Here is a 286,802-nt window from a genome sequence, read left to right as displayed (position 1 = left end):
GGGGGTGGGGGTACAAGGTGCGAGAGACCAGGAGCCCAGTGAGCCCCCCTCCTCTGCCAGGTCTTCCTGGGGAGAGGCCAGAAATACCCCCTGTAGGACTCCTGCCTGAAAGCACAGAAACCTGCAACAACATGGTGTCATCTGGAAAATTCCAGCTTCCACACCCACTCTTCTCCTCCCCCAAGACATAACAAAGACAGGGTGTCGCCCCAAAACTGAGGGGGAGCACCCTTCTTGGAAAGTTTGAAGACTCTGCTTAGGAAACTCTGGGTAAGAGCCAGGACAATGGCTGCCAGAACCTCTCCCCACCCCCAAAGACAGAGACACAGAGAGCTCCTTGGACAGTCTTCCAAGGATTTTGGAAACAGCTGAAAGCATGCTCACGGAAAGAGGGGGTCACTTTAGAATTGTACCAGATAGGCTACCACATAGTCCTTTTCTGATTCGTCATGACAGGAACTCATACTGCCAGTGATCTTTCAATTCAGCCTATGTTTGTCTGCCATGAGTAGCATTGCCATTTTTATTTACCACAGAAGAGATTCAAAAGGCCAACAGACATATGAAAAAATGTCTCACGTCATTGTCAGAGAAATGCAAATAAAGACAACAATGAGATACCATTTCACCCCTGTAGAACATCGCACAACAACAAATGCTGGAGAGGTTGTGGGGACAAAGGAACCTTCCTGCACTGCTGGTGGGAATGTCAATGGGTCCAACCCCCATGGAGAGCAGTCTGGAGAACTCTCAGAAGGCTAGAAGTGGACCTACCCTAGGACCCTGCAATTCCTCTCCTGGGGGTATACCCTAAGGAATCAAACACACACATCCAAAAAGATCTGTGTCTACCTGTGTTCATAGCAGCACAATTTGTAATAGCCAAAACCTGGAAGGAACCCAAGTGCCCAACAACAGATGAGTGGCTGAGCAAGCTATGGCCTAGATACTACTCAGCTATTAAGAATGATGAATTTGGGAGTCGGCGGTAGTGCAGTGGGTTAAGCGCAGGTGGTGCAAAATGCAAGGATCGGCATAAGAATACCAGTTTGAGCCCCCAGGTCCCCACCTGCAGGGGAGTCACTTCACAGGCAGTGAAGCAGGTCTGCTGGTGTCTCTCTTTCTCTCCCCCTCTCTGTCTTCCCCTCCTCTATTTCTCTCTGTCCTATCCAACAATGACAACATCATTAACAACAACAATAATAACTACAACAACAACAACAAAAAAAAATAAGGGCAACAAAAGGGAATAAATAAATATTTTTAAAATAATAAAATAAAAATTAAGAAAGAATGATGAAATCAACTTTTTTAAATCTTTTTTTATTTATTACCTTTTGTTGCCTTTGTTGTTTTATTGTTGTAGTTATTATTGTTGTTGTTATTGATTTCGCTGTTGTTGAATATGACAGAGAAATGGAGAGAGGAGGGAAAGAAGACAGAGAAGGGGAGAGAAAGATAGACACCTATAAAGCTGCTTCACTGCTTGTGAAGTGACCCCCTCCTGCAGGTGGGGATCCAGGGGCTCGAACTGGGATCCTTACGCCAGTCCTTGAGCAGCTAGACAGAGAATAAGGAGCTCAGTGTGGTGTCAACAGGAGCTTCTTGATTAACAAGAAAACCTGGTATCTTTCCCTCCTTCTCCCTTTCACACTCTCCTCCCCTAAGAGAATTTTTATATTATTTATTTTAGAGAATTTTAAAAAATATTTATTTACTTATTTATTCCCTTTTGTTGCCCTTGTTTATTTTATTGTAGTTATTATTGTTGTAGTTATTGATGTCATCATTGTAGGATAGGACAGAGAGAAATGGAGAGAGGAGGGGAAGACAGAGAGGGGGAGAGAAAGAGAGACACTTGCAGACCTGCTTCACCACCTGTGAAGCGACTCCTCTGCAGGTGGGGAACTAGGGGCTCGAAGAACTGGGATTCTTATGCCAATCCTTGCGCTTAACCTGTTGTGCTACCACCCGACTCCATAGAGAATTTTTAAAACTAGGATGGAGAGGCTACTTCACAGGGTAATGCACACATGAGGTCCCTGGTCCATTCCTGGCACCTCATTAAAAAATCAAAGCAGGGAGAGTCCAGCGGTAGCGCAACAGGTTAGGCACAGGTGGCGCAAAGCGCAAGGACCAGAGTAAGGATCCCAGTTCAAGCCCCTGGCTCCCCACCTGTAGGGGAATCACTACACAAGCGGTGAAGCAGGTCTGCAGGTGTCTATCTTTATCTCCCCCTCTCTGTCTTCCCCTCCTCTCTCCATTTCTCTCTATCCTATCCAACAACATCAATAACAACAATAATGATAACTACAATAAAACAACAAGGGCAACAAAAGGGAATAAATAAATTTTAAAAAAATCAAAGCAGGGCCAGACAGTAGTACCCCTGGTTAAGTGCATACATTACAGTGCACAAAGACCCAGGTTCAAGTCCTTGGTCCCCACCTGCAGGGGGAAAACTTCACAAGTGGTGAAGCAGGGCTGCAGGTGTCTCTCTGTCTCTCTCCCTATCTCCCCCTCCCGTCTCAATTTCTCTGTCTCTATCCAAATAAATAAATAAAAATAACAACAACAACAAAATCAAAGGATGGGGGGGTGCACCTGGTCAAGCACATGTTACAATGTGCAAGGACCTGTATTCAAGCCCCTGGTCCCCACCTGTAGGGAGAAGCTTTGCAAGTGGTGAAGTAGGGCTGTTGGTATCTCTCTGTCTTTCTCCCTATCACTCCCTTCCGTGTGATTTCTGACTTTCTCTATGCAATAAATAAATAAAAAAGATAATTAAAAATTAAAGCAGCACAGCTCCTTGGATGACTGACTACACATGCTACAGTGCACAAGGACCCGGGTTCAGGCACTTGCCCCCCCACCTGTAGGGAGGAAGCTTCACAAGTGGTGTCTCCCTCTTTATTTTCCCCTCTCCTCTCCACATCTCTCTGTTCCTATCCAAAATAAATAAGTAATAAAAATGTTTTTTAAGTCAAAGCAGCAAAGACTGAATATCTGTTATGCAAATGACTTGCATGCCTGAAGCTCCAAGGTTTTAGGTTAGTCCCCAGCACTACCATAAACCAGAACTTAACAGTGCTCTGGTCCAAAAGAGGAAGGAAGGGAAGGAGGGAGGGAGGGAGGAAAAGAAGAAGGGGAAGGGAGAAGAGAAGAGAAGAGAAAAGAAAAGAAAAGAAAAGAAAAGAAAAGAAAAGAAAAGAAAGGAGAGGGGAAGGGAGGGGAGGGGATGGGGGAGAAACATAGCAGCAAAGTTCATGAGAAAGATGGCAGCTCTCACGTGCAGCCTCAGCAATGACAGTGGCCAGACTGAGGAAGGAGTGGCCACCCAAGTGGAGTCATATGTTCATACCCAGGGGTTAGCTGAGCTCAGCCCCTCTGAGGACACACACACAGCTCACAATAGCCTCCTGGGCTTCACAGGGCTCCTGGGTCATCAGGGCAATGCCTCCTGCTGGCAGATTCCCTTGGATTCCTGAAATCTCGGGGGACACAGGAATGACTAGATGGACATCCTCAGAACCCTGACCCTAGACTTTGACCTCAACATCTACCAGTGGGAAAGAAAGTTGTTGAACCAAATAAGAAACCAAAGTATCAAGCAGCCCCCCAAACTCATCCTCGGACAAAGAGGGCCTTCCATGAAGCTGTGGACGGGTGGTTGTGGAGGTGGGGATACATCTGGTCGAGTGCACATGTGTCCCCCCATCACAGTGAGCAGCAAGCAGTCCAATGTCTTTCCAGCTGGGCTTGCGTCTCCCCACTTCACCCCACTGGCAAGATGCCCCTTTCCCTGGTCTGGGCCCCTGGCCACACTGCACTGGCCTGTGGTTCCTGAGATTTACAAACTGCAAAGGGGCGGGGCAGCACTTGGATGGGATGGGGACCCCCAGACTGGTGCTCAGGGCTCCACATGCTGTGTCCCCCCATCCCTCCCTTGTGGGGCAGCCCTTAGCCATGCCCCTCCGGGTACATAGGTCCTAGCTTCTGCTTGCCTGGATCCTTCCCTCCCTCCTCTCTTCTCAGTCCTTGTTAAACAATGAACTGGTTGAACAGGGGTCCTGAGGGCACACTGGACCTCAAAGTGCCACAGGTGTGCAAAGCAGGCACTCTACCCACTGAGCCACCTCCCCAGCCTCCCTCTGTCTTCACAGAGCTTTCGTTCTTGATGTTTTATTAAATATTTGGGGGGCACTAGGAAATGAACTCAAGGTCTTGTACATGCATGGCAGCCCCCCAAACTGCCACCCCAGGCCAATTCCTCCATTCTTAATGGGGGGGAGAAAATGAGAGAAAGGGAAAGGAAGAAGGAGGAGGAAAGGGAGTGGAGGAGAGAGGAGAGGGGAAGGGAGAGGGAGAGAGAGAGGAAAGCGAAGGAAAGGGGGAAAAGAGAGGAGAGGGAGAGGGGGAGAGACACAAAAGCTTTGCTCCACCATCCATGGAGCTTCCACAGTGCTACCTTTGGTTCTTCCATGTGGTGCTGGGGTTCAAAGCCAGGGCCTTGCACATGGTGAGGTTCATACTATACCAGGGGAGCTATCAGAAGGCCCAGCATTTACATTTTCTTTTTCTTTTTTGTTGATTTGTTTTGTCAGTTTATTTGCTTTGGCTACAGTCTGACTGACAACTTGTAGTTGTCTTTCATTTCCTAACATATTATACTTAGCATAATCTCCTCCAGTCCCCTCCCTTTTAATCCCTAAAGGTACCAATTCATCTTCTTAACAGCAGAGTAGTAGTCCAGTGAGTTATCTAGGCCACAGTTTTTGTATCCAATCATCTGTCAATGGGCATTTAGGTGACTCAATGTTTTGGTCATTGTGGAGAGAGCAGCTATGACTATAGGGAGTGTAGATATCTTTTCAAATGAGTGTTTTCATATCCTTTGGATACATGCCTAGGAGTGGAATTGCTGGATCCCTAATGATTTCCTTTTTCACTTGTGGACTCTCCAGACTGTTTACCATGGGGATTGCCCCAGTTTGCATTCCCACCAGCAGTGGCTCAGTATTCCTTCTTGTCTGTACCCTTGCCAGCGCTGGTTTCCAGTTTTGCTGATGGGAGACAACCACTGTGGCTGTGATGCACTCTCCCCTAACAGGAAGTGACACAGAGCAATTGTTCACATCTCTGTGGCCAGCTACTCATTGGCCACTTATTTTGATTATGGCCTAAACTCTTTACAACTACTACCTGAAACAGGGTGATTACTGAAAGAGTTTAAAACTACACATCTTTGTATTCTGCTTTTCAAATATTTATTACATGAGACAGAGCTTCACAAGAGAGCTTCGAGAGAGAAGCCAAAGCAATACTCCAGTGCTGAGGATTGAACCAGGAGCCTCGGGTGCGAAGCCAAGATGGCAACTTGGAAGCAGCTGCTGGTGTGAGCTACGACAACAACTGATGGAAAGGGCAGGATACCTGGCCATCAGCAGGACAGTGAATAAGGGGTCCTAAGTGTGATACCAAAGAGGTAACTATAGCTCAATTTGGGTTAGAAAACAGAGAAAAAAGAAAGGAAATTTTTTTATTATTTCTGAAGTGCCTTCTCCCCCACCCTATAACCAGACCCCTGGGGCTAGAGAGCTGCTACTGAAAGGCTCCCCACTAAAATTTTTTCTTTACCAAGATTCCTGGCTCACCAGGGGTGTGATTCTAATCTTTTTCCTGATTCCCTTTGCTCTTGTCTGTTCTTTTCAAGCTCAATTGCAGTGACAATATATCTGACCCATCAGAGCCTCACCCTGCCTGGAAAAGACTACCTGGAGGGGTTTTATTTGTTTGTTTGTTTTAACAATTGACTGTCTTTGCTCAGGCTGCCTGAGCCAATCAGGAGTCATCCAAGCTGAAGACTGACTGTTAGGGTTTTTTACTCTGTTTTATTTTATTATTACTATTATATATACGAGTGTTCCTTTCCCCCCCTCCTTCAGGTTGACCAAAATTAACTTTTAGTGTATTTTCCATTGTTAGGTGTCATTTGAGTTCAGGGCACCAGTATGCCAGGCTAGCTTCGCGGCGGTAGACAGAGACCCGGGGACACACGGCTGAGCTGAGAATGCAGTTTAATCTTTATTCACGAACGGACAAACAGTCCAACACCTAATCACCACACAATGAGCTCCTCCATCTTTCTCCCCTGGCGGCAGAGTCAGGAACTCAGGAAGTACGTAGGGTAGGGGGCGGGGAGAAGGGAGAAGTTCAAAAAGGCAAAGACTAAACCACAATCTCCCGGAGGTGGGGGGGAGTGAGACCAAACCAATGTGAAGCATACCAACAATTCCCGCTTTTCTTTTTAACTAACTGACCATAGTATCAGGAGTGTGCGGTGAACAGAAACCTATATCGTACAGGCATTTTCAAAAAAGAAACTGGCACAAACATGAACAAGTAAGCAAGCAGCAAGAACCAGTGTGCTGCCAAGGGAAGGCCTGAGGGGGGCGTTTCTTGCCTCTGTGGGCAAGGCTTTATCAGCTAAAGTACATTTCCTGCCTCTTTTGGCTTTTCTTGCCTCTATGAGCGTTTCCTGCCTCTGTGGGCATTACCTAGCATGGGAGAGTATGGCCTATAGAGTCCAAGGCAGCTGGCTGCAGTTAGTCTTTGAGAAACCCAGCAGCATAAAGGGAAGATGCTAGTTTTGTGCAAAGTGTCCAAGAGGTGTACCAGTGAGTCCAGTAGAAGTGCCAGTCCAAAGCAGATGTCCACAGAAAAAATGCCGGGGGGGTGAATTGTTGCATGAGGAAGGTCAGCCACTGGAATTCTGTTCTTCTGTAGAGAACTTGACAGCTGCAATTAACTTACTATGAAACAAAACTTGTAGCAGGTTAGAAGTTTACCACAACTGATAACTCAATTATTATAATTGGTTTAAGTATCTTTATAAATTTGGAAGGTGTTTTTTGTTTCATTTTAAGGCTTCTAACCAATCTAAGCGCAATAAAATGTGGTAAGTCAAAGAACCACTGCCAGAGCCTCAGGCATGAGAATCATTAACATAACCATTGTGCAATCCACCATTTCTAATTGAGAAAGTATTTGAGAGCTTTACATATCAATCACGTCTTATTTAACCTTTTGTTACATCCGTATAAGATGGAGACACACCCTAGGAGTGTGCAGGTTTTTTTAGACCAACTTAGTTAAAATATATTGATTTTTAACTAATTTTTACCTCAGACTTTAATTGTAAGTTAATTTTACCTTTATGAGAACTATGTTGAAAACCTTTTTCATTTAACTTTGCCTAGTAAGAATGTAGCCTTAAAGTTACATTTCTAACCTTAAAGTTAATGTTTACCAAACTTTAAACACACACATAAACATGGTCTTCAATACACAAGGAGAAAAACTTTTGTTATGAAGACATGTCATTTTAAACACAAATTTAGATCTGTACTATCTTAGTTGTTTGGGGGGGGGGGTGTTGTCCAGCAGTGGCTTCTTGCGCAACTTCAGCTCCAGGAATTGCAGGTTGCAATCTCTGCAGGGAACTGTGTGTATTCTAGCTCCTCTGCCTTCAGAGCCGAGCTGGGGATCTCGGCCAGGGGGCCCAGTCCTGGCAGGGAGCCTGCGGTCTCTGGGTGGTCCAGGATCTGCCCAGACTTCATAGCAGGAAGGCCGGCCATGCAGAAGGAGCAGCCCTGCCCACCATGTCTGCCGCCCTGTTCCCGGTGGCCAAGCAGCGTGGAGGGAGCCCATGCTGAATGCCCTGCAACATGCAGTGGCGAGCCAGCTCCTGTGGGCGGTCGGTGGGCGGAAACCAGAGTGTGGCCCAGAGAGAAATGTTCCAGAAACAGAGAAACAGTCTCATGAAGAAAGGGCAGAGGCCTTTCTAAACCTCTTCACAAGCACAAAAGCAGCCCATAGTGGATAGGTAGTCAAACTGTCTTCACTTATCTGGGGGATGCACAGGAAGGTACGACGTTGGTGCGCCATTATGTCGTTTTCGCCGGGCTGGCTTCACGGGCAGGTAACAGATGACCAGAAACTCATGGCTGAGCTGAGAATGAAGTTTAATCTTTATTCATGAGCGGGCAAACAACCTAATCACCATACAATGTGCTCCTCCATCTTTCTCCCCTGGTGGCAGAGTCAGGAACTCAGGAAGTACGTAGGATAGGGGGTGGGGAGAAGGGACAAATGCAAAAAGGCAAAGACTAAACCACAATCTCCCAGAGGTGGGGGGAATGAGACCAAACAAGAAAAAGCTCAAATAAATGACCTTACTGCACACCTTAAGGACTTAGAGGAAGAGGAACAAAGGAACCCTAAAGCAACCAGAAGGACAGAAATCACTAAAATTAGAGCAGAAATAAACATCGAAAATAAGAAAACCATACAAAAGATGAGTGAAGCCAAATGTTGGTTCTTTGAAAAATTAAACAAGATTGACAAACCCCTAGCCAGACTCACTAAAAAAAAAAAAAAAAAAGAACACTCAAATTAATAGAATCGTAAATGATAGAGGAGATATACAACTGACACCACAGAAATCCAGAAAATTATGCAAAACTTCTATAAAGAACTATACACCACCAAGCTGGAAAATCTGTAATGGAAGAATTCCTAGAAACATATGCCCTTCCAAAACTGAACCAAGAAGAACTACAAAACCTAAATACACCAATCACAGACAAAGAAATTGAAACAGTTATTAAGAATCTCCCCAACAACAAAAGTCCTGAGCCAGATGGCTTCACAAATGAATTCTACAAAACCTTCAGAAAACAGTTAATACCCATACTTCTAAAACTTTTCCACAGGATCGGAGAAACAGGAACACTTCCTTCCACCTTCTGTGAAGCCAACATCACCCTAATACCAAAAGCAGATAGGGACAGAGCAAAAAAAGGAAAACTACAGACCAATATCTCTGATGAACATAGATGCCAAAATATTAAACAAGATCTTGGTCAACCAGATATACAGCAGTATATCAAAAATATTGTTCATGACGACCAAGTGGGATTTATCCCAGGAATGCAAGGCTGGTCAATCAATGTTATTCACCACATCAATAAAAGCAAAGCCAAAAACCACATGATTATCTCAATAGATGCAGAGAAAGCCTTTGACAAAATCCAACACCCATTCATGCTCAAAACTCTACAAAAAATGGGAATAGACAGGAAATTCCTCAAGATAGTGGAATCCATATATAGTAAACCTACAGCCAACATCATACTCAATGGACAGAAGCTGAAAGTATTCCCCCTCAGATCGGGCACTAGACGGGGCTGTCCACTGTCACCACTACTCTTCAACATAGTATTGGAAGTTCTTGCCATAGCAATCAGGCAAGAGAAAGAAATCAAAGGAATACAGATTGGAAGGGAAGAAGTCAAGCTCTCACTATTTGCAGATGATATGATAGTATACACAGAAAAACCTAAAGAATCCAGCAGAAAACTACTGGAAGTTATTAGGCAATATAACAAGGTGTCAGACTATAAAATCAATGAACCAGGAGCCTCAGGCATACAAGTCTGGTGCTCTACCAGCTGAGTCGTTTCCCAGCCAATAGAGATTTGTTTTTTAAATGAGCACCTATATTTCTTTTCCAATAAGGAAAATAAATGAAGGGGGCCAGGTGATGATGTACCCACTTAAACACACATAGTAAAAAGCACAAGAACCCATACAAGAATCAGGGTTTGAGCCCTCACTCCCCACCTGCAGGGGGAAGCTACACGAGTAGTGAAGCAGGTCTGATGGTATCTCTCTCTGTCTCTCTTCCTTTCTATCTCTCCCTTCCCTCTGAATTTCTCTCTGTCCTATCCAATAAAATGAAAAAGACGGCAACCAGGAGCAGTGGATTTGTAGTGCCAGTACCGAGCCCCAGCAATAACCCCGGAGGCAAAGAAAAGAAAGAAAGAAAGAAAGAAAGAAAGAAAGAAAGAAAGGAAGAAGAGATCACTTGAATTCAAACTAATACACAGAGAAATAAACTGAAGTAAATATTTGTTTTAAGGCAAGAGATCAGAATCATGTTAAATAAATGTACTAGTAACCAGAGTAATTTAAAATTAACAAGCTGTTTATAGCAGTAAGAACAAAATGACATAAGCATAGCTGTTCTAATAAACCATGAAACAACATGTTCTGGCCCTGTTGGCTTTTCTGTTTTTCTTTTTCATTTTTTTTAAATTTATTCATTTTTGTAACAGGGTTATCACTGGGGCTTGGTACCACCAGTCCCAGGGGCCATTTCTTCTTTTTTAAAATAAAAGATAAAGAGACAGAGAGGAAAGGCACTGCAGCACCACTTCATTTCTGAAGCCTACCTTGTGATGGTCTGGGTGCCAGCCTGAGTCCTTATGCAGGGTAGCATGCATTCTACCAAGTAATCCACCTCCTAGATTCCCCGACACTTAATGTCAACACCTGCCGTGTCCAGCATCTTGATTACAGACCACTATAGCCAACTTAAAGCAAGAGCCCTATGAGCACACAATAAGAACCTCAGCCTTCTCCCTCTAGGACAACTAGTGAACAGCTTGCCTTCCTTCTACCTCTTCCAAATAATCCAGAGCCATACCTCACACCCGTCCATGCAGGTAGCCAGCATGAAATCCCTTATTTCTGAGCCTCAACTCTGCAAGGAAACAAGTGCACACCAGGAGATGTTCTTCCATGGAACGGGCCAGCTTCTAGCTCTAGCTCCCTGTCTTCCTATTTTTGTCACTACAGTTACTGTTGGGGTTCTGTGCCTGCAAGATGAATCCACCAATCCCAGTAACTGTTTTACTGCTTTTTTTTTTTAACATTCAGTAGGACAGAAAAATTGAAATGGGGGTGGATGGGCAGTAGCACACCAGATTAAGCACACATAGTACAAAGTGCATGGATTTGGGGTCCTTTCAAAAGCAGTGAAGCAGGTCTGCAGGTGTCTATCTTTCTCTTCCCACCTCTATCTTCTTCTCCCCTCTCAATTCTCAATTTCTCTCTGTCCTATCTTATTTTAAAAAAGGGGGGGCGGGAGTTGGGAGGTAGCACTGTGGGTTAAGAGCACATGGCGCAAAGCCCAAGGACCAGCATAAGGACCCCGGTTCGAGCCCCCAGCTCCCCACCTGCAGAGGAGTCGCTTCACAGGGAGTGAAGCAGGTCTGCAGGTGTCTCTCTATGTCTCCCCCTCTCTGTCTTCCACTCCTCTCTCCATTTCTCTCTGTCCTATCTAATAACGACGACATCAATAACAACAACAATAAAACAAGGGCAACAAAAAGGAAAATAAATAAATAAATATTTTAAAAAGGAAAAAAGAAAAAAGAGCCTCCAGGAAGAGTGAATATGTAGTGCTGGCACCATGCCCCAGTTATAACCCTGAGGCAAAAAAAAAAAAAAAAAACTGAAATGGTGAGATGGTAAGGGGGAGACAGAGAGAGACAAAGAATGATAGGCACCTGTAGACCTGCTTCACCACTCAATGAAGCTTCCCCCTAGCAGGTGGGGAGCAAGGGCTCGAACTCAGTTCCTTATTCATGGTAACATACGCACTCATCTGGGTTCACCACCACCTGGCCCCTCCCTTGCTCTTTTGATTCTCTTCATTGCTTCTGTGTTCCTATCATTCTTTTTTTTTATATAAAAAGGAAACACTGACAAAACCATAGGATAAGAGGGGTACAACTCCACACAATTCCCACCACCAGAACTCCATATCCCATCTCCTCCCTTGATAGCTTTACTATTCTTTATCCCTCTGGGAGTATGGACCCAAGGTCACTGTGGGATGCATTAGGTGTAAGATCTAGTTTCTGTAATTGCTTCCCTGCTGAACATGGGCACTGACAGGTCGATCCATACTCCCAGCCTGTCTCTCTCTTTCCCTAGTGGGGAAGGGCTCTGGGGAAGTGGAGCTCCAGGACACATTGGTGGGGTTGTCTGTCCAGGGAAGTCTGGTTGGCATCATGCTAGCATCTGGAACCTGGTGGCTGAAAAGAGAGTTAACATATAAAGCCAAACAAATTGTTGACTAATCATGAACCTAATGGCTGGAATAGTGCAGATGAAGAGGTGGGGGGGGGGGTCTCTGTTTTGTAGATAGCTAGTAGGCATATTTCAATTATAATCCAAAGAGCCTGGAGCTATACTAGTTTTTTTTTTCTTCTTTTTTTCTCCCCTGAGCCTGAAATCTGATATGCAGGTGGATCCAAGTTATTGTCTGGAGAGATGATGTTATGGCTGGAGAGATTCCCAAACAGACATGATGGGCCTAGACCTCGAATAAATCCCTCTCTCCATTGTTACTGATCATCTCTATCAGGAACAACACAATAGAACCCTTTGTGGGCCCCCATAGGACCTTGCCCTCAACTTGGATCAACAATGGTACTGAATGTTCCATCCTCCAAAGGGAGGCTGGACAACAAACTCTATGCTACACCTGAGGAAGATGGGTCCTGATATTGGGGCAGCTTGGAACGTTCCTACTCATAACAACAGAATGTGAGCTCAAATCTATAGGTATGCAGAGGTCACATAGGCTCCTAAGCTGAATAAGGGCCCCAGATCAGATCAAATCAATGGGGTTTACAATCAACAATACTTATATACCTTTCCCATATTTGGGGGATACTCTCTTCCCTGATCCAACTTTCTGTTCCTATCATTCTTAAGTTTTTCCTAGAAACTCAGAAGTGTTCACATCAAATTAGAATCTGATGACTCTATTGGGTTGCTCCCCCAACCCTGCCACCCAAAGCATTACCACTGCCCCACCCCCACATCAGTGAGATCACACTTTGTCTCTATGTGGGACTTGTGCTTTCTTTTTTACCTATATTTTTAATTCACTTATTTGATAGGAATAAAAGAAATTGAGGGAGGAGAAAGGAGATAGAGAAAGAGACACCTGCAGCCCTGCTTTACCACTTATGACACTTGCTTCCCCTCTGCATTGGGACCTGGGGGGCTTGAACCCAGTTCTTTTCCCATGGTACTGTGTGTGCTCAACTGTGTGAGTTCGTGCCTGGACCCTAGGGCTTGCTTTCTAGCCTAAATTCCCTGCTTTTCATCTCATGAACATCTTATTAGATGTCTCATCACTAGTAGATCTCTCATCAGCAGAGACCTCCTGGCCCCCACCCCCTTCAGAGAGACAACTCTCTTGGAAAGTGGGTCTCAAGTGTGGCATCCACCTACAGGGATACCACATGTGTAGAAGAACGCTTGCTCCAGCCTGCATCCTGGTGTGACGCCATTGTAGGCCAAGACAAACCTCTGGCATGTCACCAGATCACTTGTTCTGCATTCAACTGGATCCTCAGAAACTAAATGTCTTCACTGAGTGAGCTCTGTCACTCACAAAAGGGGTCACAAGTAATTCAAATCACACTGAGATGCTGCCTCACACCTGAGAGAATGGTTCAAATCAACAAAACAAGAAAGGACCAGTGTTGGCAAGGACATGGAGCAAAGGAATCCTGAAACACTGCCTGTGGGGATGCAGACTGTTGCAGCCTTTTTGGAAAACAGTTTAGAGAATCCTTCAACAAATAAAAATGGAACTATCATGTGACCCAGTAATACCACTCTTGGGCATTTATCCAAAGGAGATGCAAGCAATAACTTAATGAGACAAATGCAGCCCTCTGTTCTATCTGCATTATTCACAACAGCTAAAGAGTGGAAGCAGCATACATGTTAATCCACAGATGACTGGATAACGAAGTTATGGGATATATACTCCATGGAATACTACTCTGAATAGGAAAAAAAAATTATATTGTGTCCTTGGGGACAAAATGGATGAAATTGGAGGTATTCTGCTTAGTGAAATAAGTAAAGAGATGAAAGACAATTGTGGGGAGTCAGGCATAGTACAGTGGATTAAGTGCAGGTGGCACAAAGTGCAAGGACTAGCGTAAGGACCCCAGTTCAAGCCCCTGGCACCCCACCTGCAGGGGAGTCGCTTCACAGGCAGTGAATCAGGTCTGCAGGTGTCTATCTTTCTCTACTCCTCTCTGCCTTCCTCTCCTCTCTCCATTTCTCTCTGTCCTATCCAACAACAACAACAACATCAAAAACAACAATAACTACAACAAAAAAAAAACAAGGGCAACAAAAGGGAATAAATAAATATTTTTTAATTAAAAAAAAAGGAATGGAACAGGGGCTTGGAAGAAGCAGCCCAAGCCGCCCCCACCCCAGGCTGCAAGGCTCCCCTCTGCCAGTTCCCCATGGCCCACTGAGCCAAGGAGGTATTGGACCCTGTCCCGCCAGGAGCCGTGGGTGACCACATGGAGCCAGCAGACAGAGCCTGAATACTCCACACACACTCGTTTCTCAGAAGCACAGGTTTAAATTCGGGGGGCCTTCCAGCTGGGCCAGGCTCCGCGGTGGGACCCAGAGCCCACACCAACCCTTTGAAACAGAAAACAAAGTGGCAGTAATAAAAATAAAATGTGCACTTAAAAAAAAAGTGTTGGTCCCTACCTACTCATGTTTATGTATGAGCCCAGCCCAGGCCAAGCACAGTGGTGGAGGCCCTGTGTCCAGCTCTCAGCCGCTGCGACAGCCAGCTGGGCAGGACTCCCATGGGCGTGTCTTCACAGGGCTGGACTACAGCAAGGCCCAGGGTGCCAGGGACCCCAGCACTACAGGGAGGCCAGCACCATCTCCCCCCAGATCAGAGAGATGGTCAGAATCTCCTGGAGGACAGGCTCCTTCACAGTTCAGACATCAACCATGGGAGAGAAATGCAAACCCCAGGGCCTGACTTCTGGGTTGGTGCTCCTCCCCCTCCTCCTTTCTCCTTTTCTTCCTTTTCCACCTTTTTTTTCTTTATGAAGCTTAGTGCTGATAATACAAATCTATTGCTACTGGTAACCATTTCTTTTCTTTTCTTTTCCTTCTTTGATAGGACAAAGAGAAACTAAGAGGAAAGGGGGATATAGGGAGAGATATCTGCAGATCCACTTCACTGGTCAGGAAGCTTCCCCCTTATAAGTGGGGACCAGTGCTGGGAAATTGTGCAGATGCAGTCACATCTGCCATGTTGTCCCCTCAGGCTACTGCTAGTTCCCTGGAGAGTTGGGACATTCTCGGAGTGCCTGTTCCACCATGTTATGCCCTCAGGACACTGTCTATATCCCTGCAATATTTGGAGTGCTTTGGTTACTCCTCCCCCCTCCCATTCTCACGAGAGTTATCATCCTATCCTGGAGTGCTATGGTTACTCCTCCCCCTTCCCATTCTCGCAAAAGCTGCTCCTATAAAAGCCTTTCTTCTTCCGCACCTCGCTCTCTTGCCAGCGCTTCACTCCGGTGTTCAGACGCAGGAAAGGTTACTGCGTGAGGCGGCCATTTTCGCTACCTCCAAGTGGCCCAACCTGCTTCTCTAGCACCCAACTCTGAGGTGCCAGTGCAAATAAAGATTTGTGTTTCCTCTTCGCTCCGGACCCCTCCTCTCTCTCTCTTCTCCGCGGCCCACGCACAACAACATCTGGCTCAACAACAAACCAGGAGCTCAAACCCAGGTCCTTGTTCATGGTAATATATGCACTTAACTGGGTGCACTGCCAAGCCTCCATCTTCTTCATCCTCCTCCTTTTCTTCTTCATCATCTTCTTCCTCCTACTCCTCTCCTCCTCCTCCTCTCCTTTTTTGTTGCCACCAGGGTTATTGCTGGGCTTAATACTGGCATTATAAATCCACCGCTCCTGGCATCCATTTTCCCTTTTTTTTTTTCTTTTTCTTTATTTGTTAGGACAGAGAGTTGAGAGAGAAGAGGAAAGGAGAGAGAGAGAGAGAGACTGATACCTGCATACCTGCAGTGGGGAGGGGCGGCTCAAACCCAGGTCCTTGTGCATACTAACATGTGCACTCAAGGGGGTACACCACCACCCGGCCCCCAACAGTGCTTACATTAATTAAGTAACTGGCTTACCAACCTTGCCAGGGCCTGGTGTCTCCATGACTTCACCATTTGGGGCTGACCTTTTCATGCAGGGGCAGAGGAGGAGGTAGGGGAGAGATGCCACAGCACTGAAGCTCTTTCATGTAGTGCCAGGACTTGAACTGGGTTACACGCATGGTAGGACAGGCACCCCACATGGTAAACTGTCTCCCTGGCCCTAGGTTGATGCTCTCATGAAGAACTGCTCTTCCTTCTGAGCATATCACCCCAATCACTTGCTCCATCTCTTCCACCCAGCCCTCTGCTCCTGCCAACTGAGGAAAACCCCCAGTGAAGCCTACAGCTACAGGAAGAGTGTGGACTCTGGGGCCTGTTTGACAGGAGAAAGAAGCCTTCCGTGAGGGTGGTGGGGAGAGAGGGAGATAGGAAGGGGCCTGAGGAGGAGCATTCTCTGCAGAGTGCTCTGGCCACGGAGTCAGGGGTGGTAGGGGAGGGAGGAATTTAAACACAGCTTCTGTTCTCCAGAAACTTCACCAAATTTAAAGGAAGCACCCTGGGAAGTAGTTCAGTGGGTAGAGTATGCACCTTGCAAGCCTGAGGTCCAGAGTTTGAACCCAGTACTCCAAGTGCCAGAATGATGCTCTGATTCCCTTTCTCATTAATAAATAAGTAAATCTTTAAGGGGCTAGGCAGTGGAGTACTTGGTTAAGAACACACAGTACAGTGCATAAGGACCCAGGTTCAAGCCCTGGTCCCCACCTAGAGGGGGAAAGCTTCATGAGTGGTAAAGCAGGGCTGAAGGCATCTTTCTCCCCCTCCCCTCTCAATTTTTCTCTGTCTCTATCTAAGAAATATATATGTATATATATATAATTTTAAAAATGAAATAATAAATCTTTTTTTTAAATAATAAATAAGTAAAGGCTTCAGGCACATCATCCCTGTTGTGATGGCTTTCTGCACCCTCCCAGGCCACCCCCTGACTGAAGGGATTCAAACTCTATGGAAAAGAAAAAAACTGGCTTTGTTCCCTCCTCACCGACCATCACAACTCTTTCCATAAAGAGTTCCAGAGATTTTATTTTCCCGAAAGAAATTTTAAGCAAAACAAAATAAAAATAACTGAGGAAGGAGCAGTTTTCTGTTGTCTTCTCAACCCAAGTGGGGCTAGTCACACCCAATTCTTGTAGCTTATCTCACTCACTCCTGGAGATGAAATGAAACAGACATTTCACGTGGAATTTCTGGGTACCTTTTTTTTGCTCCAGGGCTGTCACTGGGCTTTGGTGACTATATGACTCCACCACTGCTCTCACATGCCTTCTTTTCTCCTTTCTTTTTTTTCTTTTTAAAAATTATTTATTTATTCCCTTTTGTTGCCCTTGTTGTTTTATTGTTGTAGTTATTGTTGTTGTTGTTATTGATGTCATTGTTGTTGGATAGGACAGAGAGAAATGGATAGAGGAGGGGAATACAGAGAGGGAGAGAAAGACCAACAGACCTGCTTCACCACCTGTGAAGCGACTCCCCTGCAGGTGGGGGGCCAGGGGCTCCAACTGGGATCTTTACACCAGTCCTTGCGCTTTGCACCACATGCACTTAACTTGCTGTGCTATGGCTCAACTCCCTTCTCCTTTCTTCTTTTCTTCTCTTCTTTCTTAGAGAGTGAGAAACAGAGGTAGAGAGGGAGAGAGAGACACCTGCAGCACCCTACAGGTGGGGACCAGAGACTTGAACCCAGGTCACTGAATGTGCTCTACAGGGTGTCCCACAACATGGACCCCACACTTTTATTTTGTAGCTTGTCTTTGAAATTGAAATGGCTAAAACTTCATGAACCCATACTTGTCCTCCTGCAAGTTTCCCATCGGTCAGTTTGGGGTCAGAGACATCAGCAAATGTCCTAGCACTATTTTTCCCCCCATTTTTTAAAGTTTGTTTGTAGTTTCATTTACCTGTAGGTTAATGGATTGTAAGATTATACTATATAGTTCCACACCACACCTACCACCACAGTTCTGTGTCCCCACCGTCCCACAGACAGTGACCAGAGTTCTCACAAGTCTTAGAAATAGTTTGCTTCCAGCACTGTTTTTAACTAAAAGTTCCTATAGGCCTAGAAGCCTGGTATTCAGTGGATTTGCACTCTTAGGATTTGCACAGTTTGGAGAAGTGTCCTATCACAATGCAAGTGCTTCTGGAGCAAATAATACCATGTTAGCAATACTGATAATTGCCTTTTATTTTGTGCAGTCAGGGAATGAACCCATAGCCTTAGACATGTGTGATGCCAATACTGAGCAGTCACCCCGGCCCAACTTTTTCATTCTTTAGAGAGGAGAAGGAAGAGTCACCACAGCACCACTGCACCATCCAGGAGCTCCCCCAGGGTGTCTATGATGCTCCCATGAGGTGCCAGGGCCTCATACATAATAAGGTGTGCACTCTACCAGAGTGAGCTATCTCCTAGCCACAGTAACCACTCTGTAGACTAAGCCTGGTCTTCTGTGGGCTTTCAGCGAGTGAAACACCACAGAGGTGTTAATGGCAGGGTTTACTCCTGACACTCAGAAAACACCAACTATGGAGAAATGTTGGGGGTGAGGAGAAAGCAAAGTAGCACATATCTGTGGCGGGCCACATGGGGATGCTACAGATGATGCTACAGAGATAGCAGGCACAGGCAGAGACAAAGAATCAGACAAGACTGGAGTATTGCATCACACTAAAGGACTCTGGGGATCAGGGGTGGGGACTTTCAGGTCCTGCTGCGTGATGGTGAAGGAGGACCTAAACTGGAGAGAAGAGTGTTTTGCAGAAAAATGAGAAATTTTGCACATGTACCAACAGCTGTATCTACTGTAAACCATTGATCCCCCAATAAAAATAATTAAAAAAGACAGATAAAAGCAAATGAGCGCAAGACCCTGCCCAACACAGCTGTCAGGGCCCACAAGAACTGGGAAACATTAGGCAAAGCCTAGAAAAACTAAATATGAAGATAACAGACAAAAGCATTGATATGCCCTGTGGGGGGGCACTCTCCTCCTCCTTTAAAGCCATATGTCTACTAGTTACTAATGGGAGAGAAAGAGGACCACAGCCTGCCCAACTCTATCCTTCATGCCTGCAAGTCCCGCATTCTACCACTGCACCCCCTCCTGGGACACACTTTCAGAAGCTCTTAATGTACATTATGTTCAGATTATGTTCCCAACCACAATGGTTTCATCATGTAATTCTCACTCAAACTTCAAGTGACCCCCAAAGATGATGGAGTTCACATTCCTACTGCAGCCTCCAAGATCTTCCCTAATCAATCTTTCAATATGAATAGTAACGTTCATGTATGTGTGTGTGGGGGGGGAGGAAGAGCATAATGCTTATGCAAAGAGACTCTCTTGCCTGAGGCTCCAAGGTCTCAGGTTCAATCCCCAGCACCACCATTAACCAGAGCTGAGTGGTGTCCTGATAAAAAAATAATAAATTAAAATTTTTAAAAAATGAGTCACTCTTCTAAAAAGTCTTGCTTGTGCCCATCTATAATTTTCTTTCAACTGTTTTTCCTTCCCATTTGGAAAAGACCTTCTGTGCCTCTTCAACCATACACATCTGAGCTCCTCTTTCAAGCTACCAAGGAAAGAAAGCTTTCCCTGCCCTTCTCCAGTGCTGCCAGCCCTCTCTCCTTGGAACTCCTGGGGGAATGACCCCCAGTGACACCCCCTGGCCCCAGACATCACAGCCCATCGGCATTAGAAACTTCCCTCAGTTTGGGGATGACACTTGTCATCATCACAGTAAGACCAGACAATCGAACTGCAAGTCCAGTTGTTTCTCCTTTGTATGTTCGGGTTCTGATCATGCTGAAATGACAGTGATAAAACCACTGAAGCCTGTGCCGCCATGGCCTGTTCCAAAAATCTGAACGACAGAAGCCACTCTACCATATTTACACTTTTTCTTTTTATGTATATTTTTATTGAGGAGATTAATGGTTTATAGTAGATACAGTTGTTGGTATATGTGTAACATTTCTCAGGTTTTTTTTTGCAGAACACTCTTTTCCCCAGCCTAAGCCCTCTTCCACTATCATGCACCAGGACCTGAAAGTCCCAACCCCCTACCCCTCAGAGTCCTTTACTGTGGTGCAATACACCCAAACCAGTCCAGGTTCTGCTTTGTGCTTTCCCTTCCGTTCTTATTTCTCAATTTCTGTCCATGAGTGAGATCATCCCATATGAATCCTTCACTTTCTGGCTGATCTCACTTGGCATGATTCTTTCAGGCTCCTATAAATGAACTTGCCCTATGATCCTGCAATTCCTCTCTGAGGGATACATCCTGAGGAAGCAAACACACCCATCCAAAAAGATCTGTGTATACCTATTTTATGTATTTTATTTTAACAAAAGAGAAATACAGAGAGAGGGTGGGGGTAGATAGCATAATGGTTATGCAAAAGAGACTCTTAAACCTGAGGCTCCAAAGTCCCAGGTTCAATTCCCCAAACCACCATAAGCCAGAACTGAATAGTGCTTTGGTAAAAAATAAAAATAAATAAATAAATAAATAAATAAAAATTAAAAAAGAGAAAGAGAGACTAGAGCACTACTCAAGTCTAGCTAGCAGTGATACTAAGGATTGAACCTGTGACCTCTGAACCTCAGGCAGTAAAGCTTTTTTGTGTATTTACTATGCTGACTCTCCCACCCCATATGCTCTCTTTAAACATGCCCATGATAGCTAATACACTGCTCACAAATTCAATCTCTGTGGCAAAGAGCACATCTACTCTTTGTTTCCAGTCAACGCTTCTGGCAATGATGAAGCATGGCTCTGTGCACTGGTCAGGCAGGAGCTTTCTTGCATGAGGCAGACAGCACTGCTTACCTGGGTCTAAAGCTTTCTGCTTCACTTGGACCAACCTCATCCACCCCTCCCCACCACCACCATCACAAAATGCTCCGGACACAAAGCTAAACTGAGAAGACCTGCTGATGGAAAAAGAGTCAGCGTGGAAAGAAATAAAGTATGGAGCTACTTTGACCTGAGCTGCAGGTAAACTGTGTAGTCTTCAGATGAGCCTCAGTCATGTCTTCCTGTCAAAACAAAGATGCCTCATCCCAGTTATGATGGACCAATCACAGGGAACAGTTGACGTCATTTTACCATACATTCTTTGCCACAAGAATCATTCTTTTATTTTTTTTACTTTTATTACTTTATTTATCTATTTATTGGATAGAGACAGACAGAAATTGAGAAGGAAGAAGGAGGTAGAGAGACAGAGATACACCTGAAGCCCTGCTTCACTATGTGTGAAGCTTCCTCCCTGCAGGTGAGGACTGGGGGCTTGAGCTTGGGTCTCTGTGCACTGTAATGTGTGTATTCAACCAGATGCACTACTACCCAGCCCTACAAGACTCTTTAAATTTTATTTTATAAGAGATATGTTTTTTATTTCATATTATAGCAGTGTTCATATAAGAGAAAGAGGGAGTCAAGCACTCTACAGGTGTCCATTTTTCTCTATCCCTCTGTATCTCCTCTTCCTCCTCAGTTTCTCTCTGACCTATCAAATAAAATAGAAAAATAAATGCACAAATCTTAGACCAATAAAGAGCTGACCTGCTGGGCTCCATGCCTGCTGGGATTCCCCAGCCACCCTGTCCACAGTTACCAGGGGTGGGAAGTTTGTGTGTTGAGGGGTGGGAGGGCTTACTGGGAGTATAGCCTTCAAAATCAAGGAGACATTTGCTTAGCTTGGCGACTGCAAGGGAGCCCTAAGGAGAACAGCATCCAGACATGTGTCCAAATCACAGGCCACTCCAGGGCTGGGCTTCCCAGCACCACTGGGGCCCCAGAGGACCACAGTGCTCCTCCATGTATGCCATTTGCCTGTGGTGATGCTGTATTTGCCAGCCAGTGTGTGGTGAGAAGCAATCCCTCCCTCGGCTCTGCTGCCTGGTCTGCAATGGCCAGGTGAGTCATTAGTAATCATCATGGCCAGTGTGTGTGTGTGTGTGTGTATGTGTGTCTCCATCTGTCTGTGCCCCTTGACAGTCACTACTGTGTCCACTAGGTTCCAGCAGAGTCCAGTCCCATGCCCAAAGAACACAACAGAGAACACAACAGACATGATGGTCAGGCCTGGAGGTGACAGGCCAGCTGAGTGTGCTAAGGGCACTGATAGGAACTTGGGGATGGGAGGGCAGCACTGGAAGAGCTACAGCTAATCCCTGGCCTGCACCTCAGAATCACTATCTTTGTTTGTTTGTACCAGAGCAATACACAGCTCTGGCTTGTGGTGATGCAGAGGATTGAACCTAGGACATGAAGCCTCAAGCACGAGAGTCTCTTTGCATAACTGCTACGCTATTTCCTGAGAGAAATATCATCTGCAGAGACGACCATATAGATCATCCTCCACTCCATTTCCTGCAGAGACACAACACAGCACACTTATGGGGTTCTCCTAAGTCAAATCTGGGGGACAGACACCCCAGCACGCACCACAAATACAGGCTATTCTGAGACCCCCGTCAAAACCATTCTATCAATTCTGGATCACCCTGGGAGGAGGGACAATAAGGGACTGTTACTCTCTCCTAGAAAGAAAGTAATAATCTGTGTGCCTATTTTTGTTCCAGTACCATGCTGTTTTGATGATGATGATGGCTTTATAATATAGTTTAAGGTCTGGGAGTGTGATGCCTCCATTTCTGTTTCTTTTCCTCAAGATGGTTTTGGCAATTCTAGGTGTTTTAATGTTCCAGATAAATGATTGTAGTGTTTGTTCTATTCTCTTAAAGAAGCTTGGTGGAACTTTGATGGGTATTGCATTAAATTTGTATATGGCTCTGGGGAGAATATTCATTTTGATGATATTTATTCTTCCAATCCATGAGCATAGGATATCTTTCCATTTCTTGGTATCAGTTTCTATTTCCTTGAGTAGCGACTCATAGTTTTCAGCATACAAGTCTTTCACTTCTTTGGTCAACTTTATTCCTAGGTATTTGATTGATTTTGCTGAAACAGTAAATGGGAGTGATTTCTGGATGTCTTCTTCAGATTTAGTGTTTGCATAAAGAAATGCCACTGATTTTTGTACATTGATTTTGTAGCCTGATACCTTGCTATATTGCCTAATAACTTCCAGTAGTTTTCTGCTGGATTCTTTAGGCTTTTCTATGTATACTATCATATCATCTGAAAATAGTGAGAGCTTGACTTCTTCCCTTCCAATCTGTATTCCTTTGATTTCTTTCTCTTGCCTGATTGCTATGGCAAGAACTTCCAATACTATGTTGAAGAGTAATGGTGACAGTGGACAGCCCCGTCTAGTCCCCGATCTGAGGGGGAATGCTTTCAGCTTCTGTCCATTGAGTATGATGTTGGCTGTAGGTTTGCTATATATAGACTCCATTATCTTAGGAATTTCCCATCTATTCCCATTTTTTGTAGAGTTTTGAGCATGAATGGGTGTTGGATTTTGTCAAAGGCTTTCTCTGCATCTATTGAGATAATCATGTGGTTTTTGGCTTTGCTTTTATTGATGTGGTAAATGACATTGATTGACTTATTTATGTTGAATCAGCCTTGCATTCCTGGGATGAATCCCACTTGGTTGTGATGAACAATCTTTTTGATATGTTTCTGTATCCAGTTAGCCAACATCTTGTTTAATATTTTGGCATCTATGTTCATCAGAGATATTGGTCTGTAGTTTTCCTTTTTTGTTCAGTCCCTATCAGCTTTTGGTATCAGGGTGATGTTGGCTTCATAGAAGGTGGAAGGGAGTATTCCTGTTTCTTCAATCTTATGGAAAAGCTTAAGAAGTATGGGTACTAACTGTTTCCTGAAAGTTTTGTAGAATTCGTTTGTGAAGCCATCTGGTCCAGGACTTTTGTTGTTGGGGAGATTCTTAATAACAGTTTCAATTTCTTTGTCTGTGATTGGTGCATTTAGGTTTTGTAGTTCTTCTTGGTTCAGTTTTGGAAGGGCATATGCTTCTAGGAATTGTTCCATTTCTTCCAGATTCTCTACCTTGGTGGCATATAGTTCTTTATAGAAGCTTCGCAGGATTCTCTGGATTTCTGTGGTGTCAGTTGTGATATCTCCTCCATCATTTGCAATTCTATTAATTTGAGTCTTCTCTCTTTTTTGTTTGGTGAGTCTAGCTAGGGGGTTTTCAATTTTGTTTAATCTTTCAAAGAACCAACATTTGGCTTCATTGATCTTTTGTATGGTTCTTTTATTTTCGATGTTGTTCATTTCTGCTCTAACTTTAGTGATTTCTGTCCTTCTGGTTGCTTTAGGGTTCCTTTGTTCCTCTTCCTTTAAGTCCTTGAGGTGTGCAATATGGTCGTTCATTTGAGCTTCTTCTTGGTGTTTAATATGTGATTGTATGGCTATAAGTTTCCTTCTCAGTACTGCTTTAGCTGTGTCCCAAATATTTTGATAGGTTGTGTCTTCATTTTCATTTGTTTCCAGGAACATTTGAATTTCCTGCTTGAGTGAATCTCTGACCCAGTGGTTCTTAAGGAGTATGTTGTTTAGTTTCCAAATTCTGTGACTTTTAATAATTTTCTGTTTGTTGTTAAATGTTAGTTTTACTCCACTGTGGTCTGAGAAGATACTTGGGATGATTTTGATGTTCTTGAATTTATTGATGCTGTCTTTGTGGCCTAACATGTGGTCTATCCTTGAGTATGTGTTATGTGGATTTGATAAAAAGGTGTATTCCAGTTTTTTGGGGTGAAGGACTCTGAAAATGTCCAAGAGGTCTGGTCTGTCAATAAGGGACTGTCCAAGAGGTCTAGTCTGACAATAAGGGACTGTTACTCTCTCCTAGAAAGAAAGTAATAATCTAATAACACTGCATGAAGTAAGTGAATCCCAGCAAAAACTCTGGTATCAAAAAAAAAAAAAGAAAAATGAATAAATGAATGAATGATTGCACTCTGGAAGTCCACTTGAATACAAGCCTGCTCCTGTTTTCAAAATCCCATTTTTTTAACATTTATTTATTTATTCCCTTTTTTGTTGTTGTTGCCCTTGTTTTTTTTTTATTGCTGTAGTTATTGATGTCATTGTTGTTGGATATGACAGAGAGAAATGGAAAGAGGAGGGGAAGACAGAGAGGGGGAGAGAAAGATAGACACTTGTAGATCTGCTTCACCGCCTGCGAAGTGACTCCCCTGCACGTGGGGAGCTGGGGTCTCAAACCGGTATCCTTATCCTGGCCCTTACACTTTGCGTCATATGCATTTAACCCTCTGCGCTACCACCCGACACCCCAAAATTCCATTTTTTCCTAAAGAGATGGGGGATGCTATAGATAGTACACAGGCCTTGGGTTGAAGCCCAAACACCACATGGTAGCTCCATGGAGAGTGAAGAAGCAGTGCTGTGCTGTCTTCTCTCTGGATCACTCCCCCTAAAATATTCACAGCAGAGGCCGAGCAGAAAGGCCACTCCATGGTGTCACACACTCATACAGTCCCAGGTTCAGACCCCTACCCAGCATTTTAAAAGAGAAAAAGAAGGGGGGATAAATAGCATAATGGTTATGCAAACAGACTCTCATCCCTGAGGCTCCAAAGTCCCAGGTTCAATCCCCTGCACCACCATAAACCAGAACTGAACAGCTCTGGTAAGTAAGTAAGTAAGTAAGAAAAAAAGAAAGAAAGAAGGAAAGAAAGAAAGAAAGGTAAGTGAGTAAGAAAGAAGGGAGAGAGAGAGAAAGGAAGGAAGGGAGGGAGGGAGGGAGAAAGAGAGAGAAAATGGATGGATAAGATCAACCACATAACAATCCCAAAGGGCAGCTGGTGTAGGCTGTTTAACTACCCAGGACATTTGAAGGATAAAGAAGAGGTAGCCTATGCAGCTGGGACAGCAGGGAAGGAAGGTGGTGGGAGGAAAAAGGTGGAAAAGTCGCAGAGAGTGCAGAGGAAGACTCCAAAGGTCCCCTAACGACACAGTGGAGATCAGGGTGCTGGAGCTTCAAAGCAGGAGAGACCACCCATGACGCCAGGGAGAAGCAGGTGGGGCAGGAGGGGCTGGTGCTCAGTAAAGTGACTGAAACAAGGCAGTTGGGGGGTGGGGCAACTGACTTTTAAGACTGTGAGAGCCACTGTGGTGATCAGCAAGGATGGAGGGAGTGGAGGCGTGTCTTTGCTGTGAAGCCTCTGGGACTTTGGTGGTAGGGTGCTGACTCACAGACACATGTACATGTGTGGATCTACCCTCCTAAAGTATCATGCTGTAATCTCACATTTATTATTTTTAATGGTAAATTCTGCACTAGGGAAGCTGTAGAGTCTTTGCCCTGTCTCCCCTCTATCTCTCTCAATATGAAAAAGCTGGTCTGGAGAGATGAAGCTCTGGCAATCACAAAATATAAGTATAAATTAAGTAAAATGTAAAACACAGTAAAATTCTCTCCAAAAAAATTAAAAGTGATTAACTATGTATAGTATAGGAAGTCCTATACACAAGTCAAAGAAACTTGTAGATTCCCTTCCTTACACTTTTTAAATTTTTAACATATTTCATTTATTTTTGATATAGAAGTTGAGGGAGAAAGGGGAGAGAGAGAGAGAGTGAGAGAAGGAGAGGAAGGGAGGAGGGAGAGAAGGGAGAGTCCTGCAGCACTGTTTCACTGTGTGTGCAGCTTCCCCTGCAGGCGGGGACTGTGAGCTTGAACCTAGGTATACTTATATACTGTAATGTGTGTGCTCAACCAGGTGCACCACCACCTGGTTTCTCTCTTCCTTGCTTTTATATTGGTTTAAAGGAGCTGCTGTATGGGAATCAGCTATAGCCATCTGGTAGAGCACACACTTTACCATGACCAAGGAGGAAACAACATGCTCGGTAGAGTGGTGCTATCATGTCTGTCTGCCTGCCTCTCTCCCTCCCTCCCTCTCTCTCTCTCTCTCTCTCTCTCTCTCTCACCTTCTATATTAGAGGGGGAAAGAGTCTGCTAGGAGCGGTAGAAGCATGCACACATGGAGTTCCAGCTAACCCTTACAAGAAAAAAGTAGTGCTAGAACTGGTTAAATAGTCAACTTACTCAACCCACACTTTGCAAGCTGCAAGTTCAATCTTTGCCTGAATGAATTTCACACAGTTATTTTAACTCCCAAGAAGCTAGAAAGAACCAAGTGAGGCTTCATAACCTCCCCCTTTTTTGGCAGGGCATCAGGGAGTGCATTTAAACTCCTTTCTACATACACAACACTGCTGAGCAGCCTCCTACCCCAAATTTCTAGGCTTTGTTACTATTTTATTTTATGTTATTTTATTTTATTTTATTTTATTTTTAGAAAAAGAAAGGAGACAGAGAGCTAGGGAGACAGCATAATGGTTCTGCAAAAGACTTTCATGCCTGAGGCTCTGAGGTCCAAGGTTCAATCCCCAGCACCATCATAAGCCAGAGTTGAGCAGGGCTCTGGGTGTGTGTGTGTCTGTGTGTGTCTCTCTCTATCATTACCTTTCATTAAAAATGAATAAAATGTTAAATGAAAAGAAAAAAGAAAAAGGAGACAGAGCAGAGCAAAGGAGAGACAACAAAGCACTGTCCTACCATCTGTGTAGCTTGTTAACACCATCCATGTGGTGCTAAGGCTCGAACCCAGGGTTTGGCACATAGCAAGGTGTATGGTCTATGGGGCAAGCTGTCACCTGGCCCCCTCTGGCCTCCTGAGTCAGCAGAACATGGTTATTTGTAAATAAATTTAAAACCACCCAAGACTAAGCTGTCAGAAGTAGGAAGGAAAGACATAACATAAAGGCAGCTGGTGACATGGTTTCTGGAACCACAGGACACAGGGGACCATCAGCCATGTCCCCTCATTCTGAAGGTCTTGCCTGGACACCTTGAGTTTATGGGGGCCTCACACCTCAGAACAGAGCCTGCCATTAAGCCTCTAAGAAGTCCCCAGGACCTGGCTTTGAAGTGATGACTCACAGAGAATATTATGTCAGGCCAACTAGGCCATAAAAATATTAAGTGTGGTTTTCAGCAGTAAAGGTTTTTATAATCCTGCTCTCTTCCTGCCATGAAGCATTGCATTAAATTGTACTTTAAAGGGATTAATGACCTGCCTGTTCTCTTTCACAAGAAACCCATTATTATAAATATTCTAGAAGGCATTGGAATTAACATCAGGGCTAGGAAAAAAAATAATAAATTGGAGGTGCTCAAAAAATATCCACTGATTCATATCAGGGCATGTTAGACATAAAAGCAAGATAGTAAAAGGGGTAGAAATTCATGCTGACTTTTGTCTTTTTTTTTCTCTTTTTTTCTTTTATTTATAGAAAGAGAAGAGAGAGAGCACAGCACTGTTCCACAATATCTATGGAGCTCACCTAGTGCCATCCATGGTGCTCCCATGGGGTATCTGGGCTCAAACCCAGGACCTCTTACAGGGCAAGATGCACTCTCTACAGGTGAGCTACTGCCAGTCACCAAAAGCTTTGGTTTTAATCTAGATGTCACAGACTCCACCCTGTCATCATGGTTCTGCAAAGTGAGATATTGAGTTACAGCTGGTCACAAGCCTCTCTTAGGTCCCTTTGCTATGGAGATTGACCCCCCCCCCCATCTTAGCCCCATTATCTTTCTCTATTTCTGTTTCTCTTTCTCCCCACCCCAAACCCCCCCATCTTAGTTGCCACCAGCATTATCACTGGGTGCTAGCTCTATGAATCCACTGCTCCAGAAAGGCCATTTTTTTCCTTTTAAAAATTTAAATTTCCTTTAAAATTTAATTTTTCCTTTAAAAATTTAAAATTCCTTTCTAAATTTTTTTTCAGAGGACAAAAAGAAATTTAGAGAGAAAGGGGAGACAGGTAGGAAGAGAGAAAGAGAGATACCTGCAGCCCTGCTTCATCAGCTGGAAAGGCAGCCTGGGACTTGGCTGGGTGAGACAGGGCAGGACCTGCAAGCATAAGGTCTTGACTTCAACTCTGGGCACTGCATCTGCCATATCTGCTCTGTTCTCCCACATACATACACATACACACACCACCACCACCACCACCACCACCACCCTCTCTCTCTCTCTTATTAGACATATAATTTAACTTTTAATTTTTTTTCTCCAGGGTTATCACAGGCTTGATGCAAGCACTATGAATCCACAGCGCACCTGGGGCTATTTATCTTTTTTTCTCTGACAGGACAGAGAGAAGCTGAGAGAGAAGGGGGAGTTACAGAGGGGAAGCAACAGACAGACACCTGCAGACCTGCTTCACCACTCGTGAAGCTTCTCTCCTGCAGGCAGGGAGCAGGGGCTTGAATCTGGGTCCTTGTACATGATACTCTGTGTCATTAACCAGCTGTGCCACCACCAGACATCCCCATAGACACATACATTTTAAAGGAAAGAATGACAACACCTGAAGGAGCCTGTGTTCCAAATCTCAGACCCCAAGTTTGGCAGCCTTTCAGACGTGATCCTCACTAGCTTGGCGAAGTTAGGGAGAAAAGACCTGGGGCTCAGTGTTCCTCTTGAAATGCCCAACCTTGCATGACCCTCTCCTTTTAGGAGAGACATTTTAAAGTACTTCCAGAGGACAATATTTCTGGGGTTAGCTCTTCAAATCAATCTTTCCAAACACCAGAAATTCACACCATCCCCAGATTATTTACTCTGAAGCCCTCTCCTGCCAGAGCCCAGAGCCCAGAGCCCAAAACCCAGAGCCTAGAGCCCAAGAAAGGATGGCTTGGGGAAAACACTGGGTCAGGGCAGACGCCCCTGATGAGACTTACTGTAATTTTCCCTTTTGCGAGAAATCTGAAACGGCTCTATCTGTTTGACATGACTCTTCTCGGGGGGCTGGGGTTTCTGGGAAATGCCTTCATGCCATGCCAGAGTCTCAGTCGGGTTTAATTGTGCTGACAACTCACAAGGCAGAGAGCAAACAACCCCTGCAGCCTGGAACTGCGGTGTTGATTTAGATGGGCACTTGGCGGCCTTGCAAATGCACCTCATGCTTCTTTCCTTCCCCTGTACTGAAGCCTTGGGTCATAAATCACTCTGCTGACTAGATAGTCCCCAAATTCAAGCCCTGTGACCCCAGGGAAGCTGGAATCAAGAGAGAAACTTTCCCCCACACTAAAAACTGTATGATGGTATCAGGGATGCTTCCTTGAAAGAAAACCTTCTAGCTGGAGTGGAAATTCATTCATTTACTCATTCACTCACTCACTCTATCTCATATTCTTCCTAAGAAAGTGTCCTCCCAATAAACAAGTAAACTGAGTGATCCTAGATAACGCTTAAATGCTATAACATACTAACAGTACTAGGATGTGATGGAGAGTTGAGGGAACTGGGCTAGGTAGTGGTGAACCTGGTTAAGTGCATGTATTGCAGTGCACAAGGACCCAGGTTCAAGTCCCCAGTCCCCATCTGTAGGGGGGAGGTTTTACAAGTGGTAAAACAGGTCTGCCGGTCTCTCTCTCTTTTCTTTCTTTTTTAAAAGATTTTATTTATGGGAGTCGGGCTGTAGCGCAGCGGGTTAAGCACAGGTGGCACAAAGCACAAGGACCGGCATAAGGATCCCGGTTCGAACCCCGGCTCCCCACCTGCAGTGGAGTCCCTTCACAGGCGGTGAAGCAGGTCTGCAGGTGTCTATCTTTCTCTCCTCCTCTCTGTCTTCCCCTCCTCTCTCCATTTCTCTCTGTCCTATCCAACAATGACAATAACAATAATAACTACAATAATAAAACAAAAGGGCAACAAAAGGGAATAAATAAATAAAATAAAATAAAATAAGATTTTATTTATTTATTAATGAGAAAGATAGGAGAAGAGAGAAAAAGAACCAGACATCACTCTGGTACATGTGCTGCCAGAGATTGAACTCGGGACCTCATGCTTGAGAGTCCAGTGCTTTATCCACTGCACCACCTCTCAGACCACAAAGAGAAATTGAGTGGGGGTTGGGGGGAGAGACACCAGAGCATTACTCAGCTCTGGCTTATGGTGATGCTGGGAATGGAACCTGGGACCTTAGAGCCTCAGACATGAAAGTCATTTGCATAACCATCATGTTGTCTCCCCCCTCTCTCCCTTTCTACCTCCCCCCTCCCTCTTAATTTTTCTCTGTTCTATCAAATGAAATAAATAAAAGTTTAAAAAGAGAGAGAAAGAGGTAGCTTAAAGAAGTATCTAAAGTGAGAGAAATTCAAAAGACAGGGAGCCAACCTTGCCAAGATCTATGTCAGTAGTTTTCAAGAGGATGAAAGGCACACCTAAGGCTTCCTGGTGTCAACTGCGAACATTTAAGAGAAGAAAAATCAAGTCAAGACAGTTACAGTAAGAAGGAATGAGACAGGTCCCACTTTAGGTGGGACCCTGTGATCCACAGTGGTATCTGTGGACCCTCAAAGATACACTAACAGGTTAATTATGCTTTCAACCCAATTTTGCAAATAAGGAAATGGAGACTCTGAGAGATGAAGAGACCAGCCCTAAGGTACATGTTTAGCGAGAGGTTAAATATGGAATGAACCCAACTGCAGTCAGCAACACCTTGGCATCTCCCCCACCCCAAATTATTAGACAGGTGTACAGATACCGTGCCCCCTCCCTGTTCATGGCCTAGTATTTAAACTTCATGAACAACTCAGCAAAGTGAAATGATGTTGATGGTGTCAAAAAACTTGTTTTCCATCCATTCCATGGAATTTCCACCCAAAGGGTCCTAAGGAAGTCAGCGTCTCACGGAAAATTGTCCTCCCCCAATGAGACATAACCCCCCCATATAGTCTGTCCCAGCCAGGGAATCTGCAATAGAAAGTGACCAGCCAGGCAGCTGGGTGGTGGTGCACCTGGTTGAGCACATGTTACCATGTGCAAGGATCTGGATTTGAGTCTCTGGTCCCCAGGGGGAAAGCTCTGCAGGTGGTGAAGCAGGGCTGCAGATGTCTCTCTGTCTCTCACCTTCTCTATCTCCCTCTCAATTTCTGTCTCTATCCAATAATATATAATTTTAAAAATCCCCCTTTTGAATTGTTGATGGCAATACTTTTTTATTTTTTGGAGCTGGAGTCTCATGCATTGATGGTTCCACTACTCCTAGGTTGATTCTTTACATCAAAAACAAAAATCAGATCGAGACAAAGCCAGAGAGAGAGAGAGAATTTTTTGAGCTCTCTCAGAAAAGAATTCTCTCCCTAAAATAGAGGTGACTTTTACCACTTTTTAGTTTTTTTTTATTTATTCCCTTTTGTTGCCCTTGTTGTTTTATTATTGTAGTTATTGTTGTTGTTATTGATGTCATCCTTGTTGGATAGGACAGAGAGAAATGGAGAGAGGAGGGGAAGGCAAGGAGGGGGAGAGAAAGATAGATACCTGCAGAACTGCTTCACAGCTTGCAAAGAGACTCCCCTGCAGGTGGGGCTCGAACCGGGATCCTTACGCCGGTCCTTGCACTTTGCGCCACCTGTGCTTAACCCGCTGCGCTACTGCCCTACTCACTTTTTTTTTTTTAATTTTTAAAATGATCTTTATTTATTTATTGGATAGAGACATCCAAAAATTGACAGAAAAGGGGGAGTTAGGGAGAGTGAAACTCAAAACGGAAATTTCCGTTTGAAACTCAAATGAAACTCAAAACAGAGATTTCCATTGACCAGATATGCCATCCAAAATCACAGCTATTATGTAGCCATGATAATATTTGAACCCAGGTCCTGCTGGCTGTGATGTATACATTGATTAAAAAATAAAAATAGGGAGTTGGGCGGTAGCGCAGCGGGTTAAGCACACATGGCACAAAGCACAAGGGCAGGCATAAGGATCCTGGTTCGAGCCCCTGGCTCCCCACCTGCATGAGGTCGCTTTGCAAGTGGTGAAGCAGGTCTGCAGGTATCTATCTGTTGTTAAAATTTCGGAAGGCTCTGGCTGGGCGGGCTAGCTTCACAGGCGAGTAACAGAGACGCGGAGACAACGGCTGGGCAGGGAAGCTGTATTTCTTTATTCAGGACCAATGATTCATAAACTAAGACAAACTAATCACCAAACAGAACTCTGCTGTCTCTCTGCGGCAGCACCAGCACTCTCTCTTACTCTTGAACTCAGGAACTCTCCAACTCTGGAACTCTGGAACTCTCGTACTGGGGAACCCTCTGAAACTCTGGCCCTCTCGAACTCAGGAACCCTCTCTCGGGGTTCCTTGGGGCGGGGCCAAGCGGGCCCGCGAAATTAACTGGACTGATCCAGTTCTCTTGGTGGGGGAGGGCTAGAACAAACCAATGTAAAGCATAGGACAATTCCCCCTTCTCTTTTAACTAAATGGCTACAGTATCAAGGGTGTGGGGTGAACAGAAACATATATCATACAGGCATTTTTAAAAAAGAAACTGGCACAAACATGGAGAAACATGCAAGCAAATGACAAGAACCAGTGTGCTGCTAAGGGAAGGTCTGAGGGGGCCATATCTGCCTCTGTGGGCTAAATTTTATCAGCTTAAAAAAAAACATTTCTTGTCGCTGGGGGGCTACTTGCCTCGACAGGCATTTGCATGTGGTCAGGGAACGGCCTAGAGTCCCAAAGGCAGCTGGCTGCAACTTACTTACTATGAAACAAATCTTGTTATTAGCATATCTACTGCACGATCCAACGTTTCTAATAGAGAAGGAATTTGAGACTTTTACATATCAACAACGTCTTTTAACCTTTTGTTACACCCACTCAAGATGGAGACACACCCTAGGTGTGGGCTGGAGAGGAAACCTCAGGCATGAGAATAATTAGCATAGCCATTGTGCGATCTACCATTTCTAATAGAGAAGGTAGTGGAGAGTTTTACATATCAACAAGTCTATTTAACCTTTTGTTTAGACCAACTTAGTTAAAATATATTGATTGTTAACTAATTTTTACCTCAGACGTTAAATGTAAGTTAATTTTATCTTTATGAGAATTACGTTGAAAACCTTTTTCATTTAACTTTGTCTAGTAAGAATTTAGCCTTAAAGTTACTGTTTACCAAACTTTAAACATACACATAAATATGGTCATTAATACACAAGGAGAGAAACCTTTGTTACAAAGACATGTCATTTTAAACACGAATTTAAATCTGTACTGTCTTAGTTGTTGGGGGGGGGGTTTCACCATCCGGAGGTGGCTTCCTGCGCAGCTTTACTTTTAGGAATTGCAGGTTGCGATCTCTGCACAAATCTCTGCATACTCCAGCTTGTTTGCCTTCAGACCGGACCGGCGGCTGGAGATCTTGTGTGCCCAGTTTCGGCAGGGAGCCCGGGGGTCCGGGATCGTTCCAGAATTCATAGAAAGAGGGCAGGCAGGCCAGTTTTGTAGGAGGCGTGGGCCTAGGTGCCCAGGGGTGGCGGCCATGATAGGCCGCCGCGGCCCTGCCCCATGGCCCTGCCATGTCTGCTGCCCTGTTCGCAGTGGCCGAGCAGCGTGGAGGGATCACGCGTCCAGTGCCCTGCGCCACGCGGTGGAGAGCCGGCTCCTGTGGGCTGGCCTGGGGCTCTTGCGTGCTGGCGTCGGGCTCTTGGGGCTCTTGTGCGCTAGCGTCGGCCTCCTGCGGGCTGCGGGGCTGCGGGTGCAGTGCGCAGGGTTGTCTGGGCGCAGCCGGCTGGCTGGCTGTTTAACCAGGTGGAAACAGCAGCTCCGTGCCTCGCCTCTCTCCCGCTGGCTCTTCCCACTGGCTGTTCTGAGTTCGCCCGAGCGAGTGGGAACCACAGAGTGGTCCAGACATAAATGTTCCAGAAACAGCAAAACAGTCTTGTGAAGAAAGAGCAGAGGCCTTTGGAGATCTCTTCACAAGCAGAAGAGAAGGCCATAGTGCATAGGTAGCCAAATTGTCTTTACTTATCTGAGAGATGCGCAGGTCAGCCCCACGTTGGGCGCCATTTGTTGTTAAAATTTCAGAAGGCTCTGGCTGGGCGGGCTAGCTTCACAGGCGGGTAACAGAGACACGGAGACAACGGCTGGGCAGGGAAGCTGTATTTCTTTATTCAGGACCAATGATTCATAAACTAAGACAAACTAATCACCAAACAGAACTCTGCTGTCTCTTTGCGGCGGCACCAGCACTCTCTCTTACTCTTGAACTCAGGAACTCTCCAACTCTGGAACTCTGGAACTCTCGTACTGGGGAACCCTCTGAAACTCTGGCCCTCTCGAACTCAGGAACCCTCTCTCGGGGTTCCTTGGGGCGGGGCCAAGCGGGCCCGTGAAATTAACTGGACTGATCCAGTTCTCTTGGCGGGGGAGGGCTAGAACAAACCAATGTAAAGCATACGACATCTATCTTTCTCTCCTCCTTTCTGTCTCCCCCTCCTCTCTCCATTTCTCTCTGTCCTATCCAACAACAACAGCTATGACAACAATAACAACTACAACAAGCACAACAACAAGGGCAACAAAATGGGAAAAACAGCCTCCAGGAGCAGTGGATTCATAGTGCAGACACCAAGCCCCAGCAATAACCCTGAAGGCAAAAATAAATAAATTAATTAATTAATTTAATTTAAAAGTAAAAATAATAATAAATAGTAGTAATAATAATTTAAGCCAGCTTCTTCCAAGAACCTCTCCAACCCTACGAAATTATGACATGAGTGGACTCCTTTCTATGTCTTGTTCCTTGCACCTTTCTCTTGGCTAAGATAGTTGTAGAGCAACTAGGCAGAGTGCCAGCAGGCACAGTCAGATGACCCCTCCCTGGAAGCTGATTTTTGACTGGAGGGGTTAAGGAAGGGATGTTCAGGAGGGAGAGACCCTTTGGAAATAGCCCAGCAGAAAGAGTGCCCCAAGCTCAGGCACTGGGCTCTGAAGATGGCCAGCCCACAGAGCCCTGAGCAAAACAGCTCCTGGACATCAGCAATTCCATGCAAACCTCGGTGAAAGATGCTTGGATCATTAACCCAAGGCCAGAAAGGAAAACAAAGTCCTCTGCTGGGGATGCAAAAGGCTCCAATGTCCTAGGTTCAATCCCCAGCACCATCATAAACCAGGACTGAGCAGTGTGTATGACATGAGGGGTTGGGGGTGGGGGGGAGGAAGAGAAGGAAGAGAAGGAAGAGGAAAGAAAACAAAGCTTTATTTTTAAAAAAAGAGTCTGTAAAAGATGTGTAGCTTCACGCCAGAAGAACAAAGACAGCACAGTCACATCTCAAATAAAAATTTTTTAAATCACCCTGTAAGTGGCGGCAGTGGGTTCGTAGTGCAGGTGCCGAGCTCCAGAGATAACCTGGTGACAGTGAAGAAAATACTGAAGTGGAGGGGGCATTACTTGAAGATTGGTAAGAGCTAGGGTTAAAGAGCTGAAGCTGGTTTGTAATTATCTACTTACTAATCTTCAGCAACTGGAAAAAATTTAAAAGATTTATATTATTTATTATACCTGAGACAGATTTAGAGGGGCGACTGATCCAAGCAGCACTGGGGCTTGTACTGGGGGGCCTTAGGCACCCAAGGCCAATGCTCCACCCACTGAAGTACTTCCCCAGCTGCCAGCTGGAAAATTCTGTGTGAAAATAAATATGGGGGCCAGGCAGTGGCGCACCTGGTTAAGCACACGCATTACAGTGCGCAAGGATCCAGGTTCAAGCCCCTGGTCCCACCTGCAGGGAGAAAGCTTCATGAGTGGTGAAGCAGAAAAGTGTCTCTCTTTCACACTATTTCCCCTCCCCTCACAATTTCTGTCTCTATTCAAAATCAATAAAGATTAAAAAAAAATTAAAGAAAATAGGTATAATTGAAAGACAGCAGCTTACTTTTCCTATATATTTTTTAATATTTATTTATTTATTTCCTTTTGTTGCCCTTGTTGTTTTATTGTTGTTATTGGTGTCATCGTTGTTGGATAGGACAGAGAGAAATAGAGGTGGGGAAGACAGAGAGGGGGAGAAAAAGATAGACCCTGCAGACCTGCTTCACCACTTCACTGCAGGTGGGGAACCAGGGGCTCAAACTGGGATCCTTAAGCTAGTCCTTATGTTTTGTGCTACATGTGCTTAACTCACTGCGCTACCACCCAACTCCCTCCTGTAAGTTTTAAAGCATAGTCGCTAGCAGTAACACCTCACTGAATTTTTATCTCTCAGTGCTTGGCTTTGTTGTCAAGCTGTGGCTCTGTTTTTGAACATGAGTTTACCTTCTATTCATGGTTTTTGCTCATCACCTTCCTGCTTCTCCACACCCTCCCTCCCCTTCTTCCCCCTCCCCTCCCTTCCTCTCTTTTTCCCTTTTATTCTTCCTTTCTCTTTCAATTTTTAACAGGACAGAAAGAATTTGAGAAGGGAGAGGGAATACAGAGGGAAGAGAGAGGCATCTGCAGACCTACTTCACCATTCATAAAGCCCCCCCGCCCCCCCCTGCAGATGAGGAGCCGGGGCTCAAACCCAGGTCCTGGTGCATGGTAACATGTTGGTTCAATTGAGTGCACCACAGCCCAGCCCCAACTTTAATAATTTTAAGGAGTTTTTTTTTTCTTTGCAAAAGCCATTCATTCTACTGATGATGACCTACAGTTCTCATTTCAACAAGGTTATTTATGGTTGACTTTACCACGCTTGCTCAGAATTCATTACCATTGTGTTCATGCCCACTGCTCTGCAAAGACGCTGAACAAGAGAGAGGGAGAAGGACTCTTTTGCACTAGTACTCTTGCTCCACAGAGCAGCTTTGTCTAGATGTGCAGGAGGCACGTCAAATTGTTTTCTCCTTCAATTGAAAACTGAGTCACTGCTTTTGATCTACAGTCTTTTTTTTTTTTTTTTTTAACCAGAGCACTGTTCAGCTCTGGCTTATGGTGGTGCGGGGGATTGAACCTGGGACTTTGGAGCCTCAGGCATGAGAATCTGTTTGCATAACCATTATGCTATCAACCCTCCGCCCTGATCTACAGTCTTGATTCAGACTTCAGTTCATTTAAATAATAAATAACTGTGCTATCCTAAGTCACAGGCAATGGCTTGGTACTTAAAAACAAACTGAATACTGAAAACTGAGAGTGCATTTCCTAGTAGAAAGAATATGCTGGGGCTGGTGAAATAGCTCCCTTGGACAGTGGGTACTTTGCCATGTCTCAGCATAAGTTCAAGTCCACCCCGTGCTACCACCCCCCACATACACACACACACACATACAGAAGAAAGCTTTGGTGCTATGGTTTCTTTTTATTTTATTTTATTTTTATAGGTATTTTATTATCTTTATTTATCTATTGGATAGAGATAGCAAGAAGCTCTCCCCCTACAGGTAGGGACTAGGGGCTCTCCCCCTACAGGTAGGGACTAGGGGCTCGAACCTGGGTCCTTGCACATTGTAACATGTGTGCTCAACCAGGTGCACCACCACCTGGCCCCTTTATTTTATTTTTTTATTTATTACCAGCATGGTTAGCTGGGGCTAGGTGCTGACAAGATGAATCTACCATTTCCAGCTGCCATTTTTTCTTTTTTTTTTTTCCTTTCTATTTTATTTGATAGGTTAGAGAAAAACTGAGAGGGGAAAGGGAAATAGAGAGGGAGAGAGAGAGAGAGATACTTGAGGCACTGCTTCACCACTTGCGGAACTTTCTCCCTGCAGTAGAGAAGAGGGGGCTCAAACCTAGGTCTTTATGCATTGTTATATATGCGCTCAACCAGGTGCACTGTCACCTGGCCCCTGGTGCTGTGATCTCTTTCATTCTCTCTGCCTCACTGTCTCTCTGTCTCTATCTTAAATGAGGGGAGGGGCTTTCATCTGCAGCAACCTATGTGCCCATAAGCAGATGGTATGTGAAAGAAGTTATGGGTTATATACTCTGCAACTATACAAGACGATGCAGTGTCCTTTGGGACAATGGAGTTGATGACATTTAGTCAAGTGAGCAAGTAGGCATAAGACAATTACTGATAGTTGGATAGTTTTACTCATATGTGATAGAGAATTGAAACACATGAGCTTACAAATTAGAAAAAACAGATGAGAGTCGGGCGGTAGCAGCGGCATAAGCGCACGTGGCACAAAGCGCAAGGACTGGCATTAAGGATCCCAGTTCGAGCCCCCCGGCTCCCCACCTTCAGAGGGGCTGCTTCACAGGTGGTGAAGCATGTCTGCAAGTGTCTATCTTTCTCTCCCCCTCTCTGTCTTCCCCTCCTCTCTCCATTTCTCTCTGTCCTATCCAACAAAGACAGCAATAACAACAACAGTGATAAACAACAAGGGCAACAAACGGAAAAATGGCCTCCAGGAGCAATGGAGGAGCAGTGGATTTGTAGTGCAGGTACCGAGCCCCAGCAATAACCCTGGAGGCAAATATATATATATATATGGGGGGGGGGATACAGAGACATTGAGAACTATGGTGAAAACTCTGGTGGTTGGGTGTGGGGAAGAACTAAACCCCTGTGATAATCTTCTAAATCACTATTTTTTTTTTTTTAGTTCAAGAGTTCGAATTTCTTAAAAACAGGAAGCTATCTTATTGGTAGAAGCTATCTTATTGGTAGAACACAGAACTTGCATGTATGAAGTCCTAGGTTCAGTCCCAGGTACTGCACATGCCAGAACTGAGTGGCACTTTGATCTGTACCTCCCTCAAAAAAGAAATTTAAAAATTATTTGAGGGGGTCAGAAGATAGATACCTCAGCAGGTGGAGTGCATACTTTACCAGGCCCTGGGTTTGAACCCTGGCACGACATGAGAGTACCATGATGACACCAAGGAGAGCTCTATGGATGGTGGAGTGTGGCTGTGGCATCTTCTCTTTGTCAAATAGTAAAAAAAAAAAAAAAAAAAAAAAAAAAAAAAACAGAAAATGGCACCAGAAGGCTGCTCAGTGGTACTGTGTGTGCACAAGGTGGGGCTCGTTGCCAGCACCACACTAATCTAATGTGACTCAACTCCTACAACACCAAGGGCAGAGAGACTCACTCCCAGCACCTAAGCTCCAACAGCATCAGCCGAATAGCCCCCCCCACAAACACACCTTGGCCTCTCTGTTCCCTATACTACCTTAGTTTGCACAGTGCCTAAAAGTCAGTTCGGGGGTGAAGGAGACAGCATACTGGTTCTGCAAAGAGACTCACACACTCAGGTTTTATTTTATTTGATAGGTCAGAGAAAAATTGAGAGGGGAGGGGGAAACACCTGAGGGAGACACCTGAAGCACTGCTTCACCTCTCAGGCTCCAACTCTCAGGTTCAATCCTCTGCACCACAACAGGTCAAAGCTGAGCAGTGCTCTGGTAAAATAAAATAAAATAAAATAAAATAAAATAAAATAAAATAAACAAGTATTATTTTAATAATAATAATAAAAAAACAAAAGTCAGGTTGGATCTCTAGGATTTTGTGAGAACCATGGTGGTTATGGAGAGCTGAGGGCACAGAACTTTGGTGGTGGGTGTGGTGTGGAACTATACCCCTCTAATCTTATAATCTTGTGAACCACTATTAAATCACTGATAAAAATTATTTTATGGGGAGTTGGGCGGTAGCGCAGCAGGTTAAACACAGGTGGCAGGAAGTGCAAGGACCAGCATAAGGATCACGTTTTGAGTCACCGGCTCCCCACCTGCAGGAGAGTTACTTCATAAGCGGTGAAGCAGGTCTACAGGTGTCTATTTTTCTTTCCCCCTCTCTGTTTTCCCCTCCTCTCTCCATTTCTCTGTGTCTTATCCAACAATAATAAAAAATAATAACTACAACAACAATAAAAAATGGGTAACAAAAGGGAAAATTAAAAATTAAAAATAAATTATTTTACATACACAAAAAGAAGTAAGTCAGCTGGGTCTCGTTCCTTTGTTTTAGTTCTTTACATTCCACACTGAAGTAAAAGGTGGTGAGCCTTTTTAAAAAATATTTATTTATTCACGTTTGTTGCCCTTGTTTTATTGTTTTAGTTATTGATGTCATTGTTGTTGGATAGGACAGAAAGAAATGGAGAGAGGTGGGGAAGACAGAGAGGGTGAGAGAAAGATAGACACCTGCAGATCTGCTCACCACCAGTGAAGCAACTCCCCTGCAGGTGGGGAGCCGGGGCTCCAAGAACCAGGATCCTTACACCGGTCCTTGCGCTTTGCGCCACGTGTGCTTAACCTGCTGCGCTACCACCTGACTCTCCAGGTGGTAAGTCTTACACACATGAAGCTGTGTATGAAACTACACGCTTAAAGTTTTACAATATAAGCCAAGAAAAAATTAACTTTTGGAAAGGTAAACATTTCAGGAGATAGCTCAACCAGTAAAGCACACACCTTACCATGACTGGGCTTAAGCCCCTGCACCAGATGGGAGCACCATGCACAGCACAGGGGGGAAGCTTCATAAACACTGGGGTGTTTATCTTTTTAATTATCTTCATTATTTATTGGATAGAGACGGCCAGAAATTGAGAGGGAAAGGGGAGCTAGAGAAGGAGAAAGAGAGACACCTGCAGCACTACACCATTTGCAAAGCTTCCCCCCTGCAGGTGAGGGGACTGGAGGCTGAAACCCAGGTCCTTGCACATTGTATCATGTGCACTCAACCAGGTGTGCCACCACCTGACCCCACTGGAGTGTTCTGTGACGTCTCCTATTCCCCTCTCTGTCCCTCTTTTCCTAAAGAAACCATAACAAAATTTAGAAGTAGAGCCAAAGAAGTTACTGGGGAATGAAGAGCACACACAAGGCTCTTGGTTCGTCCCCTACTGGGAGCTCATTCCCTCTCCAGCTGCCTTTTGCAGCAGCTCAAGTTTGCCTTGAAGCAGAAAGCCTTGGAGGCCGGGAAGGTGAGAATGCATAACTCCCAGGACAGACACACAGACAGATGGGACACATGCAAGAAGCTTGGGGGGGGGGGCAGAGGGATGGTCTCTGGAGTCCTGAGCAGACCTTTCTGGGAGACACCACATCTCCCTATGTGTCACTCAAGGGGAATTATGCAACCAGGAAAGTAGCTGTGAGGAGAGCACAGGACTGGCAGGTCTGAGGAGAGATAGACACATAAAGATACATACATACAGGGGCTGGGTGGTGGCACACCTGATTAAGCACACACATTACACTGCACAATCCCCAGGTTCAATCCCCTGGTCCCCACCTGCAAGGGGAAAGCTTCATGAGTGGTGAACCAGGGGTGCATGTGTCTCTTTTTCTCTCTCCCCCTTCCCTCTCAATTTCTCACTGTCTCTATCCTATTAATAAAGATAAAAAAAAAAAAGATACATACATACAGAGAGTGAGAGAGAGAGTGTGAAAGTGAGACCTGCAGACCTGCTTCGCTATTCATGAAGCATCCCCCTGCAGGTGGGAACAGGAGCTTGCACCTGGTCCTTGTGCATGGTGGCATGTGGGTTTAGCCAGATGTGCCACTGCACTAGGAACCAAACTAGTGCCTCACACAGGTGTGATCCAGCTGTGTGGCCTATTCCACCCAGCTTAACTTGTTTATTTTTGCAAGGCTGAGGCCTCTTGCATACATGGTTTCACCACTCCCAGGGCTTTTTTTTTCATTTAGACAGAGAGGGAGAGATACCACAGCACCTCCCCTGTGGCACCAGGATGAGTGGGAAGGGATGCTTGAGCTTGGGTTCAAGCATGGCAATGCAAGCACCCACCCAGGTGAGCTATTTCTCTGCCCCTCCCCACTCCACTGCCATTAATTCTATGTCCCTACTGAGAAAGGAGAGAGAGAGAGAGAGAGAAGGAGAGAGAGAGAGAGGGAAGGAGGGAGGGAGAAATAGAGGGGAGAGACACCTCAGAACTAATCTGCCATCCACAATGTTCCCATGAGGTACCAGAGCTTGAACCCAGGCATCAAGCTTGGTAAAATGTGCACTTGAATAGAGCTTGAAGGAATCATGTTAAGTGAGAGAAGTCAGAAAGAGAAGGATGAATATGGATGCTCTCACTCATAGACAGAAGTTGAAAAATACTACCATGACATCAACCTGCCATCCCTGGGTAGACAACCTCACCAATGAGTCCTGAAACCCAACCTTCCCAGAGCCCTGCCCCACTAGGGAGAGTCAGAAACAAGCTGGGGGTATGGATCCTCCCGTCAATGCCCATGTCCAGCAGAGAAGCAATTACAGAAGAACTCCCACCTTCTGCACCCCATAAAGATGTTTGGCCTATGCTCCCAGAGGGATATAGAATAGGGAGGCTTCCAATGGAGGGGATGGGACAGGGAACTCTGGTGATGGGAACTGTATAGAACTGTAGCCCTCTTACTGCACAATATTGTGAATAATTATTAAATCACTAATAATTTTAAAAAAAGAAGTTGAAAAACTAAAAAAACACAAAGCAGAATTTGGACTGGGTTTGGTATATTGCACCAAAGTAAAAGACTCTGGGGTGGGGAAGAGTATTCAGGGGGAAAAAAGAGAAAAAGTGTGCACTCTACCCACTAAGCTACCTCCCAGCCACAGTGATAAAGCTTTTAAGCCCTTACTTCATCTCTCCTGCTCTATGCACTAACGAGGAATGAAGCTGCACAATGTGGATTATGACAGTCAGACCACCCCCTGGCCTCCCTAGAAACACTGAGGACCACTGTACCTTAGTGATGTCTTGAGGTGTCTTAGCCTCTGCAGTACCAGAGGCTGTGCGTGTCTCAGAGACCTAGTTCCAAGGGGAATGACCACCCACAGTTGTCACAGAGGTTCCCTTCTGGCCCCAGCCCATGGACTGGCCCCACCAGGGGGATGGTTGTGTTCTCCACATTAGCTGCCTTGCTGGGGGCCCAGTAAACTCTCTCCAAGAGCTCACAAACACTTCCACTTAGTCCCATTTTAATTAAAGAACAAGAAACAGTGACAGTTTTTAATTACAGGGGGATGAGAGAACAGTAAGACCACAGAGTGCAGAAAATCTCACTCAGAATCCGAAACCCCACACATGACCTCTATGTTTTAAAAAACAAAAACAACTGGAGCCAGGTGGTAGCACAGCGGGTTAAGTGCACGTGGTGCAAAGCGCAAGGACCGGTGTAAGGATCCCGTAAGGATCCGGGTTTGAGTTCCCGGCTCCCCACCTGCAGGGGAGTCACTTCACAAGTGGTGATGCAGGTCTGCAGGTGTCTTTCTCTGCCACCATCCCGCCCACTCCTCGGGGCCACATGGGAATGGGATGGAATGTCCCAGGATGGGTCCTCAGGGTCCTGGATGTCTGCTGGGGAGGGCACACACAGAGCAGTGAACTCTGCAAACAAACAAGGCCTGATTCCTTCAAGTCCTGGCACCCTGGGGGGAGTCTGGGAGTCACCGTTTTTTCTCCTAGCTCTCTCTCCAATCAGTGTCTTTCTCAACTGCCAGGTGTCCGAGACCAGGTGTGACTAAAACTAGAAGCCACTGCAGCAGCTCCCACAGCAGACTCCTGTAGAGACCTGGCCCACAGACCCTCGGCCCTGCAGGCCTTGGGCGGAGAGGGGGGTGGTCTGTGACTGACTATGTTCTTGGGAGTGCCTTTTGAATGGGCATCTCTGAAAAGGCCTGTGGAGAATATGTGCTGTTCTGTCCCCAGGAACAAACATTTGGGGAAAACTACTTCTTTCTGTGAACAATGTCTTTCTCCGGGGGTGGGGAGGAGGTGGCTTTCTTTACCAATCCCGGGAGCTTTGACTCTTGAAACCAACTAAAACACAACAGCAGGTTCAAAAATCCTAATGGGGGAACTGGACGGAGGCTGAAAGGGGGTTGAGGACCCCAGTGTCCCATGGTGGAGGGTGTGGCATGTTGACACTTAGTCACAGGGAGGTAAGAAAACTATGCATGTAAAAAAAATAAAAGGAAAGAAACTATGCACATGTTACAACACACTTGAGTATCATCCGTCTCCAATAAAGCAATAAAAATGTTATAATGTGTTTATTTATAAGAGAGATGTAGTAAATATATATACATACGTATATATGTGTGTGTGTATATATTTTTTTTTTCTTAAAAAAAGGAAAAGAAGAGAGAGAACCAGAACATATGTGATGCTGGGGAGTTGAAGCCCCATGCTCAAGGGTCCAACACTTATCCACTGTGCCACCTCCCTAGCCACTATAATATTAGTAAGTACTGCTTACACTGTGCTCCAGTGTGCTCATTGTTATGCTAAGCATTTGAAACAAGTATGAAAGACCATAAAACAGCCCTCATAAACTTTCTATCTGCTTTTTAAATCTCTAAAAACAACAGCATCAAAACTCTTAGGTCCTGTGGAAACCATATCGATTGCCAGAGGGTGTGTGAAGAGGACATCGTGAACCATCAGAGGGTCTCCCTGGGGTGATGGTGGGGACTTTGGTGGTGGCTAGGTGAGACACACATGCATATGTATGAAACTACATCCCTAAAATTTCATAATATCGTAAGCCCATGTTGATTTTATTTTATTATTACTGCCACCAGGGTTATTGCTGGGGCTCGGTGCTGGCACTAGTAATCCACCACTCCCAGTGGCCATGTTTTCTTCCTTCTCCCCCCCCCCCCTTTTTGTTTTGTTTTTTATTTCTCCAGGGTTATCCCTGGGTCTTGGTACCAGCACTAAGATTCCACTGCTCCACAGCCATTTTTCCATTTTATTGGATAGGACAGAGAGAAATTGAGAGAGGAGGGGAAGACAGAAAGGGGGAGAGAAAGACACCTGCAGACCTGTTTCACCATTTGTGAAGTGACCTCCCTGCAGGTGGGGAGCTGGGGGATCAAACCAGGATCCTTGAGCAGGTCCTTGTGCTTCATACAAGTGCACCACCGCCTGCCCCCCCTTTTTTCTTTCCATTTTATTTGATAAGACAGAGATAAATTCAGAGGGGAGGGGAAAAATAGAAGACACTTGCATACTTGCTAGCAAGCGTCCCACCTACAGATGGGGAGCAGGGTATCAACCTGGGTCACTGCACGTGGTGATGTGTGCTCTCAAGCAGGTGCACCACAGCCGGGCACCTGAGCTGAGCAGAGCTCCGCCAAGACGGCTCCTGATGTTGCTGACTCACCCACAGCCTGCTAACTGGGATTGGCACCCTCCCCCCCCCACCCCTGCTCAGCAAGTGCCTGCAGCCACCCTGCACACAGGCTGCACCGGGACACAGCTTGGGCACGTGGACACCAGCTGCATGCATGTCGGCACTGGCCGGAACCAGAAGCCAAGCTCTGGACCAGCTCCAAAGCCAAGTGGAGAGACAGCCACAGCACCCCTGCTCGCGCAAGTATGTGTCTAGCCACCTGAGTGAGAGCTGTAGCCCCTGCTGACTTCAGGAGTGTATGTCATGCTACTACGGGGACATCTCGAGCCACGCTGTCACCTTCAAGTGAAGCTGAGACCTGGGGGGTCTTCCCCAGGCTGCTGCGCAGGAGAGGTAGCCGGTGGTGTACCTGGCGTCCAGCCCCTCTGTGGGGACAGTGTGGACCCAGCCGCCGCCCCCAGGAAACCGGGTGTCACTGGACGTTACCGGGCACCACCAAGTGGCATCACGAGGCGTCACCAGGTGTCACCGGCTAACGTTACTGTATGTCACCGGGCATCACCAGGTAACATCATGGGACGTCACTGGGTGTCACCGGGCATCACCTGGCGCACCAGGCCCCAAGGTGTCACCACACACTGAGACAACAGGACCGGGCCACAAGGGGGATCCCAACACCCCCCCTTTGCAGGGTGGTCACCCAGGAGTGCAGAGGGCACCTCAGAGGGGGAGCTCAGTCCCCCCCCAGAAACGGGTGTGTTTGCGGTGCAGGGGAGGGATGGGGACAGCTTTCTCCTCAGGGGCTGTCGTCCTACCTGGGCCACTGCCAGCTGCTTGGTCACATCCTCTCCTTTCCTCTCCAGCCGCGCTTCAGGGTCGTGGTTCAGAAGCGCTCCCTCCTGTGGGGATGGGGAGTCCTCCATCCTGCGGGGTGCAGGGCCACTCAGTGACCCCCCCAATTCCAGGAGGGCACGGGTCATCCCGTGACCCCCAATTTCTGAGGCATGCAGAGTACTTCAGTGACCCTCCTCTCCCCCAATGCCTGGAAGTCACGTGTTCAGTGACCTCTTATTCTTGGAGGTCACAGTTCACTCAGTGACCCCAATTCCAGCAGGCCAGAGTTTACAGGGTCAACGGAGGTGCAGGTCAGACAACGACCCCCCTTGTCAGTCCATCCCAGGTGATCCCCTCGTTCTCTGGAGCGCGACAACGTTCCCGCCCCACAGAGAAACTGAGACGCGGTGTGCACGAGGTGAAGCAACAATCTGAGTGCCCACTCCCAGCGCCGGCGTCCCGGGAGGGCAGAGGGAGCGCGTGCTGAGAGCCGGGCCCGCGTGCTTAGCGGGGCACGTGACGTTCGTGCTGTGAGGGGGCGCGTGCCCGAAGCGGTGGGGGGGGGGGGGCGGGGGGGGCGTGTTGAGTAGGGCACGTGACCCTCATGTTATGGGGATGCGTGCTGAGGGCGGGGCCTGTACCCTGGGGGGGCGTGTGCTGAGGGCGGGGTCTGCAAGCTGAGGGGGCGCGTGCTGAGGGCGGGGCCTGCACGTTGGTGGGGGCCGTGTGCTGAGGGCGGGGCTCGAGTATTGAGTAGAGCACGTGACCCTCGTGCTGTGGGGGGCGTGTGCTGAGGGCGGGGCCTGTACAGAGGTCGTATTGTGGGCAACACGTGTTTGCTGAGGCGAGCCTTGGGCAGGCTAGACCAGCAGGCTTGTCGGGGGCGGGGCCTGAGCACTGAAGCCTGGACCCATACGCTGGAGGGCGGGTTATTTGGGCTGGGCCCTCCAGCTGCCCCCCCCCGCCCCCCCCCCCCCCCCCCCCCCCCCCCCCCCCCCGCCTGTGGCAGGCCGAAGGATGTCGTGCTCTGAGGCAAGGCCACGGGGCCTGGAGGAGGTGAGCCAGGTGAATGTGTGCTGCCTCCTCCAAGTAAAAATACACATGCAGGGGGCAGAGGTAACTCTTAATTGAGCTCAGGCCCTGTTGTGCATGTGCCCCGGGGTCCAAGCACTGGCAACGCGTGGGAGCACCATAAACAGCAAGGGGGTGGGCTCCAGAGATGGTGGTGGCACCATGGCCATTGTCCTGACATTCTCCCAAGCTCCAACTTGCACTATGTCTTCTCTTTGTGGGCAAACCCGGCTTCCAGCCCCCGGTCAAAGAGAACCATCTCCCCACCTACCTGATAGCCATATACTGTGACCTCAAAAGAAAGTTACATAGCGATGTTTCCAGAAAGTTCTTCATGGAGAAGCACTCCAGTTTGCTATGAGGTCAAACACCAGCCTTTCTTTTCAGAAGGTTCAGGAACGAGGTGATGTCAGATAAGCAGGGCACTTTCTCCACCCTCAAGGAGACTGACATGCAGACAGGAATACGGAATGTGCAGGACAACTGATTTTTTTAATTGTCCACCAATATTATTGCTGGGGCTTAAGTGTTTGCATGATGAATCTACTGCTCCTGGTGTCCCACCCCCACTCCCGCGTGCTTTTCCTTTTCTTTTTTGGATAGAAAATGGAAAAGGAGAGAAAAAGAGACCTGAAACATGCCTTCACCCCTACAGGTGGAGACCAGAGGCTTAAACCTGTGTCTTTGAGCATGATGGTGTGTGTTCCACCAGGTGTACCACTGCCCAGTCAGTCCCCAGGACAGCTATTCTGTAAGTCAGATATAAGGCAGGGAGCCGGGGCACTGAGGTTGAACCCAGGGGCAAGGTATGTCATCAGGCTTCTTTCCACCACTCCATGGAGCAGTGATTCTGCATATTTAACAAACCTGACCAACATCCTCCTCCAGGCAGGCTGCCAGGTCTCCCTGCTCTGTACCCATGACTCATTAATGCTACCAAGTCTCAAGACCAGTGCTTTCTTTTATAACGATTTTTTTCACCTATTTTTGTGACAAAGAGATCAGAGCATTGGTTAGCAGTGGTGTATGTAGGCCAAGCACCCAAGCAAGGCCCCCACGGTTATTAATCCTGTACTTTAACACTGAGCTACCTATCCTGGGCCTGTTCTAAAGCCATCCAGCCCTGAGCCACCTCAGCTTGAACACACACCTCCTTGCACACAGTCCTGGTTTCACTGTTCATCCCCTGGCACAGCAGGTTTGTTCAAAACAGCGTGATGCCCTCCTTGTTGGGACCATGTGAAAGCCTGATAGAGCTTAGGGAGAACCACCCCCGTCCTTGAATGGAGGTCTGAGAAGATAACCTCTTGGTAAGTCTCTCTCAACCGAGGTGAGCATAAGGGGGGAAATTCAGACTTGGTTCTTTCCTTCTTGACTCCCAGGTCCACAGAAACCCCAGTACTTCCCTCCATTAACTGCAGGCCACATGGCTGCAGATTCACTTATTCAAAGTCACCTTCTGATCACAGAAAAACACACCTTATCACACACTTCATCCCACACCTCAGACCCCAGACAAGAGAAATTCCAAACTATATGGCTTTTTGGTATCCATCCTCTCTCTGTCTCACCTTACGGGTTTAACCCCTATGCTTCTCTCAAATACCTTTGGATAATTAAGTTGCTTGCGTCATGGAGAATAACTGTCTTGTATCTCATTAATTCCTGTCATACAAGCCCCCTACCTTAGGGGCATGCCGACCGTTAAGAAACCTGTAATTTCTGACATATTTCAACAATAATTCCCTTCATTGCTTTTCTATTTAACTCATGTCCATTTTTGCTAATAAATGGATTCTAGGCACACTAAGAGTCCCCTGGTGTCTTTTACTTTGTGTCACCTGTCGTGAGCGAGAAAGAACCAGCCCGTTACCTTTCCCCTGGAGACCACCCCCGCCAGAGAGAGACCCCAAAACCTCCTGGCCTGGAGAACTGAGATGTTCTCAGGCTATCCACATGAGTTTTCATGGAGTCAGTCCTCAATGCCCCCCCAAACTTCTTATAAGCAGAACCCCTGAAGGTAGGCAGTTTACCCTTTCCTGTCTTCCCCAGGTGGTAGTTTGTAAGCTGCGGTGCCTCAGTTTCCCCAGCTGTATGGGGCAGGGGGATGATGCCTGCATTTACCCAGTGATGTGATTGAGAACACTAGTGCAGCCTCGCACACAGCAGGGCACTGTGAGAGTGGGGTTCAGCCTCAGTGTCTGGGCACCCTATTCACATGGGTCTTGGGTGAACAAAGGTTGGTGTCCCTTGGGTGAAAGTCACAAGTCAGTGGCACCCCAAAAAGCTGGAGGACAGACACTCCAGTGGACCTCCTGCCTATGGGCTCCTCAGCCCTGGAGTGGAGGTGGGGATGATGGGGACATCCTGGCTTTCTTATGGGGAGAGCTGCAGACACTTACGTGGGATGGTTAATAGCTCTGTGCAAGAAAGGCTCCTGTGTGCACATGGGTGAGTGTGTCTATCACCTGTGGGAAGGTGTGGGCAGCACTGAATACCTAACTCCAGTCTGTGAGGCTGACCCCTACCCCCAGCCCTCAGGATGAGCTTTATTGAGATTTGATTCTCCCTCAGAAGCAAGATTCCGAGCCCTGCAGAGTAGGCTTTTCTCCAGTCTCTCCCAGTACCTACTTCCCATGCCCACCATTCCTTTCCTTCCCACAGGAAGTTGGGGCCTCTGCCCTGAGAGCTCATGGCCCTGGCATGGTAGCTTGTCCCCATGAGAGCAGACCGTCCCCAGCTTCACCCACTTCCTCCAGACACAGCCAGTCCCAAGTACCTCGCAGTGAGCCGGGCAGATGCAGACTCTCCCAGCTCAGAGACTGTCCAATTGCCCCTGGTGAGATACACACAGCAGGTGGGCAGGCGGGTGCGTCACACACAGCGCTGTATTTGAAAGAGTCACAGGACCACAGTTACAGGTTTAAGCCACACTTGAAATTTCAGACTGAAATACAACCTTTTCAACAAAGAGAGTATTGGCCTCGTCAAACATAACTATTCATTCTATAGGTTATTTTACCCTGAAGTAACAGTTAGTATGAAAATGGTGGAGAGGTGGCTAAAAATCCCCTTCCTTTTTTTTTTTTTTGTAGAAAAAAATGACACAAGGATGTGAATGACATTCCCTTTCCTCCTCAGAAGCCAGCTGTGACAGTGCATGAGAGCACCCCAGCTGCCACATCTGCCCTGTGCCCGCTGACTCTCCTGTAGGAAGGGGACCCATGGTGGTACTGAGTGAGAATCGGCATGTGCCCCGGGGACGCATTCTCTGGTACCCCTAAATTCCAGGAAACACAACAGATTCTTGTGTGGATGCCAGCTGGACGCTGATACAAAGACTATGTCCAAACCCCCTTGGCAGGAACACTTGGCATGGCCGCTTTTAGGGAAAGTGACTTGAGGTGGAGGCATGGTTCAGCGAATAGCCAGACCCCTCTCCAGCCCCCAGGCACCTGGCTCTGCTGCTTTGGTCACTGAGGCCCAGCCTCCACAACCTCACTTTCTACATGGGCCAGGCCTGGTCAAGTGCCTCCCCAGAAAGCAGCAAGCAGAAGCCATCAAAATGAAGCTGGAGAAGACTGGGAGAACTGGCTGGAGCAAGAGCTAGTGACAGAGACCAAAGCCATGGCCAGTGAGGCCCCCAACCTATGGACCTATAGAGGAACTGGCTTTGACCATAAATGGTGGGGCCAGAAGTAGGGGACAGGCCAAGTCAGGGAGCCCAGGAAAGAGAGTATCTCCTAGGTGTGGTGTCAGTGACAGGATACTTCTTTCAACAAAGAGGAATCACAGAGAGAGAGAAGGCAGACAACTCCCTGACAGCAGTTCTAGAGAGGGAGCAGGGGCCCTCAGGTTCACAGGCCACTTCCCCAGGGCCCCAGGCAAGTGTTGACCATACAGGAACTTTTGCTTAAAACACATTATGTGAGGAGGGAGGTGGCACACTTGGTTAAGCACACACATTACCATGCACAAGGACCCAGGTTGGAGCCCCCACTCCCCACCTGCAGGATGGACACTTCACACACAGTGAAGCAAGTCTGCAGGTGTCTTTATTTGCTATTTCCTCATCTTCTCTCAATTTCTCTCTGTCCTATCCAATAAAACAGAAAAAAAAAAAAAGGGAAAGAAAAAAAAAGCCACTGGAAATGGTGGCTTTGTAGTGTTGGCACTAAGCCCCAGCAATAATCACCCTGATAGCAAAAACAAAAAAACAACACTGCACATTCTGCCACATGGTCACTCACAAGCCCACCTCCAGGGCCAGGTGATGGCACACCTGGTTAGGCACAAAAATTATAGTGCACAAAGACCAAGGTTCAAGTCCCTGGTCCCCACCTGCATGGGAAAAACTTCATGAGTGGTGAAGCAAGGCTGCAAGTATCTCTGTTTCTCTCCCTCTCTACCTCCCCCTTCCCTCATAATTTCTGTCTCTATCCAATAATAAATAAATAAAATGAAAAATAAAAACAAGCCACCTCCAACTGTCTGTCTTGAACTGACTCAACCAGCCTGAGCTTTCTGGATGGGGAGGGTCCTATGAAGTCAGGCTCTGGTGCAAACAACAAGTTGACAGAGTCCTAAATGAATCCTAAAGTTTTAAAATATTAGGGTGAGGTGTTGGCTTCTGTGCAGTGGTGTATGTGGGGCCAAGAAAGTATGTGCAAGCAGGTGTTCACTAAGGGGTCCTCGCCATGGGGAGACCTTGGATGCTCCCCGACTGGCTTCCACTGCTGTCTAGGGCATCCAGGGTCACTCAGGGCCTGGGTCCAAAAGTGGCAGAGTGGGTTCTCTTTGATACTCTCATGTCATCTTCACCCACATGCTTCTTCCTAGCACCCACAGATATCTGGGGACCCCACTGCTGCAACCCCATGGCATCACTAGCCTGTAGTGTACAGATTCATCAGAAAGACCTACCAAGGGTGCTGAGCATAGAGGCCACTTGAATTAAAAGGGGAAGCCAGGAAAAATGACAGGATCACCTTCTCTACACTGTCTCATCCAGAGCTCCCTCTGGACTCCCTCCTTCTGTGGGGGCCTCTAGGGAGTCCCATCAAAGCATCTCAGGTGAAAAGAAGGAAGGCAGATGGGGGGGGGGGTTGAGGCCACACACTGCCCCCAACGTGGAGTGGGGTGGGCAGAGAAGCCCTGACACCAGCAGGGGATGGAGGTGAATTAAGGGCAGCCTCCATGTTCAGCGCCTCTGGCAAGTGTCAGAGAGAACAGGAAGAAGGTGCTGCCCTAGTACCTGCCCCAGCCCTATGCTCTGAGGGCCACCAACACAGCCTGTGCCCACAGCAACACAAACCCCTTCGCAGCCTGTGTCTTAGAGACACACACACAGCTTTGTGGATCAGAGCAGGCCTTCATTTTGTCCCAGAACCCAACTGTTGGTATTAAAAAATGAACCCAGAGAGGGTAACTGGTTAGAGAACAGACTTCAGGAAGAGTGCTGTGTATCACATGGCATGGTGAGGTACACCCCCAACTGCATGTCCTCAACCAACTAAACAGGCTAGAGTTCTCTGAAGATGTAAAGCCAGGCCTTAGGGGAAAAAAACTTCAGAAATCATAAATGTTAACAGGCTCTAAAATAGACTGTTTAAATATATGAAATAAAGCTAGAGGTCACTGGAAGTGAATTTCTACACTGTGTATAAATTAATATAAACCTCATATTGAAAGTGCCGCTTCAGGGAAAACTGCAGGCCAGAGTTTGATAAGGGGAGAGGGCTGAGTACTTGTGATCCATGTTTATGACACAAAAACCTTCACAGAGAGGCATAACCAGAGAAGGACCTGTCTCAGTGTTCGCCACAGAGTTGACTTCCACTTGCCTTAATGGATGTGTCACCCAGAGCCAAGTGATACAATGCCCACAGCCAGCCCTGAAAGCCAAGCCCAGGAGAAGGAGGAGGGAGACCCAGTATGAGTTCTCTGATAGGCAGAGAGCTCTGTGCACAGGGGGTTGGGGGGTGTGGCCTGGGTGCCCAGCTAAGAGCTTTCTGGGTTCACAAATGTGCTGCCTTGGGGTCTGGCTTCTAAAACCAGCCCCTCTATCACTGGACTGTCAGAGCAGAACTGGAACCTAGCACATAGCACCTAGCTGTACCAGCTCAGCTATAGGCCTCAGAGGCCGTTCCATAGCTTGTATCTCTTGGAGCATGGGCCTCTGTTTGGGCAGAAATGCTGAGCTAAGGTTGCAAAAGCTTTTCTTCACCAACGATGGACAGCAAACTAGCCTGCTGAGCTGGATTCAGATCCCACAGCTATAAGCAGAGAGTCTGAGGTGATGCCCCACCTGGCCCCCAGCCACTTGTGTGAGAGTCCCCCTGTCACAAGCACCTCCTCAGCCTCCTTGCCTAATCATAGAAGCAAGCACGCACCAAAGGCCAAGGTGAGCTGGGAATGTGGCCTGGCTTACAAGGAACAGCACAGTGTCTGCCATCCTCCATGAAGGACTGAGTCAAGTAAATTCAGCAAAAGCAGCTCAGTAAAAGGTGGTTATTTGTTCTCATTTGACATTCTCACTTGAGACTTAGGTGTAAATATACACCCTTGAAAACACTGTGGCCTCTCTTTTGAAACAATACAGAGTGCCCAGTGATGCCATTCATCTGACCAAACGGTCAGTCATCTGTCATCCAAGTGACATGAGAGGCTCTGCCCACTAGTCACTTAGTGGACAAGCAAGGCTGAGGAAACACTGGGAATGTGTTTGCAAGTCCAAGGGACTTTCTTTTTCTGTCAGAGACAGAGAGAAACTGAGAGGCAGGGGGATATAGAGAAGAAGAGAGACACCTGCAGACCTGTTTCACCACTCATGGAGAATCCCCCCTGTAGGTGGGAACCGGGGGCTTGAATCCAGGTCCTTGTTCATGGTGACATGTGTACAGTTGTACCAGATGTACCACTGCCTGGCCCCAGGACTGCTGTCACCATGTGTTTCCTGGAAAGGAATGTGTGAAGAAAAGATCTAAAGAGACTCGTCACTCAAATGCACTATACTTGAGTGTGTGGATGACATGTAGGTAGGTGTGTGTGTGTGTGTGTGTGTGTGTGTGTGTGTGTGTCAACGTAAACACTTGCCAAGTAAACTAGTAACTGAAAGTTCTGCCCCACATGTTAGGGACCAGATGCCAAGTGACCTAAACAAAGCAAAGCAGCTGTGAGCTTAGCTCTAGCACTGGCCCACACCAACCATGGCCCCTTTGCTAAGAGACAGGACAGGACAGGGGGATGGAGGGTCCCCGAGTCCATGGTCAGTTTCAGTCCTCCAGCTCAATGAGGGCATCATTCCATATGGACACAAACATGATGGCAGGTGTGCCCACTTCCAGGACGTAAAAACCAATCAAGTCATTACAAAAATAAGAGTGTGGGTCTCTGCACCCCCCCTCCCCCAGGCCTGCCTGGCTGCCCACAGCTGCCTGCCGCTCACGTGTCTGGCGTGGCATTGGGCAGGTAGAGTGAGGACACCAGCAGGTTGTGGCCGAAGGCAGGGAAGCGACGGAAGGCCTCCCAGCTGTCAGCAAAGATGTTGTACTTGAGGAAGACGCGGTGCTCCAGGCTGGTGGCCAGTGTGACATCACGGCTCATGATATAGATGCCATCATTGTGCAAGGCACATGTCAGGTTCAGGCCCGACTTGGATGTATTCTCCTTGAGGTAGAGCCACTGGCGGGTGATGGTGTTGTAGGACTGCACGGTCAGCATGTCCTCGCTCTGGCTACGGCGCGGGGCGCCCAGCTCGTGCAGGCAACCACCCACAATGTAGATGGTCTCCTCCACTGACACCATCTGCTGCTTGCGAATGTGCACACTGCATGTCTCAAACAGGCTCCAGGCATCAGCCACCGGGCAGTACTGCAACACATGCATGTTGCGGTCTGTGGGGAGACACACGGGGCTGTGGCTGCAGAACCCTCAACTGCCCACCCCACCCCCAGGCACATCCACACTGAGCACCCCACCCAGGTGAGAAGCTAAACTGAGTCGGGAGGGGGGCCAGCCTTGCCTCTCACCCATGAGCAGGCCTCAGACTCACTGGGCAGCTCTGTTTCCTGACTGGAGGGTCAGGGCCCAGCAAGAGGGGGGCTGATGCCCTGCGACCAAAGTCCAGGGACAGTGGATGCTACCAGGGTGGTCTGAGATGACAGTTGTTGATTTTTTTTACCTACCTTTTCATATGAAGTTCACATTTTGAGGGCCAGGTGGTGACTCACCTGGCGAAGTACACACAGTCCCAAGCACAAGGATCAAGATTTGAGCCACCACTCCCCACTTGCAGAGGGGAAGCTACACAAGTGGTGAAGCAGGCCTGCAGCTGTTTCTCTTTCTCCCTCTCTATTTACCTCTCCCCTTGCAATTTTGCTCTATTCTATGAAAATAAAAAATTGAAAGAAAAAAAAAAAAAGAAAAATGGCTGCCAAAAGCAGTGGATTAGTAGTGCTATCACAGAGTGCAGAGATAACCCTTGTGGCAAAAATAAATAATAAATAAATAGGAAGAAAAGTGCTTGTGAGGTGTTAGAATGCCTAGCTGGGTTTTATTTTTTCTTTTCTTTTTTTTTTTTCCCCATGACAATGAGGATTCCTGTCTGAAATGCAAAGGACAGAAAGTACTGGGAAAGCCCACAGAGGAGCCCACTTCAGCCCTGCCACTTCAGCATAGACGACTGGCTTCCATCTCTTGGGACCCCCATCCTCATCCCCTTACCAGGTCTTTCCAGGCTGAGTGGACAAGAACATCCTCAGAGGCTCAGGGAACTAGAGCTGCCCCAGCCAGGCACCCAGGGCCAAGTCACAGCACAGGGTCCTGTGGACCCACACGAAAATCAGGAGGGCTGGCAGACTTGCCAGTACCCCATCCATGCTCCTGGGTACATGAGGATGCAGGGGACATGCTGTTCTGCATCACCTACAGGAAAAGTCTGTGTTCTAGACTCAAGGGAGAGCCAGAGCTCTGATGCCTACTCGGTAACTGAGAGTGGGCAGAGTACAGGTTTACAGGCTTGAGGCCCACAGCTGCCCTCCTGCACCACCCTTAAGAGTAATACTCTGTGCCCCTCCCCTCTCTCTCACTAAGAAGGGAGTGGAGCAGCAAAATAACTCACCTGGATAGTATACTGCTTTATCATGAGTGTGACCCAGGTTAGAGCCTGACCCCCACCTCACTGAAGAAAGCTATAGTGTCTATATTGGTGCTATAGTGTCTCTCTCCCCCTCTGCCTGTATCTAAAATGATGATGATGGTGGTGGTGGTGGTGGTGGGTGGTGGTTGGGCAGTGGCACACCCAGTTAACTGCACATATTGCAATCCACAAGGTCCTGAGTTCAAGCCACCAGCCCCCACCTGCAGAGGAAAGCTTCAAAAGTGGTGAAGCAGTGCTGAAGGCATCTTACTCTCCCTTCCTGTCTCATTTTTTCTCTCTACTGAATAAATAAATAAAATGTCTTGGGGGCCGGGCGGTAGCATAGTTGGTTAAGCGCACATGGCATGAAGTATAAGACCGGTATAAGGATCTAGGGGGATTGCTTCACAAGCGGTGAAGCAGGTCTGCAGATGTTTATCTTTCCCCTTCTCTGTCTTTCCCTCCTCTCTCAATTTCTCTCTGTCCTATCCAACAATGACAGGAATAACAACAATAATAAGAACAACAACGACAAACAAGGGCAACAAAATGGGAAAAATAGCCTCCAGGAATAGTGAATTCGTAGTGTAGGCACCTAGAGTCCCAGCAATAATCCTGGAGGCAACACACAAGTAAATGAATAAATAAGCAAATAAATAAATAAATAAAATGTCTTTAAAAAGTGGAAGAAATGAGTAAATAAATTTTGGGCTGGAGAGGCAGTACAGGTCTTACATGCAAGAGGTCCCAGCTTTGATCCCTCTCACTCTCTCTCTCAACAAATGGTTCACTGAAAGCATGGTGAATCTACTAGGGAAAGACAGAAACAGGCTGGAGGGATGGACCTGCCAACACCCATGTCCAGTAGAGAAGCAATTACAGAAGCCAGACCTCCCACCTTCTGCACTCGGAAAGAATTTTGGTCCATACATAAACATTAGGGGAAGCAAACCAGAGGGCTCTGAACCCCAATGCAATCAGGACCCAGAGATAAAGAGGGGAAAAATAAGAAAAAGGAAAGGATATCCAGAAGTAGTAATAGGTTTATGTGTGACTTAGAAAGGAAGAGAAGGCAAGATCATGGGCAAAAAATGGGCAAAAAAAAGATATATATATATGTATGTATGTATGTATGTATAGGCATAGGGGGTCAGGCTGTAGTACAGCGGGTTAAGTGCATGTGGTTCAAAACTCGAGGACCAGCATAAGGATCCCAGTTTGGGGCCCCGGCTTCACTACCTGCAGGGAAGGTCACTTCACAAGTGGTGAAGCAGGTCTGCAAGTGTCTATGTTTCTCTCCCCATCTCTGTCTTCCCCTCCTTTCTCCATTTCTCTCTGTCCTATCTGGCAGCAACAACAACATCAATAACAACAATAATAATAACCACACCAATGATAAAAACAAGGACAACAAAAAAGGAAACAAATAAATAAATAAAACATTAAATATATATATACACAGAAAGTCATAGTAATAATAGCCCATATCTATGACCTTGGGAGAACTACTGCAGTTCCAGTGGAGAGATTGGGGACACAGAACTCTGGTGGTGGAAAAGGTATAGAATTAATCAGTATTAAATCACATACAAAAAAAAAACTTAAAAAGAAAGAAAGAAACCATGGCAAATGTTCATGGGGGGCACAGAGGGCTCTCGCCTCTCTGGACGCTGACACCCAAGGGTGTGCTCCTCCCACTCACCTCGGGTGGTGTAGCCCCCGATGACGTAGATCTTGCCCTGACACTCACAGGCAGAGAACTCAGCCAAGGGGTTGGGCAGGGGCGCCACGAAGTTCCAGGCATCCTGCTCAGGGTTGTAACACTCCACATTCGACACGGCCTGGCCCCCGATGGCATACAGCTTAGAGTTCACGGCCACAAGCTTGAAGTTGGACCTGCAAGAGATGGCGGCCGGGAGCCAGGGGGTCAGTGCTCAGACAGCTGAGGGGTGGGAGCATGAGGCCTGTACCTGGGGCCCTGGCACCACCCAGGTGCACCATGATGGCAGCAGGGGAACTCCATGGAAGGTGGAACAGTGTCGTGCTGTGCTGGCTCACTTCTGCCTGACTATATCTATCTGAAATACAGAGCATGAAAAAGTTAGTTTGGAAGTGGTGGAATCACATCAGAGCTCTTCGCTTGGCAGGAGAGAGACAGAGACAGGAGGAGGAGAGAGGTGGCAGGAAAAACTGAAGCAGTGAGGGAACATTCTGGAGGCTACAGAAGTGAGTTCTCCCTTCTGCCTGGGAGCAGACCAATGACCAAATGACATCCGAAGGTCAAGCCTGTCCCCAGTACCCCCATGATGGGGAGGCTTCTTCAGACTCTAGTCAGGGTTGTGAGCACCTCAGCAGAACAGGAAGCAGAACCCAGGGAGACTGCATTATGGCCACACCAACCACATTCATGCCTGTAGTTTTGAGCTCTCAGGTTCAATCCCCAATGCCACCAGAAGCCAAGAGGCCCAAAGACTCTGTAGACATCCCCATAGGCAACAGGTAGGAGACATGGTCCTCACTCTTGTCTCTCTGGGGGTTTCCAGGTTCCTCACCCTAGAAAGCCCAAGGCATATAGCACCTGAGGGGGGTGTATCTGACACCCTACATACAGTACACTGGAAGGAGGCAGAGAGGGAATGATCAAGAGGCCTCCAGCCTGCAAGCTCAGGGCCTCACATGCCAACACCGTGGGCAGAGTCTGTCACGGCAGGGAGGACTCCACAGCCAGAAGCCATGGTGACCAGCCCCACGCTCTGTGACAGTGCAGATTTAGATACCACAGGTGCCTGGGGCCACAGTAAACACAAACAGAGTATTCAGAGCCATCCTGAGAGCAGATAGGAGGCACACACATCCCAACTTCAGACTCTGAGATCCAGCAAGGGCCTGGCCCAAAGCCAGACACAGCTCAGGGCTCAGTGAGATGGAAGCAAGAGCCCAGAGACTTCTTCTTCTAGCGTTTGCCAGCCCAGAGACTAATGCAGCCTTATATGGTCAAGTCCTCCCTGAGGAGGGAGCCAGCTCACACTCACTGGGGCAGAGAGCCTGTCAGCACAGGGAGCTGGGAAACATGGGGTGTGCACATGCAAAGAATGCTGGGGCCAGGTGGTGGCACACCCAGTAGAGCACACGCTTTACAATGAGCAAGCACCCGGGTTCAAATCCCACTCCCCACCTGTAGGAAGAACGCTTCACAGCAGTGAGGCAGGTCTTCATGTGTGTCTCTTTCTGTCTCTCTCCCTCTCTATCTCACCCTCCCCTCTCTGCCCTATCAAAAAAACAAAAGGAAAAAAATGGCCACTGGGAGTGGTGGATTCATTGTGTAGGCACTGAGCCCCAGCAATACCCTGCTAACAGTAAAAAAAAAAAAAAAAAAAAAAAAAAAGTTAAAGAAAGCAAGTCTGAGTCCTAAGTACAGCACATACAAAGCAAACTCAATGTGGGCTGAAAAGGTGTGAGCCTGAGGCACAGAGCTCCAGGAGATACACATGGGTGGGTTTCTCCACACTGGCCCCAGCAGTGATTTGGGGGGACATGACACCAAAAATACAAGAACAGAAACCAGTATTAAATGCAATTGGGGGGGAGGGGCTGAGATAGAGCTTATTCACTAGAGCACAATTTACCATGTGCAAAGACCTGGGTTCAAACCCCTGCCCACTACACGGGAGAACCTGCAAAGAGGGAAGCATTATGGGCGATGAAGCAGTGCTATGGCATCTCTCCCTGTCTCTTTCTGTGTACGTCTGTATGAAGCCCCAGAGGACAAACTCTAGGGGCATTTTTGAAAAAGTGGGGACAGGGAGTTGGGCGGTAGCGCAGCGGGTTAAGCGCATGTGGCGCAAAGCACAAGGACCGGCATAAGGATCCAGGTTCGAGCCCCCAGCTTCCCACCTGCAGGGGAGTCGCTTCACAGGTGGTGAAGTAGGTCTGCAGGTGTCTATCTTTCTCTCCCCCTCTCTGTCTTCCCCTCCTCTCTCCATTTCTCTCTATCCTATCCAGCAACGACGACATCAATAACAACAATAATAACTACAATAAAACAACAAGGGTGACAAAAGGGAATAAATAAATATTTAAAAAAGAAAGAAAAAGTGGGGACAACAAAAAAGTAAGAGACTACAATAAACCAAAAAAAAATTTTTTTCAAGGCAAAAAGAAGAAACAAAACAACAGGGTACCCCTTTGCAACTGACAGGAAACAGCATCTCTCAGGGCTTAGTATTCAAGGCAGGTTAAAAGATGGGCAGAGGCAGCCCGGGATGGTGGCACAGTAGACAGAGCACTGGACTCAGAAGTGTGAGGTCCCAAAATGCCACACACTTCTCATGTGCCGGAATAATGCTCTGGTTCTCTCTCTCCCTGTTTCTCTCCTACATAAGCAAGTAGATAAATAAAGGGCAGAGGAAATGAGTAGATGCTTCCCCAAAGAAGACATTATGCTGAGTGAAGAAGGAGAAAGACAAACACAGGTCATTCCACACAGAGGAGTCGAAAAAGAAAGGGAATGGTGGTCACAAACTGGGGGAGAAGTGGGGAGGAACAGGACAAGAGAGGTGTCAATCAAGGGCACAGACTTCTGGTTAGAGCAGCACTGGGGACCCAAGGAAGCACGAGGGTCATGCTCATGAACAGGGACTGACAGGCCTACAGGTGGCTGGGAGCAGGTCTCACTCTGGATGAATATCAGTGCACTTGAAACTCACCTCCTGGTCCTCTCAACAGGCTGGAAGAAAATATCTACAAGTCCACCCTGACAAAAAGTGCATATTCAATCCACCTGAGCATGGTCCCTACAAGTCTATAGGGCACACTTAACAGTCCATGGCTGCCTTATCTACAGAGACATACCTCACATGTGGTTGAGTGATGCTCAGGGGCACTCTCTCTCTCTCCTGTTAATAAACAAATCAAGCTTTTTCTCCCAAAGAAAACACCTCAGGGGCTGGACAGTGGTGTACCCAGTGAAGCGCAGATAGTACGAAGCACAAGGAACCTGCACCACCAGTTCCCCACTTGCAGGGAGGATACCTCACAAGTGGTGAAGCAGGTCTGCAGGTGTCTTTCTCTCTCCCTATTTCCCTGCCCATCTCAATTTCTCTCTATCCTACTCAATAAAATGGAAAAAAAAAATGGCCTCCAGGAGCAGTGGATTTGTGGTGCTGGTACCAAGCGCCAGTGATAACCCTGGAGGGAAAAAAAAGAAAGGGAGAAAGAAAGAAAACACCTCAAAATAATCCTAACCAAACAACAACAACAACAATACACACACACAACTGCTAAGAACCCAAAGACCTACTGAACACAGGAAAAAAATAATTTTTTCCAGGTGTATGAAGCATCATAACACTGACTTCTCCTGGGTGGAGGGTAGTAGATAGCATAATGGTTATGCAAACAGACTCTCATGCCTGAGGCTCCAAAGTCCCAGGTTCAGTCCCCCACACCACCATAAGCCAGAGCTGAACTGTGCTCTGGTTAAAAAAATAATAAAAAATAAAATAAAGGCAAAACACTGACTTCTCCTTCAAATTGACCTGTATATTTAACAAGGTTGCAATCAGAGTCCCAATAAGACTTAACAAGCTGAATTTACATTTTACCCAAAGGAGAAACTGTGCAAAAATAGGCCAAGAAAATTAAGAGAAAACAAAACAGAATGAAGAGGGTACTTGTCCTTCTAGACAGTAGCTAAAGGAGGCTCCTGAGCTACGGAGATTTCAAGTTCCCTAACTGAGGCAGGACTGGCCAAGCTCTTTAGAAACTGGAAAATTAATATAACTGGCTTTGTGGCGGACGGTGAGGACAGGCACCACTAGGAAACAAGTTTCTACCTTATATTTTAACTTAGGAGCAAACAAGCCCCAGCTAGGGCCAGATCCGAAAGCAAAAAGATGATGAGAGAGCTCACCTGGAGAGTGCCAGGTACACAAGACAGGTTCCAGCGTATGCCCCACTGCACTGTGGGAAGAAGCTTCAGGACTATGAGATCTTTCCCTCCCTCTTTGTTTCTACAGGAAAAACTTGGCCTAGAGCAGTGAAGTCCCAGCAAAGGCAAAATTCACTAACTGATTTTTTTTCTTGACTGATAATAAAATCTTGTCCTGGCAAGATGTAGAGAAGAGCTGGCACACTTGGACACCGCTCACAGGGGAAGAAATGACAGAGACAGAGACAGAGACAGAGAGAGAGAGAGAGAGAGAGAGAGAGAGAGAGAGAGTGTGTGTGTGTGTGTGTGTGTGTGTGTGTGTGTGTGTGTGTGTGTGTGTGTGTGTACACATGAGCCTGGGACCTAGTGCCTGCTCATTTAACCACTCTGGCCCAACTTGTCATTATTTCAGAATGAGGGAGGGAGAGAGATTGCTGCCCTGGGACTGTTCACAGTGCTCCCAGGTGGAGAAAGCAGGGCCTCTAGTCCAGAACCTCAGATCTCCTTCACTAGATGAACTATCTCCAGACAGACAATTTTCTGTTTAAGATTTATTGATTTGTGGTCTGGCAGGTGGCGCAGCGGCTAAGTGACTAGACTCTCAAGCATGAGGTCCTGAGTTCAATCCCCGGCAGCACATGTACCAGAGTGATGTCTGGTTCTTTCTCTCTCCTATCAATTCTCATGAATAAATAAATAAAATCTAAAAAATATATATTTACTGATTTCTGGGAGTCAGGCAGTAGCGCAGCAGGTTAAGCACAGGTGGTGCAAAGTGCAAGGACCATCTTAAGGATCCCCCGGCTCCCCACCTGCAATGGAGTCCCTTCACAGGCAGTGAAGCAGGTCTGCAGGTGTCTCTTTCTCTCCCTCTCTCTGTCTTCCCCTCCTTTCTCCATTTCTCTCTGTCCTATCCAACAATGACGACATCAATAACAACACTAATAACTACGATAATAAAACAAGGGCAACAAAAGGGAATAAATAAATATTTTAAAAAAAAAAAGATTTACCTATTTCTGAGAAGGAGGTGGGCAGGAGACCATGCGATGCTGGGGCTGGAGCTCAGGACCTCATGTTTGAAGCGTCCAAGGTTCCCAGGAGTCAGGCGGTAGAGCAGCGGGTTAAGTGCAGGTTGCACAAAACTTAAGGAATGGTTTAAGGATCCCGGTTTGAGCCCCCAGCTCCCCACCTGCAGGGGAGTCACTTCACAAGTAGTGAAGCAAGTCTGCAGGTGTCTTTCTCTCCTTCTCTCTGTCTTCCCCTTCTCTCTCCATTTCTCTCTGTCCTATCCAACAATGGTGACATCAGTAACAACTACAACAATAAAACAAGGGCAACAAAAGGAAATAAATAAATATTTAAAAATTGAATAAAGTGAATAGTCCAAGGTTCTATCCACTGAGTTACCTCCCAGGCTGCAGAAGACCATTTTTTTCAAGAGGAATTTGGTGGGAGCACTTCCAAATTTAAAGTGCACATGTGCTCTGCCCCAGCTGCCCAGGGGTTCCAGAATTTGCCAGCTAGAATCAGGGCACCTGTGCCCAGTCAGCTCCACTCAATGTGAAGGGGTCGGCACAAGCTTCTGACATCCATGAGATACACCCTCCAGCCACCCAAATGTGTCAGTGTCTGACACTTACGTCTGTCATTTTCACTCTGTTTGCCAATTTTCTAACATGCGTTTGTATGTTGCTTGGACACTATTATTTTAAAGAGCCGGGGGGTGGGGAGGCACCGAGTGGTGGTGCAGCTGGTCAAGTGCACACGTTACCATATACAAGGACCCAAGTTCAAGGCCCCACTTCTCACCTGCAGAGGGTAAAGCTACATGAGTAGTGAAGCAGGTTTGCTTTCTCTCTCCCTCTCCTCTTGACTTCCCTGTCTCTATCCAATAAATACTAAATAAAATGATTTTTTAAAAAGCACAGAAGGGGTGGGCGGTAGCGCAGTGGGTTAAATACACAGGCGTAAATCGCAAAAACTGGCACTAAGGATCTTTGATAAGGGGGCCCAAAGGATTAAATGGAAGAAGGAGGCTCTCTTCAATAAATGGTGCTGGGAAAACTGGGTTGTAACATGCAAAAGAAAGAAATTGAACCACTTTATCTCACCAGAAATAAAAATCAACTCCAAATGGATCAAAGACCTGGATGTCAGACCAGAAACAATCAAATACTTAGAGGAAAGCATTGGTAAAACAGTTTCTCACCTACACCTCAAGGATATCTTTGATGAATCAAATCCAATTGTAAGGAAGACTAAAGCAGAAACAAACCAATGGGACTACATCAAATTGAGAAGCTTCTGCACATCCAAAGAAACTATTAAACAAACAAAGAGACCCCTCACAGAATAGGAGATCTTCACATGCCATATATCAGACAAGAAACTAATCACCAAAATATATAAAGAGCTCAGCAAACTTAGCAACAAAAAAGCAAATGACCCCATCCAAAAATGGGCAGAGGATATGAACAAAACATTCACCTCAGAGGAGATCCAAAAGGCCAACAAACATATGAAAAACTGCTCTAGGTCACTGATTGTCAGAGAAATGCAAATTAAGACAACACTAAGATACCACCTCACTCCTGTGAGAATGGCATACATCAAAAAGGACAGCAGCAACAAATGCTGGAGCGGCTGTGGGGACAGAGGAACCCTTTTACATTGCTGGTGGGAATGTAAATTGGTACAGCCTCTGTGGAGAGCAGTCTGGAAAACTCTCACAAGGCTAGACATGGACCTTCCATATGATCCAGTAATTCCTCTCCTGGGATTATACCCCAAGGACTCCATAACACCCAACCAAAAAGAGGTGTGTACTCCTATCTTCATAGCAGCACAATTCATAATAGCTAAAACCTAGAAGCAACCCAGGTGCCCAACAACAGATGTGTGGCTGAGAAAGCTGTGGTATATATACACAATGGAATACTATGCAAGAACAAACTATCAAGAACAATGAACCCACCTTCTCTGACCCATCTTGGTCAGAGCTAGAAGGAATTATGTTAAGTGAGCTAAGTCAGAAAGATAAAGATGAGTATGGGATGATCCCACTCATCAACAGAAGTTGAGTAAGAAGATCTGAAAGGGAAACTAAAAGCAGGACCTGACCATATTGTAAGTAAGGCACCAAAGTAAAAACCCTGTGGTGAGGGGTAGACATGCAGCTTCCTGGGCCAGTGGGGTGTGGGAGTGGGTAGAAGGGATGGGTCACAGTCTTTTGGTGGTGGGAATGGTGTTTATGTACACTCCTAGTAAAATGTAGTCATATAAATCACTAGTTAATTAATATGAGAGGGGGAAAATTAATTGTATGTCTCGAAGTTTTTTAAAACACCTACTGAGTCTTTTTAATATATAGGCTGTGTATTTGATATGCGGACTCTCTCAAAAGCCTAGACCAAGTAAATTAGAAGCAACCAATAGCACAGCTATATACAAGATACTGGGTACTGTACAGCAAACCCTAACAAAAGGACTTTTCAAAGTTAACCCAATTACCAAATAATGTGATGATAACATTAACTATCTATCCACTGTCTTTTGGAACCCTAAGACAGCAGGAACCTCACATCTCCACTATAGAGCCTCTACTTCCCCCAGTCCTGGAACCCTTGGATAGGGCCCACTTTCCCATATGCCTCTCCCAATCCATATCAAATAATATTGCATTTGCCGATCGCAACCTAATCAACACAACGATTGCCACCTCAACATGCTTCACTTAAGACTGTGTCCAGAGACTTCACGTGTGGAATGACAACCCTTCAGCTTCATTACTCAGGTGAGACCTTTCCTTTCATAGTATACTCTAATTCCATCCCAGGTGGTTCACTTTCTAACAAAGTCCCAAAACCTAGATATACAGCAGTTTCTGTGAGAGAGAGCATATGTTCACACGTATCTATAAACTACTGCAAAATATATACCTGAAAGCAGAAGTACACTAGAGTTTGCAGTGAGTACCCCCCTAACACTTCCTTTCCACTAGTCCAAGCTTTGGGTCCATGATTGCTCAACAATTTGTTTGGCTTTGTATGTTAACTCTCGTTTCAGTAACCAGGTTCCAGATGTCATCAGGATGCCGGCCAATGTGTCCTGGAGCTCCGCTTCCGCAGAGACCCACCCTACTAGGGAAAGAGAGAGTCAGACTGGGAGTATGGACCGACCAGTCAACACCCATGTTCAGCGGGGAAGCAATTACAGAAGCCAGACCTTCCACCTTCTGCAACCCACAATGACCCTGGGTCCATGCTCCCAGAGGGATAGAGAATGGGAAAGCTATCAGGGGAGGGGGTGGGATATGGAGACTGGGTGGTGGGAATTGTGTGGAGTTGTTCCCCTCCTACCCTATGGTTTTGTTAATTTATCCTTTCTTAAATAAAAAAATTTTAAAAAATAAAGCACAGAAGGGGGGTGGGCGGTAGAGCAGTGGGTTAAGTACACAGGCGCAAATCGCCAAGGACTGGCATTAAGGATCCCAGTTCAAGACCTCCGCTCCCCACCTGCAGGGGAGTCGCTTCACAAGTGGTGAAGCAGGTCTGCAGGTGTCTATCTTTCTCTCCCCCCTCTCAATTTCTCTCTGTCCTAGCCAAAAAAAGCACAGAAGGGGCATTCTGAGGGCACGGCAGAAAACTGCACAGGCGCTGAGGAGACAGTAGGATTCTGAGAGGTGCTTTAATGGGGCTGAGACAATGCTCCAGGCTTCCTGCCCTGACTGAAATCTGCCTTTGGCCCTGAATGTGCCTTTGTGGCACCAGTGGAAGCTCAGAGCTGGCTTCATAGCAGCACATCTGGTGCTCAGATGTGAAACACAGCATCATCTCTGGGAATGAACAGTGCACTGAGAGGGAGTTGGAGGTGCTGGGATATACCTAGCTACAATGGTTGGAAACAGGCCTTTCCTGGAAAAGGACTGGGGTTTGATTCCTGGCAGCCCCCATCAAAATGGGGGGGGGGGGCTGGGAGAAAAGACCTGCAACCCAGGAGCTGGTGCAGCACATAAAGCACTCTATTCTCCAGCATGAAGTTCAGTCCCTGGCAATGCTCTGGTTCTTTCTCTCCTCCTCTCTCTCATAAAAAGTATTATTTCAAAAAGAAAGAGGGTGTCCAGATGGTAGCATACCTGGCTGAGCACACGATTACCATGCTTAAGGACTCTGGTTCGAGTCCTCATACCCCACCTTCAGGGGCACACTTTACAATCATAGAAGCAGGTCTGCAGGTGTCTCTTTCTCCATTCTCTCTTCCTCCACTCTCAACTTCTCTGTCCTAGTTCATTAAAAACTATTTAAAAAATTAAAAGGATAATAACCATCAGAAGCGGTGGATTCATCATGTAAGCTCCATGTCCCACTAATAACCATAGTGGCAATAAAATAAAAAAAATAAAAAAGAGAGGAAGGAAGGAAGAAAAGATGGCAGCCTGTGGATGTTGTTACCAGTAAGAGGGAGAGAGGCCTTTCTGCAAGGCCACCTTCTTCCTGTTTTCTTTTTTGCATCCAGGGTTATCACTGGGGCTCAGTGCCAGAACTATGAATCCACTGCACCTGGTGGCCATTTTTCCCATTTTATTGGAGACAGAGAGGAATTGAGAGTGGAGGGGAAGATAGAGAGGGCAAGAGAAGGAAAGACACCTGCATACCTGATTCACTACTTGTGAAGCAACTCCCCTGCAGGTGGGGAGCCAGGGGCTCAAACTGAGATCCCTGCACTACTTACTATGTGTGTTTCACATGGTGCATCACCACCCCCCTTTCGCATGTTTTCCATGGCAGCTGTGGAGTATTTCTGTCATCAGGATGTGGAGTGCTGCCCCAAATTATCTAACTCGGCATCAGAAATAAAGGGGCCTTGGGGGCCTCACACGGGGTCTCTGTGTGCAGTGGCCTTCCCAGCCCAGCAGGCCCGCCTCTGCCTGAGACATGCCCCTCTGTGGGTGCCAAGGACAGTCCCTCCCATTTCCTGGTGGTGCTGCCTTCTCTGGCTCTCCTATCCCTTCTTCCTGCACACCTTGGCCCTCACCCCAGCCCTCTTCCTCTCTGCAGTTGTCAGGTTCATGCTGGGCAGATGCACAAGCTGGGTTGGAGCCTGGGGAAATGAGATGCAAATGAGAGGCTGACACAGAGGATTAGAAGGCAGCTCAGTGAGTCAGGTGGGCACCTTGTCATGTATATGACCCAGGTGCAAACCCTAACACCACATAGGAAGTGACACGGCACCAGGAGAAGCTCCAATCCTATAGCGTCTCTCTTCTTTTCATCTCTGAATGGAAAAAAAAAAAAAAGGCCCAGGAGTGATTAAGTCAAATCACACATGCATGAACTCTCAGCTCCAATACATACATACACACACACACACAATATTACACATAAAGTCCCCTTTGATGATGAGCATCAGCAGGCCTCTCAGCTATCTCCTGGCCACTGACAGGTGACCCAGTATGCAAAGCTCACAAAGCCACTGAGTGGCATGTGTGTCCTGAGCATCAGAGTCCGGTCCTGAAGGGAAAGGACAGGTAGAAAAGGAAGCCATGGGCAGGGAAGTGGCATGCCTGCTTGAGCGCACACATAATGGGCAAGCGCCCGGGTTCAAGCCCCTGGTCGCCCCCCCACCCCCATCTGCATGGAGGAGGCCTAGTAAGCAGTCAAGCAGGTCTGCTGGTGTCTCTATCTCGCCATTTCCCTCTTGCTTTCTCTATCTGTACCCAACATATAGACATCAAAAGGAACGCAAAGGAAAGAAGAGAATGGAATGGAATAGGAAAGGATAGAATAAGATAAAATAGAATAGCCAAGTCACACTTCAAGGCAGCCTGGCGGGGAGGCAGAGCGCAGACCCCGCCTGCAGACCACTACCTCTGCTCTACCTGGCCAGGTGGCCCTGGGGCTCTGGAGCTGTCTTTGGGGAAGAGGGTGCCCCTGGGGGGGGCCTGGTAGGGCGGGGCACGCTCACCTCTTCTGGTTCATGGAGGCCACCTGCAGCCATTCATTGGTGCTGGGGTTGTAGGAGTGCGCAGCTGCGATCTCCTGGCTGGTGACACGGTAGCCGCCTACGATGAACAGGTAGTTGTCCAGGATGGCGGCGCCATAGCCCCGCACGTTGACCAGGTCAGGAGGCAGGCTGCTGGCCAGCGGGAACCAGCGCTCCGTACGCTCCTCGTAGCGCAGCATGGACGGCGGCTCGCCCTGGTAGGGGTGCGGCGCCAGCGGGCCCCCCAGGAAGTCGCCGAGTGCCACGAGCACCGGGGTGCCGGCCAGGCGCGCCTGGCGGAGGCGCTGCGGGAGGCCGCCGTCGGCCGGGCCGAGCTGCGGGAAGAGCGGTTGGCTGAGCACCTGGTGGAAGTGCAGCGCCATGAAGCGCAGGCAGGCGGCCTGAAGGTCGGGCAGCCCGTACACCTGCGCCAGGCGGTAGAGCGGCAGACAGTTGGACAGGCGCACCTGCGAGCGCAGCAGGCGCAGCAGCGGCGTCACCTGCAGGAACGACGCGGCCTCCACCAGCCCGCCCAGCAGGCCTGCCTCGTCGGGGTCGTCGCCTTCGCCCGCATCGCCCAGCAGCTGGCCTCCCGGCGCGCCGCCCGCGTTGATGAAGTCGAGCACCAGGCGCAGGCCCGGGGCGCTCAGGCCGCGCAGCTGCTGCTCATCTGGGCCGCCGGCCTGGGCGCGCAGGGCCTCGCGCATGCCCGAGCGGTACAGCGCGCGGAAGTAGTCGCTCTGCTCGATGAGTTTGCGCTTGCTCACCGGGAAGCAGCGATCCTCCAGGCGGATCTGCACCATCTCCTCGGCCGGCGCGGCCGCCGGGGCGCCGGGGCCCGCCAGCTCGCCGAACGGAGAGCGAGGCCGCTGGCCCGGGAGGGAGCGGGGCGACCGGGCGGGGCTGCCGCAAGCTGACCGCGAGTGGGGGAGGGGGGCGCCCGCGCTCGGGGGCTGGGAGCGCCCGGCGCTGCTCCCCGAGCGCTCGGGGAGAGCGGCTGGAGATCCTCCCCGAGCTCCTCCCGGCGCTGCTGCCGGTGCCCCGAGGCCTGGGGATCCTCCCGGCGCTCCGCCCCGCGCTCCTCCCTGGGCTCGAGGCCCGCAAGCCCTCCCCACGCTCCTCCCTGCGCCCCGAGGCCTGCGGATCCTCCCAGTGCTCCGCCCAGCTCTTTGGGAGTGGGGTACTCCCTGCGCCCCGAGACCTGGGGAGTCCTCCCTGCGCTCCTCCCCAGGTCTGGGGTTCCTCCCCGCACACTTGGGAGCCTGGAGATCCTCCTCGCACGTTCGGGCCCCTCCCCGCGCCCCGCCTCGAGCTCCTCCCCGCGCCCCGCCCCGAGCTCCTCCCCGCGCCCCGCCCCGCCCCGTCCGAGCGCCCAGACCGAGGGGGTCCTCCCCGCGCCCTGACTGCAGCCCCCTCCGTGTGCCCCGGCCCCGCGGGAGTCCCGGGCCGGCGGGCGGGCGGGAGGAAGACAGTCGGGCTCCCTCTCGGGAGTCGCTGGGCCCTGGCAGCGCACCCCGGTCCCGCAGGCACCCTCGCTGGCCTTGGGGACCATCGTGGCGCGGGAGCCATCTTGCAGAAGGCAGCGGCAGGTGTGCGGGCGCGGGGCACAGGGACTGCCGGCCCAGCCTCCCGCGCACTCAGGATTCCCTTCAGCCCTGTCTCCCTCCTTCAGTGGGTCAGACGAGCCGGGCTCCAGGAGCCTGCGGAGGGGACTCTGTGGCCAGTTCTATCCTGCCCCCAACCTCTAGAAAGCTCAGAGCAGACAGCCAGGCCTGATGTCTCAGCAGGGCACAGGGACCCCACCCCTATTCTGCAAAGCACCCTCAGAGCTTCCCAGAACAAGGAGAACAATCCTCAACTTGGGGAAAATGCTTTTTAAAAGGAGGGAGGGGAGGGATGAGAGAGGGAAGGAGGGTGGGAGAGAGGAAGGAAGAAAAAAGATCTGAATGCTGATGAAATAGCTCATCCGGGAGGATACCTGTCTCGCCATGCAGGGGCTCACATTCAAGCCCCCCCCCCCCCAGCACATAAACACTGCATGGGAGCTCTAAGACACAGAGGGAGCTACAGTGTTATGGTGTCTCTGCCTCTCTCTGATTATCTCTCTATATATGAAAAAAATAAAAACAAGCTTAAGCCCAAAGCACTGAGGCTTTAACAACAACAAAAAACTATTTACTTATTCTGAGAGAGAGTAGAAAGGGAGAGTGCTGCTCCAGCATAAGGTGGTGCTGCGGATGGAACTTGGAACCTTTGAGGCCTCAGGTGTGCAAGCCGGTGCTCCAGCAGGTTGAGCTAGCTTCTTCACCTGGAGAGTGTTTGGAAGTTCTTTTACTCCCAAGCTTCAGTTTACTTTTTTAATGACAAGCTTTTGGGGCTTTGTTTGTCTATTCTGCCCCAGGGTTATTACTGGGGACCAGTGGTCACTATTTTGTTAATAGAAGATGATAAGGAAAAGATGATAAGAAAAAAGATAAGGAAAGACAGAGAAAAGGGGAGACACCTGCAGTACTGCTCCACCTTCAGAAGTGGAGATGAGAGCTTGAACCTGGGTCTCTTGATTATGGCAGTGTGGGAGCTCTACCAGGTGTGCCACCACCCTAATGAAAGGCTGTTACATTCCCCCTTCTCTATAAGTGTGTCACCCACACTTCAAACAGACACTACCCTGGGCACTGACAGGTGTCTGTTAGGAGGTAAAACCCAGAGATCATCAGGGTGAAAGAGAAAGGCCACTCAGTACCTTGGGACAGGTGCTGCTCAGAGGGACAGTAACAGAGTGGAGTGGTGTTTCTTTCCTCCTTTCTTTCTTTCCCACCAGGGTTATCACTGAGACTCTGTGCCATCACTACAAACCCATCCCCTTCCTCTTTTTTTATTTTATCAGACAGTACAGAGAAAAACTGAGGGGGAGGCAGAGACAGAGAGGGAGAAAGATAACTTCAGACCTGCTTCACTGTTCATAGTTTTCCCCTTCAAGTAGAGAGTGGGGGCTAAAACCTGGGTCTTTGTACATGGTAATCTGTGTACTCAAAAGGTTGTACCACCACACGCCCCCTGGGCCATCTTTCTAACCTTTGCTGATATGGAGCTGACATCGTGAGCTAGCAAGGACTCCAGGAGACTGCCCTCCTGAGGAAGGAAGCCCAGCCAGCCAGCCAGCCAGCCAGAGACAACAGCGCTGTGACTTTTGCCTCCAGTGCCAGGCTTGCAGTCTGACAAACTAGCTCTTGCCCTTGTTCCCCAGCCATGACCGAGAAAACTCTCTCCCCCGGGACCTCACAATGGTTTTCAGGCAGGGGGCAGTTGAGGTCTGAACTATGGGGGCCTCTTTATGCTGGGCTGGGGACTGGGAGGCGCTCCCATGCCCCAGGGGTGAGACCCTGGTGGGTCTGTGCGTCAGTGAAGGACAACAGCAGACCCAGTGGGTCAGCCAGGGGGGCAGGCCTCCTCATCTGCACTCTTCAGTAGTGCTCACCAATGGCTGCTTTTGTTCCCAGGTATCAAAGAGGTGCCTGAGCTAGGCACTGATAGCAGACATCCAGGAAGCCATCCTCAGACAAGCACCACAGGCAGGGCCCACACAGCACTGGAGCAAGCTAGCCTAGGCAGGAAGCCTGGGTGCTAGTCTAAGGAAGGGCACTGTTTATACTAAACTGCCTGAGCCCTGATGTGTAATAACGTTTTTAGGGCTGGAAGCTGCTTAAAGGTCAAAACATTTGGGGCTGGACAGTGGCTCACTTGGTAGAGTGCACAAGGACCTGGGTTTGAGTCCCTGCTCCCCACCTGCATGGGGAAAGCTTTATGTGCAGTGAAGTAGTGCTGATGATGTCTATCTCCCCCTTCTCTCTTGATTTCTGTATCTATGCAATGAATTAACAAGTACAATATTTTTAAAAATCAAACTTTTCACATTCTTTAAAGAAGTCTCGAAAGACCAGGAGGTGATACAGAAGGAAAGAACACCTGACTTACAAGCACGAGGTCTCAAGTCTGACCTTTGGCACTGCACAAGCTAGAGTGATGATGATGATAAGGAGGAGGAGAAGTCTTTTTGGGGGGCAATGGAATCACCCTGGGGAAGGCCCCAAGGGCAATGGAAAAACAGCCCCCAGATGCTTGGAAAATGGTTCAACTGCTAGAGCCTTTACAAATCTGAGGTTCCCAGTTTGAGCCCCAATTCTGTATGTACCAGACTAGTGCTCTGATTTCTCTCTGTGTGTCTGTCTCATGTGTAACAAGTAAAGGCAGACTACCATTTTTTCTTTTCTTTTCTTTTCTTTTTTTAGACTAGGGAGATAGCATAGTGGTTCTGCAAGACTGTGATGCCTGAGCCTCTGAAGTCCCAGGCTCAATCCCCAACCCAGAGCTGGTTAATAATAAATATTTTTTAAAGATTTTATTTATTAATTAATGAGAAAGATAGGAGGAGAGAGAAAGAACCAGACATCACTCTGGCACATGTACTGCCAGGATCAAACTCAAGACCTCATGCTTGAGAGTCCAAAGCCTTATCACGACACCACCTCCCAGACCACAATAAATATATATTTTTTAAAGTTACTGAATCAGGACTTGGGTTCAAGTCCCCGCTCCCCACCTGCAGCAGGGACACTTCAGAATTGGCAAAGCAGGTCTGCAGGTGTCTCTCACTTTCCCTACCTCCTCTTTCCTTCTTAATTTCTCTTTGAGCAAATAAAATAGGAAAGGGAAAAAAAAAAGGCCGCCAGAAACAGGGCATTCATAGTGCTAGCACCAAGCCCCAGCAATAGCCCTGGTGTTAATAAATCTGTTCTGGGGGCTGGGCGGTAGCGCAGCGGGTTAGACGCACATGGCACTAAGCGCAAGGGCCAGTGTAAGAATCCTGGTTCGAGCCCCCAGCTTCCCATCTGCAGGGAAGTCGCTTCACAGGCGGTGAAGCAGGTGTGCAGGTGTCTTTCTTTCCCCCTTTCTGTCTTCCCCTTCTCTCTCCATTTCTCTGTCCTATCCAGCAATGACATCAATAACAACTATAATGATAATAACCACAACAATAATTTTAAAAAAAGGGCAACAAAAAGGGGGGAGCCTCCAGGAGTAGTGGATTTGTGATGCAAGCACTGAATCCCAGCAGTAACCCTGGAGGCAAAAAAAAAAGAAAGAAAAATCTGTTCTAACTGATCGAAACCTGCTTTTGCATTTTTTTTTTTTAATGCAAGTCTGATCTCCACTTGCACAGCCTTTAATGGCACAAAGACCCAACAATGGAACCATGGACTGTCCTATTACCCCTGCAGGGAGCATGAAAACTTTGTGAAGTTACACAACCCGCAAAAGGAGTCACACATGACACCTCTTGAGACTTCTGCATAGCAAGGTTAGAGAGCAGACACTCTGCTTTGTCCCCAGGGCACGAACTGAAGGAAACAGCTCTGGCACCTCCAAGGACCACAGACACACCCATCGATTCCTCCTCCTCTGCCTCTTGCCTGCTTGCCTTGGCATCAGGAAAACCTCCCCCTCTCCTTTTGGAATGGAGCAGGGGGAGGTGTCTGGCTGCTTGAAGGGAAGCAGCTTTGAAAGTGGCTTTCTACAAGGTTATCACAACCAAATGCTTATCCTGTCTGCTACTTTTTCCGTGGATTCTGCTAGGTTAGAAATAGGCTCCCAGGAGCATTTGCTCAGAAGACAGTCAACATGTGTTTCTGCTGTGATTCAATCTGTTCAGAGCTGTCTGTCTTTCTTGTTGAATGATTCTATTCCATGTTTCTAGAAATCTAGAAAATGTAGGGTCTTAGTGAGAGCCAAGGGGAGGTGAAAGTTCAAAGAAATGTTACATGTGTGTCAGTGAGAGGATTATGCAGAAGGGTATGAAGAAAACAGATCACATTCTTTTTTTTTTTTTTCAAAAGTTAGCAGGACAGAACTGTATGCCAAAACAAAAGTAGGGGGCTGGTGCTCTGCAAAAATGGACACAAAGAGCAACTGTTTTCTGCTTTGAAATAATCTGTCATCCTGTGATCTGAATCAAAGAGAAAATTTTCACTGCCATTCTAGACAGTTCTTGAACATTCTGGACATTGAAACAGAAGCGCTCTTATCAATGCTCACAAATTGTAAGATATGTTACCATTCCCCTAGCATGAATTTCTGTGCAACTACTTCTGCAGTGTTTAAAAATTATGTATTGATAGAAAGAGACAGAAAACAGGAACAGCAGAGTGGCAAATGTAATGCCAGGGATCAAATTCTGCACTTCATACTCTTATGGCCAGCACAGTGGTTACTATGTCTCCCTGGCCATAACTCTTTCTGCTTTAGTGTAAGCTGCTCTGTCTTCAGTCAAGCATTTCACAAAGAAATCTCTTTTCGTCTGACACCTCCTTCTGAGTTGCAAACATGCAGGCCAAGAAACAGATGAGAGACAACCCCGACTGAGCTCCCACAATGTTCAGTCAACTACATTTTTAATTCCATACTGAACAAAACACACATTGATTACAGTGGCCTGTGTACATTAGGCTTTCTTGTTTGTTTTTGTTCTCTGCATATTTCCTCTTTTAAGAAATCTTGTGGTAGGGCTGGTTGAGTGCACCTGTGACCATGCACAGAGACCCTGGTTCAAGGGGAGCATCATCAAGTGTGATGAAGTAGTGATGCATCTTTCTTTCTCTTGCTCTATTTCTTTCTGTCCTCTGAAATAAAAGGAGGGGGGAGGAAAAAGTGGTCAATGACAGTGGTGGATTTGTCATGTAGGCACCAAAGCCAAACAATAACCCTGCAGGCATAAAAATAAATTTAAAAAAGAAAGCATAACCCCACCAGTGTGTCCTGGAGCTCTGCTTTCCCAGAGCCCTCCCCCAATAGGGAAAGAGAAAGACAGACTGGGAATACCGATCAACCTGACAATGCCCATGTTCAGCGGGGAAGCAATTACAGAAGCCAGGCCTTCCACCTTCTGCATCCCACAAGGCCCTTGGGCCCATACTCCTAGAGGGTTAAAGAATAGGAAAGCTATCAGGGGAGGGGATGGGATACAGAGTTCTGGTGGTGGGAATTGTGTGAAGTTGTACTGCTCTTATCCTATCGTTTAGTCAATGTTTCCTTTTTATAAATAAAAAATTAAAATAAAAAAGAAAGCGTGTGGCTGGCATAAAAAAAAAAAATCCTGGTCCTAAGACATGATAGCATCTACATCCTGTGCTTCCAAAAAATCACTGTAAAGTTAAAACAAAAATTCAATTTTCAGTGTTTATTCACTTTCAAGATTTGTTTTTGTAAGACCCAACAAGTGTAACACAGGCACACACTGACTTTCAGTGAACCTGAACACCAGAATGTGAAATCCAAGGAGGAAGGAAAGAGAGAGAGTCAGCGAGGTATCGGCAGCAATACCCAGTGTCCTTACAAAACCACATTCTGTTTTGGGTGAATTCAATCTTTCCTTTATCTGGCATCAAGTGACTGCTCTGTTGTCTCCTCAGAAAGTCTCTTGTCCAGGTCTCCAGGGGGTCTGTGTGCTGCCTTAGGAAAAGGTGTCCACAGCCATCCCCTTTCAGAGAGAGGAGGAAGGCAGAGGAAGAAGAGGGGACATATATCCTCAAGAGGTTAAAGGATTGAGAATGGCCTGGAGACGGTCCAGTGCCAGGGCCAGTGCCAGTAGGAGGGACCTTCACCTGGGGCTTCACTGTGAAGCAGAATGAAACCAACATGCAGGCAGAGGATGACCTGGATTTTCTAGAAGGTGGCTCTCTGGAAGAGTCCCAGGGAGGCACTCCTGTAGCAACAGTGCTTAATCCTGCTGGCCAGCTAGGGCTTCTGTTGCAGATCTGAGGCACGGTGTGGGTCCCAGGGAAGAGCCTGGGTAGTGGCACCAGTGGCAAAAGCCTCGTCATCATCATCATCATCTTCTTCTAGACCCAGGGAGGGAGATGCACTGGGCAGTGGTGGTGGCAGGAATGCTCCTGCTCCTGAGCACCATGTGGCAGCCCTCAGAGGCGCTGTGCTCACCCACCATCTTCTACCGCGACTGCTGGATCCGGCGTTTCCCGGGTCTCCTGCTAGACCTGGAGGAGTCTCAGAAGCAGGGGGCCCAGCTCCTCAAGTACTACACTGAGAACACTGGTCAGAACTGTGGACAGAGCTGCTGCCTCCACAAGGACGGTGAGAGGGGCCCTGGGCAGCCCTGTAGAGAGGAAGCAGCCAGAGCAGAGGGTGGAACACTGGAGGTCAGGGGCGGGCCTGTGAGTCCAGGCAAGGTTTACATGCCTAGCAGGGACCCCATTACTTCTTTTCTCCCAGTTAACTGATGGTGCTTCTGCGGCCCAAGCCAGAGCCTGTGTGGTTTCGAAAAGACTTGTGGTCACTTCCTTTTCAAAATTCTTTTGATGATAATGGTATCATTTCCAAGTTTTGAAATGTGTTTTGCTTGCTTTGAGTGGCCATGTGGTACATGGAGCTGGATTTCTCACTAGCCAAAAAGGAAGGGAAGTTTCAAGATATGCAAAGACAGACTTAAAAAATATTTATAAAACAAAATAATATCAAGGCTATAGGATAAGAGGGGTACAGTTCCACACAAATCCCACACCAGAGTTCTGTATCCCATCCCCTCCCCTGATAGCTTTCCTATTCTTTATCTCTCTGGGAGCATGCACCCAGGATCATTATGGGGTACAGAAAGCGGAAGGTCTGGCTTCTGTAATTGCTTCCCCACTGGATATGGGCGTTGGCAGGTGGATCTATACCCCTATCCTGTTTTTTTTTTTTTAATGGTTTTTTTTTTGTTTTTGCCTCCAGGGTTATTGCTGGAGTTCAGTGCCTGCACCACGAATCCACTGCTCCCAGAGGCCATTTTTTCCCTTTTTTGTTACCCCGGTTGTTTTACAATTGTTGTGGTCATTATTATCGTTGTTACTGATGTCGTTGTTGTTGGATAGGACAGAGAGAAATGGAGAGAGGAGGGGAAGACAGAGAGGTGGAGAGAAAGATAGACACCTGCATACCTGCTTCACCACTTGCGAAGCGACTGCCCTGCAGGTGGGGAGCTAGGGGCTCGAACCGGGATCCTTCCGCCGGTCCTTGCGCTTTGCGCCATGTGCACTTAACCCACTGCGCTATGACCCAACCCTCCCCTATCCTGTTTTTATCTTTCCCTAGTGAGGCAGGGCTCTGGGGTGGTGGGGTTCCAGGGCAGACTGGGAGGTAAACTTTTTGTTTTTTAAATAGAGCTTTTATTTTAAATGTATTAGAGGGAGTGCAAAATTTAAAGAAATTAATGCAAAGTATTGCTCAAGCAACATTCATTTTCTTTTGTTTTAGATAAATTTAATTTATTTACTTTGGATAGAAACAGAGTGATTGAGAGGGGAGGGGGCCTGTTGCCCTGCTACCCCCTTTTGAAGCTGATAGTTATAGAAGAGACTGATATAAAAGACTTCTAGGAAAATAGTATCTGGACAGATAGGATAGAGGCCCAATGTGGAGACACTGGATTCTGTTGCAACATCTTATCTGCAACCAGATGTTCATCTAAAATCTGGAATCTGAGTAAAATATGACTGAGGTCTCTACTTAGGAAAGCATTTCTTTGTTGCAGAATTCCAAGTTACACTTCTCTAGAGATTAAAAAAAAATTTTTTTTTTAATATTTATTTTCCCTTTTGTTGTCCTTGTTGTTTTTTATTGTTGTTGTTAGAGATTTCTTTAGTCCCCTTTCCCTTGCTCCCAGATTTTAGTTCAGGTTGGAGAGGAACAAGAAAAGCTGCATAGTACTTTGGAAAAACTCTTGGTTGTTCCATATTTTCTTCTCATGGCTTGCTATGGACTTACTGGAGCTGGGATGCAGACTAGACCCACCAGGAGAGCTAAACCAACAGTCAGGAGGCCTCAGTATGAGACCGTCACAACCTAAACTCTCACAAGTAAACCAGGGGAGCAGCTGGTGGCGGTAGGTGGAGCACACATCACCCTGCACCTGCATAAGGAGTTTAAGGTCCCCACCTGCAAGGGAGGAGCTTCACAAGCACTGGAGCAGTGTTGCAGGGGGCTGCCTCTCTCTCCCTCTCTCTGCCTGTTCACCCTCTAACAAAAAGAAGGAAGAAGGCCACAGGAAGTAGTGGAGCCATGTAGACAACAAGCCTCAGCTATAACCCTGGTGGCAATAACAACAACAATAAATAAATAAAAGTGAATCAGGATGCATGAGATCCCAGGTTTGATCCCTGGCATCACCTCAAAAAAAAAAAAAAAAAAAAGCAAACCAAGCACAGAAGAGATCAATTAATGTAAAGAAAAGGGGAATGCTTGTAGATTAGTGTGAACTTCCCTTTCCTGATGCTCCTACCTCTCTGCGCCTATGCTGAGTGGAGGGGACTGAGTGGCTGTCCCTCTGTGGTTTTGTGGCCAGCATGATATTCCTGGACTCCTCATTGAGGAAACTGGCCCCAGAGGTAGCAGGGAGGCTGTGAGAACTCAGGGGAAGTGCGTGGTTCTCAAGCCATTGTGGCTTCTGAGCTGTGGCTTTCTTCCTGCAGAAGGCAGGCTGGGCCAGTCTTTAGCTACAGGCAGGGGTTTAAACAGCACCACCTTGTCACTCCCAGGGTGTGCACAAAGAGATAAGAATGCACAAGAGATAAGAACATCTTCTGAAATTGCCCTCTACAGAAGTGGTGGCTTTCTTTGCAGAGATGCAGGTGTGCCGGAGCTCGCGTGGGTTAGCTCTCGGCTAGAAAGGTAAACTTTACTGAGTTCCCATCACTAGTTCAAGAGACTATGTGAAAAGAAAGAAAATCAGGGAGGATTCTGGTACAAACACACTCGTTTATTGGGGGATGGGTTTGGGTTGATATAGAAGGCTAGACAAAGAACAGTTTTCACATACGTCAGAATTCACAGGTTTCTTAAAGGTCAGCATGCCCCTCTGGCAGGGGGCTGGTATGACAAGAGTTGATACATAAAGATCAATACAATTGGTCTCCTGATGCAGGCATTTAATTATCCAAAGGTATTTGAGAGAAGAATAGTGGTCGAACCAGTAAGGTGAGATAGACAAGGAAGAGCAAAGCTTTAAAGACATCAAAAGGGCTCCAAGAAACAAGGTCTTGGGGGGCTTTTCACTTGCCCGTGTGTTAGAAGTGTGTGACAGGATGTGCTCTTCCTTTGTGATCAAAAGGTGAAGTGGAATGTGTGAACTTTGAATGAGTTGAATTCTAAAGCAGTTAACCATTTGGCTGACAGCAGGGGAATTTTGGGAGTCCTACAGAGGGCAAGCTGAGTCTGATAGACTTTTGTCTCTTGGCTCATCTCTATGGAGAGAGGCTAACAAGAGAGGTACCTTTTCAGACCTCCATCCATGAAGATGGGGGGAGCTTCCCTAAGCTCTACCAAACTTCCACATAGTCCCACACAGGTGTCTGAGCTTGGACATTTTATTCCTTTCTCTTAAAACTCTATAGCATCCTCAGGGAGGTCTTTGTGATATATCATGGATTAGTAGCTGCTTCTTCTTCTGCCTCCTCCTCCTCGTTGTCTCCAGAGACAGAGAGACAGCAGCAGAGAGAGTGAAAGACACCAAAGCACTGAAGCTTCCTCCAGTGAAGAAGGGACCGGGCTTGAACCCAGCTCATGCGCATGGCAATGCAGCACGTTGTCCAAGTGAGGTATCTCCCCAGCCCCTTAGCAGTGTGTCGTTAACTGGCTCTGATCTTTTTCTCCTGCTGAAAAAGAGTCCAGAGACAGGGGTGCTGAGAAGCTGGAGGAAGTGGGATGCTCTCAGTCCATCTTCCACTGCAGCAGAGCAGGCTCTACCCACCGCAATTCCACAGCAGATTCAGTTGAGGTCTGGAGCCATCTGGAATCTTGTTGGCCAGCAGATGGGCTGAAGAGTTGCACTCAGTGAATCTGACTTTGCTTTTCCAGAAACAAAGTGTTTGAGGGCTTCCAGGTGCCACCTTGTTGTCTTGTTCCCTTTGGGTGGGTGGGTGAGTGGCATTTCTGTGGGCTTAGGTTCTGTAAGGTGGAGCTGGGGACCACTGGCAGGAGGGAGCTCATGAGTCTGGGGCCCTTCCTCAACCTAGGCTGAGCCCAGTGAGGCTGACAGGGCTGGCTGTGCCCTTTGCATCTCTCCCTCTGCCACCTGTCCCTCTGCAGTGAACTTGGGGGATCTTGGCTTGTAGAAACCTAGAAATCTGACCCCCTAATGCCCTGGTCCCCGGAGTCTTATGCAGCAGCAACTGAACTCTTCCTAAGCACAAGATCCAGGGTCTGGGGGATGATCCCAGCTAATCCCATGTGGAATGGAATGTCCGATAGATCTAAGAAGAGCAGGAGAGGTAACTGTCCCCACCTGCTCCAGCTGAGCCCTGAGGGGTGCTGAGTACCCAAGCTCCCGCAGACACAGCCTGCCTGTTTTTCTCCCTTCCAGTCTCCTGCAACCTGGCTGTCTTCTACCATGACCCAATGCACGACAGTGCCAACTGCCTGCATGCCTACTGCCCGACACTAGAGAGCTGCATCCTGGCACCCGGCCTTGGGGCTGTGCTGTACAACATTACCGAGGGTGAGCCCTTCTCTGTAGCGGGATGGGGGAGCTGGGGGGCAGGGTGCATGCAGGGCTGCCTGACTAAGTCCTATGAGGGTCCCTGCAGCTCAGGATGCTCCCAGTACTGTGTCTGGGATGGGTTTATCAGGGCAGATCACCAGCCTCTGCCTCACCCTGGATAACACATCTGGGGTCAACATTGCTTAAGTGTTGCCTTTCATTTACCCCAGGAGCCTGGCCTAGAGGTGGGTTGTGCTTCACTACAGACATCCTGGTGCTGCTGGTGAAGCTCCCCCTGTGCATGGTGCACCCACGGGCCCACGCACATGGTAGAGTGAGCTCTTTCCTGGCCCCGAGGCTGGAGAAGCCATGTCCTTAACAATGTGGGCATCCCAGGCTCTGTTCAAGCTCCTTATCATCTGGCCAAGTGTGAGACATGCAAGGTCTGACAAAGATGCCAGGCACCATGTCACATGCTTCAAGAGGGGAGATTAAAGGGCTCAGACTGCTTAGAGGAGGCCGCAGGGAGGGGCAGGTGGAGGCCAGAGCAGAGTCCCCTAGGCACAGTGGAGGTGGAAGGAGAGGGGTGAGGGGGACAGCCAGGGCAGGGGAGGTAAGGAAAGCAGGGAATTCAGTGAGAAACTGTCCCAGCACTGAACTGACTTAACTAGTAACCCAGAAAGATCACATGGAGATGCAGGTCTGACATCCCAGCACAGAGGCCTGGGGCCTGGGCATGGGGGGGTGGGGGGTGACTCCTGGCACAGTGGGCTACGGCTGGACTAGTTTGGGGAGAAAGGAAAGAGAGAGAAGCCCAAAGCTCTTTGCTCACAGGCTCCTAAGGGAAGGCGTGGGTGTATCAGGTGCAGTTATAGCCAGGGTAAGACCTCAAGGTAGACAGCAAGGTCTGGGTTTTAAGTGTGTTCTGGGCGGAGCTGAGATGTCGAGGGGAGGGGCAGATGGATATCTCCCACAGGACACCAGAGCTCAAGGAAGAGAACACAATTGGTTATGAGTATTTCAGTGCCAGCTGAAAGGGGATGTCCTTTTTTTTTGGGGGGGGGTGCAATGGGGGTTGGGGTGAAGAGTAAATACAAGAGAGAATGAAGGAAGGAAGGGCTAAAAATGGAAACTGCACAAAACCAGTCAGGACTAAGAAGAGACCAGCAAGAAAAAGAAATCATGTGGAGTCGGGTGGTAGTGCACATGGCACAAAGTGCAAAGACTGGCTTAAGGGTCTCGGTTTGAGCCCGGCTCCCCACCTGCAGGGGAGTTGCTCATAGGCGGTGAAGCAGGTCTGCAGGTATCTTTCTTTCCCCCTCTGTCTTCCCCTCCTCTCTCCATTTCTCTCTGTCCTATCCAACAATGACATCAATGACAACAATAATAATAACTACAACAACAAAACAACAAGGGCAACAAAAGGGAATAAATAAATATTTTTAAAAAAGAAATCATGGATAAGCAGGAGAGAGGATGGGGGATGGGAGGATGGATGGATGGATTGATTGATGGAAGAATGAAGGATGGATAATTAGATGGATGGGTGGGGAAGAGGGATAGATGAATGGATGGAAAGGAAAGGTGGATGGATGGATGGATAGATGCTGGATGAATAAATATATGGATAATAGATATATGATGAATGGGAAAGAGGGATGAATGATGGATGGAATGGATGGATGGAAGGGTGGGCAGAATGATAAATGGGTGGATACATGGATGAATTAGTGGATAAATTGATAAATGATGGATAGATGAATAGATGGATGGGTGGAAGGATAGATGGACGGGTGGGTGGATGGATAAATGGATGAATGATGGGGGATGGATAAATAAATAGGTGAAGAAGGCAGACAGACAGACAGGTGAGTGTGTGAAAAGCCTGAGGACAAGCACAGCTGAAAAGCTATTGAGTTTTCTTTCCCTCTAGAGGCAGATCACTCACTGTCTATGCCTGTCTAAAGTCACAGCAAAGGACTTGGTTAACTGTGGGGGAAGGGTAGGGGTGGACACTGGTGGCAAAGTGAGAGCCAGGAAGGAACAAGACTGGACCTGGGACCCTGCTCGGGATTTGGAGTACAGTCCCCGCAACAGGGCTGGTCCACTTTGCTTCAGAGCATGTAGTTCTTTCAGCCCGCAGCTCTGCCCATAGTGTGAGGCCTGTTGAGCACCAAGGGCTCTCCACAGAGCTAAGTGCACCTCCAGCACAGTGAGAGAGAGTGAGAGTGAGAGAAGGGGCAGTGTAGACAGTCTGGCTGCAGACTTCGCAGATACGTGGGGGAAGGATTAGAAATTGGCTTAGTCTAGAAGTCAGAGAGGCAAAAGCCAAGACTCTCAAATGATGCTGGAGTCCCCTTTCATCAACCAATAGTAAATGAAAGGTGCCTTGTCTTCCAGGTGTCGACCCAGACCTGCTGGTTTTCCAGCGGGCTCCAGCCTCACACCTCAACACCCGCAGGCTCTGGGTCCTGCAGGCTTCAAGTGCAGAGCTGGGACCCAGCACTGAACCACACCCTCAGTGGCCCTCCGTGGGGGGGACCCCACCAGCTTCACAGGGTTGGGACATGAACAATGGGCCTAGGCTCCCTCAGGACTCGAGTACGGATTCCTGGACAGAGCTCACATCCCAAGGTGGCTCTGTCTCCACCGAGGGACGCAGAGTGTCACCCCAAATCAGCTCCACCTTTGGTCCAGACAACAGGACCCTCGGTCCCTCCTTTCTGCCCACAGACTTCGGAGCTTCTCAAGCGCTTCCACCATCCCGACTCAATGATAGCAAACAGTTCTCCAACAAAACCAAAGGGTCCCCTGGCAGCAGCCAGCAGGCTGAGGAGGGGGATGCGGCGCCTGCAGAGGCCCCAGGGTCAGGGAAGTCCTGGTTGGTCCCCGTGGCCCTCTGTGCCTCTGCTGTCTCTCTCTGCTGGATTATCATGGTCACAACCCCAAGGTGTTGGAGAGAGCAGCAGGGATGGTACTCACCAGGGCAGAGGAAGCTCCAAGGTGCGGCCTCATGAAGACGAGCTTTTCATTGTCACTGCACCTTGCTCTGTGCATGGCCCGGGTTCACGTGCCAGTACAACATGGGGGGGGGTGCTATGGCACCAGAAGCAGCTCCCATCCTGTATTGTCTCTCCCTGTCTCTGTCTCTGACATTAAGAGTTCAAAAGCTGGCCTGGGAGCTGTGAAACCATGCTCATATGAGGCCTTGGAGCTGCCACCGCACAATTGCAAGAAAAAAACCCAGTGACCCCATCATCAGAACTTTTTATTTTTAAATGATTCCCTTGAGGCATGCCCTTTTCAACCAAGTTCTGAGACTGCATTTATTTAGCACCCTGTAAGAGCTACGGTCCTCCAGCTGGGCCTGGGTCCATTCACTCACTGGACCCTTAGCCCCGGGAGTTGGGAATGCTAGTGTTAGTTGCCACACTACGACTGTCACACAGGTGAGGTGACTGAGTGTCTCAGAGCTGTGTCTGAAGTCACGCTTCTAAGAAACGGGAGCCAGCACAGAGCCTACTTGAAATCATGGCTCCACTAAAAGTCTCCACCTTCCCAATAAGCATGGAGAGTCAAGGAGTGCTGAGGAGACAGCCTAACGGTGCTGCAACTCTCCTGCCTGAGGCTCTAAGTCCCAGGTTCAATCCCCAGCACCACCAACAGCCATAGTTGAGAAAGGCTCTGTTTAAAAAAAGGAAAAATATCTGGGGAGGAAATTTCTGTAACATCCTATTTCTTTGCAGTCAAGATCAAATTATTGCCATTTGCAAATACAGTCTTTAATATGAGAAAAAGGATACCAAATCTCTTGTCAGTGGCATTATTAACAAGTGTCTGAATTAAAAAATTTTAATCGACTTGCCATGAAACTTAATAATATTCAGTATCACAAGTGTAATCAATTCCTTTTGTTTTTTTTATTTTGGATAGAGACAGAGAGAAACTGAAAAGGGAGGGAGAGAAAGGGAGAGAAAGACAGATATCTGGTTCACCACCTGTGAAGTCTGCCCCTTACAGGTGGGGGGACCAAGGGCTTAAACCCAGGTCCTTGCACACTGTACCATGTGCATTCAACTAGGTGTGCCACCACCTGGCCCCTCAATTCCTTTTCTAATACACAGGAGAAGGGGAGACCGTGATAAACTTAAATTACCCTAAAATTTAAGTTTATAGTGAGACTGGAGAGACCTACCCTCTGGATCCACCTGCCAACATCTATGTCTAGCAGAGAAGCAATTACAGAAGCCAGATCTCCCACCTTCTGCACCCCCCAAAAATTCTGGTTCATATTCCCCAAAGGGGAAAAATGTTAGGGGAAGATAACTAGAGGGCTATGAACTCCAATTCCAGGGCCCAGAGCGAAAAGAGGGAAAAAAGGAAAGACATTCAGAAGTAGTAACAGGTGTAGGTGTGACTTAGGAAGAGAAGGCAGGACTATAGAAACAAATGGGGGACAGGGGTAGATAGCATAGCAATTATGCAAAGTCTATTACTGCCTGAGGCTCCTAAATCCCAGGTTCAATCCCGTAAACTACCCTAAGCCACAGCTGAGCAGTGCTCTAGTAATAATAAAAAAAAAAATCAAGAAAGAAAAGGAAAAGGCAAAAGTATAGATATACAGATAATTATAGAAATAATAGTCAACCTGTCTGTATCTGTGACCTTGGAAGAACCACTACAGTTTCCAATGGAGGAAATGGGGACACAACTCCGGTGGTGAGAACGGTGTGGAACTGTACTACTGTTATTTTGTAAATCACTACTAAAAGAAAATAAAAGTGACACAGGCAAATACTGCACGTGTCCCCTAGAATCCTCACTATACAGGTCAGCATGATCGTGGTCACGACATTTATTAATAACTTAAAGGACCAGAACCTAGTGAGTAACAAATGATGGTTGACTATTTCTATTTTTTTTTTCCTATGTCATTTTATAGAAGCAGAAAGAGGGAGAGAGAGAAGTAGGTGCTACAGTAGTGAAACTTTCTTCAGTGTGATGGGGCAACAGTTTACACCTGGGTCATTCAAATGGCTAAGCAGCACACTATCCAAATGAGCTATTTTGCTGGCCCTGGTTAACTATTTCTCTTTTATTTTTTAAAATATTTTTATTTATTATTGGATAGAGACAGAGAAATTGAGAGGGGAGAAGGAGGTAGAGAGGGAGAGAGACAGAGAGACACCTGCAGCCCTGCTTCATCACTTCTGAAGCTTTCCTCCTGCAGGTGGGGACCAGGGCCTAGAACCTGGGTCCTTACACTGTAATGTGTGCTTAACCAGGTGTGCCACCAGCTGGCCCCTATTTCTCTTTTTTAAGAAATGCTTATTTTATTTTAGTCAGTTTTTTTTTTTTTAAACTATTTAATTTGATAGGACAGAGAGAAATTGAGTGGGAAGGGAGACAAGGAGGGAGAGACACCAGACCTGCTTCAACTGCTCATGAAGCTTCTTCCTGCAGGTGAGGAGGGAGCTTGGACCTGGTATACCACCAGGTATGATGAACTATTTCTAAAGTTAGGCAGAAGACATAGCTTAGTGGGTAGGACGCATGCCTTGCCATGCACGTGGCCCCACGTGGGAGGTGCTAGGGCACGAGAGGAAGCTCCAGCACCAGTATCTCTCCCGTCTTCCCCTCTCTCACTGGCACGGAGTTAGTGAAACTGCATGTGCATGGCAAAAAAGAAAAGCTCGCAAGTCATGACGACAGCAACTGCTCCCTTCTGAGACAGTTTGATCTTAATCTTCCTGCTCAGAGTCTGCCACTGGGGCACCAAGCTGCAGCCTCATTGAGCCAAAGTCTCCAGGTTGGTGGCCCAGCTACCAGACTGCCAAGGTTAGGGAACATGGTCCTCTGAGACTCTGAGACCACCCTCACTTCTCACACCAACTGTAAATGTGAAAGGGGCGGGCGTGCTCCCAGAGCCAGCCTCAGCATCCACACCGCAGGGCTCAGTGGAGGCTTACTACAGGGTGAGAAGGCAGACCAGCTAGGCCCAGGAGAGCAGCTGACAGGGTGCCATCCAGGAGGACTCCCCATATATTGCTTCCAGGGTCCCTCTGGGGGAGGAAACATCACTGCCCAGCAACAGCATGTGAGCACTGACCTGAACGGCCCCGGCCAGCACTGTGTCTGACTCGCAGTGTGCACACCTGCTCTTGGGTATGAGGCTGAATGACACTGAGACGACCTCCCCACTCCACCCACAGCTCATGGCTGATGTTTCTGACAGGCTTGAGAAGTTGGGTATGGCCAGACCCAACCAAAATCCATTGTCAACGGCTCCAGCCGGACCCAGACAAAGATCAGACCCTACATCCCTTCTCCATTGTGCTTCAAGTAGAAAGAGCTAGACAGAAAGAGGGGAAAGATGCAGCAAGTGTGTCCCCTACAACACTGTTAAGAAGTATGACCACTGGTGTACTGCACCAAAATGAAGAACCTGGGGAGGGGGGCCAGGTCCTGGTGCATGATGGTGGAGGAGGACCTAGGTGGGGGGGGGTTAGAGTGTTATGTGGAAAACTGAGAAATGTTACATATGGACCAACTACTGTACAGTCAACTGTGAACCATTAGCCCCAATAAAGAGGGGGAAAAAAGTATGATCACATTCATTGCTTTTATTTTATTTATTTTTAAAGTATCTTTTTTAATATTTATTTTATTTATTCCCTTTGTTGCCCTTGTTGTTTTATTGTTGTAGTTATTATTGTTGTTGTTATTGATGTCAAAATGGAGAGAGGAGGGGAAGACAGAGAGGAGGAGAGAAAGATAGACACCTGCAGACCTGCTTCACCGCCTGTGAAGCGACTCCCCTGCAGGTGGGGAGCTGGGGCTCGAACCGGGATCTTTATGCCGGTCCTTGTGCTTTGCGCCACCTGCGCTTAACCCGCTGCGCTACAGCCCGACTCCCCATTCATTGCTTTTAATGGGCCAATTAATAGCTTACAAGAACCAAGATCTAACGAGTAACTATTTCTCTTTTTTTTTTTTCAAGGCAGAGAGGGAAACACCCCACAGCACAGCACCAAATCTTCCTTCAATGGGGTGAGGGCTGGGCTAGAACCTGGGTTACACACATGGCACATGGCAAACATAACATTATCCAGGTGAGCTATTTTGCCAGCCTGAGTACCTACCTCACCTCCTGTCTTCAAAATCCTCCTTCAACCCTGTTTCTGTATCTGTATCTGTGCTTTCCTCAACTCCAGACAAGTCACTGAGAAATACATTTGGCTGTATGTACGTAAGCACTGCTGTCCCCTCTCCTTCACTTTCCCTTCCTACTTCCATCCAGGCAACCCAGCAAATCTCTCTATGCTGTCTGTGCTCAGGGTCCGAGTGCTGTGCTCTCTCTACCCAACAGCTGCTTGGCCTTGCCAGCACCACGTCACATCTTCACTGAACAGAAATCTGTGCGACGGCTCTGAAAATCCCTTTGGCTTTCAAGCATGTTTTCAAATTCTGCAAGGCAAAACCAATCGGAGGCAAGCAAACCCAATGACTCCTTCCCTTCGTCTTTGAGTGAACTGCTTGTGGACCACTCTGGAAGCACTGAGAAATGGCTTACAGACATGCTGAAAAGTCCCAAGTGGACAGCTACCATGAGTCTCCTCAGGCAGTTCTCACACTTGCATGTGCTTTTCAAACAAACTCTGGGTCCTCTGGCTCATCTCTTTTGTGAGCTATGGACAATCTCTACTTTTACTTTTTCTGCAATCAAGAGTTTGAAGAAATGAGTGCCAGAAAACAGAAAGCAGGATGCTAAGACGGAAGTGAGCCAGCTTCCCAAGAGGGGGCTGGAGCAGACACTTCAGGCTAGAGAATACCCGCAAGAATCTATTTCTGACCAGGTTCTGCCTCTGTGAAAGAGGCACTGGGTAAACACAGCTTCGTACACAAAGCTCTAAACTGCAGCCTGGGCCTGGCGTCTGCATCTAGCCGCCCAAGTAGCCAGAATCATCACTCAGGAGCGACCAAGTGCTAATGTGTCAGGGAAGAAATGTAGCAGGTGACAAAACATGGCTCTCCAAGAACACCAACAGTCATGGTAGAAATAAAGTCCAAACACTTCAGAACCAGAAGAAAGCAGTTCAGCAGCCCCAGTGTGAGCAACTTCTGAATAAGCACTGCCTTTGTGCATGGGTGTGAGAAACCTGGTTTTAAAGGCTTATGCTGATCCAACACCAGCGCAATGCTCAGGTCTGGAATACAGAGATGCTGGGGATTGAACGTGGGACCTCAGGGGCCTAGGCATGTGAGTCCTACGCCATAACACTCGGCCCAAGAAGTGATTTAAATGCTGATGCAATGCAGTGGGTTTTAAATAACATTTTATATCACATTAGATTATACATATGCATCATGAAATTAACAGAGGAAGCAGGTGTTCCCCCCTCCGGAGTTCAGGACACACTGAGCAGTCTCTTCACTGATTCTTTGTACTGAGAGAGAGTATCTCTGTTCTCCCCCTGGTTCTTCAAGGAAATGATGGCTGTTCTATAATTGTCAACTTCCCTGGTGCCCAGGAGCGCTTCCTTGCTGACTTCTGAGGCTTCCTCAGTGGCAGCTTTCATCTGGAGCAGAGTCTCCAGCACGTTTTTCTCAGAGGCGCTATTTTCCCAAACATACTTCTCCATGTCTGCTTCAGTCTTGTTCTTCTCCCATTCCTCTGTTTTCTGAAAGCAAAGGAGGAGCTCTGAAACCTTAGAAACAGCATCCAAAGGCAGTTTTCACTTTTATTTATTCCTGTTCCTTTTAGAGGAGGAACAGCTTGCAAACTGTCATGAGGCTCAGAGGACACTTGTCTGCACTTCTTTTTTTAAAAAAAGAAAAATATTTACTTATTTTGGATAGACAGCAAGAAACTGAGAAGGGGAGATAGAAAGAGCGATACCTGCAGCACTATCTCTTCACTGCTTGTGAAGTTTTCCCCGCTGCAGGTAGGGACCGGGGGCTTGAACCTGGGTCCTTGAACACTGCACACTTTGTTCCTGGGTCTCCTGTCTGTCACCATCACACCAAGCTCCATGTTACACGGTCCCACCTGCAGGAGCCACACTGTACCTGCCGGCAGGTACACTTCTAAAGTAGTGCTGATTCCCCAAAGATGCAGAATCCATTTTTGTTTTTCTTGCCGCAAGAGTTATCCAAGGCTTAGAGCCTGCCTCATCCCTGGCAGACTTTTTTTTTTTTTTGTTAGAAGGTGAGAAACTGAATAGAGAAGGATCGACACTACAGTAACACTCAACTGCTAGTGATGCCACCCCCATGTAGGAACTCCCATGTAGTGGTCTGGGGCTTGAACCTGGGTCTTTGCACCATAGCAATGCTACTAGGCACTCTACTGGGCAAGGCACTTGCTAGCTCCATCCTTTTTACCCCCCTCCCCACTTCCTTTCTTCCTTTTCTTCAAAGGCAGATAGCTGTCTGGTTCCTAAATGCTAACATACCAACAGCACCCGTGGCTGAAGGGGTACAGTGCTCTGAGACAGGTTCGTGGGCTAACAGCAGGCCCTTCATGACCACAGAGCACAGCACAGAAAGCTCGGCCTCCCCCACAAACTTAGTGGTAATAACTTAACCACTGCTGGAATTCTGCTTTGTTGTCATGGTTATTTTGTCCCTGCTATGGAAATCACATTTGCTGCTACTTGCTTTTTCTAGAAATGGTTATCGTGGTACTCTAGTGAGCACCAGTAGAGTCCATGGCAATCCAGTTGATATTAATGACTGAAACAAAGATGTAACTTTGTGTGGCAATTCAATCCAGCTACTACCAAGCAAAGTGTTTGGGTTCTATGAGCTGCGGCCAGCACAGCTCTACCGGTGAACACACAGTGCAGCCTCCCTGCTCTGGAAGGTGCTGGCGGCATTTGTAAGCACTGAAGGAGACCCAGTTTAAGGCAGGGAGGACTAAGGCTGTATCTCTAACGTTCAGAGTGGCCCGGCCTGAACAGATAGTGTGTGAGCAGCTAAGCAGGCCCCAGTGCTGGCAGCCAGTCCTCATCCACTTCCAGAATAGCCCATGAGAAAGGCAGGCATGGGGATTATCCCTCTCAAAGGCTGAGGGAAGCCTCAGCAGACACCAGGATCCCCACAGATTTGGCTGACCATAGGCAGTCACTGCAGCCTGACTCACCCAGCAGAGACCTACCAAGTGAGGAAATGCTTCTTTAGTACTTCAAACAGAGTCCCCTCTAAGCCCAGAAGCGGGCTTTAAAGGAAGTAGTATATTCTTCCACCCCCAAAACTCAACTAAAGTAGGGTATCTGCACCCACAGCTTCTAGGAGTATCTGCTCCACCAGCCTACATAGCTAAGGTTGAGAGCAATGGTTCATCTTGTGTTCCAGAAACATCTTCTCCTGTTGAGAATCAACTCTAAGGCCACCTTTCACCTGATAAGAGAGGCTTTAGGCTTAACAGAGGTGTACAGGGTTAACAAAAAATAGCTTCATTTCTGTCAATCCCTAGGACTCTGCCCCAAATAACTCTGAAAGCCAAAGCCAGCACTGATAGATGCAACAACTACCCGACAAGACTACTCCACTTAAATTCTATTGCCATATCTGGGAAGGAGTAAATGCCATCCATTCCCTTAGAAACACACATGTTGCAGCCTGGAAAGTGGCAGAGGACAAGCATTGGGCTGTCAAGTGTGCGAGGTCCCAGGTTTGATCCCTGATACCACATAAGTCAGAGTGATGCTCAGATTCTCTCACTTTTATTTCATTGATAAATATTTTCAAATTGTACTCCTCTTATCCTATTGTCTTGTCAGTGTTTCCATTTTATAAATAAAAAAATAAACAAATAAATAATTTTCAAATATACAAATGCCCTACATTAAATATGTCACTTTGTCCTGCTAACATTTGGGAAGGCTTTAAATGATCCAAGGCAAGACAGTATCTTCATAATTCTAACTTAGAGGGCCAGGTGGTAGTGCACCCAGTTGAGAGCACACATCACCATACATAAGGACATAAGGGTTCAAGCTCCTGATGCCCATCTGCAGGGGAAGGGAATTTTGAAAGCTGTGGAGCATGACTACAGGTCTCTCTGTATGACTACATGTGTATGTACGTGGACACACACACACACCCTCTCACTCATACTTTGTCTATCCAAAGTAAAAAATTGAAATTAAACACACATACACCATACTTCTTAGAAAAATATGTTTAAGATGCCAGCAAAACAAAACACTTTATACAGCATTAAGAAAGCAGCCACTCCACCTTATTCTTGACTGTGAGAAAATAAGCAACAGAGAAAAACTGTTTTAAGAAAAAAAACACATTCTTCCTAGGGTTACCAGGACTTCCCTTGATGCTCTGAAAGAGCTGCTTGAAGAGAAGAGGCAACTAAGCCAACCAGAAGCCTCTAGCATCCCCTGTGCTGCCCCTGAAGTTAGCAGGTAAGTCAGCCCCAGTGTGCTGAGGTGTTACAGGTACACAATGAGCTTCGCCTCCTAGTCACCATGGTGAAGGTGAACGGGGGGGGGGGGGGGGGGGGAGAAGTAGCACTTTGCTCCCAGGAAAGAGCACACAATGTGCAACGATGAGAAAAAGGTTAGAAAATCCTGCACTGCCAGATAACCCATCTACAGCAGGAAACAATCACACATTGGGTGAATCCAGACCAACAGGAAAAAGGCGGTCGTAGGATACTGTTAGTAACCACAAAATAAGATCTGGAACAGAGTTAGCCATAGGATGCCTTAATGCAGTGGATGAGACCATCCTAGAAAGCCATCCATCCACACAAAGTGGCAGGTGGAAACATGTCCACAGGAGGAAATGGCTGCTGATCTAGGCCATCACCAGAAGGGACAGCTACCTGTCTGTGTGAGGCAAGAGTCCTTCCTGATGCTGTGCAGTCACAGTGCCGTGGTGGCCTTCCCTACAAGCCAAACAATCCACAGGTCTCACGAATACCGATCACGGGACCCAAGCTCTGCACAGCTGCATGTCAACTCTCTATCTACTATCTGTCAAACAGCCTGTGCTCAAGTGTGTCAACTATGCCATGCCACCCTGAGGTCTACTGGGTCTGATCTTAACATCTTTACCAGTGGGGCCAAAAGGTCATGCACCCTGTAGAGTGTACACACTGCCAGGTACAAAAACCTGGGTTCAAGCTCTGGTCCCCACTGGTAGGGTTGGGGGGAGAGGGGAGAAGCTTCAGGAGCAGTTAAGTAGTACTGTAGGAATCTCTCTTCCTCTCCCTCACTATACCTCCCTTCACTCTCAATCAATCTCTTTATCTCTATCAAAAAGAAAAATGGGCCACTAGGAGTGGTGGATTCATCGTGCAAGCACTGAGCTCCAATCATAACCCTGGTGCAGGGAAAAAAATATCTCTACAGGTAAGAAAACTAAGTATAGTAGAGGTTAAGAGAGTTATGTCTTAGGAGTCGGGTGGCAGTGCAGCAGGTTAAGTGCACGTGACACAAAGTGCAAGGACTGGTGTAAAGATTCCGGTTCAAGCCCCTGGCTCCCCACCTGCAGGGGAGTCACTTCTGTCTCTCTCTCTCCCCCTCCTCTCTCCATTTCTTTCTGTCCTATCTAACAACGACATCAATAACAACAACAATAACTACAACAACAATAAAAAACAAGGGCAACAAAAAGGAAAATAAATAAACACAATTTTTTTTTTTTTTTAAAAGAGAGTTATGTCTCCTGGGACTACTTCAGATTCTGCATGAAAGGCCATGCCTAAGGAAAAAAAAAATCAGAAGTGAGCTAAATCTTACAAAAACTGCAGCCCACCTCTGGTTCAGATCAATCCTGACAGGATTAAAACAGGCCCCTCACCCTCTCTGGCTTAGAGATAAAAAGAATAAACTCTGAGAGATGGCATGGATGGAAACATTTTACACACCCTCTGCCAAGACCTAAACAATTATTTGACTTCTGAAACATCTGAAGAGAAGAACGCTGGAGTGAATGATCAAAGGAAAACAAACAAAAGAAGCAGATCTTCATGTGATGCGGATAATGGAGTTAGCAGACGAGATCCTTCAAATGATGCTGATTTCATGTGCTAAGGAAAACTGGGGTGGGGTGGACAATATGGATTAAATACTAATGGGCTACAATACAGAACTGGCATCTGGAAAGAATGAACAATCAAATGAACATCTGGAACCAGAAAACCCAGGATCTGAAACTATTCCATCACTGCATGTAAGAGCAGTCTAGATGCTAAAGGCAGAACGACGAAAACTCTGTCCTCATGGACTGATGTCAGCCTTGCACTGTGGGTGCTACAGACACAGTAAGAGCCTATGAGGATACGTCTCCCAACCACAAGCTCCGGCTCACACTCATTCACTCGTCAGTCCACTAAGGAACCACCGTGTCAGGCTGTGCTGTCCCGTAACTGCCCGACTGGGGGAGACCTGGAGACAAGCAGTGAATGAGAAGTCAGAAGGAGGCAGCTTGGGCCAGGCTGCCAGTTTCAGGAATACTCACTCATCTATGCACCCTGCAGACATCACTCAACTTTCACAGCCACCCTGGCCTGAGTGGTAGTAAGACCCCATCACCTGCTTTTATAGACTGGAAAATCACATCCAGAGCAATGAAGTGAGCTGCCCCAAAACTGTTTGCTGTTGGTAGGACCACCCATTCCAAGGAACACAGAGATGTGGAGGAAAGAACATAAAAAGAGCTATAACTGAACCAAATCTATCACCTCTGCTCCCTTATAAGCAAAGGTTTAATACAATGGGGAAATTACAGACGACAGCTGATTCAAGTGATGGTCACTGTATTCTGGTGTAAGAGATGATAAAGGCGTTTCACTTCTGCTAAACACCTAAACCTGATGCCTTCTGCACCTTATTTACAACTCCTACCAGGGACATGAATCACAGTAATATTCCACTTCTCATGCTTGTAAGTAAAGTATTGTGATATAAAAGGAAAAAGAATTTAACTATTTTCTAAAATCTAAGTTATTTGAAAATCATTAAAAAAAAAAAAAAAGAGGAAGAGGTGAATATGAATGGATTAAAAAAAAAAATTCCCTGCCAATTCTTCCAGCTACCAAAGCTAAACATTTTGCTGACTGCATCAAGGAATTCAACTTGATTCAGATCCATTCTTTAACGACTAAGTTCTGATCAGTTCTGCTCTTGATGCAGGGACTCAACAGCTGACCAGCCCTGCAGTGCTTGCCCTGGACAGCAGATCTGCCCTGTGTATCTGGCTTCTACAGCGGGGCAGGAGAGGAACTGGAACTGGTGGGGCAGTGGGAAACTTACTTGGAAAAGTCCATTTATGGAGATTCAAAAGAACAGGTATGATTCCAACCTCTGTTACTAGATGCTGAGTGTTCTTCCAAGCTCTGGTCTGGCTCCTCTGAAGGAGAGCCTCAGGACTAGTCAGAAAGGAGAGCTGTTGCTGCCCCACAATGTCTAGATCAAGTGCCCCAGTGACCAACTGACAGGGAAAATGACATAAGATGGTTTAACTAGCTCTCTTTGAGGAAGCACAAGGTTAGGAAATATAGGGAACTCCAAGCAGACCTTGGGGCTAGGCGGTGGTTCATCTGGTTAAGTGCACATTACCAAGGCCAAGGACAGGGGTTCAAGCCCTCATTCCCCTCCTGTAGGCATTCTCTTTCAATCTCTTTCTCTTCCTCTCCTCTCTCAACTTCTCTCTGACATTTCTAATAAAAATTAAAAGAGTTTAAAAAAAAAAAGCAGACTTCACTTAAAAGCTTTCAAGGACAAGTCATCAGGAGTCAGCAAGAGAACAAATAATAATCATGTAGCAAATTGCACGACCTCTGCAACACTCTGTGATACTGATGAGAAACCCCAGTGGCATTCACTAGAGAGCTCCCACTGCATTAAGCTCTAAACCCAAACGTCCCCAGGAAAATAGCAGGTGGCCACTTCATCTCTGACACAGGTCTTCCCCACCCATCAACACTGCAGCTGGGAGTCACCTTTCCACACATCTGCACACACATCTCCACTCTGCAGCGCAGCCCCTGTATCCTCCTCTGCCTCTCACAGATATTTCTTCTCCCATCTGCTGCCCCTGTCCTGGCCTCATCAAATGCTGCTTGCTCCGGGGGGCCACAGATCCTTGCCATTTCTCGACGCCCATCCACCATCCAGAGCCAGCTACTAGTGGACCTCGCAGCTCTGCTTTCAACCATGCTCTCTGGGACAGCACACAAAGGGCCCCGAGAGGAAGTCAGGTGACTAAGATCACCCACCACTGTACCCTCTCTCTGCCCAAGAGCACAACAAATATCGTTGGAGAGTTCCCCAAGAAACCCTGGAAGAGTGTGTGTGTGTGTTGGGGAAATGTGCACGAAGGTGCACACAAAGCCAACAATTAACTGAAGCCATTTGATGGCTATCATGAACTGCAAAATACTTACCTATTTTTTTTAGAGACAGAGAAATCCTCCCCCCCCAAAAAAAAAAAAAATCAATCCATTGCACTGAAGCCTCTGTGATTAAAAAAGAACTAAGTTTAAAGTGGGGGAAGATAGCATTGATGCAAAGACACTCTCATGCCTGGGGCTCAAAAAAATCCCAGATTCAATCCCCTGCACAACCACAAGCCAGAGCTAATCAGTGCTCTGGTGTTAAAAAAAAAAAAAAAAAAAAAAGTCCACAGCACTGAAGCTCCTTCCAATATGGTGGGGGTCGGACTCAAACTTGAGTCATGCATATGGCAAAGCAGCACATTAGCCAAGTGAACTATTGTGACTGGTCCTAAAGACTTCTTTTTAAATTAGAAACATCTGCAACACCAGTTCCTGTACTTTGAGGAGCCAGGGGTGGAGTGCAGTGTCAAAACTCAAGCGTCACTCATAGAAGGTCCTGGGTTAAATCCCAGTGCCTGTCCTTCTGTCCAAGAATGCCTTTATTATGCGTAAAATTGACTGACTTAAATTAGACATTTTAACTACACAGAAATTCAGAATCGTTTTAACAAATAATTAGGTAATTTCTGACAGGCAATAACCCAAATAATAGCCAAAAATTCAAAGGGGGAAAAAACAATCACTAGTAATTCGATACCAGAATTCTTAAAGACTCTGACTTCAGATCTCTCCAATTTCCAAAGCAAAAGCTTTTTTCTTGCTCTCACTGTATGGTTTAGTTTCTCTTGTATACACATCACTTTGAAAATTATCTTCTTCAACCATCCCCCTCCCAGGTGAGCCATCTCCTGGCTCCCCGTGAAACCATTTCTTCACCAAATCACTTATAGCCCAATGGCATTGCAGCAGTCTTTCATTTCATGCCTGAGATTCAGATACCCCATATTTAATTCCCAGCACCACCATAAATCAAGACCTGATTACGTGTGTGTGTGTGTGTGTGTGTGTGTGTGTGTGTGTGTGTGTGTGTGAACAAACGTGTGTGCATTTTTCTCTCTTATTAAAATCTTGCTAGTGGTGTGCTCAGTTGAGCACAAAAACATTACCATGCTCAAGGACCCAGATTTAAGCTTCTGGTCCCCACCTACAATGGGGGAGACTTCACAAGAGGTGAAGCAGTGCAGCAGGTGTCTCTTTTTCTTTCTCCCCTCTATATGTCCCTCTGTCCAATCAAATAAAACAGACAAAAAAATCTTTTCAGGAAATTTTGTTAACAGATATATAAAAAGCCCCTGAAGGTGCTCACACTCACACTCCTTCCTTACCTTCTGATAATAAAGAGCAATGGAGTCTCGGTGAGAGACCGGGGTGCTGCTTTCTCGCCTTCCCCTGCCCCCCAGGTATAAAAAGGTGGGTCATTCCTTGGGTGGGTGGGGGGCAGATTTGAGTTAAATGGACCCCATCCTGAGTGCAGAAGAAAGCAGATCTTGCCTCCTGTGGAAGGCTGGTGTGGCAGAACCTGACCTATAGACACTGGCAATGGGGCCCTCATCCTGCTTTCCGAGCAGGATACAAATGCTAATAATCAAATGCAGTAGGACACAGAGCTGACTTTGCCTGCATAAATCTGTCAAGGGAAATATAAGCTGAATAGAAACTTGTCAGTAAATGAATGTGAAATCTCAGGGTCTATCTTATTCTGACAGCAGTATCAACAGCCACCACTCACAGAGAGTCTAGCTCAGACAGTTACTGCAAAGTCTCCCTGCTCCATTCGGGAACTCAGAAAGATCAACCTCAGAGAGATTTCAGCAGCTGGCCAAGACTACCAAGGTAAGAAATGACGGGACTTAGATCCCAATCTGTACAGTTCCAGAGGGTCCTTAGTCCAATAGGGCTGGTGGAATAGCTCACTTGGGCCTTGCACTGCTTTACTGTGTGTGACCCAGCTTCAAGCTTGGCCCCAACTGCACTGAAGGAAACTTTGGTGCTGTGGTCTCTTTTTCTTTCTCTCTGTCTTTATCTGAAAGTCATCCAGAGCAGGGTGGTGGCTCACCTGGTTGAGTGCACACCTTATTATGCACAAGACTCCATATGTAGGGGGGAAGCTTCACTAGTGGTGAAGCAAGCTGTAGGTGTTTCTCTTTCTCTCTCCTTCTCTAACTCCCCATCCCTTCTCAATTTCTCTCTGTCCTATCAAAATTAAATTTTTTTAAAATGTCATCCTAGCGTGGTGAAGTCCTGTTGATCACAAAACCCTCTATCTACCCCATGTTACCAATGTTAATACTGAAATATTAAGCCACATTTCCACACGTCTCTCTGTGCCTTTAAACCTCCGAGGGTCAAGTGTCTGCTGTGTGTGTCTCTGGTCATCTTCCAAACGCTGCTGGGATCACTCCAGGATATTATTCAGGCACTATGACTGTGCTTGGATAAGTTAAAAGAGTTAAATGCTGTGACTAGCACACAAGCTAACCTCCTACTCTTCAAGTTTCCTAGGTGAACACTTTTTCAGAAGTCTCAGAACTCTGCTACAGAAAACTACTAACTACCTTCCTCTTAACACTACTTAGAAGTAACCTCTATGGAAAGAGTAAAAAGCTAAGGTTAGTGAAGCTTAGATTGAGGGTATGAAATGCTCTGAAACTAGCCTATAAAAATAAAGGAATGGCTTAAATAGGAGCGCTCTAAATATTTGATGACATACCAGGTGGTAACATCAATTTCAAGTATGAATTCCATGCTGGTGAAGGAAAAAGTTTCAATTCAATAAAAATTCTGTTTGATCAGCTCTGCAGAATTCCACGGCTCATCTGCTTTCTCTTAAAGTCCTGTCACTGACTTGACTTGTTTAGAAGGGATCAAGAGTCACATTTAGTGCAGGAATTCTTTAATTACATCTGTGTTGGACAGTTGTGTGTGGCTACTTATTCTGACTTCGAGGTAATTAGCACTAAAGATCAAGAGGTCTCTGCGTGAATCCCGAATGTGAGCTTGTTTGGATTCTATGTCATGGAACCACAGAAAGAATCCAGTAAGTCAACTTTCACTGAATTTATTTATGCCTGTCATTTCCTTTGGGGCAAATTCATTTTACAGGCTGCTGGCAAAACAAAGAGACTCAAAACTGGCTTTTATTGCTTAGTATTAACTCTTGAAGTAGCAGTCACAGAACTGCAGCTAGTTCAGCCTTGTGGCTGCTTCAAAAGGGAAGATAATTACCTTAAGGCAAAAGCAGTATAAAAATCAATTGGCAGGAAAGAGAGATTAACTGCTATTATATCTGTTCCTGAAGCCAGGAGCTACCAAACCCAGATGAGTTATGACCTTGAGAAAGAGCTACTCATTGTTGTTTTTGACTAACCTTGCAACCCTTTGTTTCCACTCACCCTCCTGGGCTGCCTCTGTGTTACTACTTTTGTCACTGAAATGCTGTGGGGAGTGTCAGAAGGGCTGAGTGTGCTCACAGAACTGTTCCAGGAGCATATCCTTTCATGGGTAGAGCACCTCTCAACCAACAGAGCACCCCCCTGAAGGGCTCCCCTAGGAAGCAGCTACCCCATGAGCTGAATCTGCTCTACTACTGCTCCCACCTTGCTGTACTGCTCAAAGTCCTGAAAACAAGCTAAACATCCTCTACACAAAATCCTTTGAGCAGCTTAAGAGCGTAACTGTTTCTCCAGCATCTCCATCCTTCTCAGCAGTGTCCCAGGTCTATGCGGGGCAAACTACCAAATATTTAACTTGAAGGCACACTGTACTTAAAAAGAATTTAAAACTTGAGTTGTCTTAACATAATACTAACCAACTTTACACTAAAAATGCAGGTGCTCAATTAGAGCAAAAAACGTTTTATGAATGCTTACTCTAAGCCTCAAAATATTCAGCCAGATATAAGACTCACTATAGTGCCTCTTGAGCAATAATATGCTACTAATGCATGCCAGTGAAATGTAGCCATGACAGGCTGGGTGTCAACAGAACGTTTTAGTGACTGTTTAAAGTACTTCCTGTGGAGTTTTGGGATTTCTGTTCTTTAGTTTAGTTGGACTAGTGGGATGCAAACATCTCAAGTTATGCTGATGATTAGCCTTTTATAACTCTGATGACTTGCAGCCAAAGTGAAATAAAAAGAACAAAGGGGAGTCTGGTGTTAGCACATCGGGCTAAGCACAGGTGGCTCAAAGACCGGTATAAGGATCTCGGTTCGAGGCCCCGGCTCCCCACCTGCAGGGGCGTCGCTTCACAAGCGGTGAAGCAGGTCTGCAGATGTCTATCTTTCTCCCCCTCCCCCGCCTTCCCCATCTCTCTACATTTCTCTCTGTCCTATCCAACAATAATGACATCAATAACAATAATAACTACAACAATAAAACAAAAAGGGCAACAAAAGGGAATATAAATATATGAAAAAGAACAAAGTAAAAATTCCAACTGTCCTGCTCAAAATCAGAAACTGATTTTTTTTTGGTCTTGACTGCTCCAGGTTGACTCCCCCCTACCCCACCCCCCAGGAAGACACAAAGCTTCCTTCAGTATGGTGGAGGCTGGGCTTGAACCTGTTGTTGAAAGCACACTACCCAAGTGAGCTAATCCTCCTGGCCCCAAACTCTGACTTTAAGCAATTTTAATCATCTGGTACCTGACAGGTACTAAAATGTACTGCAAAATCTATGCCAGGAGCCTCACTTTCAATATCAGTAGAAGCCTCTACCATTTCATACATCCTTGCTTTATCTAGGATACTGAAGGCCTGCTGTGCAGGCTGTTCCTGAAAGTTTAACCTCTTCTAAGTTACACTAACAAAACCACTGAAAAAAAACCACTTACCCAAGACTCGTGGTACAAAACTGTTAGTAAATACATTGCATAATCATAATTCTGTCTCTTTAAAGGACACCTGGAAAAGAAGAGAGGGAAGAAGTAAAAATTCTGAAAAATCAACAATTGAACAACTTGTAGAATACACAAACATTCCCCATTTGCTTCAGGGAGTGTTCAGACACAACTTGGCTGGTGGGTGTGGTGTCAAACTATACACTGTAATCTTAAATACTGTAATCCACTATTAATTAATCAATGGGAGGAACTAGTATCTCTGGCTTTCGTCACTGATGGAGCTACTGGGTTGCCTGAAAAGTCATGACTAATTCTATGCAAAAATGCATCATGGCTTTTCCAACAATAATTTGTATCTGATACAAAGCTTCACACAATTTTATGTGCAATACAAATGCCCCTTATTAGTTCAGAGTGAAGGGACTATAGAAAGGTATTAGTGTGTCTGCTAGGAGAGACAGGAGATAGGTGCTAATGTAAAAGTTCATTCCCAGGAAAAAAGAAAAAATAAATAAATTGAATGAGCTGTTATATTGTTGTGGTGTTGCTATTGCATTTAAAAATGGGACTAATGGCCAAACTTTAGCTAGACCTTCTACATAACATGGTCTGTTTATATCTTCAGCTGAAATAATAGAAAAAGCAACCCTAACTTCCAGCGCCTGTGAACATAGGATGACCGGCATGCTTATCCTGTGCTCAAGTTTATCAGTTCTCAATGGCTACGTGAAGCATAGATACAGAAGCACAATGTCAGGTACTTAGAGATGCTCAACAGCAACCTTTCCATGGTATTTTGTGAGTGCTCCAGACTAAAACCACACGTCATTTTACATTTTCTGAAGACAGCCAAAAGGACGATCACTAGTATTTCAAATCTGCTTTCCCACATGGCAGTCATCTAAGGCCATGGTGCCCACACCTCCCCTGCTTGCCCGCTGCTGCTATGTGTGTGGCTGCTCTTGCAAGACTCGAAGCTGAGTCGGCAGCACCCCTCCAGTGACGGAGGGAGACACCAGACCTGCCCCTGGGTCTACAAGCAGGGCGGTCACCTCCCAATCCGATGTAGAAATCACCAGGCACAGTTTAAGAAATAATCATTTCACAAAGGTAAACCAACAGGTTTTCTTTTACCTCAACTGACCTAACTTGAAAAAGTCACATAAAGTAGGGACCAGCAGATGGCTCACCCAATAAAGCACACACTTTACCATGCACAAGGACCTGGGTTCCAGTACCCAGGCCCGACATGGAAGCACCAGGCAAAAGAGGAGGCTTCACAAAGGGTGACATGGTGCTGTGGGCTCTCCTTTTCTCTCTAGCTCTCACTGAGGCTGAAATGGGGGGTGGTGGTGGTGGAGAGGAGTCCACTGGGAGCAGTACAATTGTGTAGGCATGAATCCCACGACCTTCCAATGGTGGGGGGTGTTGATATAAATTTAATAATTCTTTTATTAACTTCTATACTAGCTCCAAAATTTTGCTAACTTACAAAAGCACCTTGATATATTTCCATGAGTAAACTTTTAGATCGAAAAAATATAATTTTTTAAAAACTATTTTAACTTCATAGAAACCTAAGGGGCTGGTGAGACAGAGCTTAGTTGGGAGGGTGCTGTTATGTCTGAGCTCTTAGTACACCATGGGGGAGCCCTAAATATGGGGGGGCTAGGATGCTGTGGTGTCTCTCAGTGCTCTCACTGTCTGTCTGAAAAACTGGCCTACAACAGTAGCGCATGGCAACAGCATCAACCACTAGCACCTCACGCTTCTGTTCTCTTCCAACATCTTCCCTGAGTTTTACATGCATGCACACCTTGCAGTCAAGATAACAAGTGGCACACTAGCTAGCCAAGCATCTCCATGAGCACAAAGATCTCGGCAACAGTGAGGGTAGTATGAGAATATTAGTAACAAAAACCAGAAGGGTGCTCTGACCCCACAATTTGATACAAGAAATCACCCCATCTTCAACCATTTCTTTCATCATCATCATCATTATTTTGCCTCCAGGGTAATCACTGGGGCTTGGTGCCTGCAAGCACCAATCTACTGCTCCTGGAGGCCACTTCCCCATTTTTGTTGCCTTTGTTGTTGCTATTGTTATTGCTGTCGTTGCCATTGGATAGGACAGAAAGAAATGGAGAGAGATGGGGAAGACAGAAGGAAGATAGAAAGATAGACCCCTGCAGACCTGCTTCACCGCTTGTGAAGTGACCCAACTGCAGGTGGGGAACCAGGGGCTCGAATCGGGATCCTTACACCGGACCCTATGCTTTGTGCCATGTATGCTTTACCCACTATGCCACTACCCGGCCCCCTCTTTATTTTTAAAAATATCGTATTTATTATTTACAGGATAGACAGAAATGGGGAGGGAGAGGGAGAGAGAGACCTGTAGCAGCACTGCTTTTCTACTCAAAGCTTTCCCTCTGTAGCTGGGGACTAAGGGCTTGAACCTGGGTCTTTGAGTGCTGTAGTATGTATGCTCAACTGGGTGTGCCACTGCCCAGCCCCCGTCAATCATTTTCTTAAAAAGCTGCCAGAGGGGTGGAGGCAGAGAGCAGCCCGAGTGACCCGGTCTGTCTTTACCTGTCTGTCCTGATGGTAAGCACATCTGTGGTCTTGCAGTACCGCTCTCCTACAAGTTTGATTAATTTCTTCCTGGCATGATCATCCAAGTTCAAACTGGAAAGCTTAACCTTCAAAAACGCAAGGAAAAAAAATTACTGAAAAAAATTATATCATATGCTTTAATGAAAAGGGATAGTAACAATGACATTTGCATTAATAATAAACCGATGAAAAAAAAGAAGTCTTTCAAACTCCTTTCTATCATAAGTAAGCAACTGGAATGTTTAAGAAGCCTTGTCTTACTCATGGAAAAAAAAGGGGGGGAGAGGAAGTAAGCATGGGTAAGTGGACTGAGGCTCCTGACAGCCCTGGGCACTGAGACTTTCCTGAGAACTAATGACATTCCACTCAAGTAACAAAATTATGGGGATAATATGTAGCACTCACTAACAGAATTAAACTCAATTAGTGTGGGTATGTTGAAATAGAACAAATGGATAAACACAAGAGCATTAAGAAATCATAACCAGTTATGAGGCCATATGGTTGCCACTCATTCAGGGGCATTTATTTTAAAGGCTCCAGAAATTATATCATGGATAACTTCTCAACATTTGTCAAAATGTTAATACCAGTCCTGCGGGCTGTTCGGAATATTTTTTTAAGGTCATCTCTGCTGAATACATTTAGGAAATGTTGCATTACATGGGTATCTCAGAGGAGCGAGGTGATAAGTTACTGAAGATTCTGGCATCTCAAGATGCATGGTTGTGGGCTCCAAATTCATCTGTCCTCAGATCCTACTTTTTGGGAATTAACCTTGGTCTAAACATATTTTGGAAAATGCTGGACTAAATGAACACATTCCCAGGAGAACTCACAGGAAATGATGGTATGGGCTGAAGGTGCTACCTAGAAGTAAACAGTCCTCACAAAGGAAAGTAGGTCAGTCCCCGGGATACAGTGAAGCAAGGAAAGCCCTGGATCACTCTCCCTCAAGAAACATTAAAAGAAAATTCCCCAACAGTGTGAAGACACCAGGCAACAGGAGACCCGAAGCTCCACCCACTTCTCTCTGGTGATGAAGACTCAGCCTGAATTGCAGAGCTGATTCTTTTTCCATTTCCCACTAGACTGTAAGACTAGTGTGTCTGTTTCATTTGTGTCAATGATCTAGCATTTACAAGCAAGCAATACATATGCTGAATGCATGCATAATTTTTTTAAGTGGCTTTAAAAAATTTTATTTATGGGAGTTGGGCGGTAGTGCAGCAGGTTAAGCACGCACGTGGCACAAAGCGCAAGAACCGGCGTAAGGATCCTGGTTAGAGCCCCTGGCTCCCCACCTGCAGGGGAGTCGCTTCACAGGTGGTGAAACAGGTCTGCAGGTGTCTGTCCTCTCCCCGTCTTCCCCTTCTCTATTTCTTTCTGTCCTATCTAACAATGCCGACATCAATAACAACAATAGTAACTACAACAACAATAACAACAAGGGCAACAAAAGGGAAAATAAAGAAATATTAAAAAAAATTATTTATGTTAGAACCAACAGAGCATCATTTCGGCACATGGAGTGTAGGGTGTTGACTTGCTTTAGAGTCCAAGTCCTAACCACTGTTCCACTAAAAGGGTAACTTTTATTAAAGCGTACCCTTCAAGACCATAAGTAACAAGATTCCTATTAAATATAAAACCCACTAAGTATCAAATTTATTAAATATCACTCCATTGAAAAGGTCATGTGGTGCAAACAATATGAATTACCACAGCTCCCTAAGGATACGTGTCACAGTCAGTTTATAAGTTAGAGGGGAAAACATAACCTTTTAACTTAAATTTTGTTTGTTTTGCCATCAGGGCTTTGTTGAGGCTACCCGCCTATGCAATTCCATCATTTCCACTTCCAACAAGCCTTTTCTTTCCCCAGTGTAGGGTGAGAGACAGAGACAGAGAGGACTGGAGACACCTCACACTGTTCCACCCCCTGGGAAGCTTCCTCTTGCACAGTACTCCCATACGGTGCTGGGGGCTTTCAATGGAGTCCTCAAGCATGGTAAAGTGCCATTGCCCAATGTCTCCAAAGCAAACAATGCTGTGCCTCTTACTATTATTGATACATGGAGAACTGTAAGCCAATCATGAAGTGCACCCCCACTGAGATGATAGTATGACACACATACACACACATTCAGATGCGGGAGAAAGGAGCAAATGGTTGTCAGCAGTTTTTACATTACAATAGTGAAAATGCAGAGATTCTTTCTTTCAAAACTGCCTTCACCAAAATCATGGGGTTTGACAAAAAACTCAATTTCACCATTTAAAAAACATTTTTTACTTAAGTAGTCACAAAAAGGGACAGCAATGTTGATCATTACTAAGCTCTTTTCACATTAAGGTTTTCATGTTAATAAATTATATAGCGTTTATGCCAGAAACTCAAACATCCAGAAACAGTTGTGTGGTGCACACACGCCACCTGCCAGCATTCAAAAGAAATTGCAAAAGTGTGCTCCCGAGCCTGGACCAACAGGACTCTGAGCTAGATAGCCAGCACAGTAGCTGTTTCACAGAAATTCAAATTTAGCCGTACCCTTTTCTTTTACCAGCTACTAGATGCTGAACAATAAACACTGCACTATTAGTATAATCTAGAACACTGCTGATATGGCAAACAACAGCAAGATAGGGTTTATGGCTAGATGTGTTTATTTTCAAGCTTTTTCTTTTCTTTTCTTTTCTTTTCCTTCTGTGTCACTAGGTTTATGACTGGGTCTCAGAGGCTATAGGAAAATTCCACCATTCCTAGTGGCCATTCCCACCCCACCCCATTTTCTTTCTTTTCTAATGAAGGAGAAAAAGAGAGGGGAGAAGGAGAGATACCTGTAGCACTGCTCCAATGTTTAGAAAACTTTCCACCCACATAGGTCACGACCAGGAGCTTGAACCTGAGCCCTTATGCATGGCAACATGTGCACTCTATCCAGTACACTACTGCCCAGCCACAGCTACATACAGCTTGAAATGCCTCTCCATTTTTTAAGTTCCATAAATCCATTTTTGAAAGACTGCACAATACCAAACAAAAAACATGAAAAGGGGACCAGGTGGTAACGCAGCAAGTTAAGTGCACGTGGTGCAAAGCTGCAAGGATGGGGTAAGGATCCTGTTTCGAGCCCCTAGCTCCCCACCTGCAGGGGAGTTGCTTCACAAGCAGTGAAACAGGTCTACAGGTGTCTATCTTTCTCTCCCTGTCTTCTCGTCCTCTCTCCATTTCTCTCTGTCCTGTCCAACAATAAACAGTAATGACAACAACAATAATAGCAACAACAACAATAAACAACAAAGGCAACAAAAGGGAAAAAAATAGCCTCCAGGAGCAGTGGGTTTGTAGAACAGGCACCTAGCCCCAACAATAACAAACAGCAATGACAACAACAATAATAGCAACAACAACAATAAACAACAAAGGCAACAAAAGGGGGGAAAAATAGCCTCCAGGAGCAGTGGGTTTGTAGTGCAGGTACCTAGCCCCAGCAATAACCATGAAGACAAAAAACCCCTGAAAAATCTCATTTACTTATTTGTTAGCACATAAAGCAAAAATGGCTACAGAGACTTTCCAGATTACATTGGAATGTTTACTTTTAGAATGCAGAATGGGAAGAACAAAGACTCCTCTGAGGGTTCTGGAAGGAGGAAGGGGAGTTCTGCAGTGCATCTAGCCCAGCTTCCGGGAAAGAGGGCTGCTTCGAGAGCCAGGGCAAGCCGAGGCATCAGAAAGCACCAAGATATAAAGGAGCAAATGATGGGTCAGAAAAACAGGAAATTTCTGTCCAAAGTCAGAAAGATCAGAAGAACAAAAGTAATGTTCACTGTCGACTGTAAACCATTAATCTCCCCAGTAAAGAAAAAAGAGAAGAAAAAGGGGAAAAAAAGAAAGGAAGAAAGAAGAACGACGAATTCACCTTCTTCACGTCATCTTGATCGGAGCCTGAAGGAAATCATGTGAGGTGAGATCAGCCAGGAAGAGAAGGATGAGTATGGGATGAGCTCACTCTTGGACAGAAGTCGAAAAATAATAACAGAAGGCAAAATACAAAGTAGAACTTGGGCTGGTTTGGTGTACTGCACCAAAGCAAAGCACTCTGAGGAGGGAAGGGTTTTCAGGTCCTAGTGCATGATGGAGGAGAAATTAGGCTGGGGTTCAGAGTATTTTGCAGAAAAGTGAGAAATTTTAAACATGTATCAACAACTGTATTTACTATAAACCATTAATCCCCCCAATAAAAATTAATAAAAAAATTACTAATGTACCACTAGCTCAGTCATTCAGAGGACAAAATCATTCCTGTCCATTTGGATATAAATAACTGGCTGAATTAATAAAAAAAAAAAAAATGAGAAAATTTTTTTAATCATCTATTTTTATTAGAAAGATCATAGCATCTTTTTAAATTTTATTTATTTGTAGCAGAGCACTGCTCACCCCTTGCTGAGGGTGGTGCAGCAGACTGAACTTGGGTCTTCTGAGCCTCAGGCATAAAAGTCTCTTTGCATAAACATTATGCTATCTACCCACTCACTGATCATAGCATCTTTTAAAAAGTGTCTAGGGCCTGAGTCCCAATACACTGGAGGACACTTCAGTACTGCAGTATCTACTCACACCACGCCCCCCATCTGAAAAAGTCAATCCAGGACAGTAAATCTCCAGTAACGAAACAAACAAAAAAGGCGGGGAGGAGGAAGGGATGAACATATCTAGAACAGAAACATATAGGGGATGTGGCTGTCTCCTAGTGAGTAAGGCAGGATTTACTGTTTCTCCAAAGCAACAGGAGATTAAGACAAAGGATTCTAAACAGAAGACATATGAAGCACATCGGCAGTTATAAATTGCTGAGTGATTAAATATATGGAGAAAATTTCTTTTTTTTTATTTGCTGAGTAAGACAAAGACAAACTAGGAACTGATCAGGGTTTAGCAATGTTTTAGTAATTGAAAATCTACTAAGATCATTTATTTCTTCTCTAATTCAATGGAGATCATTTTAGAAATGTCAATTCTTAAATTGAAACTCAATCTCATACTTAGAGGTGAGACACCAGAGGCACACCCAGTATAGAGCAAAAAGTCAGTAAGCACAGGAGAAACAGTCGACATCCTTAGTCATTAGGGAAATGTAAACCAAAGCTACAAGGAGGAACCACTTCACACCAATTAGAATAGCTAAGACTAAAAGACCAACAATAACTAAATCATTAGGGGAGATGTGGAGGAACAGAAACCCTCAAACACTGCCGATGAAGCTGTACAAGCAGTACAACCACTTTGGAAAATGTCTGGAGCAGCCTCATAATACTAGACCAGGGTTCCTGTAGCATTCAGCAAGTCCCCTCCTTGGCCGATCCAAGAAAACAAAATCTATCTCTTCACAGATACTTGCATGGGAATGCTCACAGCAGCCCAGAAACAATCACAATTGTATATCCATAAAGCGAGTTGCACCTGACAAATGCTACAGCAGAGGAAATGGGGAACTCGCTTAAAAAGGCAAATGTTGTTTACAGACACAAAGTAGATCTGAAGTTGACAGGAGGCTAGAGGTCCTAGAGGAGAGAAAGAACAAGTGATAAGAGGGGTGGGTTTCTTTTTACAGTGACGACAATTTCTGGAGTTGCAAGGTAGAGATGTTTGCACAACTTTGAACATACAAAAAAAAAAAAAAAAAACCACTGACTTCTAACAGAGATGACTGTTTTTAGATGTGACTTATATCTCAATAAAGTTACATTAAAAAGATAAATCAATAGATAACCTAAACCAATAGGTAGTGGTTCAGAGCAATGAAATCTCAGCGACAAAAAAAAAATTTTTTTGTACTAGGTTTGAGGCTGGCTCATGGGTAGCGTAATTCCTTGCCCTGCAGGTGACCCCTGCCTCACACTCCAAGGGAGATAGAATGGCAACAAGTGCCAGGCTCCCTCCACACACACCTCCTCTTCTATCTGAATAAAGAGGCCTCAGCTGTGGTTGTGCAAGGCCCAGAGCAAAACAGTTACCAAACTAGGAAAACGTTATGAGGGTCAGGCAGTGGCACAAGGTTAAGACACAAATCACCAGGTGCAAGGACCTAGGTTCAAGGCCCCGGCTCCCCACCTGCAGGGGGGAAGCTACACAAGCAGTGATGCAGGAACAGGTCTGCAGGTGTCTATTTCCCTTCAATTTCTTGGTCCTATCAATTATAATAGAAAGAAAAATGGAAGAAGAAGAAAAAAAGGAGGGTGGGGGTAGATTGTATAATGGTTATGCAATGAGACTCTCATGCCTGAGGCTCCAAAGTCCCAGGTTCAATTCCCCACCCACCATAAACCAGAGCTGAACAGTGCTCTGGTAAAAGGAAGGGAGAAAGGGAGGATGGAAGGGAGGGAGGGAGGAAGGGAGGGAGGGAGAGAGAAAGAAACAAAATGGCCTCCAAGAGCAGTAGCCTCATAGTGCTGTACCGAGCCCTAGCTATAACATCGGTGGCAATAAAAATAAAGATCTTATTCCTATTATTAAATGAAAAGAGAGCCGCTAATCAATCACACATCCTCAAATGTACCCAATAATGTATGCACAGGCCAACTGTACGTACTACAGTGAGCTTCTGTTGTCAGTCCTGACTACTTAGGAGTGCTGGAATGAAAGGAGATTCTAGTTCACACTTCCACTTTCTCTAAGATAAACATGCAACCATCTTAGTATCACACAGGCAAAATTACCATTTAAAAACAACACATTAGAAAAACCTCTACTACAGTCTCTTACCCTTAAGGTGACTACCCGTGCTCTGGGGTTTCGAATGGATGGCCCTGAAGACACATAGTCAGCTGTATCAATTTCAATTGGAAAATACTTCTCACATTTCTTGTTGGTGTTCAGTGCAGCTGGCCACTCAGTGCAGAAATCTATGGGTTAAGAAGTATCTCAATTAGAGTTTTGCAAGTGGGACTTCTCTGTAACATCCACTATTAGACAGACCCCGTGAATCTTTTCTTCTTCCAGAAAACTGTGTGTGTATCAGGAGGTGTTGTTAAAATTCGGACGGCTCTTGCCGGGCGGGTCATCTTCACGGCGGGTAACAGAGACGTGGAGACAACGGCTGGGCAGGGAAGCTGTATTTCTTTATTCAGGAACAACGATTCATAAACTAAGACAAACTAATCACCAAACAGAACTCTGCTGTCTCTTTGCGGCGGCGCAAGCACTCTTTCTTTTACTCTCGAACTCAGGAACCCTCTCCCTTACTCTCGAACTCAGGAACTCTGGAACTCTCCACTGGAACTCTCCCTCTGAAACTCTTCCACTGTGGAACTCTCTCTTACTCTGTAACTCTCGAACTCAGGAACCCTCTCCCGGGGTCCCTTGGGGCGGGGCCAAGCGGGCCCACGAAATTAACAGGACTGATGCAATTCTCTTGGCGGGGGAGAACTAGAACCCAATGTAAAGCATACAACAAGGAGGGACTCTTTAAGGTGGGGGCCCACAGGCGAGTGACAGAAACACTGCCAGTTAATATCTCCTTAAGCCCATGTTTCTCTATTTAGTGCCCAAGGAGGCTACAGCACATTGGACTCTTAAGTTACAGCACTGCAGCGTCTGGGACTAAATAAATGTCAGCAAAGTAAAGGCCATAAACACCATTTGAGACACTCTGAAAGAAAAAAGTTATCTGCCCTCAAGAGCCCTCTGACTTTTGGACAAAGTGAGCAAAGAAAGTTCAGTGAGGCTAGATCTCCCTTCCCAGATGGGCTGGCTTCAGCATCCAGTGCTCCCACCGGCAGCACTGCTAAAGACTTTAAGAGACATCAACCAGCTGAGGTGATGAGCTCCTGGGTTTGTGCTAAACCGTTTTATTTTTCAACAGTGAGTAAGTCGATTCAATCGCATGATAATTACAGCTTTTAAATGAAATTGCCGGATTATATGTCTTAAAGGAAAAAAAAAAAAGAACCAAGTGGAAAGTACATAATAGACACCTATTAGCTGCTATGTATCTGATAGGTAGAGCAAGCGGCTAGACCCTGGAAGACCTCGGTTTTTACTTAGCTTCTGCCACTGATTATTAAAGTCTTGGTAAATTACCTAACTTTCCTGTGCTTCAGATTTTCCACTTGTAAGTTAAGATATAAAATATGAACTGACCTACTTTGAAAGAAAACTAAGAAATACTTGAAAAGCCTTTGAGTTATTTGGAAGGCACAATTTATTTCCAGAGGCTGGAAGAGTGGAAGGGCAAAATTACGACTAGAACACTATAAAGCAGAATGCTGCTGCTGCTGCTGCTGCTGTCACTCCTTCCTCCTTGCCCAACCTCCTCCTCTTCCCCTTCTTTCCTCTTCCTTGTCCTCCTCCCCCCACCTCCTCTTCTTTTCGAGATTTATTTTTTTGAGGGGGTGGAGAGAACACACATATTTGATGCTGAGGAATAAACTTAGGACCACACACTTGGGAGTCTGACGCTTTGTCCACCTCCCAGGCCACAAATGCTACTTTGCTGAATGTGCTATATGAAAACTTTATTTACAAAGTTTTAAGTATTTCAGAAATATCTCATGCTAATGAGCAGTTTCTAGATTACGAATGCACATTTAAATAAGCATTGGATACAGCTCACATTCTAAATTTTATTAGTTTCTTTTTTTTTCAAAAGTTTGTTTACAGTTTAATTCTTTACATGCCTATAATTCACCAGTGGAATTCACCATCTGGTCTTGGACTTCCATATCCTTACTCATTACAGTGATTTCCTACGTCTTTGTGATGTTGCTTTGGCCAAGCTGTTTCTCCAAAAGTATACAACTTTTCTATGTTGTCCAGTTTGTTGGTGTATAATTGTTGATGATCTGTCATGATCCTTTATATTTCCATGGTATCAGGTAATGTCTCCTCTCTCATTTATAACTGAGTATTCCTCTTTTTCTTGGTGAATCTAAGAAAAGGCTGGTCTACACTATACAGTTTATTTCTATTTCTTTTTTTTATTTTGTTTATATTTATTTATTCCCTTTCTGTTGCCCTTGTTTTACTGTTGTAGTTATTATTGTTATTGATGTTGTTGTTGGATAGGACAGAGAGAAATGGAGAGAGGAAGGGAAGACGGGGGAAAGAAAGATAGACAACTGCAGACCTGCTTCACCGCCTGTGAAGCGACTCCCCTGTAGGTGGGGAGCCGGGGGCTTGAACCAGGATCCTTATGCTGGTCCTTGCGCTTTGTGCCATCTGTGCTTAACCCACTGTGCTACCACCCGACTCCCCTTTTCTTTCTTTTTTTATTTTTATTTATTGGATAGAGACAGCCAGATATCAAGAGGATAGTGAGACAGGGAGAGAAAAAGAGAGACACCTGCAGCCCTGCTTCACCACTTGCAAAGCTTTCCTTCTTCAAGTGGGGACCAGGGGCTCGAACCTCGGTCCTTGTGCACTGTAACATGTGTGTTCAACCAGGTGCGCCACCACCCAGTCCCAGTTTATTTCTATTTCTGATTGTACAACATTATAGCCTCCCCTCTTAGAACTACGTTTCTGATATTTCGTTAAGTTTTGGCATACTGCATTTCCATTTTTCCCAAGGTAGTTGTTTTTTTTTTAATCTTTATTTATTAGATAGACACAGCCAGAAACGGAGAGGGAAGGGGGTGACAGAGGGACAGACAGAGACACCTGCAGTCCTGCTTCACCACTTGTGAAGCTTTCCTCCTGCAGGTGGGAATTGGGAGCTCGAACCTGAGTCCTTGAGCACTGTAGCATGTGCGCTCCACCAGGTGCGCCACCACCACTTCCATGGTTGTTTAGGGACAAGGTCATTTTTTAAAAAATATTTATTTATTCCCTTTCATTGCCCTTTTTTAAAAAATTGTAGTTATTATTGTTGTTGTTGTTGGAAAGGAGGGGAAGACAGGGGGAGAGAAAGATAGATTACCTGCAGATCTGCTTCACAACTGTGAAGCGACTTCCCTGCAGGTGGGGAGCTGGGGGCTCAAACCATGATCCTTACGCCGGTCCTTGTACTTCGCGTCACATGTGCTTAACCTGCTGCACTACCGCCCAACTCCCTACAAAGTCATTTTTTTATGAGACAGAGAAGGGGGGAGAGGGAAGGAGGGAAGCCAGGTGGTGGTGCATATGGTTGAGCACACGTTACCATGCACATGGACCTAGGTTTGAGCCCCCCAGTCAACTGCAGGGGGAAAGCTTAGCAAGTGGTGAAGTAAAGCAGGGCTGCTGTTGTCTCTTGTCTCTCTCTCTCCCTCTCTCTCTTTTTTTCTTTTTGCCTCCAAGGCTATCACTGGGGCTCGGTGCCAGCACTATGAATACACTGCTCCTGGCAGCCATTTTTTCCATTTTATCAGATAGGACAGAGAGAAATTGAGAGAGGAGGAGGGATAGAGAGGGGAGAAAATTAAAATTAAATTCAAAATTAAAACCTGTCTGAGGCCTAATATCAGACCCAGCCTGGAGGTTGTTTGAGTGCACTTGAAGGAAGCTCTGCTTCTGCTGGGTGGAAGGGCCTGTAAATGTCTGTAAAGTCCACATGGTCTACAGTGGAGTTTAAATCCAATGTTTCCTTGGTGATTTTCTTTCTTTTTAACTATTTACTTATAAGAGGGATAGGAAAGAACGAGCGAGCTAGACATCCCTTTGGTACATGTGTTGCTGGGGATCAAACTCAGGACCTCATGCTTGAGAGTCCAACACTTTACCCACTGTGTCACTTCCCTGACCACTTCTTGTTGATTTTCTATCTGCACCATCTTTTCTTTTTTAATTTAATTTTTAAAATTTATTTTCTAATTTTTTATTATCTTTATTTATTTATTCCATAAAAACAGCCAGAAATGGAGAGAGAAGGGAGAGAAAAACAGAGAGGCACCTGCAGCCCTGCTTCACCACTAGCAAAGCTTTCCCCCTGCAGATAGGGGCGGGGGCTTGAACCTGGGTCCTTGTGCACTGTAATATGAGTGCTTAGCCAGGTGTGCCACCACCTGGCCCCTAATTAATTTAATTTTATTACTATTATTTCATTTTATTTATTTGTTTATTTTTACCAAAGCACTGCTCAGCTCTGGCTTATGGTCGTACATGGGACTGAACCTGGAACTATGGAGCCTCAAGCATGAGAATCTATTTGCTTAACCATTATAATATCTACTCCCACTCTCTGCATCATCTTTCCATGACAGTAAGTGGGATATTAAAGTCCTTTACTATACATGTACTACTGTCTGTTTTTAATATTTGCTTTACATATTTAAGTGTTGCTTTTGGGGTAAAAACATTTATTACTATTATACCTTCTTACCAAAAAATGAGCCTTTCAGAATCAGAAATTAGATTCTTATGCCCCAAGTCAATATTCATTTCATAAAACAAAACTACTTACCTTTAAGAACTTCACAGTGCTTTTTAATTGCTACAGGAGTCAAATGTAGAAAATTGGGGATCTAAAATAGAGAAATTTAAAGATAACTAAACCAAATGTCCTAATATATAAAGAACAAAAACCATTTATGTGTAAAACATGGATCCAGAAACCTGATAATAAGGTCTGATAATTCTTACAACATTAATTCTAAGTCACGTGTTATAAATTCAGGAAATAACTTTTTCATTTTTGGGCGGTCATTGAAGTTCCACTGCTCCGGGATGACTTTTTCAGACAGAGACCGAAGCAGAGGCAAAGAAGTGTGGGGGGAGGGAGAGAGAAACAGCAGCAGCGACACTTGCTTCAATGAAGTGGGTGGGGGCTGAGGTCAGACCTGGGCTGTGCAAACAGTCAAATGAGTACATTATCCAAGTGAGCTATTTCACCAGCCCCAGGACATTACTTTCTTGACACAGATACAGCACTAACAATTTTATGATGGTTGGATAAATAAATATCGTTTTTGAAAGACGTACTTATATATAATGAGAGAGGAGGAAGGAATGAGGACCAGAGCATCACTTTGGCACATGCTAGGGATGTTGCTAGGGATTGAGCTCAGGACCTCATGCTTGAAAGTCCAATCCCTTGTCCAATGCACCCACCTGCAAGTCCACACTAAATGTCACTTTTTAGTATTCTTGCCACCCATCTGCAGGCATGCATATCTTCCTTAGACAGCTAAGAGAAACTGAGGACACACATCATGCCCGAATCATCCCAAGTTCCTGGAATGCACAGCACAATGCTACAATTTCCACTGTGCTAACATAAACTGGACAGTGAATTATCAATTGGGACATAACAATTTGACTGGAGGTAAATGAAATCAGCCAGTCTAAAGAACTTAATAAAGTCAGAAATCTATTTAAGAGAACGTGTTAAAGGCTGTCTAATCATTTCCAGGGCTGGTGGAAACTGAGGGATGATCAGTCTTGCATTCTTCAGCTAAATAACACCACCTAGCATGGTTTTAAAATTATGTTTTGTATCTAAAGAAAAAATAATGATAAAGACATTAACATGGAAGGAAAGTCTAAACAAGCAGTATGTTCACATGGTAACTATTATACCTGGAGTCATGAGTATTCATCAAAAGATATGGCTTTTAACCAAGAGGAAATGGGCACTGGAAACCAGAATCTGGGTGTGGGTGGCTCTGAGGTCCCAGATTCAATCCCCAAAACCATTATTCTGTCTCCCCTGCCCAACTTATTTTTGAAACATGAAACGATTATCTCAAAATCTTTAAAGTACAAAGACAATGGATCATGCTAACTTAGCATTTATACTGGCACTATTCTTAGGTTGTCTGAATGTATGACTAGATCAGTTAAAACACTCATCAATGCTATGCACTAGTGGCTATATAGCTCAGTGGGTAGGAAAGACACATCACTGGGCCAAGCAAACAGGTGACACTTAAAAAGGATAGTGTGGGGATTAGTAGTGCTGGCACCAAGCCCTAACAATAACCCTGGTGGCAATACAATTAATAAAAAAAGTTTGAGGCAGGGGTAGATAGCATAACGGTTATGCAAAGAGACTCTCATGCCTGAGGCTCCAAAGTCCCAGGTTCAATCCCCTGCACCACTATAAGCCAGAGCTGAGCAGTGCTCTGGTAAAAAAAAAAACAAAAAAAAAAACCACTTAAAAAGTTTGACCAGGGAGATTGCTTGGTGTCAGTTCATGCCCTAAGAAAGAAAAAACTTCAATTACAGAACTAATTATTTATTTTACTAAATGCCTCATTCTCCGCCTGTTCCTTATCACAGAGAACCAAAACAGAGCATTCATCATGCCTAGGGAAACAAAACAAAACAAAGCAAAACTGTAATCAAAAACACAGCAAGCTGCTATGCACTGAACAGTGCAAAGTAAGGGGCAGAGATGGAAGAGGTGGGAGGAGGATTTGTATATTTTGGATACAAATTTCAGCCAGTGAAATTTGACTGAATAAGACTGTCAACTTATCTTACCTTCAGAAGCTCCAGATTGCCTTCCTTGGACATAGACACCCCTCTTTTGACTGGATATCCCATTCGAACAGGAAGAGGTACAACTGAGGGCTTGAATGGTGCTGCAACAGGGTAGACGCTGGGCCAGTCCTGGTCCACGGCCATCTTCTCTGTCCTGGGAGGCAGGGCCTGAGGAACAAGAAGACTGTAGTTTAAGTGTGGACTCTGTTTCTGTTTTTTAAATTTTTTTAATTAATTTTATTTTTGAGATGCAGACATACACACAAACACACACAGAGACAGAGAGAGAAACACCAGAGCACTGCTCAGCTGTGGCTTATGGTGGTACAGGGGATTGAACCTGGGATTTAGGAGCCTCAGGCATGAGCGTCTGTTTGCATAACCATTATGCTGTGTGTCCCCCCCTCCCCACCGTTTTTTTTTTTCCTCCAGGGTTATTGCTGGGTTCGGTGCCTGTACCATGAGTCCACCACTCCTGGAGGCCATTTTCCCCCCTTTTTGTTGTCCCTGTTGTTGTAGCCTCGTTGTGGTTATTATTCTTGCCATTGTTGATGTTGTTCATCGTGGGACAGGACAGAAAGAAATGGAGAGAGGAGGGGAAGACAGAGAGGAGGAGAGAAAGATAGACACCTGCAGACCTGCTCCACCACCTGTGAAGCAACTCCCCTGCAGGTGGGGAGCCGGGGGCTCGAACCGGGATCCCTACGCCAGTCCCTGCGCTTTGCACCACATGCGCTTAACCTACTGCGGCACCACCCGACCCCCCGTTTTTGTTTTTTAAAGCCAAGAATATGGCATTATAAGGCCAGCATAATTGCAACCTGCATCAAATCTGACACCCCCCACAGAAGTGCTTCTTTCTGTTCAAGGCCTGTGCCGCCTGCTTATGTCTGCAGTCCCCTCAAAGCTCTCTGCCCAGCACCAGTTATAGCACAAGCCCTTTCCCAGAAATCCAGTTCTCACTGATTTGCTGACATATTTATTTATCTGTGCCCCACTTCCAAACTTCAGACACCTCTAAGACATGCACAGAGGGCACACTGATCTCTTACCGTTCTTCTCAGAGGCCTTTCGAGCCGGGAAGTCCTTCCCGTTGCACCTGAAAGCCAATGTAAGAAAGCCATGGTGAGAGCTTCATCAGAGAGCTGGTCTGCATCATTATGACCCTAAAACTTAGGTTACTGAAGAACAGAAAAGTGATCCCACTAAACTCATCATAATAAAAAGGAAAAACTGCAAACAGTTATCAAGTGGGGCCAGGAACACTATACAATAAGGAGGAAGAAAGATAAGACTTCTGTTTCCCAGCAAATGGGAAGCAGGGGCTCAAACCTAGGCCCTTGCTCTTTTGGTGATAGGTGCCCATAACTAGGGGCGTCGCTGACCAGGCCCCCTCCATGACATCCTGAACTCATTCTACCCACAAGTTACTACTTCCCCGTCCACCATTCTCAACACCCTAACATGTTTCTTATCTAATAACTAGCTGAGATTTTACCTGCTGTCTATTTACAGCCTGACTTCCCAAAGAAAGTAAACTTCAAGAAGGAACTAGATATTCCCAGTATCTAGTAGCCTGTCAACACACAGTAGGAGCTGAGTATCTGAGTATCTGTAGAAAGGTGAATGAAGGGGAAACTAAATGCAGACATGTAGAAAAAGGAAGAGGCATGAAAGAATTTAACTACGGAGGCAGACAGAGAGGGAGAGACAGACACATATATAACTGCTTCAGCGTTTGTGAAGCTTTCCTGCAGCTGGGGACTGGAGGTTTGAACCTGGGTCCTCACGCATGCTAATGTGTGCGCTTAGCTAGGCGCGACATCACTCAGCCCCTGCACAGCCTCTCTCCAATACAGTGGGGACAGAGCTTGAACTTAGGTCACGCATGACACTGTCCAAGTGAGCTATTTCACCAGCTCTAGATATAGAATTCCATCTCTGCCGGCAGAGTTCCAACACTTTGTGTGTATCTACCCCACCTGTATAGACATATGAGCAGAACTTCAGGAGGACCTGGCATTCTCTCCAGGTTTGAATCTGAGCTGTTTGCTCCAAATCATCTCACTTTCCGAGAACACACCTAGTGCAGCGCCTCTCCTGTTAACAGAGCCCTTCTCGATTACCAATCTGTCCTCTCCACAAGGGGCAACCCCCGGCCCCCTCTCCAGATTAAAGGTCACTCAGCAAAGGTCATGGAGTGAATGTCACCCCCTTCGGAGGCTCAGGGAGGCTAGCTGCCAAGACTGCAGGTTGTCCTAGGACAGAAGTATGCTTCCATGAAACCTTCTGGAAAGCCCATATCCCTGTTGGAAGGCAGCTTGGGGAAAGGAGCAGCCCTCCCCCTACAGGAAGCTCCAGTGAGTCTGCACATCCAGCTCCCCCAGACTGCAAAGGCCACAACATGCAGATGTGACACCTGGAAACAAAGGCTGAAGCTCATCCCCTGATGGTCCTGCCCTTATTCTGAAGGGACTAGAAATTTGGGGGACCAGGAAGCCCAGGGCCTCCCTCTCTCTATGGTCTATATGCCCACATGACTTGTTCTTTCTTCTCCTATTCCATCCTTACTGTCTCCCAATAAGTGCTAATCTTCTCCATGAAACAGAAGGACACAAGGAGAATCTGGAGAGCACAGACACTCTGTTCTTTCTTTTCTTTCTTTCTTTCTCTTCTTCTTCTTCTTTTTTTTGCCTCCAGGATTATTACTGGGGCTCAGTGCCTGCACCATGAATCCACTGTTCCTGGAGGCTATTTTTTTCTCTTTTGTTGCCCTTGTTGTTTTTTCATTGTTGTGGTTATTATTGTTGTTGTTGGATAGGACAGAGAGAAATGGAGGAGGGGGAGAGAAAGGTAGACACCTGCAGACCTGCTTCACTGCCTGTGAAGCCCCCTCCCCCCCCATAGACAGGGAGTCAGGGGCTTGAACCAGGATTCTTATGGCAGTCCTTGCTCTTTGCACCATGTGTGCTTAACCCACTGTGCTACTACCCGACCCCCCAGACACTTTGTTTTCACTGAGTTTGCACAGGTGGGATTCGGCCACAAGGACCATAGCATAAGGTGTTCTGCACTGCACCTGCAAAGTGGTGAAGTAGGAAGAGTTTCAATAAGGTAACCTCACCTGCTGGTCTCTGTGAACCAATGGGCAGTAGTGCAGCGGATTAAGCACAGGTGGTGCAACACAAGGACCAGTGTAAGGATCCCTGTTGGAGCCCCTGGCTCCCCACCTGCAGGGGGGGTCACTTCACAAGCAGTGAAGCAGGTCTGCAGGTGTTTATCTTTCTCTCCCCCTGTCTTCCCCTCCTCTCTCCATTTCTCTGTCCTATCTAACAACAATGACATCACCAACAATAACTGCAACAATAATAAAGCAACAAGGGCAACAAAAGGGAAAATAATAAAAAAAAGAAAGAACTTGGGGTCCCTGCAGTGGCACACCTGGTTGAGCACACACATAACACTGCACAAGGACCCGGGCTCAAGTCCCTGGCCCCTACCTGCAGGGGGAAGGCTTCATGAGTGGTGGAACAGGGCTGCAGGTGTCTCTCTGTCTCTCCTTCCCTTCCTCCCCTCCCCTCTCCTCTCAATTTCTGTCTCTATCCAGCAATAAGTAAGTACAGGTGTTAAAAACTTTAACTTGGAAGTCGCACACCTATCATGTGTGATATCTTGAACTTCTTTTCCAGCGAAAATCCGAGATGGACCCTGGAAGGGAACTCACTCTCTTCCCTTTTCCCCTAATCGACATGACTGTCCTGTTGCGGGTTCATGAGCAGCCAGCCGACGGAGTCAAAAAGGCAGAACTTTATTAACGTTAATGGGCCACAGAAAGAGCTCGTGCTCTTCAAGAATTCTGGGCCCGTGGGGCCCAAGAGGCGATGTACCTGATTAAGGGACACAGTACTAAGCACAAAGACCTGGGTTCGAGCCCCGGCTTCCGACGTGCCAGAGGGAAGCTTCACAAAGCGGCGAAGCAGGTCTGCAGACATCTATCTGCCCCTTCTGTCTCAATTTCTCTCTGTCCTATTCAATTTAAAACAAAAAATGGTTGTCAGGAGCAGTGGGTTCGTAGTGCCGGCACCAAGCCCTGGCGATAACCGTGGACGCACGCACACACACAAAAAATCCTATGGGGGCTGCAGGCTGAGAGCAGAAAGCATCCTTACAGAAGCAGAGGCTGCAAGGGGTGGAGGCGCACCTGGTTTGAGTGCACGTGTTACAAATGCGCAAGGACCCAGGTTCTAGGCCCCTGACCCCATCTGCAGCGGGGAAGCTTTGCAAGTGGTAAAGCAGGGCTGTAAGTGTCTCTCTGTCTCCGTATCTCCCCGTTACCTCTCTATTTCTGGCTGTCTCTGTCTAATAAATAAAGATAATATAGAAATAAAAGAGCAGAAGCAGAGGCTGTAAGGTTAAAGGAATGAGTGGGCCCTGGGAGTCAGTTTTGACCCCCGGGGGTCGCCGAGGCCTCGGGAGTCACTCACGTGGCTCGCCGAGGGGTTTCCGGGATCTGAAGGCCGGTGTCGAGGCGGTGGAGAAAGCTCGCAGAGTCCAGGTCGCTGGCGGTAGGAGCAACCTAAAGGAGAGCGCGGTAGCCGCCATGACGCCCAGGACGGCAAATCGGAGGAGACATGCGCAGGCCCACAGCCGGGAGCGCGTCTGCGCACTGGGAGTCCACCGCTGCCTGGAGGAGGTGAACGCGCAGGCGCACGCCCAGGCCGAGACTGCGCAGGCGCGGCAGCCTGGCCCCGCCCCTATGGTGGAGAAACCGGAAGCACATGGGTCCCTAACTTTTTTTTTCTTCCCTTTATTTATTAGCGCACTGCTCAGCTCCGGTTTGGAGGTGCTGGGAATTGAATCTGAGACCTTTGGCGCCTCAGATTCAAAAAGCCTTTGGAAGGCTTTTTGCATATCCACTGTGTTACCTCCTCAGTACACAAAAGGAATAAAACAAGACAAAAAAGTGCTCAGTGCAATCAACAACCAAAAAAAAAAAAAAACCTCGAGAGGGGGCGTAGCTTGCAGGTAGGATAGGTGTGGTCTGGGCGGGGCCGCACCAGGGCTCTAAACTGCTTCATTGCTTTTTCCTGTCACGGGTTAGTAGATCTTGTGGTGGTGTTTTTTTTATTATGTCTTCAATTATGTATATATTCTAAAGGGAGAGGCACTCTCTCCTGTCTCGTTTAAAGGATAAGTTCAGATCACCTGACTTCAAAATGTGGACACCTGCCAGGAGGTGGCGCCATGGATTGTGTTGGACTCTTAAGCATCAGGTCCCAGGCATCATATGTTCCAGGGAGATGCGCTGGATCTTTTTTCTCCTTTTCTCAGATATTATTTATTTATTTATGAGAAAGATGGGAGGAGAAAGAACCAGACATCATTCTGGAACATGTGCTGCGGGGGATTGAACTAAAGACCTTATGTTGAGAGTCCACTGCGCCACCTACCGGAACCAGGAGGGTTTCTCTTTCTCATTAAAAAATATGAGGAAAATACTGGCAGAACTCTTTTCCATCTAAATTTTAAAGGCACCCTTAATGAAACGAATCCAATTTAAAAACAAAACAGTTGAACAATAAACACAAAGCAAAACTTGGGACTGGGTCTGGTGTATTGCACCAAAGTAAAGGACTCTGGGGTGGGGCTTGGGGAGGGGGGTAGGTAGAAGTTGAAAAACAAGACCAGAATGGAAAACACTAAACAGAACTTGGACTGAAGTTGGTGTATTGCACCAAAGTAAACGACTCTGGTGGGGCATGGGAATGGGAAGGGTTCAGGTCCTTGAACATGATGGCAAAGGAGGACTTCGTGGGGGATGTTGTTGTGTGTACAAACTATTGTATTTTACTGTTGACTGTAAACCATTAATCCCCCAATAAAGACATTAAAAGATAGATAGATATGACTTCCCTGAGCAGATGGTCTCACCAATGTGTCCTGGAACCTCATCTCTCCATAGCCTTTACCCCACTAGGGAAATAAATACAAACAGGCGGGGCCAGATGGTGGAGCACCTGGTTGAGTGCACATGCTACAATGCACAAGGACCCGGGATCAAACCCCTGGTCCCCACCTACAAGGGGAAATCTTTGCGAGTGATGAAGTATTATTGTTGCAGGTGGCTATCTCTGTCCCTTTCTATCACTCAGTTCCCTCTTGATTTCTGGCTATCTCTATCTAATTAATAAATAGATAATAAAAAAATTTTTTAAAGGGGGAGTCGGGCAGTAGCGCAACAGGTTTAGCGCACGTGGTGCAAAAGCGCAAGGACGGGCATGAAGAGCTCAGTTCGAGCCCCCAGCTCCCCACCTGCAGGGGAGCCGCTTCATAGGTGGTGAGGCAGGTCTGCAGGTGTCTTTCTTTCCCCCTCTTTGTCTTCCTCTCCATTTCTGTCCTAGCCAACAATGATGACATCAACAACAATAATTACAACAACAATAAAAAGGGAAATAAAAGGGAAAATAAATAAATGTAAAATTAAAAAATTTAAAAAAAATTGTGTGGTCCAGGAGATGGCGTAGTGGATTAAGCATTGGACTCTCAAGCATGAGGTCCTGAGTTCAATCCCTGGTAGCACATGTACCAGAGTGATGTCTGGTTCTTTCTCTCTCCTCCTATCTTTCTCATTAATAAATAAAATCTTTAAAAACATTTTAAAAGGAAAAGAAACAGGCTAGGCGTATGGATAGACCTGTCAATGCCTATGACCAGCAGAGAAGCAATTACAAACATCAGAACTCTCATCTTCTGCAATCCAAAAAGAATTCTGATCCATAAGCCCAGCTAGGGAGAAATGTTAGGGGAAGATGACCAGAGGGCTCTGAACTCCAGTTGCATCAGAACCCAGAGAGAGGAGGAAAAAGGGAAAGACATTCAGAAGTAGCAATAAGTGGAGGTGTTATTTAGAAAGGAAGAGAAGGCAGGACCATAGAATAAATGGACAAATACATATAAATATAGTCATAGAAATAAAGCCATAGGGGGATGGGCGGTAGTGCAGCGGGTTAAGTGCACATGGCATAAAACCCATGGACCGGTGTAAGGATCCCGGTTCGAGCCCCCAGATCCCCACTTGCAGGGGGGTCACTTCACAGGTGATGAAGCAGGTCTGTGGTGTCTTATCTTTTTCTCCCCATCTGTCTTCCCCTACTCTCCATTTCTCTGTCCTATCCAACAATGACAGCAGCAATAACAATAATAACAAAATGATAAACAACAAAAGGGAAAAAGATAGCCTCCAGGAGCAGTGGATTTGTAGTGCAGGCACCAAGCCCCAGTGATAACCCTGGAGGCAAAATAAAGAAATAAACCCATATCTGTGACCTTGGGAGAACCACTGCAGTTCCCAATAGAGAGGATGGGGATACAGAACTCTGGTGGTGGGAATGGTATGGAATTATACCCATTATGTCATAATTTTGCAAATCAATATTAAATCACTAATACTTTAAAAAAAATTTTTATTCCCTTTTGTTGCCCTTGTTTTATTATTGTAGTCATTATTGATGTTGTTATTGATGTCATTGTTGGATAGGACAGAGAGAAATGGAGAGGAGGGGAAGACAGAGGGGGGAGAGAAAGATAGACACCTGCAGACCTGCTTCACTGCTTGTGAAGTGATGCCCCTGCAGGTGGGGAGCCAGGGGATTGAGCCAGGATCCTTACACTGGTCCTTGCACTTTGCACCACATGCGTTTAACCCACTGCACTACCGCCTGACTCCCTAATTTTTTTCAAATAGGAAAACATGATTAAAAAAAAAATCAAGTACCATTTCTAGGCCTCATCAGCTTCCTGACCAAGTCAATACAGATATGTATACAGTGAGCATACCCTGAACGTGGATCTCAAATGCCTTGAGTCATCTGGTTAGCTAGTGTGAGATCAGGCTCAAATCACAAGAGTCAGAACTCATCGACACCTAGTGGAAGAAAGGTCAGTTCTTTAATAAGTTTTCTTATTTTCTACCCTAAGATGGGCAAACAATCTGACTTTTAGTAAAGTGGTCTACTTTTTCAATCAGTGTGGAAACTAAAGTAGAAAATTAAGGGGATGAGAGGGAATGACAGTGTAATGGTTATTCGAAAATAATCTCATGCCTGAGGGTCTCAGGTCACAGGTTCAATCCCTAGCACCACTACAAACCAGAGCTAAACAGTGTTCTTGTTTTTCTTTAAAAAAGGTACAAAATTAGAATTATGTAGACAATTAGAAACAAATAATTTTAAAATATTTATTGACTTGGCATTGTTTACAATACTATATAGATCTGGGGTGTACACTTTCATACCTTGGTACATGTAAAAAAGACTCCTCATCACACCCACACATAAATGGACTCTTGAGTAGCAAATCAAGTGGAACAGAGGTAGACAAGTGCCCTCAAGGAGTCCCCCGTGGGCACCCAAGGTGTCTGCCCATCACAGCTTATATTGCAGGAACACCTTATGCATCTCCAGGCATTAGACTTACTATTTCAAAGACACTTTTCTTTTGCAATCCAAAGGCTGGCTTTATTCTTTCCTCCATTTATTGTTGAATAAATAAGGGCTTAAGCTCATTTGTAAGGTACCCCTCAATGCAGGCAGGATCTTTTCTGCTCCACAATGGGAGACTCACAGGCAACTGTTTCCATCAACTGGAGTGGGAAGTGGGGAGGAGAGAAAGCCCCACAGTGAGACAAGCTTGCTGACCAGAGTAAAAGCTTTCTTTTCCCTCTCTTCATCTTCCACACCAGCATCCAGACATACATCCGGCTCAGAGGATGCTGATATAAGCCTTGCCCACTTCCCTGAGTCCATCCCTCTTACTCAGGCAGTTCCCCAGCAGCTCTTGAATGGGGACACAGTCTTCAGTCTCCAGAACAAACCGTGCCACCGCCTCCTCCTTCGTTTTCTCACCTTTAACGCTGTCCAGGACCACCCCTCGGATGTCTTTAGGCTTCCCTGGCACCCCGAAGACGATAAACAGACCCAGGCAGTCCTCTCCTATCAAGCTACAGAATTTCTCCAGCTTATCAAATCGACTTCTCCTCCTGAAAACTTCTTTGGCCATGGAGCCTGGATCACAGGGCTTAGACTCCACAAGAGGGAGAGAAGACAGCTGCAGAGTCTGTACTGCCAGCTGAAACTTTATCCGCTTATCTGAAGCCCAGAAGGTCCAGATCCAGTCGGCCCCAAACAGCGAGGCCTGGTGCTTGGTCATCTTGGTGGTGGTGAACCACTCTTCCACACCCTTCTCTTGGCACAGAGTGACAAAGTGGATTAGGAAGATCTCGTTGAGAGTGTTTGGGGCAGCACGGAGATTGCTCAGAGGGTCTTCAAACCCCAGATACTCTTTCAGCTTCTGGGCTGCGTGGACAATGGCTCCTCCAACTGCCTCACACAGGCTGACCACTTCTCTGTTCTCCTTCACCTCCAGCGGCTGAGAAGGGCTTTGCCCCATTTTCTCTGCTCCTGATCAGAATTGCTTAAAAGCATCAGGGCTGTGGAATTTCTGTGGGATTACTGTTTTTTCAGGCTTCAGGGGTGGCAGTGTAGCCACCTGTAGGCTGTGGTCACAGTTTTCTAACTCTGAGCTAACTTGGTGTGGCTAAGCATATATACATACAACTGAGCAAACGTGGCAGGAACCGTTTGTCAACTGGGTGTGTTTCACCTGTACAAATTCCTGCTGGGTTTGTGGATGAACAGGAGTTCTCACATACAACATCTGCTTTTCTCTGGGTGACAGTCTCTCTGCTCTTACTAGTTAGTCACCTCTTTTCAAGTTTTAGTTGCAATTGAGAGTATTCAGTTCTTGGGCTGGGGAGATAGCATAATGGTTCTACAAAAGAATCATGTCTGAGGCTCCCAGGCCCCAGGTTCAATCTCCTCTACCACCAGAAGCCAGAACTGAGCAGTGCTCTGGCAGAAAAATAAAATGAAATTTGAAGAAAAAAAAAAAAAAGAGAGTGGTCTGGGAGGTGGCACAGTGGATAAAACATCAGACTCTCAAGCATGAGGTCCTGAGTTCAATCCCCGGCAGCACATGTACCAGAGTGATGTCTGGTTCTTTATTTCCTCCTATCTTTCTCATAAATAAATAAATAAATACTTTAAATAAAAAAAGAGAGAGAGAGATAATTTAGTTCTTTAAGAAACCAGGCACCTCTTTTTCCAGATAACATGTTCAAATGTGCGGGAGTCCTTCCCCTCTGCGTCTCATCTCCGCCCCTCTGCTCAGCCCCCTGCATGATGTCCATGTCTCCTTTCATACAAAAGTTTCTCAGTCAAAGGCTTCCAATTCCTGTCTGTAGACACTGGCTAGCACCCCCTAAACCAAAAACATTTCAGGGAGTTTGTGAATTGGAAAAGCTTTGTGCTATGTTTCTCTTATTTCAGAAATAAGGTCTAAGAGGTGTTCTCTACAAAGAAAAATAGCAGATACTGGAAAGTGTAAGGCAATTGTCAGTTGACTTTATTTCCTTTCATAGGGTAATAATACCAGCAATGCATAATATTTTGTAAATAAAATATATCATCAAAAACATTTTAGCCTTATGATATGTCCTCAGGTATATCACACTGTCCTGAAGGAAGGATCCCATTTGGCATCTGTAGCAGTCCCCTGGCACTGTCAGCCAGATCTGAGTAAGAAACTGGTTTTTACTGATAGGGTAGATTTACATGAAAAGTAAGCACAGATGCAAAACTTTCCAGTAACAGCTACCAAATGGTGAACAGCGGGGAACAACACCAAGTGATTATTATGGAGTTATTTATGTATGTTGTGAGTAAATGGTGAGTCATTACACCGGGGCGCTTGAACAACAGCTTGGCAACCTGTTGACAACTTGAAAAAAACCATAGGATGGGCAGTCAGTAGTAGTTACCCACCCCCTACCCCCATAATCAGTTGACTTTATTTAATTTGTAAAAACCTGCCTCGACCTCTGTTGGCTACCAGGAGTAATGATGGCGTCCTGGAGAATGGACAAAACACTTTTACTAATAATACCCTGAAGGAAATCACACGTGCACAGTTTTTGCCATAGCTTCCTGTCTTCTTTAGAAAGGTTTTATAGACCCTTGCCACAAAGACACACCAACTGCATTGTAGCATCACAGGATTGCCATGATAAAGCCAACTTTGCAGGCTCAGAGTTATTGATCAAAGTGTTCTAAGACATCACAAGAGCTATGATGCAGAATGTCCTGGCAAATGTTCAGCTATTAAAAAAAAATTCATCCATTGAAAGCCTGAGCAATACTCCCTTCATAACATTAGGCAGACTGTGACTATTCTGATGCCATGGGAACAGACGAAGCTTAATACTGTAAAGGTTTCTGTTTTGGTCTGGTTCCTCCAGAAATGGTTTCTTAAAAATTCTGGGGTAGCATCTGATGCATTTAAGCAAACAGTATTTGAATGTCCCTCAAATGCTTCCTTATAAGGTAAAAGGATCCATGACTATGGTTGAAACTCAAAAAAAAAAGGAAACCAAAACTGCATCAAAGAAGGTAAGGCTTGCTTTCATCTCCACTAACAGGGCTGAGTGAGCAACACTGTTAAGACTCAGTGGTAGAGAAAGGTCACTCTAGCCTCCCCAGAAACCAGCTGGTTCATGGATATTCTGATCACAATATTTAGTTCTCAAACGGGATCTTCCACCATCCTTTCTGCCACAAAATAAAACGTATGTTCTCTATGTATTAAATATATACATATATTTAGAAAAATATATAAAAATAGGATGATAGTGGCCAGTAGAGGTATGTCTGGCCCTTGTGTGCACACCGGAAGCTGAGATAATCTGGAAAGCCTGTAAGTGAACTGCCCGAAGGCAGCCCATTGCAGCCTGTACCCCGAATCCTCCTCTGTCCTCTGCCCGGGCGTGGAAACACCAGGGGAAACTCTCATCCTAGGCCGTGCTTTAAATAGACTATATCACAGATTTTTACATTAAATAGAAGAAGAGAGGTTGCAGGCTTCATCACCAGTGTCTTTCAGGGCAGTTTTAACATAAGCACCTGCTCCCTGGCTCTCCATCCCACTTCCTCTGAATCTACAGAAGTAGGGATGGCACCCCTCTCCATTGTGTCACAGCTGAGTGAGTGCTCGAGCAATGAAGCAGAAAAACAGAGCGCCCTCTTCCCCCCAACACCCCCCCCCAGGGTCCATGGAGGTGACCTCAGACATTGGAGTCTTCATCAGTGATGCTGGTGCTGGGAGACTGGGCAGCAAAATCCTTAAACATGTCGTCTTCCTTCAGCATGTGCTGGAAGACAAGGAGACAAGTGGTCACACATTCACCAAGACCAGCACCAATGAATCCACCACTCCCACCCAGTGTCCTTGTTCTTTTTCCCTTTTGTTTTTTCATTAGAAGGGATGGAGAAATTGAGAGGGGAAGGGGAGATAAAGAGGGAGAGAGAAGGGAGTCGGGCGGTAGCACAGTGGATTAAGTGCAGGTGGTGCAAAGCACAAGGACCGGCGTAAGGATGCCAGTTCGAGCCCCCAGCTCCCCACCTGCAGGGGAGTAGCTTCACAGGCGGTGAAGCAGGTCTGCAGGTGTCTATCTTTCTCTCCCCCTCTCTGTCTTCCCCTCCTCTCTCCATTTCTCTCTGTCCTATCCAACAATAACAACAACAATAATAACTACAACAATAAAAAATAAGGGCAACAAAAAAGGGAATAAATATTTTTTTTAAAAAAAAAGGAGAAAGAGAGCTACCCTTTGTACCTGCTACACTGCTTGTGAAGCTTCCTCCCTACAGATGGGAGCGGGGACTTGAACCCAGATTGTTGAGTGTGGAGACATGTATGCTGCTTAGCCGTATTGCTACTGCCCGAACCCCAGGGGGTAGCCTTGTAAACTCATGGTGCTGACTCACTGTTAAGTTGTTGATGCCTTCGGAGAAAGCCCCGATCTGCCTCACGGTCCCCTCAGAATCTTCCATCTGCAAAGAACATATGGTAGGGTTACACACCTGTCTGTGTGACTGCACAGAGCATGGCAGAAGTCTAAGAAGTGGCTTGAGTGGACTGGACAGGGTGGAGCAACAACCCACTTCCCCTCCGCTTCTCTCAAGGCTGAAAATGGATGCTGGAAACAGAAGGAATACTTGAGGGTGGGGGTAGATAGCATAATGGTTATGCAACGAGACTCTCATGCCTGAGTCTCCTAAGTCCCAGGTTCAATCCCCACACCACCATAAGACAGAACTGAGCAGTGCTCTGGTAAAAAAAAAACAAAAACAGAAGGAGCATTTGACAGGCATGGGAGTTATCGAAGGTTCAGACCCTGACTATGGCTCCAAAGGAAGGGCAAGTATGAACTATCCATTCCAAAGGGCTCTCATTTTAGATAGAGACAGAGAGAAGTTGTGAGGGATGGGGGAGATGGAAGGAGAAGGCACAGGAGACAGCTACAACCCTGCTTTACCACTTGCAAAGCTCCCCCCAGCAGGTAGAGACCAGGGATTTGAACCTGGGTCCTTGCACATGGCACTCAAGGGGGAAGGGGGTCCTTGCTTTTTATTATTGTAAAATTGAAAAATGAGTCTTCAGCATGCATGATACCACTGAGCAATTTTTCCTGCCTAGTTTTCTTCATTCACATCCAGAGAAAGGGGGAATGGAGGAGAAGGGAGGGGAAAGAGAGAGGAAGAGACACCAAAGCACAGCTCCGCCAAAGCACAGAACTCCCTCCAGTGCTCTCTGTTGTGTAGCCATGTGCTGCCAGTTATCAAATCATTCTCCAAGTCCTGCCCTTGACTTATTTTTAGTATGCAGATTTCTGTAACACAGAGCTAGTATAGCACAGGGTTTCAAAAAAGTCTGGCAGGTTGGGGAGATTGAAAGGGAGAGGAAGGGAGACAGAGAGACACCTGCAGACCTGTTGGGAAATTGTGAGGATGTGGTTGAGCTTGGCAGGGCTTGACCTGAGGAGTGCGTCTATCCTGTCAGTCTCTCAACTGAGAGGTTGAGCAAGGAGGGACAGGAGTAGCCCCAAAGGTTTGCCTTGTCTTATCAGACCCCTGCCTCACAAAGCACCCCATATTCCTGATACTATGGCCATTAGATAAAAAGAAAAGATGTCAGGAAATTGTGAGGAGCCTCACAAAACACCCTGCATTCCTGATACTATGGCCTATCTACATAATCATTGTTTTGCCTAAAAGATCTCCACCCATTCCATTCCTTTGATCTATCTTCTTTCTACCCTCAAGACCCTCCCTGCCTGCAGGGTAGTATTAATCCTACCAGTTAAAACCCTTGCAACAGTTGCTAAGGAAGTTTCTACTTTCCCAGTCCCCTTTTGCCTTTCTCCGGCCCATTCCTAGCAATTTCCGTTTAAGACTTGCCACTTCCGGGTCTGCGTTTTAAGAGCCTGCACTCTCTGATCAATAAATACATTGCATTGCCTCACACCACGTGTTTGGTTCCTGAGTCATCTTCCTCAAGTTGCTGAGTGAGTAGCAGCCCAGCCTGGCTCCGGTTGCATTCTCTCCAACCCAGAGAGCATGAGCCTGGGAAGAGGCACCCACACACTAGCCCAGCACAGACCTGCTTTACTGCTCATGAAGCTTTCCCCTGGCAGGTTGGAACCCCAGCTGTCCCCTCTTAGATAAGTCAGTTCACTTCTCTGGACTCAGTTTCCTTCTCTCTAAAATAAGGCCAATCATGCTCCCTGTGGCTTAGGGCTCCTCTGAATGCTTACAGAGGGAGGCTAAGTGCTTAGGAACATGCCAGGGACATAGTCTCCTTTGAGCATTTGCTGTCATGTGTTCTCTCTATTTGTAGGCACTCTAGCAGCCAGAGTGTACAACCTCCTTGAGTGTTCCCCTGTGGGGAGGGCTGTGGAGTTGGTATCTGTGGCTGTGCTCACCTGCTCTAAGCGGTCCAGATCATCCTCATCATACAGACGCATATCCAGGCCGGTTTTAAAGCCCTTCTTCGATGTGCTTCCTGAGGACTGCCCCAACTCCATGGGACAAACATATTCTTCCCCATCCTCCTGCTTCTTCTTCCTCAAATTCCCGAAGTTGCTGAAGGTAAGTTTCTTTGGCTTTGAAAGAACAAAAAAAAGTCAGCTATTTGTTAACATTCCTATGACAAAGAGCAGATAAACATGTCAGTGTAATTATGTGCACGAACCATGTACATGTATGTTTATATGTAGCATAATTACATAATACACACAGTACACAAACACATATTATGTAAATAAGCATTTACATCTTAGAGAAAAACAAGTCGATGATCCATACTGTTAAACAAAACCAAAGGCGCCCAGATCATGTCATCAGTCCACTCAGATATGCCAAACAATCCTTATTATGAAGCTCAGAAGAATGGCCTCATTCTCCTTACACAAACTGGCTATCACTACAATGAGGAGAATGTGCCAAGAGCCTCAGTTGGATTTCTTGGGGCTGAATCCACCTTTGCAGGTTTCATAATTGAAATTAGGTCTCCACCATGCAATGGCTATCAAATGTGCCTAATAATCTCAGAGCATGGCAGGGAAATAGCTCAAGCTGGTGGAGCACAGGACTGAAGTTCCTGGTTCTATGCACAGTCCTGCATGTACCAAAGTAGTGCTCTGACTTCTCACTTCCCTTCCCTTCACTTCACTTCCCTTCCTTCCTTTCCCTTCCCTCCTCTCTCTCTCTCTCCTATGTGAAATAAGTAAAATCTTTTGGCAGATATAAGATCACCAAAATAAAATTATCCTTCCTGTTTTTACTTTGGCAGTGGGACTGATTCTCTTGTGTACTCGTCACACTTCTGTATCAGCTGATTGTGGAGGGAATCCCTGCTCTTGGGAGGAGAAAATTTCCGGGGGGGGGGGGGTTACTGTGCTGGACCCCAGGATGGTGAGGAGACTGGTGTGGAGAAACCAAACTAGATCTTTCAGAGGTTCCAATTCTGACACATCTATTTTATTTTATTTTATTATTATTTTGTCACCAGGGTTATCACTGGGGCTCGGTGGCTGCACTATAAATTCACTGCATCTGATGGCCATGTTTTTCCATTGCTGTTGCCATTGGTGTTGTTGCTGTTGTTGGATTAGACAGAGAGAAATTGAGAGAGGAGGGGGAGAGAGAGATACCTACAGACCTGCTTCACCACTTGTGTAGCAACCCCCCTGCAGGTTGGAAGCCAGGGGCTCGAACCCAGATCCTTATGCCAGTCCTTGCATTTTGTACTATGTACACTTAACCCTATGCATCACCGCCCGGCCCACTCTGACACATTTTTTAAAGAAAGGGAACAGAAGAGAAAGTGTCAGGGTAGGGGTAGAAACAAATAAAATGAGAAAGGCAAGTTGGTACACATCTTTGGAAAAAAAAACAATAAGCTGTTATTTTACATAGAACTGCAGGAGACAAGACTCGGGGCTGAAAAGAGAGGAATGCAGAGGAAGATAAAGTTGTCTGAACTTGTTTGGCTCTGTAAGGCAAGGACAATAAGGACACATCCAGTCTGCATTAGTTTGCCTTGCTCAAGGGTCTCCTGCTAATTGCACAGGTAAGTCAGCTCTTAAACAGAGAGGCTGAATGTGTATGAAGAAAAATGCAATACCTGTGCTTGATTTGCTCATAGCAAAAACAGAACATCTGCAATAAATATTTAGAGCCAAAGAGAGTGGAAGCAGCCTAAGTGCGCATTGGCAGATGACTGGCTAAAGAAGCCACGGGACATATATTCCACTGAGTGTTACTCAGCAGTTAGTTAAAGGGCATTATTATGTCCACTGAGACAAAATGGATGGAACCAGAGATGAATATACTTAGTGAAATAAGCAAAGAGATGAAGGACAACTACTAGATGGTTTCACTCACATGTGGAGTCTAGAGAACTGATACACATAAACTTGGTGGGAAAAAAAAGCAAGCAAATTATTTCTGAGACTTGAGAAAACTATGGTGGTTATCTTTGGGAGGGGGTAGTATGGGGATGTCAAATGTTAGTGATGGGTTTGATGTGGAACTATACCCTATAATCCTACAATCTTATAATCACTTTTTTTTTTCTTTAAAGACTCAAGTCATGAGCCTCTAGAATTGGTAGTGTGTCAACTATAAGAAGCCCATGGGGGTAGGGGTGGGGGTCCGGCGGTAGCGCAGTGGGTTAAGCGCAAGTGGTGCAAAGTGCAAAGACCTGCGTAAGGATCCTGGTTTGAGCCCCCGGCTCCCTACCTGCAGGCTGCAGGGAGGTCGCTTCCCAAGTGGTGAAGCAGGTCTGCAGGTGTCTATCTTTCTCTCCCCCTTTTTGTTTTCCCCTCCTCTCTCCATTTCTCTTTGTCATATCCAACAACAATGACATCAATGACAAGAAAAATAACTGCAATGATAAAAAACAAGGGCAACAAAAGGGGAAAAAAAAAGCCTCCAGGAACAGTGGATTCGTAGTGCAGGCACCGAGCCCCAGCAATAAGCTGGAGAGGGGAAAAAAGAAGAAGCAGCAGCTCATTGGCAATCTATCAATTACAGGAGTCTATGCCGTATTCTCTATCACTGATATCTGTGATGAGAAAAATGCCTTGAGCAAACACTCCCCTAGAAATGAAGGCATCCTTCAGCCTTATTTTTTTTATTTTATTTATTTTTTTATATTTATTTTATTTATTTATTCCCTTTTGTTGCCCTTGTTGTTTTATTGTTGTAGTTATTATTGTTGTTGCTGTCGTTGTTGGATAGGACAGAGAGAAATGGAGAGAGGAGGGGAAGACAGAGAGGAGGAGAGAAAGATAGACACCTGCAGACCTGCTTCACCCCCCTGCAGGTGGGGAGCTGGGGTTCGAACCGGGATCCTTATGCCGGTCCTTGTGCTTTGCGCCACCTGCGCTTAAATCCTTCAGCCTTATTTCCAATGCTGAAGGAGTTCAAGGAGAAGTGAGAGCAAGGAAAAAGCAGTCAGAAATGAACTTGCACAATGACTCTACAATTCCTCTCCTGGGGATATATTCCAAGGAACCAAACACAACCATCTAAAAAGATTTGTCCACAGCAGCACAATTTGTAATAGCCAAAAACTGGAAGCAACCCAGGTATCCAACAACACATGAGTGGCTGAGTAAGTTGTGGTCTATATACACAGTGGAATACTACCCAGTATTAAAAATGGTGAATTCATTTTCACCTCATCTTAGATGGAACTTGAAAGAATCATGAGAAGTGAGATCAGCCAGAAAGAGAAGGATGAATATGGGATGATCTTACTTGTGTACAGAAGTGGAGAAATAAGATTAGAAAGAGGAAAACACAAAGCAGAACTTGGACTGAGTTTGGTATACTGCACCAAAATAAAGGACTCTGGAGGAATGGGGGAGGGGGGGTTCTTGGAGAGCACAGCTTCAGGTCCTGGTGCATGATAGTGGAGAAGGACCTAGACTGGTAGAGTGTTTTGCAGAAAAAAGAGAAATTTTAAACATGTACCACTAACTGTACTTACTGTAATCCATTAAACCCCACCCCCCCAAAAAGCAATGAGAAGCAGCCAAGGCTCCAGGTGCGAGAGACCCACCTTCACCCTGGCGGTGGCAGTGAGGAGCACGTAATCCGGCAGCTCCATGACGTCACGCTTCTGGTGCTGGGCCTCGGCTCCAATCAGGAGGTTGAAATGCGTGGCCAGGTGTCTCCGCAGCAAGGTCTTACTGGGTGGGATGTTTAGGAGCTGGGCCATGGTTTCTACATTAAAACGTGGTTCTAGAACCTGGAGGCAGGAGAGAGGTGTTCAAGGCTCCGGGAAGTCAGTGTGTTTTGCAGGACATTTTACCAAGTGTAGGGCTCTCTCATCAGGGAATTATCTGTGACCCTCTCAACAGTCAGAGAACAAGAGAATGAACATAGTTTTCTTTACTTGATGGCACAGAGCTGGTCTTGACATCCAGAGGGACAAAGTCAGTGTCTGGTATATCTGATTTATGCAGAAACACAACTATCTCAGCAGGGGTTTTAAAATATGATCACACAAAAGGCCAAGACACAGATCATCTGATGGAGCACACGTCTTACTAGGCATAAAGGCCTGGGCTCAAGCCCCAGTGTTGGTATTATTCATAGTAGTTTGGTCCCCCATCTCTAGTTGATTGTGGTTTAGTCCTGCTAGTTTGGCGGGCCGCTTGTCCCCGCCCCAGGAAGGAACCCCACAGAGTTCCAGAGTGACAGAGTTCGAGAGTTCTTGGCGCCGCTGCAGGGGAAGGAGGCAGCAGAGTTCTGTTCGGTGATTAGTTTGGGTTAGTTTATGAATCGTTGTTCCTGAATAAAGAAATACAGCTTCCCTGCCCAGCCGTGTGTCCTCGAGTCTCTCTCTACCACTGCAATGCTAGCCTGGCCTCCTGGAACCCCCGAACTTTAACAACACCCCAGCACCACATGGGAGCAACAAGAAAACCTGTGCCAGGTGTCTGTCTGTCTGTCTGTCCATTCATCCCTCCTCTCCCCTCTCCCTCCTATCTTCCTTCACCTCCTAAATTTAAAAAGAAAAAATACTTAGGAGGTCTGGGCATGCCGCTCAGCAGCATCTCACATGTGCCACACCCTGATATCCTTTTCTGATTAAAAAAAATAAATAAACCTGGGGGTTGGGTGGTAGCGCAGTGGGTTAAGTGCATGTGGCACAAAGTGCAAGGACCGGCATAAGGATCCCGGTTCGAGCCCCCAGCTCCCCACCGGCAGGGGAGTCACTTCACAGGCAGTGAAGCAGGTCTGCAAGTGTCTCTGTCTTCCCCTCTTCTTTCCATTTCTCTCTGTCCTATCCAACAATGATGACATTAACAACTACAACAACAATTTAAAATAATAATAATAATATAGTAGTAATAATATAAATAAACCTCAGGGATTGGGTGGTGTTAAGCACACATAGTACAAAGCACAAGGACCCAAGTAAGATCCAGGTTCGAGCCCCCCAGAAGCCCACCTGCAGGGGGCCACTGCACAAGTGGCGAAGCAGGTCTGCAGGTATCTATCTCTTTCCCTCACTACCTCCCCCTTCCTCTCTCAATTTCTCTCTATCCTATCTAATACAATGGAAAAAATGGCCACCAGAAGCAGTGGATTCTTAGTGCCAGCACCACTGAGCCCCAGCAATAATTCTGGAGGCAAAAAATAAAATGAAAAATAAGCATCACATGATGACCCATCACTTGAAGTTACCCAATATAAAACAGAATGCTGCAGGGGATGGGTTTTCATCCTGGGAGGTGAACAGACAGGGTCCCAAGTTCAAATCCCATCACTGCATGTGCCAGAATGATGCTCTTGTCCTCTCTCATAAATAGATAAATGGAGTCGTGGGATCACTACCTGTTATTTAGATGGTCTCCATGCACCCTGGAATCACAGGGCATGAATCAGAAAGATAGGGAAACACTCTGGAGGTCAACAGCCCTGAGAAAAAGAGCTGTGGGGCTGGGTGGGCTAGCTGGTGTCGGCACCAAGACAGGCAAAGGGAGAGCAGCCTCCAAAGAGACAGGAGGAGACTGAATGCCAAGCAGCCCAGCTCCAAGGACGTTGTAACCAGCCTTACCATGAGCCCGCCATGGACGCCACTACCCCGGAGGTTGGGGGCGTACTCAGCCAGGTCCACCGAGCGCAGCCACTCCATCACACGGTGGTTGGTCCACTGCTGGACTTCGGCTGGGGAGATGCTATTCTGTGGGAAGAAGTGGGCAGGTCAGGGTAGGCGAGGGGAGGGGAGGGGCAGATGCTCAGCCTGCTCACTCAGCACCCTCACCCCTCACCCCCACGGCCACAGCAGAAGTGCCTCACGGCCCGCTCAGGATGTTTTCTGATTAGAATCTTGGAGCTCATGTCAGAGTTTCAAGCGGTTTAAGAAAGGAATGATTCAGAGTAACTCAAAATATACAACTGCAGCAAGGACTGACACAGAAGTAAACCTTTAAAAAAATATATTCTTGTGCTTGGTTCAGCAGTAAGTACGGAAGGTAGGAAGGAAGGAAGGAAGGAAGGAAGGAAGGAAGGAAGGAAGGAAGGAAGGAAGGAAGGGAGAGAGGGAAGGAGGGAGGGAGGGAGGGAGGGAGGAAGGAAGGAAGGAAGGAAGGAAAAGAGGAAGGAAGGGAGGGAATGAGGGAAAGAAAGGAAGGAAGGGAGGGTGGGAGGGAAAGAAAGGAAGGGAGGGAGGGAAAGGAAGAAGGGAGGAAGGAAGGAAGGAAGGAAGGAAGGAAGGGAAGGAGGGAAAGGAAGAAGGGAAGGAGGGAAAGGAAGGAAGGGAGGGAGGGGAAGAAAGGAAGGGAGGGAGGAGGGAAGGAGGGAAAGGAAGAAGGAAGGAAGGAGGGAAGGAAGGGAAGGAGGGAAAGGAAGAAGGAAGGAAAGGAGGAAGGAAAAGGAGGAAGGGAGGGAAAGGAAGGGAAGGAGGGAGGGAAAGGACGGAAGGGAAGGAAGGGAGGAAGGGAGGAAGGGAGGAAGGGAGGAAGGAAGGAAGGAAGGAAGAAAAGCTTTCTCCTAGGCTAGAGAGAGCTCTTTAAGTAGGGTGCAAGCCTTATAGGCACAAGGTCCAGTTCGAATCCAGACACTGTACGAGAGATGCCATAGCACCTAGCACCAGGCTGAGGGGTCTCGGTCTCTCCCTCTCTCTCTCTCTCTCTCTCTCTCTCAGGAGGTGAATCTGCACATAAACAAGGTCCAGGTCAAATCAATTAATTAACTGATAAATGCGTTCTCTTAACTATCCTTTGTCATACAGCCTTTAACCATTCACAGAAATTTGAACAGTGTCCAAAAAATGGGATAGCCATCAGAACTGTGGCTTACAGAACTGAGCAGTGCACTGATAAAAATTTAAATAAACAAAAATAAAAGAATTAGGGGGCTGGGTGGTGGCAAAACCTGTTGAGAGTACACATTACCATGCTCAAGGACCTGGGTTCAAGTTCCCCCCAGCCATACTTGCAGGGGGGAAGCTTCTTAAGTGATAAAACAGGTCTGCAGGTATCTTTCTCCCCTCACTCTTTTTTTTAAGTATCATTTATTTATTTTATTTGATAAAACAGATTGGAGAGGGCAGGTGGACAGAGAGGGAGAGAAAGAGAGAGAGAGATGCCTGTAGTACTGCTTCACCACTAGTGAAGCTTTCCCCTTGCAGGTAGGGACTGGGAGCTTGAACCCAGGTCCTTGTGCATGGTATATGTACATTTAACCAGGTTCACCCCCATCCAGCCCCCTTCTCACTCTCTAACTCCCCATCCCTCTCAATTTCTCTGTATTATCAAATAAAATAAAAAGGTGGTGGTGGTGGTGGTGGAGGTGTGTGTGTGTGTGTAGAGGGGGTGGTTAACAATGCCAGGAGCAGTGAATTCACAGTGCTGGCACAGAGCCCCAGTGATAACCTTGGTGGAAATTTAAAAAAAATGATTAAGAAACAAAAAAGAACTATAGCTTAAAGAAGTAGGGGGTGAAAGACCCCAGGGGAGGAGGAAGCTTAAGGAAACTGGTTGCTTCAATTACATAGGCAGAACAATGGCCAGAGAGAAAGAAGAAAGGTGGAAAGAAGGGAAGCCAAGCCTAAGGACCAGTGAGGTGGGTCTGAGGTTGATAGGGCAGGAGCCCCTTCACCTGCAGAATCCAGGGAAAATCCAGGCTGAGCAGGATAGGGACAGGGACAGAGGCCTGGGAGTGCAGGCAGGGCGGCTGGCTAAGACCCACCTCATCTGATGGCCTCCTGCGCAGACAGTTGGGCTCAAAGTTGTTGATCCTCAGGACCTGGATGGCCCTCTTGATGCTGAGATGATGCAGCACACTGACCACCTTCAAGGACAGCAGGTCATCCTGCGCAGAGGGGAGAGGAGGGTTGTGAGCCGCTGTGCTGGGGCTCCCCAGGGAGAGCACCAGAAACCCAGGGGGCCAGCTGAGGCACCCCTCCACTGACAGGCCAGAGAACCGGCCCTAATCAGAGTTTTTCTCCAGCAGCTGAGGTATTCCTTGGGGTTTGGGCACAATCCACTTGGGAACCCAATGTAAATGACACCAAAATGGATGGTGGGCCGTCTATTTTTTTCTCCCCCATCCATTCTGGGACTGTGGGAGCCCCTGGCTCTGAAAAAGCAGTTTTTTTTTTTAATATGTACTTATTTTTTTAGATAGGACAGACAGATTGGAGAGGGATAGAGAGGGAGAGAGAAAGACAGACACCTACAGACCTGCTTCACCACTTGTGAAGCTTCTCCCTTGCAGGTAGAGAGCGGGGGGCTCAAATCGGGATCCTTGCACAGGTCCTTGTGCTTCATATTATGTGCACTTAACCGTGTGCCAGGGCCCAGCCCTGCCCCCCATTGATTTATTTATTTTGGATAGAGATTGAGAGAGATTGAGAGGGATGGGGGAGGTTGAGAGCATGAGAGACACTTGCAGCCCTAATTCACCACGTATGAAGTTCCCCCTCCCTTGCAGGTGGGGACCTGGGACTTGAACCCAGCTCCTTGCACATTATAATGCGTGCCCTCAACCAGGTGCACCACCACCTGTCCCCCTGAGAAGTACAGGTTTAAATGTGTGTAGGCCACTGCAATGGGTGAGAGCTTGGCTTTGCTGAAGACCCTTCACAGCCCTGGAGCTCCAGGCCAGGCTTTCTGAGCTGAGGCACATGGCAGCTCGGGAGAAAGTCAGAAGGGGGCTACAGTGACACCACACACACCTCAGCCTCAAGAAAGTTCTGGAAGGATCCCATTCTGGGATATAATGCTCCATAGAGCAGATGGTGTGAATTACATTGGAAGCAGGACATTCACTAGGCCTACAGGAGAGAGGTAGGAAGAGGAAAGAAAGAGGGAGAGTCTCAGAAAGGGGGAAAGGGGAGAGAGGGTCAGAGGAGGGGAGGGGAGGGGAGGGGAGGGGAGGGGAGAGGAAGGAAGTAAAGAGGGGAGAGGGGAGGTGGGGTAAGGAGGAGGGGAAGAGGAAGAGGAGCAAAGAACTTCTCTGCATCACCAGCAAGGTGACACAAGGAGTCAATAGGGCCAGGCTGTGGTTACTGCTGCATTTCAATCATACCAAACACACCAAAGCAAATCCTTCTGGAAGATGGCGATTAGGGGGTGGTGTCGAGATAAATACACCCAGAAAATAAATATGGAAATGGGTCATTTTAGGTGTGCCTTGTTGACAACACATTTCTTGTAGGGATTATAAAAGAAAAAAATTATATCTGGGAGAGGAATCATCTAAAAAATTAACATACTAAGTAATCTATGCAAATCCTTCAAAACGCAGAGGGAAAAAAATTTTTTTTTTTTTTAATTGGTTCCTTAGAGGAAATGTCATAGACTAAGTCAGAAAAGGTATATAAATACGTAAAGGTATGGGCAGGGGAGACAGCATAATGGTCATGCAAAAGATTTGCAGTCTGAGGCTCTGAGGTCCCAATTTCAATTCCAGTACCATCATAAGCCAGTGCCAAGCAGTGTTCTAGTCAGTCCTCCCTCTCTCTCTCTCTCTCTATCTCTCTCTATCTCTCTCCCTCTCCCTCTCCCTCTCCCTCTCATTAAAAATAAGTAAGGGGGACTGGGCAGTGGCACACATAGTACTGTGAGCAAGAACCCTGGATTGAGCCCCGGGTCTCTACCTACAGGGAAAGACACTACATGAGCAGTAAAGCAGGTATAAAGATATCTCTCCTTTTTCTTCCCCTCTATCTCCCACTCCCTTCTCAATTTCTCTTTCTTATAAAATAGGAAAAATTCCTATCTTATAAAATAGGGGGGGGAATGACCATTGGGAGTGGTACCTAGCCCCAGCAATAACCCTGGAGGCAAAAAATTAATTAACAATAAATGAAGAATAAATAAGATTTGACATATCCATATATGAAATACACATACACACACATTTTTTTCTTTTCTTTTTTTTTTTTCCACCAGAGTACTGCTCAGCTCTGACTTATGTTGGTGCTGGGGAATGCATCTCAAAATCTCAAGCATAAAAGCTTTTTGTACCATTGTGTTGCCTCCAGGGCCTTCTCTCTCTCTCTCCATATATATATATATATATATATATATATATATATATATATATATATATTCTTTTTTAATGTACTTTTATTTACTCTTCAAGTTTGGGAACTACTCTTTTTAAAAATTTTTTATTATCTTTATTTTATTTCAAAGAGACAGCCAGAAATCAAAAGGGAAGGGGGTGACAGAGAGGGAGAGAGACAGAGATACCTACAGCACTATTTCACCACTCGTGACGCTTTATCCCTGCAGGTGGGGACCGGGGGCTTGAAACCAAGTCCTTATGCACTGTAGCATGTGCACTCAACCAGGTATGTCACCACCAGCCCATACATATGTGTGTGTATATATATATATATATATTTTTTTTTTACCAAAGCATTGCTCAGCTATGGCTTATGGTGGCGCAGGGGGCGGGGGGGGGGGGCACTTTGGTGTCTCAGGCATGAGCATTTCTTTGCATAATTATTTCGATATCTATCCCCACCCCATATGTATTTTCTACTCAGTATATTTTCATCTAAAATTGAGATAGTTATTCAAACCATTTCCTTGTGCACAGATTTTCATTGAAGTAAAGTCTATCAGACTTTTTTTAAAAATGCGAATTGAGTTTTGTTTGCTTTAGTTCTGAGTGTTCCCCACCCCACACCCCCCAGATCCCAGGGGCAAATCACTCACCACGGTCATGTAGTGAAGCATGCGGCCATCCACCCGCCCCTCGTCAAACTGCGTCTTGTACTGTGGGAGCCCTATGTCATCCAGCCACCCTGATGGACAGACACCAGGGCCATTATCCAGCACAGAATACATACATTCAGTTTGTGATTTCCTTGTTCCCTCACCTTCCATCCATTCTTCCTCCCTTTCTTCTTTCATTCATTCCTGTGATGTCATTTTTTTAAAGATTTTTAAAAGTATTTATTTATTTATTTATTCCCTTTGGTTGCCCTTGTTGTTTTATTGTTGTAGTTATTATTGTTGTTTTTATTGATGTCATCATTGTTGGATAGGACAGAGAGAAATGGAGAGAGGAGGGGAAGACAAGAGACGGGGAGAGAGACACCTGCAGACCTACTTCACCGATTGTGAAGTGACTCCCCTGCAGGTGGGGAGCCCAGGGCTCGAACCGGGATCCTTATGCTGGTTCTTGCGCTTTGCGCCATGTGCGCTTAACCTGCTGTGCTACCGCCTGACTCCCCTCCTGTGATGTCTTGTCCTCTCCCCTTCTATTTCTATTATGAAGCCCCATCAACATCATCAACAACAGCGGCAAAAATACACAAAACTGGGGGATCTAGTTATATTATTATTATTATTATTATTTTGCCTTCAGGATTATCGCTGGGGCTCAGTGCCTGCACTACAAATCCACTCCTCCTGGAGGCCATCTTCTTCCATTGTTGTTGTTGTTGCTGCTGTTGTTGTTAGATAGGACAGGGAGAAACTGAAAGAGGAGGGGAAAACAGAGAGGGGGAGAGAAAGATAGACACCTGTAGACCTGCTTCTCCACTTGCAAATCGACCTCCCTGCATGTGGGGGTCTGGGGGCTTGAACATGAATTTTTTTAAGTTTATTTGTTTATTTATTTATTTACTGAATAGAGACAGAGAGAAATCAAGGTGGGAGAGGTAGGAGAGTAGAAGAGACACCTAAAGCCCAGCTTCACTGTGAAACTTCTCCCTTCAGGAGGAGGCCAGGGGCCTTGAACCTGGGTTCTTGTGCACTAATGTGAGTGCTTAACCGGGTGCATCACTATCTGGCCCCTGATCTAGTCGAAATTCAACTTTCCTACCTGCCTTCTTTTCTGCCATTCATTCACATGTGGACTTAAAAATCTCACTGGTGAGCCAGCTGAACTCTAACTTCTTTTCTTTCCTTCCTTGCATTCATTCATCCTCCCACCCATTCGAGATCTAAAAAGCTCTTACTTGTGACCCAATTGAAGTCCAGCTTCCCATGGTTGGTTTCCTCCTCAGACCCCAGGGCTTGCAGTGCCAGCTGGAGTTTCTTTCGATGAAGCGAATGCTTGATCCCAAGTTCCTGAAACAGTCAACAGGGACATGGCCTTCAGACTCCCATCGACAGGGGCTGGGTGCTACTGACAAAGGCTCAGAACCTCCTGCTAAAGACCTGGTGCCGTGCCCACCTGTGCAATAACTCAGGCTCATGGCCTGCTGCTCAAAGAGCCCCCTGGAAGCAAGCCCCAGAGCGTCAGGCTCAGGTGTGCCCCACCTCTCCTGGCAGGCTGCTTCTGTGAAGATGGGATCAGTGTTAGGCACATCTGAAATTCTAACCTCATTTTCTTTTTTCTTTTCCCTTTATTGGGGGATTAATGTTTTACATTTGACAGTGACTACAATAGTTTGCACATGCATAACATTTCTCAGTTTTCCACATAACAATACAACCCCCACTAGGTCCTCTGTCATCCTTTTCCAGGACCTGTACTCTCTCCCTCCCACTCCCCCACCCCCCACCCCAGAGATTTTACTTTGGTGCAATACACCAACTCCAGTCCAGGTTCTGCTTAATGTTTTCTCTTCTGATTTTGCTTTTCAACCTTTTCCTGTGAGTGAAATCACCATATTCATCCTTCTGTTTCTGAATTATCTCACTTCACATGATTTCTTCAAGCTCCAGCCAAGATGGGCTCAAAACAGTGAAATCACTATTTTTAGTAGCTGAGTAGTATTCCATTGTATGTATAGACCACAACTTGCTCAGCCACGCATCTATTGTTGGACACCTGAGTTGCTTCCAGGTTTTGACTATTACAAATTGTGCTGCTAAGAACATAGGTATACACAAATCTTTTTGGATGGGTGTGTTGGGTTCCTTAGGATATATCTCCAGGAGAGGAATTGCTAGGTCATAGGGTAGGTCCACTTCTAGCCTTCTCCAGACTGCTCTCCACAGGGGTTGGACCAATTGACATTCCCACCAGCAGTGCAGGACTATCCTTATTTTCTTTTCTCTTCTTCTTTCTTTCTCTTTAATTTTTATTTTTATTATCTTTACTTATTTATTGGCTAGAGATAACCAGAAACCGAGAGGAAAGGTAGTGATAGAGGGAGACAGAAACCATGCTTCACCACTTACAAAGCTTTGCCCCTGCAGGTGGGGACTAGGGGCTTGAACCTGGGTCCTTGCATACTGTAACATGAGTTCAATTAGGTGTGCCACCACCCGGCTCCTTGACCCTCATTTTCTATGGCATGTTCGACAACTGGGAAGGAATGTTGGGAATAAAAGCCAGGGCTCATTTTTATTCATTTCCCCCAAGTGCACTGAGGAGCTGAGCCTGTGATAAAAGCTCCTTACGGTTTTGAGAATTAGGAGCGAAAGGCTGATTCTCATGACCACACAATTACTGTCCATCAGAATGCCCAGGTGTCTTAATGTTCCACCAGGGATTACTAACAACAAGGTCTTCTTGGGTTGTTTGTTCTGATTTTTATTTTTTTCCCCCGCCAGCCTTATTGTTGGGGCTTGGTGTCAGCACTACAAATCCACCACTCCTGGAGGCCATTTCTTTTACTCTCTTTTCCTTTCTTTCTTCCTTTCTTTCTTCCTTTTCTATGTTATTCGATAGGAAAAAGAGAAATTGAGAGGAGAAGGGGAAACAGGAAGGGGAGAGGGGACTTGAACCTGAATCCTTACACATAGTACTATGTGCACTTAGGCCAAGCCCCAGGGCTCTTTCTTTTTAAATTAATGATTTAAACCAAGTGGGGGTAGGAAGTCCTGGCATTTTGCTTACTGGTTGTACATACTCCCTCTCTGGAGTATGAAGTAGTCCTATATCCATAATCTCCACACACACCCCCAGTGCAGATTCTGCAAGCCGGATGGATAAGGGAGGCAGTCACCTTCTCCAGGTCCTGTTGAGAGGCCTGCAACAGCGTCTGTCCAGAAGTGATCCAGTGCTTGCCAGAATTCAGGTAGGACCCCAAGCCCTGCTCCACGAGCCAACTGCAGACCTGCTCCTTGGTCCACTTGGCAAATGGCATGTCCAGGTCACTACAGGAGATGAACAATGTCATAGAAAAAAAAATTCAGAGGAAATCCTGTGGCTCTTAGCATTAGGGCTGAAAAGTCATATATTTAATAGATGTGAAAGTTCCATGGTGAAACACATTTGGCTATGACAAGCTTGATTTCCAGTATGTCATTAGAAAAGGAAGTGGGGGGGGTTGCATAATGATCATACAAAAGATTCTCATGCCTGAGGCACTAAAGATCCCATGTTCAATCCCCACCTCCATCATAAGCCAAAGGTGAACAGTGCTCTGGTAAAAGGAGGAAGAGATAAAGGGGGGGGAGGGAGGAAAGAAGGAAGGGAGACAGGCTGGATTGGTAAGTGAGCTTGTAAGACTAGTCTTTTTAAAATTATTTATTTATTTATAGAGACAGAGAAAAATAGAGAGACACCTGCAGCCCTGCTTTACCACTCATGAAGGTGGGGACTAGGGACTTGAACCTGGATCCTTGCCCACTGAAATGTGTGCCCCTAACCAGGTGCACCACTAAGACTAGTCTTTATTTCAAACAAAAGCACTAAAAATCCAATGTGCTTTCATGAGGACCTGCTCAGAGCGAAGACTGAGTTGAATCAAGAAGTCAATTCAATGTTTTAGCCTCAACAATGCTTCTGGGAGACTACATTCCCAGAGAGAAAAACAAGTAGACTCAAAGAAAGCCAGGTCTAGCCTAGACCATCTTCAGAGCTGAATCAGAGTTTCTTTCCAGACAGTAATACATGAGGGTATCAGTCAAAGCAAAACGAAAGCCGACTTTTTGCTTTCTTTGACTTTGATACTCAGCATTCCTGTTTGTTTATTTGTGGGAGGGGGAAATAACTTGTAGATGAAAGAGGCTCTTTGTTTTTGTTTGTTTTGTTTTTTGTTTTTTTCCCTTATAGGGTTATCACTGGGGTTCTGTGCCTGGCACTATGAATCCACTGCTCCTGTGGCCATTTTTTCAATTTTCCAATTTTTTTTTTTTGGATAAGACAGAGAGAAATTAAGATAGATGGGGAGATAACAAGGAGGAAAGACAGACACTGCTATAGACCTGCACCACCACTTGTGAAGCAACCACCCCCCCCCCGCAGGTGGGGAGCCGGGGACTTGAACAGGGATCCTTACACAGCTCCTTGCCTTTTGTAATGTGTGCACTTAACCTGGTGCACCACTGCCCGGTGGCACCTGAGGCTTTTTGTTAACCAGCATGAGAAGATCCTCAACATATAGTAGCCAACATTAAGACACACACCTCACACGTATGAGACCATGGGTTCAATCCCTGGCAGCATTTTCCCCTCCCCCTGCCACCACACACACACACAAAAAGAAATGATGGATCATATGCAGATATGCAAGACTGTACTTCAAATAACAGGGAACATATGGCGGAGGAGATGTTGGTGTTTGTAGAAGGTCCTAGTGGTTTCCTCCTCCCTGAGAACTGTGCCTGGGATGGGCGGCACCCTGTTTGAGAACCATCTAGCCTGTTCTCATTTTCAAAAGCCTCAGTATCAATGATTTGTGCTGTGTTTGCCAGACACGCCCTTTTATGCTCAGGAGGTCTCACAGCAACTCTAAACTCTGATAAGGAAGGAGGAAAAGTTCCCTGTATGTTTCAATAGATAGAACACGACAAGGGCTGGGCGGTGGCGCACCCAGTTGAGTGCACACATTACCATATACACAAGGGCCGAGGTTCAAGTCCTTGGTCCCCACCTGCAGGGGGATGTTTCACTTGCAGCGAAGCAGGTTTTCTCTCTCAAGCTCTCTCTCCCCTTCTCCTCTTGACTCCTCTCTGTCACATTAAATACAAAATATAAATAAAATAATAATAGTAATAAAGCAAAAAATGGCTGCCAGGAGTGATGGATTCATAGTGCTGGTCCATTGGATCGACCTTCTCATGGTGCATCCCATGAGTACCCATTCATTGGGGAAACTGACGATCCTTCCTAGCCGACTGAATCCACATGGATCCCAGTCACTTTCAAAGCCAGCAACAAGCAGCTCCTGACAGCTTTCAACCTGACGCTGTTGACTGGCTATGGAAGAAGGGCAAACGCTAGAAGAAGAAGAAGTGCTGGTCCCAAGCCCCAGTAATAACCCTGGTGACAATATAATAATAAAGGCAATATAATAATAAGGGCACACCTGGTTAAGCACATACATTACAGGATACAAGGACCCGGGTTCAAGCCCCTAGTCCCCACTTGCAGGAGGAAAGATTCACAAGTGGTGAAGCAGGGCTATCTCTCTATCCAATAATAAATAACGGGAGAGTTGTTATTTGCTTGATGGTGGAAATCTCTGGGGAAAGCGCTGAGCACTACCAGAGGGAGACAGGTCCAGAGCCTGTTGCTTCAAACCACACAGATTGCAGGAGGCAGAAGGTCAGTGATCACATCCAAGATGCTGCTCTTTCATTTTTGTCTGTTTCACACCAGTGTCTAGAAGCTGTCCTCAATGTTGTGTGTTTCTTTAAGTACATCTTTTTTTTTTTAGTCAAGGGAGGCAGAGAGTGAAAGAAATCAGGGTCGCTGTGGTCGGGAGGTGGCTCAGTAGATAAGGCACTGGAATCTAAAGTATGAAGTCCTGAGTTCAGTCCTTGGCAACACATGTGCCAGCGTGGCACCTGGTTCTTTCTCTCCTTCTATCTTTCTCATTAATAAAAGAAAGAAAGAAAGAAAGAAAGAAAGAAAGAAAGAAAGAAAGAAAGAAAGAAAGAGAAGGAAGGAAGGAAGGAAGGAAGGAAGGAAGGAAGGAAGGAAGGAAGGAAAGAAGGAAGGAAGGAAGGAAGGAAAGAAGGAAGGAGTAAATCAGGGCTCTGCACATGTCAATAAAGTGCACTGTCCAAGTGAGTTATGCCATGGCCCAAATGTCACAACGTTTGTCAACAAGTCCTAGATTTTCTACAAGAGCTTCAGCAATTTCTCCTGACAGAGAACATTATTCAGGAGCAACTTTTTTTCTTTTGTTTTCTTCCTTCCTTCCTTCCTTCCTTCCTTTCTTTCTCTTTCCTTCCTTCCTTCCTTCCTTCCTTCCTTCCTTCTTCCTTCTCCCTCCCTCCCTTTCTTTCTTTCTTTCCTTCCTTTCTTTCTTTCTCTCTTTTTCTTTCTTTCTCTCTCTCTCTTTCCTTCCTTCCTTCCCTCATTCCTTTCTTTCTCCCTTTGCTTCTTTCTCTCTTTCTTCCATCCTTCCTTCCTTTCTTTTTTTCTTCCTGAGACAGGAAGGCAGAAACAGAATGAAATAGCCCACAGCACTGAAGCTCCCTTCAATCCAATGCCCTATCTACTGTGCTACCTCCCGGACCACGTAACTTTCACACTTTCCAAAGCACCAAATTCATCACACTTCAAGAGCTTATTGCTTTCTTCTCTCCCTCCCTGCCTCCTTCCCTCTCTCTTTTTTTTTTAACTGGAACACTGCTCAGCTCTAGCTTATGGTAGTGTTGGGGAATGTACTTGGAATTTTTGGTGCCTCAAGCATGAAAATCTTTTTTCCACATTCACTATGCTATCTCCCTAGCTCAAATTTTTTAATTTAGCATTTACAATTAAAAATAAATACAGATGAGAAGCCTCAGAGGCACAAGGGGGGGGGCATAGAGAGAGATACCACAGTACTGCTCTACCATCCATGAAGCTACCCCGTTGATGTATTTCTTTTCCTTTTTTAAGATTTTTTAAATTTATTCATGAGAAATGATAGGAGAGAAAGAGAGAACCAGACATCACTCTAGTACATATGCTGCTGGGGACTGAACTCAGGACCTCATGCTTTAGAGCTCAACACCCTATCCAGTGCGCCACCTCCTGGACCACCCCTATTGATGTATTTCCTTGTGCGGCCAGGGTTTGAACCCAGGGCCTCATGCCTGATATAGTCACTGTGCCCTCTATTGGGTGGACTATGTTCTGGCCCCTATTGATGTATTTCCTTGTGTGGCCAGGGTTTGAACCCAGGGCCTCATGCCTGATATAGTCACTATGCCCTATATTGGGTGGACTATGTCTGGCCCCAAAGAACCAACTCGAGTGCTTGTAGTAATAGTCCTCTGCTAATGTCAGTCCCAGAGACATTCTGGTCCCAACAGTGTCTCACCCAGATCAGCAGCTCCATCCCAAAGACCGGGGTGGGTGGCGGGTGGATGGAGTGGTTCCAGCAGGCAGCACTCAAATGTATGGCCCAGAGGCAGGGCTAACATCACAGACATCAGGCTGCCCTGGCACTGGGGTGGAGACACCAGAGGCCATGCTCCTGGCCATTCTTACCTGTTAGACTGCCCCAAATCTCGAGACCAGCCCAGTCGGGGCCCAGCTGTTGCTCTGGTACCCCCTCTTCTGAATTCAGGCTCGGACATATCCTCGGGGTTAAATGTGGTTGACTGGCTCCGCCTGAGTCTGGAACAGAAGACACAACACACAGGGCCCTGGGTTAGACCCGAGTGGCCCTGGACTCTCGAAGTATTTTAAGCATTACCTCAGGCACTGAGAATGAGAGAGGACCTGGCCATCCCTCCAACACATGTGCTGATGAGGCCCTCCCTATGCAAGTCCTGTGCTCCACTGCCATGCTATCTCCTTGGCTGCTACTCGGTAAACACATTTCACTGGCCTTTGCACTTGAGACATGCTATTAGGATAGCCATTTGGGTATAAACTTTTTTTGCCTCCAGGATTATCATTGGGGCTTGGTGCCTGCCCCACAAATCCACTGCTCCTGGATGCCATTTTTCCCATTTTGTTGCCTTTGTTATTGCTGTTATTGCTGTTGTTGTTATTGTTTTTAGGTAGGACAGAGAGAAATCAAGAGAGGAGGGGAAGACAGAAAGGGGCAGAGAATGATAGACACCCGCAGACCTACTTCACCATCTGAAAAGCGACTTCCCTGCAACTGAAGAGCTGGGGGCTCAAACTGGGATCCTTGAGCCGGCCCTTGCACTTCATAACATGTGCACTTAATCCATTGCGCTACCGCCCAGTCCCCTGGGTATAAACTTTCACCAAGACCCAGTGGCCAAGCAGGTCCCAAGATCACGTCTCTCATTCAGAAGAACAACACCATCTTCTACTCAAGACTGAACCCACCTTATAATCTTATGCTGTCAGCTACTTTGTTTGCCCTATACTCCTACACCTGAGTATCACTTACTTTCCAAAGAGTTTCATGATGCCTCTGGATTTCTTCCTGGGATCTGGAGAGGGTGGGGTTAACTGGAAGGGCCCACTACCCTGAGAATCTTTCATCCTGGAAGATCCACCAGCCAGACCCAGGTGCTCAGATGTCTCTTTTTCTGTCTCTGCTGTTCCAGAAACAGAAAAATAAATTGAGTGAGTCTCAAAACATGGCACAGGCACAAGAAGAGGCTAGCCTTCTTGGTGTTAGCAACTGTTAGGAGGAATTCTGCAAAGATGGGTGATTAATAAGGAGTACCCTGGAGATACTGGGAATAGGGCACAGAGGAGTCTGCTCTAGGTTTATGCACATTGTTAATTAACGTAGGAATCACAGCCTCGAGAGTCAAAGGTGTGTGGGGAATGCCTCATTTTTTTTTTTCATGGAGTCACTGAGCTCAATTCCTGATTTTGCTATGGCTCTCGGTGCTGATGGCCTCCCACCTCCCATCTTGCCATGATGATCCTGACATCTGCCAGCTTCTGGCGTCTGCTCTGCTGTGGGATCCGCTTCTCCTCCTCTCCTGCTCCCCTCCCAGAATCTGTTCCAGACCCTTCTGCTGAGTCTCTGGATAAGCCCGAATACCCAACACTCACCATAGAATGATGGCTTTACTCACTTAAGAGCAGTGAGTATCATGATCTCTGGATCTAATCTCTGCCGCATCTCATAGTTGAACATCTGTCTGTAGTCCTAGCTGGGTGTGCCCGAGACAGCTTGACTCAACAAATACACCCAATACTCCTAAGTCTCCTCTGACAGTTTCACATTTAACACTTCATGGATATTAATCAATGTCCCACACTTGACTTTTCATTTTTCCTCTCCTTTGGCATTTACAGCCCATCAGTTACCAAACCCTAGCAATTCAGTACTCAAGAAACGCATCCCTGTTCATGACCAGCTATGTCTCAGGTGCAGAAAGGAGGAGGAACTGGGTACAGGAATGTTCTTCCTTTGATTAAAATTAGTGCCTCCTGGTATTGCCATAAAAGAATGACTTCCAAACTGACTACTCTCAGGTCCCCATACATTGACTACAATATTTTACTTCTTTTAATTGTTCCTTAATGGACTACCCCACCCTAGCAAACCCAAGGGCAGGTATCCTCTCCCATGAGGGTCATACACTTTGTGATAGAAGAAGGCAACAGTTGTACAAAGACCACAGGAACAATCTTATCAGCGGGATATGCGATTTGCAGAAGTTGACTTTCCCATGAAGCAGAGCTGTGATTATAGGTTATTGAAGCAGCATTTGCCTCTTAGCACAGGCCATACCATTCTAAGAAGGACAAGAAAACATTTGAAAACAGTTGTCTGAACAAGTGGGGCTATCTATCAGGCGTTAATTTGAGAAGTCACTTTCTGGTGGGGGAGATGTTATAGTGGCTCCTCAAAAAGACTTTCAGGACTGAGACTCTGAAGTCCCAAGTTCAGTCTCTAGCACCACCATATGCCAGGGCTGAGCAACGCTCTGGTGAAGAAGAAGGAGGAAGAGAAGAAGGAAAGTGAAGGCAAGGGGGGAAGTGGAAGAGGGGGAGAAGAAGGAGGAGAAAGAGGAGGAGGAGAATACAATAAAAATAAAATAATGAGGTGATTATTTTATTTTCTACATAAAAATAAATAAGATAATAATAAGTAAGAGCAAACGTCATTGTCACTGGTGCATGTGACAGATGTATGAATGTCCAGAAAAAGTCAGATAATCTAACAAAAACTAACAGGAAAACCCAAAGTGACGCTCTGGCTCTCTCTTCCTTTCTTGTATATGTATATGTATGTGTACATGTATGTATATATATTTTTATAACTATTTTTTAAAAGATTTTATTTATTTATGAGAAAGACAGGAGGAGAAAGAACCAGACTTCACTCTGGTACATGTGCTGCCAGAGATCGAACTCGAGACCCCATGCATGAGAGTCCAAAGCTTTACCATTGCGCCACCTCCCAGACCACATTTTTTTAAAGGAATTTTGCCTTTATATCGTGTTTTTAAATTTGGTTTCTACTGTGCCTAGTCCTTTAGAGAGAACTGAGTTTCCTCTTACCCTCCTAAGAGTGCCCTGGGAGTGCCTCCTCGCATGGCACACAGAGCTTCCAGCAATAGGATGTCAGAAGAAAGTGCCCCTCCCGGAAGGCAGTCTGAGGTGGTCATGCGGTCATGCTCAGTGCCTTCCAGGGACCACTCTCCCCGGCTAAAGGCACCAAGTCCTCCAAGGAGGCAGGGGAGCTACAGAAGGGCCCAGAGGCTTAGAGAGCGCGTGGGTGGAAGGGCTACACTGGATGCTGTGAGGTCACTCTGCCCACTCGGCTGCAGGCTCCCACTGCTGCTCAGAGCCAGGCGCCATGTGCATCAGTCAAGACAGCGTTCAGGCTGGGAAGCAGAGGCTGGAGGGGAGGGGGGGAATTCTCAGGAGATGCTAAGGGAGACAGCACTTTCTGACAGCTGCTTCTAGACAGGGCAGGGGCAGGGGAGCAGAGGAGCCAGGCGGAGGGCCAGGTGGGCATGCAGGGTACGGTACCTAGGCTGGGCGCACTGGCACTCCGCTTACGGTCTTCAGATTTCCCCACAACGCATACAACCACACGCAGCCCCAATGGAGAGAACACAGGGGTGACAAAGTAAGACAGACACATGCCCCTGACCTGCAGCCTCACAATGGACAAGTGGCTACCTGTCAGCAGGAGGGGGTGGAGGGGTGGGACCTTACCCTGTTTTTTTTTTTATCATTTTTTTATTATCTTTATGTATTAGATAGAGACAGCCAGAAATCAAGAGAGAAAAGGGTGAGAGGGAGAGAGACAGAGAGACAGACACCTGTAGCATTGCTTTACCAATTGCAAAGCTTTCCCACTGCACATGGGGACTGGGGGAATCAAACCCAGGTCTTTGTGCATTTTAACATGTGGGCTCAACCAGGTGTGCCACCACCCGCTTTCCCCTGCCCCATCCTCATTTTTATAAGAAAAACTCTGGTGAAGTCCCAGAGGAGCCTCTCCCTCATGTCCCACAGTCAGGACAGGAACCAAGGTCCCTGGAAACATGGCCAGGCTCACCCTCCTTTTAAAAGCATCCTGTCTGAGCCATCTGGAAGGTGGGGCCCCCACACGTGTCAGCACAGGGTCCTGATTCCTGGGACAGCATGTGCCAGAGTGATGCTCTCTGGCTCATTGACAAAATGAAAGATCCTATCTTTTTTTTTTTTTTAATTTGAGGGTATTATTTTATTTTAACTTTTATTTATTTTGGATAGAGACAGAGAGAAAATCGAGAGGGAAGGGATAGATAAAGAGGAAGAGAGACAGAGAGGCATGGGCATCCCTGTTTCACCACTTGTGAAGTTTCCCTTCTGCAGGTGGGGGCAGGGCGCTTGAACCCGATAGAGTCCTTGTGCACTGTAATGTGTGTGTTCAACCAGGTGTATCGCCTCCAGGTCCCCTTATTTTGAGGATTTTAACTACTACTACTACTGTGTCCTGCCCTTTAGAGAGGAAGACTGAGTTCCCCTCTCTACAGAAACACTGCAGAGAACAGATGTCAAATTATATCCATATAAGGATTTTTTCCCCTCACTTTCCTCCCAATTCATTCATCTTTTGATTCATTCATTTGTGAGCAAGAGTAATGTCCAAAGAGATGAATAAGGGAAGGAAGAGGACCAAGCTTGTCCACATTCAAGAAGAATCCACGTGAAGCCATTTTGGCCACTCACCCAGGTTAGGGGCACTGGCAGTCCTCTTGTTGTTTTTTATTTTAAAAAAGCCACGGCCAAAGGAAGACCTGGCTTTCCGGGTGCCAAAGGGGTTGTCATCCACAGACGTATCATGTCCTGGAGCTCTGGGGGGCAGCCCTCCAAATGGGCTGCTTTCTACCAGAGCTTTGTCCTGAGGAATAAGAAACAAGAGAGCAGGGGATGTGAGTGTCAGCACACGCTTGGCTCAATGAGAATTATGCATGTCACTTACAAGATTTTACTTCACGAGAGCACTGAATGAGCACACTGACTCCCAATTATATCATACACCATATCTGATGATAAAAAGTTGGGGGCAAGGGGTTGGGGGGAGGCAAGCTCACTCACCAGTAGGGCATGTCCCTGCCATATGCATTCAAGACCCAACGCCACATGCTATAGCCCTGGGAAGGCTCCAGTGCTGTGGAGAATCTCCCTCTCTGGGACTCTAAATGTAATGAAAACAGGACCTGGAGCTGTGAAATCAATTTGTTTTAGCTGGTGGCTGGTGGCTAGATAGTGGTGCATCTGGTTGAGTGCACACATTACCATGTTCAAGGACCAGGGTTTGAGGCCCCACTCCCCACATGCAGGGCAGAAGCTTCCCCAGAGATGTCTCCCTCTCTATTCCCCACCCCCTCAATTTCTCTCTACTCTATCAAAATAAAATAAAAATAAAAAAGGAAAATTCACTGGTGGGAGTGGTGGATTTATAGTGCTGGTATTGTGCCCCAGTGATAAGTCTGGTGGCAATAAAATAAAGAAAAATAAATTCAATATGGTTGAATCAGAAGTTGTTTCAGAGCCCTATGATATGCCACAGTCTTTATCAAGAACCTAGATTATGGCTCTTTTACTTTCTTAAATGCTGCTTATTTTTCACTTTTAAGTTCTCTAAACTGGCAGCTAGCCTCACTCGATTTTGCTGCTGGGGCATTAACCAAAAGTGCTTCTGTTTGCCCACAGTGGCTTCTCTAGCTTCTGCCATCCAATTTGTATTCGCAGAGCTGGAGAGAATGGCAAGGAGAGAGGGGCTTCTCAGGTGGTGATATTACTCCACACAGCTACTCCACGACATAACCAGATGTCTACAGATGTTACAACCCAGAGGCACCACTTTCAGTCTCAACCTTGGTGTCATCATCACATGACTATTTATTAAGGCAGTGGGATGGCAGGGCAGATGACTGACCTCCTGAGCTACCCCCCTGGACCTTCCTGACGCAAGGCTACGGGAGCCAACAAGGCAGGGACTACATCAGAGTCACTCCTCCACCAAATGCCACCTCTACCGGGTTAATGATGGGGTATAAAGATGAGGACAGGACCCAGCTGCTGCCAGCTGTAGGCAGACGACAGTGTTTGCTGCAGGCAGTAGTGGCAAAAAAGCAATTGCTAGAGATCCCAGAAGGGCCTTTTGTGACATCTACAGAAACCTGGTGATGATCATTAAGAACAGAAAAAGGGGGGGGGGGGCAGTAGGTAGTGCAGCAGATTAAGCGCACATGGTGTGAAGCACAAAGACTGGCATGAGGATCCCAGTTCCAGCCCCCGGCTCCCCACCTGCAGGGGGGTTGCTTCACAAGCGGTGAAGCAGGTCTGCGAGTGTCTATCTTTCTCTTCCCCTTCTGTCTTCCCTTTTTCAATTTATCTTTGTCCTATCCAACAACAAAAGCAATAGCAATAACAATAATAATAACAACTATAATGTTAAACAAGAAGGGAAACAAAAGGGGGAAAAACAGCCTTCAGAAGAGTGGATTCGTACAGAGCCCCAGTGATAAACCTGGAGGCAAAAAAAAAAAAAGAAAGAAAGAAAGAAAGAAAGGCTTGTGTGTTGGGGATTTCCCATTTGTGCATGGTTTGATGAAATAGCAACCCTCTGGTATGACAGTGATTATTCCAAAGTGGACCCTGCAGAGCCACCTACTTGAATAACCACCCTATCTTTCTAGGTCCAAACCATGTCTATCATTCTAAAGGGAAGCTCCTTCTCCACACTGAGCAGCCTCCTTTCCCAGGCCTCCAGCTCTGGCAATGGCCTCTGAGGATGGCACCGTCTTGGACCTTCATATTAGTGGAAGTAGGTCCTTTGTCATCTTTGGCTATGCTCATTGACCACGTGTGGGGGGTTCTGTCAGTGTTGGCTTACTGGTGGCTTTAAGTGACCTTATGTCTCAGAAATCTCAAACAATTTTGTTTGGACATAAAGTCTACCCGTAAAAGTTTCTGCACAGCCTCCTTTTTACATTAAAATAATAATAATAATAACAACCAGTAATTCTTAAGGTTATTCCAAGAAACTTATTCAGAATTTGTTACAGACAATTGATAAATCAACAAAAATGTACACCTATTTCTAAGCTAGAGTATTTCAGCTTCACGTATTTACTAGTATGTTCTATTGAAGCCTACCTTTTTTGGCTTTGCATACCACCTTCAATCCCTCCTATTCATATTTTTTAATAATTATCAAAACCACAGTATCTAATTATGCTCCATTAGAGAAACCACACATTCTTCTTAAGAACTAAGAAAACAGGACAAGATGAAGATCCCTTGGTATTTTTCCGGGGGGGGGGGCAGGGACAGACAAGAAAAACACAGAACTAACCCCTTCTGAGGACTCTTTCTTCAGATTGCTCAGGCTGCTAGACTTCTGCAGACTTGAAGTTCTAAAAATAAAAAATAATAATAATTAGGATTAATAGTAAGCGACTCTGGTGCCAGTGTTTCCATGCAGAGTATCTTGAAAAGAAACCGAAGCTGTGTGTGGGTTGAAGCTTGGTAATGAAGGAAAATGTGGGTTGAGGCAGTCACTTATGTGCTTAACGAAATTATAACATGCAGCGCTTTTCACAGCAGGGGTGGTGAGCTCGTCTGCCAAGGACGCAAAAATGTCCTGCACATGGGAGAAAGGCTGGAAAAACACTTAGGACGAGCCTTCTGATGTCAACATTTGAAAATAAACCAGTGTTTTCCATGGAATGGGGGGGGGGGCGTGGGGGTCAGGGGTGGAGTGTAAAGACTCTGCAAGTAGGTCTACAGACAGCAGGGACTTTTAAGATATTCATGTCCAGGGCCAGGGAGACAGTTCAGAGCATTAGAGCATAAGACTTGCATGCATAAGAACCTAGGTTAACCCACATATGCCAGAGCCACATCGTGCTCTGACCTACTCTCTCACTTTTTTAAAAGAAACTTAATTTTTTATTTTTCCCTTTTGTTGCCCTTGTTATTTATCATCATTGTTGTTGATATTATTGTTGTTATTGTTGTCATTGTTGTTGTATAAGATAGAAAGAAATTGAGAGAGAAGGGGAAGACAGAAAGGGGAGGGAAAGACAGACACCTGCAGACCTGCTTCACTGCCTGTGAAGCGAACGCCCTGCAGGTGGGGAGCTTGGGGCTTGAACCGGGATCCCTATGCTGGTCCTTGTGCTTCACACCATGTGCACTTAACCTTCTGTGCCACTTCCCAGCTCCCATGCTGTCTCTTGGAAGCTTCACTAGCAGTGAAGCAAGCACTTCAGGTGCCTCTCTGTCTCTCTCTCTCTCTCTCTCTCTCTCTCTATCTGTTCCTCCTATCACAATTTTTCTCTGTCTGTCCTAGGGGCAGGGAGGAAGAAAAAAAAAGAAAGAAAGGAGAGAAGAAGGGAAAAAAAAAAAAAGGCCACCAGCAATGGTGGATTTGTGGTGCAGGCAGTCTATCAAAAATCCTAGTGGCAATTTAAAAAATGAATGAATAAAACTGAAAAGAAAGATTAATTTTAAAAAATGAATTATTTTAAAAAGTAAGGTTTAGGGCTGGGGAGACAGCATAATAGTTATGCAAATAACCTTTACTCATAAGGCTCCCAGGTCCTAGGTTCAATGCCCTGCAACACCTTAAGCCAGAGCTTAAGCAGGGCTCTGGTTCTGCATCCCATAATGATCCTGGGTCCATGCTCCCAGAGAGATAAAGAATAGGAAAGCTTTCAAGAGAGGGAATGAGATATGGAACTCTGGTGGTGAGAATGGTGTGGAATTATACCCCTCTTATCCTATAGTCTTGTCAATATTTTTTAGTTTATAAATAAATTTTAAAAAATATAAAAGTATAAAAAATAAAAATAAAGAAAAAAACAATCATTCTTTAAAAAAAAAGTTTAGGCTGTGAAGCTTTTCAGTGTTACAACATAGGAATTGTATATCTGAGGCCCCAGGTTCAATCACCAACAACATTCTCACATGTCAGAACTAAGAGGTACTCTTAAGAGTATACTCTGGTATACTCAAAATTAAATCTAAAAAAAATGTATGCATGGGTCCAGGCAGTGGCACACCTGGTTGAGCATACATGTTACAGTGTGCAAGAGCCCAGGCTCAATCCCCTCGTCCCCACCTGCAGAGGGAAAGCTTCATAAGTGGTGAAGCAGTGGTGCAGGTGTCTATCTCCCTACCTCCCTCCCCTCAATTTCTGTCTCTGTCCTATAACAAATACAAATATAAAAAATTCTATTTTAAAAATAGAAAGAATTTTTTTAAATGTATGCACTATTTAAATGTAACCCCTCTGATAAAGAGATGGGCTGTGCCTGGTATGCTATGCTTATGACCTAGGTTCAAGCCTGGACCCCATCGCATCAAAGGAAGCTTCAGCGCTGTATTCCTGTCTCTCACCCTCTCTCTCCCTCTCTCTAAAAAAGTCAGCCTGGAGCAGTGCAGCCCTAGCAATATTAAAAACATTATTTTTTGTTAACCATTTCTTTATATGGGATGAAAACATCAATTTTCTGAGTTGCAAAGGAATTCACTTTCTAAATCTTGAAGGTGCTTCATTTTGTAGTTCTGAGCAAAGCCCAACGGAGGAATCTTCATGACCACCTGAAAAGACCCATCTAGATGTGAGGGAAGGGCCAAGGGACAGAGACATGAAAGACACTGACTTTCTCTTTCATGTAATCATCACATGCTCTATTTTAGAGGCTTGATGATTTCAACAGTTGAAGATAGGACTATGTGGCCACTTTTAAGAAGTGGAACAGAATAACATCTCTGTCTTTAGGAAGCACAGCAAGAAAACACAGCAAACTTGAAAAAAAAAATTCTGGTGTGGGAGGTGGCTAGGCCAGCAGAATGTCCTAACATGTAAGCATGAAGTTCCAAGTTCAGTCTAGGCATTGCACAAGTGAGAGGAGGGCTCAGGTTCTCTCTCTCTCCCTCTCTCACTAGTTTTTTTTTTTTCTTTAATGATATATATATATATATATATATATATATATATCCTGTGAAATAAGCATATCATTTTGAAAAAATCCTCCTATAAAATAAAACAAAACTTACAAAAGACCTTCATCCAGATGAGTTTCCATAGGAACACCGACAACTGTTTTTCCACTGCTGAAACATAAAATGAGGCACTGATGAGCTGTGTGAGTAAGTCAGTGCAGCTTAGTCCAAGTGAACGGGATTGTTAAAGACCAAGTCTGTTAAAGACCAAGCAGGAGTGCTTGTTCGTTCCCTCTCTCTCTCTCTCTCTCTCTCTCTCTCCATATTCTATGGATGCTGCTGCTGCTGATTTATCATCATCATCATCATCATCATTATTATGATTATTATTATCTTGCCTCCAGAGTTATTGCTGGGGCTCGGTGCCTGCACTTTGAATCCACTGCTCCTAGAGGTGATTTTTTTCCTTTTGTTGCCCTTATTGTTTATCGTTGTTGTTATTATTGTTGTTGTTATTGCTGTCGTTGTTACTGGATAGGACAGAGAGAAATGGATAGAGGAGGGGAAGACAGAGAGGGAGAGAGAAAGAAAGACATCTGCAGGCCTGTTTCACCACTTGTGAAGCAACCCCCCTGCAGGTGGGGAACTGGGGGTTTGAACTGGTCTGTGCACTTTGTGACATGTGTGCTTAACCCGCTGCGCTACCGCCCGGCCCCCATCATTATTATTTTGATGTAAACTTAATAATGCAACTAATTTTGGAGCGTAGGCGCCCAAATTCCCTTTCCCTCTGGAGAAACAACTATATCCCTGACCTGGCTCCTAACTGACCAGCTTCCAAATAGGCTGAGGGATAAACCTTTGATGATGACCTATGACTTATGACCTAGGATATAAAATTCTTGATCCCAAAATTCCCTCCCAAGCCTATCTACTGCACCTCCTTGTCCCCACCCCCGTTACTCTCTGTTTCACACTTTTCATTTCAACAACAGAGACAGGGTGCTGGTACTCATCTCAACAGCTCCTGCTTCTCTGGATAAGATGTGTGTATTTGTGAAAAACTGCAGTGCACTCTTGTTTGAAGTTGATCTACTTTGTTTTCATATTTTATTTTATTTATTGCCTCCAGGGTTATCACTGGGGCTTGGTACCTGCGCTATGAATCCACTGCTCCTGGAGGCCATTTTTCCCATTTCTGTTGCCCTTGTTGTTGTTATTTGCTATTGTTATTGCCGGATAGGACAGAGTTTGAGAGTGGAGGGGAAGAGAGGAAGAAAAATAGACACCTGCAGACCTGCTTCACTGCTTGTGAAGTGACCCCCCCCTGCAGGTGGGGAGCCGGGGGCTCAAACCTGGATCCTTATGCCAGTCCTGATGCTTTGTGCCATGTGTGCTTAACCTGCTGCGCTACTGCCTGGCCCCCTGTTTTCATGTTTTATATGCAAATATCTAGTGTATTACATTTGTATGTCCTACAAATGCAAAATATCTGGATATATATTAAAAGTCTACTTAATGTTTATTATATAGAATTACATCAAATGCATGTATTTTACATACTTAAATCACATTTAAAACATTAAGCATAATGTATAAGGCATTTACATATTTATATATTTTGATTTATATTGCAGAGTTAGGTCATAAAACACATACTTCTCTTCAAATGAAGTCTCCAGTTTGGGAGGTGATCTGGGTTCTTCAGCAGTTTCCAGGCCTTTTGATGCTGGCAGTAATGAAGGGATGGGAACTTGCAAGACGCTGGTGTGGAACTGTAATAGAATAATAAGCAATCAAAGCCTCACCCATCGAAGAAATGCAACGAAGGGCACAGAACTACAACAAATAAAAGACAATGCAGTGGTCAACCAGCAAGACATCCTACACCAACAGGCCACTTAGTATGCTCCACGCAGATAAGAGGTCACTTAAGTCTGCTCCATGCCTATAATAAAACATCAGATAAAAGATGGGCAGAGATAAATTGCTACAAATATGGGAGCTCAGCCTGTCTCATTCAAAAGCAAAACTGGTAGGCTGAGAGGCAGCTAACCTGGCAGAACACATGTTTTACCATGCATGAGGCCCTGGGTTCAAGCCCCAGCGCGACATGGAAGTACCAGAGACAGCATGGTGGTGGTTATCCCATGGATGTTGGGTAGTAGTATGCTATCTCTTTTTTCTCTCTAAATATATACAAAATAAATAATATTGGTCCAGAGACTACTCAGTGGTGGTATTAAATAAAAAGATTGCAGGGCTTGGTGGTGACACCCCCAATTGAGTGAGTGCTCATGTTACCATGCCAAGGACCTGCGTTTGAGACCCTGCTTCCCATAAGCAGTGAAGTAGGTCTGCATGTGTTCTTTCTCCCTGCCCAGGCCCCACCCACCTCCCTTCTCCTCTCAATTTCTCTTTGTTCTTCTAATAAAAAATTGTAAAAATATGGGGGAAAGTGGCCACCAGGAACATCATACAAGCACCAAGCTCCAGTGATAACCCTCATGATAATAAAAATTTAGGGAAAAAAGGAGGGGAGATAAAATTGCAGCTTTTTAAAAAATAATGGTATAAATAAAATTGTTCCCTGTTCCAAGCCTCTCCACACAGTGCATCACATTAAAATTCAGGAAGTGTTTCAGGGCAAAGACCCAACCCAGTTGCCGTCACTAGACATTGTGGGAGTAAAGTCCTGGTATAGCCCCAGAAGACTAAAGGTGGCACAAGTCCCAAGGATCCTTTCAGAAAGAGCAAAAACTCTGCAACATGGGGGCCATCCCTCAACAGTGTTCCAGGCAGCTGAGACAGAGCAGGCATGCTGTGAAAGTTGTCTGTGGGTGTGCAGTGTAGACAACACTTCCTATGAAATGCCTGGACTACCAGGCATTTCATGCCAAAAGTGACTGGATGGGCCAGAACTTGGAGAAGAGGAGGTGGCAGTCACACAGACACATTTACAGAACACCACCTGCCTGCAGAGGTGAGCTCCTGCTTATGGAGAAAGGAGAGTCAGAAGGGCCAGGAAGGAAGACCAAGAAGGCTAGAATATCAGACCTCGGTTTGGCTGGAATCCAGAACTGCTGTGGACAAGTGACCCAGCAGCTGCCCACTGGCCCAGTCTGAGTGGTAATGCCCAGGGCAGATGTCCCAAGCCCATGGCACCCTAACTACAGGTGGCAGAGAGCATGTGCCCCAGGATCTTGGTCACTGAAACCAGTGGAATGGTGTCCACGGATGCACCTGAAATGTCCCTCCACCTGTATCCTCTGGATAACAAGGCCCTGGAATGCTGAGTCATACCTTGTAGAAATTCTGTCAGTAATTCTGCCATTGCTCACATCATCTACTTATTAAAGAGTGCATAGCACAGATTCCACCTGAGGACTTGATAGGACACAGAGACTATCAGGATAATCCAAGTCAGCGGCTGGACTGAGGGAAGGAACCCTGGCATGGCGTGCTGTCAACAACACTAGCACTTTCAAGTGGACAAGAAGAACGCATCAAGAGCATGTGTAATAATACCTCTTCTGGAACGCTGGTGTCAAATGGGTCTTGGCTGGGAGAGCCCATTGCCAGTGAAGAGGACATGCTTTTCTCGAGATCGCTGAAGCCCTGCACATCCAGCAAGGTGGAGAAGGAGCTGGAAGGGAGCAAGTCATCATAGTCTCCATCGGGCTCTGGGGGGAAAGAGAACAAGAGAGGAGTGTGGGGAGGGGGTCTGTCACTCACATCTAGGAGTGAGAACCCCTAATGTCCCGAGCAGTGGAACATGTTTGCAGATGTTTCTCTCCCTTTCAAATTTTCTCTGCCCTTTTACATAAAAGATAAAATGTTTAAGAAATTAAGATTAGGGGTCAGGCAGTGGTGCACCTATGTAAATACACACATTACAGTGCAGAAGGCCCTAGGTTCAAGCCCCTGGTCCCCACCTGCAGGGGGAAAGCTTCACAAGTGTTGAAGCAGAGCCGCAGTTGTCTCTTTGTCTCTCTCCCTCTTTACGCCCCCTCCTCACTCAATTTCTCTTTGTATCTAGATAATAATGAATAAAGTAAAAAAAAAAAAGAGAAAGCAGTTAAGATTTTTAAATAAATACATGACTATAGTTACAGGTCAGCTAGGTTTTCTCCTTCACGCAATACTCAGCTGGACACCAGAGACCTTATAACTGTGCCCCAGGCTCCCCATCTGGGAAAGGGGTTTCCATCAGCAGTGCTGATCTTTCTTGCCTCGTTCCTCATTTTCACTCTGCAGTAGGTAACACATCCAGTATTGTGCTGCCTCAAACACTAAACCACACTTGTCATCAGGGCTGCCTGGTCTTCCCATTTGGAATTCACCAGGTCTCCTGATTGGTATCTCTTCCTTCCTACCGGGCGCCCTCTACAGACTATTTATAACAAAGCTACTGCTGCCCTGTCAGAACCCTTGAGTGACTCCTCTGGGCTTGAGCAAGGACCCACCTCCTCCTCTGCTTTGTGTGGCCTGCCATAGCTCAGCTCTGTGACCTTATGCCACATCACTCACCCTGCCCACAACCAGCCACATCTGCCATCTCTAGTTTTTTTTATTCCCTTTCCCCATTTTACTGAATAGGACAGAGAGAAATTCAGAGGGAAGGGGAAGATAAAGGAGAGAAATATAGACACCTGCAGACCTGCTTCACTGTTTGTAAAGTGACGCCCCCTGCAAGTGGGGAGTGGAGGCTTGAACTAGGATCCTTACACAGGCCCCTGGGCTTGGTGTTATGTGTGCTTAACTGGGTGCACCACCATCCACCGCCTCTAGTTTTCTTGACACAGGAGTTCTCTGTAGCCCAGGGTGCTTACAATGCTTCTGTTCTCTCTTCCTCTTTCATGTTGTCTAACCAACCCTTCTGGAGGCTCCCTGTCCAGCCACTCTGTAGCATGCTCACATATAGCCGTGTGGCCAACCTACGTTCTTCCTAGTAGCTAACAGATGCCCAATAATGTCACTGAATGAGTTAGAGCTAGCTAATGACATGAATGATAAACACTCATGAAGTCAAATGCACACACCCACAGCCACTTCACAGCCAGCCAAGTAGAAAGATCATGAGATAGGGCACCAAAGTAAAAACCCTGTGGTGAGGGGTAAGGTGGACATGTGGCTTCCTGGGCCGGCGGGGGGATGGGAGGTGGGATGGGACACAATCTTTTGGTGATGGGAATGGTGTTTATATATACACCTATTAAATTGTAGTCATATAAATCACTATTTAATTAATATGAGAGGGGGAAAATTGATTGTATATCTAACAAAGGGACTTTTCAAAGTTAACCCAATTACCAAATAATGTGATGGTAAGAATAACTATCCATTGTCTTCTTGAACCCTAAGACAGTAGAAACATCACATTTCAACTATAGAGCCTAAACTTCCCCCAGCCCTGGGACCCTAGGGTAGTGCCCACTTTCCCGTATGCTTCTCCCAATTCTTATCAAATAATACTGCATCCGCTGATCGCAAACTAATCAACTCAATGAGTGCCATCCCAGCATGTTTCACTTCAGCCTGTGTCCAGAGACTTCAGGTGTGGAATGACAACCCTTCAACTTCATCACTCGGGTGAGACATTTCCTTTCATAGTATTCTCTAATTCCATCCCAGGTGGTTCACTTCCTAACAAAGTCCCAAAACCTAGATAGAGACCAGGTTCCAGGAGATAGAGCATATGTTCACACGTATCCATAAACCAGGGTGAATATATACCTTAAAGCAGAAGTACAATAGAGTTTGCAGTAAGTACCCCCCTAACACTTCATCTCCACTATTCCAATCTTTGGGTCCATGATTCTTCAACAATTTGTTTGGCTTTGTATGTTAACTCTCTTTTCAGCCACCAGGTTCCAGATGTCATCAGGATGCCAGCCAGGCTTCCCTGGACTGAAGACCCCACCAATGTGTCCTGGAGCTCCGATTCTCCAGAGACCCACCCTACTAGGGAAAGAGAGAGGCACACTGGGAGTGTGGATCGACCAGTCAATACCCATGTTCAGCAGGGAAGCAATTGCTGAAGCCAGACCTTCCACCTTCTGCAACCCACAACGACCCTGGGTCCATACTCCCAGAGGGATGGAGAGTGGGAAGGCTATTGGGGAGGGGATGGGATATGGAGATTGGGTGGCGGGAATTGTGTGGAGTTGTACCCCCCATCCTATGATTTTTTTAATGTCTCCTTTCTTAAATAAATAATAATAATAATAAAAAAGATCATGAGAACTACCTCTTTGACCTTGGACCAGGACCCCCAGGTCTTGCGTCTTCTTATACCTGTCCAGGCACTGTCGGAGGTCTTCAATTTTCCGATCCTATCAATGAGACCAATGAGTACCATTAGTGTGCTGAGATTCAAACACAGGAGAAGGAATTGTGACACAAAGAATAAGTAGACAGGAATTATTAACACAAGTGAAGGGGGTACTTCTAAACTTTAGTAACAGCTAGGATGATTTTCCTACGGACAGCAGAGATATAGAAACGGTACCTCTACATTTAGAGATCCTATCCTTCAGCTGCCATCTTTAAAAAACAAAAACAAAACATGATAATAAGACACAAAACAACCAAAAAAAAAATCAACTCTGATTACTCTTCTGTGTTTTGAAAAAGTTGTACAACCACAGTCTTAATTAGCCTTCATCAATCACATTCTGGCTTTTCTCATCTCAAAACACTGTCATTTTAATTACCAAAAATGGAGGGGAGGTCATTTCTTTCTTCTTTTTTTTTTTAATTTATGAACTTTTTTTTAATATTTATTTTATTTATTTATTCCCTTTTGTTGCCCTTGTTGTTTTATTGTTGTAGTTATTATTGTTGTTGTCGTTGTTGGATAGGACAGAGAGAAATGGAGAGAGAAGGGGAAGACAGAGAGGAGGAAAGAAGGATAGACACCTGCAGACCTGCTTCACCGCCTGTGAAGCGACTCCCCTGCAGGTGGGGAGCCAGGGTTTGAACCGGGATCCTTATGCCGGTCCTTGTGCTTTGTGCCACCTGCGCTTAACCCACTGTGCTACAGCCCGACTCCCGGGGAGGTCATTTCTATCCTTTTGTCTAAATTTTGACCTCTAAGTGCATGTGAATAACTCCAGTCTTTTGTGTCTTTATTTTCTCTTTATCATTTTATTTCTTCTGCTACTATTTTTTTTCCCTCCAGGGTTATTGCTGGGCTCGGTGCCTGCACCATGAATCCACCGCTCCTGGAGGCCATTTTCCCCCCCTTTGTTGCCCTTGTTGTTGTAGTCTCATTGTGGTTATTATTATTGCCATTGTTGATGCTGTTCATTGTTGGATAGGACAGAGAGAAATGGAGAGAGGAGGGGAAGACAGAGGGGGAGAGAAAGATAGACACCTGCAGACCTGCTTCACTGCCTGTGAAGCGACTCCTCTGCAGGTGGGGAGCAAGGGACTCGAACTGGGATCCTTACGCCGGTCCTTGCGCTTTGCGCCACATACGCTTAACCCACTGTACCACCGCCCAACCCCCTACTATTTTTTTAAGTTATTTATTTACTTTCCCTTTTGTTGCCCTTGTTTTTTTATTGTTGTTGTAGTTATTATTGTTGTTATTGATGTCATCATTGTTAGATAGGACAGAGAGAAATGGAGAGAGGAGGGGAAGACGGGGAGAGAAGGATAGACACCTGCAGACCTGTGAAGTGACTCCCCTGCAGGTGGGGAGCCGGGGGCTCGAACGGGGATCCTTAAGCCGGTCCTTGCACTTTGTCCAACGTGCGCTTAATCCGCTGCGCTACCGCCCAACTCACCTTCTGCTTCTATTTTTATTTTCTTCTGTCTTCTTTCTTCTATTTGTTCTTTTTTTTTAAGATTTTACTTATTAATGATAGAGACAGGAGGGGAGGGATGGAGGGAGAGGGGGAGAGAGAGAGAGAGAGAGAGAGAGAGAGAGAACCAAACATCACCCTAATACACGCACTGCCAAGGATCAAACTAATGGCATTTGCTTGAGAGTCCAACACTCCATTCACTGTACCACCTCCCAGCCTGGACTATTTTTTCTTTTCTTCTGTTGATATCTTGAATGTTGGCCAGATCAACAACTTCTTTAACCCCCAACATCTAAACCCAACTCACATGACCACAGGACAGAGTACTGTCCTTGGCCCCCTCCTCCTTAGACCCCACTGTGGAAGATCAGACAAATGTTCTGCCCAGCTTTGTCTACACAAACTGTAACCTCAGCCAAGAAACTGACTCTGGCCACGTAAGATACCAAAAACTAAGGCTCAAGTACAGGTCTGAAAGGTGAAGAGGCATTAGTCTCCCAGAGGAGAGAGATGTCAGCTGGAGCCACCAATGTTTCAGTCTGGGTCACCCACATCCTGGGGGCTAAGCAAGTATAAAGGTCAGCTGAGGAGTTCAGAGCAGATAAACCACCTTGCCCAACCACACAGTGTGAAGAGTGATGGATTATACATTTCACTATGGTGTCTACTCTAGTTCACCAACCTACAGTTCTCTTTATGACCTATCAATTAGTCTATAATGCTACATTAATCCTACAATGGACACTGCTTTTCTAACTTTCTATCAGAAGTACCTCAAGTTTGGTAATGTCTGCAGTGAAGCTCAGGGCCAGGAAAAAACACAAAAACACCTTGCCCAGTTGAACAAGCACCTTCCCCTGCACAAGGCCTTTGGTTTGAGCCCTTCCACCACATGGAAGAAAGAACCACAGTTAGCACAGGGCAGAAGTCCATGGATGGGGAAGTGGTGCTGATTCTCTCTTTCTTCCTTTCTTCTCTCCCTTGCTAAACAAGGAATCAAAACACTGGGCTGCAGGGGACCACTCAGCAGTATTGCTGAGCTCTCAGGAACTTCATAAAAACATAAATTAAGTAAACTAAGATAAAACGCATTACTTGCCCCTAGGACTGAGCCTCAACTTGGATCCTGGTCACTCCTTCTAGCAGTTAGTTTCCCAAAGCAGAAACTGACTCTTGGCTCCATAAATGATTACATCCTGCCAGCTACACACTTGCCTAACATCTCATCCTCCTCCTCCCCAGTTCCGGGCCATTGCCTTGTGTCCTCCCTTCTTCCTTGCTCTCCTGGACAGCTGGAGAAATCTCAGGGCCAGGTGGTGGAGCACCTGGTTAAGTGCACCCATTATAGTGGGCAAGGTCATACATTCAAGCCTCCAGTCCCCATTTGCAGGGGGAAAGTTTCATGAGTGGTGAAGCAGTGCTACAGGTTATCTCTCTGACTTTCTCCTTTTCTATTCTACCCCCAAAGTTAGCTTACTTAAGTAGAAATTCCCCCAGGTAACTGCCAAAGGTCTGCAGAGCAAGACCCCACAGCACTGATGTCATGGAAGGGAGGTCTGTGCAACAATTCCAGCAGTCACACCTCCCACCCTTCCCACCCACAGCCCACACTCCAGAATGTCCCCAGCCAGTGCACTGGGCTATGTCAGGCCTTCACTCAGCATTGTCTTTTGGCTCATGGCTCCTTTGCCTAGAGACCATGATGGACAACACTTGCCCTTCCTCAGGATCTGCTCAAATCAGTCTTCTTTGGAACGTTCTGGAACCACCAAAATGTCTGTAACTCTCAGTGCCTCACAGCAGTCTCAATACCCAATAAGCTCATGGTCCTTTTTTTTTTTTTTTATGGGGGTTGGGGAGAGAAATGAATGAAAACAAAACGAATTTCTGTGTTGTTGTTGTAGGTGTGTGTGTGTGTTTACTGCCTCCAGGGTTAATGCTGGGGTTCGATACTGGCACTATGAATCCACAATTCAACAGCCTTTTATCCCCCCTATTTAAAAAAAATTTTTTTTTAATTTATTTTCCCTTTTGTTGCCCTTGTTTTATTGTTGTTGCAGTTATTATTGTTGTAATTGATGTCGTCATTGTTAGATAGGACAGAGAGAAATGGAGAGAGGAGGGGAAGACAGAGGGGGAGAGAAAGATAGACACCTGCAGACCTGCTTCACCGCTTGTGAAGTGACTCCTCTGCAGGTGGGGAGCCAGGAGCTGGAACTGGGATCCTTATGCCAGTCCTTGCACTTCATGCCACGAGCGATTAATCCACTGTGCTACTGCCCAACTCCCACCCACCCCTAATTTTTATTAGATAGGACAGATGAAAAAAATGAGAAAAGATTAGAAGATAGAACAAGAGAGAGAAAGAGAGACAACTGCAGACCAAGCGGAAGGACCTGCCTAATAATCCCGGTTTGAGCCCCTAGGCTCCCCACCTACAGGTGTGTCTGTCTTTCTCTCCCCTTCTCTATCTTCCCCTCCTCTCTCCATTCCTCTCGGTCCTATCCAACAACAACGACATCAACAACAATAACTACAACAATAAAAAATAAGAAAGAAATACAGGGGGAATAAAAGATCAGGACATTTGTGTTTAGTTCCTCCCAAGCTCCTCTTTACTTGAGATGACACCCTGTTCTCTAGGAGGGTGGGGAGGAGACCTGTTTGGAGGATGGAAGCAGGCCTGATGGTTGCTAACTGCTAGACGCTCAGCTGGACTGGTATGTCAAGAAGACACGCCATGCTGTCCTTAGCAGGGGAGTGTATCCCCGCTCAGCTGACTGACCCTGCTCAGTGGCCACATCCCTGCTCTGAGCTCCAGGATGAGGGGAGAAATGAGCTGGGAAAAGAACTCCTTGAGGCTTGGCCTAAGGCAACTTTGCCAAAACCACGGCTGCCGATTCCACAGCAAGGCAGCCCTGGGGAGAGCTGATGCTCTCCCTGCAGGAAAGGGGCCAGGAGTGGGACACACGCAGCATGGCTACAAAGGAGGCCCCCACACAGCCGATAGGGCTTGAGAATCACCTGTTTCAGGCTTTATCTGCCAACCCAGAATTCCTGGTGACCACAGACAGTATGGGCTAGGGACTGCATCCCACTTACCTACTACTGCTACCTGGCAGTAACAAGCTGACAGGACAGTATGAACACACCCTGTGTATGAGAGATCCCTGGTGCTGCATGTGACCACTAACTTTGATCTTGCACACAGTGCCACACGCAGCAGGGCGGGAGGGGACCATGTGCCCCTCCACACCATCAGTGTCTAAGTCCCCCCATCTGGGAGGTCCCTCCCAGGGGAATGCATGGGAACATCACAGTGTCCCTGGAGGTGCTGGGCAGTGCCATCCAGATACCTTTTCCTCATTCACCGCCATCAGTGACTCCATGACCTTTTTCATCTTCTGGACTTCCACATCTGAAACAGCACAGGAAGCACAGGTCAGCAGGGCTGATGATGCCGGGTATCACCGGGATGCTGTGTTGCCTCTCTCTGAATGGGCACGTTTACTGCCCAGGGTCCTGTCCTCTTTCTAGGACACTAGTAAAGTAGCACCCGCTCTCTCTCTCACCAGGACAATCCTCATTGTCCCTGAGAGACAACTAGGGCAAGGGAGCACTCCCCATCCCCTCCCCAGGCTACTGCATCTTCCCAGCTGAATGGCAGCAATGGAGGCAGCAATAAACACTGGATTTAAAAATAAAAATAATGATGATAATAATAATGATAATAAAAGCAGCAGCAGCTTATATGGCGGTGGGCAGAAGCAATGGGCGGTGAACCAAATGACAAAGGCAGGGGAATGACACTCAGGTGACTCAAGGGACATGGATGGTGACAGTCCAATGGCAGTGGGTTTACATGGGTGAACATGCTAAGAAGCTGATCATAGGTTCAAAGTGGAAGGATGATGGTGAGACCTTTGCTTCATCTGTAAGCTTCACTTCCAGCACTAGCTGAACAGACATTAAAACACAGGCCAAAGGGAGTCGGGCGGTAGCGCAGCGGGTTAAGTGCATGTGGCGCAAAGTGCAAGAACCAGCGTAAAGATCCCGGTTCGAGCCCCCGGCTCCCCACCTACAGGGGAGTTGCTTCACAGGCAGTGAAGCAGGTCTACAGGTGTCTTTCTCTCCCCTTCTGTCTTCTCCTCCTCTCTCCATTTCTTTCTGTCCTATCCAACAATGACAACATCAACAACAATAACTACAACAATAGTAAAAACAATAAGGGCAACAAAAAGAAAATAAATAAATATTTAAAAAAATTTTAAAAACACAGTCCAAAGGCAGCTAACTGTAATCTCCTAATACTCTGAAGTAACACATAAGCATGTCATTTTAATACTCAAAAAAAAAAAATTAGGGGGGCTGGGTGGTGGCGCACCTGCATGAACACATACATTGCATATAGAAGGACCTGGATTAGAGGCCCCACTCCCCACCTGCAGAGGGAAATGCTTCAAAGTGGTGAAGCAGGTACGCAGCTGTCTCTCTTCTTCTCTTTCCCTTTTCCCCTCCCCCTCTCAATTTCTCTCTGTCCTATTTTATCAAATAAAAAAGAAAGGAAGAAAGAAAGAAAGAAAGAAAGGAAGGAAGAAAGAAAGAAAGAAAGGAAAAAGGTAAAAAGTGGCCACCGGGAGCAGTAGATTTGTAGTGCTGGCACTGAGCCCCAGCAATAACCCTGATGACAATAAAATAATAATAATAAAAAAATTAGGGTAGAGGGTATTTAGCATAATGGTTATGCAAACAATACTCTCATGCCTGAGGCTCCAAAGCATCAGGTTCAAGCCCCCATACCACCATAAGCCAGAGCTAAACAGTGCTCTGGTGAAAAAAATAAATAATAAATAAATAAATACATAAAATTTGAGCTGACAAAAAAAAAAAAATCAACCTGAAATAAAATTATCTATTTTAAAAAAATTGAAGTAAGGACTAAGAAATGACTCTGTGGGAAAATTACATTTCTTACCATGTATGAGGTCCTGGGTTTGATCCCCAGAGCCACATGGGGCACCATGGACAGCAAAAAAGAAAACTCTATGGATCGTGGGGTGATGCTGTAGTGTCTGTCTCTCTGTCTGTATGTCTATCTGTCTGTCTCTCTCTCTCTTTCCTTTTTTCCTGTATGTCTTTCCTTTTTTCCGGTATGTCTGTCTCTCTCTCTCTTTCCTTTTTTCCCAACCTTATACTAAAACATGTAGAATAAAAAAGTGAATTGAGTATAGGCAACTCAGTAGTGTAGCAATTGCATGAAGCCCTGGGTTCACTCCCCAGCATCATAGGAAACATAAAATTCCAGGGCAAATGACCTCACCAATGTGTCCTGGAACTTCACCTCCCCAGAGCCCTACCCCACTAGGGAAAGATAGAAACAGGCTGGGGGTGTGGATCCACCTGCCAATGTCCGTGTACAGCACAGAAACAATTACAGAAACTAGAACTCCTGTCTTCTGCACCCCCCAAAAATAATTTTGGTCCATTTCCCAGTGGGAGAGAAATATTAGAAGGAAGATGACCAGAGGGCTCTGAACTCCAACTCCATCAGGACCCAAGGAGAGAAGAGGAAAAAAAAGAAGGACACTCGGAAGTAGTAATAAGTACAGCTGCGACTTAAAATGGAAAAGAAGGCAAAACCATGGAGAAAATGGGCAAATATATATATATAATTAATCCATTATCTGTGACCTTGGGAGAACCACTGCAGTTTCCAATGCAGGGAATGGGAATACAGAACTCTGGTACTGGGAAGGTCGTGGAGTTGTACCAATTATTTGTAATTATGTAAATTACTCATTAAAAATGGGGGGGGGGCGTGAAAACGAGCTCTCAACTAGGACAGACCTTGAAAGAACCAGCTTGTCTCTGCAAGTGGAGCCATGTTTTCTCTCTGACACCACCCCCTGCACAAACCACCTGCTGCTGCCCTGTTTTCGCCTGCCTGTCCACCCTCTGTGCTGAACTCGCTGCAGAAATGAGAAGCTTAGCGATGAAGTGGCTGGACATGTGTGGGGAGAGCCATGTGTGGGAGCATGTGCAGAGAACAGCCCGGCTTGTGCTTGTGGTGAATACATGGGCTGATGGAGATATGCTGAGAACCTTACTTTTGTCTTTGAGCTTCTGTTTTAAACTTTCATCTGTGCAGGGAGACCCACAGAATCAGAGGTTAGCACACAGAACAACAACCAGTGATATTTCCAGAGCCCTGCTATTTAGTGTCCTACCTAAGGACTTGATTGTGAAGCCCTAATCTGAGACTCTGGGACATGGGCTCTAGGACACAGTGCTCTGTGTGAGGTTAGAAAGAGAATCAAGGAAGCTGGGCGGTGTCGCAGCGAGTTAAGCGCACATGGCGCAAAATGAAAGAACTGGCTCCCCACCTGCAGGGGGTTCGCTTCACAAATGGTGAAGCAGGTCTGCAGGTGTCTGTCTTTCTCTCTCCCTCTCTGTCTTCTCCTCCTCTCTTAATTTCTCTCTGTCCTATCCAACAACAATGACAGCAATAACAATAATAACAATAATGCAACAAGGGCAGCAAAAGGGAAAAAATAAAAAATAAAAATTTTCTTTAAAAAAAAATAGATAGAGAATCGAGGGCCACAGAGATGGTTCAAAGTAGAAGCATGAGGGCCTCAGGTTCAAGTCTCAGTACCACCATATGCCAGAGCTGAGCAGTATAGTCTGGTCTCATTTTGTCTCACAAAATAAACCTTTCTTTCTCTCTTTCTTCCTTCCTTTCTTTTTCTTGCCTCCAGGGTTATCACTGGGGTTTGGTGCCCGCACTATGAATCCACTGGTCCTGGAGGCCATTTTTCCAATTTCTGTTGCCCTTGTTGTTGTTATTATTGTTATTGCTGTAGTTGTTGGATAGGACAGAGAGAAATGGAGAGAGGCAGGGAAGACAGAGAGAGAGAGAGAGAGAGAGAGAAAGAGACACCTGCATACTTGCTTGACTGCTTGTGAAGCGACTCCCCTGTAGGTGGGGGCTCGAAGTGGGATCCTTCTTACGCTGGTCCTTACTGCCCAGCCCCCCAAAATAAACCTTTCTTTAAGAAGCTGGTAAGTGGGGCAGTAGCGCAGCGGGTTAATTGCACATGGTGCAAAGCGCAAGGACCAGTCAGGATACCGGTTCAAGCCCCCGGCTCCCCACCTGCGGGGGAGTCCCTTCACAGGTGGTGAAGCAGGTCTGCAGGTGTCTCTCTGTCTCTCTTCCTCTCTATCTCCCCCTTCTCTCTCAATTTCTCTCTGTCTCTATCCAATAACAAATAAATAAATAAATAAATAAATAAATAAATAAATAAATAAAATTTTTTTTAAAAAGCTGGTAAGAAAGAAAAAAAAAGTGGTCTGGGTGGTGCCACAGTGGATAAAGCATTGGATTCTCAACCATGAGATCCTTAGTTCAATCCTCGGAAGAAGCTGGTATGGGTGTGTGTGTGTGGGGGGGTACTAGGGGTGTGATTTCACCACTCTGAACTACTGGGTTGTTGGAACCAAGTCCTGACACATTTTTGCATAGAAAAAGGAGGCCGGGCGGTAGCACACCTGGTTAAGTGCACATGTTGCCATGAACAAGGACCTGGGTTTGAGCCCCCACTACCTAACTGCAGGGAGAAGCTTCACCAGGCCGGGGGGGGGGGGGGGAGGTATTACCAAAGTGGAGTTTTTGTTTTGTTTCCAATGGATCAGAAATCACTTTGGTTATTGACAGTCACATCCATCACTTATAGTAACAAAAGCTGGATTTGGATCTGGGGAGACAACATAATGGTTCTGCAAAAGGCTTTCATGCCTTCAGGCTGTGTGGTCCCAGGATCAATCCCCAGCACCACCACAGCTGAGCAGTGCTCTGTCTAAAATAATAAGTAAGCAAATGAATAAAACATTTTTCTTAAAAGCTGAATCTGGCCAAATGTTGCCACATGTGTTTACATTTGCAAATATTATTTTAAAATGCTTTTCCTTCAAGTTATTTTCTATCAAGTACAACTGAGTTATTGAAAAATTAAGAGTTCACATACGATTTAGGAAAAATCTTCTCAGTTATGGGAAAAATCTGAAAAAAAAATTCATGTACTTTAAAAAAAAGCTAATTTTTTCTTTTGCTTTCTTGATGAACAGAACAAAATTTCCATTGGCTTTCCAAAGATATGAAATCTCTCTTCTATCAAAGGGGCAGGAAAGGTTTCGCAATCTCACAAGGTCTCAAGCTCACTGAAGAGGAAATTCATTTGGGAATCCATGAATCATTCCTAATCTGTCTCCAGTGTTGCTGTTAGTAGCATATACACCTCATGTTTCTTGACCGTGAACACTCCATGGCCTCTCCAATATGGACAGGATTGATTTACAATTTGGGAATCTACAACAAACACCCAGTAAAAGCCAGACTGCCCTTCCCACTCACCCCTTCCCCAGCTGTTGAGAAGCAAGTTAGGAGCTTCAGAAGCACAGCAGAGTGAGATAGAGAGGTAGGTGTGTGTGTGTGTGTGTGTGTGTGTGTGTGTGTGTGTGTGTGTGTGTGTGTGTGTGTGTGTGTGCATGCGCGCACGTGCTGAGGGAGGAGCAGGAGGAGAGTTTCCTATTTGGGGGGTCAAGATGGCTTCTGCTATTCCTTCTATGGCTCGTGGAAGAATTAATAAAGTAAGCTGATAAATATGGACTTCCCACTCTTACCTCGATCAAGAATTTCAATTCCTTCTCCTTTCATCTTGGAAAGCAGATTTTCTTGTAGTCTTTTGACTTCAGATTCCTTCTCCTCCAGCTGTTCTTTCAGAGATGTCAGCTCGTCCTACAAAGAATAAATTAATTTCATAATGGTGGGTTCTGGCTAAAAGGGAACACACAGAAAGCATGTGTGAACTGTGGTGAAAAATATGATTTTGTGAATGAAACAAACACACAAAAGACTACAGGAATATGGATGCAAACAGAGAAGCAAGACAGACAAACAGAGACAGCAAGGGAGCAAGACAAGGAATAAAAGCCCATTCAGTAAGAACCCTGGAAGAGTTGTTTCAGGTTCATTCATGATCAAACTGAGAAGAAATCTTTTCCAAAGTGATTACCTCTAGAATTAAACAAAGAATCTAGCCAAGCTCATCAGAGAATCAAGTTAGATGCTTACTTAGCATCGTAACAAGCAAACTAAAATGCAGCCTATAGATATTCCTGCTTGATATTTAGTCAGTTTTTCAAGATGGCACTCGCGCTCCATGGGTAAGGGAGCAGGAATTGGAGAGCTTTAGCCAGATCCAGGGGGTGCTAAGTAACCATTCCATCACTAAAAAAGAAAGACAGAATTTCCCACAGCAGTGAAAAAAAATCTGTAAAAGACAGATTCCTTCTTTAAAGAAAGTATAGGGCGGAGGGTAGGTAGCATAATGATTATGCAAAAAGACACTCACGCCCGAGACTCCAAAGTCTCAGGTTCAATCCCCTGCACCATCATCAACCAGAGCTGAGCAATGCTCTGGTAAAATAATAATAATAATAATAGATAAATAAAATAAAGGAAAAGTATATAACTAAGAATGACCCTGAGACCAGTGTTCTAACATATATTTTGATTACAGATTACTGATCATAGATTTAATGTTTTCATTTTCACCTTGGTAAAGAATTTACTTCAGGGGCTAGGTGGTGGCACACCAGGTTGAGTGCACATGTTACAGTGCACAAGGACCAGGTTTGAGACCCTGGTCCCCGCCTGCAGGGAGAAAGCTTCATGAGTGGTGAAGAATGGCTGCTGGTGTCTCTCTTCCCTCACTACCTCCCCCTCTCCTCTCAATTTCTGGCTGTCTCTATCCAATAAATAAAGATAATAAAAAAATGAATTTGTTTAAAAGAAAATAAAAGAATTCAATTCAGTAAAGATCGAGTTTTGTTGGGCATACTTAACACAGAAATTAAAAGTTCAGAAACGTGTTCTAACTGCCTGACTGATTATGCTCAGTGGCATAGATGGATGTGGCCCTGTAGTTTTTAATTTTCTTTCTTTCTTTATTTCCATGAAGGAGACAGAGATAGATCAGAGTTCAGCTCTGGAAGGTGTCAGTGTGGGGAACTGGACCTGCAACCAACAGAGCCTCGGGCATGAAAGCCTGGTGCACCAGCTGTGTTTCTCTTCTTACCTTCCTTGCCATTTAGAGGTGAGTGATGTATACAGTCAGCTTTGAGAAAGTCCCCAGGAAGAGACAAACTATATAGCTGATTCAAAACCGTGTTTGGAGCTGAGAGAGTCTAGCATGAGGCTTCATTATAAGCTGTCATTATCACTATTGGTTCAGATGTTTCTGAAGAGGCTATCGGAGGTCATGCTGCCCCTTTATTCAACTTCACACTTGTGCTTTGTTTCATTTCTGTCCTCACTGGGGCTTCACTGCACCAGGATGGCTTTTCAAATAGAAAAAGACAGAGGGAGAGGGGCCAGGTAGTGATGCACCTGGTTGAGCACACGTGTTGCCATGCTCAAAGACCCAGGTTCAAGCCCTTGACCCCCACCTGCAGGGAGAAAGCTTCAGAGTAATGGCACAGGTCTGCAGGTCTTCCTTCCTTCCTTTCTTTTCTTTCTTTTTTTTTTTTTTTTTTTTTTGCCTCCAGGGTTATCACTGGGACTCGGTGCCTGCACTATGAGTCCACTGCTCCTAGAAGCCATTTTTTTCCCTTTTGTTGTCTTTTTTGTTTGTCATTATTATTATCGCTGTTGTTGTTGGATAGGACGGAGAGAAATGGAGAGAGGAGGGGAAGACAGAGAGGGGGAGAGAAAGACAGACACCTACCTGCAGACCTGCTTCACTACCTGTGAAGTGACTCCCCCCACTGCAGGTGGAGAGCCAGGGGCTCAAACTGGGATCCTTACATTGGTCCTTGCACTTCATGCCATGTGTTCTTAACCCACTGCACTACCACTTGGCCCCCAAGAAAGATAGACACCTGCAGACCTGCTCCACCACTTATGAAGCCAAACCTCCTGCTGATAGGGGAATGGGGGGCTTGAACCGGGATCCTTTTGCTTTGTACTATGTGTGCTTAACCCAGTGTGCTACCACCCAGCCCTGTTCTGCAGGTCTTTCTTTTTTTTTTTTTCCCTCCAGGGTTATTGCTGGGCTCGGTGCCTGCACCATGAATCTACCGCTCCTGGAGGCCATTTTTTCCCCCTTTTGTTGCCCTTGTTGTTGTAGCCTCGTTGTGGTTATTATTATTGCCCTTGTTGACGCTATTCGTTGTTGGATAGGACAGAGAGAAATGGAGAGAGGAGGGGAAGACAGAGTGGGGGAGAGAAAGACAGACACCTGCAGACCTGCTTCACCGCCTGTGAAGCAACTCCCCTGCAGGTGGGGAGCCGGGGGCTTGAACCGGGATCCTTACGCCGGCCCTTGCGCTTTGCGCCACATGCACTTCACCCACTGCGCCACCGCCCGACCCCCTGCAGGTCTTTCTTTGCTCCTCCTCACTGTTCCCATCTCTGTCATCTCTGTCTTCCCCTTCCCTCTTGATTTCGCTTTGTCTCTATCCAAAAAAAGAAAAAAAGAAAAGAAAAGAAAAAAGAAAAAGGTAGTAGGAGAGAGGGAGAGACATGACAATCACAGAATCCCATAGCATGATGAAGGCTGGGCTTGAACCTGAGTCACATGCATCACAGAGCAGGTGCACGACCCAGGGGAGCTATCTTGAGGGCCCTAAACAAATCTCTTTGAACACAGGTGACTCACACACACAGAGAAGGAATGCACATGCCACTGAAACCACCATCACAGCAAAATGACACAGTTGGGGGCAGCAGGCCAAGGACCCCAGGACCCCAAACTACTCCACCTTCAGCGACTCCCACTTTTGCTCCATCCGCTGCTTCTCGTACTGCATCTGACCCACTTTGATTTTCATGCTAGAAAGCTTGGCCATTACAGACTGGCAGAGAGACAGAGAGTGAAAGAAAACTCCAGATGAGGAGAAACAAAAAAAGATTAGTGTCAGTAATAAAGGAGGTGAGGTACTTAAGAGAAAGGACAAGTCTTACTCCATCAGAGGCTCTAAGCCCTGGTTCTTATTCAGAAAGGCAGAGTTTGAATTTGAGAGGGCCAAGCCTGTATTCCCTTGCAGAGTTAACACCCTCATCGTCCCTTGCACCACAGGAAACATCTTTTACATCTAGACTGCTGATCACAGATTTGGAGGGGGCATTTGCTTTACAGATTGCTTGCTGCCCAGAAGACTTACTTTGGTTGATTTAAGCTTCTTCTCATACTGAAGTCTTTCGCTGTCCATTTCTCTGATCCTCAGCCTCAGATCATTGATCTCCTGCATTAGCCCCTATAGGTGTGAGGGGGAGAAGGGGAATATGTTAGGGGAGCAGCAATACACTCTCTCCACCAAAACGGCAGCATGGGTTTCTCCGTGGGTAGCAATGCAAATGGCTCAAGCTGCCTGCTTATACCAGACAGCCATGCAGAAACATACTCCTTGGGCATCAAAGCACCTTTCCATGTTAACAAATGCTACGCTAGAGAAAAGGAAATGAACAAACCAACAACAAAAACCAAAAAAAAAAAAAAAAAAAATTCCTAATGCCTCTGCCCTAAAAGTAATGGAATCATGAAAACACAAATTGCATAACCAATCTTTCTTCCTTCCTTCATTTTTTAAAAAATATTTTTATTTATTTATTATCAAATAGAGACAGACAGAAATTGAAGGGGGAGGAAGAGATAAGGAGAGAGACAGAAAGAGAGACACGTGCAGACCTTCTTCACCACTTGTGAAGCTTTCTCCCTTCAGGTGGGGAACAGGGGCTTGAACCTGGGTCTTTGTACACCGTAATGTGAGTTCTTAACCAGGTGTGCGCCACTACCTGGCCCCTTTTCTTCCTTCCTTTCTTTCTTCCTTTTTCCCTTTCTTTTTATTGCCACTGGGTGCCTGTCCAATGAGCCCACTCTTGAGGAAGCCATTATTATTATTATTATTATTTTAATAAAAAGAGAGAAAATGAAAGGGGAGAGGGAGAAAGACAGACATCTACAGATCTAGTTTACCAGGTCCCTATACATGGTAATATGGGCACTAAACTGGGTGCACCACCTTGCAAATATTCTTTTTTTTAAATTTCTTTATTGGAGGATTAATGTTTTGCAAATATTCTTTAGTGACAGGATTTGTCTTGAAATTTTTTTTTTTCTCCACTGCTATACAGATATTCCTCAAAATATTTTCAAGCTTGGATTTCTATGACATAGAATTTCACCTGTGAAGGAGAAAAGCCACTCCAATATATATGGTGCTGGGGATCAAGTTGGGGTCCTGAGGCTTGCAAGTTCTGTGCTCTACCAGATAAGCTGTTTCTCTGGCTCCTTATCACACTGTTATTTATTTATTTATTTATTTATCTGTTTTACAGAGTCAGGGTCTCATTTTAAAAAAATATTTTTAATTTATTTATTATTAGAGACAGAAAGAAATTGAGAGGGGACGGGGAGCTAGAGAGGGAAAGAGACAGAGAGACACCTGTAGCCCTGCTTCACCACTCGTGAAGCTTTCCCCCTAAAGGTGGGGACTGGGGGCTTGAACCTTGTGCACTGAAATGTGTGTGTTTAACCAGATGCATCACTGCCTAGCCCCAAGGGCCTCACTCCTCCCCCCTTTTTGCTGCCCTTGTTGTCTATCATTGTTGTTGCTGTCATTGTTGTTGAATAGGACAGAGAGAAATCGAGAGAGGAGAAGACAGAGATGGGGAGAGAAAGACACCTCCTGACCTGTTCCACCACCTGTGAAACGACACCCACCCCCTGCAGGTGGGGAGCAGAGGGCTCAAACTGGGATCCTTGCACCAATCCTTGTGCTTTAAGCCATGAGCACTTAACCTGCTGTGCAACGCCCCGCCCCCAGGTCTCACCTTTTTTTTTTTTAAAGAAAGTATCTGTATTTATTTATTGCATAGAGACAGCCAGAAATTGAAAGGGAAGGGGGGGGAGATGGAATGGGAGAGAGACTAACACCTGCAGGTGGGGACCAGGGGCTTACACACTGTAACATGTCCACTCAACCAGGTGCGCCACCAACTGGCCACCCCAGGTCTCACTTTTTCATTCAGAGAAAGGGACAGACTGAATTTTGACATTTGTTCCCTCACCAGAAGGGGGCGATGTTGGACAATACTATCACATAACAATGATTCCTGGCACAAAATCTTTAGCCCCTCAACTAACTACACAAAAGTAAGATACATCTCATAATCTCTCCTGAAAGCGTCAACATTACCATCACCAACTGATAATCATTAGAAGAAATACTGTATACAAGTGGCCAAGAGATAATACTAGCAAAAAAAAAAAAATACCTACCAACTATAGGACAATTATTGTCCCTATGACAACCTTTATTGGAATCATCAAACAAGTAAATGCAGTAAAACTTGGGGTTAAATAAGACCCCACTAAAATCCTCCCTATGGTGAGGCCAGACCTCATAAACCTAATACCAGTTTCAATATAACAAATGACACTCAATGCTGAAAAAGGACAAGAAACTGGCACACTTTAATGATGGCCTTTTTGGCAAATACCAGGTCACCCAATCACCTGGGGCCCTAGTCAGGGAGTCTTTGGATTCCCAAGTAGATATGATGGGCCTAGACCTCTAATAGATCCCTCTCTTCACCATCACTGGTCACTTCCATCAGGAACATCATCATAAGCCCTTTTGAGGGCCTCTCCAGAACCTTGCTCTCACTATAAACTAAGAATGGTAGGCACTGCATGACTGTCTGAAGGGAGGCTGGGTCAACTTACTCTGCCATTCGAGGAAGAAGTCCTGAAATGAGTGCAGCCTAGAGTGTTCCCAGCTGTGACCCTGGACTGTGAACTCAGACTGATATGGAATCAGAGGTTATACAGACTCCTGTGCTAAATATGAATAGACATGGGCCCTGGGTCAGATCAATGTGGTAGTTAATTATAAAATACATATTGTCCTGACCTAGCTTTCTAGTCTTATTCTCAACTCTTATTTTATTTTATATTTATTTACTTGTTTTCCCTTTTGTTGCCCTTATTGTTTAACGTTGTGGTTATTGATGTTGTTGTTGTTGGATAGGACAGAGAGAAATGGAGACAGGAGGGGAAGACAGAGAGGGGGAGAGAAAGACAGACCGCTTGTGAAGCGACTCCCCTGCAGGTGGGGAGCCAGGGGCATGAACCGGGATCCTCACGCCGGTCCTTGCGCTTTACACCATGTGCGCTTAACACCATGTGCACTTAACCTGCTGCGCCACCACCCGACTCCCTCTTTTCTTTTTTATTCTCAACTCTTGACTACATTTTTCCTGACAATATTTTTAATCCACCTGCAGCTTAGCTATCAAGCTCCAGCAAAAATTATCAGTCACGGGCCCCAAATCCTAGTTTCTCCCCACCTTAAAATCCCTATTCCCATCTGCTCTATTCCTACTTTATGGTTCCTGTTTGTAAAACAATTTGTCCTGCTTTCTATCTTACTGTACCAAATCACAGATGCTACTATGATTCCATCCTGACATCCTGGGCAGACGAGCTCACCAATGTGTCCCAGAACCTGCCCTCCCCAGAGCCCTGCCCCACTAGGGAAAGATAAAAACAGGTTGGGGGTATGGATGCACCTGTCAACACCCATGTCCAGCAGAGAAGCAATTACTCAGAACCCAGAACTCCTACCTTCTGCACCCCATAAAGAATTTTGGTCTATATTCCCAGAGGAGGAGAAATGTTAGGAAAAGATGACCAGAAGGGTCTGAACCCCAATTCCATCAGGCCCCAGCAAGAGAAGAGGTTAAAAAAAAAAGAAAGGACATTTTGAAGTAGTAATAGGTGTTGGTATGATTTAGAAAGGAAGAAAAGACAGGACCATAGGAAAAAAATGCACAAAAATACATATATGAATATAGATAGTTATAGAAGTAATAGTCAACCCACATCTGTGACCTTGGGAGAACTACTGCAGTTTCCAATGGAGGGGATGGGGACATGGAACTCTGGAGGTGGGAAAGGTGTGGAATTATATCCTTGTTGTCTTACAATTTGAAAATCAATATAAAATCCCCCCCAAAAAAAATTCCTCAGCCTTCCAAGTCTTTTACTTCCAATCTTTTAGAAGCAACTATATTTTAGTCACACTCAAGGCTCTATACTAAGTAGGCTCAGATTTAAAATTTTTTTAAAATATTTATTTATTTATTCCCTTTTGTTGTCCTTGTTTTATTGTTGTAGTTATTATTGATTTCGTTGTTGTTGGATAGGACTGAGAGAAATAGGGAGAGTAGGGAAGACAGGGGGGAGAAAAAGATAGACACCTGTAGACCTGCTTCACCGCCTGTGAAGGGATTCCCCTCACAGGTGGGGAGCTGGGGGCTCAAACTGGGATCCTTACGCCTGTCCTTGCACTTTGTGCCACCTGCGCTTAACCTGCTGTGCTACCACCCAACTCCCCCACCCCAGATTTTTAAAGAAAGCACAACAGTAACAGTTCAAAAGCTCAGGAACTCTATGTTACACTTTTTAAAAACAGATTTACTCCAGAGAGAGAGAGGGAGAGAGAAAGAGAGGGAGAGAGAGAGGGAGAGAAGTAGAGTATCAACCTTGAGAGCCCATGCTTGCAAATCAAGTAGTCTAGCTGCTACAAACTTCCCAGGTCCCTCAGTAGGTTATGGTGCTTTATTTGTTTGTTTGTTTAAGATCTACTTTTTTTTTTTTATTGCCACTAGGATTAGCTCCGGGGCTCAGTGTGAATCCACTGCTTCCAGTGACCATTTCTTCTACTTTTTTCCTTTTTATTTTATTTGATGGGTCAGAGAGAAATTAAAAGGGCAGGGAAGATAGAGAGAGACAGAGAGACACCTGCAGGCAGACCTGCTTTCACCACTTGCGAATCAACCCTCTCTGCAGGTGGGGAACAGGGGCTCAATCCTGAGGACTTGTGCATGGTGATATGTGTACTTAACTAGGTGTGCCACTTCTTAAGCTCCCAGATGTACTTCTTTCTTAATATGAGAGAAAGAGAAAGGAGAGAACCAGAGCATCACTGTGGCCCACGGATCAAGCTCAGGACCTCATGCTTTTTAGTTTGAGTCACTATAGCACCTCCCGAGCCAAAACTGTTTTAAGACAACAGGAGGCTGACTGGAAGTGTAGATGGTTGAACACACTGCAAAATGTAAAGACTCTTAAGGGTAACAGAGTAACCCACAGATCAAATCTAAACAAGTTCCTTTCTTTTCCTTTCCGCCTCTCCAGAAGTGGTCTATACACCCAGGCTTGACATCAGAGCCACAACTGTGCCGGAACATCTCATTTGAAGACGACAAGGAAGCAAACCTCATGGGGGAGGGATGTGGTGTACCTCCGAGTCTCTGAATCGGTCCTCGTAGTCCAGTCTGTCTTTCTCCACTGCCGTTAGCTTTAATTTCAGGTTGGACACCTCTGCCATCAGATCCAGCTTTTGCGTCTCCAGGGACGTCCTGCTCAGTAGCTCCTGGGGGGGTTTCCAGGACACGGTCAGGAAGATGCCTTACTAGGAGCACATGTAGGGGGACACAGGGCCGGGATCCCCCAACAATGAGCTGACAGGCAGCCACATGGGGCCAAGGGCACACGGGGGTGAAGGGCTGCGGAGGCTCCAAGAACAGCCTGCATGGAGCAAGGCTGGACATGGCTCTGCTCCAGAGGAGACCAGTACCCTGAAAACACGGGGGAGTGGGTGGGGGGAAGAGCCTGACTGTGTGGTGCCTGGGATGCATGCACACAGTGGGTCTGCCATGAGGAGGCTGGATGGTGGACAAGGACTTAGGCTGAAAGTGAGAGTGTAGTGCAAGAACCTATCATGAGATGAGAGATTGTAACTATGTGTCAATTAATACCCAGTGAGATTTTAAAAAGAGAGAGAGAGGGAATGAGAATCTAGGTACGACTCCTGTGTACCAGACAGGAAGTTGTAGCACAGATGGAAAAAGAACTTGCTCAAAACCATAGAGCCAGAAGTAGTATGTGGTGTGTTTGTGTGTGTGTGTGTGTGTGTGTGTGTGTGTGTGTGTACACATGATGATGGTTTTCTTCCAATAAAGTCATGAATGGTGCTTATTTTATTTATTGGATAGAGATAGAGAAATCTAGAGGAAAGGGGGAAATAGAGAGGAAGAGAGATGGGGGGACACCTGCAGCCCCGCTTCACCATTCGTCAAGCTTCCCTCCTGCAGGTGGGGACCAAGCTGGGGGGGGGGGTTTGAACCTGGGTCAATGTGCACTGTATTCACCACCCCTGGTCCCAACTTTGTTGTTTTTTTTTTTTAACATTACAGTGGGCAATGAACTCAGGGTCTCATGCACAGGTGGTGCCATTGAGTGGCCTCCCAGGGCAACTTATTTTGTTTCTTTAGACCGAGAGAGAAAAAGGGGAAAAGGCACCAGAGCACCATCCTGCCATCCATGGGCCTGGTTTACAGTAAGGTGTGAGCTCCACCAGATGGGTTATCTCCTGGATTTTTTCCTTTTTTCTTCTCTCTCTCCCTCTCTCTATTTATTTATTTATTTATTTATTTTTATTATCTTTTGTTGCCCTTATTGTTTTATTGTTGTAGTCATTATTATTGTTGTTATTAATGTCATCGTTGTTGGAAAAGACAGAGAGAAATGGAGAGAGGAGGGGAAGACAGAGAGGGGGACAGAAAGACACCTGCAGACCTGCATCACTTCTTGTGAAGTGACCCCCCAGCAAGTGGGGAGCCAGGGACTCAAACTGGGATCCTTATGCCAGTCCTTGCACTTTGCGCCACCTGCACTTAACCCGTTGTACTACCACCCGACTGCTTGCTCTCTCTCTCTCTCTCTCTCTCTCTCTCTCCCTCCCTCCCTCTCTCTTCCTTTTACCAAAGCACTGCTCAGCTCTGGCTTATGATGGTACTGGGGATTTGAACCTGGGACTTCCAAGCCTTGAGCATGAAGTCTCTTGTATCACCATTTTGCAGTCTGTTGCCCCAATACTAACCTTTTTCTTCATCATAGAATACACACTGGTGCTTGGGAGTCAGGAATCCATATAAAAACAAAAAGAAACAAATTTCGAGGGGGTTAGTTAATCGCACATATTGCCAAGTGCAAGGATCCAGGTTTGAGCATCTGCTCCCCACCTAAAGAGGGGATGTTTCACCAGATGTAAAGCAGGTCTGCAGGTTTGTCTCTCTGTCCCTCTCCCTGTCTATCTCCCTCTCCTCTCTCAATTTCTTTCTGTACTATCAAGTAAAAATTAGAAGAAAAAGAAAGAACGAAAGAAAAAAATTTTCAATAGCCTACAACTATTCCAGATTCTAGTTCAGGACTGAGAAAGAGAATGTTTGTGTCTTGAGGCTCTGAAGCTCTGGCTATGGCTACCGTGGAGAAGCCCACATAAGGTGCATGTCCATCAAGGAGGAAGGTAGAAGGCAGCTCAGACACCATTGCATGTGTACCTGCTGCAGCATGTCCTCAGTGGCGTTCAGCTTCTCTCTGTGCTCCTCCAGACAGAACTCCAGATCCCGGATCTTCTCCCCCTGAGCCTCCACCTGGTCTGTCAGCACACTCACCTGTACTCAGAGCAAAATGGGGCAACAGATAAGAGAGCATCCAGGGGCCCCACTGCAAATTGCACTGCTCTAACCAGAACAAAGATGGGAAGGATGTCACCCCTCAGAACTAGTGAGATGACAGCCCTTCACAGTCCTGCTCATGGGCCTCTTTTCGGTCTGAGGACTGATGTCGGGTTGGGGGGGGGGAGCTAGTACTGATCTGGGATGCACAGCATTTCTGATATTACAGCTATTCCCACCAGGTTTAGGAGACAGCGTTCAGCAGTCACCAGGCCCAGTACTATCAGACAGGAAGAAAAGCAATGACGCAAGGGGGCCAGGCGATAGCACAGCGGGTTAAGCACACATGGCACTAAGGACCAGCATAAAGATCTCGGTTTGAACCCCTAGCTCCCTACTTGCAGGGGGGTCGCTTCACAAGCGGTGAAGCAGGTCCTCAGGCGTCTATCTTTCTCTCTCCCTCTCAGTCTTCCTCTCCTCTCTTAATTTCTCTCTGTCTTATCTAACAACAATGACAGAAATAATAATAGCAATAATAATAACAACAATAAACAACAAGGGCAACAAAAGGGAAAATATGGCCTCCAGGACCACTGAATTTGTAGTGCAGGCACCGAGCCTCAGCAATAACCCTGGAGGCAAATAAATAAATACATAAAAAGAAAAGCAATGACGCTAACATTCCAAATTCAAATCAGTAAGGACGATTCTAGTTGGACCTGGCAGAGAAGGGGAAAAAATGGCATCAAGGAGGGCACAGCAGATAGAGTGCAGGATATACTCATGATAGAGAAAGGGAGAGAAAGGGAGGAGGAAGAGAAGAGGGAGGAGGAGGATGAATACCAGCACACCATTCTGGCAAATATGGTACCAGGGATAGAACCTGGGACCTTGGGCATGCAATTCCTGTGATCTACAAATTGAGCCACCTCCTTGGCAACAGGACACAAGAATTTTTAATTGAAAAGGTGAGAATAAAATATTCACATTTGATAATAGATTCAGCATTATCAGTACAGTTACAGGCTGGATGAAAATCTGTATATCGATCGGCTCTATAGTAAAATGTGGGAGCAGAGGACGGGTCAGGACAGATGAGATGACACTGTGTATTCAGATGGAGCCTTCGAGAGCCGAAGCTGAAAAGGAAACTGATGCTTATCATGGGGGGGGGGGGTGCTCAGAACTCTAGTGGTGGGAGTAGAGTTCAATTCTACCCACCTGCTATCTTATAAACTTATAAATCACTTTTTAATCACTAGCAAAATTTTAAATAGAAATAAAGGAAAACAACAAAGGAAAACAACAGTAATTCTATCTGTTTAAAAAATAGTAATTCTATCTGTTTAAAAAAAGTCTATCTTAGGAAAAGTACTTGGAAATGAAGATTTATGCCAATATTTTTTTTAAAATATTTATTTACTTATTTATTTTGACTCCAGGGTTATTGCTGGGGCTCGGTGCCTGCTTTACGAATCCACTGTTTCTAGAGGTCATTTTCCCATTTTGTTGCCCTTGTTGTTGTTATTGTTGTTGGATAGGACAGAGAGAAATGGAGAGAGGAGGGGAAGACAGAGAGGGGGAGAGAAAGAAAGACATCTGCAGACCTGCTTCACTGCTTGTGAAATGAATCCCCCACAAGTGGGGAGCCGGGGGCTCGAACCAGGATCCTTCCTTACGCCGGTCCTTGTGTTTTGTGCCATGTGCGTTTAACCCACTGCGCTACTGCCTGGCTCCCAGTGCCAATAATTTTTATGGACAACAGTAAGTTACATTGAATCCAGTATAATGGAATCCTATACAGCCACTCAGATCCCTGTTTGGAAAATCATTTCCTTTTTAAGAAGAACTGTTGTACTTTTAAAAATTACCACCAGGGTTATTATTGCTGGGACTCATGACACTGAATCTGCATGACAAATCTGTATGACTTGTGACTATATGACAAATCTCCTATTCTCAGTGGCCATATTTTTCCTTTTTGTTATTGTTTGTTTTGTTTTTGATAGGTTTTTCTTTCACATAGAGAGGAAGAGGGACAGACACTATAGCACAAGTTTTCCTGGTGCCCTGGCATCTCCCACATGGTATCATAGATCAAACCTGGGACGACGAGTGTACCAGAAAGCATGTGCTAATTCTGAATTTAACCATCTTTCCAAGTCTGCCACAAGGAAGGCTTAACATGTCAAAAATCACTTACCTGAAGAACCAAGGACTCTTTATCATTTTCCAGACGGGCCAGCCTTTCCTGATACACGTCTCCATTCCCTGACAGGTGTCCATTTGTCTGAAAAAGGAAACAGCATGGGCCATACCAGCCCTCGTTAAAACAAATCTACCGCAGGAAAGTAAAAATGCCTGTTTGAGGGGGCCAGGCGGTAGCACAGCGGGTTAAGTGCACATGGTGCAAAGCGCAAGGGCTGGTTTAAGGATCTCAGTTTGAGCCTCTGGCTCCCCACCTGCAGGGAAGTCACTTCACAGGTGGTGAAGCAGGTTTGAAGGTGTCTCTCTCCCCCTCTCTATCTTCCCCATCTCTCTCCATTTCCCTCTGTCCTATCCAACAACGACATCAATAACAATAACAAATAACAACGATAAACAACAAGGGCAACAAGAGGGGAAAATGGCCCCCAGGAACGGTGGATTTTTAGTACAGGCACTGCAGGCACCAAGCTCCACTGATAACCCTGGAGGCAAAAAAAAAAAAAAAGGAAATTGTATACATTGTGTCAATGACAGTATAAACCATTAACCCCTCCCCAATAAAATGGTAAAATAAATAAATAAATAAAATGCCTGTTTGCAGAGGCAGGAGAAAGCTCACCAGGTAGAGCACATGCCTTACCTCATCCTCCCTACAGGTCGGGAGTGGGGGGGGGGCACTAGAACCCAAGTCTTGTGCACGGTACTATACATACTTAACCAGGTGTGCCACCTGCCTCTCTCTTTTTTATTTCTACCTTTAAAAAAAAGAGAGAGAGGGCAGGAGAGATAGCGTAATGGTTATACAAACGGACTCTCATGCCTGAGGCTTCAAAGTCCCAGGTTCAATCCCCAGCACCACCATAAGCCAGAGCTAAGCAGTGCTCTGGTAAAACAAAACAAAATAAAATAAAATAAAATAAAATAGGTAAAAGAGATCCTGCATGAGAGTCCTAGGCAACACCCAAACAAATAATAATAATATTAAAAAAAAGTAAATAGGGTGGGGGTAGATAGCATAATGGTTATACAAACAGACTCATGCCTGACCCTCCATCAAGTTCTAGGTTCAATCCCCCAGCACTACCATAAGCCAGAGCTGAGTAGTGCTCTGGTTAAAAAATAAAAACAAACAAACAAACAAATAAATAAATAAAAGCAAACAGACACAGCATCTACTACTGCAGGCCCACACATCACCAGATTTGGAGAAGATGCCTAGGACCGCAGCTCCTGGTGTAAGGCCTGGTGTAAGCCCCAGCCCCATTCCACAGGCTGCCTGTACAGACCAAATCACGAGCCCTGAAATGATGGCTGTTCACCACCAGAGGGCACTTCCCAACAGGCTGCTCTGGGGTCCCAGCGTGACTATGGCAGTTCTCTCTCCTTTACAGGGCTGTCTAGGGCCCTGCAGCTTATCCCTGCCTTCTGGTGACCTGGTGCTAAAGTGTTTGTTACAGGCCAGGTGATTAAGTGTACATGTGACCACCTGAGCCTTTAAGGGCCCAGGTTCAAGGCCCTGCTCTCCACCTGCAGGGGGGAAGCAGGTCTGCAGAGGTCTCTCTCCCCTTTCTCTCTGTCCTGTCCAGTTAAAAAGCAGAAAGGAAAAATGAAAAAAAAAAAAAGGCCATTGGGAACAGTGGATTCGAAATGCCAGCACCAGGTCCCAGCTATAAACCAGATAGCAAACAAAAAGGAAGGAAGGGTTAAGACACCCCCTCTGGGCCAGGACAGCACAGTGGCAGTGCACAGGACTTGCAGGAGAGAGACTGGGAGAACAGGCATGTGTATCCTTGGAGTCTAAAGGGTCTCTTTCCCATGCTGTCATTGGCCCAGCCCAGACAGAGGTCATGGAGATGGGGTGGGGTTTGGGCCACCCACCATGTGACTCTGCAGCCACTCCACCAGTGTCTCAGCCGTGGAGTCAGGGACCTGGCAGCGCAGGCCCTCCTTCTCGTCTGCCTCCATCATCTCTAACAGGGCACGAAGGTCCTCCACCAGGTGCAGCGCCCGCAGGCTCCCCATGAACGGGGAGGTGGGGGACTGGCAGTCGAAGATGCCATTGGAGTACTCTAGGGCCTTGGAACCTGTGAGTGGAGAGAGAGAGAGAGAGAGAGAGAGAAAGAATGAGAGAGAGAGAGAATGAGAGAGAGAGAGAGAAAGAGGGAGGGAGGCTAAGCCTGGATCCCAATGCCAGATGATCTCACCTATAGGTAGAACTTAGGGATATGTAGTTGGGCCGTAGTGCAGTGGGTTAAGCGCACGTGAAGCTCAAGGACCAGTGTAAGGGTCCCAGTTCAAGCCCCCACCTGCAGGGGAGTCGCTTCACAAGCAGTGAAGCAGGTCTGCAAGTGTCTCTCCTTTTCTCTCCCCCTCTGTGTCTTCCCCTCCTCTCTCCATTTCTCTCTGTCCTATACAATGACATCAATAATAACAACAATAAAACAAGGGCAACAGAAAGGAATAAATAAATTTTTTTAAAAAAAGGAAAAAAAAAGAACTTAGGGATAAAAGACAGTGGGGGGGGCAATGGTGCATTCTGTTAAGTACACACAGTACTACACAAAAGGATAAGCACATGGACCTGGGTTTGAGCCCCCATTCCCCACCTGCAGGGGGAATGCTTCATGAGCAGTGAACAAGGTCTGCAGTTGTCTCCCCTCTCTCTGTCTCTCCATCCTCTCTCTCAATTTCTAGTTAACAGGCTCCCTCAGAGCAGGCGAGCTGGTTACCTGCGATGATTCCGTCCATCTGCTCCAGCGCTGCGGCCAGCATGTCGCTGGCGTCGCTCATCATTTTGCCACCGGTGACTTCTGGCCGAGGTCTGAAAGAGGTAAAAAGGCAGCCATTACACTACATTACTGAGGAGTTTCCTATGGCCAGGCCGCCCAGCAGGAGAGTCTGGAGTGTGAGTTTCTGAGCAGGCAGAACTGGGGGCCATGGGCACAAGTGTCAAAGACAGGTCAGTGAGCCAAGCCAGTCCCACTTCCTGCACTAACGGCCACCAGGCTTCCAGGCCATGCTCTAAAGTCCTCGCTCTCTTTTCTGGGCACTGGGCATTTTTTTTTTTACCAGAACATACTCAGGCATACGGTGGTGCTGGGGATTGGACTTAGGACCTTGGAGCCCCAGACACGAGAGTCTGTTTGTATAACCATTATGCCATCTCCCCTGCTCTGGGGCAACTTTGGGGTAGAGGATGTTGAGGACCTGAGACTTCTTCGAGTCCTGCACAAACCCCACCCCATCTGTTCATAAAACTTCATTTTTTCCCCCTCTTCTGTATAACATCTTACACTGAGACCCATATTACAAGAGGGCTAGTGAATATGTATATTAAACACACACACATGAGCTGCTGTTTTGCTACATAACACAGATGACCAAGGCCCTACAGTGACTGCCATCTATTGAGAAAAACCAGCCAGATCCCTCACGTGACCACAACCAGAGCTAACCAGTACACTCATCTCTCTTTTGTAAATGAGAGCAAAAAGGTTTGGAATATTTTTTTAGCAGTGGCAGGGGATGAATCAAGAGTTCCACATATGTGTGATACCACTCTGGAGCAATCTACCCAGGCCAGAATTTTTGTTCTTTTTATTCTGATGTGTTTATTTGATAGGACAGAGAGAAACTGTGAAGGTGAGGGAGAAAGAGAAGGAGAAAGAGAAAGAGAGAGACACACCTGCAGACCTGCTTCACTGCTCAAGAAGCTTCCCTCTTGCAGGTGGGGAGCAGGGGCTCAAATCCAGGTTCTTGTGCCTGGTAATTTGTTAGTTCAACCGGTCAGCACTGCCCAGCCCTTCCACAGTACTTGATCTTCAACAGTAATCGATCTATGCATGTTAGGGAGGAAATAAGAGCCCAGGCAAATCCTCCCAGTAAGGCTCAGGCAAGCGGAAGGGAGGGGTGTGCCCATGGAAAAGAGACCTTTGCCCCCCCATTTCCTGGCAGCGAATTCCAGGTTAGCCTAACACAAATATACCAACAGTTCTGGCCAGCTGCTTCCTGGATCAGTTCTGCACTCATCCTTGCAAAAGGTCAAGCCCATCTGCAACTTTGATGAACCACCACCCAACCCTTCATCTGCAAATTCTATCACTTTCTATGGATTTCGCCCCAGTTTCCCAGATGTCACTACCGTTTTATGTGGCAACAGCACACAAATACTCAGGCGTGGATTAGTGGGCAAACAGAAACCAAGGGACCAGCACACCAGGCGAGAAGGACCTGGGGAGCTGTCACAACTTGCGTGGACAGGCCAAGGCAGCAGAGCACCCCACCAGGCTACAAAATTCCAAGCAGACAAGGGATTAGGAACAAGTGTGTACAGTCCCCAGCTTTGGGGTAATTCAGTGGCTTCCCTTCTGAGCCACTATGAGAGATGCATATAAATAAGGCAGAGACACGCAGGTCAAAGCCAGCTACAGACATGGGGTGTGCTAGTAACATGCGGGAAAGCCCAGGTCAGAAAAACTCTCACCTCCTTACCAGGTGAGAGAAAAACTCATCTTTGTTCTGAGGCTCCTGAACACTTGCCAGCCCCACAGGCAGCCCAGGCAGCTGTCTCTAGTCTGTTCTGTTCAGAGGGAAGTTCAAATGTAACAACAGAGAAGGCAGTGGCTTACCTGGTTGAACGCACATGTTACAATGTGCAAGGACTTAGGTTCAAGCCCCTCACTCCCCAGCTGCAGGGGAAAAGCTTCATGAGCAGTGTAACTGATCTGCAGATGTCTCTCTGTCTCTCTCCTTCTCTATTCTGCCCCTCTTGATTTCTCTGTCTCTATCCAATAAATACATACCATTTAAAGAGAGGGGGCCAGGCAGTAGTACAGCAGGTTAAGTGCACATAGTGCAAAGCTCAAGGAGCGGCATAACGGTTCAAGCCTCCCAGCTTCCCACCTGCAGGGGGGTCACTTGACGGGCGATGAAGCAGGTCTGCTCGTGTCTATCTTTCTCTCCCCCTGTCTTTCCATCCTCTCTCCATTTTCTCTCTGTCCTATCCAAAAACAACAACAGCAATAAACAACAATAATAACAACAATGATAAACAACAAGGGCAACAAAAGGGGAAAAATAGCCTCCAGGAGCAGTGGATTTCCGAGTCCCAGCAATAACCCTGGAGGCAAGAAAAAAAATTAAAGAGAGAGAGGCAGCAGTCTCAAACATAGCAAAGAACCTATTTTTTCCCCCTAATTTACAGTGTGATACAAGGGAGTGGGGTGGTAGCTCACCCAAGAAAGAACAAGCCTTGTGGGCCTGAGGCCCTGGGTTCAAGCCCCAGCAATAAATGGAAGCATCATGGACAGTGCTGTGGTGTCTCTCAAAAACAAACGAAACCCACATAGCATAAAAAAAAAAATGAGGCCAGAGAGATTGCTCAGTGACACTCATGAAGTCCTGAGTTCATTCTCTGGTGCCACGCTAAAAAAAAAAATAATTATATATATATATATATATATATATATATGCATAAAAAGTTGTAAGTGAAAAAGCCAATTGGGTTGATGAAGTGCAGTACTAATAAACATGGTCTAAAAGCCATCACAACAAAACTGCAGAAACATAGGGGAGGAAGAAATTGAATGGCTGGAGCTCCAGTGGCGCAATCTGTTAGTGCGTGGTACTTATACAGAAATTGAATGGCAAGACGGCAGAATTAAATGCTACTAGATAAAATGGTAATGGGATAAATGATAATTAGATATAGAGACTGCCAGGCTGGTTGGAGAGGAGGGGGAAAGAAAGAGACAACAGGCAGCTCTAGCAATATGCTGTTAGTATAGCATAGATGTACTTTACACACACCGACATGAGAAGTAAAATGCAGTGGACATGGCCAGTCCAGGAATGCACAAGCAGTATATTCATGTAAGAAATGACTGCAAGCCAGAAAGCACTAGAAAGAACATATCACAGTCAGAGTCAGCTCATCAGGAAGTCAACACTTTTGCAAACAGTAACAGAGGCTCCAAATACATCAGGTAAAAAAAAAACACCAGAGAACCACACAGAACTGATCCAGTCATATTTACTTGTGGGGTGTGGTGGAGTTTAAGTCAATTGTCCTGACATTTTTCCCCCCATCTGCCCCAGATGTTACTTTTTTTCTCCTCCCTTTCTTTTTGGAATGGTGGGCAAGGCAGGAGTAAGAAAAACTGAAGACGTAGTCTATTTCAGAGGCAAATCTCAGTCATGCTGAGCAGACTCAATGTTTGGAACAAAACTGCCCAAACTCAGAATCCACATCTTTTCTTTTCTTTTTTTCTTTTTTTTTCCTCTACTGGGGGATTAATGTTTTACATTTGACAGTAAATACAACAGTCTGTACATACATAACATTTCTCAGTTTTCAGAATCCACATCTTTTCAAGCACGTTATAGTCACCGGGACTGGCCACAGAGTCCATCTTGATGCATTCCAAATGGGTTTTCTAGACAGAAAACAGGGGACCGTACACTAACATGATAAGAGCACTCACGCGAAGAATGACATTGCCACAGTCACAACAAGTCTGGCTTGCCCAAGTGCTCAGCTATTTTAGAAGTGGCCTCATGCGTGGTGAGCATCTGTGTCGCTACAGCTCTGTCAACATTTACGGCTGGGTCAGAGTATTTTTAAAAATGGAAAGGTGAAATTAGGAGGGGAAAGAGACAGACATATCACAAAGAGATAGACTAATATGCTATTAGTATAGCATAACTGTACTTTAAACACACAAAGGTGAAAAGTAAAATGCAGTGGACATGGCTAGTCCAGGAACACAAGAGCAGTATATTCATGTAAGACATGATGCCTCCACTTCCTCCCTAGATCCCTGCCCCACTAGGGAAAGAGAGAGGCAGGCTGGGAGTATGGATCGACTTGCCAGCACCCATGTTCAGCGGAGAAGCAATTACAGAAGCCAGACCTTCCACCTTCTGCACCCCACACTGACCTTGGGTCCATACTCCCAGAGGGATAAAGAATAGGAAAGCTATCAAAGGAGGGGATAGGATATGAAGTTCTGGTGGTGGGTATTATGTGGAATTGTACCCCTCTTATCCTGTGGTCTTGTCAATATTTCCATTTTATTAAAAAGGGAAGAAAGAAAGAAAGAAAAAGAGAGAGAGAGAAAAAGATGACAGCTCCAGAAAAGCTTCAGAAAGTCTTGTCCTCTAAAGAAAAGAGAAAAAAAAAAAAAGTTCTCCCTGTGTCTTCAAAATAATTTCTGGAAGATTCTTGGGAGTATCCTCACATACTTAAGAATGTTCCTCCTGGGAGCCAGGCGGTGGCGCAGTGGGTTAACTGCACTTGGCAGAAAGCGCAAGGACCAGCATCAGGATCCTGGGTTTGGGCTCCCGGATCCTCACATGCAGGGGAGTCATTCAGTTGGTGAAGCAGGTCTGCAGGTGTCTATCTTTCTCTCCCCTCTCTGTCTTCCCCTCCTCACTCAATTTCTCTACGACAGCGATAACAACAACGACAATAAACAACAAGGGCAACAAAAGGGAAACAAAGAATAATAATAATAAAAAGAATGTTCCTCCTATAGCCCAGGAGCTCTGGACATGCCAGCATGAGGTCCGGAGGTCAGTCCCTGCACTGGCACCTGCAGAAGCCAGAGTGCTGTTTGGGTCTCTGTCGCTCATGAAATAAATAACATAAACTTGGGGAGGGGGAGGAGAACTAAGAAAATCTAGAAAACACCAGAGGAAGCTAGAAGTAGCTTTTCTTCCTTAGCAGAGAGAAAGGGGAGGGGGGAGGAATGACGCTAGGAATAGGTGTAGGTGTGACTTAAAAGGAAGTGAATGCAGGAACGTAGAAAAAAATGAACAAGGTGGTGGCGCACCTGGTTAAGTGCTCACATTACAGTGCACAAGGTCCTTGGTTCAAGCCCCTGATCCCCACCTGCAGGGGGAAAGACTCACAGTGAAGCAGGTCTACAGGTGTCTTTCTTTCCTTCTTTCTTTTTAATTTTTTTATATTTATGTTCCCTTTTGTTGCCTTTTTTTAAATTGTTGTAGTTATTATTGTTGTCGTTACTGATGTCATCATTGTTAGATAGGACAGAGAGAAATGGAGAGAGGAGGGAAAGACAGAGGGGGAGAGAAAGACAGACACCTGCAGACCTGCTTCACCTCCTGTGAAGAGACTCCCCTGCAGGTGGGGAGCTGAGGGCTTGAACCAGGATCCTTACGCCAATCCTTGCACATTGCACCGCCTACACTACCATCCAACTCCCCACAGGTGTCTTTCTGTCTCTCTTCCTCTTTATCTGTCCCTCCCTTTTCAGTTTCTCTCTGTCTCTATCCATTAATAAATAAATGAACAAAAAAACAGATAGATATAGACAGATATAGACATAAATATATAGTGATATAAAGTCAACCCCTATCAGTGACTTTGGGAGAACTACTACAGTTTACAATGGAGGGGATGGGGAATATCACTCTGGAGGTGGGAATGTTATTACTTTGTAATTATGTAAATCAATTATTAAATCATTAAAAAAAAAACGGAGGGGCCAGGTGGTGGCACACCTGGTTAAGCATACACATTATAGTATGCAAAGACCTATGTTCAAGCCCCTTGGTCCCCAGCTGCAGGGGGAAAGATTCACAAGTGGTCAAGCAGCACTGCAGGTGTCTCTCTCCCTCTCCCTTCTCAACTTCTCTCTCTCTTCAGTAATAAATAATGTATGAATTTTAAAAAAACCTGACATATAACATTATATTGAGCAAAAAGCCAGAAGCAGCTAAGTGAGCATTCCTCTTAAGATGATAGTCAATATTAAAAAAAAAAAAAATGATAGTCAATTATCTGGGTAGACAACGTCAATGGTGTGTCCTGGACCCTTGAGCTCTGGTCCACTAGGGACAGAGAGAAACAGACTGGGGATTGACCTGTCAACGCCCATGTCCAGTGGAGAAGCAATTACAGAAGCCAGAACTACTAGCTTCTACTCCCCCAGAACAACCTTGATCCATACCCCCTTCGGGGGAGAAGCGATAGGATGAAGATAAGAGGGATCTGAACTCCAGCTCCATCAGCACTCAGAAAGACTGAACAAAAAGGAGAGAGACATATAGAGGTAGTTATGTTGTCATGAGTGGCTTGGAGGGAATGAGAGGATTGAATCAGAAAATAAAGCGGCAACTATGTATAAATGTGGATAGACAGTTGTAGAGATGATGGTTGGCCCATGTCCACAGCCTTAGGGGAACTGTGATGGATTGCAGTGGAGGAGACTAAAGATTCAGAACTCTGGTGGTGGGAATGGTCAAACCCCTGTCGACATGTAATTCTGTAAAATTAAAAAAAAAATGATAGTCAAGAACAGGCACTCTGTGGTGACACCAAGTAGGACACCAGGTACTTGTGGAAAGTGGCCAGTTGATTAAAGGAGATGCTCAGTACTGACACAGTACTCAGCACTGTGGGCACACATGCTTCTCTGTCAAAACTCATCAGACTACACACTTCAGACATGCCCATGGCACTCTGAGCGGGCAGGAAGTGGGGACACTGATTCTTGTTAGAAATGAAATAAATGACTGTTAACAGAAGTGGACACATGAAGACGTCACAAATTCAGGAAAGTGAGTGGTCCAGGTCTCTATACTGAGGTCGTCAAAGACTGAAACTTTCTTCTCCTCGCTCAAGGGTCTCCTTGTTGCTTAGCTAGGAAGCTACTGGTTACCATTTGGTCTTTTGGTTGCATGACACTATGCAAGAAGTTTAAATGGGGAGTCAGGCAGTAGCATAGTGGGTTAAGCACAGGTGGTGCAGAGTGCAAGGACCAGCATAAGGATCCCGGTTCAAGCCCTCAGCTCTCCACCTGCAGGGGAGTCATTTCACAGGAGGTGAAGCAGGTCTGTAGGTGTCTTTCTCTTCCCCTCTCGGTCTTCCCCACCTCTTTCCATTTCTCTCTGTACTATCCAACAACAACATCAATAACAATAATAATAACTACAACAATAAAACAAGGGCAACAAAAGGTAATAAATAAGTTTAAATGCCAGCATCCAATAATTCTCACATGACGACAGGATTCTTTGCTAATACTATTTTATTAATTTCTTTTTTTTTTTTTTTTTTGCAGCCCTGGGGTTTGCTGCTTGAGTATGATGATGCCGCTCCTAGGCTGATTTTTATTTCATTATTTTTATTTCAGAGAGGGAGAGAGACACCACAGCACCAGAGAAGAGAGAGCTTCCCCCAGGTGCCTTGGCATCTTCCAAGTGGTGCTGGGTTCTGAACCTGGATCACCTGCATGGTAAGATATGTACCCTACCATGTGAGCTGTCTTCTGGCCCCTTATTTGTATCAACAGATTAAAACAAACGAACAGGCAATAGGCACTTCCTTGAACTAGCTGTTGAAGGAAAAGCAGCAGGACTCCAACTACCACACCAGCGCGAGGTCTGGGCTCAAGATCAGAGCCCAACCTGGAGAGAGCCCTGCTTGGCTGGGTATGTGGGCAAAGATGAGCTCACTCTGCTCAAGTTCTCTCTAGCCACTTGCTGTTCCAATCACATAATAAAAACAAGTTTAATAAAGTCTCAGGAAAGCACTCTCCGGAGCATAACACTCCATCCGGTCCTCTAGTGAGAAACAGAAAGAAAACCAGCAGGGACAACATTATTGGGATGTATTTCAGGTTTGGTCAGGACCCATTTCAAGCAAATCTGAATAAAGGAAAATATGAGAGAAAGTTCCATTGAAGGGTGGGGTGGCTGAAGGGCTAGCAGCAAACTATAACTTTTCTGCATATAAATAACTGGTGTTTTAGGTCAGGCCAGCTGCCCAGGCTCTCTGAGGGGAGAGAGAGAGAGACAGAGAGGAGGAGGAAGGAAAGAGAGAGAGGAAGGGAGGGAGGAAGAAAAAAAGGATGGAGGGAGCAAACGGAAGGAGGAAGGAAGAGAGGAAAGGAAAGGGGGGAGAGGGAGAGAGGGAGAGGGAGAAAGAGGGAATAAGAATATTAAGTGTGGACTGGGGAACAGTGTTGTGAACAGCATAACGCTTCTACAAAAAGACTTTCATGCCTAAGGCTCCGAGGGCCGAGGTTCAGAACCCAGCACCACCATCAGCCAGAGCTGAGCAGGGCTCTGCTATCTACTTTTCTTTCTTTCTTTCTCTCTCTCTCTCTCTCTCTCTTAAAAAAAAAAATTCTTAAGAGAAGTAAAAAGTGCATTAAACTTTGGGGAGAATGACAGTTGCCCTTGCTTTCTGGGATTTCCCTATGTAAAATGCTGACTTTTGAAACAACTTCCAATTTAGTGTCTGGAGAAGAATACCATTCACAGTGATTCAGACACCCTGGAAAGAGAAAGGGAGAAAGTTCACACACATCATGGTGGCTGGCAGAGCACCTTATCCTGTGGTCATTGCCAACAAGGTAGTGTCCATTAAGTCATCCAGTGGTGCCTCAGCAGCCCCCACCCTACACAGACTCACAATGTGTGTGGCAAGGGAGGCAGGGCCAGAGGAAGGGAAGCAAGAGGGAGAAGCAGGAAGGAGTCCTGGACCAGACAGAGAAGCATCCCAGGGAACTGGTGGGATGGGTGGATTCCCCGGGGGGGGGGGGGGGGGAGCCCCACCCCCATCAGCACTTGAAACACCAGGACAGCCCAGCTGTGTGGGTGTGTTGACAAGCCGGCCAGGGTTCCCTGCAGGAGAGAAGAGGACAGACCTCTCTGTCCTCTGGGACAGGCCTCGCCTACATGAGGTGACACCAAAGCAAATAAGTGCAGAGCTGCCTCCCTGCCTCTGCCACTTTCTTCTTATCCGCAACTAACAGCCCCAAGAAGACATTCAGGTCTCAATGCCACAACCCTCTCCCTTTGAACATCACAGATTAAACTCTGCCTGGGCTAGTTTGCTTATTTTCCTCAATATGTTTTGTTTTAATTTTTTTATTATCTTTACTTATTGGATAGAGACAGCCAGAAATCAAGAGGGAAGAGGTGATAAAGAGGGAGAGAGACAGAGCAGGGGAGGGGCTTGAACCTGGGTCCTTGCACACTGTAATGTGCACTTAACCAGGTGCACCACTGCCTGGCTCCAGCTCCTATTTATTTTAATGAGAGAGAAAGATATATAGATTTATACAGAGAGAGATTTTCAGCTCTGGCATATGGTGGTGCCAGGGATTGAACCTGGGACTTCGGAGTCTCAGGCATTAGAGTCTCTTTGCACAACCTTTAAGCTGTCTGCCCTGCCTGAGATAGTTTAAAGACTTGCAGGTGAGCCTCCCGGTTCTCTGAGCTCCCTCATGCCATTTTCCCCTCATCCAGTGTGCGGGTCCCAGCCCCTTCCCCATCCTGCCTGCTCTCAGCCCCTGGCAGTGAGTTCAGGACACCCAGGGAAGGCAGAACAAGGCAGTGGGGGGGGGGGGGGGGCAGGCAGAGAAACAGAACAGCTGGGAATAGGCAAACAGGAGTGATTGCTGATGTTACAGCACATTAAAAGATTTTGTCAAGTTGCAAGATGAATGTGAATGCTGAGGGTCTAACCAGAAACGGCCGAGCGGTTCACAATATTGATGGGCTGATATCACATTCACAAGAGCTGTATCTTTTTCAGGAGACTGGCAAAACCTTCATGGTCTATCGCTGTGCTACCTGTGTTTCATTTTACGCTAATCTCTGAGAAGGGAGCAGAGATCTCTCTACAGGTGTGAGTCAGCCATTAACTGCTGAGTGAGAAGCAGCCAAGCGGCATTGCGCTGTTTAACCTACACGTTTATATCTGAGATTTTCCATGATGTCTGCTCCTTTCTTCATTTCTTTCTGAGCTCAGATTTCACCACTTTACGTCACTGACAGAGAGAGAGAGAGAGAGAGAGAGAGAGAGAGACACCCTCAGCCCTCAGCACTGATGCTTTCTCTGGCCAACCACCCCTCTCCCAGACTACTGAACTTGCAAATACCCTTGAACATGACACGCTGTCTTCAATATTTTCTTTTTCTGTCATAACCTCAAACATGCCCAGGGCTCAGCAAATATTTACAAACCAAATAAGAAAATACTTGTCCAAACCACCTGCATAAACACACACACACGCACGCGCGCACACACACACACACACACACACACACACACACACTCAAAAAATGGAAACGCAAGCAAAACAGAGAGCTGTGAAGTAGGACATAGGAGAGGGGCACTGAGAGACCTGGGAGGGATTGCAGTGGACAAAGCTTTGGATCCTCAAAGATGAGGTTCTGAGTTTGAGTCCCAGCATCACCTGTGCCAGAGTGATACTTTGATTCTCTCTAACCCCTTTCTCATGTTCATAAAAAAAAAAAAATCTTTAAAAAAAAGAAAGAAAAGGAAGGGAAGGGAAGGGACAAAAGAGAAGTGCTGTGTGCCAGCAAAAGCATCTACTCTGGCTCACTCAGATCAAAAGCCACAAAGATGATGGGACAAATCAAGGAGGATTCATGTGAGAAAGGAAATGGGGGGGGAGAAGGGGATGATCCTCTGGGCTCTGTGCTATCAGTATTTATAATGAGAGTACAATGGTGCCTCACCAGGTAGAAGGCATATGTTGGCATGAGCAAGAGCTCAGTTTCAAGCCTTCGGCCCACACCTGTAGGGAGGGAAGCTTCAGGCACAGTGGAGCTGTGCTGCAGGTGTTTCCTCTTCACTATCTAGGACCTGTTTTTCATCCTCTATCAAATAATAATAATAATAATTAATAATAATAATAAATATTGGGGTTGGGGGATGTAGCATAATGGTTCTGCAAAAGGACTTTTATGGTTGAGGCTTCAAAGTCCAAGTTTCAACTCCCTGCACCACCATAAGCCAGAGCTGAGCAGTGCTCTGGTTCTGCCCTCCCTGCCACTTTAAATAAAACAAAGTATATTTTAAGAAATGATCACTGGGAATGGTGGGGTCATGCAAGCACTGAGTCTCAGGGATAATCCTGGTGGAGATATATACATACATAGTCTCCAGGGTTATTGCTGGGGTTCAGTGCCTGCACTATAAATCCACTGCTCCTGAAGGCTCTTTTTCCCCTTTTGTTGCCCTTGTTGTTTATCGTTGTTGTTACTGCTGTCATTGTTGCTGGATAGGACAGAGAGAAAATGGAGAGAGGAGGGAAAGACAGAGAAGGGGAGAAAAAAATAGACACTTACAGACCTGCTTCACTGCCTATGACCAGGTTCCTTACACCGGTCCTCGTGCTTTGCACCATGTGCGCTTAACCCACTGCACTACCACCCGGTATACATATATATAAATTAAATATCTATACTTAAGTATGTATATATTTAATGATATCCATATGTGAGCTGGCAAAAGGTTCCTACAATAATGAAAAGTAGGGGCAGGGTGATGGTGCACCCAGGAGAATGCACACATATATGTGTGCATTCAGGCCCTGTGTTTAAACCCCTGGTCCCCACCTGCAGGGGGGAAGCTTCATGAGTGGTGGTGAGATGCCGAGGCCAGGCAGGGATTGCCTAGCAGCTGGGCCTTGCTGTGTACTCCAAGCACGGGGCCATCTCGCCAGCCAGACTGGCTTAGACGGGGTTTTACAGCAAGAACAGAGCCATGATGGGCTGGAAAGGGGAGTTAAGTGCAGGCCCTCCCTGGAGAGGCTGAGGCAACTAGTTTTCAGAGAAGCACATACGCACCTATGGATGATGGGGGTGGCAGTTAAAGAGCACAGGGGAGCAGAAGAACCCCCACAGCTAGGAAGGGGGCAACAGTCAGAAATGGTCATCAGCGACAGTGACCCAGAGGCTTTGCTGGCCCCATGACCTTAATGCTCACAGCACTGGATCCAAATGGATCAGATCTTACACCATTAATTGTGATGCACCACCAACAAAACTATGTTATTTCTTGTCCATTCTGTTTTGTTGTGTTCTTTATTGCCACCAGGGTTATCGCTGGGGCTCCATGCTGACTTGGCACTACAAAGTCATCACTTCTGGCAGCTATATATCTGTATATATTTTCTTCCTTGCTATATTATTTGAAAGTACAGAGAAAAATTGAGATGGGAGGGGAGCCAGAGAGGGAGACAGACACCTGCAGACCTGCTTCGCCGCTTGTGAAGCTGTCCCTACTACAGGTGAGAAGCAGGGGGGCTCAAACCCGGGTCCTTGCTCACAGCAACGTGTGAGCTCAACTGAGTGCACCACCGCCCGGACCACTGTGTTTTCATTGCAGCACTAAAAGTTCTATCTTCTGCAGCCATCAAAGCTTCCTACTTTGCACTCAGGTTTCAGGGTGTCACTCTTAAAACCCAGTCTAAAGCTCACACTGCGTGGGAAAGGAAGGACTCTCACTAGCATGCAGAGTGGATAGGGAAGAGTAGGACACTGGGGTCAGGGGGCTGTTTGTGAGGAGTCAGGTTGCTATCATCATGAAAAGACCTAAACTGTCTATCGTCGGGTTCTCTTGCAAACTAGGTGTTCAAGTTACACTCCTGGTTATATAGTAAGAGAGATGTTGACATTTTTTAAAATTGTTTATTTATTTATTCCCTTTTGTTGCCCTTGTTGCTTTATTTTTATAGTTGTTGTTGTTGTTGTTGTCGTTGTTGGGTAGAAATAGAGAGAGAGAAATAGAGAGAGGAGGGGAAGACGGGGGAGGAGGGGGAGAAAGACACCTGCAGACCTGCTTCACCACTTGTGAAGCGACTCCCCTGCAGGTGGAGAGCCGGGGGCTCAAACCGGGATCCTTATGCTGGTCCTTGCACTTTGCGCCACCTGCACTACTGCCTGCTGCACGACTACCCAACTCCCAATATTTCTTTTTTCTTTCTTAGCTGACATGTTGGGGGGAGAGAGAGACAGAAAGAGAAAGAGAGAAGCAGGTGAAGGAAGGAAGGGAGGGAAGGAAAAAAAAGAAGGAAAAAAAAGGAAGGGAGGGAAGGAAGGAGAGTGGGAAGGGAGGGAGGAAAGTAGATGCCTGAACTCACATGGCTGAAACTATGGAATCTATTTTTCGAATTGTTACTATCAGTATACTGAAGAGAAGCCTGTGAGTGCTTTCAACTGCCTAGCATTTAAAAAATAAACACTTAACAAGTACTAAAAACTACTCCCAGGCACAAGAAAATTCTGTGCAAAGAGAGAACTAAGCCTAGTATTAAAGGGTAAAGCCATGCTATTATGGTTCTTTGTTTAAACTGGAGTCCTGCTCAACTCTGGTTAATGGTAGTGCTGGGGATTAAACTTGGGACCTTGGAGCTGCAGGCAGGAAAGTCTGTTTGCAGAACCACTGTACTGTCTCCCCAAAGCTGCCTCCTCCTCCTAGGGGGGCCCATGATACAGACTTTAAGGCCAAGAGGTAGTGGGCATGGACAAGTTTTGTTGAGGAGGTGATCAGACTCTGATCAAACTGGAGGGAATAGCTGAAGGCTACACCAAAAATAAAACACAGGGTGGGGAGACCACTCAGTAATGCAGCTCCCCAGAGCTGTAGGAAAAAAGAAAAACAATAACAAAAAGGACATGGATGTTGGTAGGTGGATCCATACCCCCTTGCTATTTTTTTTTTTTTGCTTCCAGGGTTATCACTGGGGCTCAGTGCCTCACTGTGAATCCACTGCTCCTGGAGGCCATTTTTTCCCAGTTTTGCTACCCTTGTTGTTCTTGTTGTTGGATAGGACAGAGAGAAATCAAGAGAGGGAAGGGAAGACAGAGAGGGGAGGGAAAGACAGACATCTACAGACCTGCTTCACCAACTGTGAAGCAACCCCCACCCCACGCAGATGGGGAGCCAGGGGCTCGAACCAGCATCCTTAAGCCGGTCCTTGTGTTTGTCATGTGCACCTAACCCCCTGTGCTACCGCCACCCTCCCCTTCCCAGCCTTGCTATTTCTATCTGTCCCTAGTCGGGTAGGGCTCTGGAGAGGGGAAATTTTGGGAAGCATTGGTGAGGTCATCTTGGGGCCCTGGATATTGAAATTTCACCACCATGGCTGCAGGAGGAGGTCATTTTGACAATATCCACGGACTTGGACACACAGTTTCTTCAATAGGAAGCACAGAGATGAACCCAGAATCAAGACACAAAAAGAAAAGAGCTTATTTGGTTCCTAAGCTGGGCTCCTAACTGTTCCTGCTCTACTGGCCCTAAGGTTTGAAAATAAGCACAGCCCACACTGTCCTTGAGAACATTGTGGGATAATTTCCCAACAGTGTGTCTCTCTGTGCTGACAGATAACTGAGGAAGTGGTGGTTTTTTTTCCCTTTTTCCTTTTTCAGTCTTTTTTTTTTTTTTTAAAGATGTTATTTATTTGTGAGAAAGACAGGAGAGAGAGAGAACCAGACATCACTCTGGCACATGTGCTGCCGGAGATAGAACTCAGGACCTCATGCTTGAGAGCCCAAAGCTTTATCACTGTGCCACCTCTTGGACCACACATATAATATATTCTTTTTTAATATTTTATTTATTCATGAGAAAAATAGGAGGAGAGAGAAAGAGCCAGCCATCACTCTGGTACATGTGCTGCTGGGGATTGAACTCAGGACCTCACGTTTGAGAGTCCGATGCTTTATCCCCTGCACCACCTTCCGGACCACCTTTTTTTTTTTTTTTTTTTTTTTTTACTTATTTCTTTATTATTGGATAGAGACAGAAAAGTTGAGAGAGGAAGAGAGACAGAAAGGCACCTGTAGCCCTGTTTCACCACTTGTAAACCTTTCCCCCGTAGGTAGGGACACTGATGTGAGCGCTTAACCAGGTGTGCCACCACCTGTCCCCCCTCATTTTTTCTTTTTCTTTCTTTCTTGGGCACACCCAGTTGAGGTGCACAAGAATCCAGGCTCAAATTCCTGGTCCCCACCTGCAGGGGGAAGCTTCACCAGCAGTGAAAGCAAGTCTGCAAGTGTCTCTCTTTCTCCCTCTCTAGCTCCCCCTCCCCCTCTCAATTTCTCTCTGTCCTGTCCAATAAAATAGGAACAAGCAAACAGACAAAGTTAAATTTTGCTTTCAAGCCAGATGCCTGTGGAAGACAGCCTTTCTTCCATCTCTGTCAGCCATAATCGCTTGTGATGTGGTCCTGTTTACACTCAGCTCAATGGGATTTAAACACAGGCTCCTGGGTGTAAAGAGCAAATACCTGAATAGCAGTCAAGTGGCAAGTGGCATTATTTATAACTGCTGATTTGTTGTTCCACGGTCAGAAATGTTTCCCAGCTCTGGTTATGAAAGTTGAATTTAACTCTCTGCAAACAACTGTCCCACACCTCGTCCCATCAAGTGGGCGTATGAGCCCCTACCCCCCGACTCCCCAAAGTAGTTCAGAGATGATGCACTGTCAAAGCAGTTCTTACAGACCTCAAAGACACAGGCAGAGATTAAAAAAAAAGTGACTGAGTAACACTCTGAGAGAAGCAATCTCTGAAACATAAAAGAGAAGGAAGAGATACATGCTGGCCTAGAGTTAACCCTGGGCTTTCCTCAAAAACACTTGGTGCTCACCTTCCTCACACACATGCAAATCCCTTTAAAGCCTGTTCTGATTAAAACATCCCCGGCCCCTTGTAACATAGTGTGTGTAGTGGAAACATACACATACACATACATGTAGATGCATGCAGCATCTAAAGGCTATGAAAACGACTAGCCTTGGGTGAGTCTGATGTATTCTCTTCACTTAAACTTTTTAAAAATATAAATCTTTATTTATTATGTTTTAAGATTTTATTTATTTATTTATTTATTTTACCAGAGCAATGCTCAGCTCTGGCTTATGGTGGTGTGGGGGATTGAACCTGGGATTTGAGAGCCTCAGGTATTATAGTCTCTTTGCATAACCAATATGCTATACCTCCACCCTTTTTTTTACACTGCTGCAGTGTCTTCCAGTCCAGCAGCTAATGGTAAGCTGGGAATGGAATGGGCACCTCTGCCAGGCTTGTTCTTCCTCCCATCTCTGAAGCTGGCAGGTGGTGAAGCAGGTCTGCAGGTGTCTCTCTCTCTCCACTATCTTCCCCTCCCCTCTCAATTTCTCTCTGCCCTATCCAATAAGATGGGGAAAATGGCCTCCAGGAACAGTAGATTCATAGTGCAGACACCAAGCCACAGTGATAACCCTGAAGGGATATATATATATATATGTTTTTGCCATTTCAGGACACACACACACACACACACACACACACACACACACACACACGCATACACACCAGGAATTAAACCCAGGGCTGACTCATGCATATGCAACACCACAACTGACTGATCTGTCTCCTCTATTTTTTTTCTTCTTTAATTGGGAGAGGAGACCCGAGTCCCATTCCACCATCCATGGGGCTCCCCCAGAGTCGTCCATGGTGCCCCTCATGTGGACCCGGGGTTTGAACCCAGGGCTTCACAGACAGAGTAGACGGGGCATGTGATCTGCAGGGGGAGTCCTCTCCCAGCCCTTCCCTCCAGTCATTTCTTGGGCATGTTCCTTATTGATCGTGTGTGTGTACAACCTTTCAGACACACATGACTTCACCATCCCCAGGCCAGCTTGTTTATTCAGATACAAAGGCACAGAGAGACACACAACAGCACTGCTGCCTGTGGTGGTGGTGTTTGAATGGGGTCCTGTTCCTGTGTACTACCTGGTGAGCTATCTGCCCAGCCTCAAGCATATCCTCTATCCACTGGTGCTCCCCTCTCCTCCCACCCAAGCCCAACAATGATTTCTTTCTTGTGAAAGTCGGTCAGTAGTGTTCACACTGCAGAGTCCAGCAGGCTTTGCCCAAACCACGTCACGGTAAAGTTTTGAGGGACTGGGGAGCGTAAGGCTGAGGAAAAAGACTCACCAGTGAACAGCCCTGAGTGCAGGCTCCCTGGGTAGCACCCAGCCTCCTTGAGCAGAGAAGCAAGGCTCCATGACCCCAGGTCTCCTCTCACCCGCAATTGCCCCTGACACCCACTTCCCCCACATACTCAGCACAGAGGCAGCCCCACAGGAGGCTTGTGGACCACCCCCCACCCCCCACCACTCATGTCAAGCCTGGCTGTGGGAGTCTCCTTTCTCCTCCCAGGGCAAGGAAGTGACCAATAAAAAGAATGAACTTTTTAACACACAGTGGCACAGCGTGTTAAGTACACATGGTGCGAAGCACAAGGACCAGTGTAAGGATCCCAGTTTGAGCCCCCAGCTCCCCACCTGCAGTAGCGGGGTTGCTTCACCGGTGGTGAAACAGGTCTGTAGGTGTCTATCTTTCTCTTTCCATCTCTGTCTTCCCCTCTCTCCTTATCCAATAACAAAACAGTAACAACTATAAGGGCAAGGGCAACAAAATGGGAGGAAAATGGCCTCCAGGAACAGTGGATTTGTAGTGCAAGCTCCTGTTGGAGAGCTCCAGCATCAGCAGTAACCCTGGAGGCAAAATAAATAAATAAAAGAATGAACTGACTTCAAGTTGCTGCCTCATCACAGGCTGTTTATGTCCATTTCCAGGGGCTCTGAGCCCAGCCCCAGACACCCCCACTGCCAGTGGGGGCGGGGGAGATGCACCTCATCTGTCCTGTTTCCTGGGGGGGGGGGGAGAAAGGAGTGGACAGAGTACCCTCTGGAAGCCAGGGTGGGTTTCCCGGGCTTCCTCTTTGTCTCCACATCCCTCAATCCTCACTTCTAGCTGGGGGGGGGGGGGGGGGTGCCCTGCTGTCATGGTAACCAACAGTTCCAGAACACACTCTTCTGGCAGTTGGCCCTCCAGCTGGTGAGACTCAGCTCAGAAGGGTCTTGAACTCAGGTCCCTGGCAGTTGGCTACACGTGTGTAGGTCTGCCACCCTCTGGCATGCCTGGCTGTCACAGGGGCGTTAAAGGAGGTGTCACGGCGGGGTAGGACGGGCACCTGGTGGCTCTGACCTTCAAGGAAGGCCATTAACTGCCATTAGGAGGTGTTCCCACAATTGTGACCTGTGGCCCTGTATGCCCACTGGCTGGGATACCTACTGGGAGAGACGAGGCTTCTTCACAAGCACTCGCAGGTTTATAGGAACAATAACTGTCCCTGATGTCCAAATCTGAGAAGGTGACGGCAGATGACAAAACAGCCCTGTGTACGTATGCTTACTATAGTCTGGGCCCTCAAAGAGAAGCACCTCTAGGGGGCCGGGCAGTAGCACAGCAGGTTAAGCGCACATGGCGCAAAGACCAGCACAGGGATCCCAGTTTAAGCGCCCAGCTCCCCACCTACAGGGGGTTCACTTTGCAAGCTGTGAAGCAGGTCTGCAGGTGTCTATCTTTCTCTCCTCCTGTCTTCCCTTCAATTTCTCTCTGTCCTATCCAACAACAACAGCTGTAACAACAGTAACAAACACAAGAGCAACAATAAAATGGGAAAAATAGCCTCCAGGAGCAATGGATTCGTAGTGCTGGCACCGAGCCCCAGCAATAACCATGGAGGCAAAAAAAAAAAAAGAGAGAGAGAGAGAGAGAGAAGCGCCTCCTTCTGGATCATGGGGGGGGGGCAGTCACATCCATGTCACTCACATGTGGACATGTGTGTATGCGCACAAAGGAACATGCAAGCACACATGTGTGAAGCTATGAAAGATGGAGTGACAGTGTGTTACAGGAAACATTCTCTGGGGACAGGGAGATGGGTCAGGGACAAGTGTGCCCACATCTTCACACTGTTTTCCATTTCTAAAGATACTCAGACAATGATCGTCAGCCACAAACATATAGAACAGAGAGGAATTAAGAGGGGGAGGGAGACAGAGAAGGAGAGGGAAAAAGATACCTGCAGACCTGCTTCACTGCTCATAAAGCTCCCTCCCTTCAGGTGGGGACTGGGGGGCTTGAACCTATATCTTTCCATATGGTATCACGTGTACCGTGCCATGTGCACAACCACTTGGCCCCTATTTTTTCAGACAAGGTCTTCAAACGCAGTTAAATGGATGATGTCACCACCTAAGTGCCATGACCTCCCTCCTTGTTTTTAAATTTATTTCTTTTCCTCTTTTTTTAAACATTTATTTATTTATTTTCCCTTTTGTTCCCTTTTTTGTTGTTGTTGTTGTTGTAGTTATTATTATGTCGTTGCTGTTAGATAGGACAGAGAGAAATGGAGAGAGGAGGGGAAGACAGAGGGGGGAGAGAAAGATAGACACCTGAAGACCTGCTTCACTGCTTGTGAAGTGACCCCCCACCTGCAGGTGGGGAGCCGAGGGCTTGAACCAGGAACCTTAAGCCGGTCCTTGAGCTTCGCGCCACGTGTGCTTAACCCACTCACTGCACTACCTCCTGACTCCCATTTATTTTTCTTTTATTGGCTAGAAACAGAGGGGAGACCCAGTTGTGGTGCACCTGGTTGAGCACATGTTAAAATGTGCAAGGACCCAGGTTCAAGCCCCATTCCCTACCTCTGGGGGAAAGCTTCACAAGTAGTGAAGTACTGTTGCAGGTGTCTCTCTGTCTCTCTCCCCCACCCTTCTCAATTTCTAGCTGTCTCTATCCAATAAATAAAGATAATAAAAAAAATTAAGAAGAAAAAAACGGAGAAGTTAAAAGGGAAGGGGGAAATAGAAAGGGAGAGAGACAGAGGCAGACCTGAAGCAGACTTGCTTCACCACCTGACATGCTTCCCTCCCCTGCAGGTGGGGACCAGGGACTTGAACCTGGGTCCTTGCACACTGTAACATGTGTGTTCAATCAGGTGGGCCACCACACACCCCAGAAACCTTTCTCTCCACTTCCACCTGTTCTTTCTTTTTCTAAAATCTTTCTTTCATGTGCAGCTTCCCCAGAGGAGGGAGATGTCCAGGACGCAGTGGCTCAAGCGTCCAAAGACAGCGACCACAACAGCAGCTTCGGGTCTGAGCTGAGCCTGTCAGTGGGCTACTTCCCCAATGAGGACACCACCCCCCCAGACTCGCCCACCTCCAGTGAGGACACGGCTGCTGAGGGGGCTCCGCTCTACTTCCTGCCTCCCATCCAGGGGTCGTGGAGGACCACGGGGCTAGGGAGGCTCTCCGGGGGTGGAGGCCATGCGCAGGCCGGCCCGGAACAGTTCTGCAAGCTGAGCATCAGCCTGGCCTGGGACATGGATGCAAGCTCCACCAGCTCAAACCAGGCAGCCCCCGGAGACTGTGAGGGAGAGGCCCTGTGGGCAGGCAAGTTCCCTCACAGAAAGGCAGAACTGACCCTCTGCCAGCTGGACAGTCTGGTGCAAAAGCTGGAAATGTTTCTAGAAGATCAGAAAGATGAGGAGGATACTGTGCTCTTTGGGCCAGGACCAGGAGAAGATTTCCAAGAGCCTGGCAGCCCTGGCCTGGCTCCAACCAGGGTTCCAAACGCTGTCCCTTATCAGGACTTGCCCAGACTCAGCCCACTGCACGAGGAAAATGCCACCCAGAGTAGAGCAGCCCCTCCAAGGCTCCTAGGAGGTGAACTGGCAGAGGTGAGTACAGACCTACCTCAGGACATGCAGGTGACAACCCTAGGGGAGCGGGGACAGTATCTCTGGAGGTTAGGCATAGAAGCCAGACCACAGCCAGGAGAGGGCCAGAGTGGAGGTGAGGGGGAAACACTGAAGGAGAGAATGCAAGTAAAAAAAGGGCTGATAATTACAACCCACTCACCAAAAATAATTGATGTGGAAACTAGGAGATAGCAGAAGAGGTAGAGTGCATACCTTATGGTATGTGAGGCCCTGGGTTCAAGCCCCAGCACCACATGGGAACTCCATGGAGGGTGGGCAGTGTGGTGGTGGGGTCTCTCCTCTCTCAGCACCAGGCACAGTACCCAGGGAGTGTCATGGAGGGTGGAGCAAGGATGTGGGGATCTTTCCTCTCCCAGAACCATGTGCAGCACCCAGGGAGACCCATGGAGGGTGGGCAAAGGGGGGGGGGAGGTCCTCTCCTCTCTCAGCACCATGGACAGCACCAAGGGAGCCCATGGGGGTTGGGCAGGGCTGTGGGGTCTCTCCTCTCTCAGCATCATGCACAATACCAGGAAGCCTCGTGGAGATTGGGCAGGACTGTGGGTCTCTCCTCTCTCAGCCCCATGCACAGCACCCAGGGAGCTCCATGGAGGGTGGGCAGGACTGTGGGTCTCTCCTCTCTCAGCACCATGCACAGCACCCAGGGATCCCCATGGAGGGTGGGCAGGGCTGTGGGGTCCCTCCTCTCTTTCTTTATAAGGACTACAATGTGTAGTGTGCAAGCACTGTGTTTTAGGACCATTAAGTGAAGCTGCTCAGTGGGTGAATGCTGACTCAGTGCTGTTCAGAGTGCCTAGCTCTAACCTATCTAGGGTTCCTTGGCAGATAAGGCAGCCAACGCCGCCAGGGAACACTCCAGGAACCTCCTGCAAGACACGGAGCCTGCCAGAGGAGGATGCCAGCTCCAGCACACAAGCCCAGTCCTGCCTGAACTTGAGGGGGGTCTTCCGCAGGCTCCGGCAGCTGTTGCTCTCCTCTCTCCCAGGGAGAGCCACCTGGAGCTCCCAGAGGCCTGCAGAGAAGAAGAGACTCTTTCACAGAGGCATACAGATCCAACCTCAAGAATCCTGGAATCAGGACGCCGTGTAATACCAGATTTATAAATTGCTTTAGATAACCCTTGATCTTCCCTATGAACTTATTGCTTTCCCCATGAATACAAATTTTCAATAAATAGTCTTTTTATTCATGTTTTCTGCTTCCAGTTCATCTTTTTTTTTTTTAAGGTTCACTTGTGGCTGGGGAAGTAGCTCAACTGGCAAAGCACTGGGCTTTCAGGCCTCAGGTTCCTGCCTCAGTTCCCTTGCACCACATGTAAACGGAGTGATGATCTCTTTCCTGCTCTTGACAGGTGGGGTCACTTCACAAGCAGTGAAGCAGGTCTGCATGTATCTCTCTCTGTCTCTTTCTCTCTCCCCCCCTCCTCTTTCAATTTCTTTCTGTCCTATCAAAAAAAATTTTTTTTTGAGAAAATGGCCACAGGAGCAGTGGATTTGTAGTGTATTCACCGAGTCCCAACGATAACCCTGGAGGTAAAAAAAAAAAAAAAAAAAAATTGGGGCCAGGTAGTGACATACCAGGTTAAAGGCATGTGTTACCATGCAGAAGGACCTGGGTTTGAGCCCCTGATCCCCCCCTGCATGGGGACACTTCACAAGCAGTGAGGCAGGTCTGCAGGTATCTTTTTCTCTCTCCCTCTCTACCTACCCCCTCCCCTTTCAATTTCTCTGTACTAGCCAATAAATCTAAAAAAAAAAAAAAAGGAAAGAAAAAATAGAAGGAAGAAAAAACAACAACCAGGAGCAGTGAATTCGCAGTGCTGGTATTGAGCCCCAGCAATAGCCCTGATAGGGAACAATTTTTTTAATATATATTTAAAATTTTGGGGGAAAATAGATTATTTGTTATTATAAGAGTTGCAGAGCACTGCTCAGCTCTGGCAAGTGGCAGTATGGGGGATTTGAACCTGGGTCTTTCTGGGGCTGCAGCCATACATGTTCTATGCTCTAGTGATGAGCCAGCTCTCTGCCCTTATGACCATTCTCTTGATTCTAGCTGGAAGGACACAAGGCAGCAGCAGCACACTCCCTGGGTGTTGCGAGCAGAGTCACCTTTCCTAACCTGGAGCTGCTCCATTACTTCATTAAAGCCCAGCACCCCCCACTTGCATGGCAGCGAGAGCACCTGTCTGATTCCCAACCCAGCAGGTGGGCAGGTCTGGGTGGGCTGCCCAGAGGTGAACGCTGGGGAGGAAAGGGGCGCTGGGGAGGATAGGAGACTCTTCTGTCCTCCAATCCACACCAAAGGGAAGGCACACATGCACACACCAGGGCTGCCTCAGAGGGGGCCTGAAGACATAATGTGACAGGTGCTTTCCTTTCTTTCTTTCTTTCTTTCTTTCTTTCTTTCTTCCTTTCTTTCTTTCTTTCTTTCTTTCTTTCTTTCTTTCTTTCTTCCTTCCTTCCTTCCTTTCTTTCTTTTTTGGATTCAAATTGTGCCATTTTAATCTCCTTTTTTTTAAAAAAAAAATCTTCATTTAATTATTGGGTGCAGACAGCCAGGGAGGAGGAGATAAGAGAGGCAGAGAAACAGAGATTCCTGCAGCCCTGCTTCACCACCATCAAAGCTTTCCCCCTGCAGGTGGGGACTGGGGGCCTGAACTTGGGTCCTTGTGCACTGGAACATATGCACTCAACCAGGTGTGTGTGCCACCACCTGGCTCCCTGCAGGTGTCTCTCAGTCTCTCTCCCTCTCTGTCACCCCCTTCCCTCTCAATTTCTGGTTGTCTCTCTATCCAACAAATAAATAAAGATAATAATTTTTTTAATTTTGTAATTTGTATTTATAAAATGGAAACACCAACAAGTCTATAGGATAAGAGGGGTATAACTCCACACAATTCCCACCACCAGAACTCCGTATCCCATCCCCTTCCCTGATAGTTTTCCTATTCTTTAACCCTCTAGGAATATGGACCCAAGGTCATTGTGGGATGCAAAAGGTGGGAGGTCTGGCTTCTGTAATTGCTTCCCTGTTGAACGTGGGCATTGATAGGTCAATCCATACTCCCAGCCTGTCTCTCTCTTTCCCTAGTGGGGAAGCGGGGCTCCAGGACACATTGGTGGTGCTCCACCAGGGAAAGAGAGAGCTCTGCTCCATTAGGGAAAGACAGGTAATTTTCTTCTTGTTGCTATCATTACTGATTTTGCCACAGAAGCCTTGATCCAAGAGGTTTACTCGAGAGTGGGAATTCCCTGAATCAGTTCATAGCAGAAGCGGGGGTTTACCCAAGGGTTTCAGCAGGGTGCTCTCCTGACCAGTTCCCTCTGGGCCTTTAGAAATCTGCACCCTGGCCTCTCTGAAGGCTGCGCTCACCCTTCCTTCCTGCCCAGAGCTCTCCCTGGTGGCTGCGGAGCCCCCTCCCCTGCTCCCCCAGCTCCCTCCTTATTTGCACAGTGGCCCTCCTCCCTCTGCCCCTCTGGTTTCTGATCACTGCAGGTGGTTTCAGAGGTCAGTGGGTCCCGCACAGGAGTCTCAACTCCCTTCCTGTCCTCTACTGGATTTGACTCCTCTCTCGTTGCTCTCCCTTCCTTCCTCAAATATCTAGCACACAGGAATGCCAGGCATTCTTTTAGCTTGCCAATAAAGAAAAGGGAAGGAAGGAAGGAAGGAAGGAAGGAAGGAAGGAAGGAAGGAAGGAGGAAGAGAGGATGGACGGACCAAGTCTTTGGGCTGGAGCAGCTCACTATTTAAGAGATGCAGCCATGCAGACTCGTGACCATGAAAGGTGGCAAGGGTGTGTGAGGTGCACACTCTCTGCTATGAACTCTGGGAGAGTTTATGTTGCAATCAGGGTACTATCCTTAACTGTTTCAAAAATCAAAAGTCTCAGGGGGCCAGGTAGTGGTACACCTGGCTAAATGCTCACATTATAGTGCACAAGGACCTGGGTTCAAGTCTCTGGTTCCCACCTGCAGGGGGAAAGCTTCATGAGTGGTGAAGCAAAACCGCAGGTGTCTCTCTCTCCCTCTTCCCACCCTTCTCAGTTTCTGCCTCTACGCAATGATAAATAAAATAAATTTAAAATAAATGATTAAAAGTTTTAAAAAATGTCTCCCTCTCTCTGTTATGAATGGTAGAAGAGTTTATATTACAATCATGGTACTCTCCAATTTCAAGATGGATGGATGGATGGGCTTTCAAATTTTTCCTGCTACCCTTCCCCTGCCCTCAAGGGTCCCCCAACAAAGAGAACAACACTCTGCTTTCAGGAATGAAACAGGAACCCCATCAGATAACATGGAATCACTGAGTGAGCCTGTCATGAACAGGGTGGGTATGGAAGCCTAGGGACAAATTATCCAAAGGATTATAATAAGCCTGGATCAAGAGATCCCCTTACTAAATAATTTCTGGTGACCTTCCACCTTTCAAAGGAATTCTACTCTGTTGATGCCCGATTGATTTCAATTGGGAGCTGCTTGTTGATGAAGTCCAAGTTCTGCTTAGTGTTTTTCCTTCTGATCTTATTTTTCAACTTCTGCCTATGAGTGGGATCATCCCATTCACCCTTTTGTTTCTGACTTATCTAACTTTTATTTGATAGAGAAAAATTGAAAGGGGAGGGAGAGAAAGAAAGGGGAATACCAGCAGCCCTGCTTCACCACTCGTGAAGCTCCCCCACACACACACCAGATGGGGAACAGTGGCTTGAGCCTGGGTCCTGTGTGTGGTAAGTATACGCTCAACTGGGTGTGCCACCACCCAGCCCTGTAACTGCATTTTTAACATGTTATTTCCATCCACATCTGAAATGACAGACTGGAATGTGACTTGAAATACTCCCAGCTGGGTCACTGCCTAGTGGGAGCTGAGGTTTTAGAGGCCTAAGAACAGGTCAAAGGCAGCTTTCGACAACCAGCTCTGCTACAGATTCCAATGTCCTATGCCAGTCCTGAGTACTGGTGCATGTCATTCCTAGGTCAACACATATATCTTGGTTTTTTTTTTTAATATGTATTTATTTATTTTCCCTTTTGTGGCCCTTTTTTATTGTTGTTGTAGTTGTTGTTATTGATGTCATCATTGTTAGATAGGACAGAGAGAAATGGAGAGAGGGAAAGACAGAGCGGAAGAGAGAAAGATAGACACCTGCAAACCTGCTTCACCGTCTGTGAAGCGACCCCCCGCAGGTGGGGAGCCAGGGGCTCGAACTGGGATCCTTATGCGGGTCCTTGAGCTTTGCGCCATGTGCGCTTAACCCGCTGTGCTACCACCCGACTCCCCACATGCATCTTTTAATGGATGCAGCAAGTGGACTAGAGCTGGCCATAGCAAATGCCAGTGTGAAAACATCCATACTCACTCACACAGCCCTACGTCAGTCTCAACAATCTGGGAAGAGCTCAGGCTTTTCTCTACTCTGGACATGACTTTGAGAAGTTGAACCATAGGTTTAAAATACTCCTTTTCAGGGGGCTGGGCAGTAGTGTAGCAGGTTAAGTGCACATGGCCCAAAGCGCAAGGACCAGAGTAAGGATCCCAGTTCCAGCCCCTGGCTCCAGCCCTGTAAGGGATGCTTCACAGGCGGTGAAGCAGGTCTGCAGGTGTCTATCTTTCTCTCCTCCTCTATCTTTCCCTCCTCTCTCAATTTCTGCCTATCCTATCCAATAACAACAGCAATGGCAACAATAACATTAATAACAACAACAAGGGTAACAAGGGCAACAAAATGGAAGAAACTGGCCTCCAGGAGCAGTGGATTCGTAGTGCAAGCACCAAGCCCCAGCAATAACCCTGGAGGCAAAAAAAAAAAAAAAAAAAAACCAGAAAAGAGAAAGAAAAAAAATTACTCCTTTTGAGGGTTGGGCAGTAGCGTAGCAGGTTAAGTGTACATGGCATGAAGCGCAAGGACTGGCATAAGGATCCCAGTTTGAGCCCCTGGCTTCCTACCTGCAGGGGTTTCACTTCATGGGTGGTGAAGCAGGTCTACAGGTGTCTGTCTTTCTCTCCCCCTCTCTGCCTTCCCCTCCTCTCTCCAGTTCTCTCTGTCCTACCCAACAACAACAATGGCAACAACAACAAGGACAACAACAAGGGCAACAAAATGGGAAAAATGGTCTCTAGGAGCAGTGGATTCATAGTGCAGGTACCAAGCCCCAGTGATAACCCTGGAGGCAAAAAAAAAAAAAAAAAAAATACTCCTTTTCCCCAGGATCCTAAGTAGCATGATCTGCTTGTCATAGTAACTGTTGATTTGGACTATGAGAGAACCTTAGAAAAATGCAAATATCCCCACCACCCCACCCCAGGCGACACAGGATTGCATTTAGAGAACTCACAGCATCTGACCTAACTAACTTCTGGAATTTATACAGGAGGAAACTGAAGTCCAAGATAAAAGATATACCTGAAGTTCCACATCTAGTTAGCAGCAAAGTCAAAAGTGGAAGTCCAGCACCTTGGGTCAAATTTCCTCTTTATTCTTTAGTCAACCTAGTAGTTTCCACTTGTGACTTGTTTGTTGATCAGAGCCAAAGGCAATCAAATTTAATCAATACCAGCTGCCCCCTGAGTAGCAAGTCCAGAGTTCACAAACGATGACAAGTGTTCACGTAATAAGCAGAACACCTGCCCACAATGCCTGGCTAAAGTGGCGAGTGTTCTGTGCGGTGGCCAGGGAAGGGGTGTAGTGGTTGGAGGCAGAAAGACCTGCAACTTGCACAGAGGCATGCAGTTCACCCCCCCCCCAGGACTCCCCACACCAGAGTGATGCTCTGCTGTGTCTTCTCTCTGTCTCAACAAATAAGCCTTTACAAAGAAAACAAATGATTTTAATATATGCGACTAAGATTTTCCCTTCATGAAAAACGAGCTGACTCTGGTGAGTCAGCTAGGTTGGCTTCTTTCTGAACTAGCCAGGCAAGACCGTGCCAGCAGTCAAGAGTCCACTGAGTCACCGGGAGGGACATACTGAGGACGCGAGTGTCTCCCTTTCACCTCTCTTCTGGGCTGCAGCTTGAGGGGAGGCAGGGAGGACAAGTGTGCTTGTCTTCACTATATTTTACAAAAAAAACCAAAAAAAATAGTCTCAGGTTTAAAATCAATATAAAAGGGGGCTGGGCGGTAGGGGGGTTGCTTCACAAGCAGTGAAGTGGGTCTGCAGGTATCCATCTTTCTCTCCCCCGTCTCAGTCTTCCCCTCCTCTCTCCATTTCTCTGTGTCCTATCCAATAACAACAACAGCTATAACAACACTAATAACAACTACAACAAGGGAAACAAAAAAATAAAATAAAGAGAAAAATGGCCTCCAGGAGCAATGGATTCGTAGTCCAGGCACCGAGCCCCAGCAATAACCCTGGAGGCAAAATAAAATAAAGATCTGAATAGCAGCTGGGTGAGCATCAGACTTCCTCACCTGAGGTTCCTGGTTCAACCCCTACAGCCACATGTACCAGAGGGGTACTGATGTGGCTAGGGGCATATCCCACCATTTCAGACATGTATCTCTCCTGGGTCTTCCTGCTCTCTGCAACCCCTTTCTGTCACAGGAAACTTAAGCCCTTATGAACCTGGGGAGCAAGCCTCACATATCACACATAGCCCCCAAGGACTCCCACCTGCCTGAAACCAAGAGAAAGCTACAAGAATCTCCCTTCCCAATGTTCTTGACCAAGTGGTGTGGAACATGGCAAAAAAGCAGAAACACTGCTTGGCTTCTTCCTACTTGTTTACTTTCAAAGTCTCCTTTAGGCATGGCTGACTGGATTAGGGAGTACTCCCCAGGCAGACAAAAAAGATACCCCAAAAAAGATACACACAAAGATATCCCCCAGGGTGCTGTGAGCAATTCATCCAGACTGGAAGTGATGAAATGTCCAGCGGTCCTGAGGTACATGTGGTGGTAAGGAGGAAGGAAAAGTAAATAGGTGGCATCCCAAATCCATTCGGCTGGACATGAAAGAATTCACGATTTTGCAGGATTCCATCTGCATAAGCTTTGAAACCAGGCAAAACCAATCAAAGGGGCTTCAGCAATCAGGAAATCTTGAGCCTGAGGAGGAGGGTGTTTCTGGGGTGCTGGTAATTTTCCAGGGGGGAGGTGGCGGGGGTGGTGGTGGTGGTGGTGGAGGAGTGTGCAGTTCTTGACAATTATTCCATCAAGCCATCCACTGAGGCGTGAGAGCTTTCCTCTGTGTTTACGAAACTCCAATAAAACACAGGTGGGGGACACCCTGAAGAGCAGCTGGCCTGCTCTGCTCAGCTGACCTAAGAGCAGCTGTCTCCAAGGAGGTACCTCAAATCCACAGAGGGAAATTGCTAGAAGTCTCTTACTCCCTACCCAGGTAGCACAGCCAACCTGCCACAGGTACGTGGGGGCTTTCTCTTCACTTCCTTCCTTGGTGCAGCTGTGGCCCAGGCAGAGAAGGATTAGGCTCACCTGCCTGGGAACAACACCACATTCCGGGGAAGAATGGAAGTGGCCATTCTCCTACCCACAGCCACTAAGTGGGGGGAGGAAGGGAGGGAGAGCAGACACACTGTGGACAACCTGGAGGAAAAGACCAGGCCAGGCAAAGAGCAAGAGACCAGGCCCGGTAGACAGTTCGCTAAGTCTGCCCTGTACCAGGTGTATGATGTTCCAGGGCTCCTCACTGCTGGAACGGGGGCATCCTCACTAGGACAATATACAATGGCAGCATCAGAGCTCTGGACACTCAAGATGCACTCAGAACTCAGACTGTGGAGGACAGGGTGGTGGCAAACCTGGTTAAGTGCACACATTACCACGCTCAAGGATCCAGGTTCAAGCCCCCACTCTCCACGTCCCCCCTCTCAACTTCTCTTTGTCCTAATAAAGTAGAGAAAAAAAAAAAGGCTTCTGGGAGTAGTGGACTTGCACTACTAGCACCAAACCCCAGTAACAACCCTGGTGGCAATAAAAGAAAGAAAAGGGGCTGGATGATGGCACACCTGCTTGAGCACACATGTTAAAGTGCAAAAAGACCTGGGTATGACCCCCCCCACCTATAGGAGGAAAGCTTCACTAGTGGTGAAGTAGAGCTGTAGGTGTCTCTGTGTCTCTCTCACTCTCTATCTCCCCTTCCCTCTCCAATCGGGCTGTCTCTATCCAATAAATAAAGATAATAAAAATGGCTTTTAAAAAATAAATAAGGGAGTCAGGTGGTAGCGCAGCTGGTTAAGCGCACGTGGTGCAAAGCGCAAAGACCAGCTTAAGAATACCGGTTCGAGGCCCCGGCTCCCCATCTGCAGGGGGGAGGGTCTCTTCACAGGTGATGAAGCAGGTCTGCAGGTATCTATCTTTCTCTCCCCTCTGTCTTCCCCTCCTCTCTCCATTTCACTCTGTCCTATCCAACAACAACGACAACAATAATAACTACAACAATAAACAATAAGGGCAACAAAAGGGAATAAATATTTAAATATAAATAAATAAATAAATAAATAAATAAATAAATAAGAGGGGCTAGGCAGAAGTGCAGCAGGTTGGTTAAGGGCACATGGTATGAAGCACAAGCACTGAAGCAAGGATCTCAGTTTGAGCCCCTGGCTCCCCACCTGTGGGGGGGGTCACTTCACAAGCGGTAAAGCAGGTCTGCAGGTGTCTATCTTTCTCTCTCCCTCTCTGTCTTCCCCTCCTCTCTCAATTTCTCTCTGTCCTGTCCAACAACAACAATAGCAATAACAACAACAACGACAATAAACAACAAGGGCAACAAAAGGGGAAAAAATGGCTTCCAGACGCAGTGGGTTCGTAGTGCAGGTACTGAGCCCTGGAGGCTAAATAAATGAATAAGAGAGAGAAACCACACAAACTATCTTAGGAGTACTGATGGAGTAGAAGAGAGTCAGGCAGGTACCTGTCTCCACAAATAGTTAGTAAGGTGAATAATAAAGAAAGGCTCCTAAGTAAGTTATTTATTTATTTTTTATTATCTTTATTTATTGAATAAGACAGACAGAAATCTAGAGGGAAGGAGGTGAGAGAAAGGGAGAGAGACACCTGCAACAGTGCTTCACTATACAAGAAGCTTTCCTCCTGCAAGTGGGGACCGGGGACTCAAACCTAGGTCCCTATTCATTGTAATATGTGTACTCAACCAGGTACACCACCACCTGGCAGCTCCATGAATAAGTTAAGGCTTACTATTAGCACTGAGCAAGAGAAACCAAGAAAGTAGTAAATCTACTTATATGCAAAAGAACACCTCGCTTTTTCTAAGCCTCTGGGGCCCTCACTGGGTGGGCTAGGGCTCTCTTGGGGGGCCATAGGGGGAGGGCTGGTCTACCCGATGAAGCACAGGAGGGGTTGGAGCTTCAGGTGGGGTTTTTCATGTGCTAAGGGGCTTTGTTTTCCCTCTAAGTGTAAAAAATAAAAAAGTTCCTTAGCTGCCAGGACATGCCTTAATTCTAGAGCTAGAGCTACCTACTTACCTACTCATACCACTTTCAGAATTAAACGTTTTTAAAGAGGTGGCTGGGCTGTAAATTCTCAGACTTACTGAGCAGACCGACTTGGCCCAGTAGTTTTACTGCTGGGAACCGATTCACATGCAGCTTGTGCAGAAAGGTGATTACAGGGGAGCACGTGTACTTACACTTAGAAGCCAACTCAACACGGAGGCTTCTCTTCAGCTCTTCAAATCCTACTGGTGCTCATCAGCAAACAGGCCCGTGAAGTTCTCTGATGCTGAGGAGAATCAAAGATGGGGGGGGGGGGATGAATCATTTTAAATTGTAGGACACCAGGAAAAAGAACCTCTCCAGACCCATGCCCCACTAGGGAAAGACAAACAGGCTGGGAGTATGGATCTATCTGCCAACACCCATGTCAAGCGGAGAAGCAATTACAAAAGCCAGACCTCCCACCTTCTGCACCCCATAGTGACGCTGGGTCCATGCTCCCAGAAGGCTAGAGAACAGGAAAACTTCCAGTGGAAGGGATGGGATGCAGAACTCTGGGGGGGGTGGGGGGTGTTGTGTGGAATTGTACCTCTCTTATCTTACGGTCTTATTGACTGTTATTCAATCAATTAAAAAATAAATTAATAGGGAGTCGGGCGGTAGCGCAGCGGGTTAAGCGCAGGTGGCGCTAAGCACAAGGTCCAGCGGAAGGATCCCGGTTTGAGCCCCCGGCTCCCCACCTGCAGGGGAGTCACTTCACAGGCGGTGAAGCAGGTCTGCAGGTGTCTGTCTTTCTCTCCTCCTCTCTGTCTTCCCCTCCTCTCTCCATTTCTCTCTGTCCTATCCAACAACAATGACATCAATAATAACTACAACAACAAAACAACAAGGGCAACAAAAGGAATAAATAAATAAATAAAATTTAAAAAAATAAATTAATAAATTAATAAAATAAAATTGGAAAAAGAAAACCTGCGTTAAGTCATTGTCTAAGCCAAGAACATCAAACTAGAGAACCTTGTGCAAATTTGTTGTGTTTGTTCCATGAGAGAGGGAGGGGATGGGGAAGGAGGAGGGAAAGAGATCAGAGCACTTCAGTTCTGGCTTATGGCAACTCCTATGGAAAAAGGTTCAAGCCCCCAACCCCCACCTACAGGGGGGAAGCTTTGTGAGTGGTGAAGCAGGGCTGCAAGTGTTTCTCTATCTTTGTCCTTTCTATCTCTCCCGTCCCTCTTGATTTCTGGCTGTCTCTATACAGCAAATAAACAAAGATAATTAAAAATAAATTTTAGAAAAAAAAAGAAAACAGTATGAAGGTACCTTAAAAAACTAAACATGGGGGTGTCGGGTGGTAGCGCAGTGGGTTAAGCGCACATGGCACAAAGTGCAAGGACCGGCGTTAGGATCCCATTTTGAAACCCCGACTCCCCCCCACCTGCAGGGGAGTCGCTTCACAAGCAGTGAAGCAGGTCTGCAGGTGTCTATCTTTCTCTCCCCCTCTCTATCTTGCCCTACTTTCTCCATTTCTCTCTGTCCTATCCAACAATAACAACAGCAATAACAACAACTACAACAATAAAACAATAGGAGCAAAGGGGAATAAATATTTTTTAAAAACTAAACATGGGAATAATTTACAGTGCTGTGATCTCAATCTTGAGCATTTAGTCGGAGGATGTGAAAACACTCTTTTGAAAGTGTATCTGAGGGGTCAGGCAGTGGCACACCAGTAAAGCATGCATACCAGCATGTGCAAAACCTGGGTTCAAACCCTTGGCCCCCACCTGCAGGGGGAGCTTCATGAGTGGTGAAGCAGTGCTGCAGCTGTCTCTTTTTCTCTCTCCCTTCCCTCTCAATTTCTCTCTGTATACATCTAATAATAATAATAATAATAATAATAATAATAAAGAGTACTTCTGTGCACACAGGGCTGTATTACCCCTTCTATTTTATAATTATTTATTTATTTATTTATTTGGATCGAGACAGAGGGAGATTGACAAGGAAGGGGGAGATAGAGAGGGAAAGAAAGCAGACACCTGCAGTCCCCACTCCACCACTCCTTAAGCTTTCCTTCTGTGGGGACTAGAGGCTTGAACCTGTGTCCTTGTGCACTGAAATGTGTGAGCTTAATCAGATGCACCACCACCTGGCTTCCTAGCAGAACTGTTCACAATAACCAAAGCATGGAATCAACTTGCCCATGGAGACATGTCTGGATCAAGACACTCTGGGAGACAGACTCAGAAGACTACTGCTCTGGTCAGGAAAGAGAACGCTATCCCTTCTGGAATGGAGAGGATGACGGATGACACTAAGTGAAAAAAGTCAGGAAGTGAAAGACAAAAGACCATGTGGTCTCAGTTAATATAGTGGGAAGTTGGGAAAGTCACTTTGTTTTTCTATGCAAAAGTGTGTCATGACTCCTCTGACAACCCAATAAATAACCGACACACACTCATGTGCACACAAAAACAATAATGACCAAACTCTTAGCATCTGTGAATGGTATGGTGGTTGGTGGCTAGAATGGGGGTGTGGGTGTAGGTGGCAGGAGAGGGTTCTCTGTGTTGTGCTGGTACAGGAGTTTTGGAGTTGGTTGTGGTAAACCATACACACTATACTCCTAGAATTTTATAATCTTATAAACCAATGTTAGTAGCACTGCGCTGATTTTTTTTTGTCAGAAAAGATGATTCATTTTTATTAAAAATTTTTATCCTCTTTATTTATTTCAATAAACAGAGAAAATTGAGAGGGAGAGTGGAAATAGGGAGGGAGGTAAGGAGGGAGAGAGGGAGGGAGGGAGAGAGAAAAAGAGAGAGACACTTATAGTACTGTTTCACCTCTCAGGAAGCTTTCCCCTCTGCAGGTGGGGGGGACTGGTGACTTGAACGTGGGTCCTTGCATACTGTAACATGCTCAATCAACCAGGTTTGCCACCACCCACCTGCTGATCCTTTTTAACATTTTATCTTCAACTAACTATTTTTGAAAGTATACCTGCTACTGGAATGGTATTTTATATTTGTGCTGTTCTGTGCTATGGTTGTCATAACCAATGGATACAAATGTGGAGGCTTTTAGAACAGAATTGTTAAAAAAAAAAAAAAAGAAAGAAAGAAAGAAAGAAAGAAAGAAAGAAAGAAAGAAAGAAAGAGAAAAGAACTGGGGATGGATGCTTATTTTTAAATTATTTGTTAATATGAGAAAGAAAGAGCCAGAGTATCACCAGAGCATCTGGTGGCTCCTGGCATCCTCTACTTGTGGACTAAGTTGGATGCTAAAACAAAGCTGACACGGCTCAGTGACCCCAGCAGTGTGCTGCCTGCCTCTGCCAGGACCTTGGGGAGAAACATGTTCCCAGTGGGGTGGGAACCTGGCCTTCTCCTCCCTGGGCCTTGCCCCCTGTCCAGGGTACAAGACCAGAAGGCAGGATGCCTACACTCTCCTCAGGACAGAGCCCACAGTGAGGGAGGCAGGGAAGCATGGGGAGAGACTGGGAAATGGAATACACCCCCACCCCACCGCCAGGAGTAGGACACAGGGATCTCTGTGTCCATTACATGCTCACACCTTGCCCTTACACCCATATGCACCCCTGCTAGAAACCACAGGTTCAAGCTTGAGATTCTTCATACAGTCTGAAAAGAGGAACCCAGCAAGATGGCTTTAAAAAAAGTAACATGTGCCCACTTTCTGTAAGACACCCATCCAAAATAACATGCCAAACTGAGAGCCAATTCCCCCCCCCCCCCCTCTTTTTTCACAGTGTGGCCTGCACTTACTCCTGGGAGCCCATGTGAACTCATGGATACTGAGTAAATTCACCCCTCCCTCTGCACAGAGCTCTGATTATGTGCCCCGACCAAGAATGAACACATAAAAACATTTATCAACACCAGCTATTCCGTGTTCTGGGTTTCCATCAAGGGCCTTGTTTAAGGAAGTCAAAGATGCCCTTTGTGGCTGGGGTTTGACCAAATGCAAGAGACTTTAGTCATTTCCTCAGAAACAGACATGAGCTATAAAGACGATAGAGCCAACACAGCCAGCCACTCACAAAGGGCTCCCTGACAAGTCCAGTTGAGAAACAAGAACACATTATTAAACTGGAAAGTAAGCCATAAATCCAAACCCTGGTGAACAGCATTCTCAGCAGAGAAACCCTTAGTACAGTGACAAGGATAATTACAAGCAGCATTTTCTTGGACTCACAAACCTCCCCTATACAGATAATACAATAAACAAACAAACAGAAAACAAAAATCTAGTCTATGCTTGTAGACAGTTAAGGGAACAAACCCTGAGCATTCTGTCCCAACCTCAGATTTCAAATTCTGAGAAAACACTCCAACCTATTAAATAAGTGACTTCTGGACATTCCTGAGAGATGGAAAACACAGTTACCACAACTGTTTACTTTCTAACTTCCTGTGACACTCTAAAGCATGGCTACCATAATTGAGGATACGTATATTAATATACCATATCCGAGGCTCTGAGGTCCCAGGTTCAATCCCCTGCACCACCGTAAGCCAGAGTTGAACAGGGCTCTGGCCTCTTCTGTAACTTTCTCTCTGTGTTTCTCTCATTAAAACAAAATAAATAAAGCATTTTTAAATGAATAAAAGCTTTAAGAAATTAGAAATTAGCACTGTTTGTTATGATCATGCCAAACATCATGACAGTGCTCTGGTTAAAAAACAAACAAACAAAAAAAACCTAGGAACTTATGCCCTAGCCCTAGGTGTTGTCTTCTAAGGGTCTTGTTTTTAGTATATTAAACATGAATTCATTCATTCATTTAATTCTGACAGAAGCCCACCAATGGAAGGACACAATGACCCCCATCTTACAAATAAGGATACTGGGAGTTGGGCAGTGGTGCAATGGGTCAAGCGCACGTGGCGCAAAGAGCAAGGACTGGTGTAAGGATCCCGGTTCAAGCCCCAGCTCCCCACCTGCAGGGAATCACTTCACAGGCAGTGAAGCAGGTCTGCAGGTGTCTATCTTTCTCTCCCTCTCTCTGTCTTCCCGTCCTCTCTGTCCTAACAATGATGACATCCTCATCATCAACAACAACAACAAAAAAAAAAAACAAGGGCAACAAAAGGGAAAATAAATAAATAAAAATAATTTTTTTAAAAGCACAAAGGAAAACAAATAAGGATATTGAGGCAGAGGGGTGGCCCAACTCACCCAAAGATACACTGCTGCTCAGTGGTGGGAAATGGGGCTCAGAACCCAGAAAACCTGGGTCCACAGCTATGCCTGGGCTATCCTGATAATGATCTTCATTTTGTCAAAGTAAAGTGAAATCTCAAAAGGATTCTTGGAAGGCCCTCTGGGGAGGGGAGGACATGATACCTAAACTAAGACAAAGGCAGTCCGGGAGGTGGCACAATGCATAAAGCATTGGACTCTCAAGCATGAGGGCTCAGCATATGTACCAGAGTGATGCTCTGGTTCTCTCTCCCCTCCTATCTCTCTCATTACTAAATAAATAATATAAAAAAAAAGAGGAGGGGGGCCAGGTGGCAGCCGCAGAGGCACATGGCACAAAGCGCAAGGACCAGTTTAAGGATCCTGGTTTGAGCCCCTGGCTCTCCATCTGTAGGGGGGTTGCTTCACAGGTGGTGAAGCAGGTCTGCAGGTGTCTATCTTTCTCTCCCCCTCTCTATCTCCCCATGTCTCTTGACTTCTCTCTATCCTATCCAACAACAACAGCAACAATAGCAATAACAATGACAATAATAACTATAACAATAATGGCAACAAAAAATGGGAAATGGCCTCCAGGAGCAGTGGATTCTTAGTTTCTTGGTGTGGGCACCAAGCCCCAGCGATAACCTGGAGGCAAAAAAAAAAAAAAAAAGAGGAGGAGGAGATAGCAAAACAATTATGCAAAATGCTGGAGAGGTTGTGGGGACAAAGGAAACCTCCTGCACTGCTGGTGGGAATGTCAATTGGTCCAACCTCTATGGAGAGCAGTCTGGAGAACTCTCAGGAGAGAAGTGGACCTGCCCTATGACCCAGCAATTCCTCTCCTGGGGATACATCCTAAGGAACCAAGGATACCATCCAAAAATATTTGTGTACACCTATGTTCATAGCAGCACAATTTGTAATAGCCAAAACCTGGAAGCAACCCAGGTGTCCAACAACAGATGAGTGACTGAGCAAGTTGTGGTCTATATACACAATGGAATACTACATAGGTATTAAAAATGGTGATTTCACTGTTTTCAGCCGATCTTGGATGGAGCTTAAAGAAATCATGTGAAGTGAGATAAGTCAGAAACAGAAGGATGAATATGTGATGATCTCACTCACAGGCAGAAGTTGAAAAACAAGATCAGAAGAGAAAACACTAAGCAGAACTTGGACTGGAGTTGGTGTATTGCACCAAAGTAAAAGACTGGGGTAGGGGGATAGAATTCAGGTGCTGAAAAAGGATGACAGAGCACCTAGTGGGGGTTGTACTGTTATGTGAAAAACTGAGAAATGTTACACATGTACAAACCACTGTATTTACTGTCAACTGTAAAACATTAATCCAATAAAGAAGTAATAGTAATAATAAAGAAGAAAAACCAATTATGCAAAAGGGCTTTCATCCCTAAGGTCTCAAAGTTCCAGGCTCAGTCCCTGCTCCAGTGTCTCTCGTTGTATTTATCTCATTAAAAAGTAAAATTAAGGCCAAGGGTAGATAGCATAATGGTTAGGCAAAGAGACTCTCATGCCTGAGGCTCCAACATCCTAGGTTCAATCCCTTGTACTACCATAAGCCAGGGAGCTGATCAGTGGTCTGGTAAAATAAAAATTTATAATAGTAATAAAGAAAAAAAATTAATTAAAAAAGTAAAATTAACATAGAAGAAGAGGAGAAAGAGGGGCAGGGGAAACAACGTAATGGTTATGCAAAAGGATGTTTATGCCTGAAAAGTCCCAAACTCAATCCCTGATCTGAGGTCTCTCTTATTAAAAAGTAAAGTTAATGAAGAAGAGGAGGAGGAGAGGAGGAGGGGAAAGGAGGAAGAGGAGGATGAAGAGAAGAATATAAAGGAACTCTCCTAGGCTCCTCCCTCAGTCTTCTGTAGAGCACCACTAGGGTCACGTTTTCCCTTTCCTCTCTGTCTCCCTATATCCTCTCCATTTCTATCTCTATCTAAATGAAAAATGAATGAATGAAGTGACTTCAGTGACCTGGGAAGTGACAGGACTCGCGTGCCTGGGACCCTGAGTTTAACATCAGTACACTATGGGCTGCATGGGGTGCTCTGGTCTCTTTCTTTCCTTTTTTTTTTTTTTAATCTTTTGTCTCTCTTTTACACTCAGGAAGTAAGTAAAAGCAACCCTTTTATCTGTGGCTATGTTTATTTTATCACAAGTATTACTATTGTTATCCATACGTTTTTGCAGAGCTGGGGGTCTTCCATGAGCACCACCTCACCAGCACGGTGCTGTGAAGTTTTCATTCACACAGAGGGACGCCACAACACCAGGCTTCTTCCTCAGGTGTCATAGCACCTCCCATGTAGGGCAGGCCCTGCACCCGCACTGTGCACAGCAAGGCATGTGCCCTAGCCAGTGGGCTATCTCTCCAACCCAATAAAACCTATCTTTTAAAAGTACCGAGTTTTAAAGGCCGCATGGTACATTGAGTGCACATGTTATTGAATACAGTGCACGAGGACCCAGTGCACAAGGATCCAGTGTTCAAGTTCCATCCCCACCTACATGACTGGAAGCTTCAAAGCGATGAAGCAAGTCTGCAAGTCTCTCTCTTCTTCCAGGGTTATTCCTGGCACTTAGTGCTGGCACTAAGAAATTTTTTACCCCTGCTCCTGGTGGCCATTTTTTCTATTTTACTGTATAGGACAGAGAGATATCGAGAGAGAAGGGAAAAAGAGAGGCAAAGAGAAAGAGAGACACCTGTAGACCTGTTTTACCGCTCATGAAGCAGACCTCCTACAGGTGGGGAGCAGAAGCTCAAACTCAGATCCTTGTGCGGGTCCTTGTGCTTCATACTATGTGCTCTTAGCCCAGTGTGCTCACTTGCTCTCTATTTTTTTTTAATATTTATTTTCCCCTTGTTGTTTTATTGTTGTTGTTATTGATGTCATCGTTGTTGGATAGGACAGAGAGAAATCGAGAGAGGAGGGGAAGACATAGAGGGGGAGAGAAAGACAGACACCTGCAGACCTGCTTCACCACTTGTGAAGCGACTCCCCCGCAGGTGGGGAGCCAGGGGCTCGAACCTGGATCCTTATGTCGGTCATTTCACTTTGCACCACGTGCACCTAACCCACTGTGCTACCGCCCAACCTCTGCTCTCTCTCTCTCTCTCTCTCTCTCTCCCCACCTCCCTGTATCTTCCCCTCCCTTCTCGACTTCTTGTCTCTATCTAATAAATAATAAACATATTTTTAATAAATAAGGAAATAAAACAAAATAAAAACCGCCAGTCATTCCAGAGAAGCCTCACTAAGCTGGGCCTCCAGGAAGGAAACCTGAGAGTGGTCAAGTTTATCCAGCTGTGGCTGCAGGAGATCCACAGCAGATGACGGTCCACGTCATTAACTCCACAACCAGGCAGACCTGGCTCCCAAGTCCTGGTCCCACCTGACAGGAAATGGGGTTTGTGGGAATCTGGGTCAGAGAAACCAGCTGATGGGTAGCAATGCCTAGAAGCAGATCCCAGCCCACGTGTGCACAGCAGGAGCCTGGGTGAAACAGAGGCTGTGTCCCTGCGGCTAAGACTTTATGTTATTGAAGAAGAGCTTCTTCCAGTGAGGCTCTTGGTGCTCTCATATTTCAGGGCCAAGGTTCACCAATGAGTAATGCCAACAAGTCACTGAGCTGAGGAGTCAATTCCAGTGACAAGCTGGGGCTGTGTGACCAGACACGGAACAAACCCACCACCACCACCACCGCCACCGACAACAACAGCAACTGTATGTATCTTCTACAGGCTCCATTTACTGCCTGGCCTGAACCTTGGAGGAATGGGGATAGAGCTTGGGCATGAAGGGGCAAAGCCTACAGCAGAGAGCCTGGCCAGGTGAGAGGGATCAAGATCAAGTCCAGTGATACAGGACAGCCAAAGCTCTCGGCCTACACACACAGACAAATGACATGTTACCCTGTATCTGTACATCTGACTCCACCCTGGAGTCTCCCAAGAGCTGAGTTCCCACAGCAGCAGGCCATAAACACCACCAGCTCCTAGAACGATCTAGAACGAGCCAGTCCCACAGGCTCACTGCTCCCACTGTCCACATCAAAACCAAACTCAGCAGTTTGCCATCAAGCTTCTAAATGTACAACATTTTGGGGGGCATATTCCATCAAATAATATTCCTCTCTGTTAGATGAACTCACTGCTTCCCAATCACACTTTCATTCTTTAATAATGCCTTGGGGGAAGAAAGGAAAAAAAAAAACTCCAGAGAGGCTTTTTTTTTTCTGCCTCCAGGGTTATTGCCTGGACCCAATGCCTGCACTATGAGTCCACTAGTCCTGATGGCCATTTCTTCCATTTTGTTGTTGTTATTGTATTGTTCTTCTTGCTATTGTTGTTGGATAGGATAGAAAGAAATTGAAAGAGGTGGTCCGGGAGGTGGAGCAGTGAATAAGCATTGGATTCTCAACCATGAGGTCCTGAGTTCAATCCCCAGGAGCACATGTACCAGAGTGATGTCTGGTTCTTTCTCTCTCTCTGACCTTTCTCATTAATAAATAAATTCTTAAAACAAAACATTGAGAGAAGAGGGGAAGACAGAGAGGGAAAAAGAAAGACAGATACCTGCAGACCTGCTTCACTGCTTATGAAGCAACCCCCTGCAGGTGGGGGAGCCGGTATCCTTACAGCAGTCCTAGAACATTGTACCTTTTTTTTTTTTAGTGATTTAATATTGATTTTCAAAATTACAAGGTAGTAGGGATACAACTCTACCCCATTCCCACCACCAGAGTTCTGTATCCCCACCCCTTCCATTGGAAGCTATAGCAGTTCTCCTAACGTTGCAGATATGGGTTAACTATTATTTCTACAACTGTCTTGTCTACAATTGTATATATCTACCCATTTGTCTTCCATGATTCCATCTTCTTTTCTTTTTTTTACTTTATACTTTATATATTTTTATTTAATTTATATTTTATTTATTATTGGACAGACAGAGAAATTGAGAAGGGAGAGGAAGACAGAGAGGGAAAAAATCAAAGAGACACCTGCAGCCCTGCTTCATCACTCGTGAAGCTTTTCCTCTGGAGGTGGGAACCAGGGACCTGAGCCAGGGTCCTTGCGCACTGTGATGTGTGTGCTTAACCAGGTGTGCAACTGCCTGCCCCCCCCATCTTCTCTTCCTTTCCAAGTCACACATACACCTATTGCTACACAAAGAACTATTTACTCATGTAATGGGAGACAAGAGAGAGAACAGAGCCGTCATTCCAGCACATGCAGTGCCTGCGGTGGAACCCAGGGTCTCATACACCAAGTCCTGTGCTCCACCACTGAGTCATCTTCCTGGCCGCCCAAGAGTTCCTTTCATTTCTTTTCACTGCTTGGAGAGAGAGACAGACCAGACATATGGTGGTGCTGGAGGTTGGAGCAGGGGTCTCACATCATTCATGACAGTCCTGTGCTCTGAGACCTATCTCCCCAGCCCTCCTGCCATCTTGTTAAATTCTAAAAGATTTCAGACATGACTTTCTTTACCAGTAACAGCACACATGCTTTCTTATTTCTCAGAGAGACTTAAAAAAAAAGTGACCCCAGTTTTTCACACCACATCATCAACTAAGAAAAAGCGTGTGGGGCAGGGGAGACAGCATAATGGTTCTGCAAAAAAGACATTCATACCTGAGGCTCAGAAGCCCTAGGTTCAATCCCCTACAACACTATCAGCCAGAGCTGAGCAGTGCTCTGGTCTCTCTTTCTCTCTCTCTCACTAAAATAAATAATGAGATAAGATACAGCTATATATAAATAGCATAAAAGGTCATAAATTATGGTGAGGTCTTGTATGAAACAGCAAATTCTAACAATGGGATTTTCAAAGTTAACCCAATTGCCAAATAATTTGGTTATAGTAGTAACTATCTCTCACTTTCTTCAAACTTAAGACATCAGGGACCATCTCCTTTCTCTATAAAGCCCATATTCCTTCCAATCCTGGAACCCCTAGGGTGAGGTTCACTTCCCAGCATGCTTCTCAAGCCATACCAATTGATACTGCATCTACTGATCCCAACCTAATCAATGCGACCAGTACCACCTCAGCATGCTTCACTTCAGACTGTGTCCAGAGACGTCAGGCATGGAATGTCAACATTCAGCTTCATTACTCTGGTGAGACCTTTCCTAGCTCAAAGGACTCCTTAACTCCATTTCAAGTGGCACACTTCTAAACAAAACCTCAAAACCTAGATATACACCAGGGCCCATGAGATAGGGCATATGTACATGTATCCATAAATAATGAAATAAAATAAAAAGAAGAAAATGTGTGCTCTCTCCCCTCCCCCTTCTGCCTCATGATAACAGGCACCAAACACAGAGATGTTTTTCCCAGGGCAATTTTACAGTGGTTATCAAAGTCCTGAAACTGGGACTGCCTTTGACCCAGCACTCCACACCAACTAAAACTGAAGTAAATAATTGACCAAGGGAGTGAATATACACAGTAGCTTCACAACAGCACTGTGCATTCTTTCTGTTTATCAGAATTGAATGGAAACACTGTAAAGGAGCCCGGCATAGCTGCCCGGAGGAGCGTGCAGTAGACGGACTGCACTGCAGGCCAAGGCGACAGGGATGGCAGGGCGTGGGGGGGTGGTTCACAACACGGAAGGGTGGGACAGGGTGGGGGCTGGAGAAAAGGCTCCGTCTGTTAAAGTACAGAATTCCTCTGCCTAAGGTCACAAAGGCTTGAGGTTCAATCCCCAGCACCACTTATGCCAGGGCTGATCAATGATCTGTTGTCTCTCAAAAGAAACAAGTAGGGAGCTGGGCGGTCATGCAGCGGGTTAAGCACACGTGGTGCAAAGCACAATGACTGGCATAAGGATCCCAGTTCGAGCCCCAGCTCCCCACCTGCAGGGGTCACTTCACAAGTGGTGAAGCAGGTCTGCAGGTGTCTGTCTTTCTCTCCCCCTGTCTTCCCTTCCTCTCTCGATTTCTCTCTGTCCTATCCAAGAATGACAACAACAATAATTAAAACAAAACAAGGGCAACAAATTAAAAATTTTTTTTTAAATAAACAATTTTTTTTTTTTGCCTCCAGAGTTATCTCTGGGGCTTGGTGCCTACACTATGAATCCACTGCTGCTAGCAACCATTTTCCCCCCACTTTTTTATGTTGCTGCTGTTGCTGTTATTAATTATTGTTTTTGTTTCTCTGTCATTGTTGGAAAGGACAGAGAGAAATCGAGAGAGGAGGGGAAATTAAGGGGAGAGAGGGAGTCAGGCGGTAGTGCAGCCGGTTAAGCGCAATTGGCGCAAAGCGCAAGGACTGGTTTAAGGATACCGGTTTGAGGCCCCAGTTCCCTACCTGCAGGGGAGTAGTTTCACAAGCTGTGAAGCAGGTCTGCAGGTGTCTATCTTTCTCATCCCTTCTCTGTCTTCCCCTCCTCTCTCCATTTCTCTCTGTCCTATCCAACAACAACAATAATAACTACAACAATAAAACAAGGACAACAAGAGGGAATAAATATTTTTTAAAAAGAGAGACTTACAGACCTGCTTCACCACTTGTGAAGCAACCTCCCTGAAGGTGGCGTGTAGGGGGCTCAAACCCAGGTCCATATACTTAGTAATATGTGCACTTAACTGGGTTTACCATCACCCAGTTCCCCAAAAATAATTTTTTTCAAGTTAAGAAAGGACTAAAAGAAAAGAAACCTTTAAGGAAGCCTTACGCTCTACTGCATTAAGAGTAATTGTGTCCCATTGTATTTGTCTGGGGAAATAGTCTGACTAAAGCAAAAATGAATTTGCACAGGGGTGTTTATTACAGACATGTAAAGGACAAGGAGTAACGGGAAATACCTGACTATCCATTCTCGAAGGGATGGTGAATAGTTCAATTCATGCTGGCATCTCAGAACAATGTCAGGAGGATTCCACATAGAGCAGCACAGAGGAAGAGAAAAGATTTTTCAAGAGGAAGGAGAAGATGAGGCCATGTTCTCACAGAAAATAGCAGCTGCTGACCCCCTCCTTGGGTGTGGCTGACACCTGGGGTCCCATACTTGTCATCTATGACCCCATACCTAGATCCTATCCACAGACGGAGATGGTGTTGCTCTTAGAAAAGCAGTGGGGGTCTAGGCAATGGCACACCCAGTTAAGCACACATAGTACCAAGCTCAAGGCTCCAGGTTCAAGTACTAGGCTCCTCATGTGCAGGGAGAGCTTTTCATGAGTGATGAAGCAGGTCTGCAGGTCTGTTTATCTATCTATCTATCTATCTATCTATCTATCTATCTCTATCTCCCCCTCCTCTCTTAATTTCCCTCTGTCCTGTCCAATAAAATGGAAAAATTGGGGGCCAGGAGGTAGCAAACCAGGTTAAGCGAACACAGTACTAAGGATCCCGGTTTGAGCCCCCAGCTCCCCACCTGCAGGGGTTTCACTCCACAAGCTGTGAAACAGGTCTGCAGGTGTCTATCTTTCTCTCTCCCTTTCTAGCTCACCCTCTTCTCTTGATTTCTCTCTGTCCTATTCAACAACAACAGTAGCAACAGCAACAACAATGGGGGAAAATGGCCTCCAGGAGCCATGGATTCATAGTGCAGGCGCCAGGCACCAGTGATAACCCTGGAGGCAAAAAAAAAAAAAAAGAAGAAGAGAAAAGAAAAGAAAAGAAAAGAGAAAAAGAAAAGTCGTGGGCCAAGGCATCAGAAGGGACACGGTACTGCCAGCATCATGGGAGGAAAAAGGATGGAAGTCCACCAAAGGTGGGCAAAGGAAGCTCATCTCCAGCAGCTGAGAGCTGAGCCCTCACCCCATCCTGAAAGCACCCCAAGGCCTGTGAGCAGAGTTCATAGGGTGCCTCCCCTTCCACATGAGACCAGAAGGGTCGGTGGTGGAGTCCTTAGTGAAAACACTGGCCAGCACCTGGGTAGGGGCAGAGTTGCCAGTGGCCTGAGAGAATGAGGAGGGGACATTCACGGAATGTAAGCTGACTGGGGGGAGGGGGGATTGAGCAGGGGTGCCAGGAAGGCAAGATGTGAAGGGATTTCCCAGAATTTGTCTGGCAGGAATTTGAAAGTGCCACCTGTGTAAAAACACTAAACAGACATCAAAGGCTAAGTAGACAGATGGGGAGACTTTGAGGGGGACGTAAAAGTGAGTGCAGAAAGGGAAAGAGGTAGCCTCACAAAATCTTGCCTTTAGTGAACTGTTCACCCTCCTATTCAACCACTGAAAATCATTGTTTTTTGTTTTGTTTTGTTTTTCATTATTATTGCCACCAGGGTTATTGCTGGGGCTTGGTGTCTGCACCATGAATCCATTGCTCCCAGCAGCCATTTTGTCCCTTTTTAAGTTTTTTTTTAATTTGATAGGACAGGAGAAATTGAGAAGGGAAAGGGAGACAGGGTGGGGAGGGAAAGAGAAAGAGATAGCTGCAGACCTGCTTCACTCTTTGTGAAGCATCCCCCCTGGAAGTAGGACGTGGGGGCTTGAACCTGGATCCTCATGCTTAGTTGTATGTGCACTTAACTATTTGTCTTTCAATATAGATAGATATAGAATCAGCCCATATCTGTGACCTTGGGAGAATTACTGCAGTTTCCAATGGAGGGAATGAGAACACAGCACTCTGGAGGTGGGAATGGTGTGGAATTATATCTCTATTATCTTACATCAAAGTCTCAGGCCTAAAGATCTTTTGCAGAACCATTATGCTATCTTCCCAGAATTAATTAATTGATTAATATTAAGAGTTAGCTATCTTCATGAGAAAGAGACATCAGAACACCATGCAGCTCTGAAATATACGGTGCCATGGATCAAACCGGCGGGTACCTCAGGAATACAAGCCCTGTGCTTAACCACTGAGCTATCTCCTTGGTCCTCCACAAGATTTATACAACTGCTGCTGCTACTACTACTGATGATGATACAGAACACATGACCAGGCTTGGCAAATCATAATGTCAGAGAATTATGTTTTTTGTGAGATGACTTATGAGAATGTTCAACATGATTTTTTCATTATACATTTGGCTACTTTTCAAACACCCCCCACTCCAATGTTGGTGATAAAGGGTACTTTGCTCTTAGATACAGAGACTATATATGTCACTCCAAATTCTGAAGAAGGTAAGTGATCATGAGTTTGGAGTAAGTCCTCTGTGTCTCACACACCAATGCAGCCAGACGGGCAAGGAAGCCAGACCTCAGCCCAACCTGCCCCAGGCCTGGAGCCTGGGGGACCCCTTCCTCTCCAAGTCTCCCCATTCCAAAGAAGCACACACAGGAGCTAGTTGGTGGTATATTCAGTTGAACACACATAGTGCATGAGGAACCAGGTTTAAGCCTCCAGTCCCCACCTGCAAAGGGAAAGCTTCATGAGCCAGGAAGCAGGTCTGCAGGTGTCTATCTCCCTCTCTGTATCTCTCTCTCCCCTCTCAATTTCTAAATAAATAAATAGATAAGAATAAAACAAAAGGGGTCTTAGATGCAAAGAATGAGTATATCTCAAATTATTTCATTGGTCATATGTAGCCCACAAGCAGGTTGTTCCCTTCTCCCTACAAAAAGGAACAAGGGATAGTGAAATCACCATGAAACTTCAGCTCTCAAAAAAAAAAAAAAAAAAAAAGGATTGTACCAGTAAAAAACTCTGGGGGTGGGGAGGAGGGTTCAGGTCCTGAAACATGGGCAGAGGAGGACCTAGTAAGGGTTGTATTGTTATATGGAAATATTATGCATGTACAAACTATTGTATTTTACTGCCGACTGTAAACCATTAATCCCCAATAAAGAAATGTTTAAAAATTGTTTGAAGAAAAAAAAAAAACTATGGAGGGTGGGGCTATGGAACTTTGGTCGTGGTGTGGGGTGGAACTATACATTGCAATCTAATAATCTTGTAGCAAACTATGAATAATAAACATTGTAAGAGAAAGAGAGAGTGAGAGAAACAGTCTACGAAGTTATGCTTTGGTGGGTTTCTCAACAGAAGGGGCAGTGATTTAGGGAGAGTATGGCCAGACTATCAATGCTTGAGGTGCCTGTTCCTTATACAAGAATATAACCATATACTGTTTCATTTAGTTACACAAAAATAAAACCAAAGCAACCTTTCCAACAAATGCAGAAATGCAGCTTTAAACAAGAGCCTTTGTCTCTTGGGCTGAAAAGACTGGCTTCTGTAAGTGAGGAAACAGGAAGCATGAGGTACTGGGGCTGCACTTTCTGAATAGGGAACGCATGCCCTTGGCACCCAACTTCAGAGACACAGAAGGGCCTGCCCTGAAAATGAATCTCCTTCTATCTCCATGTCCTGCCATCCAGGATCCTCTGCTTAGAATCCAGGGCTGTTAAGCAGTTTGTCGGTTTGGCAGGTGGAATCCACGAAGCTGCCAAAGCCTTAAGTGACTGCCAAGGCCATCTTTGTGTGCTGTAATGAACCTGTGTGTGTCAAGCTGGCAGGGTTCCACTGTACGGAACCGCCCAATCAACCTAATTAAGGCTGGTAACAACTAGGGGGTGGGTGAAATTCACACCCAGGGCAAGACCTCCAAAAGTCTTTGGTTACAGTGGGTTGATAGCTACTACAAAGAGTATCAGGCCAAGTATGTCATTAGAAAAAAATACTTCAGATTTCAAATGTAACAAATGAAAAAAAGAAAAAAGAAAAAAGCTTGTTGGTTGTCCTTCAGAGAATCCACTAAGTCAACAGGAGTGAAAATGGAGACACTGAATCACTGAATGACAGTTTAACAGCATTATGCTATTTATATGGATACATGCCATGTTGCCTAGCAACCCTGCTTAAATGGTCTCTACCTGCATGTTCATTGCAACATTGGAGAGAAAAATGGATAACTAAAAACAAAGAAATACCTTGTGGCCATCCAGTGAGACACCGTGAAGTAATTACAAGCCAGGAGAGAGTTAAACAGGCAATGACACATCATGGAAGAAAAAAAAAAAAAAAAAAAAAAGGATGGTGTTGAGGAAAGTGAGGGTAAAGTAGCATTTTTGCGAAACACCAGCTCCTTCTAGCTAGGCATATATATAGCTATACAAGAACACTTTGAATGTCTGAGAAGACAGCCCAGCCATTTGTAATATGTATTCAGCACAGAGGGGGGAAATGGAAGTTGGGGGGAAAAAAGGAGGAAGACATCCATTTCTAACACTATGTTGTGACTTAAAGGCTATAATGAATTAATTAATAGTTTTCATTACTCAAGAACTTCACAAGTTAACATTCACAGAAATCAATGTTACATGGGACATAATAGCCACCTGTCATTATATAAATATATCAAGTAAGTTATAAAAAAAAGAGGAAGCCATAGCAATTGCAGACTTAATTTCAAGAAATGTACCAGTGGTGGGAGTGGTTCAACTGTGGTAGAAAGTCGGACTTGAGCTGGGGAGGCAGCATATGAGTCTGCAAGACTTTCATGCATGAGGACCTGAGGTCCAAGGTTCAATCCCCAGTACCTTCATAAGCCAGATTTGAGCAGTGCTATGGTCTCTCACTGTGACTTGCTTTCTGTATTTCTTTCATTAAAATAAATTTTTTAAAATGATAAAATATATTTGAAAAGAAGGAAGGAAGCTAGATTTGCATGCCTGAGCTCCCAGGTTCGATCCCATTAGTAGAAATGGGAATACGGAAGCCCGATGTTCAAGGTGGAAAGGGAAGATGACCAACCGGAGTGAGCAAGTAGGTGTCTCTGTGAGTTAAAAGTGAAGGGAAGGGAGTCGGGCGGTAGCGTAGCGGGTTAAGCGCAGGTGGCGCAAAGCACAAGGAAGGATCCCGGTTTGAGCCCCCGGCTCCCCACCTGCAGGGGAGTCGCTTCACAGGCGGTGAAGCAGGTCTGCAGGTGTCTGTCTTTCACTCCCCCTCTCTGTCTTCCCCTCCTCTCTCCATTTCTCTCTGCCCTATCCAACAATGATGACATCAATAATAACTACAACAATAAAACAACAAGGACAACAAAAGGGAATAAATAAATAAATAAATAAATATAAAATTAAAAAAAAATTTTTTAAAGTGAAAGGAAAAGCTAAGTAAGCTCAAGCTAACTAGCCTTGTTTGTTTGTTTGTTTTGTTTTTTAACATTTTATTTATGTATTTTAATGAGAAATAAAGGAGAAGAGAACCAGACATCACTCTGGTATATGTGCTGCCAGGGATTGAACTCAGGACCTCATGCTTGAGAGTCCAATGCCTCATCCATTGCAGCTACCTCCCGGACCATTCAACTAGCCTTTTAAAAAAAAAAAAAAAAATATATATATATATATATATATATATACATATATATATATATACACACATGGGACAGGGCAATAGTGCAACAGGTTAAGTGCACATGGCACGAAGCGCAAAAACCTGCAAGAGGATCCCCGTTTAAGCCCCCAGCTCCCCACCTGCAGGGAGTTGCTTCACAAGTGGTGAAGCAGGTCTACAGATGTCTTTCTCTCCCCCCACCCCCGTCTCCCCTCCTCTCTCAATTTCTCTCTGTCCTATCCAACAATAACAACATCAGTGGAAGAAGATAATTTGCAGTATCAAAGGTCTTCATGATTTTAAAAATTGCAAAAAGGTGATAATGCGAAGGGCTGACCCCAAGCAGCCTGAGGCTGTGTGTGTGTGTGTGTGTGTGTACTTTTCACACACATCTTTACTCATTCCCTCTATCCCACAAGTATTTATGGAGCTTTGTCTCCATGCCAGACCCTTGTCTAAGTTGCTAAAAACATAGCAATTACCAAAACACAGTCCCTGCCCAGAAACAGTAAATAATTAAATAAACAAGTGAAAATACAAGAGACAGTAAAATTACCACTGAGAGATTAAAGCCAAGAAAGGAAACAGGCAGCTTGAAGGGATGGGGACAATGACATTTTCGGTCAGCTGACCAGGAAAGCTGTGGGGATCTGAGGGTCTCTGGCAGCTGGGACAGAGACAGAAACACCCTGGGATCCTGTGGTGGGAGTATGCTGAGACCCAGAGAGGGGACAGAAGGGAGGCAACTGTGGCTGGAACCAAGGCCAGAGTAGTTAAAAGCAGCCAGGACTGTGGCCCCAGGAGGTGGTGCAGTGGGAAAGACATTAGACTCTCAAGCATGGGGTCTCAAGTTCAACCCCTGGCGTGGCATGAGCCAAAATGGTGCTTTAGTTCTCTTTCTTTCTCACAAATAAGTAAGTAAATAAATTTGAACGGAGGACCAAGAGGAAAAGGAGGCAGCAAAAGGAGGAAAAGGAGGGAGAAAAGATAAGTTGCAAAATCCCTGTGCTGTTGTAAAGACCTTAGTTGGGTGCTATGTTAGGGCACCGGACTTGGTGCTGTAGAGTCTAGTTTCAGTCTTCAGCACTGCACAGGCCAGAGTTGACTGGTGTTCCGTCTCTCATAAAAATATAAAATAGGGGGCTGGGCGGTACTAAAGTGGGTTAAGCGCACATGGCGAAAAGCACAAGGACCAGTGCAAAGATCCTGGTTTGAACCCCCAGCTCCGCACCTGCAGGGGGCCACTTCACAAGCAGTGAAGCAGGTCTGCAGGTGTCCATCTGTCTTCCCCTCCTCTCTCGATTTCTCTCTGTCCTATCCAAAAACAACAACAGCTATAACAACAACAACCACAACAAGGGCAACAAAAAATGGGGAAAATAGCCTCCAGGAGCAGTGGATTCATAGTGCTGGCACTGAGCCCCAGAGATAACCCTGGAGGCAAAAATAAATAAATATAAAATTATTTTCAAAAATTCTAAAAAAAAAAAAAAGAGGATGGGATTTTGGCATAGCTTAAAGAAGAAGCCATAAATAAAGAACTGAAGTATCAAAACACCAAATCTACCAATGGTTCTCGCTCTGAACTGAAATGATTTGTCATGAATTTTACCTTCCTGCTTTACTACCTATTTATTATTTTATTCGGTTGTTGGAAAGTCATGACGTCTTTTTCTATGTTTTTTTAAATTTATTTTTGTTTTAATGAAAGTGAGACAGAAAGATATGGAGAGAGAAAAAGAGAAGAGCCCAGCTCAGCTCTGGCTGATGATGGTGGTGCTGGGGGATTGAACCTGGAAGCTTAGAGCCTTAGGTACGAGAGTCTTTTGTAGAACCACTACGCTACCACCACAGCCAGATTTTTTCTATGCAAAAATACATCAAGACAAACCAATTTGAGTGTGTGTGTGTGTGTGTGTGTGTGTGTGTGTGTATAGAGCCGGGGCCTCGTGCATGTGCAGGTTCACAACTCCCAGACTGCTTTTCCATTCTGACAGAGAGACAAAGACAGACAGACCACAGTACAGTACTTCCCCTGGAGGCCCCACACCTCCCCCTCTGTGGCTTCGGTACTCAGATCTGGGATTCATGCATCATCGCAAGACATACACACCCTAGCAGGTGAACCCTCTTTCCAACAACACTTAGAGATTATTTAAAGGAAAAAGTTGGGAACCTAGGATACCATATTCACCTTCATATATGAAGAAGTAGTGAACAGTGGTTCTAGGGACCAGAAGGGTTGGAGCGGGATGGGGGGAGGAAGGGCTCAATGGTAGATCAACCGACTTCTATACATGAAATTTTGAGTTCAGTTCCCAACACCACATATGCCAGACTGAGGCTCTGATTCCCTCCCTCTCACACATGAATAAATAGATCTTAAGAATAAATACTTAGGGGGTTGGGTGGTGGCACACCTGGCTAAGCACACATTTTACCACGAGTGAGGAGCATCTGTGTTTGAGCCCCCCAGGTCCTCACCTACAGGGAAACTTCATAAGTGATGAAGCAGTGCTACAGGTGTCCCTGTCTCCCTCTCCTCTTAACATTTTTTTTTTAAATCTCTACTTACTGGCCAGAGACAGCCAGAAATTGAGAGGCTAGGGAGAGATAGAGAGGGCAAGAGAGATATCTGTAGCACTGCTTCACCACTTGCAAAGCTTTCCCCTACAGGTGGGGACTGGGGGCATCAACCTGGGCCCTACCACATTGTAGCATGGGCGCTCAGCCAGGTGTGCTACCACCAGGCCCCCTCTGTCTCCGTATCTCCCTCTCCCTTCTCAATTTCTCTCTGTCCTGTCAAATAACAAAAAAGAGGGGGTAGGAAGTGTTGTATGCTTTACATTGGGTAGTTCTCCCCCGCCAAGAGAATTGGATCAGTCCAGTTAGTTTCGCGGGCCTGCTTGGCCCTGCCCCGAAGGAACCCCGCCAGAGTTAGAGAGTTCCAGAGTTCCAGAGTTGGAGAGTTGCAGAGTAAGAGAGTTCCAGGGTTCCTGAGTTCCAGAGTAGGAGAGAGTGCTTGGTGCCGCTGCAGAAAAGAGGCAGCAGAGTTCTGTTTTGGTGATTAGTTTGTCTTAGTTTATGAATCGTTGTTCGTGAATAAAGAAATACAGCTTCCCTGCCCAGCCGTATGTCTCTGGTCGTCTCTGTTACCCGCCCGTGAAGCTAGCCCGGCCAGCTGGAGCCTCCGAAAATTTTAACAACAAATGGCGCCCACGTGGACCTGACCTGCGCATCTCTCAGATAAGTAAAGACAATTTGGCTACCTATGCACTATGGCCTTCTCTTCTGCTTGTGAAGAGATCTCCAAAGGCCTCTGCTCTTTCTTCAAGAGACTGTTTTGCTGTTTCTGTAACATTTATCTCTGGACCACTCTGTGGTTTCCACTCGCTCGGGCGAACTCAGAACAGCCAGCGGGAATAGCCAGCGGGCGGGAGGCGAGGCGCGGAGCTGCTATTTCCACCTGGTTAAACAGCCAGCCAGCCGGCTGCGCCCAGACAACCCCGCGCACCGCGCCCACAGCCCCGCAGCCCCGCAGCCCGCAGGAGGCCGACACCAGCACGCAGGAGCCCGACGCCACCACGCAAGAGCCCGATGCCACCAAGCACGAGCCCGATGCCACCACGCAGGAGCCCGATGCCACCACACTGAAGCCCGATGCTAACACGCAGGAGCCCGATGCCAATACGCAAGAGCCCAATGCAACCACGCAGGAGCCCAATGCCAGCACGCAGGCCAGCCCACAGGAGCCGGCTCTCCACCGCGTGGCGCAGGGCACTGGACGTGTGATCCCTCCATGCTGCTCGGCCACTGTGAGCAGGGCAGCAGACATGGCAGGGCCATGGGGCAGGGCCGCAGCGGCCCATTATGGCCGCCACCCCTGGGCACCTAGGCCCACGCCTTCTACAATGGTGGCCCGCCCGCCCTCTTGCTATAAATTCTGGAACGATCCCGGACCTCCCGGACCCCCAGGCTTCCTGCCGAAACTGGGCACACAAGATCTCCAGCTGCCAGTCCGGTCTGAAGGCAGACAAGCTGGAGTACGCAGAGATTTGTGCAGAAATCGCACCCTACAATTCCTAGAAGTAAAGCTGCGCGAGAAGCCACCTCCAGATGGTGAAACCCCCCCCCCAACAACTAAGACAGTACAGATTTAAATTCGTGTTTAAAATGACATGTCTTCGTAACAAAGGTTTCTCTCCTTGTGTATTAATGACCATGTTTATGTGTATGTTTGAAGTTTGGTAAACAGTAGCTTTAAGGCTAAATTCTTACTAGTCAAAGTTAAATGAAAAAGGTTTTCAAAGTAATTCTCATAAAGATAAAATTAACTTACATTTAAAGTCTGAGGTAAAAATTAGTTAACAATCAATATATTTCAACTAAGTTGGTCTAAACAAAAGGTTAAATAGACTTGTTGATATGTAAAACTATCCATTACCTTCTCTATTAGAAATGGTAGATCGCACAATGGCTATGCTAATTATTCTCATGCCTGAGGTTTCCTTTCCTGACTCCATCTTGAATGGGTGTAACAAAAGGTTAAAAAGACGTTGTTGCTATGTAAAAGTCTCAAATTCCTTCTCTATTAGAAATATGCTAATAACAAGTTTTGTTTCATAGTAAGTAAATTGCAGCCAGCTGCCTTTGGGACTCTAGGCCATTCCCCGCCCCCATACAAATGCCCATCAAGGCAAGTACGCCCCCCAGAGGCAAGAAATGTTTTTTTTTAAGTTGATAAAGTTTTGCCCACAGAGGCAAAAAAAAAAAAAAAAAGGCCCCCTCAGGCCTTCCCTTGGCAGCACACTGGTTCTTGTTACTTGCTTACATGTTTCTCCATGTTTGTGCCAGTTTCTTTTTTAAAAATGCCTGTATGATATATGTTTCTGTTCACCCCACACCCTTGATACTATAGTCATTTAGTTAAAAAGAAAAGGGGGAATTGTTGTATGCTTTACATTGGGTAGTTCTCCCCCGCTAAGAGAATTGGATCAGTCCAGTTAGTTTCGCGGGCCTGCTTGGCCCCGCCCCGAAGGAACCCCGGGAGAGTTCCAGAGTTAGAGGGTTCCTGAGTTGCGGAGTAAGAGAGAGTGCTTGCGCCGCCGAAAAGAGACAGCAGAGTTCTGTTTGGTGATTAGTTTGTTTTAGTTTATGAATCGTTGTTCTTGAATAAAGAAATACAGCTTCCCTGCCCAGCCATTGTCTCCGCGTCTCTGTTACCCGCCCGTAAGCTAGCCTGGCCAGCTAGAGCCGCCGAATTTTTAACAACAAGGAAGGGGGAAGGAATGACCGCCTATAACAGTGGATTTGTTGCGCAGGCACCAGGCCCCACTGATAACCCTGGTAGCAATAAAAATAAATAAATAGGGGGCCAGGCAGTAGCACACGGAAAGCTCAAGGACCAGCGTTAAGGATCCCAGTTTGAGCCCCCGTTCCCCACCTGCAGAGGGGTCGCTTCACAAGCAGTGAAGCAGGTCTGCAGGTGTCTATCTTTCCCTCCCCCTCTGTCTCCCCTCCTCTCTCGATTTCTCTCTGTCCTATCCAACAACAACGACAACAATAAAAAAACAACAAGGGCAACAAAAGAGAAAATTAAAATAAATTAAAAAAAGAACAATCTAGTGGGTGCAGATATTTTAAATGTGCAAATGCAAAAAGTTTTCAATATATAATACTATAATACTAACCCGCCAACACACATTCCCTCAACAGATGGAGACTATCTCCTGGACCAAGGAAGCCTTAGCCTCCTTACACCCACTGTATCTCCAAGGACAATGACAGTGCTTTGTTCTCTCAGGCAGAGGAGTGAACAACTGTCTATGTCCCCTGGTCTATCTGTCCTCTCTGGAGAATGCCAACTTGGCCCAATCACATTTATTTTCCATGTAGGGAACTCGAAGGGTTTGTTCCACACTGTGTGTGCAGAGAAGTTTCACCATTTAATTTTCATGTCTGGGAGAAGAGGAACTTATAATTATACCAGAAGGTATAACTATAATTAGGCCTGCAAATGCCCTAGGTATCCCTAGGATCCAATTGTAAAATAAGAGAGTTCTGGAGCAAGGTTGGTTGGCTGACTTTTTCTTCTCTTGAAGTATCACATTCAGCAAATCTTAAGAAACACGAGAAAACTCTTAGAAAAAAAAATTTTTTTTTTTAAAGAAAGAACCCAAGCTAATCCAAACAGTTATTTCATACACACCTGTAGATCCTTAAGGCTTATTGTAAGGGCTCTGGTTATAGCCAATATTATAGGTCAATGGCAAGGACAGGTCAGTGGGTTCAACCTGATCACTTTTGGGGGTGCACACACTTCTTAATGGAGGCTGGACTTCACACAATCTCCTTTATGCTTCTCTTTTACAGAAGATGAAATGCATACATAGTTTAGGGAGAGGGGAGCAAATATATCTGCTGAAACTCTCTGTTTTTTGTTTGTCTTTAAAATTAAAAAATTTTATTAAATTTTTATATTTATTTTTCCCTCTTGTTGCCCTTTTTTAAATTATTATTGTTGTTGTAGTTATTATTGTTGTTGTTACTGATGTCATCGTTGTTGGATAGGACAGAGAGAAATGGAGTGAGGAGGGGAAGACAGAAAGGGGGAGAGAAAGACATCTGTAGACGTGCTTCACTGCCTGTGAAGCGACTACCCTGCAGGTGGGAAGCCGGGGGCTCAAACCAGGATCCTTTCGCTGGTCCTTGTGTTTCGTGCCACGTGCACTTAACCCGCTGCACTACCGCCCAACTCCCTCTGCTGAAACTCTTTGTCCCCAACCTTTCCTCCCCTAGATGAAAAGCTATTACTTGGCCTACAACACAGCAAGCCAATGGTGAGAGATATATGACAAATATAACCCTATGTGATTTTATCTATTGTTACTTTTTTATGCAGCTCCTGTTGTGAGGAGGGAGGGATCATGAAGATAAGAACACACAATTCCTGTGTGCCTGATCTACCTGTTCATTGAGAAGCAGTTACGGGCCCTGAGCACCAAATAAAAAGTCCTAGAAGGTCTTTTTAAAAATACAACTATTTGGGGTCAGGTGGTGGTGCACCTGGTTAAGCACATATGCTACAGAGAATAAGGACTGGGTCCCAGGTTCAAGCCCCTTTTCCTCACCTGCAGGGGAGGAAAGCTTTGCAAGTGGTGCAGCAGGACTGCAGGTGTCTCTCTGTCTCTCTCTTCTTTTTTTCCTTTTTGTTGCCCTTGTTGTTTATCATTGTGATTGTTGTCATTGCTGTCATTGTTGTTGGATAAGACAGAGAGAAATTGAGAGAGGAGGGGAAGACAGAGAGGGAGAAAGATAGACACCTACAGACCTACTTCACCACTTGTGAAGTGACCCCTCCTGCATGTGGAGAGCCGGGTGCACAAACTGAGATCTTTAAGCTGGTCTTTGCACTTTGCGCCATGTACGCTTAACCCTCTGAACTACTGCCCAACCCCCCTCTCTCTCTACTTCTCTATCACTCCCTTCCCTCACGATTTCTGGCTGTCTCTATCCAATGAGTAAATAAAAATAGTTAAAAAAAAAAAATTTAAGAATGAAGCAAAAAAGATCACTTCATCATTTAAAAAATAATACAGCTGAGGGCTGGGGTAGCAAAGCGGGTTAAGTACACATGGCCTGAAGTGCAAGGACCAAGCGCAAGGATCCCAGTTCGAGCCCCTGGCTCCCCACCTGCAGTGGAGTCGCTTCACAAGTGGTGAAGCAGGTCTGCAGGTGTCTCTCTCTGTCTTCCCCTCCTCTCCCGATTTCTCTTTGTCCTATCCAACAACAATAACAGCAATAATAACAACAACGATAAACAACAAGGGCAACAAAAGGGGAAAAATAGCCTCCAGGAGCAGTGGATTCGTAGTGCAGGTACCGAGCCCCAGGGATAACCCTGGAGGCAAAATAATAATAATAATAATAATAAACTATTTGTTTACTAATTATGAGAAGAGCGGTGCACTGCTCATCTGTGGCGGAAGGCGGGCCTAGGGGTTGAACCTGTGTCTTCAGGTATGCAAGTTGGTACTCTAAGAGACTATGCTCTCTCCCCTCAGACCGAGACCCACAGGTTTTCAGAGTCTGTAAGAAGACAGACTACAGGAGCAAGCTAATGACGTGTGTAAAAATGCAAATTGCCTGATCACTCTAAAGCATCCCCCAGACCGCGTTTGCTCAAACACAACCACTGGGATACTAAAATCCTATGAACCATGAATGTATCCAGCACATGTTACACACACTCAGAGTCCTCTGGGACGGAGAGGAAGGCTGTTTGGGAGAAAGAAGGGGCACCCAGGAAACAGAGACATAGTGTTTTTCCCCCCAAATGGGAGCCCCTACTGGAGGGATTCACACTTCCTGAGATGATCAGAAAACAAACAAGATTGTGGAGCGTCTGTTCAGAAATCAGAGAGAAAGAGAGAGAGAAAGAGAGAGAGAGAGAAAGGGAGAGGAAGTCTTCCTGAGTACTGAGGGAAACGCTTTTCTGACTCAGTTTCCCCTTGTCAGTCTCCCAGGCTTCACAGAGGCCTGCAACCTCTCACACTTAACTCATTCCCCTGCTGCAAACCAAATGGCTGTCTGCTTGAAAGTTCACTTAAAGTCCACTATGTTCACTATAAGTTCACCATCTTTTGATCACATACAAAGTATACACTTCATCACTGCCTTGCCAGTAACTTAACAGTGAGACCCCCACACCTCACTTCCTGGATTCTTTGATCACCATGATTTACATCAGACTCTGTCTGCCCTTCTCTGCTTTATCTCACTCTACTGGTTTAACCACCATGTTTTCCTTAATACCTTTAGATAATTAACATCTCTTGCTTCATGGAAACTAATTGCCTTGACCTTTTGGTATCTCATCAGTTCTCCTCATTCCTTAGCCCTCCCCACCATAGGGGTACTGACCTTTTGAAAACCTATGATTACTGACATATGTGAAAAATGTTGTTTCACTTTGCTATATAAGCTTTGTCCTCCTCCGAGTAAATTGGAAGTTCATACCTGAATTTCTCCTGGCTGTTCTTTCTGCATCATGCAATCCCTAGAATCAGTGACGTGAAAGCCAGTGGCTTACCTCTGTTGCGAGGCCACCCACATGAGCACCAGCATACCTCACTCTTTTTCTCACATGAAATCTAGAAAGGGGGGCCAGGCAGTGGCACACCAGGACCTGGGTTTAAGGCCCTGGTCCCCACCTGCAGAGGGAAAGCTTCACAAGTGGTAAAGCAGGGCTGCAGGTGTCTCTCTGTCTCTCTCCCTGTCTCTCCCTTCCCCTCTCAATTTCTCTATCTCTATCCAATAATAAATAAAATTAGGGGAGAAAAAATAGAAATCTAGAAAGGGCACTGAGCACTAAGACAAAATGCAGTGTGTGTCTCTGGGGTTAGAAACTCTTCATAAAAAAGCAAAAGTAAATCAGGTGACACTGAAACGGCAGAGCTCTTCAAAGAGTAAAGGAATCCAAGTTAGCACCTCCAGTGGGTACCAGAATGCAGTTTACAGCTACTAGTGTACTAAGCATCCCACAGTGAGTATTGTTACCATGATGCTTCCTATAATAAGAACCTGAGTTTGGGGGTCTGCACACACCCAGTGGAGTGCACATGCTACAATGCACGGGGACCTAGGTTCAAGCCCCCACTTGCATGAGCAGTGAAGCACAGCTGCAGGTGTCTCTCTCCATCTCTGTCTTCCCCTCCCCTTTTGATTTCTGTCTCTATCCAGCAAAAAATATATACAAATATCTTTATAAATGAGTTTGATATACAAAAAAGCTTAACAGGAAACACATTGTTTCCTGCACTGATTTTAAAATAACTTATAAGATTTCTAAAGCAGACTCCCTCTTTTCTTTTCTTAAAATACATATGAAAGCCCAGCCATGGAGCATTAGCAAATGGGAAATTTGATGCTATTTCAGATTTTGAAATTAAGCAAAAACCTAGCCGCCTGAATACAGCAGTAATGAGGTCTAGCTTGTTTGATAGACAGGTGTTGGTTATCTGCTTTGTCTTGATTTGTTTACTGGGAAGAGCCCTCAAGGAGTCTGCTGTGCCTTTAGGATTCTCAAGCCCTCTCTTTCCATGTGCCCTACTGCATGTACAGCCATCAACCTTCTCAGGAGTGCAGGCCAGTGAGAGTCTGAGAGTCATCTAGTAGTGCCCAACAGTATTTGTGTTGAGGAAATGAGTCATGTAAACCAGAGGGTATCTGCTTTGCCATACAGATAACCCAGGTTCAAGACCAGCCCCAATCCACACTGGAGGAAGCTCTGGTGTTGTAATGTCTTCCCTGCTGCTCTCCCTCTCTTTGTCACAACCTGAAAAGAAAAAAAAAAAAAAAAGTTTGCCCAGAGCAGTGAAGCCCTGTTGATGGAAAGAGAGAGAGAGAGAGAGATGGAAGAAGGAAGAGAAGGAGAGGAGGGGAAGATGAAGAAGAAAAGGAGGAGAAGGCAAAGAGAAGAGAAGGAGGAGGAGGAAAGAGAAGGAGGAGGAAGAAGAAGAGAAGCGGGGAAGGGCAAGAAATAGGAACCAAAGAGGTTAGCGAGCCTGTTAGCAATTTTATGAGTCACTCTTCCATTTGGCTCTCTCCTGGTCAGTGCTGGTGTTAAGTTTGCCTAAAAGAAGCCTTCAAAAAGAAAACTTCTCAAATCAGACAATGTCAGACATCAGAACACTGGGGAAGCTTTTGGATTCTTCAGCAAATGACAATGCAAATGTGGATGGCATTCAGCTCTTGGAAGAAAAGAGCCGACCCAGCAGGAGTCTACATTTTAAATTCCTATTTCCTGTAAACCCAACCGCCTACTGAATCTTCCCAGAACTTATTTAACTAGCAATGAAAGCTAAACCCAACAATGCTGGCCTTTTATTAGATTTCTGGAAAATACCATGATGGCTTCTGTGTGGTAGCATCCAGAAACTGGCGTTACTGCCTCTGGTAGCCAGTGCTGCCACTGGCAAAGAATTCAGCACTGCTAAGAGGCCCAAGCCTTAGACACCATTTCTTCTCATAGTCACCTCTCTCACTGGAAGGCAGGGAAAAAAATGTCACTGTCTATGTGAGCACCAGACTAGCCACCCACCTGTCAGAAATGTAGACCTGCAGGAAATCAAACACTGAACTGGGCCTCTGATTCTCCTAATCTTGGAACCAACATATCAACCACACAAACACATACACACAAAACCTCAAAATCAGCATGTTATTATGCCAAAATAAAAAAAAAAGATTGACTAAAAGAAAATGGATGCATTCAGGAAGCATTTTTATTCAGCGGGCTAATGGCTGATTGCAAACAATTTCTGTATTGTTATTCAGATTTCAACTTAATTTCCATAATTTAAGACCAAACACTGAATCTAAGTTTAACACTGACAAGTAGTTTTCTTTTAATGCACGACTTCTTTCAACCATAAGGCTATGACTCAGCTATTCATATCTATGTAAAATGGTACCCAGTTTGCTTAAAAGAAAAAAAATCTCCTTGGGTCACAACACCTAACAGGCATTAGGCCAATTAATTTAAAAGAGGCCACCACCCCCACCCCCAGTAATATTCCTTAAAAGGATTTGAGTCAACACAAACAAAAGCTTGCTATTAGTTAAAAGATTTTTTTTTATGATTTAATTCTGGTTTTTGCAGTGTTATGTCGTAGCCAAGTGACTGTTCATCCCTCTGAGACAGGAAGACGAAAGTTGGGTCAAAATATAGTTTGCCTTCGATCTGATTTATGCTTTCCTCCAAAGAAAAGCATTTTTTCTGCCAAGAAAAGAAAAACAAGGCTTTACTTTCACATGAGGAAAACACACACACACACACACACAGTAGCAGACTTTTTTTTTTAATTTGGCATTTAATAATTACTGTGATTTAGCCCACTCAAAAACACAAACCCAAAGAAAAGAATAAGTCATCTATGGTCCTGGAAGAATCCAAAGAAAAATTAGGCACAAGAAGAGCCACAGTGAGAGATGTTTCCAGAAATTTTCCAGCTCTCCTCAGAAACAAACCGTTATTGTTTCAAGGACTAGGGCCATGGGAAAGAGAGCAGCCTTGACTCCACTATTCCCTCTCTCCTTCCTCCTCCTCCTCCCACTCTTCCTCCTCCTGCTTCCCTCCTTCTCTTTCTGTCTCTGTCTCTCTTTTCAAAATAACTTTTTTTTAATATTTATTTTATTTATTTATTCCCTTTTGTTGCCCTTGTTGTTTTATTGTTGTAGTTATTATTGTTGTTATCGTTGTTGGATAGAACAGAGAGAAATGGAGAGAGGGAGGGGAAGACAGAGAGGAGGAGAGAAAGATAGACACCTGCAGACCTGCTTCACCGCCTGTGAAGCGACTCCCCTGCAGGTGGGGAGCCGGGGTTCGAACCAGGATCCTTATGCCGGTCTTTGTGCTTTGCGCCATCTGCGCTTAACCCGCTGCGCTACAGCCTGACTCCCTCAAAATAACTTTTAAAAAGAGCCAGGAGGAGCTGGCTGCATAACAAAATCACAGGTTCCTTGTGGGAGGGAACTGGCCTAACACCTAGGTTCCATCACCTGCTCAGAGCCTGAGTCTCTACTGTGTCCACAGGTCACAGGGCTGCCTCCACCACATAAATCCAGCCTCATCTTGACCACCGTCCCTAGGGACCAAACAATCTCAGTCCTGGTCTCCTCTGCTTGATGGAGCTGACAGAGACTGTGGCAAACCCCAGATGCAGCCCCTCCTCACAGGACAGCCTCTAGATTTCTGCTCACTCTCTCTATGCCCCAAGCCTGGGTGCCTTCCTCCTCAGCTACATTCCTCCTAAGGAGGGCTGTGCCTGGGCTGTAGGGCCCAGAGAGGCCATCAGCTGCAGGCGACTCACGTGCAGCAAGTCTGCCCTACAGCAGGACATTCACCCAGCTTTCCAGCAGTGAGACCTCCCAAGGCTGGAGTTCCCCCACCCCCAGCTCCAGGAAGCCCCCAACAGCCCAGCTCCTCTCCCTCAGTGCCCACTGCTTGTGCCCATCCGCTCTGCTCACAGCATGACACTGGGCCCTCTGAGTATGGGCAGGATCAGCTGCTCTTCACCCTGTCATCTGGCTGGAGATTATTCTCCCAGTTCTAACTGTCATTACTTGCCTGCCCCCAGGTTCCTTTCAACCCTGAGTCCCAGACAGTGACAAAAACACTGAGTGTCTAAGAACCTCCACAAAGGCTTCTAGATTCCAGATCCTTCTCTCCTGCTGCACATCTGTTACCCACGAAAAAAATAGCATGTAACTGGCTTAAATAGAAAACACGGTTTCTTTCACTCAGCTGACAGATCTGGTGTAGGTGAGGCAACAAGCAAGGGCTAACTGGCTAGAACCAGTCTTGTGGGCCAGGGTGGCTGCTCAGCAGTAGAGCACAGGACCTGTGTGGCCAAGGTCCCCTGTTCCATTCCAGCTGTTACACAGACTTGCTAAAAATGTGCCGGGGGCTGAGGGCAGCATCGTGTGGGTGGTTTTTTAATCACTCCAGGACAGATGCCTGTACACCTTCCCACTCACAACAAAAGTCCTCCTTGACCAACATGTACTGGGGTCCCCAGCACCCTCTCAGTTCCCTCCTGCATCTCCCCTCACCTCACCATATTTCCCCTGGTGCTTCTCTCTTTCTTTCCTTGTTTCTCAAGTTCTTCCCATGAATGAGTTCATACAGAATACATCCCTCTCCTTATGGCTTATCTCATTTTAGCATGGTTCCGTCAGTCCCATCCAAGATGAGGCAAAAGAGAAGTGTTCCTCATTTCTCCCAGTTTAGTAGTATTCTACTGTATATACAGACCACAACTGTTCATCTGTCTTTGGCATCTGGGTTGAGTCAAGTTTGGGCAATTATAAGCATGTGCTGCTAAAAACACAGGTGTGCATGTCACAGATTTCTGAGTGACCTTTCCCTCCTTAACATGGATACACTTCCTGGATAAGAACTATAGAGACGGGAAGACAGCATAGCTCACAAACAAGGGACTTTCCTCTCTCACACATTCCAGGTTCCATGCTCAGCACCACCAAGAGCTGGAGCTCAATGGTGTCTGCTCAGAAAACAAGAAGGACTGCATCCTAGTCAGTTCACAGGACCCCAGTCACCTCCAGAGTCAGCCAGAAAGTGTGAGAGCTGCTCACTGAGAAGGCTTTCCCACACATGTCACCTGGTGTGCTGGCCACACCTGCCAGGCATGCTGGGTCTCTCTGTGTAGGTGCTGCTTCACATGAAAGAAAGGACAACCAAAGCCTTTTGGCCTCTGCGTGGTACAGAGATCAGGGGTCCCTCTTTGAGAGGCAGAAAGGGCAGGGGTGACCAGCACAAAGGACACTCAAACACTAATTAGAAGGGACATATGCACCCCTATGTTCATAGCTGCATTATTCACAACAGCCAAAGAGTGGAAGCATTCTACATGCCCATCCACAGATGACTGGTTAAAGAAGTTACGGGATATATATTCCGTGGAATACTACTCTGCAATCAAAAAAAAAAAAAAGATAGTGTGTCCTTTGGAACAAAATGGATGGAACTGGAGGTGGTTATGCTTAGCGAAATAAGTAAAGAAATGAAGACTACTGGATGACTTCTCATACGTGGAATCTAAAGATCTGACACACGTGAACTCGAAGAAGAGAGGGGGACAGAAGAAGTAAGCAAACTGGTTCTAACACATGAGTGCTATGGTAGTTATCTCTGAGAGATGGGAGGGTGGAGACAAGAACCTTGATGGTGGTTGTGGTGTGGAATGATACCCTGTATAGATACACAGTCTTGTATTATACTATTAATCACAAATAAAAAATAAGAGAAAAAAAAAGAGATTTATCTATTTACTTATGAGAGAGAACCCAAGCATCACTCAGTAAGTCATGTGTTCTACCCATTGAGCCGCCTCCCTGACAACTGCTCCCTCACCTTAGAGAAAAAGACAGCTGGCAGTGTAGTCCTTGAGGGGAACAAGCCCACCCTCAGCAATTTGGCCTTGGTGTTCTGCATTTCATTCAAAGTCTCCCAATACCTCTCTCTACTGGTGGAGCAGAGTTTCAAAATTGATACTGCACACACAGGAGATGCAACTCTTAAAAGAAAACAAAAACACTGGGCTTTCTTTCTAGATGGCAGCTGGATGCTGCACACCTTTTTGTATATGTGCCCTAGCAATGCATCAGCAAATGGACTGGAACGAGATGGAAAGCTGGGTCTGGTGGCCTTGGACTCTGGCCGGCTGGCCTGGATTCTCTGGGCCCTACAAGGTGGGACACACACAGAGACTCCAAAGGAGGGCTCAGCTGTTTGTCTGCAGGTGACTTGGGATTTCACAGCACCAGCCTGTGGGCATCTTCCCCCCTACACTCACACACCCCCCACACACTGGCTGCTCAGGGCCTCCCAGGCAGCTGTCCTCCTGGTCAACAAACAACTGCTCTGACTTACACCTCAGCTGTTCTTTGGGAGAAGTAGAAAGGACAGAGAAACCAACAGATGCAGCCATATCCTCCCAGCTAACACCATCCTTGGCCGCTACACAGTCTGCAACTTGGGGCAGTGAGCACGGCTCTCTGGAGCATCTGGATGTGATGGAATGGGATGGGTGGAGGAAGGGAAGGATGTTTCCATCTTCTTGACTGAGCCCCCATCCCTTTTGGGAATATTCCTGGGAATTCTCAGGTTCCAGTAAGATGTTCCTAAACAACCTCTTTGGTATTCCCCCCTTTTTGGTGCCACTCTTTGGGAACGCTACTGAGGTCTGTAAGCTCAAAACCCCAGCAGGCATGACATGCTGTGGCATCTTCACCTAGTGGGGCCTGGTCCCATACACAGGATATGGGAGTCATATGCTTAGGGAATCACAACACGGAAGTGATGGAGCAATCCATTATCTGTGCAAATGTGAAAATGCTGTCCACAGGGGCCAGGAGAGGACTCACACATCTTGATGGGATGCCCATCTTGCTATGTGTGAGGACCTGGACTTGAGTCATCTACAGAAACCAGGGGCTTGAAGCCCAGAGACTGGGGAAGATGATGGAGAGACATCTAGACTCCCTGGCAAGACCTGCAGATGCTTTCAACCCTCCTTTCCAGGAGTCCCGAGTTCCTGAAGGTCCCCCATCCCTGTGGGGTTGTTTCCAGGCTTGACACCCTGCTGAGGCCAGGCCAGGTTCCAGGCCTGTCCATCAGGTGGGGGCAGCACAGACAGCTGCCTTCTGCCAATGAGGACCATTGTCACTCCCAACACCCCTTGCTTTGCCTCCAGCCCTTCTGGGTAGCCCTGCAACAACATCCCAGCAGTGTTCCTGCTTTTTAGACCCCTCAGTCAGTGACAGGAGGTGGCGGCCTACTCCCAAAGCCAGACAGTCCCTCCCTCCCTTCCCATGTCCCTTCTCCAGAAGTTATGCAACTGCAGCTGAAGAAAGAAGTGGAGTTCTCCCAGGCCTGAGGAAGCCTGCACCCTGCTCCAGGGTGACCGCCCCTCCCGCTCATGGGAAAGTGGCTTCAGAGGCAGGCGGGCAGAGGCCTGTGGCATGGAAGAATGACCAACCCTGACAAGGTGCCTCCTCTCTGACCTTCTCCTTGTTCTCTTCTCTCTCCAAAGCTCTAGGTCATTCCCTACAGACCACTTCCTGCCCTACCCCTTCTTAGCTCACCTCCTCCATCCTTCCCTTTCCAAATTCCTGGCTCTTTGAAACTCTCTCCTGGTAACAGTTAGGTCTCTCTTCATGGTATCAGACTTCCTGCCCGGGGAACTCTCCTGCATTCATCCTTTGCAGAAGGAGGGGTGCTTTTAGCGTGAAAAGCAGGAGATCCCTGCTCTGAACTTTTCAGAATGCCAGCGGCAGATGCTCTAGTGGTGACACGTTAGGGAGGGAGCACAAGACGTGTGTGAGCTAGTTTTTCTGGGCTCCAGCTGGGATGTCTGCCCTTTGTGCTGTCAGATACCAAGGCTGAGTGGTTACAGGGAGAAGGAGCACCCCAGCCCAGTGCCCTGGGAGAGAGGGGCTACAGTTCCAGGGCCCTGGAGTCTCCTCTCTGGCAGAGTCACTCTGCTAAGAAGTCCCCTTCTCCTGGGAGGGACGTGAGAGCTTTGCTTTTTGTGCCCACTGTTGGCCGACACCATCCTCCAACATCTGATGGCCCTGTTCCTGAGGGCACTTGGCCAGGCTTGTGTGTGTGCAGAAGCTCAAACCAGCCAAAGCAACTGGCTGCTCCACTTCTGAGTGAGGGGCTCAGACCTGTTTACCAACGGACTTCAGCCCCTGTGGAAACAGGTCAGTATCACCTTGCATGACCTGGCCTTCCTGAGCTCCTGGGAGCGGGCAGATCCCCACCAAGATGACTAAGGCCACAGGGGAAGGGAAGGGGGCCACAGAACAGGAAACCAAGGGTTAGAGCCCGAACTCCAAGCCCAGCCTACGTCAGCCAGGGCCCACAACAGACAGGGCATAAGTCCAGAGACCATGAGGCTCCCTGGCTCAGCAGACAGAACATGGAGAAGGAGAACTGGCCACTTCCAGGCCTGCACGTTGGAGAGATCTCACACATGCCTGCACTTATTTGTTCCCTGCTTACACCATACAACCATGCCAGCCGGCCTCAGACACCTGCTCAGTATCCACAGGCTAAGAAAACATAACCATTTCTCACTAAGGCTCATGACATCTCCTCAGGTAGTAGACTCCTACAGTGCCCTCCCTCAGCCAAGACAACAACTCCCCGCTGGGTGTTGGGAACCTAGACAAAGCCATGCATGCGCTCCCATGCCTGCCCAGCAACCCTGGGTCCCCTGGAAGGTTCTGGACTTGAAAGCCCATATGTCTCAGCTGCCCATCTGCCTTCTGTGCCAGTGGCCTCCAAGCCTGTGGGATTCAGTGTGACCTGCACATCCCAAGCCAGCTGTGTGTGGGGGGAAAACTCTGGGTAGCTGTTCATACATGGGGAAAGATACTCAAGGAAAGGCTGGCATCTCACAGACAGGGGAGCCTCCTCATGTGTAACTGGTACCCAGGGGCAGTAAGTAGGTAGGTCCTCACTGAACTCTGTCAACAGTTTCTCAGAAACTGCAAGGCTGAGAAAAGAGACATTCCTTTCCATGGCCTGCCGGGATGTCTTTTTTCCTCATTAGTGTTAAGACAAAGCGATGACATCACTGGAGGGGCAGCTGTAGCTCATAAACATGTGAGGAGTTCATGTGCACCTGATTTATCACTGACAAATGACTTTACGAGCTCTTGTTTACATTTTACAAAGTCACAGATGACGTGATCTCCCTCCACAGAGATTTGGTGTTACTTATCAGCAGTAGTGTCTTTTCTTCCTTTTTTTTTTTTTTGAAGGGATACTGCAGTGGACACGACTGTGCTCCACCCTTTTAGGGCTGGGTCTGCTGGGCCCCATCCCTGGCTGCTGGCTCAGGGGAGGACCTTAGGCTACCACATAAGGTGTCACCCCAAAGTTATGTCCCAGAAGTCCACCCAGCTCTGGAGTGGCCCATGAGGCTGGGGCTCAGAAGTAACCAAAGGGCTGGCCACATCTCCCAATCCTTCACCATCTATCCTCGTCCCCAACATCCTTCAGTGCCCAGTTCCTGGTCTGAGTCACCTCCGTGGCATCCCCACCTGAGAGGGGCAGCTGTGTGAGCATGGACAGTGATGTATCCAGTTGCATGAAAGAAGTGACAGGCCCCAGAGCGGCCCATCCTGTGAGAAGCCCAAAGGAGGCTGAGAAGGATCTTTGGAAAGCATCACAAATATTCGGTGGGTGGTCAGCTGGGACCCTTTTCTGGACACCGGCCTGACACAGTCAAGGGGACAGGGTTAGTTACATGGGGCTGGGAGCAGTGCAGGTTCACAGAGAGGCAGCTAAGACACCAGAGCACAGGCCACCTGTCAGGGGCTTTCAGTGCATGTGTCCCTCCTTATGGAGCCACACAACTCGCTCCAAGCCTTAAGCCCCAATGCTTCTCCAGTGGAGAGTTAGCTAAGGAGGGCAACTCTGCACATCAGCAGGATAAGAGTCGTGCACACTTCAGCCTCCACATTCCAAACTAGCTTTAAGGGCAGATAATGGTCCCTGGAGGCTAAAGAGAACTCAGCAGTATCACTCCCAGAGAAGGGAGATGGCAAACACCCCCCAATCCCCCACAGTGACTAGACCACACTGCTGAGGAGGCAGCACCAGTTCCCCACAACCCTGCAGACTCTCCACACTCCCAGAGAAAGCCGAAGACTCAGCCAGAGGGGAGCTGTGGGATTGAAAAGGAGGACACTCAGGTGCCTGGGTGGTGCACTGGGCCCAGAACACCTCAGAGTAGACAGAGTAGACTTCTCACTGGGAAGACCCAGCCTGAGACCACCCCATTGCTCACTGCTGTGTGATTCCGATATGCTGTCTCAGCAGACACTCCAACCCCCCTTGCGTGAGAACTAGGTCTACTCATGACAGCTAAATACCAACTCTCTCCTCCCTGGCCAGCCAGCTAGCGACAGGAAAAATGCCTGGTCAGACTCGCTGGCTTCCTGGGCTGGGTTTCAGATGTTTGGTGCCAGAATGACTTGGCAGAAGTGATAGCATGGGCCCAGGTTCACAGAGCACCCACTTCAGTCCTGTGTGCCGGGGGGGGGGGGGGGACCCACAGCTTTCACCCTCCCAGACCAAAGGTAATCTCTTTCTAACATCAGCATCCCCACCTCTGTCTTCCCACCCCCCAAACTCCACTTTGGTTGAAAATTAAGAGAGCCAGCAATAGGCTTGGGGAATTCAGGAGAACAATTTCCTCCTGGCTTGCCTGTACTCAACAGCTTAGTGTCCTCACTCGTGGCCAGTCACCTACCACTCACTTTGATCCCTGAATTGTGCCAGAAAAGGAAACTCAGGAGGCATGTAAACTCCACTGAATCATTAATGCTTTGATGTCATAGGTACAGGGCATGAAATACATTAACACCCAACTCTCATTTGTTGACCTGCATAGCTTTTAAAAAGGCTTCTCCAGGGCCAAGTGGTGGTGCACCTGGTAGAGTGTATATGTCACAATGTGCAAGTACTCCCAGTTCAAGCCATCGTCCCCACCTGCAGGGAGGAAGGTTCATAACTGGTGAAGCAAACCTGTAGGTGTCTGTCTTTCTCACTCCCTCTTTTCCTCCCCCTAAACTCTTAATTTCTCCCTGTCTCTATCATAAGTATATAAAATAAGGTTTAAAAGAAAATGTTAAAGGCTTCTCCATCCCTGTCTCTCCATTCCAACCAAAATGAAGGTAGGAGAGCTGGTGAAAGTACAGGCCCTTGACCTTTATTCCCCAGAATAAGAATAAGATTGGTTTAGTTATGGGCCCTTTCTCAGTAACCTTCTTCATCCTCCAACTCAAAGTTGATGTAGTGTGGAAAATGCAGCTGTGGCTGTAGAGACATACAAATACAAAGATCTGAGACATATTTTAAAGATTCTCAAAACATATGCAAAGAAAGAAGACTAGGGGCCAGATGGTGGTGCACCTGGTTAAGCACACACATTACAGTGTGCAAGGATGCAGGTTCAAACCCCTGGTCCCCACCTGCAAGGGGAAAGCTTCATGAGTGGTAAAGCAGGTTGCAAGTGTTTCTTTCCCTCTCTCTACCTCTCCTCTCAACTTCTATCTCTATTTAACGATAAATAAATTTTAAAAAAGAAACAAGACTAATATTACATTGAATTATATCATCATCCTAATTTTTTTTTCCCCATCAGGGCAGTGACTAGGGCTCAGTGCCTGCATGACTCCACTGTTCCTGTCAACCATTTTTTTTTCCATTTTGATAGTAGGTGAGAGGCAGAGATAGATAGAAGGGGGGGCAGGTGGTGATCCCCCTCATTGAGCACACATGTTACAATGCACTAGAACCTGGGTTTCAGCCCCTGTTCCCCACTTGCAGGGGGAAAGCTTTGCAAATGGTGAAGTAGTGTTGCAGGTATTTCTCTCTCTCTCTCTCCCTTCCTATCACCCCCTTCCCACTCAATTTCTGGCTATCTCTATCCAACAAATCAATAAAGATAATAAAAAATATTTTTAAGGGGGGAGGAGGGAAGATACATTTGCAGCACTGCTTCACTGTTGGTAAAGCTTCCTGCCTTGAAGTTGGGGACTGGGAGATCAAACCTGAGTTCCTGTGTATGATAACTTGTGTAGAAAAAAAAAGTTCCGGGGGTTGGGCAGTAGCACAGTAGGTTAAGTGCACATAGTGCGAAGCACAAGAACTGGCATAAGGATCCTGGTTCAAGCCCCCGGCTCCCCACCAGTAGAGTGGGGTGGTGAAGCTTCATAGATGGTGAAGCAGGTCTGCAGGTGTCTGTCTTTCTTTCCCCGTCTCCCCTCTTAATTTCTCTCTGTCCTATCCAACAACAACAGCAATGACAACAATAATAATAATGACAACAACAACAAGGGTAACAAGGGCAACAAAACAACAAAATGGGGAAAATGGCCTCCAGAAGCAGTGGATTCGTAGTGCAAGCACCAAGTCCCAGCAATAACCCTGGAGGGAAAGGAAAAAAAAGTTCCTTTTTTTTTTTCATTAGTGGCTTCCACTTTTAAAGTAGAAAAATCTGAACATACAGTAGAAGTTTTATTTGTTTGTTTTTTACCAGAGCAATGCTCAGCTCTGGCTTATGGTGGTGCAGGGGATTGAAACTAGGATTTTGCAGCTTCCTGCATGAAAATTTTCTTACAGAACCACTGTGCTGTCTCACTACAGTAGAAGTTAAATAGCAAAACAAGCTTCGTGTTGAAATTCTTTAGGCAGAAATAACTCACTACTACTAGTGGAACTCTCCTTCTGTGTTTAGCCATAAGTCTTGTGTGAAAGCCAATTAGATCTAATAGAACTTTTATATAGTATGGAAAATGAATTCACTCTTTTTTGAAAGCCATTAGGGGACACACTTGCTGGGTTACAGGGTGAGAGTTTTGTTAGAAGCCACTGAGTCACCCTCCACAGCAGCTGCACCATTTCCCACTAACACCAGCAGTTAAGTGAGGATTTCTGCCAGTCTACACCCTTGCCAGCATTTGGCGTTGTCAGTCTTCCAGATTTTGATCATCCTTGGATCTTTTTTTTTACTTGTTTAAGTGTACTCGGTTATCTGAGTATCTTTTTCATGTAACCTTGCAAATTTGCACTGAATTATATTATCATGATGTCAAAAATTTAAATGACCTGTGATCTTTAGTATAACTATTCTTTTTTCAGATGTGTTCCCTAAAATTATGTGTTGAAAGAAAACAAATCTTAAAAAATAAAAAGACTCACGCTTCTGATTTATTCAGCAACTGTGTTCTTTCCTTTTGATATTTTTATGACTTTTTTTTTCTTTTTTTACAACTGTCTTATTACCTGAATATTGATGACCCACAGACAAGTAACAACCCCATGAATGCAGCCAAAAAAATCTCAGCTATGTGGAAAGGAATGACTGGGGCTACGCACTTTCAAAGAGCTGTCTGTGCTTTGCACATATGCCACAGAAACAAGACATGTTTGATTTTGGCTCTAGGTGCAGCCCTAGACTGGGGGACACATGTGTACAGAATTCTCTGTACACAACAACTTCAGAGAAGCCGGCAAAAACAGAGTCTGTGACAGGGGAAAATAAGTAAGTCAGATAAAGGAAGGTTTCTTAGAGAAATAGAACAGTATGAACTATGGTCTCACAAGTCCGAGCAGGTTTTCCCAGTGATTCTAAAATGTTGAGACTCAAGAGAAAAGCGGGTACTTTCAGCCTTGAGACTGGGAACCAATCCTGCCGGGATCCTGAGATGAAGAGAGAGGGGAAACGAGAGAGGGACTTCGGGCTGTGGGTGCATCATCTCAGTTTAAGCACTCCGGAGAGTCAGGCATTCCTGAGCCCATTCACAGATGAAGAAACCAACGCTCACACTTTGGAAGTGACCCCGCAGGACTGTGGCACTGCCATCTTGGAATTATAGCCAAGTGATGTCTGCCTCCCAGACCTTGCATGGCTGCTGCCCTCTGCTCCAGCAAAGATGCCCCGCAATTACAATGATGGATTTGTTTCCTAAGGACAGAGGATCAGCTCTGGGGTTAGAAGCTGGGGATGCTAATTATGCTTCTATTGAGTGGTGGTTTCCTCCAAATTAATGGAGTTGAAAATAGTACTTAAGCTTGTGGTGAGAAACATATAAACTGCCCCAGAGGAAGGGCCTTGTTAAACAGGTATGGGCTGGTTCTTGGGGTCACCCACTTGTGCTTCTGTGAGTCCCCCCCAGGGAGGGGAGTCACAGGACCAGGCCACTACGCCAAGTATCACAGAGCCAGGAGACCAGGTGGGGATAGCAGAAGGGCAGGGGTGAAGGGGCCTGGCCAGTCTCTGCCCAGTCTGCCTGCTCACGAGCCAAACAGAGAAAGCTACTGACCACCTCTGGGTAGCATGGCCATTCTGCTCAGCAAGCTGCTATCCCACAAGCTTGATGACTGAGGGTTGAGGAGTCCTATGGAAGAATCCCCCATCCCGCTCTGTCTACAGGAAGCTCTTTCACCCAGAGAGAAAAGAAATTACTAGCAGGAAGTTGGGCAGTAGCGCAGAGGGTTAAACGCACGTGGCGCAAAGCGCGCAAAGCGCAAGGGCCGGTGTAAGGATCCCGGTTCAAGCTCCCAGCTCCCCACCTGCAGGGGAGTCACTTCCTGTTGGTATGCTTCTAAAAGAGGTGAAGCAGGTCTGCAGGTGTCTATCTTTCTCTCCCCCCCCCTCTGTCCTCCCCTCCTCTCACCATTTCTCTCTGTCCTATCCTATCCAATAACAAAGACAGACAACAATAATAACTACAACAATAAAACAACAAGGGCAACAAAAAGGGAATGAATAAATAAATAAATATTTTTAAAAATTACTAGCAAAACCAAGCAAGCAGTGGCCCCATGAGAGTCTCCTCCCTGCTCTGCAAATTCTGTTCACTTGTGTGTGCACATACACACACGCACATTTACATGTTCAATACGTGCATACATTTGTACACATACCTATACATGTCAACACACAACATACACAAATGCATTGGACACAGACATTGCAGAGCTGGTCCCACCGCACACAGTGGAGTTTGCATTAAACCAACACTTGTCGCTGGACACTGCAAAGGTCTACTCGGGGAGACAGAGAGGCCAAACACTGACCACTTGGTACAGGGCCTTCCAGAGCACAAAGGGCTCACTTCTGCACAAAGATCTAAGAAAGCAGGGACAACAAGATCAATAGATTTGACTATGTAAAAATTTAGACTTCCAAGGGCCAGGCCCTAGTGGCACACCTGGTTGAACACATTACCATGCAGAAGGACTCAGGTTCAAGTCCCAGGTCTCCACCTGTGAGGGGTTGGGGGGAGAAAGCTTCATGAGTGGTGAAGCTGGGCTACAGGGGTCTCTCTGTCTCTCTCCTCTTTTCTCCCTCTCCCCTCTCAATTTCTCTCTCTATATATATCCAAAACACGTAAATAGAAAAATAAGAAAATTAACTTTTGTATCATTTAAAAAAAAATTAGAAGAGAGGGCCAGGCAGTGGCACAACCAGCAGAGCATACTTGTTACCACTGATGAGTGATCCGAGAGGTGGTGCAGTGGATAAAGCATTGAACTCTCAAGCACGAAGTCCTGAGTTCAATCCCCGGCAATACATGTACCTGAGTAATGTCTGGTTCTCTCTCTCCTCCTATGTTTCTAATAACAAATAAAGTGTGTGTGTTGTTATTGTTGTTGTTTCTAATGTCACAAATTTTCCAGCAACTCGCAACCATCATGCTGTTAACGGCAGGCAGAATGAGTAGCAAGTGTTGGGCAACTGCCTAGGAATCTGCACATGGCCACTTGCTGTAGTTCTATGTGTGGCCCCAAGCCGTGAAGGTAGGGATGGGCTGGAAGGGCAGAAACTTTGCTGACTGCAGAGGAGCTCAGTACAGGCAGGCTCCCTGCTCTGCAGCCAGAGCCAGTGACTCATGAAACGCCTGTAGAGACACATTTCACAGCCCTTAGAAATCACACTCACAAGGTAGTTTAACAGCACAGGGAACAACAAAGAAAACACTGAGTTTTTCTTTTGAATCTTTTTTTTTTGCCTCCAGGGTTATTGCTGGGGCTCAGTGCCTGTACCATGAATCCATTGCTCCTGGAGACCATTTTTTTACCATTTTATGTTGCTCTTGTTTTTTATCATTCTTGTGGTTATTATTATTATTGATGACATTGTTTTTGGATAGGACAGAGAGAAACAGAGAGAGGAGGGGAAGACACAGGGGGAGAGAAAGACAGACACCTGCAGACCTGCTTTACCGCTTGTGAGGTGACCTCCCTGCAGGTGGGGGAGCCAGGGGCTCGAACCGGGATCCTTACACCAGTCCTTGTGCTTTGCACCATGTGCACTTAACCCACTGCACTACCGCTCAACCCACAGAAGTATACAGTTTTTTTCTTTTTTAAAGCAGGACACCAAATCGTATGCCCAGAGTATTTCAGATATGGGATGAAATGCATGAATGCAAGACAAGGGGAGACACGTCAACCGCAGCTGCCCTTGCTGGGGAAAGCTTATCAGTGAGATTTTCTTTTCCAGTTTTATCCAATATATATTTTTCCCATACTACCCCGACCTTCATACTTTCATTTCTTTTATTGGACGTGGCATCAGTAAATGAACTCAAGACCCTGCGCTGGGTGGAGTGGTCTCCCTGGGCCAATTCTGTCTTTTTTATGTTTTAGGGAAAGAGGGAACAAGGGAGAGACTCCACAGCACCATCTATAGTGCTCCTATGAGTTGCTAAGGCTTGAACCCAGGGCCTCTTGCATAGTGTGTGTGGGGGGGTGTTTTTTATTTATTTATTTTTCCTTTTGTTGCCCTTGTTTTTTATTGTTGTTGTAGTTATTATTGTTGTTGTAGTTATTATTGTTGTTGTTATTGATGTCATCGTTGTTGGATAGGACAGAGAGAAATGGAGAAAGGAGGGGAAGACAGAGAAGGGGAGAGAAAGAAATTCACCTGCAGACCTGCTTCACCACTTGTGAAGCAACCCCCCTGCAGGTAGGGAGCCAGAGGCTTGAACCCGTATCCTTACGCTGGTCCTTGCACTTTACACACTTGTGCTTAACCCGCTGTGCTACCGCCTGACTCCCAGGGGTGTGTATTTTTACAGAGTGCTATCTCCCAGACCCAGTGTTGACTTTCTAATTGGAAAAAAAAAATGTTTTAATGACAATCTCAGCTGCAAATCCACCACAAATAATAAGTGGAAACTCAACAATTCTCCCAGCCACACCCACAAATACCAAAACATTCTGTCCCAGGCAGGTGAGGCTGCAGGGCGGGGCAGGGGAAGGGCTCCCCTCTGTCAATCCATGCTGGAAAATACATTTCGATTTCTCGATGCAGAGACACAGCCTTTTCACGACTCACACATCAGAACATATTCTGGAGGGGTACCAGGAAGTAGCACACCATGTTAAGTGCACATAGTGCAAAAAGCAAAGATTGGCTCACGGATTCCAGTTCGAGCCCCCAGCTCCCTACGTGCAGAAGGGTCGCTTCGCAAGTGGTGAAGCAGGTCTACAGGTGTTTCTCTTTCTCTCCCCCTCTGTCTTCCCCTCCTCTCTCAATTTCTCTCTGTTCTATCCAACAACAGCAGCAGCAACAGCAGCAACAATGGGAAAATGGCCACTAGAAGCAGTGGATTCATAATGCAGGCACAGAGCCCCAGTGATAACCTTGGAGGCAAAAGAAAAGAATATATTCTGAAAATTCAGTAACTGAGACACTTCCATGGGGGGGTAGACTGGAAGCCCCACAACCAAAAGGTTCTCTCCACAGAACAAACTGGCCGAGCAGGCAGGAAGTTTACCAGGAACACCTTAAAAGAATCACTGATTGTCTCCACAGCTCTGCCTCCCCACCAGTGCCTATTAGCACACTATTTGGCACGGCACTCGCAGAGTCCCCAAAGCTGCTCACTCCAGAGTGCAGGGACCCCTGTGCAGGCTCTTCCCAGGCCAAGTTCACAGGTACTACTGAAAGGCAGGATTCTGGGGGGTGGGGGTTGTCCCCCCAGCTCTCAAAAGCTGATGGTACAGTCTTTGGGATGGTTTTCTCAGAATGATGGTAAACCGCCAAGTCCTTTTGCATCAGGGACCTTTTATTTTATTTTATTTATTCATTTTTTTTTAAACTTTTTCAGTGCACTCTAAGGTGGGCTATCTCAGGGTCAACACTGTTTAATAAGAAGATTTACAATGGCTGTGGAGATAGCATAATGGTTATGCAAAGAGACTCTCGGGCCTGAGGCTCCAAAGTCCCAGGTTCAATCCCCCCACATCAAAGCTGAGCAGTACTCTGGTTTAAAAAAGAAAGAAAGAAGCCATGCTTGAGGTTGTAAAATCCCAGGTTCAGTCTCCAGCACCAACATAAACCAGAGCTGAACAGTGATCTGGTTAAAAATAATAATAATAACAGAAAAAATATATATATATACATACACACACAGTAGTTTATTTCATGAGATGAAGAGAGAAGAATTGGGCAGAAAGATGATAGAACATCATTCTGGGGGGGTTGGGTGATAGCACAGCAGGTTAAGTGCACGTGGTGCGAGGTGCAAGGACCAGCGTAAGGATCCCAGTTCAAGCCCCCGGCTCCCCACCTGCAGAGGGGCCGCTTCACGGGTGGTGAGGCAGGTCTGCAGGTGTCTATCTTTCTCTTCCCCTGTGTCTTCCCCTCCTCTCTCAATTTCTCTCTGACCTATCCAAGAACAACATCAGTTAACAACAATAATAACAACAACAATGATAAAACAAGGGCAACAAAAGGGGAAAAAAGTAGCCTCCAAGAGCAGTGGATTCGTAGTGCAAGTAACCAAGCCCCAGCAATAACCCTGGAGCCAAAAAAAAAAGGATATCATTCTGGCACATGCAGCGCTGGGAATTGAACTCAGGACCTCACATTTGCAAGTCCTACGCTCTAGCACTGCTCTAGCTCTGGGCCACTCCACCCTGTTAGTACTTGGGAGGTTTTGCTGTACACTGCAGAGTCCTTAGCAACACCCCTGGACTCTACTCACCAGCTGCCCACCCACCCAAAGGCGGCACAGTACACATCCTGGCTGTGTCACATGACTCCTACAGGGCAAGTCGGTGGGTGAAAAGCCCTGCAGCAGAATTCCAGCTGCTACCTACCTTCTCTTCCAAGGCTCATCTGTTTAGCTCCTGAGACAGGAAGAGGGGCCAGAGTACCACTCCGGCACAGGCTGCGCTGGGGCCAGTCCAGGATCCATACACTAAGCCACCTCTCCGGCTGCTGCCTTCCTGTATACATGTGGAAACTGAGGCACAGCTGCAGGGTGCTTTGGCCCAGAGGCCAAGATACAGCCTCCACATTCAGAGAGGAGGCCGGGCTTAGAGCGGAACCCACACGCGATTGGCCATTTCTACTCCAGTCTCCTTGCACCCAGGGGTCCCAGTCAGCCTCCAGCTTTATACTCCAGTCTTTGTACCAGCACAGAAACACAAGTCCCCTACCTGCTCTGCCCGAAGAAACAAGCCAAGTCCTTCTAAGCAAGAAAAACCACCGAAGAATCCCATCATAGGCCCCTCTCCCTCCTGTTCTATCCCTGCATCCATCCCTTATGGCAGCCAAAACATGGGCACAGACAGAAGCAAGAGGAAGACAAGCCAGAGTTCTCCTCCCTCTCGGCCCCTCCGAGCACCCATCCTCCCTCCTGTAAGCCAGAGGCTGGTGGGCTGCATATGGATCAGGAACAAAAACTGAGGGCCCGGGAGATGGCTTAGCAGTGGAGCATAGGACCCTATGCAGACAGTCCCAGACTCAATCCCTGACATGACCAAATGCTTTGGTCTCTTGCTCATTAAAACAATTTTTAAAAAAGGGAGTTGGGTGGTAGCACAGCAGGTTAAGTGCATGTGGCGCAAAGCACAAGGACTGATGGAAGGATCCCAGTTTGAAACCCCGGCTCCCCACCTGCAGGGAAGTCACTTCACAAGTGAAGCAGGTCTGCAGGTGTCTCTTTCTCTCCCCCTCTGTCTTCCCCTCCTCTCTTCATGTCTCTCTGTCCTATCCAACAACGATGATATCAATAACAACAACAAAACAACAAGGGCAACAAAAGGGAATAAATAAATAAATATTTTTTTAAGTTTTTAAAAAATTTTAAAAAACAACAACACATACTTAAAAAAAAATCACTGAGCCCAAGTGATAACTCTGGTGGCAATTAAATTAAATAAAGACAACTAAGCCGTGTGTGGGCTCCCTAATTCCAAGTCTAAGTTAAACGCTCTCATTAAAGCTAGGAGAACAGTAGCAATCGTGCTAGAGATTTTAGCTTGGATTTTTTCTTTTTGTCTAATGACTTTGAACAGAAAGACCAAGGGACCCACCATCGAGATGAAGGGAGGGATCCTGGTTGTCACTCCCCTTCTCTTAACTATTAGGCTGCTCTGGCCCTTCTCCCAGCCTCCCATATCACTGCCACTGCACTTCTGCTGAAGCACCTCAATCAGTGACTTTCCAGGCAAGACTAAAGAGCCTCACCAGGAGGAGCACTGAGGGCTGAGGCCCCATGCTGGCCAGCTACCTTCTGAGGAGCCTTTCCTGGAGCTTGGTGGTTGGGTTTTAACCAAGTCCCCACCTATGGTTCTGGAACCAGGCTCTTCCCAGCTCTGGCAGCCTCTTGGGTTTCCCCTGGGAAGTTGCCTATGAACCATTTAGTCAGTTTGTCTCCAAATTCCTCCTTGAGACATAGTCAACTTTTCCTTTGTGTCATTTTGTTCTTTTAAACCGCTTTTTAAGCCACTTCGCACTGCAGGAACACACTTTCCCACCTACAGACACAGCCTGGTCTGTGCAGTCCTTTGTACTGCGTGGAGGAGACACTCTGTCTCCTCCAGTCACTTCTCTCTTCCTCAGTGTGTCCAAAGGTCAAGTTCATGTATTCTCAGTTTCCATAGGCCAGTCCTGTGGAGGTGGCCCAACTGGGGTTCTGCCAAACTCCAAACCTAGCTTTCTAAATTCTTTCTTAGCATGTTTTTTTTTTTTTTGCCTCCACGGTTATCACTGGGGTTCGGTGCCTGCACTATGAATCCACTGCTCCTGGAGGCTATTTGTTCCCCCTTTTGTTGCCATTGTTTTGTTTGTTTGTTTGTTTGTTTGTTTTAAATTTATTTATTTATTTATTCATGAGAAAGATAGGCAGAGAGAGAAAGAACCAGATATCACACTGGTACATGTGCTGCTGGGGATTGAACTCAGGACTTCATGGTTGAGAATCCAGTGCTTTATCCACTGTACCACCTCCCAGACCACTTTTGTTGCCATTGTTGTCGCCCTTGTTATTGTTGTCCTTGCTGCTGTTGTTGTTGTTCCCCCATCTGCAGGGGGAAAAGCTTCTCGAGCAGTGGAGCAGAGCTGCAGATGTCAATCTCTCTCTCTCTCTCTTCCTTCACTTTCAACATCTATCTCTATTAGAATAAATAAATAGGGGGCCGGGGCAGTAGTACACCGGGTTAAGCACACATAGTACAAAGCACAAGGGCCCACCCAAAGATCCTAGTTCAAGCCCTGGCTCAGCACCTTCAGGAAGGGTCGCTTCACAAGTAGTAAAGCAGGTCTGCAAGTGTCTATCTTTCTCTCCCGCACTCTGTCTCCCCTTCCTCTCTCAATTTCTCTCTGTCTTATCCTATAAAATGGAAGAAAAAAAATGGCTGCTAGGAACAGTAGATTCTTAGTGCTGGCACTGAGCCCTAGTGATAACCCTAGAAGAAAAATAAATAAATATTTTTTAAATTAAAAATAAATAAATAACCACTGGGATAGGTGAATTTATTGTTCAGGCACTGAGCACCAGAGATAACCCTGGTGGCAAGGGGGGAAAAAAAAAGAGGTCAAGCAGCTGACCTAGAGGAAAAGCACTGGGACCCAGGTGACTTCACACCCAGGGGCCTGGCACCTAGCAGCTCTCACCGGCATGTCCCAGCGTCCTTGTGATCCCTTCCAGAGCGGCCGTGATGAGGCCCTATGGACTCAGCTGACTCTTCCGTCATCCAGAAAGTGAAGTCCCCCGGTCTGTCTTGAGACGATGACAAGTATCTTGAAAAGATGAGGCTGGTGGTGAAGATGCCACCTCAACTTGTTGGACCTGAAAAGTAGGCGGCTCTCTCAACTTTCCTCCAGATGAACTCTGTCAGCTCTCCTCTTGGAGAGTCTACACAGCTCTGTGGGCAGGGGGGTGAAGGCGATGTTTGAGCACAGCACCAGAGGTGGAGAGAACGGGGATGACATCAGCAGAGGACTCACAAGTGGATGATAAGGCCAGCACATTCCGTGACCTGGTGCAGTGGCACACACGTGGTACAGGAGAGCTCAGACCCTGGCTGCTCCTCCCAGGAGGCTCCCAGGCCTGCCTGCTCAGTGCAACCACTTACTGACAGAAGGACTTGCTTGCTACTGAGAACAGCACCCTGGGTCTCTCTCTCATAGGAGTAGAGTTAGTTCAGTTGGCCCTTACAACACACCTACACACTCAGGGGCCAGGCAGTGGCACACCTGTTTGAACACACACGTTACTATGCACGAATGAACCCAGGTTCAAGCCCCACTCCCCACCTGCAGGTGGGAAGTTTTGTTTTTTTGGTTTTTTTAACTTTATTTATTGGATAGACACAGTCAGAAATCGAAATGGAAAGGGAGGATAGAGAAGGAGAGGGACAGAGAGACACCTGTAGCACTGCTTTACCACCCACAAAGCTTCCCCCCCCGCAGGTGGTAGCTGGGGGCTCGAACCAGGTCCTTGCACATTATATAACATGTGCACTCAACCAGGTAGACCACCACCCGGTTCCCAGGTAGGAAGCTTTATGCGTGGTCAAGCAGGTCTACAGGTGTCTCTCTGTCTCTCTTTCTAACTCCCTGTCTCTCCCCACTCTCTTTTGTTTTTGAAAAAACAAAATGAGAAAATGGCCACTGGGACTGATAAATTCTTTGTGCAGGCACTGACCCCCCCCCCCAGCAATAACCCTGGTGGCAATAAAAATGAATAAAATTAAAAACAAATCAAAAACCAAAGATACACATGCCAGGAATCAACACACCTACTCCCTTGAGTGTATGTGTGTGATTTTTATATGAGATACTTGATTCCTCTAAATTAAAGAGAAGGTGAAAACACCTAGCCCGATCCTGGGGTTCAGGGATCGTTCTTCCTGCCACATTCATACAGGAGCCCCCACCATTCATTTCCCTACAATCCCTCCAGTCATGGACATTTTTAGGTGCATGGCTGTGCAGAGACCACAGAACTATCTTTCTATTCTGGACTCCTTCCACATGCCAACCCAAACAGGGACATGGGGGGCTGGTCCAAATGTGAGTCACACTGAGTTCTGGGCAAACATGTCAGCAGAGCTGGGTCAGAAGTGGTGATGACACACCCGCCTTGGCCACAGGGAGAGCAAACCCACATTTCAGAGACAAAGAAGATCCCTCATAGACCCTCCTCTGCCTTTAGAACTGCCTGCCCGCCTGCAAGCGGGAGATTTGTGGAAAGCCCACCCCCCCCCCATTAATGGAAAACACAAAATTTTGGTGTCTGAGAGCTTCCCAAATAGAAAAGAAATCCCTGCCATTAGATTTCATAAAACACGGCCAACTAGTGCCAAACAGTTGACACTTTAACTACAAGGGGTCTTGGGTGAGCATTCTCCTCAATACTCAGTTGGAAATTTGTGTGGGGCAGAGATATCATAGTAGTTATGCAAACAGACTCTCATGCTTGAGACTCCAAAGTCCCAGGTTCAATCCACCGTACCACCAGAGCTGAGCAGTGTTATGGTGTTTCTCTCTGTCTCTCGCTATCTGCATCTCTCTCAAAAATAAAATAAATCGAGTTGGGTGGTAGTGCAGTGGGTTAAGCACGCATGGCGCAAAGCACAATGAAAAGCATAAGGATCCCGGTTCAAGCCCCCAGCTCCCCACCTGCAGGGGAGTTGCTTCACAGGTGATGAAGTAGGTCTGTAGGTGTCTATCTTTCTCTCCCCCTCTGTCTTCCCCTCCTCTCTCCATTTCCCTCTGTCCTATCTAACAATGACAACATCAATAACTACAACAACAATGAAAAACAAGGGCAACAAAAGGGGAAATTAATTAATTAATTAAATTTTTAAAAAATTCATGCATAACTTTTCCCCCAATAAACTTAATTACTACTATCCTGCCATTGACTAGTAGTCTTACCAATAAGAGTAAGTTAACACCTATTTTATGTGCTATTTGTATGATGTACTGCCATACTTATAGTAAAGAGCTGATCATCAAGAAAATTATAAGGGAGAGAAAATACACCTACAGTACTTTACTGCATTCATCAAATGATAGGCTCATCTCATCTGCTCAAGAGAAAATATAAGTAAGTAGATGCTCACAGTTCAAGTCTTGTGTTGTTCAAGTGTTGGTGGCATTATAAATAAAACTATGAACAAGAGTCATGTATTTTGTAGGGTGGGCTAGTTTTACTGAGTCTTTTTAAGCATTAGTTGTATTTAATAAAGCATCTGTCTTTGCAGTGGCATGCTACATGACAAAAGGTGAAGTCTCTTTGATTAGGATAAAGTTTTTGAGATTCACTGTCATGAGTTTCAGGCATGAATGAAATCACAGATTACAAATACAATGAACTGCATGCCAGAGCTGCTTTGGATCCTGTCAGCTTTGGACACTTCGATGATTAGATTCTGATATATACTGATGTGGTGTCTCTTCTTCTGTGTCTCTCTCTTTATGTCTCTGTCTCTATCTGAATGAAAATAAAGGGAAAAAAATCATCCTAGGAGTGCTGACATCATGCATGTATGAGGCTAGGCAAAATAACCAAGTAAATAAAAAAAAAAGCATGAGGACCAAGACCCAAATTTGAATGGGTACTCATTCATTCATTATCATGAAAAGGTAATTCAAACCTAGTCAAAAGCTTGCAGTGACATCTCTAAAAAGAAAAAGAGATGGAGTGCTGAATGGAATCTTTCAGTTAAAAGCATGAAATGTGCTCCTTGGGATTTAAAAAGAGGGAAGACTTAAAAGAGGGAGGGAGACGGAGACGAGAGACTCAGAGTTAATTTTGATGTGACAGATTATCAAATCTAAATTTAACTACAAAAAGACGAGGATGTCATGATTATGAAAGCTGGGTTTTAAGAGGAAGTCAGCCAGACAGTAAATAAGAGAAACCATGACTGGGCTCTGATTTATCTCATGCTGGAACAATGAGTGACAAAAAGACTACAAGAGCAGCTAACTAGCTCTCCCTGGGTGAACTGGATTCCAAAAGAGGTCCAGAAAGTAGTGTGATTGATCTGGAATGAGTGTGCCCTGGCCTGGGTTTCAAGTCAACAGTTGTCCACTAAAGCAAGCTTAACCTTTTTTTTTTTTAATTTGTAAGCACCTATAGGAATTATCAAAGTTACGAGTCAAAGAGAATTCAGCTCAATAACTCAAGGCATGTCCTTTGAAAGTCCCCTAAGGGTGAGGGGGGTGGGGGGTGGTAACACACCAGGCAAAGTGCACATGGCGTGAAGAGCAAAGGACGGACATAAGGATCCCTCCCGGTTTTGAGCACCCAGCTCCCCACCTGCAGGGGAGGTCACTTCACATGTGGTGAAGCATGTCTGCCCCTCTCTGTCTTCCTGTTCTCTCTGGATTTCTCTCTGTCCTATCGAACAACAACGACAGCAATAATAACAACAACAAACTAAACAAAACAAAAAGGGGGGGATAGCCTTCAGGAGCAGTGGATTCATAGTGCAGGCACTGAGCCCAGGTAATAACCCTGAAGGCAAAAAAGAAAAAGAAAGAAAGTCCCCTAAGAATCCCCTATCTGTATGCCAAACACAAAGGGAGGAAGAAAAATACTGGTCACTGCTCAGTATGGAAAATCACTGTGATTACTCAATCTGGGGAGGGAAATTTAAAGCTTTGTCATGCTCAAATCCCTCAGCTAGGGCTGTTTTCTTGGAAAGAACGTGTAAATTGGAATCTGGCACAGCAGGATAACATCCTAAGGATCCTCTACACTTGACTGCTTATTACAAAATGCAGTTTGATCGTCCTATAAACCAGGACTGACGTGAACTCACAGCACCCCACAAGCATTCCAACTCCTCTCACTTCTCCCTTCCAGAAAGGGCAAATACAACACGCTTTGCATACTTCCTAGAGGACACAAGCATTGTAGAAAAGAAAACTTCCTCAGCCTTGTTTCAAAGCCAGTAGGCTGCTGCTTCCCCCCACCCCACAGTCCAAGACACAAAATAAAACCGAAAATGCTCTGGCCTCTCCAGGAAAGCATACCTTCCCTTTGTCATTACAGAAAAAAACCTGCTCTTAGTCTATCCTGTGTTACTCCATTGTTTCAGGAACTGAGAACAATACAAGCCCGGATGTTCTAGGAACAACTGCAAAACAAAACACTTCTTTTCTAGCCTAGAAACCTATTATCTGAGCAGAAAGGTGGAGAACAGGGCTGGAGAGAGACAGTCCAGCCTTATACACTTGAGGTTCCAGGTTTAAGTCCCGGTATTGTGGTGTGCCAGAAATAAGTGGTGCTCTTGTCTTGCTTGCTTATAAAAATAAACTTTTTTTTTGGAAACTGGTAGCTGGAGTAGCCCTCTGCAAATGTAGGGAGTATCTTTTCCCCTACCCCACCCTCACCCCCCTGGGCTTTACTGAACAGAGGTGGCCTCTGTCTGTCTTGTCCCATCCCCTGGCAATTCCCTTTGGTTAGGGCACCTGGGATGCAGCTTTTGAATCACACTCCAGTCACACCCATTTCCTCTAGACCTGGCTGCGGGAAGCGCCTCCATGCCCAGCAATGCTGGGAGAAAGAACAGAAAAACCTGACTCACCAGTCTCAGCTAAGACTTTTCTTTCTTCTCTTCTCCAAAAGAAAGAGCCGTAAGTACTGATGATGGATCAGCAGAGAGTTCTGAATCGGTGAATGGCTTAATAATCTGAACCCCCACCCCCAATCCCTGGAAAGCCAGCCATATCCAGTTAGTGCTCTGGGCACACTGAATCGCCGATCAGGAAAAAAGAAAGGGTTTACACAGGAAATTAAGACCAGAATATTCAACTACCACTTCTCAAAATACCTTTCTTCTCTGGACAGGCAACTAAGTGCCTTCCCTAAATATCAAACTTGGACATGAGCTCCAGATATTCTTTTACTCTCATGCACTCCCTTATTGAAAGGAGAAGATTTTCGTAAAGTCCAAATCCCTAGAATGAAGTGCAGGCAAGCCATACCTCCCGCCACGCTGCCCCTGTGAAATCTCCTTGCTCTGCAAGTGTTCCCTGAAAACCAGTGCCCAGCCCTCCTCCAATCCTCCAGAGGCCGCAGAAAAACAGATCTGAAGGGAGCCAGTCACCCTAGCCCCTCTGGATCACAACGCTGACCTCTGGGAAGGGCTTCTGGAAGGAAAGGAGGCATGAAAAAGAAGTGGGGGCTCAGAAATATGCCCCCTTCCCTCCCGAGAAGAGATGGATACACTCCAAATGCAGCCTGGCCTACATGAAAGGAAGTCTCCTGAGGAGAGATCAGGCTATCTAACAGTCAGGGGGCGGCTCTTTCATCTATGTACAGCAGTACGTGACGGGTCCCCAGGGGACTAAAACAGACAAATAAATGCCAGGCGTTTGCTCTCAAAGAGCCGGGACTTCACGGACTTTTGGTGACACTTCTAAATAAATACCTCACACACACAGAAGGGCAAACGCTAGAAGAAGAAACCACACACACACACACACACACACACACACACACACACACACGCACGCCTCTGCTTGGGGGCCTTAAGTATTACCATCAGTAGATATCTCATAACTCTGGATGACACTTTTGACTCAAACAGACACACAAAGTTCTGCTTGAGATCCTCAAATATTAGCATGACTGGGTGTTTCATAAACCTGCAGTGACACTTTTAAATCACACACACACACACGCACACACACATATACACACACACACCTCTGGGGTTCTCAAGCCTTATCGGATATTTCACAGACACTGGGTGACATGCTTCAATCACCCACTAGCCTTTGTGACTTAAGAGCTCATCAACTCTCAGGGACACTTTGTAATCACACTCCTTCCCCTGCCTGGAGTTTTAAGTATTGGTTTCAATGATTGGCTATTTCACAAAACTTTCAGTGACACTTTTAAGACAGACACAATGTACACGCTCCCACGTTTGTGTCTGGGCTTCTCAAATAGCCCTGGTGGCTGTTTCCTAAACTTTCGGTGACATTTTTAAATATCTCACAGAGAGTGAAAGAGAGCGAGGCTGGGAATTCTCAAATATTAGCAGGATCGACTGATTTCATAAACTTTGGCGACTTTAATTCACACAAACACACATTTCTGCTTGAGGTTCTCCAGTGCCAGCCCGACTAGGGGAACCAGGGTGTGGGGACCCCGCCCTCCGGTGCCCCCTGGTAGTCTCCGCACACCCGGATCCCGAGACCCTGGAACCCCGTACCGGGCACCGCCCGGTCCCAAGCCGCGGTCCCCGCTAACCTGGCGCGGCGGCAGCGGCACTTTGCAGCGCTGAGCAGGGCCTCCGGAGCGGGCGCGGCGCGGGCCTGCCGGGCCCCGAACCTCCGCTCCCGCCGGCGGCCTCCGCGCTCCGGAATCCAGGCCGCCCCGGCGGCCGTGACATCACTCCCGCGCAGGTACACCCCACCCCTCCGGCCCCACCGACCAACCCTCGCGCTTGTGGGCGGGGCCCGGAGCGCCAGGATTCCCAGGATTGGGCGCGGGCGCAGTCATTCCGCGGAGCAGGCCTCTCACACATTCCAGGCGCCGCCCGGCTGGGGCAGGCCTGTGGCCGCGGGGGGTCGCCCCTCTGTCCCCCTTGGAAGGGGAGCCAGTTGGCGACTCTCCCAGCAGGGCAGAGCTTTGCGGGCCATCAGGAAGCAGGAGCTCAGATAAGAAAGAGGATCCCCTCCCAGCCACGACTTAAGAAACAATGGTCTGAGGCCACTGGGCTCCCTGCACGCCCTACAGAGCCAGCCAGGCCCTGGCGTCCTTGCAGCTCCTGGGGCATCTTGCAGACTTGCAGAATCCTGGAAGCCTGCCCCAGCTCTCAATTTTCACAGGGCGATTTCAAATTTCACCATGAGGGTCTTTTTTTTTTTTTTTTTTTTAAGATGAAAACCACACCGCCTCACCCCAGCCTGCGGGCAAATAAAATTGAAGCTCCAGAAGCAAAGAAAATATGTCTGTTTGCCTTTGTAAAGCCCTTCTTCTTCTAGCGTAATGTTGCCGTTTGCATGCACAAGTGAAAAAGAGGCTGCACTCAGGGAGGGGAGGGACTCTCACAATTGAGTTCCACCAGCCACATGAGAGTAATTACTGCTGAATAGAACCGATTGCAGTGGCTGAACTATCAATTAAGAATTAACTAACATTTACCCTCAACGAATAGCAAGCTGTCTAATCCTCTCCGCTAACAACAGTTGGAGTCTCCGGAGACCAGGATTCTCACAATCAGCCTAACATCTGAGCCAAGGCAAGCTGAGTGAGGTGAAGAAGGGGTGTGACATAGAGGCAGCCTGGTGGTGGCCCTGCTCTCTAGCACGACAACGAATTAATTACAGACATTCTCCTGGTTTGGCTTATTTGTTTTTGAGTGATGACAACTTATTCATGTCACTGTCCAGCCCAGTTTGGGGAGGGGTACAGAGTTCAACATTGTGTCTTTTTTTTTTTCCCCCTTAAGAATTATTTCTGTGTGTGTGTGTGTTTTATTTATTAGTTTTCCTTTTTTTCTTGCCCTTGTTTTTATCATCGTTGTGGTTATTATTATTGTTGGTATTGATGTTGTTATTGATGTTTTTTGATAAGACAGAGAGAAATGGAGAAAGGAGGGGAAGACAGAGAGGAGGACAGATAGACACCTGTAGACCTGCTTCACCACTTGTGAAGTGACCCCCTTGCAGGTGGGGAACCAAGGGCTCAAATAGGATCCTTACGCCTGTCTTCAAGTGTGGCACCATGTGCGCTTAATCTGCTGCGCTATAACCCGACACCCAAGAATTTTTTTTAATTTTTAAAAATATTTATTTATTCCTTTTTGTTACTTTTGTTGTTTTATTGTTGTAGTTATTATTGTTGTCATTGTTGTTGGATAGGACATAGAAATGGAGGGAGAAGGGGAGGGTAGAGAGGGGTAGAGAAAGATAGACACCTGTAAACCTGCTTCACCACATGTGAAGCCACTCCCCTGCACCACCTGCACTTAACCCACTGTGCTACTGCCCAACTCCCAAGAATTATTTCTTATAGGGTAGAGAGAAGTCATAATACCATGCTGGTACATGCAGCACTGGGGACTGAACCAGGAACCTCAGGCATGCAAGTTCTGTGCCCTATGAGCTGAGCTATCACTTTGAATACTCAACATCATGTCTCATTTAATCTTCACACTACACCCATCCTGTAGAGTGAGTGGCAGCATCTACTTTGTAATGGAAAGAATTAAACACTCAGCATAATTGTTTCACTAAGTTGTTCTTCAGTACCTAGAGCTGGGCTTGAAACTGGTAGGGAAGATAGTATAATGGTTATGTAAAGAGATTCATTCTCAACAACAAGACAACAAATAACCCCATCCAAAAATGGGGGGAGGACATGGACAGAATATTCACCACAGAAGAGATCCAAAAGGCAGAGAAACACATGAAAAAATGCTCCAAGTCTCTGATTGTCAGAGAAATGCAAATAAAGACAACAATGAGATACCACTTCACTCCTGTGAGAATGTCATACATCAGAAAAGGTAGCAGCAGCAAATGCTGGAGAAGGTGTGGGGTCAAAGGAACCCTCCTACACTGCTGGTGGGAATGTCAATTGGTCCAGCCTCTGTGGAGAACAGTCTGGAGAACTCTCAGAAGGCTAGAAATGGACCTACCCTATGATCCTGCAATTCCTCTCCTGGGGATATATCCTAAGGAACCCAACACATCCATCCAAAAAGATCTGTGTACACATATGTTCTTGGCTGCACAATTTGTAATAGCCAAAACCTGGAAGCAACCCAGGTGCCCAACAACAGATGAGTGGCTGAGCAAGTTGTGGTATATATATACAATGGAATACTACTCAGCTATCAAAAATGGTGACTTCACCGTTTTCAGCTCATCTTGGATGGAGCTTGAAGAAATCATGTTAAGTGAAATAAGTCAGAAGCAGAAGGATGAATATAGGGTGATCTCATTCTCAGGCAGAAGTTGAAAAACAAGATCAGAAAAGAAAACACAAGTAGAACCTGAACTGGAATTGGTGTATTGCACCAAAGTAAAAGACTCTGGGATGGGTGGGTGGAGAGAATACAGATCCAAGAAGGATGACAGAGGACCTAGTGGGGGTTGTATTCTTATATGGAAAACTAGGAAATGTTATGCATATACAAACTATTGTATTTACTGTTGAATGTAAAACATTAATTTCCCAATAAAGAAATTAAAAGAGAGAGAGATTCATGCCTTACCCTCTGAGGTCCCAAATTCAATCCCAGAGCACAGTTCAGTACCACCAACTGTGAAATGGAGGTGAACAGCAAGGGCTGGGGTGATAATAATCATGTGTGGGGTTTTTTTTTAGCATAAAAGTTCTGCAAAAGACTTTCATGCCTGAATCATTGAGGTCCCAGGTTCAGTCCTCATTGAGGTCCCAGGTTCAGTCCTCAGTACCACCATAAACCAGAGCTGATCAGTACTCTGATGTCTCTCTCCATATATGTATACGTAGATAGATATACATATATGTTTACATAATGTTTTTTCATTAAAATAAATAAAAATAAATTATTTAGAGTGAATGGTCCAGGGAAAAAAAAAAAGAGAAACCAAAGTCTCTCAGGATCCAAAGCCTTTTGTTCCCTGTACCCACACAGTGACTGTCCATAATCTAGCCTCATGAAGGGGTGAGGGGCAAAGAAATGACTCACCAGGCAGGGCACATGCTTTATCTCATGAGCTCAACCCAGGTTCAAATCCTGGCACCACATGGTACCAGAGGTAGCATACTACTATGGTTTCTCTCCCTCCCTTTATGTCTTCATCTGACTGAAAAGGTAGCCTGGGAGTGAAGTTGCACATGTGAGACCCCCACCCCAGTTCTGGAAAAAAAAAAATCCAAACCAGGCAACTGCTCTCACAGACCAGCTGTATACTGTTAGGCCCCTGGTGATGTTTATAGGCCTGTGCTCTTAAGTCCCAGTGTGTATTTCCCCTCCATTTTCCCCCGGCACTGTCTTTCTGTCACCACATCCAAATATGCTTGGTGTGGACATCATCCCCTTTCCTGCTATATCAGGCCCTTTCCCCTGCTATTCTTGGTCATTTGAAGGTCTCCCCTGCTGCTCTCCAGTGTCCTTTCCCATCCTGCATCTCCTCTGCCCTTCTGGAAGATCCTGCTACTGTCCCCCTCACAGACTCTGCCTGACCCTCACCCAGCCGGCCAGAATTCACATCTTCTCAAAGCCCAGGGAAAGTCCTTGTGCCATGTGTGCTAGTGGTCAGAAAGAGGGGTTCTGAGCCCCTTGCTTATGGTGTGACTGTGACCAAGCCAGTAACACACCCCTGTCCTCACCTGCAGGGGGAAAGCTTTGCGAGTGGTGAAGCAATGCTGCAGATATCTCTCTATCTCTCTTCCTGTCTGTCTCCCTTTTCTCTCTTGATTTCTGTCTCTATCAAATAAAGATAAAAAAATTTTTAAAAAGAAAAGATACATTTAAAAAAAGAGAGAGAACTCAGGAGTAGGGTGGTAGTGCAGCAAGTTAGGCGCACATGACGCAAAGTGCAAGGACCAGCTTAATGATACCAGTTCTAGCCCCCAGCTCCCCACCTGCTCAGGAGTTGTTTCACAGGTGGTGAAGCAGGTCTGCAGGTGTCTATCTTTCTCTCCCACTCTCTGTCTTCCCCTCCCCTCTCCATTTCTCTCTGTCCTATCCAACAATGACGACAACAATAATAACTATAACAATAAAACAACAAGGACAACAAAAGGGAATATTTTTTAAAAAGAGAACTTAATGAATAAATGAATGAATGAATGATGCCTACAACTGCTATGGACCCAGGACCTCGAAGTTCAGGAGAGATCAATAAGAGTCATGTTCAAGGCCTTGGGGGCCTCAGCTTGTTCTCATCCCAAACACATGGGAAAGGAAAAGGGAGATGGGTGGGACAAGCAGCCTAACTCCTGGGCCCAGATTCAAGTGAAGCAAACTCAGCCTGGTCTTCCTGCTGAAGGACATGGCAGGTCCTCCTGCCTGGTGCTGAGCGCTGCTGAGAGCCCTGCGGCCATCTCACTGGCCTCCACAGGATGCTCAGCCAGATGCTCCTCAGTTCTCCTCCAAAAGGCCCTTCACCAAGCCGGTTCTCCTGCCTGGCCAGGTTAGAGGCAGGCCCACCAGTTCACTCCACACACAGTCTTACTGCAACCTGTCTTTTAGCAACCTGGCTGTGTCAGCTACTCTTTGATGATCTGCCAGAGAAATCGCAAAATTGATTCACTCATCTCATTAGTCTCTTTAGAAATGGATGTTTGTTTAATTAAAAAGAGACAGCTATTTTTTCACAGTCTTTCTTTAATGTTCAATTAACAGCTAAATCTGACTGACTGAATTCCTTTTTCATGATTAACCCTATTAACAAATGAAGTAAATTGAATTTCCTGAGAAGTATATCTGGGGCCCATACTCTGAGAATAGGCAGCCAGTGGGGATATGGATCCATCTGCCAACATCCATGTTCAGCAGAAAATCAATTACAGAAGCCAAAATTCCCACCTTCTGCACCCCAAAAGGAATTTTGGGCCATACTCCCAGTGGGGGGAGAAATGTTAAGGGAAGATGACCAGAGGGCTCTGAAATCCAATTTCATTAGGACCCAGAGAGAGAAGAGAAAAAAAGGAAGGACATTCAGAAGTAGTAACAGGTGTAGGTGTGACTTAGAAAGGAAGAGAAGGCAGGACAGGACCATAGGGAAAAAAGTGAGCAAATATATAAATGTAGATAGTTATAGAATATATATAATGTATAAATATATAAATGTATAAATGTAGATAGTTATAATAATCAGCCCATATCTGTGACCTTGGGAGAACTACTGCAGTTTCCA

At 46.3% G+C, this 286,802-nt stretch overlaps 7 protein-coding genes across 18 annotated transcripts in view; 2 read left to right on the top strand and 5 right to left on the bottom strand.

The window, feature by feature from the left end:
* Positions 1-46,952, bottom strand: part of CCDC91 (coiled-coil domain containing 91) — a 539,136-nt gene extending 492,184 nt beyond the window's left edge. Inside the window, exon 1 of the mRNA XM_060194578.1 lies at positions 46,617-46,952. The gene's annotated coding sequence lies outside the window, so the exon portion shown is untranslated. The remainder of the gene's footprint in view (positions 1-46,616) is intronic.
* A 3,624-nt stretch (positions 46,953-50,576) lies between these two features.
* KLHL42 (kelch like family member 42) lies at positions 50,577-70,693 on the bottom strand. Its single transcript, XM_060194575.1, has 4 exons — positions 70,226-70,693; positions 69,741-70,093; positions 58,548-58,741; positions 50,577-55,601 (listed from the first exon to the last, which is right to left on the bottom strand). Exons 1-4 carry the CDS (start codon positions 70,559-70,561, stop codon positions 55,150-55,152), a joined length of 1,335 nt encoding a protein of 444 aa, XP_060050558.1. The 5' UTR covers positions 70,562-70,693; the 3' UTR covers positions 50,577-55,149.
* A 6,623-nt stretch (positions 70,694-77,316) lies between these two features.
* MANSC4 (MANSC domain containing 4) lies at positions 77,317-88,073 on the top strand. Its single transcript, XM_007529927.2, has 5 exons — positions 77,317-77,900; positions 82,162-82,296; positions 84,679-84,762; positions 85,012-85,144; positions 88,037-88,073. The coding sequence occupies exons 1-5, from the start codon at positions 77,669-77,671 to the stop codon at positions 88,071-88,073; spliced, it is 621 nt and encodes a 206-aa protein (XP_007529989.2). The 5' UTR covers positions 77,317-77,668.
* A 2,524-nt stretch (positions 88,074-90,597) lies between these two features.
* On the bottom strand, positions 90,598-123,193 carry MRPS35 (mitochondrial ribosomal protein S35). Its single transcript, XM_007529920.3, has 8 exons — positions 122,993-123,193; positions 119,561-119,607; positions 118,509-118,676; positions 116,488-116,548; positions 111,873-112,012; positions 105,077-105,186; positions 102,476-102,545; positions 90,598-90,959 (listed from the first exon to the last, which is right to left on the bottom strand). The coding sequence occupies exons 1-8, from the start codon at positions 123,108-123,110 to the stop codon at positions 90,687-90,689; spliced, it is 987 nt and encodes a 328-aa protein (XP_007529982.1). The 5' UTR covers positions 123,111-123,193; the 3' UTR covers positions 90,598-90,686.
* A 3,537-nt stretch (positions 123,194-126,730) lies between these two features.
* REP15 (RAB15 effector protein) lies at positions 126,731-130,022 on the bottom strand. 2 transcript variants are annotated; one of them, XM_060194574.1, is made up of 2 exons: positions 127,412-130,022; positions 126,731-127,149 (listed from the first exon to the last, which is right to left on the bottom strand). In XM_060194574.1, the coding sequence occupies exons 1-2, from the start codon at positions 127,953-127,955 to the stop codon at positions 127,127-127,129; spliced, it is 567 nt and encodes a 188-aa protein (XP_060050557.1). In that variant the 5' UTR covers positions 127,956-130,022; the 3' UTR covers positions 126,731-127,126. The 2 variants fall into 2 exon arrangements, with proteins under 2 accessions (XP_060050557.1, XP_007529981.1); XM_007529919.3 differs by having other exon boundaries at positions 126,731-130,022.
* Positions 130,023-130,473: 451 nt separating this feature from the next.
* PPFIBP1 (PPFIA binding protein 1) lies at positions 130,474-281,350 on the bottom strand. Of its 11 annotated transcripts, XM_060194559.1 has the most exons (31): positions 281,194-281,338; positions 274,590-274,730; positions 225,268-225,359; positions 193,963-194,054; positions 193,112-193,317; positions 191,229-191,315; positions 188,909-189,022; positions 186,808-186,939; positions 181,663-181,755; positions 181,261-181,353; positions 178,120-178,234; positions 175,548-175,580; positions 172,797-172,858; positions 167,877-167,961; positions 165,155-165,309; positions 163,286-163,401; positions 161,741-161,797; positions 159,030-159,090; positions 156,395-156,566; positions 155,204-155,236; positions 152,652-152,802; positions 151,772-151,900; positions 147,345-147,495; positions 145,404-145,515; positions 144,154-144,242; positions 141,173-141,295; positions 139,038-139,163; positions 137,031-137,219; positions 133,384-133,563; positions 131,387-131,452; positions 130,474-130,770 (listed from the first exon to the last, which is right to left on the bottom strand). In XM_060194559.1, exons 4-31 carry the CDS (start codon positions 194,024-194,026, stop codon positions 130,684-130,686), a joined length of 3,081 nt encoding a protein of 1,026 aa, XP_060050542.1. In that variant the 5' UTR covers positions 194,027-194,054; positions 225,268-225,359; positions 274,590-274,730; positions 281,194-281,338; the 3' UTR covers positions 130,474-130,683. The 11 variants fall into 11 exon arrangements, with proteins under 11 accessions (XP_060050542.1, XP_060050541.1, XP_060050543.1 ...); XM_060194558.1 differs by lacking the exon at positions 274,590-274,730 and having other exon boundaries at positions 281,194-281,350; XM_060194560.1 differs by lacking the exons at positions 274,590-274,730; positions 281,194-281,338 and adding an exon at positions 276,970-276,991.
* C7H12orf71 (chromosome 7 C12orf71 homolog) lies at positions 211,807-215,838 on the top strand. The gene is made up of 3 exons (XM_060194557.1): positions 211,807-212,256; positions 213,943-214,604; positions 215,472-215,838. Exons 1-3 carry the CDS (start codon positions 212,211-212,213, stop codon positions 215,733-215,735), a joined length of 972 nt encoding a protein of 323 aa, XP_060050540.1. The 5' UTR covers positions 211,807-212,210; the 3' UTR covers positions 215,736-215,838.
* Positions 281,351-286,802: the final 5,452 nt, after the last annotated feature.

The sequence above is a fragment of the Erinaceus europaeus genome, chromosome 7, assembly GCF_950295315.1.
Source record: "Erinaceus europaeus chromosome 7, mEriEur2.1, whole genome shotgun sequence".
Taxonomy (NCBI): Eukaryota; Metazoa; Chordata; class Mammalia; order Eulipotyphla; family Erinaceidae; genus Erinaceus; species Erinaceus europaeus.
This window is presented reverse-complemented; position numbering and strand designations above follow the sequence as displayed.

What these genes read in the sequence shown, in the direction of transcription:
- KLHL42 (XM_060194575.1), bottom strand. Translation starts at nt 70,561, where the DNA reads ATGGTGCAGATCCGCCTGGAGGATCGCTGCTTCCCGGTGAGCAAGCGC. An exon ending in GCCTCCATGAACCAGAAGAG is followed by an intron (nt 58,742 to 69,740) that starts GTGAGCGTGCCC and finishes CATCTCTTGCAG; the next exon opens with GTCCAACTTCAAGCTTGTGG. An exon ending in CGGGGGCTACACCACCCGAG is followed by an intron (nt 55,602 to 58,547) that starts GTGAGTGGGAGG and finishes GTCTCCCCACAG; the next exon opens with ACCGCAACATGCATGTGTTG.
- MANSC4 (XM_007529927.2), top strand. Translation starts at nt 77,669, where the DNA reads ATGCACTGGGCAGTGGTGGTGGCAGGAATGCTCCTGCTCCTGAGCACC. An exon ending in CTGGGTCCTGCAGGCTTCAA is followed by an intron (nt 84,763 to 85,011) that starts GTGCAGAGCTGG and finishes TTCTGCCCACAG; the next exon opens with ACTTCGGAGCTTCTCAAGCG. An exon ending in GCGCCTGCAGAGGCCCCAGG is followed by an intron (nt 85,145 to 88,036) that starts GTCAGGGAAGTC and finishes CTTCCTGCTCAG; the next exon opens with AGTCTGCCACTGGGGCACCA.
- MRPS35 (XM_007529920.3), bottom strand. Translation starts at nt 123,110, where the DNA reads ATGGCGGCTACCGCGCTCTCCTTTAGGTTGCTCCTACCGCCAGCGACC. An exon ending in CTTACCATCAGGACAGACAG is followed by an intron (nt 102,546 to 105,076) that starts GTAAAGACAGAC and finishes CTTCTTTTCCAG; the next exon opens with GTGTCCTTTAAAGAGACAGA. An exon ending in TTTTGTACCACGAGTCTTGG is followed by an intron (nt 90,960 to 102,475) that starts GTAAGTGGTTTT and finishes CTTTGCTTTCAG; the next exon opens with AAAACAGAGGAATGGGAGAA.
- REP15 (XM_007529919.3), bottom strand. Translation starts at nt 127,955, where the DNA reads ATGGGGCAAAGCCCTTCTCAGCCGCTGGAGGTGAAGGAGAACAGAGAA.
- C7H12orf71 (XM_060194557.1), top strand. Translation starts at nt 212,211, where the DNA reads ATGTCCAAATCTGAGAAGGTGACGGCAGATGACAAAACAGCCCTGT. An exon ending in AGATGACAAAACAGCCCTGT is followed by an intron (nt 212,257 to 213,942) that starts GTACGTATGCTT and finishes TTTCATGTGCAG; the next exon opens with CTTCCCCAGAGGAGGGAGAT. An exon ending in TAGGAGGTGAACTGGCAGAG is followed by an intron (nt 214,605 to 215,471) that starts GTGAGTACAGAC and finishes GTTCCTTGGCAG; the next exon opens with ATAAGGCAGCCAACGCCGCC.
- PPFIBP1 (XM_016191223.2), bottom strand. An exon ending in GATGGACGGAATCATCGCAG is followed by an intron (nt 193,318 to 193,962) that starts GTAACCAGCTCG and finishes CTCCACTCACAG; the next exon opens with GTTCCAAGGCCCTAGAGTAC. An exon ending in GCAGGAGGCCATCAGATGAG is followed by an intron (nt 139,164 to 141,172) that starts GTGGGTCTTAGC and finishes TTCTTCCCACAG; the next exon opens with AATAGCATCTCCCCAGCCGA.